Source organism: Amyelois transitella, chromosome 6, assembly GCF_032362555.1.
Source record: "Amyelois transitella isolate CPQ chromosome 6, ilAmyTran1.1, whole genome shotgun sequence".
NCBI lineage: Eukaryota > Metazoa > Arthropoda > Insecta > Lepidoptera > Pyralidae > Amyelois > Amyelois transitella.
In genome coordinates this window covers 7,184,890-7,442,131 of record NC_083509.1, presented here as the reverse complement: position 1 = coordinate 7,442,131, position 257,242 = coordinate 7,184,890, and the positions used below count along the sequence as shown (strand labels likewise).

Genomic DNA, 257,242 nt, shown 5'->3' with positions numbered 1-257,242 from the left:
CAGTAACAAAATGTTGTCTGTATGTTGTCATTAAGGATATTAAAAAAAAAAATATTACGATGAAGAAATAGTAATAGAGCATGAATTTGAACAAAAGACTGTTATACGCTAATCTCCGACACTACTGAACAGATTTGGATGAAACGTCTTTTGTTGTATAGCTTTTATGCCCGGGCAACATAAAGGGTATATTTTTTTTTGAAATCATGAACAGCTGATGTCGAACCATAACAACTAAACTATAGGAAATATCGAAAAGACGTCTTAACAAAAGTTGTTCAGCCTGATGAGCATTTATGTATTTATTTAAACTTTATGCACGTAAAATGTACAACAGGTGGACTTAATGCCACAAGGCTTTCTCTGCCAGTTGAACCTTTGAACCAAACTGAGATGAATGTACCGGTGGTGCGATAACTGAAAAAGCATTTTCTGTTAGCGTATAAAATCTAAGATCTGGAACACCTGATGCAGAACCTTTATAGACCAGCTAAATCATCCGAATTATGGAAAAGACATCTTTAAAAAACGGCCTCTGTGGCGCAGCGGCAGTACGCTTGTCTGTGAGACCGGAGGTCCCGGGTTCGAATCCCGGCCAGGGCATGATGAGAAAAGCACTTTTTCTGATTGGCCTGGGTCTTGGATGTTTATCTATATAAGTATTCATTATAAAATATAGCATCGTTGAGTTAGTATCTCGTAACACAAGTTTCGAACTTACTTCGAGGCTAACTCAATCAGTGTAATTTGTCCCGTATATATTTATTTATTTATATTTAAAAAAGTTGTTCAACCTGATGAGCATTTTCTTTTGGGGAAAAAAATCTGAAGATCTGGATCGTCGTTTCGTCGTCACCGATTCGTTGAAATTCATTTTGGTGAATTGAGTAAATTAAATAACCTTAACCTTCGTTTTTCCAATTACACACAAACCGAGTTGCGAGCAAAAGCTAGTAGGCAATATAATTAAATTAGGTCAAACACTCGGCAAAACCTAGTTGTGGGGGGAAAGTAAATTTAACTAAGTAGATACTTTTCATAATTCATTTATACTTACATCTTTTGTCTTGGTATTTGTTAAAACTTTAACTACAACCAGAAATAAAGGTATATTAGGTAGATATGTGTAATAAATGCTAGCCCATTAAGTTTAACAGCCATTCCATAGAATATGAATAGAAATTTTATTTCATTTGAAGTAAACCACGCGATATTTTTCACAATATCAGATATGAACACATTATATTGCAATGTAAGCACCCCCATCTATTATTTATCTGCTGCGTGCGTTATAAAAGGAAAAGTTGGCGAAGATTAAGAGGCATGTAGCCACCAACATCCCCGCACTCTCACCCGTTCCGGGCGGTGGGCACACATGAACACTCCACTTTCTGCGTCGCTGGTATGTCTCGTGACATCTTGGGAAACTTGGCGGCAATGAACTCAGCAGCAGGAGTGGGATGATTGTTTTGTATATCGGAGATATTTAATTTCTGCTAGACGTTTAGAAGTTAACAAATTGATTTCATGATAGACTCATGATATGATGATAGACGCTGAGACATGGCTGTGACTACTCCTATAAGTAAGATAGCTTTTACGCCATAATTGTAACTATATTACTTTATATCATTGTACAGAATACCTTTCTTAGAGAATTATAACAAATAATTATACGATATACCTTAATTACCAGTAAATACCTAAATCACGACAATTTTAATGATATCAAAGCTTGTGATTGCTCATCTACAGTCATCGAAGATTGAAAACCGCAAGACATTTATTACTAGTAATTACCTATCATACATATCCTGGATAAACTCGTTCAGTGAATAATTAGCAAATCCAGTTTGTATCCTGTGGCTTAAGGAAGCACTGGAGCGGTCACACGAGTCAGCAAGATGTGCATTCAACATGAACCAGAACTCAGACAGTCTTGCAAAGAATAAAATAAAATGTTATTTTTAACTAATGAAATGTGAAGGAATCCTTTAGAATAACTTGGTGGGATCATAATAGTTACAATAAAATGTTATATTTTTAGATAATTTATTCTATTTAATATAAGGGTGATGATAATAAGATCAACAGGATCAGAGGACAACGACATGCAATAAATAGGTAGATAATCTGTATCGGGCGCTGCTTGATTATGGCCTGTTTTCCTCATTCATCCATACGAAAGGCCAGTTCCCCAGCAGTGAATACAAAAATAAAAATCTCGTAGGTATAATCTTTGAATTATTTAGCTCATTGAGATAAACAAGTTAAATGGCCTATGTGAGTTAAACCTTGATAATTAAACGTGTGAACTGCGATGTCCGGCTGCGATTCCATTCATTTTCCTCTGGCTACAGTTTTTCTCGGTTGCGTGATGCAATCGCGGATGTTCCGAACACCTAACTATTATGTTACGGCATTTATTTCTTTGGCGCATAGCGACGGCAGTAGCTGTTATAAACTCCTTGGCATTTAAAGCCGATTGTCTTGAGCTACAAACGTGTAAGATAATAAGTACATAATATATTATTACTTAATTAAATGAATACCTACACTAGAGCGCAACAAGGATTTATTTAACGCACAAATACAAAGTAGTTTCTTACTATATCCGAAACTGTATTGAGGTATCAATATCAGTCTTATTTACTGTAAATTAAAGGCTCATAAAAATTACGTAGATACGATATATATACCTACATATCTACTTATATTTTTGGCATATTATTATTTAAACCGAATCGAAAAATACACCAAAACCAATTATTCTCAGTATTCCCCTGTAGCACTGTAACGCTAGTGATAAACATTTCCGACAGTAGAACGTTCAAAATTATTACAACAATTATCGTAGTTTACAATAGTTCTAGCACATTGAACGGTAGAAAGTCGAGACCTTGGCAATAGCCTTGCGCGTGGAAAACGAGCGAAGATGAGGAAGCGCATTGTTTTAATGTTGATTACATAGCGGCGGGGCGCGGGCTGCGGGGCGGGGCGAACGGATGCACCGACCGAACGACGACCTATGCAATATTACATTACACTGTTATTGTTGAGAATGTAATTAGCTCTTTATTAATGTTATAATATTTCTCCAACAAATGTTTCAAATTGGTTAAAAACGTGTCGTAGAACGCAAACGTGATTACCCAAAATATTGAAGACATTCCATGTCAATGCAATGAACTGCAATGTGAATAGCATAAGAATAATTTTAATATTAATTTAATAATAAGCAAGGGAACAGGAGTGTAGAAGATCACAAGATTTCTTAAAATTCTAATGGAAATTGTTGTTCACTAGAATAAACAAGATAAGAAGTATCTGTTTAGAAGACCTGACCTGATGCGGGTGAATACGAAGAACATGTTTAATAAAAGTCATAGGTTTTGACGACTGGACATTCAGATTTGGTTCTGAACCAAACATACATTCATTCTTGCTGCACTTAACATTTATACGCATGATAAAAATTAAAATACATTTTATAAAAGGATAATATTGTGTGATACTATCCCAAGGGGTGAACAAGTGCAGTCAATCTGAAGGCTCGCTTGTATCATGTTACGCTGACCGCAGCACAACAAAAACAAGCAGAGAGTGTCCTCAATCGTGCGTGTCCTGAGCTCCCAACAAACTCAGGGCTACCACGAAGCTTCTTATGTAAAATCGGTAGGTACTTGTTATATTACTTGCTTTGATTAAAGAATAATTAACCTTTTAAGAACACCCCTGCTTTACAGTTTAATTTGAACTGAAAAAGGCAAAGTAGTTAATACTACCTACTCACGAATCGGTGAAAATGACAACAAAATGGTTTCTCTTTAGATAAACCATTTTGTTTTTATAAAGCTATTCCAAATCTCACGATTGCCTGTACGCATTGTTTTAAAATAAAATATAAAGATTTGACCGAATGGACCAAGCTGACATGTCTTTGGGGTGCGTGATTTATTTTTCATATGAAATGTTTTTTTACAATAACAATAAGAGATCCAATTAATAGGTATTTGAATAAAAGCGGTTATCCACCCGACTAAATTTAGAAGTAAGTCAATCAGTAACAAATCCAGATAAGTGAAAATAGCATTTAACAAACTTCCTGAACACTATGTTTAAACAATACAACTCGCGGTTTTGTTTTAGCGTTTCTTTATCCCAACACCGTTCCGGTTCCGGTTCCACAATCATACCGGTGAAAAAAAGCGTAAAAGTCAATGTTTTGGAGCTTTCCTCCAATTCTGTAGGATGTACATACAAACTTATTCTTCTACAATTTTATTTTTAATTAGGTAAATTGTTTGTACTACACTGTTTGGTATATTTACAACCCTACCACACAGCCCGTTGCGTGGCAGCGCCTGAGAGGGGGCAGGAAGCCGCAGGACATCCGACACGTACAGGAAGCAGAACCAGTTCCAGAGCCTTTGTGCCTTAACCTCCCGCCCGTAACCTCCCCCCGCAGAACCCGCCCGCCCGACCACATTCCTTCGTAGCCTCCGTGCGCCTGCGCACCCTCTAGTCAAACGCAAGGATGACGCGTTGATTGCTGCTGACTTAATCCAACATAATGACACCGCTGTTTATTGCAATAGTGATATTCGTTCAGTCAAGTTACCGCCTACTTAGAATTCTTTTATTTATTACTACAGACATGTATAGAAATTATATATTTTCCTTCATATTCAATTAAGTACTGCTTGCAAGCCTAAAATTTTAAGTAGGAACGTAAACGCGATATACATTGCTGTTTGTTCAATAGATATCAGTGGGCTCTATTGAAATCAAATAAACAAGACAGTCATCTGACCACGACCAGACCACGAATCTGAAGCAATTAGCATAGTTTATCTATACATACATACATACATATGGTCACGTCTATATCCCTTGCGGGGTAGACAGAGCCAACAGTCTTGAAAAGACTGAATGTCCACATTCAGGTATTTGGCTTAATGATAGAATTGAGATTCCAATAGTGACAGGTTGCTAGCCCATCGCCTAAAAAAGAATCCCAAGTTTGTTAGCCTATCCCTTAGTCGCCTTTTACGACATCCACGGGAAAGAGATGGAGTGGTCCTATTATTTTTTGTATTGGTGCCGGGAACCACACGGCACCGTATCTATACTTATTTTAAAATAACAGCCGTATACAATAGGTTGCAAGAATTTGTACCCAATTTGTTAAACCTATGTCCTCATGAAAAATCAGATTGTTTAACATAACTAAAATAAAAAAAAATCCTAATACGAGCGGATGCAGTACTTGAATTAGCGAAATGAAATACTTATAAAAAATTGGATACAATGGGCATTACGTCTTTTTTCAGTGGTTAAGAGATATGAAGCTACCAGACTCAGGAATCCTACGCGCCCATGTGCCAGTGACTCTTGAGTCATGTATCGGTTAAAATGTTGACCGCTACTCTTACAGTGTAGAAATCTGCACGTAACACAAATGAATTACAATGGGTCAAGCTGGGTTAAGTTCCATCCTCCATTGAATTATCCGAATAAGTGTCACTTCTGAATGGTGGTCTAAGGCCTCATCTCTTCTCTAACAACCGGGATAAGCACCAAGATGAGAACCGAGCCTAACTAAATATCAAGAATAACAAATAACTTTTCTTGGACGTCATTGTCTCTTTTGACCAGACGCAAAGGTATTTACGTACGGAAGCAAAGGTAATAGATGCGCATACCATACTGCGGCCGCCACAAACAACTGCCCAGACAAAATTACGTGTTTCTAAATGCGTACCAAAGCAATTTTCTCTATAAATACGACGGGCAGCGTCGTCAAGTATATGATTAACTCCGAGCGTCTCCGTGAAACGGAAAAACGTCGACGCCCAAAATAGTTGCTGAATATTTCCGACTTTTATTCCGCACCCAAAAAAAAAGACTTTGTTTTTAATAAGTAAACGTCGACAATACGATTCTTAGTGAAAACTTATTGTGTAAATAGACAACCAATATTACTTATTAAATTACAATAAAGGGTCCAAGTCGGAAGTCTTGGATTCCAAGATTTCCATCTAATTATATAAATATCTACCTATGTATGTAATTGATATTGAGTATGAAACCTACTCCTACTACCGAATATTGCGACTTGATTATCTATAGGTTTTTTCCTTAATTATTTTACAGGAATGTATATAGATAATTTTACATCATGCATGATGGATGCTGTGGTTACAGCTTATGATATATGCAGTGGAATTCAAAGATGTTGGACGTGTGCGCAACTTCCGGTGTGCCGATAAACATGGCGGCAGCAAGCCAACATGGCGCTGTATCCGGTCGCGCTGAATCACGTATGATGGCTGGCTCTGGCTTGCTCACTGTATTTCTGGACTGTGATTCAGCCTTACGTAATCGTGGGAGTTAAAAACTAATGTGATTTCGTATTCAAAGTTAGGCGAATTAAAAAAAAAGATTAATCCAACATCCTGTTTCATTTTGAAAGCTAAAATTTTTACAATTGTTTTTTCTTAACACTAAATTTATTTATAGACACTATTGATATAATTAAAACAAACAAAGCGAAAGATCCGCATTTGGCGGCTCCTACTTTGGTGGTAGTCACACACAGGCAGTTTCATTTTCAATAACATTTGACAGCTTTATCATTTATATTCATAACTCGTACCCTACATCTATTAAGGCGCGTCGGTGCGTCTGAGAATATCTACAAGTATCTACTTATTTATTTCATATTACACGCTGTTCATCATTAAACAGTATGAAGCAGAATGAATCACTGATAAAATTATATCGTTCCATCCGCCACAACATTGATATACATATATTTATTTTCCAGAGGTAGGTCACTCACTTCAAAATACATTTTTTATTGCAAAATAAATTTTCAAACTTCAGAAAATTTGACAACTGTTTACGAATAGTGTCTAAAATAACATGAGTCCAAGATTTTTGTACTCGCTCTTTAAAAATGTAGATATCACCAAATGAAAACATACATATATGACGTCCTAGAGCCAAGAGACTTTAAAAGACCATTAAAAAAGCCGCGTTCCATTGGGTGGCTTAATGATGGAGATAAATTTAAACGTAAAAAATTCTTAACTTTGGCAGTAATCGATATTATTTCCCTCATATAACATATATATTTATCTTCATAATGTAACGGGATGATGCAGGATCCACGAGTTAACTTATATGGTATTTGAACCGGATTCATAAACATTCCGACAAGCAACGGTGCAGTGCCCCAGCTTCTGTTCCCAACATACCTACTTTTACTTCTGCACATAGAATATATACTTACTCGTAGACGAAGTTTTTTGTACATAACAAGTACATTTAAGTATTTGCTAAGCTCTTAAATAAGAAACGAGAGCTAGCATTATTAACAATGTGATGACAAAATATACATTACCATTACAATATTACGAAAACGATTGCTAATGTTATGGATTTATTACGCACTATTAATTTCGATTAGTTGAGCCACGCAATCATTTAGGTAGTAAGAAATATTCAATAGGAAGTTACAACTATTATGATTTATCATTGCTTTCCATTTTAAATAAAATATATTATGAAATTTTTCAGTAAATTTTTTAAACTTATAATATATTGTAAATAATATACGTAGTATAAAGGCGACGGCAGCGCGCGCATAGCGTTATAATCTTGGGATTCTTCTTTTGGGCGATAGGCTAGCAACTAGTCACTATTTGAATCTAAATTCTATCATAATGCCGAAATGTTGAACGTGGCCTATTTATTTAGTCTTTTCAAGACTGTTGGTTATGTCTACCCCGTTAGGGATATAGATATGATTTTATGTGTGTATTTTAGAATAAATTACACAAAAAGAACAATTTCTCAAATAAATTAAAAGCATAATGTAATTGAACATATAACTTTTAATTTTTTAAATAAAGTATAAATTACATAAGATTGTTCGCGTGTTAAAAACCGCGGCAAATTTTACAGATAAATTTCTATAAACGGAATGACATAATATTAACTAGCCTTGATAATACAATTTGCGAAGAATTCATTAATAAATTGGCAGTATATTTTGGCAATACGAAGGCAGTGGCGGCCAGAAGCCGAGCAAGGTTGTCGCACCGCGCGGCCGTGGCAGTGAACTTGCTTTCTTTGCCTTCACCGCGTTGCGCCGCGCGTCGACCAACCGTGAACCATCTTTCGTAAAATAACATAATGAACGAATCAAAACAGACATATCAAATCAAAGTGACAAAGTTATTTATAAAAGAAATATTATACCATTCCATTTATCATCAGTAACTAACCCACTTACCTACTATGAAATATGAAACTAACTTTTGCCCGCCACTTCGTCTCGAGTCCATCGTGGTAAGTACTTTATCAGGTGTTTACCAATATGAACATTAGACCTAGGCACTTTCTTGTTTCATTAAAATTCGTTCACGAGTAGTTTTGGAAATAAGCGACATTAATACATTAATATGTATTAATGTAATGATTATTTACGTATATATCCATTGCGGGGTAGACAGAGCCAGAAGGCCAAATTCAGCTGTATGGCTCAGTGATGAAATCGAGATACAAATATTGGCATGTTGCTATCAATCATCATCATATCATATCAACGCCTACAAGAAGAATCTCAAACTTTTAAACCTGTATTTTTATTGATGAATGTTTTTTATTACATTTTACCTATTTCTTAAATATATATTAGATAATAGTTATGTTCATACGATATCATACTACATAATATTATTTCGTATATAAATAATGAAAAAATATTACTACAGATTTATTTACTACTTAGCCTCACCTCTGTAGTATTTTACCAAGCTTATATATTGATTATTACAAACAATAAAGAGCCGAAAAGTACCTACATCTTAATTAACTATTTTACATTTGCTTTAGGCAATTATTTAATATTACGTTAAAATTTAAATTTAAAAAAAAAAATATTTTCATTAGTTTTGATAGAATCGGCAACTTTTTATACAAATTAACATACAATTAAGCAGCAACACAGCAACATATCGAATACCAATACAGCAATTTGTTTAAAAATAAGAGAGCAGGCAGTCACCCATGGTGAAATATATAGCGTTAACCGGCTCAAAACTGCGTAGGCTTCAATCGTCTGCGATCCCGCTTCCGCGTAGCTCATCCCGCTGCGCGACCCAGCCCAGGCCTGCCCGTTATCAGCGCACCCGTTACGTGACGTGCATGACCCGGATACAAGGCACAAGACGCGCCCGCACCAATGCAGCTCCTAGAAAAAACTAACTGTTGTATTAGAAACGCCTATTTTACACTGCGAATGAAAATTAAACGTGAAACAAAAGCAAATAGCAAAGCAAGCATTAGAGATACATCTGCGTTGTAATCAGAACATAAATTAAGAAGCATGATTAATCTACCTTATTGATAAACTACCTAATAAAGTTCAAGATCTTCTGTGATTGAAGTACAGCGATCTGTATTACTTATAAATTTAGATGATGTACCTACCAAGACTTTAACTAATTTTTCTTACGTGTTATAAAGTCCTCTGTCGGGGCTATTTGTCTGCTCTCATTTAAATAAAAATAACTACGTTTCGTATTTTTATGCGTTTTAAAAATCATCTTAGTGATTCATTGTTTAGAAACAAAATTCATTAATAAAAGTAAAAACATTGTTGAAAAAAGGCTTTTAGACCGTTATCAGAAACGATACTTATAAGGAAGTACATTCACAGATAATACGACAATCATGGCAGAAATTCTAGTTCACCTAACTGACTCCACGGTGCGTCAGCGTCAACAGTTGCAATTAAAAACATAAGTAGAGTGCAAGCTGGGACCGCTACGGCCCCGGGTGACACTTAGCAAGCGGGCTGGAAGGCACCGCTTACTATGAACTGTTGTGGATTGTTGGGTATAAATAGGAACATCTACCTCACGTTATTATCTTGTTATAGTACCTAGTTTCAATTACATACAAACGTATAAAACATCTTCATCCCTTACCGGGTAGACAGAGCCAAAACTTGGAGGCCGCGATTACTTAGTGGCTTAGTGATGGAATTAAGATGGAGATTCTGATAGTGACACGTTGTAACCCATCACTTAAAAGAAAAATTTAAAATTTAAAGTCCTTCTCTTTGTTTGACTTTCACTGCTGCCACATTTTTTTTCTTTCCCACAGACACAGTAGGTACAGTAGTACGGTATGAAGATAAACTAAGTTTTGATAAGTGAGTACGGATGTCGGATAATATTAATCATAACATGGTTACAGCATTGTATATTGTAATAGTAAGTAGTAGTAATGAGCGCTGTATTCTTTAATCAATTAAATACTAGTCAAGCAAATTTTGACAGGTGCTTAAAATGCAAGTAGGTAGACTTATTATTAAATCTTATGTGGTTAGTTTTGGCAGGAAACAACACTTGCGGTGATCATAGAGTACATACATAGATATAGCAACCCAAAACCTGTAATATTTTTCTGAGAGCGACGAGATGATGTTATATACGACATAAGAACATATTAATATAGTACGAGTATCGTGCTGTCCGGGCGTCGCCGATCGTAAACTGGTCGACAAAAAGTATGCATACATTTGAATATAAATTCGCGAACAGGAAATACCAAGACACCAAAGCGCGGACAAAATGATGAACAAACAGAACAAGACAAAGGATGACTCGTGTATGATCATCGTTATTGGTTAGAAACAGCCTCAACATTTATAATATAGATAGTTTGCCATACAGCCAACGAGTAGTGGGCTTAAAACATGACTAGTCTTGACATACATATTCCGAGCATTATCCTCTTTTTATGATTTTTAAACTAGTGACATTATCTGTTATATTGGATTCGCTATTGACGTCAAACGTTAAACGTGAAGTCGTAAATATAAGTACAAAAAACCATATAACACCTTATCTAAACACTAAAAATACCTATTTACATCAGGCACATATCACTACTGGTTCAATACATTGAAAATGTCTTATGAATGATACAAAAATTATCGCAATCACCGACAAACTTCAGAAAAAGAATAGCTCCTTATGATGGTGAAGTCACAATACGAAAAATGACTTTGGGGACAACGCGAATTCAGTCTATAAAGGTAAAAACATGACAATTGCCGTCAGTTCATCAATCTTGTCGTTTGAATGGTGGTGGGGGCGGGGGATAACGACAATAACTCCGGTCATCCAGGGAAATTATTAATTGGCCCCAAGCTCTCGACAAAGAAGCGGAAATATAAAACTCCTGCGATGGAACCCCGCGGCGTGAGGCGCTTTACCTGACTCTTGCCCTGCTATTGTGTTATGATTCAAAAGAAGGTATTTGCTTTGAAACCTTGTGGGAAATTGCGCAACGACGCGACGATTACATGAAGATCCCGAATAGATCGCCATATCATAGCTAACAATGCTTAATAGGTGAGCGAAAAGTGAAGCAATACTACACAAAACCCTTTCAATCTTAAAACTTACCTGCAGAGGTAATCCTAAATAAAAAGTACAGTTACTCACGGAATACTGGATTTGCTTTTTACAATAACCCCTTTGCGTGGGATCGGTAAAAAAACTTGCAGGCAGAAAAAACTTACTTACTTTTTTATCTACATACATTACAATTTTAATGAAATGTATCAAAGTAAGAATAAAAGGTAAAAGTACTTAATCAGTGGCAAAATCTTAATGGAGCGCCATATCTATAATCTAATGCAAAAGCTGTAAAAGTGTACATTCACACCTTATTGTCCACACTTGGCTTCGGTTAGATACGGATTCGGCGAACTACCTTGTCCACTGGCATGCCCGCTCTATATCTCACAGATGAGTGTCAAATAAATCCAAGCGCGCTTCCTAGAAGGGACACCGCGGCGCTTTAGACCCTTACGTTTTTTGTGCCCTTAAAGATAATAAATGATGCCCTTGAAAAAAAGAATCCGACCTGTTCGTTGAGATAACGATCAGGAATTATTTTATGGAAATACTCTCCGGAATTATAACGTTCAGAAATCCTTTGGGATGTGATGGAGCGCGCAGACAATACGTCGGCAAAAGAGCGTGTGGTGCATCAAAGTAATCACTTTTTACTTTATCTGATCCTGATCTTATTTCTGTTGTATCATTTTGAATCTTATATACTTTATGATTTATTCCCGTAACACTTGAGCCCTTCACATAGGTATATGTTATTTTTTAATAATCAATTGAAAGCGTTTGACCTCAATCTGCTTAGGTAATGTAAATATGGCTTTATTTTTTAACATAAAAAAGGTAATAATAATGACGAAATTTAATTCTAAAAAATGATCAATTGAATCAAAATAGATTTTCAGCTAAAATATATTAATTTTAACTTATTAACTTATGAAACGAATACTTCTTACCTTAATTGAAGTATTCGATTCATAATATAACATACAATTACGCCTTTTTCCCGGAGGGGTAGGCAGACTCTACATCTTCCCACTTGCCACGATCTCTGCATACTTCCTTCGCTGCGTCCACTGCTCTCGTACACTCGTTTCACCTCAATATAATTGTAAAAAAAGTCTTTTATACAGCTCCATATCTTAACCCAATGTGCACGAAAACGCCGGCGTCTATTAGACAATGTAGTGTAAGTTAAGGAGCCCTTTTCGTACGCATCCCATTGTGTCGCAGCCATATAATAAAATCCCCATAAAACTCTTGAAACTTTTATTTACTTGCTTCTTTCCTGGTTTTGTAATGTGTATGGAATGTTCAATATCCTATTAAGGCTTAGTTTACCATTCTTTCTTCGGAATCTTTTAGTATAGCCAATTATTGGTTATCATGAAAGACGTATTCCATTACGAGGAGTTTTGTTCATTTACTTTGTTGACTTTTTGGGTTCTATTTAAGTTTAAATACAATACTACTTTTGCGCGAGTTTAACTCCTGGGGGAATATCCAGAAAAAAATACTCATTAAGGTCTATTCTACCTCTATGCAAAATTTCGTAAAAATCGGTACAGTAGTTTTAGAGTTCCAAACAGAAACACAATTTTTTCTCCTGAAGACTAAGAAACAAATGATCTGTAAGTAGAATAAACACTTAGAGCATCTGTTCCTGCATTCTGAGCTACATTTACCTAAGATTACTAAGAAAAAAGTGAAATAAACGCTAATAACCAGAATTACTTACAAACATATTTATTATAATTATAATTTTATTAAAAGTGGGATATGTACGTAAATACATTTATAAAAGTCTACAAAAGAGTCTACTAGAAACGAGCGACGATGATTTCCAATTCTTTGATCTTTTTATGAGAATTCAAACACATTAACTTCTAGTTTGTGAGGAAAGGGAACTGTTATTTTTTGTTTAAAAGTTAAAATTAAATAAAAAAGAGGGTTTATTAATGATTAAAATATTATTACATAAAAAGATATTACATTCCCTGTGTGGAACGATATGATGATACAGAATCATCTTGATTTTTATTGTAGTTAAACTATTTCGTACATTTATTATTAATTTAATACTTTGTAAATTTAAAGAAATTTCACAACAACTCTTATAATAAAAGGTGGTTAATACACATACAAATATCATGCCAGCCATGCACAGCTTTAACTGCAAACAAAGATTTTGGCCATCTCAAAAACCTCGGATCTCCAAAGGAACCACTGTTTACCACTTCGTTTCCCATTGAATCTATTGTTCGGAAGTGAAGAAGTGCCTCGTACTTGGAAATATAATGTTTCCTATTGTATGAAAGTTAATATTTTAGCCGAATGAAATTCGTTTCTTTTGTTGCTCCACAAATCTTACCTGCAGTTGTATGGAACAACCATTCAGATCGCACACTTATTTAAGAACGGCGTTTTAAATACCAGTGCAAATATCCGAGAATGGTTCAGATAATACCCCTAATGCAAAGTACGTTTTATAAGTGGGCTGGATATTGTAATTGATCAACCCAAAAAAAAATCATTGTTCTTTAAGTACGATATGCAATAAATATGAGTTGGAAGTATATAGTTAGGTAGGTACTTATGTACTTACTCGTATGTATTCAAAGATTATTTGCTTAACATTAAAGTAACGTGTGAAGTAACGCTTCGTTTATTTTTTATTATTATTATTTTTAATTAATTAATTTTTTTTTTAAATTTATTTGTAGTTATAAGATACAAGCTAATTTACCCATAAAAAACTAATAATTCATATATTTAAAAACAAACGTTTCCAACTATTGCGTGTTATATACCAAGATCCACCAAAACGTTACAAATTGAAAAACAATAGAAAATTATGAGGCGACATACCACGTAATGGCATGTGTGGTGGAACACTAGACGTATTCGACCTTCAATGACGTCTTACGTTTTCCTACTTCACTTCCTGCTCGATGCCATCTTGGCTTGTGTCGGCCGGCGCGGCGCTCCAACATACGTTAAGCTTTGTTTATACTACTTCAAAGACTCCGTTGGTGATCGGCTTATAAATGCAGATACCTAAATGGCTCAGAACATACTTGGGGACGTGATCTGCGAACTAATTTTCGAATAAAAACAGACCTGGTCGAATTATTAATGATTATGTAATTTGTATATAATTTAGTGCTCAGGCTCTTGAGGCCATCAAAAATGTATACCCTAAACAAAAAATGAGGAAGTACTTCCGATTTGAGCGAGACTAATGTTTGTACCAACTGGCAGACTTATGAACGACGGAAATCTATACTTAAATTATATGCATGCTTGAAATAAATTATGGGTTATATTTATCATATAGCCCGAACTTAAAATTTTATAGAAATCATTATCGCACATATTACTTTTACTGCTTTTAGCCACGCAACGCAAGCCTCTTTCATTATAATAATAATAACCAACCAAACAGATGTCATCGTGAAGATTTGAACCCGAATGCACTTTCCTCATGTAGCAGCCCCATTTCTTTTGTGGCGGAAAATATAAACTTACCTAAACACGAACAACTACATTGTAGCGAGGTCTTGCTACCATAGACAATGTGACAACGCACGAGCTATAGACAATGTTTTGCTGTTTGCAATGCATGGTGCCCTCGCAATCTTCCTAATGAGTGAACCCTTTCACACTCTGCACAAAGCTGAGGTTTCGCGGGTGGCATGACTGGTATTCACAACATCGTTCCTTGTTAATCTCAGCTGGAATGAGTTTTCATATCTGTACTTACTGAGTTCTTTCAGATTTACATTTGAATTTAAGTAAAACATACACATTTTCTTTATGTTTCTATAAGTTTTTCTTAATTAATGTCATTAACACGTGGCATATTAACAGACATCTTAAGCACACAAACTATTTTACAATTTTTTTCAATTAATACAAGAAATTTATATACCTACAATAAATATGTTGGTTTTTTTAAGTCAAGTTTTCTAGTCTTGTTCCTTAAAACAACATCAATAAAATACCTAATTACTACCAAATTCGTGAAATTAATAATGACTTCCAAGGAAAAACATTTATTTCGGATAATGTTTACCGGAAAAGAGCATTAGTTAATTGAATAAACTATTAATACGCTCTGGCTTCTGAATTATCTAAAGGATAGTTTATTGGAGTCAATGATTCGTATTTAATTGGTTACTCAATTATCACAAGTTCAAAATCAACGAAAAGGTTTCCAATATATATTCAAACGGCCGAATTAAATAAGTTTATCATATTCGAATGAACTAAACATTCCCACTACATATATTGCACCATTATTCTTTACTTCTAAGAAAAAGTTTTGAGGAAAAAATGTTTTTCCTTCCTACCACTTAACCATGATTCGTTACCTAATGTAAATATTGAAAAGATAATACTGATTACGTGTTTTATAAGAAGCTAGTAACGCAATAGTTCGCATGTATGTATTTATATCTATAAACACAAACCCAAGACAAACTTTAGGTAAGAAGGAATCTGTATTACGTGTACCTGTCGCAGGGTCGCAGGGCGCAGAAAGAAATGTTTTTACACCTGTGTGACTATAATGAACCCCTTATTTCATTCAACCCTTTTCTACCTTTTTCAATAAACCTTTAAAAAAATGATTAATCCGTTCATCCCTTCATCGTCAGTTGTATAATACAGACAGAATATTAACCATGATCGCTGCTGAAATATTGTAAATGTTAAATCAAGAAAAAAGTTAAATTATTATGTCTTGTGACTATGACTCTGTCTTCTCTTGTCCCGTAAGGAATCTTGACCTTGATATGTGTAAACAAAACACGTATGTAATAAGTTTTGTTTAATTACCTTCACAAACTTCATTTCAATTACTGGTTTTCCTTAAAAAATATCCATACTTATTAATTATATGACTTTGTTTGTTTGTCACGTTAAAATCACTAAATCGATCTCAATTAAATGTATTAAATTGTGAAGTGTGGAGATGAATAGGGTAGATACTTATCACGTAGGCGGAGACGCGGGCGAAAGCTAGTAAAGTAATAAAATAAAATTTCGATCCCGCTTTTATTTTGCCGAATCAAGAAATTAAGAAAACCTGACAAGACAATTTTATTGTTTATTCTATGTTTTTATGTGTTTAGGGATTATATGTTTGTCATGTCCACGCGATTACCACAATATGAAATAAATTAGGATCATATTCTATGTAAGTTGTGTAATAATAAGTAGCATACAAGGGCAAGAGATCGGAGGCGATCTGCCAACACGTCAGTCAGGGGGTCGGGAAAGCCCCCAAGTGCGTCCCTCACTGCATCCCTTAGCTAAGAACTACGTAACTGGCGTAGGTAATAATTGCATTATTGCATACCGCTATACCTACTGCTACAGTGACGTCTGAAATTCATCCGGAAATTAAAAAAAAAAATTAGATTTTTTTTGCATTATGAATAATGAAATAAGATATAGGTTTTAAAAAGTTTAGTTAGTTTTTCTTATAGACATTATCAAAAATTGTACCCAAGTGCAATAAATAATCTATAAATTTTGTTTTCGAATTAATAAATGCCATGGTTATGAAATTATGAGAAATGACTTCATAGCTTTTTGCGTGTCCTTATCAAGTAGGTTTATTGTGGCTTATACCTAATTTTGATGATCGAAGTAATGAATGACACTAGGTATTTATACCTGAAAAAAATTAAAAAATATCAAAAGAGATATTATTATGTAATCTTCAAGACTTATTTTATCAGTCTCTCTAAAAAATAGACATGTGTGTCTCCTTCATTTTTAACTGTAATGTTCCCTTTGTGATGTGAAAATCAATGATGTTACATCTAATCCAGGCGACAGATGTGCACGACAGGGGTTCAGCAGTGAAAATTCATGGGTCCCTCTTACAGATCTGTGGGATATGAACCCTCCTGGATTGCGCAAACTGTTCGCTCCCAGTATTCGCATCTGTCCACTAGCAGCTCTATTTACACGCTACACGTATTAGGGAAGCAATAGTTTGTATCGATGTCGATACACAAAAACCTTATGCACTAATATAAAGTAACCACAATTTTTCTATGGAAAATAATATCGATTCCCACCCAGTTACAGCAAATCGATGCGGTCACTTCCTGAAAGCGGCCGTTTTGCAAACACAGCGGAACCGGTATTGTTTCATACTAAGAACCGTATGTGTTTGAGTCTCAAGACATTTACAACGGACTTTATGCTTCCTGTTTCCAATGAGAATGTAAACACGAGTTCTTTGTTTACCCGGCTTGGCGCAGGAACCTTACTTTCGTATGTCTGATTGTGATTTTACAGGGTGACATTGTCGATAAAAAATAATTATCAATTTTAGACATCCCTAAAGTAATCGGACGCTGCACTCTGTCCCTCTCTAAGATAAAGCCGCCCTAACATTCAAACAAGTGGCTCACGCACACTCACTTATAATCAGGAAGTACAATAGAGATTAAAGAGACTTGACACGCACACATTTGTCCTTAATGTAATAATATCGTGTACCATCCATTGCTATTGATATAATATTGCATACACACACATATAGTATTTAAATAAACCGCCTCTAGTGTTCTACCAGGAAGTAGCGGCTCACTCACACATGGAATGGGCGATACGAGTTAGTAGGTATATTGTGTTGTGTGGCGCTGGCGCACACTTGTGCGTAGCTCCGCGTGGGAGCGCGCGCACATGGCCCGATTGGGACGCACCAAGTGAGCCCCCAGACGTTAAACTTTTTAATAGTTTTTATAACATGACACTATTACAAAGTATATTTTTCATTGAAAAAAAATTAAACTGCTTTTCGATTTGCGATAGATTGGCCATGATTATTGAAAAAGTTGGAGAATGGATCAGCTGTATTGAAAAGTTATAAATCATTAATGCTAAGACTTTGAGTATGAATCTAGCGATTAGTTAAGTTTAGAATAAGAATAAGATACTGAAACAGAGAATAAGCAAAAAATAAATAAAACCATGCAGCTTCTGGTCAATGGTCTGGTCTATATATAACCTGTTGTTTCCTACGCGAAATAGTTGTCTAATACAAGATGATAACGACACGATGTGCCCTTCCATACGGGTGCATTCCCAATCCGGTTTTTTAGATCCCGCCGATCTTGACAAACCGAGGGGTCGCTTTGTCATGTGACACTTGTGCGTATAAAATCTCGCCCAGGGGGGACTCTCGTTAAAATCATAGATTAATTGTCTGCCTAGTCCATTTTATACCATACGACATCGGTTTCATACTTGGTATAGTATAAAATTAACACGATAAAGAACGTTTTTTCTACTTAATTCATTAATACAAAAGCGAATCGTCATTCAACGTCGAGTTCAGACAAGAAAAATTATATCCTGTTTTAAATGAGTAAATCAGGTTTGAATTTTATCATATGTAGAAATATAGTTTGTATAATTTCGATTGCGTGACCACAAGACAAGCAGCGCGTCGTCGTGCTGCGCTATCGGCTGAGGTCGGCGGAAGTTGACGATTTCTTCAACCGTAATTACTCGTACCGACGATGTTGAGAACGAAAAGGTCGCGTGCAAACATTTACCCATTAAACTAAATCCATAATTTATGATATCGTTTCAAGTTCATAAAATATTATTTAAGAAAACTTGTCTTAATTGATTTATTGTTAGGTAATATCTAAAACTGATACTCGCAATGGCAAATAGTCATTATGGAAAATTATTTACAAGAAGTCTTAAGAACTTACATGAAAATTATAGAATTATAGATAAATAGTTATATGAATATTGTATCAAAGCTATTGCCATCTAGTTTCACTTTTATTTACAGAAATGTAAATAATGAAAATGTATTAAGAAAGTAACCATCGTACCTACCTTAATATTTTTTACTTCCTGTTTTCGCTAGGTAGCTCTATTCAAGTGGGTATGCAACCTTGAAATTAAAATTTACATAACATGGGTCTGTATACTGATTTGAATTACATTATATAACGTTTCTTTTTCATGAATTTTATAGTGAGGCTAGATCATGAATTGCTCTAGTGTCACAATGCGGCATACAAGCTTGCATAATTGCATATTCTTAAGTTAATTACTTACTTATCTAAACGTTTTGCACGTAAAATGTACAGCAGGTGGACTTAAATGCTACAAGATAACTATAAAAGAAATAATAATAGATATATGTAAAATAGGTTACTTAATACACCTACTACTAATTTATACTCCAAATATAATAAACGTACATATGATTTTAATAAAATCTGCTGGTCAAAAAGAAGATTATGGACTTCTCCCTGAATGCGAATCTATTGGGAGCAATCCGGATAAATTCGGAAATCACCACAGTTGCATGGCTTGTCTTTGGAATAAGCTCGACAAGAATCCAAGACAGTGGGAAGAAGGTTATGACAAGAGCGAAGAGATCGTGCGAGCGGTTATGCTATACTTAATAATGATGAGAAATAGATTTTAATTGAGGTCATTAATTTAGTACATAAATAAGTCTCTTTTATTCTTATATTGTACTGCCCGGGGTTTCGGTCACGTCGCGGAAATATACCTGGTTTATGTTTCTCTGGAAGTCTAGTCTATCTATGTACGTGGCAAATTCATTCGTTCAAAGTCAAATTTCATTAAAACCAGTCCCGCTGTTTTCAAACACATACATATATTTCAAGTATTCGTACGGATAATGTGAGCCCACATTAAGAAGTTGTTTGCGACTGTTTCTCAACTACGTATTAGCCTGCTGTCATGCTACAACAGTGCTAAGTGGCGCAATTTTTCGGTATGACATCGTTGCCTAGTTCCAAGCGCCACCTGATTATGTAATTCATGAACAACAACAGTGGAATCGGGGTCGCGGATTGTGAGCGAACGCTCGGAAGTGCGTTCAGACTTGCTTGCGAGAAGTTGCAATTGCAACACTTGGAACTTCATGATTGCGTATAGGGTTACTATTTAAGCGTTAAAAAATAACAATTTCTTACTCCATCGTAGATTCATACCAACCCAATTAAAAAATTTCCATGGTAAACAAACAGCATGTACCCATTAAATGGAAAAGTTAATTACCATACTATAGAATTATGATAAAAGAATCTCTTTAGAATTTATAATGAGTATAACACCTTCGTTTTACCTATTCCAATCATTGATGCACACATACCTACTTGAATGTATGAGAAATGCGTTTGATCCGGTCAGTGCACAGGAAACGCCGCCATTTCCATATGATTGCAATTTAAATGTCTTGATATCCGGTGTAGACTTCAGATAAGTAGCCGTGGTTTCCGCAACACTTATCTAGGTACTTCCTTTAATTTTATTCTAGCCAACCTACCAAGGGTCTCAAGAAAGCACTAGATACGGGCAACTTCGAGAATTAAATAGAAATGTATGAGGGAGACCTATGTGCTGTAGTGGGTTTGATAGAAATAGCTAAGTAAATTGAACGATTATAGTATTTAATTTACTACTGAGAATATCGAAACTTTTAAACGACTTGATTTTAAAAGTCAACAAAATAAGTCAAATCTTATAATTTGACTGCGTCTTAAATTTGGGCTGCGTCAAAAATCTTTCAAAAAAATTTTCAAAAACTTTGGAACCTGTCACTATCAGAATCTCAATTCCATATAATCCATCTAGCTGAACATGACCTTTCAGTCATTTTGAGACTACTTATAAGCTATGTGTAGCCAGTAAGACATAACGATATGATGTATATTTTCAATTTATATTGTACTTATTAAGAAAAATGAACATGGCGGAACATTACTTCCGCTAGGTTCGTTCGTTTCCGCGCCCCGTCGGAAGCTGAGCTGAAATTCGCGTTCCTCCCTAACCCCACGTCCGGCGCCCGCAGGCCGTGCCTGCCTAATTTCCTCTTTCCGCGTGTATTAATTTCCGGCTTAAACTATTCCACGTCTTCCATTTCCTATAAACGTTAATTTCGAAGTTACTTCTCGTCAACGTACAGACACAGAATCTTATTGTTACAGATATAGGTATGGGTTCTTCTGTGAATATTAAGCTTTTCAGTTCATCAATCAATGCCTGAGTTAACAATTAGAAAAAGATTAGAATTTGTTTTCCACATTTTATGCGACAGAAAATAATATGAATAGCCATATGAACAATTAAACATACAAAATTTATCTAAGTATGAATCACGTCTATAGCATAAAAATATGAAAAACACATCTAATAAATTATACCCGTGCACCCAAGTGCAGTCTAGTAAAGATTGAAGAAAACAAAATGTACATAGGTACTTATGTACGAGCATAAAATGCAAGTTTAACTGTAAAATACTGGACATTGATTTAATTATAAAAGGCCACAAATACTAGCACGGGGAACACAAACTAAGCGCTCCACGCAATGAATTTATTTCAGGCACTTCCGCATGTGTTTAGTTCAGATTAGCATCCGACTATTGGTGGCATTCCGTTGTGGAACCCGTCAACCAAATTTTAAATAACTTTTCTTGGTATCATGCAATTTTTTCTTTATATTTCAAGTTTTCAAAACAGTAAAAACAGGAGAACATCAAAACAAAATACCAAATTAATGACGTAATTCAATTAACGTAAATACTTATCGGACGACAAACTTTGAGTAAACCTCTAACAAAACAACATAAAAACAGTAAAGAAAGTAGTGGCAAGTTCTGCGGTCACGGTCACGTATGGACGAACATCATAGTCTTTTATTCTCAAAATTACTGCACATAACTTCACGAAAAGAACGCCTGCGTGCCGCCACCGCACCAACCCACAACGACCCGCGGGAGTGGGAACGAGACGGAATGAGTCAGGGAGTGCGGGGCGGGCGACGGGAGCAACAGGTAAAGATTCCGAGGCCACTTCCGTCTTGGCTGCCGAATATTTCTGTCTCGAACCGGTAGTGGGACGGCGGCCAGGGCACACATAAGATAATCACGACCTACACATATACATACACCAACACATTTGATACTTGGCTTCTCGTCCGCTCCAGTAAGTGTTCAGAAGAAGGAACATGCCAACTGATATTATTAGTCATCCAGAGTAAATCACCGTTACCTACTGATTCACCAGACAGCCAGCATGCGGCAATATTTCTAAAAAGTTCAAGACATGAAAACCCTTAAAATAAATTAAAAAAATGTCGAGAAACGACTAGTGCCTCATGAACATACAAGCAGTCAGAACTAAATGAAGTCTGCTTAAACCGGTTGACGATCATATTGTCTTAACCGTACCAGGAAATGTCGCTGTGCTACTCAGACGTTTCCTGTGCTTTGTCTCTCAACTCCAATATGAATTAGCTCGCCATATATATTTGCGTACTTACGTAACCTGTTACAATACCGGTATCAATTACATATTTAAAGTCAATTGATAAAAAATAGACTAGGGTTTATCTAAATATACATGTCTTAATAAAATAAGACTTGTAGCACTGCTCGATTACTCTGCAAATAAGGAAATATCGCGAGTTATTAAAAACTGGCGCGCTGACGTAATTTTGCGACACAGCCAGTACTTCCGCGTATCCTGAGCAAGAAGACTACTTTAACTCTTTCTTCAACATATCGTTCTCATTTTTACATGATTTATAATCATGTTTGGACATAAAACCCTCCAAGTGATTTGCGGAAAACATTGTTTCATCTACACAACGCGTCACGAATACTTTTAGTTAAAATGGGTCTCTTGCTTGGTCTGGCTCCCGAAGTTTATCTCGGCAGCGATATGTGTGCGGCAGAGGGGAACGAAGAGTGCAAGGGGAGCCGGCGAGCGCGCGTCCGTCCACCCGCGCCGCCACCGCATCATCAGTCCGCGTCGGAAAGTTGCCCGCGACGCTCGTCTGCGAGCTCGATCCCTCAGATACGCTGCTGGTTTACGGCGTTCCGTAACACGACACGTTTGGAGGGACCGCCGCTGCTACGCGTGTGCTTGGTGCTCTGTAAACACTGGATTTTGTGCTACTAGTGTTGTGAAGATGAACAAGTGCTGAATTCTCCGGCCTCCGTCTTCCTAGGATTTGACGACGCAACCAGTTCCGGATCAGCTCAGCCGGTAAGTAGCGGTGCTTATCGCAGAGCGCGCTATCGCGGGCTCACGCATTTCCGACCGCGCCCGATAAGGTGGCTGGCTGACTGGGCGAACCAACTATGATATTAATATCCGGCAATAATCTAAACGCTCTAATGAGAAAATGAATCAACTTAGAATGCTGACGAACTTTCAAATTCAACAGGTTGCCTATTACGCCACCATAGGATCGTTCTTCAGTTATTGTACGAGAAGGATATATATAAGCTCCAAAAAATAAGTAATAAGTTAAAAAAATTAAAAAACAATAAAATTTTCGCTTCGACAAATGAGGTGTGGGCTTAAAAAAATATACATTTTTAATGTTATCAGAACCAAAACAAGTGTTTCTAATTCCCATCTAAAACTGGCACAAAGCGAGTGCACATGCACCCTTTAATTATTTTTATTCTCTATCCTTACGCTCCCCCTCGGATTAAGCACATCGTATAATCGTACGTAGGTAATAATAATAATATTCTCCCTCACATTGTAACAATGTCCTATTCATCCTGCCAAAATTGCGACCAGCAGGTGACGGGTCTAAATTTATATCACATACGGCAAGGGTCTGTGTTGCAATTGTATATATTTTTGTTCTATTATAATATAAGACAACATAATTTTTTTTGAAAAGTTCAAAAAAAGAAGAAGAGATAGGTTAATTAAACAAAGATATTAGGATATAAGGTTAAGCAGATCTTATGCCGAAATATCTTATTTATCAATATTGGTAACAGAATTTTTTGTTTGAAAACATTGTTTGTACCTACTAGAAAAACAAACGTAGGTAGGTAGTTATTCCGAAGACCAAACTCCCAAACTGCAATGATGGATTCATTTAAATGTATAAAATTTTGATTGCGAACTATATTTTAAGTTTGATTCTCAGATTCCTCCTCAGGCTGATAATAGAGCAAAATGTTTGTTTCCTTTATATCTTCCGATACTAATATTTTATCTTATCTCAATTGAATAAGCTACTAATATTTTTCAATTGCCTACTAAAACTTAAACAATGTCCCAATTACACGGCTGATGATTATAATATAATTTTCCTTGCGTTGGATACTATTGCATATACAGAATCACCGTTAGTTATTGCTGCAAATATTTATATCCTTCACGTAAATCTAACATTATATAACGCAAACAATAAAATATAGTTTATATTACACTTGCATAGATTACAAATATATTTTTTTTATTTATACCTAACAGTCTATGTGAATGTCAGAAATATCCTAGACCATTTTGGAATTTAAGAGAAAATATTAAAATACCATAATTATTCTCAATAACACAAAATATTGTTCCGGATACATGTTCCAAAAAATTAATAACAGGTCAGAAATGTTTATTAATTAATTAATGTCAGAATTGCAAATCGTAAAAGCTGCAACCCACCTCACTGATCCATGACCTGACATTCCGTTAAAGAGTATATGTCTGTGAAGAAGAATGTCAGAAACCATATATCGGACACCGACGCACATATGAACGCAATCGGGAACACGATGCAATGAAGCAGAAGCCTTTCAATTCTTCAATTTAACTCAAATCATTAAATTTTTTACAGTTTATATATCAAAGAATATGTCCAAAAAAGCGTTGTAAGCAAAAAATCAGTTATAAGTAAAGGACCGACGAAGAAATAGTAATAAGTAAACGAACATGAATTCAAAACGATGAAGCTAATACAAACCTAATTACGTAATAAAAAGAAGGAAATTGTTAATAATTAAACATAAACAAACAATAAAATGCATAAGATTAAATATTTTATTAATAGGAATTGTTTTATAAAAAAAATATTTAGAAGAAAGATGTCTAGTCTACGTAAAGTTTTGTGGCTATTCCTGTTTGAGCGAAAGCTCATAGCATCATATTATTCATATAGTATCCGTAATGAGAAATCATTACGGATACTATGAATAATATGATGTCCAAGACATTAAAACGCCTTTATCAATTATTTATTGCGTAAAAATTTAATTACTTAATATATTTAAGTTTTTCTCATTTCTTTACAGATTATCGTAATGAAAGTAGTCAGTTTACAATTACCGTCGGGGCCAAGCATGGAGCGGCTGCCGCTACCATTTAGCCCGACAGAATTACTGTGGCGGTATCCATTGCCATGGGCTCCGCCGCCTCCTTCTCCGTTGGGCGACACAAAGGCACAGCTTCCTGCTGGCCTACCTCCAGAACCAAGGTTATGGACCAGAGAAGATGTCGCAGTTTTCCTCAAATGGTGTGAAAGAGAATTCGACCTACCCAATTTTGATATGGATCTATTTCAAATGAATGGTAAGCATCCTTTTTAAATTAAAACTGCTTATCATTTCAGATTTTTTATATAAAAACACGCCAAACTGTCAGATTTTTTGCTACCACTTCTCAATGAAACAACACCAATGGCAATTTGTTAAAAATCTTTATTTCTTTTACAGGTAAAGCATTGTGCCTTTTGACTAAAACCGACTTAGGAGAACGTTGCCCCGGCGCTGGCGACGTATTGCACAATGTACTACAAATGTTAGTGCGTGATGCGGTGCTTCTAGGAAGAGTGCCTTCTTCACCTGTAACACCTACAGCGCGCGCTGCTCCCTACCCACCATCACCGCATTCACATCCACCTACCCCGACTTGGGCAGTCGATGGATTCCATCACTTTCACAGTGCAGCTGCAGCTGCGGCTCAGCCTAACTCCGTAACTTTAAGTCCTGCGCCGTCAGTTGACAGTTCTGGAAGTCCACAACGTGGTGAAGCAGTAAATTATGGCCCAACATATGCACCCTCAGTTACTGCGCCAATCCAAGCAGCCAGTTCCGGAAGTAACCATTCGGATTCAGATGAAGAAGCACAATTTGCGCCGCCTCCGCGCTCTCCTAAAGACGCTCCATTAGTGAGCCCTGCACCACAAAATCATCCAGCGCAACATTCTCACTACCGTACTCAACATAGGGAATTTTTCCCAAACGATATGCCAGAGTCAAATACAAGTAAGTTATCAAATGCAACTCTACTTGTTTTCATCATAAAAATTAACGTAACTTGTCGTATCATAACGTGCCGTAAAACTAATGACTCATTTCTTCCATTTCAGATGGTAGGCTATTATGGGACTTTTTACAACAATTACTGAATGATCCAACACAGCGATACACTAATTACATTGCTTGGAAGAACCGAGAAACTGGAGTGTTCAAAATCGTAGATCCAGCGGGATTGGCAAAACTCTGGGGTATCCAGAAAAATCATCTTTCAATGAATTACGATAAAATGTCACGAGCTCTTAGATACTATTATCGTGTAAACATTCTACGAAAAGTTCAAGGAGAAAGACATTGCTACCAGTAAGTAGACTGAACTGATTCTGCTTTTTTTTTCCTGAATAGCAAAAATAAAAATAACCAACAGTTGTCAACTTGAATTTTTAGATCATTCGTTCAATTCTCTTTATCTTTACAGATTCTTGAGGAACCCTACAGAATTAAAAAATATTAAGAACATTTCTTTATTGAGACAACAAATGAGCCCCACTAGGGTGGCACCCCAACCAATAGTAAAAACAGAGATGAAAGAAGAACGTTGCGAAGAGGAAGCCGCAGATGAAGATATGCCTACCGATCTGAGCATGGCTGCATCGGAGCCGTGGCGGAAACGTGCTCGAGTTGACCAGAACTCGGTGACGCCATCCCACGACAAACACCGCATTAGTGCTCTTATTGGTGACAATATGATGCTTAAACGTGAATCAGATTACAGTAGTGATCATTACGCACTTAACCTTAAAAGTGAAAAATGTGAACAATGATTAGATTTAATTACATATAACGAACGCAGGACACTTTTAGTGCAAAGCGCTTTGGACCTTACTTGAAGCCAGCTCCACCCACTAAAATTCTAGTCAAATTCCTCTCAGGAAGGATTACTGATGTCTTCCTAAATTTATATTTTGATTTTAATCTAAAGAAATGCCGATCGAGCGAGAGCGAGAGATCGAACACTGAGAGTATTTTGACAGATAAATTGGAGTTCAACAGGGTATGGATATAATAGACCTTACCTAAACGATGCCTTTGTGCCAAGTGATTTTATCAATAGTGTCAATTACGTGAATAGTTAGCAAAAAGGAACAGAGTTTATGTGTGTTGAAGTCATAGAGACTATTTTAAAACAGTGCAATGGAACATTTGACTGCTAAGCTGACTGATTCTGCTGTGCAGTCAGGTGTTAATGTTGCCAAAAGAAATATATCAGAATGTGCGTGATTACCTGCGCGATCATTAATGCATTTTGTAATTTAATTAGTTGTATAATGTATATGATATTTGTAATTTGCTAAAAAGAGTTCATATCAGTTGAGATTTTAACTTAATATTTTATTTCAACAGAACACAAAAAAATATCAATATTTAAAAAAAAAACATTGTCTTCCATTGATTCTTTTTGGCAAAACAATTTCAATTGTAGCAAGATTTTTTAAAGGCTTCATCTAGCACGTGGATTGGATATTAATGCCAAGTAAAATCGGGCAGCTATAAAATTATATTTTATTTCAAAAGTTTGTTAAAAAGTTTTAAACCTAATTTAAACATTCTCCTTGACAAGAGACAATAACTTTTAACAAAATTATATACAATTGCCTTGAAAATCAAAAGTATGTCCACTGTGATAAAAATGAAGTGGTAGAAATATAGAGTACGCTAGGGCTTTACTCAAAGATTTCCAGCTACAATTTTCTGTGATCTCTTTTATCAATATAGGTAAATGTCATAGAGAATAAATATAAGTATAGTTTTTTGTAAATAATAGAATTTAAGAATAAATAAGTTAGATTTAATAAAACAGACTGTAAAGAGAGTGTATGTATGATTTGTAAAACAAAGTGGAGCTTTATCAAAGTACCTAGTATATTAGTAAGTACTATTACAACTGAGTTTGTATTTTTACAATTATTTCTATGTTGACATACCTAAACGTGTCATTATTTCCAACTTGTTGTACGCAATATAAAAATGTTTCACATTAACATTGTGTCAGAATTATTATAATTTAAAATAAAAGAAAATAATGTTAATTATTTTGTCTATTTATTTATATCAAATAATCTTACTACCTTGTTGATGTCGACAAAGACTGAAAAACTTGGAGGGAGGGATTGTGCGGGTCATGTCTTTTGGTTGCACCCAGAAATGTGGGCAAAGTCAAAATATATTAAATACTTAATAATTTAGTTGTTTATGTTTCTTTTAATTTATCACTGATAAAGTCGGAATTATTTGTAGAAGTTAATTAATTTTTTACTTTTCTAGTTTACTAGTTTCCGTTTAGAAGTTGGTTGAATTTTTTGTAAAAAAAATCTTTTATTTTTAGTTTTCGTTTTGAAGTTGTTTTTTTTTTGGCAAAATATAATCATTCAAAACCCATTTAGATGAACGGTCTCAGTAATATAAGTTAATCAAGCCCAAACACAAAGTAGGTACTTGCTGTAAACCGTTGAGGAGTTCCCTCGACTGCCTTTCCCTGCAACACCAGACCCTCATGAATTAGGGCTTTAAAATTCTTTATATGTTCCTTAAGGAACACACAAGTCGGAAAGACAATTTCGATTCCTCAGTATTCCACCAACAGATCCTAATTTCCTTACCATGGGGCCACCCTTGGGATACTCCCTTTCCAACAAAAAATAATAATAATCAAAATCGGTTCATAAACGACGAAGTTATCCGCGGACTTTCAATAAAAAAATACGGTCGAATTGAGAAACCTCCTTTTTTTTGTCAGTTAATTACTATTAGGATATGATTATTGATATCATCTTATTGTTAATAAGAATGCTTTTATAATTACTACACCATAAACATAATCGGCACTGTTTGGTCTACTATATTGTTTACTGTTTTGTAGTACTGTCTGTATTTTTGACTATTTGTGCCACAATTAATGAAAAAAAAAAAGTCGAATGAGTCCCTGCAGACTAGCGTCAAAAAGGGGATATCCTTTTACGAGGTGGTCAGACGATCCGGCTAAAAGAGAGTAAAATAAGACTATGACTTTGTCCCGGAATAAAAAGAAATGGTGAAAAGAATGAGAGGCCTTTTCTCTTAGTTCCTAAATGAGAATGGCTTTGTAACGGCTACCACAGTTGATTTATTTCTGTTTAAAATTAAACTATTTGGAAGAAACTATAGGAAGTGGTCGTTACCGAAACAAAATAAAAATATCCAAAAATAACCACAATTTAATAACAATCTACATACTCATTATACTTAAAACTATTCGATAATTAACGAATGTATTTGTAAAAACAACTCATTGTTCAACAGCCTGTCCTTGGAAGAATATAATGTCGTCAGCTACAACTGTTGATGCTGTTCTAACTTGACCATCGTCTAGTTTCACTTCACCATACGATAACTTACCGGTTACATAAACTCTTTGACCTTTTTTCAAATATTTGTATACTGTGTCTCGGAGGCCAGGTTTGAAGATGCTTACTCTATGCCAATCGGTTCTCTGAAGTATGTCTCCGGACTCATACTTGTAACTGAAGTGGGTTGCAAGAGGGAAGTTGACTACGGGATGCTCCTCTGACCCTCTCTTTTGAGGGTCTGCACCAACTCTCCCTAAGAGTGTTACTTGATTTATAGCTGAAAAAGAAAAACATATTCTCTTACTCTTGTAGAAAATAAAAATAATAGAGGCAAAGGTAGTTAACGAAATTATAATAAATAGTTTGGCAGCTGTGGAGTGTGTGTGGCTGTCCGTTGGTGTATCCCAATGGTTCATCAAGGGACAGATCTCCATAGCTGCGCCCATCTCACAAGGTACCAAAGGGCCTCTTCATGTTGGCTTCGGCTCCATGAACGCTTCCCAAATGACCGGGTCCCTATGCTCATGGCCCATGCACATGTTACATACACACGATAGTGGCCGCTTCTAAATGGTAAGAGGCAAATATCTATCCATGTTATGTAAAACGCAGAATATATGCGCAGTGCATACCTATTAACAGGTGTTATTTATACAGGGGCATTTTTTGTATGTCATTATCTGAACATATGAAAAAATTAAAAGAAAATAATTTAAAATCTTTCATTAAACACTCTAAAAAGAAGAAAATAAAATTTTCTTTTAAGTTTCAACTATCAACTTGTCCTCCTATTAATAGACAATTTATGTGACAATAAAAACTTGTCTTGAGGTTTAATCACCTACTAATATTTAATTAAAAGCTCTTATTTGATACCCATACTGCAGTAGTGCATAAATAATAACCAATTTGCCATCTTGTATGGTCCGCCATATTGGATTTAAAATAACGTCACACACCATATATATATCATGTAGGGGAGAGTGGGGGAATTGGAGCTATGTAAAGAAAAGTAAAAAAAAAACAGTTTATGTTATAATCATAGATATTTATAGACACTAATCAGTCTTTAAGTTATTCGTCTTTCAATAATTGCCAAGTAACATTTGAAAAATATATCCTTAGATATGTAAAATCACCTTTTTTATAAATCTTACTTTCGCTCCCATTACCCCACGCATCGGGTAACGAGAGCCAAAAAGCCTTCATATGTGAAATGAGAGCCATGAAATAATTCTTAATAAAATTTAAACCATTTTTTACCCATTTAACAGGAATTAAACAATCCAAAGCTTAAAAGTAATCAACAAACTATAAACTAAAACAAACATATTCAATAAAAAAAATGCAAAAGGTATTTTAAGGATCTAAACAAAAATTGCAAATATAATCCTCAGGGTGATCGTAACCTGAACACTCAGAATGGGCCCATTTGCCACAAGCTCTACAACGATACCATAATTCTTCATTTTTACCAACATCGTTATTACATATCATGCATACATTTTCCTCCTCAGAGTATTCAGAATCATCATCACAAATATTTTTTTCATTCATTGATGATTCATCAGTAGTGCTGTCTTGGAACAAATTTCTAGTTACTCTGTGTATATTTTTTTGAGATAATTTATTCTTAAACTGTATCTTATTCTTAGATTTACTTATTTGTATTTTCTTTGGTTTATTTATTTTCTTCTTTTTTTTTATTCTTTTTCTCCTTCTTCTCCTCAAAAACTTCTTTCATAGGAGTGCTAGTCAAAACTTCTGAATGTTGCTTGTTTCTACTACTTTTTCTTGGTTTTGTCTCCCATGAAGTCGCTGCACCAACACGCTTACGTCCTTTAAGAGCAATTATATTGTCTGGCTCATGGACTGTAGAAAATCCTGTTTCGTCCATATTGAATATGTTTTGCGCCTCAAAATTAAATTTTGTTATTACAGATTCCAAATTGCTAAAAAAACGAGTGACTTCAGTCTTATTAAAGCCCAAAATTCTATTAATACTGGTCGCTTCTGGCTTTCTTATACTAAGTTCTGGATGTCGATTCATGAATCCGTACAACCAATCTTTCCCAGCACTTTTTTTTTCAGTATTAAATCTATTTTCGAGACCGTAGTTCACAGCCATATTGTAGCATATTTTTCGCAGTTGAATGCTTGTTAAACCGTAAAATATGTTAGACATATCGAGTATATGCTTAACAAGTATCTGTTCCTGTTCACTAGTGAACACAGGTTTCCTACCGAGCGTCGGAGAACGACTGTAAGAACTGTCATCAGTAATTGCTAACCTGTACCGTTTCTTCAGTGTGCTGTAAGGTATTTGATATTGTTGTGCCGCTTTATTAACCGATATTCCTTCATTTCTTATAGTGTTTATTGCAGACTCCAACGTAACCGATGTCCAACTAGCCTTTGATGTCGTCCGCTTTCTACTTCTTGGCATCTAAAAAAATAAATAAACAATATTATTACATTTGAATTTTGCCACTTGTAAGGGGTAATAAGAGCCATGGCGGGGTAATGGGAGCTAGCCTAGCTCCCAATACCCGGAGGTTGACCATCTCAAAATAACGTAAATAATTTAAAAAACTTACCTAAATAAATTTAACCTTTAATCTTATCATAAAATTGATTAAATAATGCATAATATAGATGTAAAATACGACAGAATAATTGAAGTTTAGGTACTCACTTCGTTTGAGAGATTTCGCTGTTTTTTGTAACGAGATCACTCCAAACACACTTCCTCTTGCCACCGCTATGCGCGTGCTACTGAGCAGGCCGGCGGCGATCACGTGATATGACCGAACGTTCTCGAAGCCATTCCTGTCAATTTCGCGCGACTTCCACGTTCCTGTCTGTGTAAATTTTAGTGGCTCTCACTACCCGCTAGCTCCCATTCCCCCACTCTCCCCTAGTATTGTCATCTAAACTTAACATACATACTTAGATACATACATTGCAAAGTAAACAAAAGCTTTTAAAAAGCCAAGTGCGAGTCGGACTCACATTCGAATGGAATCATCACCACCATACATACATACATAAAACCACGCCTTCTTCCCGGAGGGGTAGGCAGAGACTACCTCTTTCCAAAAAAATTTTGTTATCTAAGCATCCATATACCTAGGTAATAATACATTCATAGATACATACATAAAATCACACCTTTTTCCTGGAGGGGTAGGCAGAGACTACATTTTTCCACTTGCCACAATCTCTGCATACTTCTTTCGCTTCATCCACATTCATAACTTTCTTCATGCAAGCTCGGCGGTTTCGGGTACTTTTGACCTGACCCTTTACAAGGACGTCCTTAATTTGATCAAGATACGTTCGTCTAGGTCATCTCACTCCGACCTTTCCCTCCACAATCTCTTTGTATATCTGCTTAGTCAACCTGCTTTCATTCATCCTCTCCACATGACCAAACTATCTTAACATACCCTTTTCTATTCCTATCACCAACATTTCAACCTGTTTATTACCATAAAATTACTTTTTTTTTATTTGGGTTATTATTTATTTTGAAAGGTAATTTACCAATAAATATTCTGTGAAAATGTAACCGTTTGCCTGTCACCATTATTAATATTGAATAAAAAAAAAGGAAAAACACGTTTATTGTATGGTAAGTACCTACGGTAAGTACGCCTAATATTTTATTTTTTTATATTTCTAGTAGGTATATTTATTGTTACAAATTTGATTGAAAATTTGTATTATTCAAATATGTATTCAAATATAGTTACGTTAAATAAAATTGCAAGTTTAACAACAATATCTCATAGTTAAATAGCAGCGTGTTTGTACGATCATGGCTGGCGGCGCTTGGCATAACTCTTTCTTTATGTACCACCGTCCTATATGGGCTTGTTTTTAGATATTTGTGTGAACTCAAAATTGGCGTTCGCTACAATGGAACCGATTGACCGGTTTTTTTTTACCTTTAAGGTACAGAACCCTAAAAACAGTGAAAATAATCCCAATCCCAACTAATATTAAACTCATAAATGCGAATGAACATACATTCGCATTCAAACATACATATGTTTGTTTGTTCTTTTCATGGAAATCTTGCGCCAGTATGAAATTTTACGTTTATATAATTAAGAGTCTTGAGAAGGACATAGGGAAGCTTTCAGCTCGATAAAACTATAGTACCCGTGGGATTTGTGAAAAACCTGTATTCTTTTATAGAAGACGCTAATTTCAAAATCCACAGGCGTAGCTGCGGGTAAAAGCTAGAACAAAAAGCTAACTTGTACTTATAAAAATTAAAAACACCTTAATTGAATGCGAAAATAAGTACGAAAGTACCTAATTCCGTTCGAACTTAAGTCAAATCAAAATTATTGAAAAAGGGCCAAAGAATAGATAATATTACACTGATATTTACTTTTTTCTGTTTTCTGAGTATCAAACTTCACTGGTGTTGTGTGAACGTTGTAAGATTGCAGACTTAGATACCGAGTCACCCGGGCTACCTGAAACAATGGTTTCACATTCTTTATGACATACGAAAATTTTGACTAGACCAAAAGAAGAATCCCAAGTTTATAACCTTTCCCTTGATTGACTTTTACAATCTGCAAGGGAAAAGACTTTGCTGGCACAAGTTATGTTTATCTTCACTTAAGCATGGAAGCTAAACACATCCCAGAAAACTGCATTCCAATTGGAGCAATAGGCAATTTTTGCGTGATGCGAATAGAAACATACAGACACACACATTTTGGCTTCTATTGACCATATACAGATCTCTATAACGATTTTTAGTTATAATATTATAGGTATTAAGAATGAATGAGTTTCTCGTCAAATGTCTGCTCTATGCCGACGATCAGGTTACTGGCGTCATCAGCGGAAGAGTTACAAGAGATGGTATACTGTATGCATGAAGCTTTGAAATAGAAAAGAATGAAAGTGAACGAAACGTTAAGGGGTTAGTGTGAAATCTGCCCTGCAGCACCTAAAACGCAGTAAGAGAAAAAACGCGGTTTCGAGAAAACCGCGAAATACTTTTTGATGCTTTATTTTATATTATTATTTTATATAATTTGATGAAATGTTTTTACTACAATGAATAACTGATATCAAAGATTGAACTGACATCAAAAATATATCTAACATTTTGTTTATTTCCAAAATATAAAAGTTTTTTTTTAAACAAGGCCTATTACGTGCTATTACTGCATCCAAAAATGTAAACATATGCAGATTAAAATGCGGCAAAAAAACCTAGCACTGCAAATATTTTGATTTGTTTGCAGCGTTGCAGACTAATTTGCAGCAAAACGTTTTCTTTACTGCATTTTAATTTGTATCTTGAATATGCGTGTAGTAATGAAATACAGAAGTCTACTTCTGTCCTCTTGGACATGGAAGTGTGGCGGATACATCATCAACAAGAGTTTAGCTCTTAAATTAAATTGAAATGAAACAAGGAAACTTCTTCTAAGGGTTTTGGAGTCTCAGGATTCACTGTAGGTATTGATGCAGGTAGAACCTCGGAACATAATAAATTTTGTAATGTAACCAAATCTTTACTTGAATAAGACTCTTCTTCTAAGGGTTTTGGAGTCTCAAGCTTCTCTGTAGGTATTGATGCAGGCAGAACCTCAGAGCATAATAAGTTTTGTAATTCAACCATATCACTATTAGAATAAAAATTTATTTCTTTTAAGGGGTTTGGAGTCTCAGGTTTTTCACTGGTTTTTGGTTGGATAAGCTGTTTGAGTTGGGATGAGAAATTAGATGAATCGTTTTGTTTTATGTATTCATAGGAATTGCTGTATTCAAAGTTAGAGTATTTGATTTTATTAATGTCTTGCAGTGTTATATAATGAGACCAAATTCCTTTATCATCGAGTATTTTTTTTGAATTCAGACGATTTTCTTTGTCTTCACTGGAACCCGTAAGCAAAGGAACCATTTTCAAAATATTTTTGGACCTGGCACTCATTTTCCTAGTTGCATATCTGTAAATAATCCATACTAATTATTACAAATGTGAAATTGTGTATGTTTGTTCGTCTTTCACTTCGAACGAAGCGATGGATTGGTGTGGATTTTTGTGTGGAAATTGGAAGGCTGGCGAGTGACATAGGCAACTTTTTCGACGCGGGTGGAAATGCGGGCAACAGCATAAAGTCTTCATAAAATCGATAACTAAATAGTTTTAGTTCTGTTTTTTAATAGTAGGCAGTGACCATAAACAAGTTATTTACAAAATTTAATTTTTGGCACAAGCTTTTATCATCAGGAAGTGTGTCATCTCATGGGTATACACGGTGATTTTGTCATCGTTGCGGAAATTTTGTATATGTTATCGGCAATCTGTATAATCAGGTACCTATTCTATACATGACTTAGGCAATGTATAGAATACCTAAAACGTCATGTATGAAACATTATTTATTTTATACTCTGCCTAGGCATTCTATACAATACCGAATGCTTTCTACGCTTGAAGTTTCTCTATGTGGTCATAAAAAAAAACTTAAACCGACCTAGCTTTTTGTCCTTCAAGTTTCTCTAGGTACGTAATCATTAAAAAATATCCCAAACCTACCTAGCTTTCTGCTCAGTTTAACATTGACAAATATAGATCACGATCTATTTATTTAACACATTGCCTGTGAAACAATAGGTACTCTATACAATATCTAGGCATTGCATACATTACCTAGGTAAAGAATGTAATGAACAATAATATTCATAATATTTCATACATTGCCTGAACGCCCCAGGTATTCTATACATTGTCTAGGCATTGTATAGAATACCTGTATTATACAGATTGCCGGTAACATATACATGCTCAGTCCATGATACTGAACAACTTTTTCCATGGGGCCAACCTCGAAATCACGAAAAAAAAATCAGGTGTTTCATATAAAACTAAATACCTAACATGACCCAAATGTATGGAACAGCTGATTTTTTTTTCGTGATTTCGAAGTTGGCCCCATAGTAAAAGTTGTTCAGTATCATGGACTGAGCATGTATACAAAATTTCCACAACGATGACAAAATCACCGTGTATCCAAACAAGCTTTTAAAAAGTTTCTAGATAAAGTATTTTATTTTAGGGATAAATTGTTTACCGAGTTAGGGATAAATACGGGGTAGTGATTTATATAAAATACTATAGCTATTAGTACTAGCTGCGACCTGGGAATTTCGGGCTAAACATTAGGTAGGTACCTATCATGTTATTCCAGGTTATATTCTACTCGTGTACCAAATTTCATTACAATCTATCCAGTAGTTTTTGCGTGAAAGAGTAACAAACACACATCCTTACAAACTTTCGTATTTTTATTATAAGTGGGTTATAATATGGCTACCTTGAGAATCCCGAAAAAATGTAATTTTCGTTTTCGCACCGACGCGCTGCGTACGGTAGGCAACTGCTAGAGCGAGAAAAAAGGATACGTATCCCGACAAGAACGCAGTAAATTAGGTATCGTTTTAGAGTAAAACAGTCTTATTTGTATACGTAACTAGTTGAAATGCAGTAATAGATAATATTACTGCGTTTTAATTATTTTATACTATTTTGTAAATTTAGATTAGTATTGATTATACTGCAGTAAATAAAAAATATACTGCGTTTTAAAAAGTAACGATCGCGATCAAAAACGTTTTAAACAAAACCAAATAAGGTATTTTGATTTTGCTGCAAATTAGTTGGTATTTATTTCAGGACCTACTTTATGAATACTAAATAAGAAACCGTATTCAACTCTTTTGCTGCATTTTAATAAGTAATTCATATAATATTTATAAATGCAGTAAAAATCCTTACCATACAAAAATGTATTACTGCATTTTAATATACATGCATTAATATTTATTTAGGTATACATCAAAGATTTTTTGAGGCAGAGACGATATTCACTGCGTTTAAGGTGGTGAAATCATGGAGCCGCGTAAACGTAACTGCTCTTACTGTATGTTAGTTAGTTTTCAGTGTAATCTGAAATGCGATTTTGAGTTACTGCAATCTAAAAAATTGATTTTTTTATCTTAAAAATCCTTGTATTAAAAAATCTGTTAAATCACATTGCTCCTTATGACGTACGCTATAAAGTTCAGTATTAAACACAAAACTCTTAAAATGTCTATTACTGCGTTTTAGGTGCTGCAGGGCAGAAATTGAGTGACCGGATAAGGAACAGCTAATAAGGGAATGTTGTGATGTGAAAGAAGATGTATTTACAGAAATAGAAAAGGGTATGTTAAGATGGTTTGGTCATGTGGAGAGGATGAATGAAAGCAGGTTGACTAAGCAGATATACAAGGAGAGTGTGGAAGGGGAGGTCAGAGTGGGAAAGCCTAGACAAACATATCTTGATCAAATTAAGGATGTCCTGGTAAAGGGTCTAGTCAAGAGTACCCGAAACCACCGAGCTTACATAAAGAGTTATGAATGTGGATGAAGCGAAAGAAGTATGCAGAGATTGTGGCAAGTGGAAAAATGTAGTCTCTGCCTACCCCTCCAGGAAAAAGGTGTGATTTTATGTATGTATCTATGAATGTATTATTACCTAGGTATATGGATGCTTAGATAACAAAATTTTTTTTATTCATATTTTCATTATTCAATTTTCTTAATTAATTGAAATTTCTTCTTAATTACCTAGTCATGATCCCACCGTAGGCTAAACCTTTCTGCTTGTGTATTATAATAGCAGTTTATAAGATATGTATTATCTACTTCTTTTGGTGATTGAATTGAAGAAACATATTCTTGTGGTGTGGATATATTTTTACTTTTTTAATAGCACAGGCAGACACACCAGAGAATCAGGTTTAGGATGAATTGCACCATTGGTTACTTACTATTAGCTTAGGGAAAACTATAACTAAGGCTTTTCTTAAAAGCTTGGTTTGGTTGGTATAAAACGGTTTATTCCACTTCGGTCATATGGGAGATCAAGTTCCACATTTTTGGAAATTTGATGGTTTGTTAAATTTGATTGTTTTTGTGATTGATGCCACTCACACTTATAATTTTAGTAAGTACTTACCTATGTCATGCAATAAAAATAAAATAAATCACTTACCAGTGCTTACATGCATGAAGAAAAACTACCATCCCATAAAAGCCTTCATTTATTTTTTATATACCCATAATGTATTTAAAAAGGACAAAATGCATGCTTGCTTGCATATGTTTGTTAAACAAAAATAACAGGGTTTTAGAAGAACATATGCCACCAAGTTATTGAAAGAATTTGAAATGTTGCATTTCATAAACATTATTTTGAGTGATCACTGAGAGTAGTCTCATTGAAAATTTATAATATCAATTATAATATCAGCAAAAATTTTATTGTGATAAAAATTGTTCATTCAAATATTAACACAACCCAAAAACAATTAAAAATTTATGACAAAAATATGAACTCTTAACCTTCAATAGTCTTAACTTTTTGATCATTTGTATGTCCCGATTATAAATAATTAATTAAATATAATGTATTAAGATTATAAATAATTAATTAAATGTGAAACTGAGTTTATTTGTTTGTTACTTCCTCAAACATTATCTACTGAATAAATCTACTTGAAATATCACATATATACAATTAAGGGTTTGGAGAAGGACATAGGTTATACCTTTCATCCAGTAAAAACTAGTTCCTTTGGTATTTGTGAAAAACCGGTATTCTTTTGTAATTGGCACTAAATTCCTTGCTTTTTATAGGTAAAGTTTAATTTAATGCTTTCTGTAGTAGGTGCTAAATTCGACAACTTTGTAGACGGTGTTTACTTTGTAGCTGTATGAAATATATATAAAATATATAATATATATACTTACTGATGCTCTTTGGATGAGGGAAAATAACTTATAATAATATATGTATATCAATCACAAATACAAATCAGATGGGAGTTACTTCGTGTAAAAACCTGTCTCACCCAATCCAGGGTTCATGGTCAAAGGAAACCACGGGCTCCTCTCCAGAGTGAGGTGAGGATGCAACCTCGACTAAAAGCCAGGAGGAAGAACATGAAGAAACACAGCACAAAACAATAAATCGATCACAAATTGCTTTTTGTTCTAGTTAAATAAATCCAATAATATTAAACATCTCAATAAACGTATTAAGCAAGCAATTAATAAAAACAAGCATGCATAAACGAATCTTATACATAAGTACACATTACATATGTAGAAAATACCGGCGAGTTAAACTTACCTTCGAACTAAACATTACGGCAGCTTTTCTTCAGTTTATAAAAATCACTACAATCAAAACTATAATTAAATCCAAATGGGAAACTAAACAGCAAAATAATTATAAAGCCAATTGTTTCCAATATTGGTACTTATTTATTTAATAAAATTACACACAATTCACTGGAATAAATTGAAGGTCAATAGATTTTTTTAGGTTATGTTATTCACTATTTCTGTTCTCACTCTATGCTCTGATGGATCTCAGTCCTGTCATCATCTGTCATTACATTTAAGATAACTACTCAACTAATGACATGAATAATAGGGCCCGTTCAGCATGTCGCCGACTTCATTCTACGTATAGGTCCGACGACTTGACAGACTTTGATCGACCGAACCACCGCAGCGTGTGGCCGGCCGACTAGCTACCGTATATACTGTTGTTCTTGTACTTGTTGGTTCTAGTTTATACTTTTGTTAAATAATTTTATTCGCATTTTTAGTATGCTTTTTAACAGGTTCTGGAGGAGTTTCACGTGATTATACAAAGTTAACGATAGAATCAACAATCCTAACTATAGGCGGAAGTAAGTTGGTTTGTTTGTTGAAAGTTTTGTTGCCTCTTAACAATTTTACTAGTTGACTAACTTATGAAATTTAGGATACATATAGTGTAGACTACAGAAAAGGACGTATGTGATCACATATTACCATGTCTTTTCAATATATGTTCAATTCAGTCTGTCCGACGATCGGTCGAGGTCGATCCAAGTCGATCGAAGTCGGCGGTACGCTGCACGCGCACTTAGAGCTAGTGTATCGTATTGCTATTTGCAACCTTGAAAATAAAGCTTCCTGTGTGACGGCCTTCAAGCCCTTGCGACTCGGTCCCTCGCTCTACTCACCGCAAAGTTCCCAACGGGCATAGACAAAATCGAAGTTACCATGATTTTAAACTAATATTCTGTTACCAACATAACAAAGTAAAGTTTTTTGGCTTGCGTCTAGGTTTGCGTCGTTCGCTTGATGAATGACAGTTGCCGATGTAAATTCTCAATCTTTTCAACCACCATCATAACCAACCAATCCAGGGAAAGTTGTTGCCTGTGAAAAATGCCTTCAGCTGCGAATGCAAAATCTGAAAAACCAGCCTCTTCGGAGGCTATGGATAATTCTCCTGTACGACAAATCATGACGGTTATTGAACACAAAATCCGCAATTTGGAGAAAAGAAAGGTATGTCTTTCGGCATCAACATGACACTTTTACATCACCATTTCTCTTCATAATGTAAGAAATAATGGTTTTATTTAGATAAAAATTAAAGAATATTTGTATTTTTATAGTTTTTTACATGTAATACATTTTACTTAGTTGGTAAATATTAGTTAAAAGTAAACCGTTGACGCCATTTTCATACATGTGGTCGAGCTATGTTGACGATACAATCCTTGACTTACGCCCATATATTAATTTTTGTGTAATCAAGAAAAGTAATGTAACAAATTGAAATCTCAATACAATCGTTTAACCATGCAAACAGGTACACCATACACTTACAATTTCGACCATTGTTCTGCTTCAAATGAAGTGATGAATGAATAGATACAAACATGCGGTATAAGTACACATACCTATACTTACTTTTTGTTTATTATAAAATTGTTCTGAATTTTTATAATAATGTTTTTTTGTGAAATATGTAAAAAAAATTGGAAATGTTGATTTATTATCCTATTGCCATTATTGTTATACATCAACCACGTACCTTGTGGTTCCCGGCACTTTAGAATAGGACCATTTCATATCTTACTCATGGATGTCGTAATGGGCTTATAAAGTTGCGATTATTCTTGTAGGCGATAGGGTGGCAACCTGTCACAATTTGTATCTCAATTCCAGTATTATGCCATTACAGCTGCCTACCCTTCAAGACCTGACTATATAAATGTTTAATAATACAATATATTTTTTTTAGAGCAAGTTGACATCATATCGTGATTTGCAAAAAGCTGGAAAAGAGCTTAATTCAGATCAAAGAGTAGCAGTTGCAAAATATGATGAGGTTGCTCAAACACTGGAATTTGCAAGAGATTTGTCTAACCAAATCAAGTCGATTGCCACGGCTGCTGAAAGAGAAGCAAAAAAACAAGCTAAAAAGGTAAGTGATTACATGTTTTAATTAAGACTTAATCTTAAATATTCCATTCCTAGTAACAGTTTTATTCCCATCAAACATTGGTCTGACACACTTATGGATGGCTAATCTTTTTTATTTTTGCACAAACTGTTGATTTAGTTCAATATTTGTAAAAGTAAATATTACCACATAATCAGTGTCATTCAATTCAAAAGCTTTTATTGCTGACTTACATATTTACAACTACACATATACAATTGATATAATAAAAACACATCAGTCTCCATCAGCGTGTCCTTCAGACACAAAAGCCTCCTCCAGATCTTTACATTTTTTCTGGTCCCTTGTAAGTCTCACCCACAAGGCAATTGCAGTATGTCGTATACTATCTGCCCATCTCCTCAATGTGCCCCCTTCTGTACTTTGTCACACATCATGTGGCCTGTCCATCTCTGTTTTCTGTATTGTTTTCACCATCATGTTAATATCTTCTACTTTAGTAATCTTTCTCAGGTGCACTGCTTGTTTTCTACATACATACATAGATACAATCACGCCTCTTTCCCACAGGGGTAGGCCTTAAATTATCATCCACATTCATAACTCTCTTCATACAAGCTCCGCGGTTTTGGGTACTCTTGACCGGACCCTTTACCAGGACATCCTTAATTTGATCAAGATACGTTCGTCTAGGTCTTCCCACTCTGACCTTTCCCTCCACACTCTCCTTGTATATCTGCTTAGTCAACCTGCTTTCATTCATCCTCTCCAAATGACCGAACCATCTTAACATACCCTTTTCTATTCCTGTAACTAAATCTTCTTTCACATCACAACATTCCCTTATCATGCTGGTCCTTATCCTGTCACTCAATTTCACACCCATCTTACTCCTTAACGCTCTCATGTCCACTGCATTTATTCTGCTTTCGTGCTTCTTTTGCCATACCCAACTTTCACTCCCATACATTAATAGGCTATTTGACAAAGTTCTAAAAACTATCTTAGGGTATTTATTTGTTTATAAGGAGCCCTACAAAAATACTTTTCTGCCTTTATTACAGCTATTTTATTAAAAAATCGAAAAAGAAAATGAAATATTCAAATATGCCGCCAAAACGCGACTTTTAGCAATATGGCGGCCATGGCATGCAGTGACGTAAATTTCGTGTAAATATCATACAAAGCTTGTTGGTGTTTCGAAAAGTTTTGATTTTCTCTTGTTTTATTTAACTTGTGCCACGTCATATGTGTGAAAATTATTAAAATGAGTTCTAAATCTCTCATCATCTCAATGCACTAATACAACAATAAGATCTCCTACGAAACTGTTTTTTTTTATGCCGATGGATTTGAATATTCGCAAGAAGTGGTTTCAGATCATGATCTAAGATCAGTGGTTACCAAGATATACTTACTATTAATGTTTTCACATTCCTCAGTTCGGCAGCATAGAAATCTGGATTGTCTTTGAAGAAGACAATCCAGATTGCTTCTTCCAACCATTATTGCGTCCACTTTTGGTAGGTTTCGACTGTCAGCTTTCGCGGAATTGGTTTCCATTATTAAATACCTATGTTATCTGAGTAATCCTGAGCGATCAAACACTTATAAAATCTTGAAAAATAATAGCGAACACTAAGGAACGGTACGATCCACAGTCTGTTTATGGATAATTGACGTCATAATAGAAATAGCCAATCACGTTCGTTTTTAGTCACGTGACAGCTGCATATAAAAACCTAATTTTCTGAGACGGATTTTGTTTAAATAATGCAATATTTTTATCTCGCGTTATTACAAATCGCTCCAAAAAAATAATATTAAGACTGATGACATAAAAGAAATGTATATTTTTAATACAGTCAAATAGCCTATTTCGGGACCAACACGCCCTTGTGCACAGCCAGTCGAGCCTTTTTGGCCTAATTATTACTCTGCACAAGAAAGCTGCTCGCGCGAGTGTCGCCCGTTGCCTCCCTATAAATATAAATGTCCATTTTTAGAGATATAACAAGTCAAAATATTTTATTTTCAGGATGCATGGGTTCGTTCTGCATCTGAAACAAATAAGATCCGGGAGGTACTTCTTATACTAGATTGTCTTACCCAAATGGGCAGTAATGAAGCCCGTGAAGATTTTCTCAGTGGCACCAACGGTGCTGCTAAACTGTCTGCAGAGGACTTGAAAATATTGGATGATTTGTAAGTATCTAAATAACATTTAACACACACATGTCTTAATTTATACTAGAGTAGTGACATGTTGATAGCTTATTGCAAAAGAGAATACCAAGTTTATAAGCCTTTTCCTTGATTTATTTTTTATTTATTGACTTGATTGACTTCAGCTTTATTTATTGACTTGATTTTTACAATCTACTAATGTTAATCCTGAGGAAGAAAATGGCTACATTTTATTGTAAAAACCAGATGAAAGATTGTCAGCGAACTTGTACAGCAAACGAAATCGCATGCAACAGCTAGTTGAAAAAAACAAATAAAACTTATCAATGTTGCATTCATCATGATTTTGGTATTTTGACCCAGCCTAGGGTGGGGGAACTCAAGAAATTAAAATGGTGAAACTGCCATCAGTGTCTCCCTCAGTGAATAATCATCAATCAATAAGTTACCTAATGTGTTTGACACTGCTGCACTGAATATACCACCAATGTCTTTTAAAATATATAAACAAGAATCAATATTCTTAATTGCAGATATCCTGAAGTTACTCCTAAACATGAAGTTAATGAAGAGGGTCAACCAGGATTTTTTAGTCATGTTACAAAGGCTGCTGAACATCTATACTCTGTAATTGATGGCAAGCCAAAAGAAGTCTTGGGAACAACCTACACACGAATCAAAGAAATTGTTACTACTATTCATGAATGTGGCTACTTTGACAAGACACTGGAGGTGGTCAACCAAGTGATTGAAGAAAACTGTGTTCCCTTAGCAGAGGAACCTCAAGATGTCGTAGAAAATGATGTAGAAGGAGAACCGGTCACTCCGTACCCGCCCGCGGGCCCGGCGGGGCCGCTGCCCGTGCCGCCCGCGCCCGCCGTCGTGCCCGCGCCCGCCTACCCTCTGCGCCCCCTGCCGCCCATCACACTACAGGAGGTGGAACACGCGTACTTCTCACAACAGTATCCTCAACAGAGACCACTAGCTGAAGTCATAGGTTCTCAGAATTTCTACTTTCTCCAAGAGTCCGAGATCGACAGCCCCGTCGGGACGCCGCAACCCCCGCCGCTCGCCGGCCAACCGTCGCCGCCGGCGCCCATTCCGAGCCAGACCTTCACGAACCAGCATTACGTGCTGCCCGGCCAGCGCGTGCCCGACGTGGCGCCCATGCCGCTGCCGCCGCAGCCGCACTTCCCGCCGCACCCCGAGCTGCCGGCCTTCGCGCCGCCCGGCGTGCCGCTCGCCGCGCCGCTGCCGCACGTGCCGCCGCACGCCGCGCCGCTCGCCGCCCCGCCGGCCGCGCAGCCGCCGCAGTCGCCGCCGCAGCCCGCAGAGCCGCGCCCGGCCTCGCCGCCGCCGGAGACCAACCACGACGACGACTGGAAGGAGACCCGCAGCCCCGAGCGAGACGACGCCGCCGATCGCAAATCGCAAGGCCAAGGGGACGGCCAGAATAGATTCAGACGCTACGGCCGAGGCGGCAGTAGGGGCGCGCCTAATGGACACCGAGGTCGCGGAATGTTCGCGAGCCGGCAGAGCGGCGACGGGTACCGCGGCAGGCATGGAGACTATCAGAACCGGTCCAACAAGGACGGCTATCAGAACAGACAGTATGATGGCTACCAGAATAGACACGGAAAGGATGGATATCACAACCGAGGCGGTGACGATGCTTACTACGGCAACGGTGACGCGCACGACTCTCATCAACAGAACGAGAACGGCACTCGCGACAGATACAATGACAACAACCAAAGCTACCAGGGCGGGTTCAAGAGCCGCGGCCGAGGTGGGCCTCGCGGCGGCGCTCGCGGCGCTTCGCGGCCTCCTCGCCCGCAGCAATACAATCGTAAACCAGAAAACGTTGAATAGTTGACGTGAAAAAGGGTCGACGTTCCGCCGCATCCTGAGCGGTCGCGACATACAAATATTACTCTATGATGGACAAAATCATTCGTGGAAGGCAGATTTCACCGGCAACAACGCGCAGTGGAACAACAAACAGAGATTACGGTATATAAAATAATAATAAAAAAATAATAAAAAAAAAGTAAAATATTGAAACTGAATAAAAAATAAGTTACTTGAATTTAGATTGTATGATATAAAATAATTATTATAAGTTACGTATTTCTAGATTCTTGCATAAGTTATGGTCACGCGAGTGACTAAAGTGACGCGGCGTGAGAGCCGGTCGGCCCCCAGCCGTGTACCTCGTGCGTGCCTCGTCCTAGTGATAATTTAAGTACAGGAGATGTGCACACAACTGACTTTACACTAACGGGACCTTCTCAAACTCATTAATCTTTGTACTTTTTAATACAGTTGATTTGAATAGCAATTATATGTGTTAAGATATGGATACATGTTTGTTTTCCTTCAACTGGTATTTATTTATATTACGGTATTGGTCATATTTATTTATTTTATTATTAATAGAAGGTAGTTAAAAAGATTTTTGTATAGAGTTTGGCGTTGTGCTGTGTCATACATTGCGAATTTTCAAATTTCGATGGTTATAAAAATGTATTTGCGGACATATAAAATGAAATAAATATTTTTATCAGATGACAATCAATCTTATTCCAAATCATCAAAAATTTTGCTTAGATCACTATATTTTCTTTTTTAATAATTGTACTGATTTCATATAAATTAATATATGCTATTGACAATGACAATTCACAACGCCAGATAACAAAAACTTCGAACTGCTTTTTGATGATTTTATTTTTATTGTACCTACCCTTGGTAAAAGGGGAGATTACCTACTTTATAAAAATAATAATAGATAATGCCTTTACCTGTCAATATTCTGATTTTAATATTTTAAAAATCTGTCATAACTCACAATATATATGTTGTTACTATTTGATCAAGCTTCCTCTTTTCATAAAATTGTTCTCAATAGAGGCTGTGTGCAAGCAAATTAAAAGTATTCTATGAAAAGATTGTGATTGTTTAATTCTTATTTTACGAAGAAAATAAATCCCTGGGTGGCGCTAAACATATCCGCGAGATTTTCGCTCCTGTCGAAGACTTGGCAATTTATTCTTAGAAAAAATACCATAAGTGAATCGTATACACATGTAGGTACGTACAGACCCGGGTGAGATAACCGTGGTATGAATCTAAACCTACCTAAGTAATCATAAACAAAATTCCAGTCCAATGCCCTGGCGTCACTGGGGCGCAAACCGGTTTAGATTTCCAGATTGGCCAAACGCGCAATTACCGGAGGATAACAAAGTGGGAATTTCTGCGGCCGTGTGCATTGTGCACTGCTTTGGAAAGTTGAAAAATAAATCTTTACATAGATATAGGTTAGGTGCCCATTGCTGCACAGGCTGTGTAGGACAGATGAGAATCACTTTGTGTAACAACCTGACTTAACCAATCAAAGTGTCAAAGGACGTACCCAGGGGCCCTGAGTGAGCATGCAACCGGGGCGAACGCCAGGATGGATTCTTATTAAGGGAAAACAAAGTCAGGAAACCTGAACGTTCCGTTTCTAGTACATAGTTTTATCGAACTTTGTAGTGAGACTTCCACTATTATGGTGAAACTGACTGGTTCATTCGTATCAAATAGAGAGATTGTGATAGTCCGACGGAGCTAAATCCGGCGAATAAGGAGGGTGTGGCAGCAGTTCGAAACCACAGTTGTGAATTTAAGCCATTGCTTCTGCTCAGGTGTGAACGCGGGCATTGTCCTGGTGAAACAAATTTTTTTACTGATCATTCCCGTCGTTTTTCCTTTATTTTTTCTCTTATTTGTCTCAGCAAGGTTACAGTAATATTTAGAATTGTTTCACCCTTTGGTAAATAATCTACCAATATAACCCCCCTTGTATCCCAAAAAACAGACGCCATAACTCTGTTGGTTGACAACACTGCCTTTGCCTTCTTGGAGTCGGTGAACCGGACCGCTTCTATTGTTTAGACTGCTGCTTCAACTCGGGAGTAGTGATGAACTCAGCTTTCATCCATAGTTACAAATCTTGACAAAAAATCATCAGGATCGGACTCAAACAGTCACGTAAAATGATGAAACGAACCCTTTTCCGGTCAGCTGAAAGCAATCTCGGCACCCATCTCGCCGACACCTTGTGTAAACCTAATTCTTGAGTTATAATATTTTGTACTCGTCCATAACTTATGCCAGATTAATAGTTAATCTTCGATCTCCTAAATATAAGATCACAAATTTTATCCACGTTTTCCTGGGTCGTGGGAGTTGATGGTCGACCACTTCTGGGTTCGTCTTCCAGACTCTCCCGTCTGCGTTTCAATTCAGCTACCCACTTTTTGGTACACGAATATGACGGAGCAGATTCTACTAATGTGTTCACCATATCTTCATGGATTACCTTTGGCTTTAATAACTTCTTATACAGGTTCTTAATCACAGCACGCAGTTCAATTTTTTCCATAGTAAGAAAACTTCACGACTTGCTTTGCACAAAAAAATATTTAACAAAGACAGAGAGATGTATCCAATTGCAAATTTGCACGCTTCCTACTAAATATACAAGCTACAAAATGAGGGTAGTAAAACAATTATAGATATTTATTTACTAGGTGAGGCCACGAACTTTTGGATTCACCTCGTACATTTGTTTAATGCTGGAGTGTGCTCTCAGGCAGGACCCCAAAACATTTGAAATCCCAGCTAAACTACTTGCATACATATTTTGGAAAGTTGCTAATAATATATACACGTAATATACATATTGAATCGTGAATATTATTCATTATCTGTGACTGGGTTCTGCCAGGAAGCATCAAATTCAGAATCAGAAATATAGGAAATATACCCGACCATTACCTTTGCAGAGTGTACGCCTCGCTGTAGTTAAATGTTCTTCTGTAAAATTCCTGAGGGTTAAATATGAATAAAACATACATACATACATAAAATCACGCCTCTTTCCCGGAGGGGTAGGCAGAGACTACCTCTTTCCACTTGCCACGATCTCTGCATACTTCTTTCGCTTCGTCCACATTCATAACTCTCTTCATACAAGCTCGGCGGTTTCGGGTACTTTTGACCTGACCCTTTACCAGGACGTCCTTAATTTGATCAAAATACGTTCGTCTAGGTCTTCCCACTCCGACCTTTCCCTCCACACTCTCCTTGTATATCTGCTTAGTCAACCTGCTTTCATTCATCCTCTCCACATGGCCGAACCATCTTAACATACCCTTTTCTATTCCTGTAACTACATCTTCTTTCACATCACAACATTCCCTTATCACGCTGTTCCTTATCCTGTCACTCAATTTCACACCCATCATACTCCTTAACGCTCTCATTTCCACTGCATTTATTCTGCTTTCATGCTTCTTTTGCCATACCCAACTTTCACTCCCATACATTAATGTCGGGACCAACACGCCCCTGTGCACAGCCAGTCGAGCCTTTTTGGATAGTTTCTGACTGCTCATAAAGGCATGCAAAGCTCCATTCACCATGTTCCCCGCGTTCACTCTCCTTTCAATATCACTATCATACTTGCCATCTGATGTAAACTTTGATCCTAGATATACAAACTCTTTCACTTGCTCCACTTTTTCTCCTCCAATCAAAATATTACATGCTGTCATTTCTTTCTCCATTTCAAAAACCAGTGTTTTAGTTTTACTTACGTTCACTTTCATTCCTTTCTTTTTTAAAGCTTCATGCATACAGTTTACCATCTCCTGTAACTCCTCCGCTGATGACGCCAGTATAACCTGATCGTCGGCATAGAGCAGACATTTGACGAGTAACTCATTCATCCTTAATCCACTTTTAGACTCTTTCAAATCTGTCAAACAGCTATCCATAAATAGGTTGAACAGCCACGGTGACGCAACACATCCTTGCCTAACGCCTTTCTCAATCTTAAACCACTCAGTGTGCGCTCCGATTATCCTGACACAAGCACTCGAATCCTCATATAAGGATTTCAGTGCTCGTATTAAGAGACTGCTCACCCCATGCATAGAAAGTGCTGACCACAATTCATTCCTCTCAACTCTGTCATAGGCCTTTTCCAGATCTACGAATGTGCAATAGACTTTTTGACTCTTGGCCAAAAACTTTTCGGCTATGCACCGCAAGGAAAAGACCTGATCAGTACATCCCATTCCCTTTCGAAATCCCGCTTGAGCATCCCATATTTTGTCATCAGTATAAAAAAAGTCAAATGAATAAAACATATATGTTTGATAAAACTGCCATTTATTATGATGTCTTATAATATGGTGTCAAAACAAATTCGACCTAAATCTGTCCAATCTGAACAAAATAAATAAAGTTCTCTTTAACTTTAATTACCAGATAGAACCTGTTATTCATTTATACAACGCTATGTACTTATTTATCTACTTAGGATTATGATCCACCGAATGTAGTCACGAATATTACAACCTATACAACCTAATGCAATTATACAAAATATTCTGCTGTACTTATTATATCGAGTAAAAATATAATATCGTCGATTTTGTTCCTATGAAACCAACAAAACTGTTGCTCACAAGTCATACGTCATCGATACCACGCAAGAAATATTTTCTCAGCGAGACTTCTTTCTCTAGGAATGTGATGTGACACACTACTAACTGGACTATTTTAAATATTCGACAAGAGAATCAGCATTTTTACGATAGTCACAAAAAGTTTTGTAGCTCATTTAAGTTTGTCAAAATCCTTGGACCCTATTCATTTCGGTCATAGGCTCTTTCCTTGAAACTTATGCATAAATTTGAAAAGAGCGAAAAACAAAATAAACAGTATTTAAATGATAAAACAAATTTATTTTAACCTTTCGCTAATAAATTAACGAAAGGCATATTTCATCGAATCATGCTTAAGTTTCCGCTAAGCATTACGTCCAGGTTTTAAGTACCTATAATAGTATATTATTTGATTATTTTTTTAAAAGCCACGAGTTTTTGTCAATCAATGATATAATGATATAAATCTGAAATAAAAGACCCCTTCAATACTATTTTGCTCCACATAATATACTGTGTACAGTGTACATACGTACGTCAGAACAAGAGTCACTTTAACCAAGTAATTTAAATCAACACTAATTAAACTACTATAAAGATAAGCCTACTGCTTTTAATAAGTTTTATATTCACTGATATTGCATTAGTCTTTCACCATAACTTAATCAAAATACCGTAAATACATTCCACTAGCTTCTCTTAGAAATTCAACCATCAATCTATTACCGTAATAAACATTATGTCAACTGCATAGCGAATACCCAATTCACATAAAGGATACCACCCGTATAGTAAAATGAGTATTTTCAAATATTAAATTCAAAGTATAAAAAATAAACATAAATCAAGGTTTAATACAATGCAGTACTAAAGATGCTTTTTGATCACGGATCGGTGGAAAAACTTAAGAAAATTACAATTGTCAACCATCGGGTTGAACTGTAGGTAATATACAGCGAAACCACAACTAGAGCACAACAAAAAGTTTCGTGTACCTACTTGCGACACCGATACGGCACAAATACAACTGAAATGTCTAGACAAAAATTATAAAACATGACAAATATTAAGTGATGTTTGAAATAATAATGAATAAAAATTTTAAATTTAAATAAGACCATCTTATATTAAAAAAATACATTTTCAACACTAGTTTGAATTGGTTTGTTGTATATGCAACGTACATGCTGCAGCCACTGCGGTGTGGCAGGCTTATGTTACGCGCACGTTACGTTACATCAAGCCACAGCCATTTTGTGAAAATATTCGCGTAATTTATAAGGCATGTATTGTAGCTAATTTTTCGGTCAATCAGAGGCAGAGAGAGAGATAAAATATATATATATACATACCTTATCAACGTCCGTAAATAGCCCAACGGGTCGAAGATGAAATTATATTTTTAAATCTCGCCCATGGACCTTAAGACCCACGAGTATCCGAACCAAACAAATTCATTCTCTCATCTGTGTCCCTTGTCTTGTATATATGAAGACAATAGTCACACCATTTAAAATCAATCTATGCCCTGCGATTCAACTCGTTCTTTTGGATGCTTCTTAACTTTAAATGGTGTCTCTGCATTTCGGAAAAATTATTATGAACTATTATGAACCACCTACAAAAGAAAACAGGCATGCCCGCGCAATTTTAGCGCCACAAACAAAAGAATACAGGTTTTTTTGCAAGTGTGAAATCCTATCAAAATAATCGCTGTGCAGTTTATAAATGCGGGATTGTGATACTAAAAACAATAATTTTGATCAATTGAAATAATACGTAACCGATGTTCCAAACTTTGCACAAATATAAAATATAGAAATTATTTTCAAGATACAAACAATAGAAAAGTTTAATCACCGCTATGTTACATATCATATTCGACATAGATTGATTTGATTATTTTTATTAGAATTTTGGTTTTTCTCAATTATACAATCATCAGATTTTTATTAGAATTAGGCCTTTCGCTACAGTATGTGCTTGTTTAACGTAGGTAAATTGCGATTCATCAGGACGCATCTAATCATCAAAGAATACATGGCACCGGAGCTGTAAAACATGACAGCCATAAGTAACAGCCAATAACAAATTCGATGGAGAATAAAAATAATACAACTAGAAACGCGTCCATATTAATAACTATAAGATCCTGTACCAGATTTGTAAAAGTATCAATTTAAATGCTACCAATTGTATAATAAGATACAAAAACAATTACATACATGTATATCACGTACTTTCACAGGTATCAAAGAGAAACGAAATAGTCCTCGTTTGTAAGCACTAGGTTTGGCGCAGATTATCACTAACGTTAAATCATTTGCCGCGTCATCGCGTGCCGCATCTTGCGGTCCCAGGACTCCGCCTCGGCCCACGAGTGCCGCACGTCTCGGAATAACTGCAAACAATGTATTATAACAATAATTTGTAAAAGCGTGTTTTGAGGTTGAAGACGACGTCTTAATTGGCTTAATATCGTACGAGGAAGCGATGCGTTGATGGCCTTTCGATGGATGTCCTAGTCGGTCAGACCTCGGTCGGACGAAGTCGGCGGCACGCTGCACGGGCCCTTACCCATTCACTCTAACATATACACTCATTCATACATCTATTTTAAAACTCAAATAAGAAACAATTCAAGAAAAAGTCCATTTCGCCAATTTAAAGACGAGTGCAAGATTAAAGGACCAAAGTTTTCATTGTAATAGTTGTCATTCAACTACTTATTATTGTAACATCTGTGTCTATACACGAATTAAGAAACACTGAACATTTGTGACCTTGACAAATAATTCCAATTATTTTTGTTAAGTCTGACAATTTTACTAATGGAAATAAAACGTTTATTTACCTGTAATAACCACGATTCGTCTGCAAGCAGCTCATTTAATATAACCGTGGTATCTTTATTGGGATTTTGCATTCGTTTCTCCGTTACACGCTTACTGCATTCGGCGTACATTAGATACTTTTGATGCGATATCCTTGAGAACAGTTGCACGCGACCGCAGCAAGTTCCACATACAAGGAATTCCTGAAAAACAATTGTGTACCAAGTACTTAATATGATTTGTTAGCAGAAGTCGGGTTCCGAATCATCATACGGAGTAAAAATCACTACCCGCGTCTGTCCCTCTGTATCTATGCAAAGTACTAAGCAGATCTTTAAAACTACAAGACGGATTATGATGCAGTTTTGTTAATAGAAAGAGTGATTCAAGAGAAAACTTCTCTTGAATCAATCTATTAATGCTACCACCCAAGCGCAGCTGGAACGGGTCGCTTGTAACGTATTATCAATATGCCTATTTCTCTGAGGGGAAGACAAAGCCTTCATCTTTCCAATTTCCACATATCTCTTTTCTTCATCTACGAAAAGTTATACTTGTTTATAATATGGGAGTGGGATAGAGGTTTGTGGTCGAATCAATAAGGTGCCAGAGGAAAATAAGTTTTGCGCAAAGAGGCACAGGTTCAAAAGGTAGGCCTTAGCCATATACCAATAATTCTCTTCCTTATGTACGTTACTTTCGAGTGCTAACCGATTTTCTTATAGCGAGGGAAAACATCGTAAGGAAACTCGCACATACACAAACCCCACAACTGGATACATGTGTAAACCGTAAAGTGGAACCGTAGTAAAGTGGAACCGTAAAGTGATAAGGGTTAGTTTATTCTGCAATATTTTTAAGATCCTACAGAGTAGCTTCTTATTCTGAGCAAACTATTGTGATCACAGGCGGACACCGGGTTCTTCTCTATTAATTGGTACCTTTTCATAGGCGAGCCTAGCGTCGGGCTGCACGGGCTCCAGCGTGCCCGGGTTGTAGGGCTGGCCGTAGAGCAGCAGGCGCGCCGCGGCGGGCCGCGAGCAGGCGCGGCAGCCGCCCGCGCCCGCCGCCACGCTGAGCCCCGGGAACGTGCCCACGGCCGCGTCCAGCGCGCGCGCCCCGCCGCCCGCGCCGCCGCCCACGCCGCCCGCCACGCACGACACCCGGGAACGCATGCGTTCTGTCACTTCGTCTACCGTCTTCACGTTCGATAGGAAGTACTCGTCTGGAATTCAAACACGATAGAATAACATCTATCCAACTATTGCCCATGGATGTCGTTAAAAGGCGACTATAGCAATAGGCACATTCACCTAGTGAAGTTTTTACCATGATGCAATATGGGTTAGGTTCTGCAAAGGTTGCGGAAATAGACGGAAGTCGCTTCATATCCAACTTACCCAATCTAGGATCATGGTCAAGAGACACTTTCAGGCTTGTTTTCCCGAATATATTTATTAACGCCAGGGAGAAAATTAATAGGTACGAAGGACGTTAAGTTAATATGTATATTCCGTTTGAGTGCATGCAAAACCCTAAAGAATAAAGGTCTATCCCCATACATCAGGATCGGATTCGAGGCGTGTTTCGCCCAGAGTCTAAAAAAATCAGTTCAGATTTTACTGACTATTATAATGTATACAATGATATTTTGGGCTTTTTGCTCATGAACTACATCCCGTGCACAGCCTTAGTGTGTAAAAAGACCTTAACTCCGAAAACATTGACAGTTGACATTTAACGTTGCCAATAAACTAATAACTGAAAATGTGACAAAATATACTAACCTTGTTCTTGAAATATTTCTGTAAGGAAATTAGGATCTAATGCATGTGATATTAAAGTCTGTATGTACACTTCGAAGTTTTCTTGATACATTTGCGTTTCCAGCATTCTCTTCTCAATGAAATTGCAGTCGTCAAGAGAAGCGTCATTTCTTACTAATTCTACAACAGTCTCCAAGTGGGATTGCGATCGCACTTTTACATTTACTTGTGTGTACAACTTCTTATTCTCAGGATTCCAAGCTGCATACTGAAATATAATGTATATGATCGTTATTGCATGTACTCCTATATACAATTTAGTAAGCCATATCTCCTCCATAAGGTTAAGCCGAAAGATAGTTAGAGACGGAAGTCATATTAACTTCAGTAAATAACCCTGCTGAAGACCCATGATGACAGAAAACGTCGATACGTATGCCTTATTGTAATTCGGAAATAGCTCCACAGGTTTACCAGTTACAAAGATCATTTTAACTTGCACCACATTAACTGACTTTTCCGCATTTTAGATCTTGAATTCTATCTTATACATAAAATTGCATGTACTTTATGTGTTTGTTACTCTTACACGCAAAAACTTATGAACGGATTTGTACGAAACTTTATAGACATTTTGGTGTTTACATTATGGATTAGAATATCACGCAGGATACAATATAACCCCCGATTGCATTATGATACACTTCCACTTAAAATAAACAAAGAAATGTTCACATGTCATTGTTTTTACAAGCATATAACTTATACATACTGTGGATATATTTCTGTAAAGAACCTTTCCGTTTTCTTCAAATGGCTCGTATTTTTGTAGTAACGTTTTGCCGTCAACTCTCCAAATTGCGGGCCACATTTCGTTTAGTTCACTTTTTATCGCCACAAATTCTCCTGGCTGAAAAAATATAATACATTAAAATTTTCTTAATCTATAAGGTAAAAACGATAAAAACATTACATCAGCATGCATAAGTACACCTACCTTATTTTTGATAATGATCAAGATCAAATCACAGGAGACAAGACAGTCTGCTTTCAGTTTTTTTTTAATTGCCTTGAGATGGGTTTTCTCTAATAATGCATCAAGTTGAAAAGTGTTCCTTTTTTTCTTGACCTATGCTCAAATTAATTATTTCACAACCGCGCGCCTATTACAAAATACATACATAAAATCACGTCTTCCTTCCGTTGTAAACAGAGCCAACAGTCTTAAAAAGACAAAGCTCAGCTATAGGACTTAATTTATTAGGCCATTTACTTGATTGATTTTACAATGCAAAATAAATATTTTTGAACAATATCCCCGGGCCTGTTCTATTCACTAGCGCCACAGCGGTACTTGGAGCAATTATTGGACTTAAAACAATTTTTTTTATTTACCTGATAAGGCATATCTTCAACTGGTCTTGTATTTTCTAACTGGCCGGTGCTAGAGATTTGCTGGTGCGATTTAATGTGATGTAATTTCCTATCGCCACTATTGTCATTTTCTGTAGCACCATAACCGATGCCGTATCCCAAACTAGCGCCATGCGTAGCTAAAATAAACCATGTATAAATATGGAAGTCGAAAAATTTATCATTTAAGGGTTAGCACGTATCAGACGGAGTGGCGGTGCCGTGATGATCATCAGATAAAATATAAGCTTAACAAATTCCGAGATGGTTTTTATATTCTGAAAGCATTTTAATTGGCAAAAAATATTAAATCCAATTTTGAAGTCAAGGCAAATAAGCTTGAATTTCGGTTTTTAAAATCCTCTACTCCGTCCGTTGACACAACCCTTGGTATTTACAAATGAAAATAATATTACCTGTATAAACGTGAGCTTTCCACAAATCTTAACAAACTCAAGGTAGGATAGGTAAGGAAGGGATTGCCAAATGACGACTATGAGTCATCAGTATGATAACATGTACATCAGACCCACCATAGTAGTAATTTCTTACAATACATTAATAATTTATAATAAACATTCACATAATCTAGTCTTAATTGTACATGTTATCCCTATTTGGCGAAGTGAGGGGTGCTACCAGGAATAATTACAAATTAAAAATATTTAACACATTATCAGTAATATACTCGTGTTTATTTTAGTCTCCTCCTATTATACAAAAGTATTTACATAAAATATTGAGAATTGTGCATAAACAAATAACAATTAAATAGAAATACAAAAACTTATGTTCAGGGCATGGCCGTCTAATACATATCTTGCACTTACTTATAGCTGCAATTTATTATGCAATTCATTTCATTCTTATAATATAAAATCACTTTCGGCTAAAGAATATGCATACACTATATAGTAAGTACCACCTAAACTCAACTCAAATACTGTAAAATACAATACATTAATTTATATATACAACACACCCACTGGTATTTTACTCCATATAAAAATATACCACAATTTTGGAATTATTAATGGTAGCACCCCTTCAACAGCGAGTATGACAAGAGTCACAATTTCTACAATTTACAGTTAAATGGCACTAAGAATGTGTCATTAATGAATAACAATAAAGTGAAATCTTGTTACAGAGTAACCCTAAAAATATCAACCTCTACTAAGATATAGATACATCACATTTCCTTTATAGAAATTATTTACAATTTATTAATCATAGATTTTTCTTATTAAAATTTACATTATTAATTTATCACAGTTAAAATGTAACAAGTTTTCACGGTAAGCTGCCTCGCAGCAGTTAGCTTGCTCCTGTCATACAAGCTTCAGGGCTAGCTCTTCACCATCGCGCTCTACTTCGCAAATGGAAATCTAATAAATTGAACGCACCTTCGTCAGGCTGTTGCTGGTAATAGTATTGCTGATGCGGCGCCTGCAGCGACGCCACGGGCGCCGGGGCCGGGGGGCGCGGCTTCTTGGGCGCGGCCGGCTGAGGCGCCACGACCGCCGACGGGGTCGGCTTGTGCATGGTACTGCGACCTTTTTTGCCCTTGTCATTCAGCGGGGTACTAGGCACGTTAAGCACGGGTTTGTTCAACCGTCTCGCTTCCTCGTCTGCGTCATAAGCAGACTCCTCGCTTCCATCATATTTTCGTTTTCTATCTTTATTCAAATTGTAATAACGCGGGTCATCCAACTCGACGCCTTTCTGGGCGTTGAGCAAGTTGGCCGCCCCGTGTATTTGGTTAGCACCCAATATGCCTGCCGTGCTCATGCTCGCCGCTGAACTCATGGCCGGATTACTAAGTGTCATCCCCGCATTTATGACGTTAGATGACGCCATCGCGCCATTAGCACTTTGTTGTGGGGTAGTCGAATCACATTTGTTGTGTTCGTTAGGCGTGTAAGGTTTATTATTTATATTATTGCTATTTGTATTCGATCGCGACCACGTGGATGACTTTCTGGCACCTCGACCGGCCGGTGGGGGTGAGGTATCTCTTTCCCCTTGCAAAAATTTTAAATAAGAAGCCATGAAACCTGATCCCGGCCCCGTAACAGGAACATTGAATTTTTTTTCCATAATTTTTGTAGTAGCGTCTTGTGAAGTGCTGTTAAGGTTCTGCTGCTGAGAAGTGGGTGCTACCGTCGATGCAGTATTAGCCCGTTGTTCTGCAAGGAAACCAAGTTCTTCTTCTATATTAGGAACTACCACCTTAGGCTGTTCCTCTTCACGTGTTTCAGGCGTTGAAAACGATGACGAGGAAGCCGAAGGTGGAGTCTCGCTAAAAGACGACAATGGTGTTAACTCCACAGAGGATTGGAAGTCAGGATGTGGACCTAGGTGAAAGGGAGGGAAATATGTTAGTGCATGGCTATGAGGCATGGCAAGGGCCTGGTGTTGATTAGCAAAGTTTGTGGCGTGTAATGGGGCTTGTGAACCAAATGCCGAGGAACCGGGGAACATCTTCGGTGGTGGAGGTGGAAGATTCCACCTTTCGAAATCGAAATAACTTCCGTTTTGCTGTTGGTTACTAGTTGAACTATGGGCTGGAGGAGGAATTCTGTTTGCCAAATAATCTGCCATTACTGCATTGGACAACTCATTCATATTTGTATGAGGCACTGGTTTTTCAGTGCTCTTCCTTCGTACTAAAGGTTTACTAGATGTTGAGGGAGTTGAAGCAACAGGGGTTTTATTTGTTTTTGAGTCTTGTACTTGACAACTCTGTTGTAAACTCTGTAAATTTTTTACTATCGTCATGGGATCCCCACGGCAGCTAGATAGATCTTGTAAGGCTACATTGTTACTATCAAAATAATTTTGTTGTTTTTCAGTTAAACTTAATGACCGCTGACTTGCAGCTGAGGCCGCCTCTTCATTATGAGTGTTACTTTCAGATATAGAACTACTGTTGAAATTACCACTATTACTACTAGAGAACTTCCTATTAGATTGACGATCATTCTCCCAACAATTTTGACTGGAAGACTGAGTTTGATTTCTTTCATACCTATTCTCAGAGAATGTTTTGGTTTGTTCAATTCCTAAAGCCCTAGTTATAACAGAAGGGTAAGCTACTTGACTATTTTGAGAAGGAGGTCTAGCAACTGAAGCATCTAATGGGGATCTTGGTGCTTGATTACTAATTTTGAAATGTTCCCCATGCTGTTGAGGTGAGTTCATGGAATTCATAGGACTGTGATACAAGGGATAAGCTGGACTAGAACCATGGCCTAATGGGGAAGTTTGTGGTGGTGCTTGGGATGGGCTTAGTCTTCTGGCCACAACCACTCCACAGTCAGGGCCATTCTGAGAACTACTGCTAGAATAACCAGTATCTGTACTAGAACTGCTCTTTGCTCGCACATGATAATCAGCCTCAACATTATTTCCACTTTGATAATGTCTAAAGCTAGACCCCTGAGATGTTGAATAAGGTGAATTTCCAATTCTATTTGATTTGGAAGCACTGCTACTACTATAACTAAGTCTCCCTGGAGCATCCATTATGGAGTAACTGATTGGTGAAGATTGTGGTTGCACCTTATCATTTGATTCAGTTTTTCTTTGTTCATTAGAATGTTCAGGATAGATTTTACTTTGTGCTTTCGTTTGAACTTGTGGTGGTTTTGAAGTAGGCGAAACAAAGCTACTTGTATTACTACCACTACTGCTAGAAGACTGACGAGGTTTTTCGCTACTACTAGTGTTTTTTGGAGACTGGGAATTATAGATGGATGAAGACGGCCGTGAACTTGTACTGGAGGAAGAACGGTAATCTTTACTGGGAGGGGTGGGGGAAGAGGTTACAGGTGGAGTAGATACAATACATGACTGCTGAGAGTGAGCAGTTGAACTTGCCGAACTTGAGTAGGACTTACTTCCAGTGTAATCTTGCTGAGATGAAAGCTGACCACTTTTTGCACTGCTTGTACTATACGAATTATCAGTCTGATTCCCAAATGTTGAAGGGGATTGAAAAAATGTTGATGATGATGTTGAAGATGCTGGTTTTGATGAAGATGCTGGAGAAGCTGCCCTATTAGCTTGTTTAGTTGCACTGGAAAGTTGAGAGTTCAAGTGGTTGTTTATAGTCTGTGCTGCTGCAAAATGCGCATTAAAATTTTCATATGTTGCTGATGCCTTGGTAGTTGCTGGGCTTGGTGATGAGGGCACTACACTTTCATGGGGTAATATTCCAAAGGGACTTGGCAATTGGTTATTGCCCTGCCAACTTAGGCCCGCTGTACTTCCTGGAGTTGATGACTGGTCAAAAAAGGAAGTTCCCTGTGCAGCTAGTGTTTGGTGAGAGTAATTCTCTCTTAATGATGACAGTTCAGTTTCCACTGAAGATTGTTTAGAAGCAACAGCCGCTTGTGCCTGCGCAATTACTTGTCTGTGCTGCGCTTGAAGTGAAGAACTGTAATGTGCTGGTTTTGGATTTGCATGATGAAAAAGCGGCGAGAACATAGCATCATAGCCAGGTGGGGATAGAAAGCCACCAGGATTGAAGGGAGATGCCGTTGATGAGCCAAGTTGTCCAGCTAATGATGCTGTAGTATGTGCTGCTTGAAGTAATAATTGGCTGGTTGTTGATGGCACAGACTGGCTGCCTAATCCAGAACCACCACTGGTTAAGTGGTGATGAAAGTCTCCGCTTGCAGCACCAGCCTGGACCCCTGCTAATCGATTGTAAGAAGCATATGCTGACCATGGTCCTACTGGATCCATTACCACCTCCGTGTTGTCTGTTTAACACCAATGTAATATGTCAATAGAAGTCCACACTTTCATCCATAGTTTGTATCACACACTTTATTTTTCTACCACTAAACCCAAGTACTACAGATCATCTTCTATTTATAAATAAATCTTCAGTTGTAGAAAATACTCCTGAAAAAGAAAAAATAGACTAGTCAATTCACAGCAAAATTATTACAGATCTTAATAGACCACCTAAGATTTAAGTTTACAAATACATGAATATAGTTAAATGGAACCTTTGATACTAATTTATATACCTGAAAACAATGATACTAGTTTAGTGTTAGACAAAATACACTACCGCTTAGGAATGTAATGGAAGCGTCAAGAATACGGGGAACAATAGGTAAATAGAAATGTATCGAACTCCAAAGTCAAACACATACTAGTAATCTTTATGAAAAGAGACATACCATCGCCTTAATTTTCGACGAATATTTATCAATGCGGTTTTCGGGGGACGCTCACACGACAGATAACATCATAAATATGGCCTCGACTCCTTGAGTGCTGGTTGCAACGGGTTTTGTCTATTGTGAAATGAATAACCACTTTGTTCGTTCTTTAAACACAACATTCACTATGAATTTTCACTTCCGACTTATTATTCTTCACAAGTATAGCATTTATAATCGTTAAATATAAGGCTTGTAATATTTACAAGTGGAAATAAGACAACGTTTCGCCTTTCACATTAATCGCCGCCATCTTACTTGCCGATTATTTTGTCGGTCGGTCGAACAAAACGAGCCCACAAACAACAAAGTTTAGCGCCATCTACAATGCCAGTTATTAACCTTCTTTTTTAAAATTACGTTTAATTCATAGATTTTCGCCTAAATATAAATAAAAAAATAAGTATTAAATCATTTTAAAATAAAAAATTAGGTATATATAATAAAATATAAATCTAAAAATATGTAATGTTTATTATTTTGTCTAATTTATTTTAATGTATTAACGATATGACGTTTAGTTTCTCCTTAGTTTAAGTGTCGAAGATTCCTCTCACAGAAAATAATATTGTCCATGCCTCCACTTCAGTGGTCCCCCAAGTTGCAGAAAAGGATACTACTCACATTGCAAATGATACCTGGCATTACTTGCCTCCTTACTAGGCAATGGAAGGAAGGAGAAGGGAGTTCACATTGTCAATAAGGGTATAGAACAAAGGCTTTTCATCTCTATAGACTTGTGGTGTCAAAAATGAAATTTTAAAATTATTGTACATTAATCAAATCTATACTGAACAAATTTATCCCATGTGGCATCAAAATCGGGCGGGCAACAAGTCGCAGGGATAAATTGTAAAGTGAGTAGAGCCCTTTAAACCGAGGTACTTCTTAATTCTATCTGGGCTCTTGTCACTTTACGATTTGTGCACGCGCTACTTTAAAAAATATTTTAAAATGTTCCAAATATTCTTTTTTCCCCGTGTGGTAATAAAAGTTATATAAGGGAAATATTAATAAACTTTTTTTAGGCAATGGACGAGAATCTCATTTACATCATTAAGCCAAAAAGCAAGGGATATAGATGTGATGATATGTATTACCGATGTCACACCTATAACGGTATCAGTCATTCATAACTTTTTGGAATATCGTTAATTTCTGTTACTTTTTTAGTGTTAATTTGGTAACGTTAACAAGACCTGACATGCGGTGTAGGATGGAGAAAGTTTTAGTGTGAGTGGCCAGCTTTGTCGGTTTTTGTTACTTTGTCATAATGTTTATGGTAGAGCTAATCGCGGGTAACTTGAACCATTACGTTTTAATCCACCGTCAGGCAGGAAGTCCAGACTGAGGATTTTACCGACTTCGACGCATCTATTAATATACCGATTTTTATGCAAAGAAATAGATTGGTAGGTCCTGCGGGACAATTAAGGAAATTTGTTGTGACATATGCCCCATCAAAATTCTAGCACCAATAAAAATTATAGTTCTTTGTACTTTACATAGGGGGTGACAGTATAAAAATTTCTCTCAGGACTAAACTGGTGGATCGATTTTGATGAAATTTGAGTCCAAACGCAAAAATGACGTTACTTTATTAAGCTGTGGAATAATATTAAGTAATGTCTCATGTAGTTACAGGAATAGAAAAGGGTATGTTAAGATGGTTTGGTCATGTGGAGAGTATGAGTGAAAGCAGGTTGACTAAGTACATATATAAGAAGAGTGTGGAGGCAAAGGTCGGAGTGGGAAGACCTAGACGAACGTATCTTGATCAAATTAAGGACGTCCTGGTAAAGGGTCAGGTAAAGAGTACCCGAAACCGCCGAGCTTGCATGAAGAGAGTTATGAATGTGGATGAAGCGAAGGAAGTATGCAGAGATCATGGCAAGTGGAAAGATATAGTCTCTGCCTAACCCTCCGGGAAAGAGGTGTGATTTTATGTTGTTATGTAATGTCTGATGTTAATGTTCTACTATGTGTTAATATTCTAAATGCGAAAATCTGTCTGTGTTACTCTTTTAATCGTACACCACGGTTAAAAAAGTAAGTTGTTCATAAATGTACCTATTGTAGTATGGATATCATGCCAAACAGCTGAAGGTGGCCTATCAGTCTTTTCAAGACTGTTGGCTCTGTCTACCCCGTAAGGGATAAAGACGTAGTCATATGTATGTATGTATGTATATCATAGGCATCCGAATAACAAGGAAAATTCAAATTTATAAGTAGGTACCATCACAGATTTAAGTAGAAATAATTGCTTGACATAAAAGGATGATATAACAAAATGAAACAAATATTTACATTTTGTTACTTTAATTGGACATTACAAATGTAAAATAAAGATCTTTGGTATAAAAAATTAAAATGTTTGTAATCTTATTGATTTAGGAAGACATTAAAATGGTGACAATGACACAAAACACAACAATATTATTTAAAAAATCAAAGACCAAGTATTATTACTTTAAATCTGTGCTTAATAATCCGTTTCAACTTTTGTGGAAATATGTATAATAAACAAAGCATAATGTAATATAAGTTATACAAACATTGTCATATAAAAGCAGACCAATAGTCACGTTTGTAGCACTGTTCCAAAACATAATAGATACATAAAGGAGATGAAAAAATTGTACTCTAAAGAATTTCTTTCTGTGACTTTATTTATTTACCTAGTTACTGTGTTAAAATTTTTAATGAGCTATACTGCCTCCCAACTAAGCTGTGACAGGATTAAAAATCTGTTTATATTTATTTTATATTGTTATTTTCATTGTTTTGGATATTAGATTAATTATACTAGATTTACAGAAGAGAGAAACAAAGGCATTTTCTATAGATAGATCAACGAACTATCTATAGAAAATCCCTTTGATAAAAATAAATTGCAAAAAGAGAAGTATTATTTTAAATGTAGTGAAAAAAAATTTTAGACATAATAACTTTGTCTTTTTTTCTCTGTCTCATATATAATTTGGCACAATATTCGGTGCAATGTTTTTGTGTGTTTAATTCATTTTATAATAAGGGATTTGTTTTAATTTATTTATTATTTAAATCTATAATAAAGAAGTAAAGTTTGATTTTATTCAAAATTTTGTTGTTTAGAACCTTTGACTTTGGTATTCTAGTTCTAGCATACCATAGTACAATATTTTTTTTTAAAATATTGATACTGACAACAATTTCGCAGGACGGCAGGATCGAGAAACAACCTTTATTACTATCCAAACATACACAGGAATGATTTATTCGAGACATTTTAATAAAGAAATAATGTAAATAAGCTAAAGGCCAACAAAACAGTTGGTCTCCGCATCCAATCCGCATAGTGTTGTCGGATTTTTTGTTGACTAATATTGCAAAACCTTAAAAATTACATCTGCCTGCATACTATTGATAATTCTGTGCTGTTACATTTAATTCTGTAATTCTACTTAAGTAGGTAGTAGTTTCTCTAAATAAGCTTAAGTTTTGTTGCTATGCAAAACACTTCAAGTGATGTGAAAAAAATATTAATTTGACAACATTGCTGAAGACTTTCTCTCTTGTAATCACAACTAGCCATGTAACACGTCTTATATCACTTTTGACAAATTAATATTGAAACTACTTATCTATAACGTCTAAGTACCTACCTTATATAAAATAATCTTTGGGTATAACTGGCAAGAACACGTAAAGGTAAAAATAAAAAAAAGTAACAATAATCAGACCCTGATAAATAATATCAAATTCATAAGTATTAGGGAATTTTAGAGGTACCGATGAGTATTTTTTGAGTTATTTATTTAACATTATGCCTATTTTAGGTAAGATGAAATGTAAGTTTTTATTTAATACTTACATCTTGAACATGATTAATTTTTGCAATTATCTACAGCATATGAACAAAAAAAAAGACTAAATTGAAAAATTATCTACTCTTCCTAATGAGTATAGATAATTAAACTTAATTCGAGTCTTCTATTTGAAAACTTGCTAACGAGTAAAGCTAAAATAATTGCTGTTGCTGCAATGGTGATATAATAAAATAAGTAACATAATATACTCCAAGTATTGTAACATAAAAATACTGTGCTCTTTTATACGATCTTCTAACTACGCCTAAATTACACTAAAGCGCAAGTTAAGAGATCAAAATTATTTAAGACTTATCAGATCTTTGGAGAGCACAAAAATATTAATTATATATAAGTTTTAGATGCCTTGGGTGAGCGAATTTTCAAGGACGATATCAAACTCGTCCAAAGGTTCGAGTATTTGCCTCAGGAATGTCAGGAGCCCACGTTTGCGTAGGAAACTTTGTTCTTCATACATTTCCACTGTCACACGCGTCATCGACATCGGGACTAGCATTCGATGAAGCCAATGTTCTCTGCAACAAACGATGCTTCTTTAGTTAACTTTTGAGTCAAACATTTTACCAGCAGCTTTTAAAAAACAGCTTTCGCCACACACACAAACAAACGCATAAAAAATTTACTCAGTAGAATAATACCTATTCTGTTCTGTTCAAATCCCAACTAATATTATAAATGCGTAAGTAAGTTTATTTGTTAACTCTTCACCTAGATAACCTTATCTACTGAATTAATCTTTTCGACGTTTAATTTGATGCTTTTTGTAGACGGCGCTCAATACACGCGGGCGAAGCTGCGGGTTCAAGCTTGTTTTAAATCAAACAGTACTCACCTCAAACTCAGACATATGAAAAGTTGAAATTTCCCATCTTTGCCCAGCGTCCGACCCGCAGTGCTGATTTCATCCATGAGATGGCAGTAACATCGCCAGATGGACCTGTGTTCCTGGTCCTGCCGACAGTTGTAAACAACTCCACAGGCTTTACTATTTTGTGTGTTCGGTTCATCGCACAAACTCATTTTGAATTCATCTTTTACTCGTGCTGCAATGGAAATAATGTAAAAAGTGGGTGCATATTTATATGGCAATCGAACCTTAATTAATTCTATGTTAAAGCAGTAAATTGTTTTGAGAAATAGAATATTAAATTTATTACTCAGATGCTAAAGATTGTGAAAGATTTAAAGAAGTGAGCTAACCAAAGTAATCCCAAATAAACAGATTCTTTCCAAAAAGACGTGCTGATTTAAATCCACACAGAAATGCTTGCTCTAGGCATTTTACTAAGCCATTTTCACCGCACAACAGCACACTGAGAGAGTTGGCATCTTTCTCCCTCTTAGACTGGTAGTGCCATTTTACTATCGCGTTTACGCAATCACCTGAAAAATCATAGCATTATAAACATTTATAACAATGAAGTTACATTCAATTAAAATTAAAAAACCGGCCAAGTATGAATCGAACTCGCGCACGAAGAGTTCCGTACCATCATCACGTTTGTTACTTAGATATTTATTTTTTATATTCATGTTTCTACCTGTTTATTGAAATCAAAAAAATTGCTTAAAATATGAAGAAATGCCATGTAATTTCTTGGGTTTTGTAGGTTTATTAAGTAGTCAATAAATGTGGCGTGGGTTTGTCTCCACGTTTATTTCAGAACACTTTTACATCGGATCGGAATCGGAAATGCATAGTATTTAGAAACAAAACGTCAATATATACCATGTTGCATGTTCACTCCTAATAAGTTCAGAAAAATTTATTAGATGGCGTTGTCAATAGACAAAATTCGTTTTCAGTTGTTTTATTATTGATTTATTTTAAACTTCTATTTATATAACATTCTGTGAAAATTTCTGTGAGAGATCTATATGAAGAGTTATAAATTTGTAGTAAAAAATACGAAAAAGAACACGTTTATTATATGGGGATATCTAATATTTTTTTCCCCCTTTTAGGTACGGAATCATTATAGAAAAACTGTTATTTACTTCATACTTACATACTTTATAACTACGGGTTATTTATAGAAAAAAAAAAAGATTTTGGTATCCCGTTTATCCGTGTTTACGTTTATTTCATGCACATTCATATAGCGCAGTTTTTTTCCATGATCTAATATGGGTTAGGCTCTCCTGCAAAGGTTGCAGAGGTGAGACGCTTCGTGTAAAAATCTAACTTAATCCGATCCAGGATCCAGGTCATGAAGCAGCCCAGGGTTCTCTGCAGAAAAGTGTGGAGAAGACTAACTATATCACGGCGACATGATTCGTAATGTTCGAATTTTCACAAGTCTTCAAACCTTCGACTGAACTGACCTCCATAAAGACATATACATACATGAAGGGACGTCATTATTCGACGTGTATCATACCGATCATATGCTGTATAGTAGAGGTGGAGAGATGCGTGGCGGTGGGGGTGGGGGGGTGCGAGGCGGCGGGGGCAGGGGTGCGCGGCGTGCGGCCGCTGCGGAGGCGCGCCGCCAGCAACAGTCGCTCCGTGGAGCCGTCGTCCACGCCCGTGCCTAGCCAGCGGTTGCACGGGAATCTGTAAAATGATTTCATTAAGTCTGCTGCCATTTAGAAATTAATTATGTTTAAAAATAAACTGGTTGACTAGTTGATAATGCTTCTAGCATTAAGTCCGCGAATTGTGCCATACATTTGTATTTTGTACAATAAAGTTTAAATAAATAAAAGAAACCGAAGAGTATAAATGTTGACGAAGCGAAAGATATACTTAGTTTCCGCCTTCCATTCCGGTAGGAAGGATTTTATGTATGTATGCAATAAGTTTCAAAATTAAAATATATTTCTTTCACCCAAAGGTTGACTGAAAGAGATTGTTTCTCTGTCTCTTTTGTGTGTGTTTTGTTATTATATTTTTTACTCTTATTGTGGAAACAATGTGTTTTATCTATCTATCTTTATTTGAAACATAAACATGTGACTGAAATCAGAAATCTGACCTCGTAGATTAGTACCGGGTCGGTAAAAGGGTCGAATTAAAATGGTGCTTTCCGTATCTCCAGCCACGAGAAACTAAAATTTAGAAACCTTTATAACAAAAAAAGAATTAGTAGAGGTCATTACTCCGACCAAAGACGTATATTATTATCACTACATAGTATAAAACAAAGTCGCTATTTTAGTCTGTTTGTCTGTATGCTTAAATCTTTAAAATTACGCAACGGATTTTGATGCGGTTTTTTGTAACAGGTAGAGTGATTCAAGAGGAAGGTTTTTATGTATAATTTTTTCCGAATTTTGCACCCGTGCGAAGCCGGGGCGGGTCGCTAGTTAATAAATAAAAAATATTGTTAAATTGACGAGTTTTTAACGATAAAAATATGGAATTGACATTAAATACAAGTTAAGAAGTAATAATAAGTTTAATGAAATTATAATTGAAATAAATTGACAAAACCGCTTGCTGTATCACTTAAAGTTTTCCTATAATATAACCCTACGTAGTTCATATTGTTACACATCTATATGCCAGTAACTATTGTAGTAGTTAAAACTGACTTGAATGAATGAAACTATGATATGCAATAAATAAATTGAAATTGAGAGATACTTTTTGTACTCACGTATATGTATGCCCTGTGACTTCGTTTCTAACGAAAACTTGATCGAGTAACCATCGTGGTGACAATCCCGAATTGTCATGTCCAATTCGCAGTGTAGATAATATTCCTAAGTTTTTATGCTGAAATTAAAGAAATATTTTAACTTCTGAATGTTGCAGATTGAGAAACTATGCCACGACCATAATATATTTAGCTTTTACAATACATGTAATGTTTTTTCAATGATAGGGAGAAAAATAAACAACTTACGTGAAATACGAATTCGTTAGTGTTGCGTGGTATTGGGATTTTCGGCGTGGATTCTCTGTTGGTGCCCGATATTGAGATCCAGCAATTTGCTGTGGTTTGGCTCGCTTTCCGGGATGGCACTATCAGAACACGATATGGTAGTTCTGAAAACAATGTATTCAACTCTCATTACTTCCTCTTTCGGGTCGTAATTATTTCACAAAATTCGTGTTGCTTAAAACGAAGTTACGGAAATCGTGAAGTCTTTGCTTTCGTTAGATCCTCTTATGAGCAAGATGTAAGATAATAAGGACAAGGTGCAAAGTAAGACATCGTCTGGAAAGCTTGGCAGTCTCTATTTTGCCATTAGAAAAACCCTACGTTCTCCTGGTATATGCCAACGTTCTATTCCAAGATTTCCATATTGTCCTTGTCTATTAAGGTTTCTGCCCGGAAGAAGTTGCTCACTGAGCGACAGGTGATTTGATGTTGATATTTAATTAAATTTAAATACTTTATAAGATTAAATTACTTAACAGAAGTGAGGCAAAATAAAATATACGCTTAAAAACCTAGTACCACCCAATACAAAAAAGAAATATTAGAGACAAACCAATACAATAGGCTATTTGACTGTATTAAAAATATACATTTCTTTTATGTCATCAGTCTTAATACTATTTTTTTGGAGCGATTTGTAATAACGCGAGATAAAAATATTGCATTATTTAAACAAAATCCGTCTCAGAAAATTAGGTTTTTATATGCAGCTGTCACGTGACTAAAAACGAACGTGATTGGCTATTTCTATTATGACGTCAATTATCCATAAACAGACTGTCGATCGTACCGTTCCTTAGTGTTCGCTATTATTTTTCAAGATTTTATAAGTGTTTGATCGCTCAGGATTACTCAGATAACATAGGTATTTAATAATGGAAACCAATTCCGCGAAAGCTGACAGTCGAAACCTACCAAAAGTGGACGCAATAATGGTTGGAAGAAGAAATCTGGATTGTCTTCTTCAAAGACAATCCAGATTTCTATGCTGCCGAACTGAAGAATGTGAAAACATTAATGTAAGTATATCTTGGTAACCACTGATCTTAGATCATGATCTGAAACCACTTCTTGCGAATATTCAAATCCATCGGCATAGAAAAAAACAGTTTCGTAGGAGATTTTATTGTTGTATTAGTGCATTGAGGCACTGCATAACATTTATAGGAACTCATTTTAATAATTTTCACACATATGACGTGGCACAAGTTAAATAAAACAAGAGAAAATCAAAACTTTTCGAAACACCAACAAGCTTTGTATGATATTTACACGAAATTTACGTCACTGCATGCCATGGCCGCCATATTGCTAAAAGTCGCGTTTTGGCGGCATATTTGAATATTTCATTTTCTTTTTCGATTTTTTAATAAAATAGCTGTAATAAAGGCAGAAAAGTTTTTTTGTAGGGCTCCTTATAGACAAATAAATACCCTAAGATAGTTTTTAGAACTTTGTCAAATAGCCTATATGCGCATGTCACTGTTGTCAATAAAGCCTTTTAGTCTCGTTCAACTGTAACCAAATAATTAGAAAGAACTTACTTGTAGTAGGGTAAGTATTCGTAAAGCAGTAATAATCGACAGCATTCAAAGTCAGTAAATGGTAAAGAAACTGCTCCCTTTCTTCCTCGCAGCGTAAGAAAGCAGTCCTTTTGTATTGAGAGCGTAACAGCGTGGTGTCGGCGAGTAGTTCGCGTAAGTGTTTAGAGAGCAACTTCTTTTCTAGAGATAAACGCACCCACGCTCGAGCGTAACCAATTTCAGTCTTTATATCTGTCATGGCTTGGACATTCCTGTAAAGTACATTAAATTTTAATGTTTGCAGATATCAAATGTAAAATCGGCGAAAGATTTTTAGATTGGTATGTACCTCTAAATTTCCTAATGTAATGTAACAATTACTGAATCTGTGCTTTATCTGAAATAAAACGGCCTCCTTTCTGCTTTTCATTTATTAGAAAAGAAACTGCGGTCTGCGGAATCACTTTTATCGCATTTCCATTTCATATAAGCAAATGTTTGTTTGTTCGAAAAGTGTCTTTGTACTCTACTAAAGCCAGATGAAATGTAAAGTTTTGTAATCATTGTTCATCTTGTTAAAATAAACATACCTCATATCAAAAGTGAGACTTTCGGGCAACGGGCGCAATGGGTTTGGCTGCTGCGAAGATTTCCTCTCCAAAGTGCCCGAATTACTGAGACGGTCTCTAGAACTGTCTCGGGAGCCCCCGCGTGAACTGTCGCGGGATCGAGTCCCGCTGCTGGAACTCTGCTGGGCTTCTACTTCAGCCCCCACTGACGATAAGTCTAAAGAAAAGATTGTCTTTATAAATAAAATAAACAATTGGATTTAGCTCAGAGGATATGTTGTATTTTTACTCTTTGAAACGTTTTATCGAAATAGCTTCAGCAGTTTTGTATTATTTAATTTTTTTTTGGTAAATGGGTATAAATATAAGTTAATATTCTTTTTTTTCTCTTTGATAGGTAGTTTATATCCATTGCCCAGTTTTCTTTCAGGACCATGAGAAAAACCTGAGCACCTACGAGTGAATTGACAAAGAAGGTGGTGATGAGTAAGAATCTGACCGTCAAAGCCTTGGCCTTACCAAATCATTTCGTAGTGCAAAGAGTTTCAGTTTACAAGGCTTTGAAGTAAATAGATGATAAAGTACAAAAGTAATTTTCAATTTAGTATCAATATATATATATATATAATGAATTGTGATGCAATCAGAATTGTATGGGTACAACCGTGGTGGTTTCCAAGGTGCTTTTTTATTTACAAGGAGTGTCTATGCTACCTTCGTAAGTTGCTATATATATTATATAGCCACGTTGTTTCCCAGTAACAGCAATTATGATGAGTTGTACTTTTGGAGCGTGCGTTTAGCATATTATAAGTTGTGTATACTTCGAGTTGTTTCTCTACATTATTAAACCTGGGTATGAGTAACGAAGCCACAAAAATCCTCTATCAGTTGTGATTCGCATTATCTTTAATTTTATGTGCGACATTTATTACTGAGTAGGTTAACTTGTATACATCATTTTCTGTTGCATTGTATCCAGTATCAATAATTATTTTTCTCGAAGTCAAATAGCGAAGCCGGAAGCAAGAAATAGCGCCCCTTTTAAGTACGTTTCAGTCAGTAGTGCAGAAAAATGTGTATGTATATGATTTGACATCAATTATATCATTTAACTTGGATAGCGCCATCACCTATTTGAAAAAAAAAACAGGATACAAAAGTACTTACAGTCCAGACGTTTGCGTAATACACACCAGGCCAAAGCTGCATGTTTCGAAATCAGTGAAAGGTAATAATCTATATTAAAATACATAACAATCAATAAAACTACAATACATGAGTACAGGACAAAGACGATATTTATGAAATTATGTAAGATGTAAGACAAACATATACGAGATGTGTGTATAGATGTCAGACGAAAACTTGTTATTTGTTTATGACTAAAAGGAAAAGTACACATATGGATATGTTACACAGAAAGCAAGATTTTCCCAAGGTCCCTGCCCCGTGGGTATGGATATTTATCGCGCGAAAAACTTTTGCTGATTCTCTTTTTATTATGACATGAAATGGGACAGTGATAGATAGATATTCGCGCGATAAAAAAGGCGTCGCGCGTGAATGTAAATACACAAACACCTGACGACCAACTTTCATTTACATAACGTGGAAAAAATATAAAAAAAAATTTGCACAGTTAGTATATGTATTAAAAAAACCAATAAATATTCATACCTGGGGTAAGATAGTTTGGATCAATAGGCTTTGTAGAGTTGCTACACTGTTCCAATTCCTGGTAATTTGTGAGGTGCATCCATAACGCTGACTTGCCCATCTTGTGTTGGACGCCGTGCGACCATAGTCTCTCGAGCAAGTCGCAAAGTGAAGCGATCATCGTACTTTCTTCTATACCAGTTATCGATACTTCTGATCCCAAACCTAGATCAGTCTCCTCGGTACCCATCTTTTCTAGTAACATTCGTTTTGTTTTGCTTTTGCATTCCTGTGGATATGGAAAATTAATTCACTGATAAATCTTACGGCTTATGGTTACACGAATGGTATTTTGGTTTCTCACCTGTTTCTCACATAAGTCCCATAAATCTTACCTTAAGTAGCTTTTCGACAAACGTCTTATGGTTTTGTGCTATAGCATTAGGCGTGACTTCGGTGGAAAGTCTCCTACTTATGTCACCTATTAACAGTTCCGGCGGACAATCTTTGACTTGCCACTTAGCGTTCTTGATACGCTTCAAGCTGTTTGTTCTGGAATATTGGAATAGCATGAGGATGCAGTTTGGAATACATTGTTCAACAAAAAGATTTTATAAAAATGTTCATGAGTTATAACGAAGATTATAGAACTCAGGTACAAAGCAAGCACATAAAGCAGTAAGCAGGTAAACACTAATATGCTTCCAAACTATGCTTCAGTGCAATATATTATTACTCTTTTAATAATTTGGGAAAAGGTACAATTTAAAATACAACACTGTACATTAAGTAAAATTTATTGCTTAGAGAAGGAAAAGTTATACTTATTTAGAATTTATAAACTTTATATGATATTTCGTAACAATATTACACATAGGCCACGAGAAACAAAAAGAGAGGTTTTAAAAAACTATTTAAGTATTGATTTTTGTATTAAAATAAAATATAAATATCTAACCTAGATATTATTATTTTAAACCAAGAACGATCAATAAAAACCTTTGTTTGAATTGTAACCCATGCAAGGCCAAACATGCATAACAACAATAACAAAAATGTCGATCATCATTTGAGTATAAACATTAACACATATTTAAAATATGTACTGTTTCATATAATAAAGTTCTAAAATAGGCATCTTTCTACTGCGATACTACTATAGGCATCTTTTATTGCACGAAATAGCATTGTTACCAAAAATCAATAATCATGGTTCTCATACATTTTCAAACATATAATTTTTTTAATTTTACAAAAGGCTTTTTACCTACTACATAATATAAAATGTTACCGTCGGTACGTGATGAGTTTTATTCTTAATAACACGCAAATTTGCTGATAATGTTACGAGACTATAGATTACAAGATATTGTTATTCCATGCTAATCCAGCATTACTAATATACAAAATAAATTCGATGAAAAATGAGCAATTTTCTAGCATTGACTTTTATGCATAATGAAAATTTATGTCGTTAAAATCCCCCATAATTTTTAAGATCAAAATCACAAATATTAGTCAGCACCTGTAGCATTGCTATCCCGTTTCACGACATAATAAAAAGCGAAACAGAAATAGTTTAAAACTAATATATATATACGCGCGATAAAAACAGCGTCGCTACGGGGGCATGTTTCCGCAAATATAATGCCTAAATTATTATTAGTTATGAAAGAACCTTACTTACATATGAAAAAAATATACTTTTAATAACAAGAACACTGATCACAAATTCTGAGTATCACAAAGACTGCGCCGATAAGTTTTCATTTTTATTTTACTTTTAAAATAAAAATAACCTTAATATACGTTATTAACAGGTAAATATCGAGATTCTGAAATATATACCACAATTTCAATAAAACTTAAAAAAATACAGTAATGGAAGCTACGATACCAATAATAGATAAAAACCATTCATATTATTTGTAAATTAATAATATTCTTAACAATGGTTTTTCTGTTAAAAATTATACAATCACAGGTTCACTGTACAAAGAAAATATAATACAAACATGCACTATACAGTAGTGCTACCTAAATTAGACATTCACTAACCAACAATCAAGCTGACATAACGCATGCGTCACAACAAGCAGGTTTGATCGTAATCTAATTCATTCGTTTTAAATATATTTTCATATTGTCGCTCATTTGACCCTTCCGCAAAACAAAATAAAGAAACAAGAAAATATCTCTAAAATACAGCACACATATTTTAGCACAACCTTTAAAAGCTTGACTTGAATTTAAATTATGTAATAGTGAAGTTACTTCTATTGAAGTAACATATTGTAATAAATATTATACAAGCATCTTTAGAATATAAGATGAACGAATGAATTAAGAATATGCTCACCGAGCTAACAATAACTTTGTAAATCCTACATATCTATTCACTTGTAACGTGTCAATATTTGACATAATATTATGACAAGTGATTAGTGTTAGTTTAATATAACATTATCGTTTTAGCTACAATACAAAATTATAAGAATAAATCTAGCTTGTTATCTCGGTGTTCAAGGTATCAGCAACGAGACATGCGAAAATGAATCGATATCTATAGTTGCCAGAAAGCTACAATGCGCGAAAATCACATCAAATTTACTAAAATATAAACGCCACAAGAACTTATCTCACTTGAGGGTTTTGATCTTGTTTTTAACACTAGACTTTTAGTGACCAAATGAAAGTGTAACAATTTTATTGAGAAATATCGCATCACTTATCAGCGCTGTTGAAAAATAAATACATACAATACGTATGTATGATCTAATTGACGTAAACGAGAAACACATTTCATTGACTACATAGCTGCGTCAAATCAAACATTGCTTATATAAGACGAAAGGTATATATTTTTAGTTCCGCGTTATTCCTGCGCGTGGTGGGGGCTGACACACCTGCGGTCGGCGGCGGGCGGCGGCGCGAGCGCGGCCGCGTCCAGGCGCGCGGGGAAGGCGCGGTAGTAGGCGGCGCGGTGCGGCAGGCGCTCGGCCGGCGCGCCCGCCTCCAGCTCGGCCGCGCGGCCCGCCCCGCTCGCCGAGCCCGTCCACACGCTATACACCCGCAGCGCCAGCCCGCCCTCGTTTAGCCGCCGCCTGTAAACGGACCGAGCTTAGAAACGGTCCGGGCGACGTACGCTACCATGGTTTAAATTATGTTTTTCATTGATGTCACAAATTTGTTTAAATCTTCTCTTAATTTGAGTATTACATTCGCAATAATTTTTTTTTAACCGTGCTTTTTGACCATAAATTTGACGCGAGAAACTTATTCTAAAGCATGAGAAACCAGCTGGTGAAATGCAGTTTCATCGATTTGGGATCATTCACTTCGGTAATCTATACTAATATTATTAAACTGAAGAGTTTGTTTGTTTGAACGCGCTTATCTCAGGAACTACTGGTTCGAATTAAAAAAATATTTTTGTGTTGAATAGACCATTTATCGAGGAAGGCTTTTGGCTATATTACATCACGCTGCAACTATTAGGAGCGAAGAAATAATAGAAAATGTGAAAACAACGGGGAAAATTATTTACCCTTGAATGATGCCCAAAATAACTATTCCACGCGGACGAAGTCGCGGGCACAGCTAGTTAGTTATAATCAAACAAGAAAAATGTAAAAACAATGTAAATTAAATAAAAATAAGGAAAATTTTCCGTTTCCCAAAATTTAATAAACAACGTATCTATATTCACCGTGATTGTAGTCAAGCTCGCTTGAGCGTCCAAGCTCTAATTCCCATTATAATACCATGTGTTGTTATGAGCAGTGCGGTTATTATGTAACGTGCGCATAACGATGTTATTACACCATTAAAAACGTTATATAAGATGACTTTCACACAAAATAAGAGTGCACACAACATTATTACTGAAAGACTTACCTAACAGCTTTTATTCTATGCTCGAAGACTTGAAGATTGACATCATATTCGCCCCAGTTGGCCATTATTTTGTTGTCTATGAATGTCGCAAACATCTGAGTTTCGAGAAAACGCGACAAAAATGGCCTATGGCGCTGCGGTTGATCGGAAAGAAACGACGCTTTGTCGAAGTTTACCATTGATTCACGAGCCGATAACCAAGAGTCACGATCCTGTAAAAGAAAAAGAGTAAGGAATGGGATGAAAAAGGCTCAATATTCTAGGAGACTGAGGGAATATTCTAGACTAAGGTAAAATGTATAAAAAATACTTATAAATAAACCTAGAATAGATTTTACGGTAACAAAATGTTTTAGGACCTGGTCTGGCATGATGACAAAGTTCTCGTACATAAGGAAAATATGAACGAATCGATTTAGGAATGTCTCTCTAATGGCCATATTGAATTTCATATCTTCGTTGTACTGCTCCTCGTCGTTCAAATTCTTCTTCTTTAAAGCTGGCATCACTGTTTCCGCATCTACCTCATCTAAACTAACACCTGCAACAAAAATTGTGTCATTTATATTCAGTTAATAAAGAATAATAATACATTTTTTTAGAACTGCTCGGAATTTGAATCTGAGTAGGCAAATTATTCGACATTTCATGTAAGTTACTAAATAAATATTTTTTCATTTTTTTTTTTCATGAACTTGGGACATTCTTGACGATGTTTCAATATCATTTATTGAGATTGCATTAGAATCGTCTTAACGTTTACGAAGTAATTGTAAACTAGCTACACAAACAGTATTCATTTTAGTTCACCCTCAAAATGAAACAATTCATCATGAAATTTGGTTACCCTACACCCGGCAACACGACTACGTAAACATGGCAACATAACTTACCAGTCCGTTTAGCGATATCCACGATGCGTTGCAAAGCATCGAGGCGGAGCGGGGCGCGGCGGGTGGGGGACGCGGGAGGGGAGGCCGTCAGTGGACGACTCTCCTCCCATTCCAGTACGTCGTGTAACGAGTGCTTTCGCCGCAAACCGCCTGAGAAGAAAAAAAATTAAGTTACATTAACAGTAACAACACCTGATGTACTAATACTACCTATAAGCATTTTTATTTTATTTCAACTTTGGTGACATGAACTTTGTCTGAAAATAATAAAGCCTTTTTCACAACTAGTTACGAAACTGAGTTGCCATGGCGGCCGAAAGGATGAATGAATGAAATTCACATAATTAGAATGTACCATACTTACCTAGGTAAAGTTTGCGTTATATGAATAATTAAAAAAAAAGCGAAGGTAAATTTGTATAAAAGGAAGCAGAAGATTTTATCATACATGTTTATGGCGATGGGCTAGCAACCTGTCAATATCTGTATCTCAATTCCTCCCATTAATAATTAGCTATCCAGATGAATTGAGGACTTTCAGATTCTTTAACATTTTTGGTTCTGTATACCCCGTTAGGGATAAAGACGTGATATTATGCCATGCCATTAGAGCTGTTATAAATTTGGAAGTACATTATAGAAGATAGGCACTTATAAAAATTGATTAAATACATAGGTACACGTTTCTGTATAGTGTGGCTAGATGGCGTTGTATCAAAACAATGTAATGTGCATCGCGGTACAGAAATTTTTATTGGATTGTGTATAAGGTTTCATAGAGTCGAGGTAAATTAACCATGATCCAAGGGAGTAAAACCTGACTTTCCTACTCCTATTTTTTCAGGCTTTTCACCACCATAAAAGTCTATGGTTGGTTGAGGCTATATAATAATAATATTTATTAACTATCCAAGTCCAGCCAAATGAGAGTGGACCTCGCGTCGCGCATGAAGGGAACGGCAGGCGACAGATGAGCATATTTCACTAGTAGAGAAGCGAATAATTAAAAAAAAAATAGCAGCATAAAAGAAAACAGCTTCAGCAACCTTCATATTATTGTTATTACATACTTTAAGGATGAAAAAGTTTTTGATCAAAATGAACGAATCCGAAATCATTGAACACGAACGAACGAAGAAACGAAGTTTTTCATCCTTTACATAAATATTCCGTCCCTTGCTTAATTTTCAAGAATAATACGACATTTCCTCAATACAACCTTATGGTATACAGTCTCAAATAAAATAGTTTTGACTTATGGATACATACATAAACAAAAAAGTCTATCATAAAACAAAATCCACATCATAATTAACAACAGAACTTACCAGAAGGTAATGTGCAGCTACTGCTCATACTGTCATTCATGTGCTTATATGACGTTCCATTGAGAGGCACTCCGAGTTTAGTAGGTTCCGTTTCTGGCCTTTGAATCTATAAAAAAAAAACATTTATACGGAAATTATAGTGTGACGATATGAGTATTTACGAACATAAACACAGGGTCATAGACACCACTAACATAAAAGGTTTTTTTATAAAATTAGTTAACACCAAAAATGTGGAATTTGATCGCCCAGGTGACCAAAGTCGAATAAATACAATGTGTAATAAATAAGTTTCTTGAGACAATACCGAATATAAGCATAGGCTGCCGTAACCACATATCAAGCTGCTTACCTAGTTGCGTATATTGTATTAACGATTTTAAATTCCACTCCGTTTTTTAAAACAATAAACCAAACCCTAAATGTTCCTTGTGTCGTCGACAATTATTTAGTTTCAAATATTTATATTTATTTTACCTATTCATATGTATGTCGCGGATCGAGGGTGCAATGTAGGAGAGAAGATCTATCACATTTTAGTTTGTTCTACCTGAACTTTGTCAAAAACATGGTAGGTTCCCTTTAAATGCATCCATTGTTGAAATATCGGTAGTTTCTCAAGCAGATATCGGGTTTGTCTATATCCACTAAACACAGCTGCCTCTGAACCGCCCTGAATACTACAAAAGGCCAATTATATCATATAAGTACTAGCTGTGCCCGCGACTTCGTCCGCATGGTATAGTTATTTTAGGCATCATTGAAGCCCTCAAGGATGAATAATTCTCCACATTTTTTTTTTCATATTTTATATTATTTCTTCGTTTCTAAAAGTTGCAGCGTGATGTTATATAGCCTAAAGCCTTCCTCGATAAATGGTCTATTCAACGCAAAAATATTTTGGATGGATTTTTCAATTCGAACCACAGTTCCTGAGATTAGCACGATCAAACAAACAAACTCTTCAGCTTTATAATATTAGTATCTATTTCACCTATTTATATCTATATAATTACCTGATGCTTGTCCAAAACGTGGTTGATTTCCTCTATGAAATGCGTTCGGTGGGGGAATATGGGCAGTTCCTCTGGCAGCTGTATGTCTGGTTTGTCTATATCCACTAAACACAGGGCCGCCTCCGAACCCAGGGCTATGCTGCGGAGGCCATTGCTGCCTATACTGACGGCTGCACTGTCAGCGTGTAGACCTGAAATAATTGTTATTTTGTTAATACAACACAAGACTAGCGTTTTCTTGGTTCTATGCTCCACTGGGAATTCGTGAATGATGCTGCTTTAAATACCCAGTGTCAATATGCATCAAAATCGGTGCAGTTTTTATTGGACGTTTGTATACCACAAATTGATTGATTGAGTTTATTTATCAAAAATAAAATAATACCCGCGGCTGTGAAGCACTTAAGGCTGTGATGTGGAGTTTTTAAAATGGACGGGTCAAACCTACACAATAGCCGTGACTAAAAGGCCGCGTCTTGAGTGTCGAAAAACATCTAGAATGAAAAACTGCTAAGTTGCTTTCGAATGTTTAGTCTCTGTGCCAAATAACATTAAATTTTTGAGTGTACAAATGCAAATTCAAATCTTTTCTCTTATAACATTAATAGTAATATTTTATTATTAAGAAAGTATTTACTGCTTTAAAAATTTACCACTTTGAATATATCATTAACTTTTACACAAGATTTAATTTTGATAGAAATATATTAATGTATTAATAGATAGACGTCCTAAGACGGTAATGAAGACATAAATGGAAGTCAAGCATGATACTTTACCCATAACAAAAGGGACCGGTGCATCCAGAAAATGGTAGAGCGGCGCTGGAAGTATGGGCACGTAGACGTGGGCCCACGTGAACGGCAATAGGAGTGATACTATACACTCTGCTACAAGCATCAACTTGTTGTAATCTGTGGATACAAATTTATTTAATTAGCATACTAATAAGTTCTTAAAATTCTTCTATAACTTTATAATACTAGCGATTGGGCCCAGCTTCACATGGATAGCATTATTCATTTTCATACAAACTTTACCATTTTAGTATCTTAGGGGTTGATTTTTGAAAACAAAGTATCCTATGTTAGAACGCGGGGTTTTTAACTCAAGACGAATCGGTCCAGCGAAATATAAGAAAATTCAACTCGTATTTATTTCAATCTATCATTTATACTTTTTCAAACCAAAGCCATCAGCATCACTATATTTTATTCTTGATTGGCTGATAATAATCAGGTGAGAACACGGCAACAACTTTGCAGCAGTGGGAATAGAAATTTATTTAATAATATACACTTACCACTGGATCTAAGTAGGACTTGATGTTCTAAAAGCACACATGTGAACAATTGGACAACACAGTCGACTCCAAGAGTGGCAAACATAACCCTTAATGGATAATCCAATAGTGGTAACTCTTCTGGGGGATTTGGCATTCTTATCACCTGAAGATACAATCACAGACAAAAATAAGAATCCAGGTTCAAGAACAGTACTTTGACAAGATATAAAGCAAACACTTAATGTGACTGATTGTGCTACATAAATTCTTATACTTGTGGTTTTTTCATCTTAATAATTAAGTTTATTATCATTTTCTCTTCCTTTGGTGTAAATCCCGGTTACATGCTCACTTTTTGGAGAGGAACCCAGACCTCCATACCCTTGGCAACCAAACCCGAATTGGACATTGTAAAAGCTGTAGGTTGGGAAATATGAATATGTCTATTCCTTTAGTAGCCTTTTTCGACTTATTTTTGATTTAAAATACTCATATTTAAATAATGACTCACATTAAATTTTTTAATAATTGTCAACAAATATAATTTTACTTACAACAGGAATTGGGTCAAGATGAGGTTCAGGCGGGGGTACGTAAAGACGCAAAGCTTGACCCAAAATGGGCACTGGAACTTCATAAAGTAAGTTGTAGACATAAGACTCGGGGCTTAGTCCCGGCCCGGGTTGCCTAGGCAAAGATCTGCAAGAAATAACAGGTTTTATGTCATAATTAACTCAGTTTGTCTAAGTTATGATAAAACATTCCTTCCTTATTACAGTATCAGTACAAATATGTGGAAATCAAATTAGCCAATATGTGTGTGCCTAGTAACAAGTCTACAATAAATCAGGCATTTGAAGAATGTTACTGAAGAATAATGAAATAAGAATGTATGATAAAAACATTAAAAAAATAACAAAATAGTGTCACAATCACAATGTTCATCAGACTTAGTCCTACATATCTTTCGGTGGATTTCATAGGATAGGTTAAAAATTCTAGTAGCTAACTGTAAAAACTTTCCCAAATTATCATATTTGAACCCAACTATTGAACACAACAGCTAAGAATATTAGTAATGATTGCCTTTTATAAAGTAAACTATATCATGGTCCTTACAAAATGAGTGTAAAGGTAAATAGGTACATCTAAAAGGTAACTTACCGAAACAAATTCTCTAAAAATAACTGAGCCACTCTTACATAAGGATACTGACATATCAGTGCTATACTTTTGGCTACATAAAGTTTATCTTTGGCAATGTCGTAGTAGGTGAGTGCTGCACCCGTGTGTGGTGTGAGTTTAAAAGATCGGGGGAGTGATCGTGAACTTTCCTTTCCAGAGCCTTTCCTATGTCCTGGAGGTGTCTGTCCACTGGACAATTCTGTGATATACATTGCCTTAAAAAAATGATAACCATAAGTTATATGAAAATTTCACAAATTATACATTATTAACTTACATATGTATATTTATTCACATAGTTTAGTTAACCTACAACAAAATATTTAGCAGATGTGCTACAAATAACAAATATGTAGGTGAATAAAAGCACTTAAGAAGTGATAACCAGCACAAAGTAAAATACTATTTTTTGGACATCTTAGGAATATATATATCAAATAGTCAGGCAGGGAACATATGATAAGACTGCTTGTGTGTATTCATTCAAATCCAACTGTTTATACAGCATGAAAAACATTTTTATGTTATATGCCTATTTTTTATGAACTCTTCATTTATTTAGTTAAGTCTATAACTCTATATCCCTTGCGGAGTAGACAAAGCCAAAATTCTTGAAGAGACTGGTAGGCCACATTCAGCTGCTTAGCTTTATGATATCATTGAGATTCAAATAGTGACAGATTGCTAACCCAATGTCTAAAACAAGAATGCCAAGTTTATAAGCCCTTAGTCGCAGAGGCGACATAAAGGCGTTGTAAGAGTACAACATCCACGAAAAATAAGATGGAGTGGTCCTATTCTTTTTTATGTTGGTGCCGGGAACCACATTGCACAATAATAAAAAGTATCTTAAATTTGTCATGAAGTTAATAAGTATTCAAAGTTACAATAATCAATGCAGAAAATTGCTATTATGACAAGACATTCTAATAAATAAGTTACCTGTAGGGTATGCATTGCAGTACATATCTTTGTGTTTCTAACTTCTTCATAGAAGATGAGGCTGAATCCATAGTATCTAGATGCATTTTCTCTTGTTACAACAAAGCTGTGAAATTTTGGCTCTAGGGAATGTTTCTGTGTTCTAAACTGCAGTCCCGATGGCAAGCATAGCTGGAGAAACATAATATTTTATTATATGTTGATTTGCACTTTAACTCACAGGTAATAAGGTAAATTAAATTCTTTACTATAGCATAAACTATTCAGATAAATTGCCATTCGTTTTTAAATTCATAAACAAGAATTTTTACATTACCATACAAACAGCATGTTCATCAAATGGATTGCTTGTTATGTTTTCAGGGTAGTGCGCTAAAATCTTCCCTTTATATGAGCGATCTAGCGGTGAAACATGTAAATTGTCACCTGAAAATGGAACACAATTATTGATTTTGTAGACTACACAAGAGAAATCGTCAACTAATTCTGCACATACCACAAAGGCGATCTGGTTCTAAGCCTGAATCAAAGTCGAGGCCACAAATGGCAAAATAATCAGCAAATCTACATCCAACAGACAAATCAGGGACAGACATATTTCTATCGACCCGTTATTCAATAATGAAACACTTTCTCTTCGAATGACAAGATCTGAATGTTTACTTCAGCATTTTCACAATTCGTCTGACTTTTATGGTAAACTAGTCATCATTATTGATTCACATAATTTCCCTTATTGGATATTATAAAGCTTGAAAATTAATTATCAGATACAATTCGTCAACAATGCAAAACACACGAACAACAGCTGCCTGGTGCCTGCTGCCTGCATAGCATAATACTTTGTCACTTTGACTAAACATGACAGCTGCTGTCAAACACTTTTTTCTTTTCTTTGTTGTGGCAGTAAAACTTCTCCATGAGCTTATTTTTGCCAGTGTCGAGCAGTTCTCGTTATAAAAATAATAGCTGTGGATGCTTAACTTGTCCACGAACATTTCATCAATAAACACACACACTAGCTATTGCCCGCGAGTTAATTTCTCGTATAAGTTCACTGAAAATATTAAAATATATATTGTTTAAACAAAAAAAAAAAACCGATTGCGTTAAAACAAATAAACATAAAAAACAAGCCCAGTAGTTTGATAAGTAATAAGAGTAGGTACCTTTGTATTATGTTTGTGCATACGACTGAATAATTGCACCATTGAAATAGTGTACCTAATAGTTTTTAATCTATCTATACCTAATAGTATTATATCTATAACACACAAAAAAAGACAAATTCAAAAGCAGAATATAAGTACTTATCACAAATTGTGATAATTTGGATGGGTCCCGATTGTGATTCACAATCGGGACCCATCCAAATTATACGGGGCACCGGATTGGTAAAAAAGGAATGAATCCCTTCAAACACAAATTTTGGGAAAATGTAGTGCACAGAATCAGTGAGAAGTTGGAAGATTTTTTACTTTTCTACGTTTCAGAAATGAAACTTCTTCATGATAAGCTCATGAAGAAGTTTGATTTTGGCCAGTGTCAGTCAGTCCTTGTCGTTGTCGTCGTTGTTGTTTGTTGTTATACTAGGTATATTGGTTGAGTAAAATCTGTGGGTGCTTTACTGTACTGCGCACTTTCTCGGGACTTTTTGGGTCTACATCAAAAGTCATTAACTAAATCCTGCATTGAACTTAAATGAAACATGCTAAGCCACGCACATTTAATTATCAATAATCCAAACTTCTTTTAACAAGAAATCAAGCCGAGCGATATAGAAAAGGGCTAGACCCCATAGTTAGGCACGCGTCACGCCGTTTTTATCGCGCTAAAAGCTATCGCTGTTTCGGTTTTTATTATGACATGAAAGGGGACTTTGATAATTTTTCGCTCGTGAAATACGGCGTCGCGTGTGATCTACCTACTACGGGGGCATGTGTTCCATTCTTAACTTATGATCCATGATTGTCTCGCGATAAAAAAATAATGTCATTATCATTATTATCCTGGTCGGACCGGTTTTTCCTTAACATTAGATAATGCATACCTAAATAAAATATGTTTCAACATCTCAGTTAGAGCTGTTTTAAGGCAATGTAGCACCAGCTATCTTAATGATTAGTATGTCGTAGATTTATATTATATTTAATATTAATTACGCCTACATGTCTATTTAGTGCAGCTTCTTTCTCATTTAGAATATTAATTACTTTCAAAAATGCATCCACTCTTGGTCAAGTGAAGCATACTTATTTACAAACTATTCGTCCCCGTAATTTCCAGAAAAAAGTAACCTTTGTTATTCCAGTTTCAAGTCATAATAAAACAATAAAAAGCGAAACAGCGATATTTTTCGCGCGATAAATACGGCGTCGCCCGTGCCATGCTGACTTCGTTGTTTTCATTTGTCTACTCCAATAATTATATGCCATTTTTTATCCAAAACTTAAACATATTGTACCTATTTTCTTATAAATTCATTCATTTATATTGTTTGTTCGGAAACAGAAACAGTAAAGCTAATTTTCGTTCAAACTTATATTGTAATCGAAAATTAGTTATCTACTGTATTTTCTTCCCCCTTCTGGTAGGCATGAAAAATAGTTATCTGTAAACCATTTAATTGATTACATTCTGGAAGTATTATTAAGAATATGAACACTTTCAACTAAAACATTTTTTATTTCAATGTACATATGTATCAACGTAACTTTAAATAACACAAAATAGACAATTGAATCATAACATAAACCGAATATAATTATAATACTAGTAGGAAAGTATGTCATATCTTACCCCACCTCACCTTTAGACTTGATTTCAGAACAGAATGATGATCGGGTGATCATCATTCTCATTCTATGAAGAATCCCTATGTCAGTGTCAAAGAATTGCCAATCAACAAAATAGAAGGCGCCTGTTGTCGGCTGACGGAGCGAGAGCGAAATGTGAAGTGAAGTGAAAGAAGTTGCGTGCGGTGGTTTGTTTGATAGGACTAGGGCGTGTGTTTTACATAGATTCTTTTTCCATTTAAAGGTATTTTTATTAAAAGAAATTAATCCTGTTGTAGAATATTTACATTCAGATGTTATTTTTAACATAAACTTAAGCTTTCTGCGTTTTTTTTTCGATTTAACTCTTATGCACTGTATATCATTGAACTCTTCGAAGAAGAAATCAGGCTTTTAAATCGATATAATCCTAGACTTAAGGTATGTTTTTATTGCATTTTTAAATTAAATTGCCTACGATTATTACATTCATTTTTATGTCGGTTCCGTTTGAATTGCTTAAATTCATATGAACCACATAAATTCATAGCACAATCCTATGTATACAATCGTGGTAGAAAAATAAAGCAGTTACCGATCGAATAGATTAATGTGCCTGAAAACTTTTTCAGCACGACCGATGGATAGTAATTACCTATTCAATAACTTAGAAGCGTAAAGTACTTCATAGTCTGCTTGTAATTTTTTCATGTAAGTGCCTTACATGACCTGTCCTAGTTGTAATAACCAAAATGTGCTATTGAAAAGGATTTCAACTGGCAAGAATATGACACATTTAAACTATTCAATTTGTAGGCACATTGGGCAATGAGCATCCCATTTGTATTGCTATTTTAGTACACAGAATGATCTTACAACCTTGAATTGTTTTTGTGATGTCTATTGTTTGGTTCCTCATTCTAATATTTTTTGTTCCAGGATGTTCAAAGGAAGAGTAAAACATTTACTGCATTGCCTTTCATTTTTATCATTTATATTCATATCACTTGTGCTTACTGGAGCTATTAATTTAAATGCAACAGAGAAAGTAACTGTTGATCCATGGGAAACCTATGGTATTTATGGGACAGTGCTGCTGTATGTGTTAAGGCTACTGACATTGTTGACAATACCACAGGTCCTCTGTAACTTTTTTGGACTGATATTCTTCAATGCATTCCCTGGCAAAGTGAAACTGAGAGGGTCCCCATTACTAGCTCCTTTTATTTGTATAAGAGTGGTCACTAGGGGTGATTTTCCAAAACTTGTAAGAGAAAATGTAACAAAAAATATGAACTTATGTGTGGATGCTGGAATGGAGCACTTTATGATTGAAGTTGTCACTGACAAAGTCATAAATTTGCCAAAACACAATAGAGTAAGAGAGGTGGTTGTTCCATCAGAGTATAAAACTAAAACTGGAGCCCTCTTTAAGTCTAGAGCACTACAGTACTGTCTAGAAGATAATGTTAATGCATTGGAAGATACAGATTATATTGTACATCTTGATGAAGAAACTCTTTTAACTGATAACTGTATCAGAGGAATATTGAATTTCGTATTAGACGGTCAGTATCAGTTTGGACAAGGTCTTATCACTTATGCCAATGAGAATATTGTAAACTGGATAACCACTCTTGCAGACAGCTTTCGTGTGGCAGATGATATGGGAAAACTGAGATTTCAGTTTTATATGTTCCATAGACCACTTTTTAGTTGGAAAGGATCATATGTTGTAACACAGGTACTAACTAACTAACTATAAAAAAATATTATTTTACCTCCTTTTTTTTTGATTGGCTATTATGATTCATCACAAAAATCATTGGTTCTAGGTTGGTGCTGAAAAAAAGGTGTCATTTGATAATGGATTGGATGGATCCGTGGCTGAAGACTGTTATTTTGCTATGAAAGCTTATTCACAAGGTTATACATTTAACTTTGTTGAGGGTGAAATGTGGGAAAAGTCACCTTTTACACTGTGGGACTTTATCCAACAGAGGAAAAGATGGATTCAGGGTATACTGTTAGTGGTTCACTCTAAGGAGATACCTGTAATGCACAAGATATTCCTTGCAATATCATGCTACTCCTGGGTGACTCTACCACTTTCAACCAGTAATATTTTTCTGGCTGCTGTATGTCCAATTCCTTGCCCATACATTCTTGATATTGTTTGTGGTTTTATAGGTGCTGTGAATATTTATATGTATATTTTTGGGGTCATTAAGTCTTTTCCTGTCTACAGGTTTGGACCATTTAAATTCTGTTTGTTTGTTTGTGGAGCATTAGCCACCATTCCATTTAATATTATAATTGAAAATATTGCTGTTATTTGGGGAGTGTTAGGAAAAAAACATAAATTTTATGTTGTGAATAAGGAAATAAAGATTCCGGTGACTGTTTGATCTCTTTCAATATGTAAAATAAAACATTTTACTAAAATCTTTCATTGGATTGTATTTTAAGATAAGTGCACAAATACTTAATCCTAATCACTGCGCAAAATGATGAATAGTGTGGAGTGATTCACTCGTTGTGATGTGATGAGATTTCTTTAATTAAAAGTTTTGTTAGAGTAAAACTTTCGTTACCAAAGGATATTTAGTAAAATGAAAACTGTTTCATAATTCTTAACTTAAAACTTACTGAAGAGATTATCATAATGCTGTACTTTGTAAAGCACAAGTTTGTAAAATGTGTGAGTAGTGGATATTAAGTTATTTTTGGAAGATTTTGTCTTTTTTATTTTGAGATAATGTTATGTTTTGTTACAAATTAAGTTATTTTTAATATAGGTTTATGTATGTAAAAGTACCAAATGAAACATTTGATCAAATATTTAAAGTGAAAAGTAATTATTTTTTGTTCCCTCCACTTATTTATTAAATGTACTATTATATTGTTTTATAGCATGATCAAAATATTTCATTTGATACTATACCATATATATAATTTTTATGGTTATTTTGTACTTAATTGTCTTTAGTTTTTGATTTTAATGAAAAATTACCATATTTAATTTCATTGATGACTGTTAATGATTTCAAGAACGAATTTCTTTTGGTATCTTCTTAAATGCTAGTAAGTACAATAATAAGTATTTTGCAAAATATTGACAGTGCCATTTTTTATTAGTAAATGCACTCATTTTGGAACTCAACACTCATATTAAAAGAGGTGAATTTCTAGTTCTATTTTTATTAGAACATACTTGTTTCCAATCTGAGTCCATTTGTTTCAAAACTGTGTAATAACTAGTAGTATCATACAAGACTAGTCACATAATTTTATTTTGTAAATGATGCAATTAATTAACGTCTGCCTTGTTAGTTAATAAATATAGCTAGTATTATTTGAGTCACGGGTTACGAAGTTGCCCTTTGTCTCCAATTTATCTAATAAGTAGCCTTGGCTCGGGAACATTAGTCAGTTTTAAGTTTTGATGATTATTGAATTGTAGATTATGAGAAAATATGCTGAAAATTCTTTAGTTTTTTCAATTTGTTTATTGAAGAAACAAGAAATCTCAACGTGTAACTTCAGTGAACACACTACTACACAAATTTTAGAGTAAATTGATTTAGTGTTCATAATGTCACAAAATTAATTAGATCACGGTTTTAAAATAATGTGAATATTCTTAAAATACCAAATATGAATCTCGCCACGTAGATTGTTATTTTCATAGATTCAAATTGTATGAGGTCTTTGATTGTGTGTTATGTGTGCTTGTATAAATTAAAATCACATTTAGTAAAGTTGTGGTTAGTGTTATGGTAAAATAAAGTCGAGAAGAATATGTTTTAAATCTGTTTACTTTTTCACTTATTTCTTGTTCCCTCAGCGGCATAATAGCTTCTTTTTAGATAGTGTGTGTAAACAGTTAAAAAAACACGCACCGGTTCAATAATGTTATCGTATGTCAATATTAGTAATACAAATCTGTTAGAGGCAATTGAGATATGATAACGATTTGATTGATACACATGTAGTGCCTATGTCACAGTTTGATGTTAAAGAAATGTAATAAGTATCACGAAACATACGCGTGTTATGGTTTATAAAGAAATAATTGAATATGTCATTTATCGTCTCATGTGATTTTATTTGTTGCTATTTTATAAAAAGGTTTATAGCAGAAAAAACCCGTGAATGTTTTTCTGACCATTAAGGTCAAATTCTGCGTCACGTCTTCAGTCAACCAAAAAAGTAAATCTTTGTGGGGGAATCTAACCTTATATTGTATCATGGTTTTTTAGTAGTACCTAGGTAATCACATCCAAATCCAAAATCGAAGAAAGTCCTAGAAAATAACATTTTAAACTTTTATCATCATGATGAGAAGAACTTGAGAGCTCATAATATGTCTAAATTCATCAAGTCAAAAACATTCCAACATATGCAGTTCTTCACATAGATTCTACAATCTAACACGTAGTCGTAGGTATATTTGTAGATAAGGGATAGGTAACTACACAAAAGCCAGACGTTTTATGTTGTTACTAAATCAACATTTGTTTTACTTCACATACCTAATTAGATAAACTTGTCAAGAGGCTTGTTAAATGGCAATAATACTTTTCAAATAAGATTAGCGGGTATTATCTTATCATGAAAAAGAGCTGGTACATAATATCGAAGTATCTGTTTAATAGGTAGACACCTCTTCTTTATTTGATATTGTTCCTTACAGTTAATAATTATGAACCTACTAGCCTGTGCCCGCGACTTTGTCCGTGTGAAATAGTTATTTTCGGCATCATTGAAGCCCTTAAAGGATGAATAATTTTCCCCTTTTTTTTTCATATTTTCCGTTATTTCTTCGCTCCTGATAGTTGCAGCGTGATATTATATAGCCTTTTTGCCCTTGAGTGTAGGAAGTGTGTTGTGTGAAGAATAATACCATGATAACTCAAAAGGCCCAGTCATTAAATGAAAGATAAGTGCGAGGTAGTTACTCACTAATTGAACGTTGTCACATGGTTGGAGACAAATTTAACCCGCAGCTTCACTCCAGAGGAAATTTAATTTATATAATCAGACCAACTGTGCCAAGTCCAAAACCGTGCGACCATTGACGCTTTCATGCATATCGTACGAAACCATATATGAGGGTACCTATGAATGTGTAAATGCTAAAAGGTAAGCACTTAGTAGATTTGTTACATTTTCAAGGTCAGATTAAGATGATGATTAAATTTAAACATTATGTTACTTTTTTATCTGCAAATTCTCAAGGATCGAAACATGGGAAAAAAATTATCAATGATGTCGAGTTATATTTATTTATTTATTTCAAACTTTATTGCACAAATAATGTACAGAAGGCAGAAATAAAACCGTTTGGCATTCTCTACTAGTCCACTAGCAGATTAAACGGAAAAACTTTTAAGTTGGTGGTACGATAAACTTACAAACAAAATACCTACACTAATACATAAAATACATTATAAATACATAAACATACATAAAATAGCAAATTAGGATGACCCATTATTGATCTGCCGAAGGAAGAACCCATTCACTGCTTGTTTGAACGCCGAGGAGCTCTCCTAATCATTTCAGAAAGAGCATTCCAGAGAATTACACCCTGAATCTGGAAACATTTGTCCAGAAAAGTAGACCGGAACAGAGGAGTACGCAGTGTCAGGGTGTCTGAAGAGCGAAGAGAACGCGAATGGGCGGAATTGAGAGTTATTCTCAGGTCTAAAAACAGTAGAGTCAATCTTACACTAATACATCCTGGCTCAGTACCAAGAGATAAAAGTCGTAGGTACCTTTGAATTCCGACAGGATTAATGTGAGTTATTTTCTGGGTAGATCCACTTCTGTCCAAGTTATGTGACTATTTGAGATGTTAGCAAAAAGTTTTGCACTGATCATACCTGGTTTAATTCGAATCTCTGCCTTATGATAAAGCAAACCAAACGATAAAACCTTATGATAAGGCCCATATCGTACAGTTCTACTGATCTGATTCAAGATCAGTTCAAAAGTTCTACAGCGTGTATTTTTAGTACCTAACGCTAAGTACAAAAATGCGATAAACAGAATTTTATGGTACATGTCTAGGAGGGTGGGATTTAATATCCGAACCAAATACAGGTAAGGCCACCCGTGCCAACACGATGCCAATGACATTCGCCGAGCCAATTCAATAAGCGGCCCATGAGGTGGAGAAATAAAAAAGTAGTAAAAGTGAATATTGTTCCTCATATTGTTTAGGGACGTACATATACCTGCGGCATTAGTCGTCGAAGTTATTGTTTTTGTTCTATAGTGGAAGGTAGATAATTTGTCGCAGTGAAATTATTGCGACGTACCGATTTACATAAAACTGAGAACTCTTCTGAACTGAATAGCACTTACGCGAATGGCACAAAGCTTGGATGAAACGATGAAGGAGTACGTGGTCTGATACGCACTTGGTCAGTTCAATAAAATAAAATATGTATATATTTTAAAAACTTTTGTCATCAATAGTTTGATTGTTTTTCAGATAGGTACTCTTAGAGAGAGGAAAAATATAGTAAGAAAACTATTAAATTTAAATCCCTGTAATAGTTGCGGAGGTCACACGGGAGTCGTTTCTTTTTCTATTGATTGAAAATAGAACGATCTGCCTGATGGTAAGCAAGATGTGGGACAAAAGTGGTGCAAGCAATCTCAAATAGAAGATTTTGATTGATTAAGTTGTACTTAGCTATCGGGGAACAGACGCGGAATAGAATTCTAGATTATGGTCGTTCGCATAATGGAATAGATTTGGCATAATAGATATATCGTAACGTGCGAGAGAGTATGGACACAGCGCACCTATGTGGTAAACCCCTGGCCACGTTGTAATTTGGTGGTTGAGAAGTGCGAGAGAAAATAGAGGAAATAATTCCGCCAGGCTAGGTGTTATGCCTGGGAAACCGCGGTTCCAATGATGTTGAGTCGAAGGTTGTATTTATGCTCCAATCCTTGAAATCCGATTGGATTCTTCGCTGCTATTGGCTGAGCGTGTCAATTTCTTCGCGATGATTGACAACTCGTGTGTGACGTTAGTGATGTCAGCACATAAGTAAAGTTAGTGTACACTTTTACACGTACATACCGGTGCACAAACAAAAACCAAAACAAACAAACCATTGCCTCTCTAAGATTGTCTATTTCACATTTTGTTTTCCTTTATTGCCCATACCCATACCCTTATTAAATAAATTGGCTTACCTATACTAAATTTAGGGACCATTACCGGGTAAAATAATTCCCGTGGTACCTTCCCGGGTCAATCACGACAGGGACCATGTGCAATAAAAATTGTATTTTATGTACGTGAAACCTGACGCACCTCTTTCAATATCATGGTCAGAGGCAGACCGCGGGCTCCATTCTAAGAGGGGTGAGTAAGCTACCAAGGTTCGATTAAGTTAAGGCCGTCTTGTTCCTCCTTGCAATAGCCCCGGTTCCATCCTAGCTATATAGAAATATGATGAGAAACGAATGATTCGTGACTGTAATGGCTAAAACTGAGGATGTTAAATAAAACACAAATTAATTCATACTTTATTATTGTTCTTTCAGTGTATTCATTAATAACTTTATTTAAAATAGTGACTTTATTGAGTGCAAAAATAAGTATGTACTTACAATGAAAAGAGTGCTCTCAAAACACTATTAAAATTATTATTTTAATATACATTTATAAAAGGTATTATACGTTGGTAAGCGCAATTAGGGGAGCCAAAATGTAAGTATAAAGGAATTAGGTTTAATACCTAACTAAGGTTCTTAAATAATATATCGATCAAGTTCCTTATAAGGAATACTTTAATCAGGTCGTGGCGATGAAGCCTTTCACAACTTGGTATTATCTACTGTTTAGATCATGTCTAGATACAATTCAGGACGAGTTTAATTATGATAACTAAGGGTATATAGGTAGGTAAGTAAAATTTTCTGTTTATCGACATATTGGCATATATTAGATCATATTTTTATTTAATTATAATGATATTCTTTTCTGTTATTCAGTAATAAGTAAGAGATTAAAATTTCGACTGTAAATTACAACAAGTAGTCACTTATTTGTTTTCTTTGGGTATTTCGTGCTGGGGAAGTGCCCTCGGGCGTCATCTTAGTTCACCATGCGCAATCTGCCTAAAACTTAATTTGGATTATTAAGGGATGCTTTAATATTTTCATTTAAAAAGTTATAAAGGAAAACACATATACATGGTTTATTAGGAGACTTATTTTATCGTTTTTTATTCAACAAAGATGGGCAAAAAGTAGTACCTATTACATCCCTTATGATAAATACTTACGTGTTATTAACTGGCTACAATATTAAAAAAACAATCCTTCTTGCAACCTGGTAAAACCCGAGTTAATTTCAGAGAAAACTGGACAGAGTATATGTAAGTAGTATACTTACATATTGTGTTTAACGCTACGGTTGATTGTTAAAATTGCCCATCAAGATCGTCAGTTGTCTTGATCTTTTCGATTAAAGGGAATCAAGATCTTTTTGGTTAAAGGGGAATATTTTTTCCTTGTACTTACAAATGAGCTTAAGAGTTTAATAAGGAAAAACCTAAACAAAATAATAATAAACCTTTTTTATATAATTATGTAAATTTGAATACGTTGAATCTTACATAAGGTTTTACGGAAAAATACCAAAGATTGTTTATTTGGCATTGAGATACGAATAAAATATTTTTTTAATTCAGGTGCTTAAATTCCCTACAGGACCAAGTTGAATCATAGTTAGACTTATAACCTATTGAACAAAGTTTAAGGTAATATGTAACTTTTTAAAACAGTAAGGTAATCAAAAGCTTTTTTAATTCAGTGCTTGAATTTTAGCCTAGTGATATTCATTTTCCCACTAAGATAGAATTTGGTCGTGAAATATTCTAATTTATAAGAGATATATAAAACACACTACACGAATGAAGGCCTCCATCATAAGTATATACAAAGAAAGACAATAATATCTCATAGGAAAGTATCACTAATAGAGTTTATTTAACATTAATTGGCGCAAATATTTCGTGTGGCATAGTAGAGTTAAACTATTTAGGTACATAATTATATTTAATTTTTAAATATCTGTTGAATGAATTAAACAACAACATTGTAAATGTTTTTCAATTTATCTATGAGTTGGTTTACTTATTTTTATCATCTTTTTTAATAATGGAATCTGAAGCTTTATTCAGGGTAAGAGGAGCCAGAATATTGTAATTATTATGAGTCAGCACTGGACAGCTAGGGCTGAAAACGTGATAAACATAATTTAATTGGATTTGTATAAATTATAAATGCAACAAGTTGCCTTCTAGATCCTACTACTTAATCAACTTATTATTATTGATGTTTTTCTAAGACAAACTAAACTGAACAGTATCCAATTTAACATTACCCTGTCTACAGTTTGCTGCCCAGTGCGGACTCATCTTTATGCCCTATTGACAGTACTCGTACACTAGTAATTTGCCTTTACCTAGGACGTATATAAGCAATATTGCCACAGAAAAAATATCTTATGAACCTCGATAGATAGCGCTCTGTTTAAAAACAATTAACTACTTACAGAATTATACAAATCTTACATGTTCTACCTACGATCACAAACAGGGAACTCACTTTAAAGGTGTACATAGTTGTCGCTTACAATTAAAAATGAACTTACTTTTTACATTATGACCGAAATTCTCACAGCTTTGTCTTTCATTGTTCGCTTGTCAGCGAGTAGTAAGAGTAAATTCGTTAAATATTAAACTATTAGGTAAATCTATACGTAGAGGTATCTCATCTAAAGTCTAAGGACGCCAACAATTCACTCAAACTATTCGCAATCATAAAGACACATCAAAGAAAATCAGTAACATTGTTGTGATCGTGTTATTATAAAAAGCCCGCCGACCTTTTTTCAGTAACTTAAGTACTTATTTGCAAATGCAATAGAGAGGTGTTGTTTTATTAAAAGTAAAACAAAATCACTCAGATGAATCTCAATTTAAAATGAAGAAGGGATAGGATTTTTTAGTATTTATTAGATTATAAGCAGACAACAAAATTTATCATTAGCTGTAATACATAACAAACATACTCAAATTTCATTCAAAGTCAATATATTTATATTGACTATTATAGATTTTGTCTGAAGCTATTGCCGTTAAAGCTATCACATCTATAAGAACTTTTTTGCTTTACGGCAGAACTTTTATAAATAAATATGTATGACATTAGTATAAATTAGGTATTTATGCAAGATTGAGATCAGAGTAATACTGATTATATCAGCATTATAAAATATACTTTTATAGTCATATGATAGTCTTAGAATTTACCTATTATTGCCGATGAAAGTTAAGTACTAAGTACATAGTAGTAGACAAAGATCTCACAAATGTAGAAAACTCATAAATATTAAAGTCTATATTAAAGATAATTTACAAAATAGTAAAAGTATTTTAAAAACAATGACGAAATATAAGTAAATACCATTTATAAAAAGATTTTCTATTTCATAAGATTTTCAAATTCGTTTAGCTTTCGAAGTCTTTTCAATGCCTATCATGAATCTGAATATGCTTTCACGTATTTTCAGGAGTAGGAGTAGGAGTAGAGTAGGTAGTTATAAGAAATTTAGACAAACTTTGGAAATTTGGATTTCCTCGAATCAATGGTCAGCTTTTGTTGGAGTTTAAGCTCAAACGTAATTAAATGTGGTAAAAATAGGGTGTAGATTTGATAAAAGACTTATAAAAAGAGAGAAGTCTCGGTTTTATTGGAAAAAGTATGTAAGTAGGTAACTAATATAATTAAGTAAAGTTGATTTTAAAATATAACTTTAAATTAAAAAAAATAATGGAAAATGTTAAATTAAAAGAATTAAACAAGAGCAAATTTCGGAACTTTTCAAAAACTTTATATCTTCACGTTTGAGAAAAATGTTTTCATAGGTAGACTAGGGTTTATGCACGAGACAAAACCTACGTAGGCAAAAGCGATATTAACTAACTATCCGGACTTAGTTGTAAACTTTTGTTTAGGTATTCTATTACATCTCCTCGTATCTACATGGAATATTATAAGATTCGTATTTATTTAATTTTTCTTTGAAAATAGTTAAGCTAAAACGGTAAACGATGTTTAACAAACTAATAAATGTTGGACAATGGTGGAATAGATTTACAAGTTGAGATAGTTCAGTTTACGTACGACGTAATATCCTTACATAATAATAGCCGCGGATGAAATAAGAAGTCTGATGCACAAACCCCCTTAGCGGTAACACATGAGGTTTCATGTCAAAAATTTACCTACAAATTTCGCCTAATAAATATTAACAGGAAAAACATAAGAGAATAAATAATTACTATGTTGTGATTTTATGTATTCCTGATTTTATTGAATATTTTAAATATTTAATTCATCAATCACTTTCATTCATTCAACCTTCCATTCAACAAGATTAGCTTAGAATACATTTACCACTATGACTGTACCGAATTTAGGTTCATTTTTGAGTAAGTAATTATAAGTAAAATTTATTTTACTAAGTATTTAGGTATTTGCTTAGTCATACTATATACTTACAAATTAAAATTAATTTTTTTACAGAGTGTCATAGTAACAAAATGTATTCTAGAAAGATGACAACAATCAAAAGTGAAATCCAAATGATAGCGAAATGCCGCAATAGCGAAACTACTCGTAGCAGTTAATTCCACTTTGTTCACCTGGGTGATCAAATTTCACATAGTTATGTCCTGAAATCACCTAAGGGCAAATCACATGGGTGATCAAAATCAAGTATCTTTGAATAAAGATCATATGTACCTTTCATCAGTTATTCGCGGTGTTGCGCTACCTATGGCATCCGGCAAAGTTTTTAAATTGAAGTTTGAAATTTTCGATCCTTTAAATGCAATAACTTGCAGAGATATGTACAAGTACACACACATACACGTATGCTATTTAAATCTACTAAATATAACATTCGTATTTTTACAATACAAATTTAGGATTTAAATACATATTATGAAACTCCTTTAATGGAATAGGTAGTTAATTTAAATATTAAAAAGATAAATTACATCTAATAATAGTCACAAGATCTGAATATCACTTTGGTGTTTGAGTATAGTAACTATAACATTCAAAATGTCATTATATAATGCATTGATTCTAATTTATGTACATTATCACTTGTACTCCATGGCGCAGTCTCATTATCCCGATTGTACCTTGGGAAATGTCCCTTCACACGGCAGTTTCTAAGTCTTCTGAGACTAATTGGAAATGTTCTTGACCTGAAAAAAAATCTTTATTTTATATTTAGTTCAATATCGTAAAAGGTAGTTAATATTATAAATTAAAACTTAATGGGAGTAAAGTGACGGTGTTCCTAGTCATAATACGCAAACTTAATAACCACCGAACAGCATTACTAAACATAAATGGAGGTAACTGAAGGATACAATATTATTTGATCCGACCATAACCAATCACCATTTTCTTTCTTGTGATCTTACAAATTGTTGACCTGAATTGAGCTGGAACCCGAGGCTTTGTAATTCAGATGAAAGCACATTACCATTGCACCATAGAGGTCGAAAAGTAAATGCTTTACAGGTTTCGATTTTAATTATATGTAAACACTTACTCTCTAAGTACGCAGCTAAATCGTGATCCTCTGCTCTCAGAGCGAGGTGCCTTGGTGTAAGGCCGGCATGATCCTGCCGCGTTAAAGAGGCCCCTCCGGCGACCAGCATGCAACAGATCGCTCGTCTTTTATGAGCGGCCGCTTTATGCAGCGCGGTTTGGCCGCGCTCGTTATCGCGCATGTTTAAGATGGCGGTTGGTGCGCACGCGATCAGATACTTGACGATCTCCTTGTTCCCGTACCGGGCGGCAATGTGAAGGGCGGTTTGTCCTGTCGCGTCAATCGACAGGAGAGAGTAGCCCGCCGAGTGCAACTCCTTCATCTTGAAATAATATACAGAAAGTTGTATTCAGTTACTAACTAACTGAACCCGATTAAAGTTTCATGAAATGTAATAAAATAATATTAAATTAAATACATTTTATGAAACTTGTTTAATCGGGTTGAATAATGCCTCTTTCAGAGAGTGGATTTGGAAACAAAGTATACAGGATTAGATAAAAAATATCTAAGTGAGATTAGCTGATTTGAAAGTCACTTAAAAAGAAGAAAAACGTTGAAAAAATACCTCTCTTTAGGTAGGTATGTAGAAAGTCTATGGGCAATTGTAATGTTTAATTTAAACGTGAACACTCCGTCAATTTTACTTGCGGGTTTGTTAAAAAGTTCTAAGTATTTAAGTATCTTCATTTACATAAGTATCTTACCATTTTCAAATCACCGACTTTAGCGGCTTTTAGTAGAGCGTCAGATGTTTTCTCCAATAAGTTTCTGTAACAACATTGAACATTTATTTCGGTTACTCATAAATATTTTATTATTTAAGTAGTTTATTAAAATGTTAGTATATTATATATGTAATTAACGAATTAATTAAATAGGTAGGAATTGTTAGTAGGAAGTGATTAAATATCACATCAGCTACGTAGGTAGAAAGGCGCAAAAACTACAAACTAAAACTAAATATAATTAGTGAATCTCACCTATAGCCAAACACATCTTGATCAAGTCCAAACAGTTTTTCGTGTATGCTGCATGCAATAGAAGAGAGAAGAAATAGAGTGCAGATTTCAGTCTCGAGATATTTGTGCGGCGTGCTAAAGAGGTCAAACGTGTGCGGTAAACCTAACGACATAATCAATCACACTGTTAGTCATATTAGTTATAAGTCATATTAGAGCTATTTATTATGCGTGCGAGTTCTAAGTATATTCTAGTATCGAAAACTTATCTATAAATGCGTTTCGGGTCACGCGAATATAGTCTTCAGTAGTTGCGCAATAAATTAACTCGTAACTTATGGTATTTTACTTTCCCACTTTATTAAAATAACTTGGACAATTTTTTCTCGTTATCTTGTAAACCTCAGTCGTCACAATCTTCTTTACAATCTGCTGTTGTCCAATGTCCACTTCTACTTAAAGAGTACATAAAAATTTTCAAAAGTTGATAAAACTACATACCTATGAACCTATTAAAAATGTCTAGCCAACTACAACATGATATATGCGAGAACGATAAAAAAAATTACCACTTTTCTGGGGACGAACAAACATACATATAGAAGGACTGAAGTTACGAAAGTTATTTGTAGACTACGTATGTCAATAAATAGAAAACAACTTTTTAGTCCGTTTACTATCTACAACCTCAATTAAGGTCCGACATATGTATATTTAAATAGATACTTATCAGTTCCGTAAGTATTACAACAACCATAGCGCAATGTTTAGTGTTGTTTTTATATTGTCGTATAAAGTTCAATAGCGGAGCTTCTTTTGCCTAGTTCTCATATTATATCAGCGTGCTCAAGATTTACAGTCTAGAAAACGCACTCAAACACGTGCCTATTTCTAACGATTACTTACGTTTTGAATCGGGCTATGGAATCGTGAGTAGGTTGATGTTCCTTCGCCGGAGGGCTGGTGCAGAGTGGTGGTGAATTGGAGTCTGGAACTGAGGCAATCTTGGGCGATGGAGGTAAAGGTGGTACCGCTTTAGGTGTCCCTGGGACTACTGATTTGGGAGTTGAAGGCACAGGAGCTGGGGGAGGGGTCTGAGGGGTCAACAGTTCATCAGACGTCCTCGCTGGACTGCCCAATCCAGATTCACTGTGAACAAAACCGGAATTAAGGAATTGATACGCCTCTTAAAATTATAAATCTGTTTATTTTTCTTTTAGGTCTCGAAGTAGATACTTTGGTTTTATGTAAAAATATATAAACTCTTTAAGTTTAGTTATTTTTACATAAAATTAAAGTTAAAACTGCCACATTAGCAGTTTGTGGTTCCTACGCTTAGCAGTCAACGTGTAAAGTGCAAATGGGCTCTCAGGTCGTATTCTCACAAAGTCAAAATAGGTCGGCAGCGGTCGTAAGCAGCAGTATACACAACAACTTTCTAACTCCAGCTACGTACAGGCAAAACGAGCGGGAGAATGGTGAAGCATACCACTAAATAGAAGTACTTCTGCACATAACGTGCGAAAATCCAGGACAACTCAATTAACTAGTGCCAGTTGTGGCAATTTGCAACTCAATTTTTGTGTACTGAAAATGTAGAGTTTCGTTGTCGTGTGCATTTTGAAATATGGATTTGCTGGCATTTTTTACGTATGAATGACCTATTTTTGTTAATAATACCTAACCAGTCCTTACCTATTTTTACTTATTATTTGTAGTACTTCTAGAGACATGGAATATTTGTATTACGTTAAATTTATGTTGGCAAAGACCTACTAATATTAATATTAATGAAATATCGTATCGCATTCTTTTTATAATTTGTGATTTATTTTGTTCAAAAGCAAGCCCAATAATAGCAGAAAATCGTTTCAGTAACGAACACAATTCGCACATTAGTGTTACAGGTAAGGTAAAACACGAACGTTAATTAATGTTCGTTATTTATGTTTGTTTGTTTGTTAATTTAGTTTAAATGTTGCTTTGCTAAGATACAGATCGTGTAATCCATTCTATGGAAGTGTTTCCATCTTAGTCAGGAGTTTGAGCAGCTTCACTTTGTTTTCTAATAAATCTCACGGGCATTGTAACTTCACAATATTAGATATTATAGATATATATTTATAATAGATAAGACAGATACCTAGGTTTTCAATTCATGCATAATTTACACACTAACTTTCCTTTACTTTTATGAAGTAGGTATATTAAGGATGTTTTGGTATTCGCCTTGGATAAATAAAGTAAAGTATTAGTTTAGCACAGCCATACTTTTAAATAATTTGATTCATATTAGTTAATTAAATAACTCTCCATCTTAATAAAGGTTCGTCATAATTTATTTTGTCCTTTTGTATCTACCTTGTGTTGTGGTAAGACAGTCCACTAACTAATCGCTTGAGCAGTTAAAGCCGAAGGCGTAAACTTCTACATCGTGGGTGACTGACACCCAGAATATTCAACATTCAAAATTCTGTACCACGATATGACTTTCAACAGTTTGTGTAAGCTAAAACATAGATTAGGTTACTTAAAAACATATAATATACCTTACTGTTGATAGTGTCTGAAAATAAATAAATTACTACTTTGTCTCAAATTTCAAATCAATTTTAAATAATAAATTACATAAATACATTTTATTTCGTAAAAACTTTTTGTAATTTTGTTTGATACCTGCTCGTTACAATGTCATGTGAATGCATTGTACTTAATCTAAAATTATCCTACTACTATTATAAAGGCGAAAGTTTGTATGGATGTTTGTTACTCTTTCACGCAAAAACTACTGAACCGATTACCATGAAATTTGGTATGTAGGTAGCTGAAGACCCAGAATAACACATAGGCTACTTTTTATCCCAGAGTTCCCGCGGGATTGATAGGGTTTCCATGCGGACGAAGTCGCGGGCGGCCTCTAGTAGCATCATAATAAGACACTAATAATATTATTGTAAACCTCGCGAGAAATACATTTACTGAATAAAAAATATAGCAATTTAACGCTACGTTGTGGTTATCACGCACGTTCGTACATCATCTTACTGAGATATTGTGCAGTGAATTTGATTAAGTAGTGTAATATACCGCCTCAGAATCAGCTACATTATTTCATTATATTAGGTATGATCTTTTGGCCAGAAGCCATTTTTGTGAGTCATAGCTCTCATTTGTATTAAATGTAGCGAAAACTTTTGCAATAAATCGTTAGGCAAGCCCATGATAAGTATACACGTTTTTACTGCTTTATCTTTTAGCTTTTTCTAGCATTTATTTATAAAAACAACTATTTAAATATATGTGACTCAAAAGAATCTAAAGAAAAGACGCTCTCGTGCTAGGTGTAAGTGTAACAAGGATCTGTCAGATGTCCGGCGATACTGGTGACTAGTCGTGTAGGTCTATCGAATGATTAATGCCTTGCATGTGACTCAGGAATATGTAACAACACATCTTGCACTGGGTGTATAGATCCCGAATCCCGTAATCCCGTAGTACTCGTATAGAGCGTGACCGGACACCATGTGCGGTCTAGCTTGGCGGTTGACTATGGCGTATTAATACTAGTCTTACCTTGCATGTGATTCAGGAACATCCAACGACACTCCTGCACTAGGCGTATCGACACTTTGTGAGATGTCCAGTGATACTGATAGTCCCGTAGTAGTATCAAGTGAGACCGACGGCCCCGTGCGGTCAAGCGAGGCGGTGGCGGTCGTGTCGGGGTGGGCCGTGGACTCGGTGTCGGGCGTCAGAGGCGCCGCGTCCAGTATGTAGATGTTCTCGTGTCCGATGTCGGTGGGGTAGTGGAGATTCTCCTGCGCCTTGTCGATCCGGAAGAACCGCTCTGCTGTAACAGCTGAGGAAATAACAACTTTTTGGTACGGTAAAATACACACACTTGTGTAGGACCTACTGAGACATCTTTTGATTATGAATATCGATGATATGTCATTGAAAAACTAAAAATATTATCAGATAAAAGTTCATCTTCTTAAAAGACATTGTCTGATAAAATTTGCACGTCTATATAAAGACCTATAAAAGATTAAAAATAATGTAACAACTATCTTTTAATTAAAATGAAGAAACATTTCTAAGGTCCATTATCCAGGTTTTCCATTATACCGTATTAAATTACCTTAGCAAGTGTCCTTTATGTTTGTAACAGCTTTCAAAGTTGTACACAGGAGGTGCAAAAGTAAAACAATGGAGCGATAGGTAAGTAGTTTAAGTACTTACAGTCGACGAACCACCAATCGACGAGGTTCGAGTATGCTTGAGATTCTTTGATCAGGTTCTGAATGAGGTTGCGCATTTGTTCCAAATCCGCCGTCGGATTTACTTCCAGAGTTCCCACACGCTCCGCTGAAAGTTAAAATCTCTATAGGTAGGCAAGCGACATATTTAAGTACTTCGGGGTGTGTACTCCGAAAATGAATGACGCGATAAATCAAATGAGTCCCTACTCAATTGAATTTTACGGAAATAGAATTTTAACACTCGTTTTTGTGCGTCGCAAGCGTAACTATGAAAATGACGACCCCTGTTACCTACTTCTTATAGTCTCAACTATTGGCATCATGCAGCGCTTTATTATCAGTAATTGCGTGCACAAACATCGAAATTCTATTTCTATTCTCTTAAATTTGTTGTTGATTTAGTTTATGTTACTTATATGTATAATGTCTGCCAGTAGTAGGTATCTTTATAGAGTCCATTAGCTGCGCTGGGTCACGCACAGCACCATATTAGATCCTTACTGATTCGGTAGGTTTTAATTTTTAATGAAGCATTCACTACAGGGAGGTTGAAATGTTGCGGGCTCAACCTCGCACTAAATAAAGAATTCAGTTTCGTTCACAAGTGCCAACACAGATTAACCCAAATGTGGTTGACATGTAAAAGCCTCCCAACTGACTGACGACATTAATGTCTTTGACCGAAGTTACCAGCTTTATTCGCATTCGTTTTTAAATAGGATTTAATTAAATACTTATATACCGGAAAAACACACAAAAGTTAGCTTCAAAGTAAGTTCGACACTTGTTTTATGATATACTAAAACAACTATACTATATTTTAGGCAATAATAAAATTATAAAAATAACATCCACGACCTAGGTCAATCAAAATTCAAATTTAAATTCGAAAATTTTATTTGTTATTATGGGACATTTCAACATCACTAAATTATTGTCATATCTTTTATGTCAAAAAAGTTAGTTTTCCATGTCCAACTCACTGGGGATCGAACCCGAGATCTGAGTTTAAACGCAACCACTACTCCAAACTGCTTCAATTACAGCCACGGCTCCAAACAGATCGTCAAATTTATTTTTAGCGTGTTGTATCGAAAAGGTTGGTAGTCGACAATACATTTGATTTTCTGTGTAAAGTGCTAATGATGTTTACTACAATCAGCTAGCTTTATTAGATACCAGCAATCGATTGGAGCTTACGTTTTTTGCGGGAAACCAGTAGAATTACCGCTCAGCGGGCGGCGGGGAGTAACAATCACACGGCGGGCGCGGCGGGGAGCTACGTTTAAATTAACCTTGTTTTCCTACAATAACTCATAAGCACGAGTTTGTTTCAGAAACGAGCCTATAAATATAAACAACAAAGTTCATTACCTATTTTCGCGAGCAGCTCCTTATCGTAATGATGCCTCTCGTAATCAGCCATCGTTATGAGATTCACGGTGAGTGTCAGCTTATCCACGGTCGTTTGTCTGTGACACAAGGTACCATTATACTTAGTAAAAAGATAATAAAATGACACATTCGTAACTGAGGCTCATTGATGTTGTAACTCAAACGAACATAAATGCGTTTTAACGCAACAAACTAATGTAATGAGAAATATTAAGCGTGTCGTGTAGCGCCTTTAAAGACGCAGTTACAATAAAGTGGAATTGTCTAAGACAATTTTAGAATAAGTGTACGTGTGTAGTGTGTATAATCCACGTATTCGTGCAAGTGATACCTTACGAATTCCTCAAATTACGTTGGTTGTTTGCTTTGCAAACACTCCGATCGTTCGTGATTAGATCGTTCGTTTTCTATGATATGACCATCTACACAGATTAGATTAGTAGAATAGGACCACTGTTTTACTGTTTTTGAAAACACAGCACAATAAAGAAAAAAATAATACTAACGGTGCTATAGTCCTGCCAGGTTTTCTCTTCGCAAGCATTGTGGCCTGATTGAGTCGCGACAGCGTGATGATAGAGGGCGCCAGGCGACAGGCCTCGCCGTCCACTTGCATGGGAATCACTTTCGTGGTCACGATTTTAGCAGTCTTGCATTGGGTGATGCAAGTGCCGTGACCACCCGCTTGTAGTAAGGGCTGTAGGGAAATAAACATATTATTAATGAGTGTAAAAAACAAATAAAGTTAAAGACGATGTCTGATTGCTGAGATGGCAACTTGGCACTTGAGGCTCTTGACAAAACTACACATTAAGGGCGACGAATGCGAATCTAGTGTCTATACATCATACTTCGTGTCACGTAGACCGCTATACCGTGGATGCCAGTAGGATGAAGATGAAGTGTTTAACTTCTAACATATTGTTTTGGTACCTATTAGGTAGCTTTGAAAGTATAGATATAAGCTACTAATAATAATTATTATTTTTTATTTATTTATTTTTTTAAGTAATTTCTTACATCATCATTTTATACATTTTTAATTTCTTATTCTAAAGGACATCGTGAATGTTGTGAAACATTGCAGTCAGAATATTTGTCATCATTGACACAACAAATATAATTTGGTAATAGCCATTTCTGTGTGTACATAGGTCTGGCTAACAGTTTGGAGATATTCGGTTACTATCGATTTGACCAGCTATAGAGCAACCAAGTCGTAAAAGCAGACATATTTTAAACTTAGAGAATCTTGGACTAAACCCTTTAATCAACTTTCATTAGGTTTAGTCAGTAATCTCATTAGGTGTAATTAGTCCGGTCTGCACTCATCAGCCGATATTCAGACATTATTTTACAAAAAAATGTATTATTAGTATGTTATTATTTGGTTAATATTTGCTGGTTTGATATCTAATATGTTTATAACTTCGTTATGAAAATTATGAAAGTATAAGTTACAAGTTGATCTAAAGCATCTTGTAAACTAACAATACAATGAAAGTTAATCAATTCGTCTCTGTGGTAAACGCAGACGAAATTGTTAGATCTATACATGGAGACTAAAAATATGGCAGTGTCGCGAAAACGAGTGCACATTGTAGACGAAGACGTCTGGAAATAGAAGTTTATATCGATTTTCTTACCAGCTGATATGTTGTCAATCCAACAACTTCTATTAATCCATCTTCAGTGGAAGGCTCGAACGATCCTCCAGATTTGTTCCAAGGGTGGGTTCCACCCCCGTAGCTGTAAATAATAAGTTTCACTATGGAACACAATATCGACATTCACTGAACTAATAAACATTCGATACAAACGACGTAACTTATGGTGCTTTACAATCTGTGGCAGACATCAAATTGCAAATTCATGTAATAAATGTCGAAACTTGAGAGGTTCATCCTATTAAGCAATTCTGGGGCTTCCTATATAAAATAATTAAATCTGTTAATACTACGGAATTAGGGATTTTCAGCCTATTATCTGAAGACATAAAATCATTGTATAGTATTACAAATGGATTAAAGTTATTGATATTAGACATTTCATAAATCCTGACAAATATAATGTTTCCAATTTATTGAGATTTTATGTAATGAATAATTCTAACAAAGGATTTGTATCAATAAGAACTAATAGAAAAGCACTGTGGTCCATAAACACTTACCTTTTGCCAAGATATTTATTTAGAGCGTACCTTGGAATGTTTAAGAAGACAATAGCATGGACCTTGTGCTCGCGCAGCACGGGCGTGAGGTCCTTGCCATCACACTCCATGGTGACGAAGTCTGCCAACCCCTTCCACTTGCGCTGCATCAGGTCTTTACCACCGGCCGTGCCGTAGAATAACTTGTTCCGGATGCGAGAGTTAAACTTCTCTGGATGTGCCTCTGTTTGCCAAAAATATATTTGCATTAAAACCATTTTTTAAGAACAATCAAGTGCAGATAAACTTGACCAACCTATAGTTTTGGTTTTTATGAACATAGGGTCATATTTCTCCGTTACTGAATGTACTTTATTTTCCATACTTTCTATGGTTCATCGTAGCAAGTGGAAATATGTAGTGTCTGCGTGAAAGAGATGAATTTTATGTATACACAATATTGGTGGACGCTGCGAAACATCGATCATAAACCTAATTTATATGGTGTCATTTCAATATTAGATTTTATAAGTTTACGTTACAGAATGACTATGTCAAGTATATGTATATGTATAAAAGTAAGTATATGTGACAGGTATAACGCTCTATGAAATCTATTGCATCTTTCCTGTTGGCGGTGTTAGTACATTTTTTTTTCATCAGGTAGGTACCAACTTTAATCTCCTAATTGTTGAATTATTAGTTTTGAATTTATTAAATATATACCAAATATACTAAAATTAAGTTCTACTCACGAAAGAATCCTACGTTCTTCAAATAAGTTAACTCTTGCTACCCCTTTTCACCGTACAGGTTTTGCCTCCAATTCTTTTTTTGCCGTTATGGCTGTTAGGCTCTGGAATTCACTTCCCATCAGGACATTCCCAAGCCGTTCTAGTTACAAATCACGGGTATACGGGTTTCTCTTGAGTCGCGAGGGAATTTAATACCCATAAGCCTTTTCACTCATTTCGGTAATCGCTGCACTTATTTATTTATGTATTATATTTTGTTTATTTATTGTAGTTTTTATGTTTGTATATTATAATTATTTTATTTTATATTGTGTGTAGGTATAAATATATTTATTTAGTTTAATCCCACATAAAGTTCTCTGTCAGACCCAATAGTTGACTGGTAGATAATGCTTCTAGCATTAAGTCAGCCAATTTTGCTAACCATATGTAATTTGTGTAATGAAGTTTAAATAAATAAATAAATATAAAACTATTTTTCATATACTTAGTATGAAGAAAGGCCTTAATACATAAATTGATTTTCATATTAATGAGTACCTAATTGTACACGACACAAATGATTTATGAAGTTATGATTCACTAATATAAAATGTTTGGAATAAATTTCCACAAGTCTGATATTGAATTTCAAACAGATTCCGAAGAAATTCTAAACGCGTTTACGTTAATTTGAAAGCAATTTCGCATTTCGCCGAATAGAGGGCTTTTTGTTTATGTTGTAAGTTTATACCTAATTTGAAGTTTGACAGAAATAAGCAATGTAGTACATAGGTACTTAACAATTCATTGAAATTCTAATCATAGACTGTTTAGAAATAAATCAAAGTAAATATCGGAATAAAGTTAGTTTCCTTTTCTATTGATCAGCCAAGTTCAATTTAACCTGTGCCTCTGTCTATAAATTATCTGCTTCTATATCTGAAAATGTTTTATCGATACTCAGAGAAACATATTTATGGATCGCTTGTCCCTAGCATAAAACCCACTACTAAGCATTCTTTTTTTTTTTTAAACATATGCTTTTTCAAAACGTCATCATTTTAAAAACGGGAATGTGTGTAGGCTAAAGGTAGTGATGGCACTATAAAGATATTAAATGAAAAATTGACGGCACTAGTGTCAGAAATTCAATTATGAAAGCTCTCATCGGTCTCTATTTCGGGTATACCCGAAATACATACCGCAGAGGGTTTTTTTGAAATTCCTCACTTTTTTAAAGTGCGGTAGGTTTTTTAGTTTTATACAATAATGACTCTCTTATCTCTTTTCTGTGGATAACGAGGCAAACAAAGACAATAAAAATATAACCTAGCGAAAAACTAACTCTTGATCGAAATTTAATTTTGTGACTGTCACGTAGGAGCTAAAATTCTTGTAATAACTAGACTTAACCTTTTTCGTTCTCCGACTGTCGAATGGACAGTGTGACGATACATAGTATGTTGTCCACAAGCGTTAAGCCGACAGGACTTTTCAACTTGGGATAATTTGTCGACAGAATACGAAATACTTTCACACAGTCATAGACAGGCTAAATTCAGGACATACATACATACATACATACATAAAATCACGCCTCTTTCCCGGAGGGGTAGGCAGAGACTACCTCTTTCCACTTGCCACGATCTCTGCATACTTCTTTCGCTTCGTCCACATTCATAACTCTCTTCATACAAGCTCGGCGGTTTCGGGTACTTTTGACCTGACCCTTTACCAGGACGTCCTTAATTTGATCAAGATACGTTCGTCTAGGTCTTCCCACTCCGACCTTTCCCTCCACACTCAAATTCAGGACATAAGGAAAATTATTATTAGTTAGTACCTCTAGCCTCATGAAATTCCAACGCTATGTGTGCGTCGACGCCGAAGGAGAAGTAATTGTTGACCACGTTGAGAGGCAACTCTGGTTTGGCGTGGGTCGTGTCTTCTCCCGCAGCCGAGGTATTGGGTTCCACGGTCAGTTGCCAACGGTCCAGCAACACAGTGTCGCTCTCACCGATATTTGCCAAGATCTTTGATATTGGCTCGTCTTCATAACCCTAAAATTAAATTGTAAACTTAAAGAATAATCGTAGCAAGTGGAAATAAAAATAAAGAAACAAAGGAAATACTTGGTATTCTTCTTTTAGGCAATGGGCTAGCAACTTGCAATTATCCTTGAATCTCTATTCTGTCATTGGCCTTCCGTGATATAAGCTCGGCTAAATGTTGCCTTCGGCGTTGCTCAATTGTTTAGTTTTTATTGATTACCTCTTCGCGCCTTACCTAAATCAATTTCAAAAGGCGTACTGATAAGTTATTTATTCCGAAAGAATCATAGTTCCAACGAATCCGTTATAGGTGCTTTACTTTGTTTATTTTTACTATTGTGTTTAAAGGCGTGATATGAAATTATTTAATGATCTTTCGGTAAACATATGTTCTTATATTTTAAAGGCGCAAGTGCTACCTGTCAAGTTTTATCGACCGTGGTAAAATAAAGCTTTTTTTAGTCAAGCTTCCTCAAGCTCCAAGCTTTGATTCAGGAGAGACGTCAAGCTGATCACCACAATTGTTTGTACTATGTGAAATTATTAAGCAAAGCATTCTCTTTCATTATTTATCAAATGCATCAATAAAGCTTTAATAATCATCGACGAGTATTAATGAAAATACATACAGAGATAAAAGTAGCAACAGTTTATATGCTGAAATATGATTTCATTACATCGCATGAAATGGATTAAATTTAAACATTTTGCATGAAATACATTCAATTTCAGCCAGGAAAAATAAAATTATTTAAGAATTTCAGTCGAATGAAATGTTTTCCAAGCAAAAAAAAATCAAGACCTCTCATCCGAAGTGAGCTAGGTAGTGGAACAAACGGTTTGCGCTATAAATATTCTTGATAGATGATATTTCTTGGCGACTATAAGCCATTTGTATCGCTTTATACCCGATCGCCCCACGGTAAAGGCCGGGTTATATGTCTACGTACCCATTAAAGTGGAAAAGAAGGCTGAATTCAGATAAAGTACTAAGTATCGTTATTCAAGTGCGACAAATAATATCTAACATAGAGAAGTAGAAATAACTTTACAGGTAGCCTCGATATAAGACTTCCATACAAACACTTTTTTCGTAATAAAAAGTAGTCTTTGTTCTTCCTCAGGGTCAACTATATCTCTGTCCCAAATTTCATCAAAATCTGTTCAGCGGTTTAGGCGTGAAAGCGTAACAGACAGACAAACAGAGTTACTGTTGCATTTTAAATACTGTAGGGACTAGAAGGGTTGTAGCTATGATTGTGGTTTTGACCCCGTATTTGCACGCTAACAGACCATGGATCCAATAATTTATTTATGAAAAATGTGTTAAATTTAAATTCCAAAATATTTCACGCGTATTTCTACAAAATACAATTTGTGGTACCTATAAAAGGCGGAATTAATGCTAAAAACATATTTAATAGTCCATTTAGTTAAGCGGAGAATTTTTGTGTATTTATCAATATTTTCATAATTCGTGTGAGCATCTTTATTAGTAAAAATTTAAACGCTATAGATTTTAAATGTTGTTAAATAAATTTTCATAGTATTGTAAAAGTATTAAAAATGACACTAGAGTAACTTTTATTAAGTCATGACGTCACATTTTAGTAAATTTTATTTACATGCAACGGGAATGAGAGGAGGGGTTAATTAAACACTATGTTGTCGTACGAGTACCTGTCCACATGGGATAATTAACCCATTTATATGATGAAATATCACTGTATACAATAGACGATAGTGTTAGAAAAAATCAGCAAACCTTTAATTAATCATTTCTCTTTTTGTTGTTTTTGGGAATTTTTACTAGCTATTCCATCAGAAAACTCGAGTTTTGAATTAAGAAAATAGTCGGAAATACACTATGAGAAGAGAGAGATGATAAAAGATACGGAGCACTCCAGACATTAAATGGTCGCTTTATGACGGTGCCATGGAAATGAAAATCTTATGAAGACTTATATAATGCAGTAATTTAGCGCAGTCCATAACACGCAATTACCGCTAAAGTCAAATGTCCGTCCTGAGTATAGTGGCTATACCGTTCTAATAAATTTAGCGTGGTTTTCCATGTAAGTGCCCTTTGGAACGTAAAGGTCTGTAGAGTCTACGTTACGGAATTGCTTTGATTAAGTTTATTAAATTTGCCTCATATATGCGTCCTCCATTTTCGTTCCGCGTTTCCGTTTGTCCAAGCTGTTAAACTAATTGCCGTTTGTGAAAATCCTACTTTGAAATAAATTTAGGGAAATTATTGCAATAAAATAAACGGTTCCGGAGCATTAGGTGTGTTAGAATAAAAGGACATTACAGTCCGTTTGTGAAGGGTAATAAAATTTTGATGAGCAAAGTAGGCGATAAAGTGCTGTTTACGATTTCGCTGAAACACATTGTCGCCGTCAAACAGGTTATCACAGCTCTTGCATATTCATAGTGTCCTGGTCTTGTGATGCCTTTACCTTCGCCTGCAGTGGAATGAATACTTTAGTGCGAGTTTAATTGAGATGGCTAATGAATAATGACGGCCACGGCGGCCGCTAATTTATTCATAAGGTGTTTGTGATGAACTACGTACGAGAAATGTTGAATTTAACACGCCTATTGACACTTCGTATATGAATTCCCGTTGTGGTTGTTTAATTTTCATATTTTTTTTATACTAGAATAGAATGGAATGGAATGGAATTCCAAGGTAAGGTATCACTGATTGACGTCACATCACTTAAATCTACTTCTTACTAGTATTATAAAAGCGGAAGTTTATGAGTAAGTATATTTGTTACTTTTTCGCACAAAACTAAAAATGTACACCCACACAATGCTGACGAACCTTTTTAATTATTGGTGAAAATTGCAAACATATAAATGAAGTGTACCATTTCGTTTTATTTAAGTGGCATAAAGTAGCACAAAGAACACGAAAAGTAAAATTAAGCTTAGTACCTACTTCATTAAGAGTATTAAGTCCCTTGTAAGTAAGTGGCTTGATGAAGCCGGGTTCAACCAAAAGGGTCAGTTTCGATAGCGGGGATGTAATTCGAGTTAAGCTTTCTTGTTTGACGCTAAACCAATACGCACATACTTTCGTTCTCTTTGCATAACCTAATGCCCATTTTCTGAGAGTAGGATTGCCACGTTTATTATACGCTACAATTGTACCTTCACAGCGTCGAAATACCTAATATTAACACGATTATTTTACAAACTTGAAATATGACTACAATTTCAGATAAGTACAAACTTTAACTTGGCCGGAATTAACATTACCGACATCTTGAATCTACATAGAGATTGTAAGATAAAGTCGTAGCTGCTACGAACTTCGGGCTACGATTTCACATGGAAATGGAGACCATTCGAATATTGCGCTACGATGCTTCGAACATAACTACGAGAGTTAGCGGCGGGAATTTTGTTCAAAGTTTCATTTATGAATTATATAACTTTTTACTTTACTATTTAACTGTATTAAAAGTTCTTTTTCATTTAATCTTGACAGATTAAATAAACTTCTACGAAATTCTTCTTCTCGATATTAATCGAAATAAATTAGGTTAAAAAAAATTCAACCCACCGCATCTAGTGCTTGGGCGAGATCGTTGCTGTCCAGCACGCTTAGTACCCAGTCCACCGTGACATTTTCTCATAGGCCAACTCATGAAGATTGGATTAACTAAAGTCTAGGTGAGAGACTCACCCCACCCCATCCTAGCGCTCGGGCGAGGTCGTTGCCAGTGCCGAGCGGCAGCACGCCGACGGCAGGTCGCGAGCCGATGCGGTCCAGCACGCTCAGCACCCAGCCCACCGTGCCATCGCCGCCGCAAGCCAACACCCGGAGATTCGGAACCTTTCGGAATAGCTCCAGTCTAAACGGTAAAAAATGTTTTTGGTGAGAAATTTTACATACAAAAATGTGACCATCTTTGCATTTGTCACGATCCAAACATTCTTCTTTGCGTTCATTAATTTGAAATATTATCCCTACCCTAGCTTTGAATGATAAATGTTACAAATTAGCTATTTATTCAAAGCCAGACCTTTACTGATTCCACATTATTTCCAGTTTCCTCTAAAGGAAAAAAAATTGATGGTTCAAATCAAGTCACAATCGACGTTAAGAGAAGGGATGGAAAAGGGTCCCTTACGGTGACATTTTGAAGATGCCTCCGACGATTTTCCTAAATCCTTTGCTCACGATACATGTCACATCACTTCAGAAAGGCGTTTATTGTTGCAATGCCAATCGGGTAATGTTTTATTTAAAGCTCTATCTTACATGTATGGTAAATAATTTTTTGAATTAAAATCACTGAAATAACATTGAAAATGTAGACTTCAGACATAAGTGTTAAAACGCCAAATGTCAAATTGTAAAGTATTAATAATTCTTTGCAAATTTAAAAAACCCGCATTTCTTTAAACCTACTTTTGTCATAAGGCAAACGCATACCTATGCTACTCTAGGCACTTTTTGTATTTATGGTATGGTAATGTTATTTTTTGGCTCTCACCAGTTTACTGATGAGATAGACTGCCAGACGATCAAAGAAACCTGAACGACAAAGGCTCTATAAAAGGGAATTCATTGATCCTTTATGCACCGTGTCGCGTGATAATCGTTTTTTTTCATCTATCTAAATACCCGGTATAGCAGAGTCCGGAAATGAACGCTAGACATAAAACGAGGGTTGTTAATGACTGGATTTCATCTGATAAGCGGAAATTAGGGGTCGCCATTTAAATTCAGAGTGCATTCCTCGAGTTTTAGGTTAATAAATACTTAACAAACGTTCAGATTAAAGATGACTTATCCAAATATCTATAGTTGCAGTTTAATATGGATATTTATGCATAAAATAATCATCAAACGATTCGTGTAATCATGCTTACTGCTTTAATTTTAAGATAAGTAAAATCTGTGCGATTTGTTTTAATATGCATATATTTATATTTCTCATTGAAATATTGTTAAAGAACTTTATTTCTCAAAGAACTTTACATTTGACTTACAGAGAAAACATTTAAAATAAATATGTACATTTGTTGATGTGAGCATTCAAATACATATTTTTAATAAAAATAAGTCGGTAGCCGCTCGCTGCTAACTTACTAAACACAAACGCAAGAACATTAGGATGCTCGCGCACTTAGGTACATTTACATGTATCACAAGTAACAATAGTAGAAAAAATTGAAAAGTATCAATAAACTATACTTTAGATTATTTTAATTAGTTATTTCAATCTTTTGAAATATCCATGGGCTGTTTGGAATATAATTAATTGTAATAAATATGTATTTGAAAGAAATGGTTTTTAATAATTACCCTGGGCCAGGTCCACCTTGCGTGAGATCGAAGACCTGTCGAGGGTTCAGCAGCCATTGAAACTTCTGCAGTAGTTTCGCTCCCTGGTTTCCTCCACTTTTAGGATTGATGAACACTAGGACTGGCCTCACATTTGCTGTGGGTATGGGTTTTATCACAAATGTCTTTTGTTCGTTCTTCGAGTCTTTTCCTTTCTTTTTAGAGGCACTTTTCTTTTTTGGTGATTTTCTTAATGACGATTTGAAACTTCCTCTTCTTGGCAACTTCACTATCCAAGAAGGTGGTACAATGATATTTGATTGGGACCCTAAAATAGAATACTGTGTTAAGGAATATCAAATTTTAATATTTTATAAGTAATTAAAAGCATGAAATAAATGAATAAATAAAATGCGGCACCAAAAGCAATAGTTTTTATTTAAATAAAAATAACGCGATTTCATAACAGGTGCATTATTTATTATGTAAAGTTTCGTGCTGCTGGGTGTATTTTTTCGAGACAAAAACATTTTGTTTACCTAATGCACATTCTTCTCCTATTCTCTGAAGATTGAAGCAGCTTTCTTTATTGTGATAAGCATCTTTACACCACGAACAACTCAGAGCTACGATGTCCTTCGAACTAAACGATAGTTTTGCTTGGAGTGACTGTTGACAAAAAGATACACATTTATTACATTAATTGATGTCCTGCCTTAATAAGCATTGAAATTATTAACAACTTTTCAGTTAAAAATTGTACTACTTTGCAGATCCGGACTAACAACGTGTGTTTGAACAGAAATAATGTTATTTTTTAAGGGACTTTTTACACGTATAAAAATAGTAATTTCAATGCTTATTATAAGTTCACTTAAAATGTATTTAGCGACAAAGCTATTTACACGTTAGCCCCTGCCTAACTAGATGACTGAAATACGCACTCGATCATTGTCTACTGCCAAAGGTTTTTCACCTGACCCTCGTGCTGGAATGCACCATATACAGCAACTGCGCCGGAGTGACTGTGCCAAAAGAATAACCATGCAACAAACATGCCAAATTAAAAGAAAACCAAATAAAAAAAAATAACTATAATTTTAAATTAAAAACGAATTAATCACAAATTATTAAGTACATAAAGGTGCTTGGAAATGAATAATTTACAGAAACCATGCATGATATGATGAAAGAAATGAAAACGTAACTTTAAGTACATTTTAATTAATTCGGTTTAAAAAGCTATATAGGTAATATAAATATACGTACACATTATGCGTACACTGACATGACGTGTCTACGAGTATTTTAATATTCTTTTATTTTACGACGATAATTTGAAATAGATGCGAACCCACAAAAAATTACATTGTTGAATAAAATAACGAGTAATATTTTTATTTTTTCGACGTTTGGCTGTTAACTTTGAAATATATGACAAATACATTTATGTTTAATACTAAACAAGTACTATACAATTTAAAAAAAAATGAGGATATTCTCAGTTCGACCGTGTTTTTGTGTCGCGAACAGAAATGCAGAACGTTACCCAGACGCCGCCTGTTTAAATTTCAAAATCGCGCTAGCCATGCAAGCTTCAGGGGTGATATGCTAACACGTCATTAAAAATGAAGTTTTAATTTCGCTGTGGGCTTGTAAAGTAGGTGTCGTGTGACATGCGAGCTGTATGCGGCGTAAATGCAAATGATTTCGGCTTGACAAGAGTGTTGGGCGGCGAGGTAGGCCGCGGGAGGCGCGGGCGTCGCCGCGAGGCGCCTCGTTATGCATAAAGTATGGAGAGGATAGATGTAATCTTTACAAGTATGTAAGAGAACACAATCTTATGTAGCTTAGTAGACGGCTAAAAGAAACAAGAGTTTATCAATTTACAGGTCTATGAACAGACAGCCGATAGAAAAAAGCATTTATTTTGTGATTTGCATTAGAAATACACAATAATTCGATAAAGATGAAACGTTTGTGTAACTAACAATACCCTAACGGAGACTGAATAAAGCACGAATTCAAAACTTGCTGTACGAGAGATCAATGTCTTTTCATGTAACGTCTTACGTCAAAATAGAAGTTTGTGATATATTCCGAAAAAATTATGTACCACCCAGAATGGTGCAACTGAGAACCATTAATTTTTAAAATATACAAAAGTTTTACGGATAATACTGGCGCATGGTAACGGTTCCTTTTTATACTCCCTTATATTTAACAAACATCCGTCGCCGTCCGTCAGTGCCGCCCGAACCACGCTCATATCATTCATTCATAATAATATTCGAGTGACAGATTGAAATCAAGGCTACTTGGTTATTTACATTCTAATGAAACCACGCCTTTTTGCTGCTGGAAGTTTTCGACTTTATAATGAAGGACGTTTACAAATTTTATGAATATGAAATGCAGAATTAGTGACAAGTAATATGATTAGGAAATACCAATTTGGAAAAACGGGAAATGTGCAGAATCTACCCGAATATACAAAAGAAGGCATTGACAATTTGGGTCGTGGAATGCAATTAGTATATGAATACTTAGTATATCAATACTAATGCATTCCACGACCCAAATTATGGAGATTAGAGATTTCTTTTACGAAATTCCCGCGATATTAGAAATTAGAGGGATTTGCATCTGACCACTAACATGTTGTATGCAAATAACCGCAGAATATAATAACAACCCTGGATCTGCAGTTTTAAATATAAATAACTTCTGGTGTTTGCGCTGTTGCATGAGAACTATAGCTGCAACGAGGCGGAACAGCATTTTAATTATGACCTACTGCGTAATATTCTGCATCACAGCAGCCTACATTCACGAGCCGAAGCAATTTTGCCGACATGCAACCTCCGAATAACAATGAACAATGCGCGGCCCACGACTTCACTTTAATGCAAATTTACTAAGTTCACTTTTGCAAACTAATGTGCTTTTTTAAAGTTATTCAAACGAACAATAAAATTCATTCGTGAAAATAATTTATTTTTCCAACGAGACATCATGATTCTTTCAGGTCTTTGCGTTTTTATAACATTGCATTATTATCGTTATTTATTACATTATAGTTATTTATTTTCGTGGCTTATTGCGTTATTATCGTTGTATCGGGTTATAATGACAAATATCGTGATCTCGTGGAATGAAATAATGTAACCAAAAAGTAAGCGTTATGCAGTCCTAGATCTGCGTTGCCCTTGGCAACTTGGCAATTGGTTGCCTTTCTACCTAGATCCATATGTATACGACCACTGAAAATGGCATTAATATTGTATCACAGTTTAGTTCTACCATCAATATCTAAAAAAAAAAAACAAAGTTATTTCCGATACATACCTACCACTAAATTATTCCCAGGGCATACTACATTATGATTAGATTACGACATAAGGAGATTGTAAAGTAAGAAGAATCTGAGAGAGAGAGAAAAATAAGAGAGTTTCCAATATAAAAAACTCCTCTGTACAATACATAACGTCTAAAATTAGCAATTCTAAGTAATAGTAGGTATTACAAAGTTAGTTAGTGGGTCAATAAGACCCAGTACCTAACGATTTGTTTAATTACCAACATTGTGGAGGATAAGGATGTTAGTCGTGGCGTGCGGTTAAAGTTTAATGCGCGTAGGTGGCTTTTACAAACTTTTCTTATTAAGCGTTAGTTGGTTCGGAGTTAAGAGCGCCTGCGAATACACATTAGCAATTGATTTCTTAAGTTCAATTTAAAAAATACCTCTTTGGTACTGCCACATAAATCTTTTTAGTTCTTGTAGCAAGACTTTATAGGTACAGTATGACCAATGAATAACTTTAACTTGACACAAGTATGAAAAATAATTGAATTATCTACGTTCGTATTGCAATTTATACTATTTGCACTGGTTTTTTCATTTCGACAGATTAACAAAAAAAAAGTTTCAAAAGATAAACTTTTTTATGGTTGGTGGTTTATATTTTATTTTTGGTTGACTGGCATACGCCAAAATAAGCGCGCCGTAATATATTCTTTAAAACCATACTTTTTTAATGGTCAGTTTCTTTTACTACTGAAATCATATCACTACTCTATTATTCCCTTTTTATACAAAGGCACATAAATACAAACCATCACGCCTGTTTCCCATTGGGGTAGGCAGAGACCATGGATTTCCACTTGCTACTATCCTTACAGACCTCTCCGGCTTCCTCCAAACTCATAACTATTTTCATGCATATATTTTATGGATAACTCATTCATTCTTAATTTGCTTTCAACTTCTTTCAAATCATTCAAACAGTTGTCTATATATAGATTGAATAGCCGCGGTGACGCTCCACATCCTTGTCTAACACCTTTCTGGATATCAAACCAGTCTGCGTAGCTGCCATTCACTTGGACATAAGCGCTGTAAAGAGATTTCAGCGCCTGAATCAGATGATTACTCAAACCATACTTGGACAAAACAGACCATAATACGCTTTTTACTATCTTATCATAAGCCTTTTCCAGATCCACGAAAACGCAATACACTTTTGACTCTTAGCCAAAAAATTTTCTATAATGTGTCATCATCAGGAAAAGGTACAATGGTATAAGTAAAGTCTACTTACTAGGTAATTTTGCAAGTAGGTGTTGCCTGTTATTTGGTAAATATACTTATATAAATATAAATTCTTATTTAGCGTGAGTTACATATGAACAAAAAACTAGTATTTGCAAGTTAATAAGACTATAAATCAATATTCTCTTTACTCAAGTAACTTGGCACATCACAAAGTGATGTTGGTTGGAATTACATAGAGCCTTGAGACCCTAATATTTTTTTTCAAATAGCAAGTTATGTTATCGCGTTGATTGCTTGATCATTAATGACATTTAATAAAAAAAATAAAGATATCGTACATTGAATAGTAACAAAATTTTGGAAGCAGAACCCTTATAGATTCCCATTTATGACAAAACTTTTTTATCATTTACTTTAAACTGTTCATTACATTAGATACAAATCTGTTTATATATTTGAAGCTGACATACTATTTCAGTGATAGATATGGATTATTTCAGTGCCGAATTTACGTAAGACTTCTTTTTGAAAATTTTAAGGCGATAAAGGTTATTACAAGAGCATACAATACATATTCCATCATTAAGCCATGCAGCTGAACGAGGATTATCAGTCTTTTCAAGACTGTTCTGTCAACCTCGCAAAGGATAAAGAAGTGACTAAAGAGGCCATGTATGTATGTACAGTACATATACAAATTGTCCTTTAAATAAAATATTTTTTAATTTGGGGGTTTAAAGGTTTTAATAATTCCTTTTCCAAAACTCGTGATAAATTACAATATTGGACGAAGCTTCGTTTAAATTAAACATAATACCTACTATTCGCCTCAAAAGAGTCATTATTCTTACTGGTAATAAACATTTATCACCGGCTTCGGTTTCTCTCTGAAGGCGTTGAAAATTGGATAGTGGACATGGACATCCAACATCTTGACAAAGTACCGCAAATAAAATACTTACCAACCACAAGTAGTCCTATGAAGTCGGGGTAAATTAATTACATTATTATTGCATCCATATTTTAAATTAAAAAACAAATTTACAAATAATAATAATCTTTTAAAACTTCTATTTAAGAATGTTAATTAAAAAAATAAGTATATGATGTCAATCCGTTATTGATGGTAAGCCGCACATAGGTAACTAGTGTGAATAAAATTTAATAATAATTATCATACCAGTTATAACCTCATTGCTATACAGCTGAACGTGGTCTTTCAGTTTTTTCATGACTTTTGGATTTGTTTACTCGGAAAGGGATATAGACGTGATTATGTGAATCGCTAAATTACGGATGTCATTCGTTGTAGGGCTCAAAATTTGCTCATGCTATATTCGCATTCCATAGGTTTCAGAATTTTTGGAACCTTTCGATTGTCACTGATTTATCAAATTTTTTATTCTACGTGTCTGTATTATGTTAATCTACTGTGTAAAATTTTGGATAATTTAGCTAAGTTTTGTGGGGAGACAGATCGAGCAAAATTAAAAATTATGCTTTTACATAACGCATGCAATATTATCTAGCTTCACATAACAATTGGTTATGAAAAAAAAATTAGGTTAACTTTTTACTTAACTACTACAATATACTCTAGCTGGATAAACAAACTTAATCGTATGGAAATTTACCTTCCCACAAGCCTTGCACTTGCCCTTCTCCGACCTCCTGTGGACCCAGTGGTGGTGCGTCACGGTCTGCTCGCGGTACTGGCGGATGCCGACGTCACGAAAGGTCGGCTTGCACGTGAACTGCACGCGGTCCATCAGGATGTCGATGCACGCCGTGTGCGCGACGATCTTGCACGCCGAACATTTCATGCGGGATCCGTGTTTCTGTGTTACATGTAAAGGATATTGAGTTCCTTTGAAGTTTGTATAAATAGTCTTAAACTATATTTATTGCAAGGGTTGTACCTATATACGGAAAAGTTAGCGGTTGAACGTTTGACGAACGACATATAAAACTAATATCGAGTTAATTATTATTATTTCATTATAAATACCTTATATCAGGTGAAAAAGTTGATATGGCCTACTCATATTAATAACCAAGTAATTTTTTAAATGTTCGATTTCAGTCGTAACAATATCTAACAATAAACATACTATGTGTATCTTCAAATAATTATGTTGGCAGGTACCTATTTTCCGGGAAGTAAATATTCTAAAGCTATAATTAAAACTCGGGCAAAGAAGGTGTAGTAACGTCAAAAAGAAAATTTATTCACGTTTCATGTAAAGTTGGGCCTCCAAATTCTAGCCAACAAAAACGTGTTGCTCTTACGAATATTTAGAATGTTAAAACGTGGCCCATTTATGTCGACGCAAAGCAATATGCGGAAATAATTTATTACATGCATATATTCATTGGGTTATAAATCTAGAACCTAACTATTAATTCAGTAAAGACGTGTTAAAAGGCAGGGGCATTATTTATTATTCTCACGACGGGTTGCAGGCAAATAAACGTTAAGTCCTAAGGCCCACGTTAACGGGGTTTTAAAACGTTAGGAGAAATTATGCGCAGCGCCGGTTTAAAGTCGGTTACATTAAAGTTACTTGTTGCTTATCGAATTACCGACGCAAAAGGTTCTGTTACAAGCTTTGTATCTACTTAAGACGAGAATGTAAAATCTTGTTTTTCAAAACCCGTACTCCTACATACACAATGATGACAAAATATGGGATGCTCAAGCGGGATTTCGAAAGGGAATGGGATGTACTGATCAGGTCTTTTCTTTGCGGTGCATAGCCGAAAAGTTTTTGGCCAAGAGTCAAAAAGTCTATTGCACATTCGTGGATTTGGAAAAGGCCTATGACAGAGTTGAGAGGAATGAATTGTGGTCAGCACTTTCTATGCATGGGGTGAGCAGTCTCTTAATACGACCACTGAAATCCTTATATGAGGATTCGAGTGCTTGTGTAAGGATAAACGGAGCGCACACTGAGTGGTTTAAGATTGAGAAAGGCGTTAGGCAAGGATGTGTTGCGTCACCGTGGCTGTTCAACCTATTTATGGATAGTTGTTTGACAGATTTGAAAGAGTCTGAAAGTGGATTAAGGATGAATGAGTTACTCGTCAAATGTCTGCTCTATGCCGACGATCAGGTTATACTGGCGTCATCTTTCCGACTTTGTCCCTCTTAACAATTTCACGACGGATTTTGATACAAGTTGTTTTAAATAGATAGAGTAATTCAAGAGAAAGGTTTATATGTATAAATGCTCCCTTGCGAAGCCGAAACGGATCGGAACGGAACGCAAGTTACTAATGTAATGAAATCACCATCAACTAAGAAAGCACTTCCTGAAATACTGAAGTTTCTGATTAGCTAACTTTAAGGGAATAAGAAAACAATACTAGTCTTCTCAAAATACGACAAACAAGCGTTAATAGGTGTCTGTTTACAGCTCGACAAATCCGTCTCCAATGTAAGCTAAATAGCGCATTCAAAGTAAATTCCATCAGTTTATTAATATATGGATATGAATAGAATAACATGGGTTTGTTTATTTGTTCTCCTCGTAAAACATACATGATAGCAAACTTGCGTACAACTATAACAAATGTTAATTAGCATAGTGTACACAGGAATCAGACAGCTGTTTATTTAGATTGTTACTCGTACTGAGAAGTTAATTTGACTAACGGATCTTCTTGAAATATTTCTTACTCCCTTAATAACAATCTGTATTGAAGTTACCAGTAAAATTATCAAGAAATTTATAATCTCGTACCTTAGCGGGCGGGAAGCAACCTTAGTGATCTAACGGAAACCTTTTCTTTATTTACATATTTATTTTTTATTCTGTAACCCTGCAGCAATATTCAAATTTGGAACTTGTGGCTGACTTAATTTATTTTTAATATTTAATTAAATCACTGGGTTTGCCTAATCCGACCAATATCTGACATCAAAATACTTGATACACAGTTACGCATTAGCGCTTTGAAATGCGAAGTCAGAATGAAAAGGGTCAGGAGTCTGGTTTAAATTTGCTCGGAACGGATTAACCCTTGTTTATGGCAAAACAATTTTAATGTATTACGAGCCTTGTTTAAACTTGTTCGTTAGCAACAGCCATGGGTATAAGTTTAAGATTTTGTCTGAATAGAAATAGTTATTATATACCAAAGACTTTGTCCCACTATGATTCGTTAGTACTTCAGATAAACAGCTATATAGATATAGATAGGCAATTTTTAACAAAATGTTCCTAAGGAAACTGTGGACTTTTTCATTCAACTGTACACTTAATAGTTACAGCAGGAAAGTGAAAAATAAATAGTTTCTCTTTTTACGACCGATCCGTAATTACCCATTTTGCTACACCAGTGTAACTATGGTTACTTTTTAACAGCATTCAAAAAGAGTGGTTCTCAGTTTGACCTGTATGTATGTATATTTTACAGTTACAACTAGTTTTTAGATAGAACGCGTTTTCCCTAGGTAGAACTAGTTTTGACTAAATGCCTTTGTTAAAATTAGAATTAACTAATGCTCAAAATTAAATATCAGTTAAAACTAGTTCTTACTAGACAATACGCGTTTTTCCGAAGAGAGCCAGTTAAAACTGTTCCGACCAAGGTCAAAAAGGTGTCTCTACAAGAAAAATGGTTGCCTTTGTAACTCAAAGTGCCACGATAGTTTGTCTTGTAATAACAAGTAGATCCATGCTGTTGTCGGAAAAGTGTTTGTAACACTTAGGAGAAGTTTTTAGAAATTTCAACGACTTCAAAAAAGAGGATATCGATTGGTTCCCTTTTTACAAAAGTTATATTTATCCGTAATCACACCAGTGTGACAACAGATATTTTACCTGATCTGTATACACACCCATGGCACAAATTCTAATCGACAATATTATATATTTTAATTTATTATGTACTAGCTGTGCCCGCGACTTCGACCGTGTGGAATAGTTATTTTGGGCATTATTGAAGCCCTCAAGGATGCCGCTTTTCTCATATTCCATTATTTCTTTGCTCCTTATAGTTGCAGCGTAATGTTATACAGCCCAAAAACCTTCCTTGATAAATGGTCTATTCAACGCAAAAGGAATTTTTAAATTTGAACCAGTAGTTTCTGAGATGAGCGCGTTCAAACAAACAAACAAACAAACTCTTCAGCTTTATTATATTAGTATAGATATATATAAGAAAATGGACTTTGCACTTTGTTTGGGCCACATTTTAGCGCAGTCATCTGAGAAACGTTTGTTAACATTTTGTCCATTTTCGTCTCAATTTCTTCGGGGGCAATTGGGAATCTAAGCTTTGGCGGGTTCGTCGTAAATTTTAATTTTGCAAGACGCTATTCATTAAATAACTATAGCAATTCTGAATGGTACCGTTGATTGATTCTAGTTAAAATACAAGCGCTTTAGCCCGAAATTGTATTATCGGCATTACCTAATAATGCACATAACACTGAAGACTCGCCAACGATGTGATATTTTATGCTCTGTGTTGTAATAATATTAAAATCAATTTTATCAGACTTACTGAGACATGTGAATGAACTAGTACGGAAGAAAAAACGAGCCTTTATGGTGTCGTTTTAACAGGTCATCATTACGTATGCGTCGTTATCATAATGCTTTGGACGAAATACAAGGAGACAGAAAGATAGAAATCCGTTCCTTATAATTCATTTGCTTGCTTTTTCTGTAACAAATTATTGGTTATAAGATTACTGTAGTATTTAAAACGTACTGTCGTTTCAAAAAAATTATAATTTTACAAAACAAATTAGGAAAGCCTTAAAGTATCTTCAAGGAATAATAATTTGAAGGTGTAATTTGAATGTTTTCTGTAGGCAATAAAGTGTAGCTTTGATCTCCGACCTCAGGTTACCAAGATTATAATTTTGTGTATCTAAAGACTAAGACCCTGACATGCACGTGGCTAAATTGGTTGTAAGGTCAATCCTGTTCTCTTACTATTTTGTGGTCAAAGCGCTCATTAATCTTACATTCAACTAACAGGCACTGCTGCCATCTACGCACAATGGCCAGGAAACTTGCTAATGGCTGTTGAGGAAATTACAATTTCTTGGTCTGTCGATCAGATACCACCCGCCGAATACACATCGGTGTTTGTATGAAATTCAATAGCATTATTCCTATGAGCTCGTCTTCAAAGCGATTCAAAGAGTTTCTTTGTGAAAAGAGCAAATAAGGGCGGGAAAAGTGTAAGGTATTTGTAAATTCCTCGTTATCAAATGATATGATAAAGGAAAATATCCATATTTTCACGGATTGTATTCGTCTTGTTTACTTGAATATTGGACAAGATGTTGTGAGAACCTTTGTATTCGAAACTTTAGAAAAAAATCTTTGTTACTTTTTGTGATAGTAAATGGTTACAAGTTTTCATCTAAATAATAAAAAGTTAAGTTTATCCTTATCCTTTTTCAGTTTAATGATTATTAGTTATCAATATTGGCGAAGGGTGAAATTGGGAATGAGATGAGAGAGAACATTATTGGTTTAATTTGTTCAAGTAAATAACCTTCCCTTAATCTCTCTACACACAACATTCGGCAAATTTTCTTTTATACTTATGAAATGCAAGTTTGTAGAAGGTTATCTGTAGAAGAAATCTACTGTTACGAACGTTTAACTCCTACGGGAGCCCATCCTCGGGCAGCAGTTGTTGACGTTAAGTTTCCACGAGGGTAACACAAGTTATTTTGTGTTGTGAAAATTTTATTGCACTATAATGTAGGTACAGTCAACAACGTGATTAAATAAACGGCTACGGTGCAAATGTTTTATAAATAAATAAAATGCTTATGTATATAAAGATTTTATTAATTTCTTGAATTTTATTGTTGTGTTGTATAATTATTTTCTGATTATATTTTTATATATATTTTTGACTGTAATGTACGGACGTACATTGCACACTGTATGTGCCGATATAAAGTTATAGCAATTTCATATCGTTCCGCGCTTTTACGAGGTTTGAAATTTTCCTTCAGACCTTTACTTAACCCATTAAGTTCGCAACGTATGTTGCATAAATTGGACAAAATAACGGGATTATATTGACTTTACCGTGCCATAACCCAAATTTAAGAATATAACGATATTTTATGAAATAAAAATTCAAATTAATTTGTAAGTTATCTTTTTCTGTTTCGTTGCCCATACCATTCGGATAATTACGATATTAGTTTTAAGTTTGCTCAAATTCAACATAAGTTCTGTTTTACTTTCTTGAGCTAGTCAAGAGCTCTTAGGTAAGTTTAAAAATACAAAAAATACCTTAGCGCATTTTCTTTGATTCAAAATAAAAGAAGTTCGTCCGTATCATAAAATTATTTCTCATTATAAAAAGAGTAAAAGATATTTTACCGAACATTTTTCACGTAGGTAACGTGTACAAAGAGGGTCATAATATCCTAAAACCCCAAGCTAATTTGTCTAACAATAAATATAACAGTTACAAATGTTTTTGCTGCGAAAAAATTGTTTTAAATTTATCATAGCGTTTTTTCTTTTTTTGTATTTTGAAATTCTATTTTCTCTAGAGCTTTTAAACAATGAAATATCTTTTGTAATGAAAAGAGACCTAAGTTTAATAGGAGCGACTTGTCCATTTCTAAAATATGTGAGTGCTAGAATATAAACTATTTTAAAGGATAAATAAAATTTAGGAGCTTTTAAAACATGTCTACTCTTCCCCCCTCTTACTGTCGTACTAGTTTTGGCTTAATTGGTGGCATATACCGGTAAGTTAAATTAATTCCATAACACAGTAATAGTACCTTAGCATAGTCACGTGAGAGAAATAGGAAAACGAATTCTTTAAAATACTTAAATTGTAACGTAAAAAATCTGGACGGGCTGTTAATTTCAGGCAAAGGATATAATTCATAACATTTTATGTGTGTCCATACATAAATACATGTCCTTCTATAATCCATTGATTTTCGTTCTATAATCCATTCTTTCCTTCTACAATCCATTGATCATAGAAGGACATGTTGAGAAGATAATATTATTGAAGAAGACGCTTTTCGTCTTGTGTCAAAACCAAACATTCCCCGTGAATGGATCGTTAGCGTAACTGCTAAAATTTAAATTTTCTTTTTCGTTGGGCGCTGACTCGGAATTAGCTACTTTTTTACTTACATTTTCCTCTCCAAGTATCTTGTTTCCTAAGTTTTTATGACATTCTAAAAACAATGGAACATTTTTAGCTGTACATTTTTTGCAAATATTATGTTATTTGATATCTTTGAAAAAGTGACTAATTGTAGAAAGATTGAATTTCTATAATTCTTTCTTTCTCTCTCTTTATCGCCAAAGCGATGCTTTTTATTTCTTGTCTTTTGCGATAAAGTCATTAGGAAAATAAGATGCTTGGGGTACACTGACCCCTTGGGAGATATGAGGGATTAGTAATAGCGCTTTAAGAGTTTTTGGAGTTGTCCTTGTGTTATCTGCCATATTGTTTTGCTATACTCTGAATATATTGGAATTAATGGTCTCAAAAAGTAATCGTTACAATGTTAAAAAAATGTTTTTCACCCTTTTTTCATATACGAGCCCTATCTACAAATAAATTTCAGACTTGAAGAAGAGGCCGGCAAACATATATTTTGTGTGCCACTTATCAGAAAATATGTCTTTCGCGTTTTCTTTTCATAAATCAACGGGTATACGACTTACGCACGTTTATATTTTGTTCCGTTGCGCCCTATTTCAACTCGGTTTCAAATATATCTGTTTGAACTTGAATCGTTTGTAAATGAATTTCTCTGGTTTCAAAATTGAAGTGTTTTGTGTGTGAATTGTAAAATGAAATGATAATAATAAATATATACGGGACAAATTACACAGATTGAGTTAGCCTCGGAGTAAGTTTCGAAACTTGTGTTACGAGATACTAACTCAACGACACTATATATTTTAGAATAAATACTTACATAGATAAACATCCAAGACCCAGGCCAATCAGAGACAGTTCGTTTCTCATCATGCCCTGGCCGGGATTCGAACCCGGGACCTCCGACAAGCGCCCTACCGCTGCGCCACAGAGGCCGTCAAAACAATTTATAGCAACACAATTTACATAAAACAATCTATATACTCTAGCTCCGTTACTAGCTATAAATAAACTTTATATCTCTCTTCTATGCAACTACGGAACTATAAAACGAGACTTGCACTAACGAAGACACGAGAAAACGATAGCGTCTAATTGGAAAAGAGAATTTACAAACTAAAAGAGTGCATCATTTTTTGGTGCCGGTTAATAAGAATGATCATATAAATACGAGAGTTGCCCAGCAAACGGATCGCTGCGGCTGTTTGCTCTCGTCACAGGCAATAAAATGTTAATATTCGCGGTTCGTGTTTCCATTAATTTTGTACATGTTTGTGTTTCTACGTGCTCGCGTACTTATTGAACGCTCGCTACTCAATGTTTTTGTTGCGGTTCGATTTTCGCTTTGTTATGTAGGTACAATTGAAAATGTTTCCAACTTGCTCCCTATTAACCCTGTTCAAAAGAAATTCTCACAACACACGTTAATATTAAATATAACATGTTTCATGGTTATACCACATGATACTCGTACAATGTTCGACTGTTTACATTGAGGGTTGTTTAAGCTTTGAGGTAATTTCTCTACGTCGTCTTAATATGCCTACCCTACGCAGTTTGTTTGTTGGTGATTAAAGAACAAAGCACTAAAATATTATGCTTCCTAAATTCTAGGATGTACGATATCCAGGATGGTTAACGGCATACCTCGGGCTCTTCTGCAGAGTCGTGAGGAACCAAAGCAAAGAGGAGGAAGATATAATACTTTATAAGTACCTGGCATTCCGCATCGCCGACATAGCAACAGTCCCCTGAGACAGACGTGGGCGACCAGAGGTGCTCCCCGCTGATCGCAGCGTCCCCCCAGTCTGGCGTAGACCGAAGCACTCTAGCGCCACTATCGCCAGGCCGCCTGTTAAAAAAATAATGAATAAATTTGTATGTAAGTTTTTATGTTATTTAAAAAAGTAATTTATGTGATTTAAAAAATACAAATTAAATACACCAAGTCGGGAAAACCACGGTGCACTGCGCTATGAATTAATTATTTTATCGGTTGTTCAATTCTTAAAATGTTTGATATGACAATAAGTATTTTTACCTGTTGCCATTATTCCCGGCAGTTTAAAATAAGATTTCTCTAATTTAAAAGAGAACATACATACATATTGTCACGTCTATATCCCCCGCGGGGTAGACAGAGTCAGCAGTCTTGAAAAAACTGATAGGCCACGTTTAGCTTTTTGGCTTGATGATAGAATTGAGATTCAAATAGTGACAGGTTGCTAGCCTATCGCCTACAAGAAGAATCCCAAGTTTATAAGCCTATCCCTTAGTCGCCTTTTACGACATCCATGGGAAAGAGAAGGAGTGGTCCTATTCTTGTTTATTGGTGCCGGGAACCATACGCCAAGAAAAGAACAATAAGATAATAATCACTTATTTTCTTCAAAAATGAACAGTAACTGATGTGATAGGAGACTGAATATAAAGAAGGCAAAATCTGTGCAATCGAATAAATAATTTAAATACAATTACAAAAATTAAGAATTTATTTTACCTGCCACAAGATTTCATACAATATTTGAAATTTTTCAAATATTTGAGCTCATTACTACAAAACCTAGGTATTTTTTCTGCTGCGTCGGCCGTTGGGACAATATTATATATGAACGTAACTTTAAGTATGAGTCAGGGCGGGGCGCCTTCTTGAATTACAATTATTGTTTTTATTTTTAATTTAGCAGTTCTGAGAACAGACTAATACTTAAACATAGATAACTTAAATTACTTTTTTGTGTGATGTGATTCAATGCTATTTCTAGAGCCAGGGGCTATCAGACTTTTCAAATCAAGCTTTTGGCATAGACATTCATTCGATTTTTCCGTAGAAAACAGAGATAACATGTTTTTCCGGTTCCTTCACACGAACAAACTCGCAAGTATTAATCAGCTGCTTTAACAATCAAACATGAAATAGCTTGCTACTCAAATATTCTGCCAGACAAAAATAGCTTTCAACTAAAACTTTAGTGACTGGTCGGAGCTGGACGAGCTATATTGGAGTCTTGTGAATTACTTATGTCTCTCTTGAGCTTTGTGCTCAATTTCAGCAGAGGCTCAAAATGGAAGTTTTATTTTAATAAGAAAATATTAATTAAAAAAAAAAACAAATACATTTCCAATTAATAGGTACGAACCTACTTGCCCAGGAAAATATAATTAGGCTTGGCCGAAATCAGAAACACAATATTTGAACAAAAAGAATAGAAATTTAAGCGAACAAAAGCGAATCAAGACAATTCCTTTTTCCTTCAGTCGATATTTTCCCTCACGCCAAAAACATCTGTAAAAAAGTACAAAAACCTGAAATTACTTTGAAGAATAAGTGTAAAATAAAAACCTGCTTTAAATATTTTATGAAATCTGATCTTGTAACTACGTAAGAATTCGGTAAGGTTTATTTTAGTGAATAATTTTTATATTACTTTATTGTAGGTATACATAGGGTATGTCTCCTCTGTCTAATTTACAAAGGGGTCTTTGGTGCCACAAATTCTACGGTTTGCTAAATTTCAACTAAGTACCTAGTAAGACGGTTCACTTACCTAATAGACAGAACTGACTCGCGTACTCATAGAAATAGACCCCAATGGTAGTTGTACATAATTATTTGTTTGTTTTCAGAAAATGGAGTGTGCCTGTGCCTTCTGCAACCGAACGACTGAAGGATGCGCGTCTATCAAGTGCAGCCAGTGCGCGTCACAGTTCCATTTAGAGTGCGTGAGCTGTGAACATCTAGTACCCACAAGAAACAGCTGGAGGTGCTGCAAGTGCTTGCAAGCTTCCAACTCGATGGCTCCCAACGTTATCGACTCGATTAGAGCATAAATTGTTTGATGGTGTATCAGAGTTTAAATTTGTTGTGAATTGCGGGATTTCTTGGGTTTAAATAAATTATTAAGTTCAATCTCGGTAAAGTTTTTTGATTTTCTTTATGCAGTTGGTTTATCGTCTCACTACTTTCCCCACTATGGTGATGTGTGCGATCAAATCTGTAGACAGTACCTATGCATTCTCGCTGTTGCTGTTTTGTTTATAGGTTCCGGACTAATGGTCACTGGTACGCCCCTGATATTTAACCTTTTGGACGCCGTAGTCACCTATGTTTGACCAGCACTTGCGAGCTCCGTACGCCAACGTCTATAGTTGACAAAATACCCAGTCAATAAAAATAATAAAGACATTGGAAATTATAACTGGTATTTTAATTCTACATTCCTCAAAAAAAGAAAGTCTCAGCAACATGTGAGGGTAAAAATCAGGAACTTTAGAGCCACAAGTACTGAGAAATATTAAACTAAAACATATGTACTTTCATCTTAGTAAATTCAATGTCCAGCACGCCAAAGTCGTCTGTTTGACCGCTAGTGTTGTAATGTGAAAGACGCAAATTCCTTGCCAGATAATCAGTTCACTGGGCGCCGTGGTCAAAGATCGCATGCTGATGACGTCCTAAGCGAATCATTTAAAAAGTAGTGCAGTGCAAAATGAGCCATGTCTCGGAACTTCTTCGCATTTTGGAAGGCGTTGGTGATGACGAGGAATTTTCGGAAGATGAAAGTGGTCTTTTACTTAAGATTGTGCTTTTTTTTCTCATTTTTAAGACATCCCAGAATCATCTCAAATCCTTGTTGTCTTTGTAACATTGTTCTACTATCTGTGCTTAACTTTGCTTCGATAACATCGATTTTGTAATTGTTACTCAATATGCGATAGGGGTACATCTCTATGAAAGTTAAAAAAGGAAATATTAGCGGCGCCAAAGTCATCCAGTCGTGACAGTGACGTCATCACTATGAACAGTAGTGTTGTGGTTTACTACTATTCTATTGTAATGTTTGGTTATAATTTATGTACTTAATATAAGTACAAAGAGAGGGAGATACCTACTACAATATTTATTAAAATAGCCCAGATAATAAGTATCTACTCATTTATTGGACATAACAACCAACAAAAACAGGTAATTGCGTGTTAGTGTTACCAAGATCTGATATTCATAAATCGACTTTTGGAAAGACTATGGTATTCTTGTTTACTTTTTGCTTTGGCGTTCAGGGCACGGAAATGCGTTTGATGCGTGGCGCTCAAAAGGTTAAAAAGTAAGAAAAGACCAATATATAATGGCATAGCTTATCACAATAGTCTGAAAAGCACTAGAAATAGGACCGGGAAGTTGAAGTCTTAAAATGTTGAATTTTCAGAAAGGTAATATGCCTAAGTACCTTCCTACGTATTGTTAAGATTTATATGGGCATATCGAATATACTTCAACAACACTTCGCAGACCTTGCCCACTCATCACGGGTAGTAAATGACCGGTACAAATAAACTCAAATTACCCTACCATATTATGCTCCATAGTTATTCAATTCGTAATTATGTCGTTTCAAGTAATGACGCTTAAAACAAGATAGCCAATCGCAAACAATTACGTGACGCGTATATGTATATTTTAATTTCAAGGTTCTTCTTTGTATTTTGGTTATTTTCACTAGTGTCCCGATTCATCTTCGTTTTATGATATTAATCATATTATGCTAATGTCGCGAGGGATCGCTTATTATTTTCGAATAAATATAAGGCTTCGTCTTAGCCTTAGCGATATAGCCTAAGTCACCTTATTGGAAAGAATAATAATACATAAACTTTTTACCAAATCCAAAACCACAATATACTAACTCTTTATAGCACACAATAGCTAATACATTACCTTACAAAGGTTCTGAAAAGTGGCATTTCCTTTATTAGATAAAATTGCGAAGACCAATCACCCCAGTGGGACCGCGAGAAAACCGAGAAAATGTGCGACTGGGTACTGAACCCATTTCTGCTTATTTGTTTATTTTTTTAATGTATACCCACCGGAAACAAAACATGAGAGTAGGGATTTGTAACTAAATAAAATGCACATTATAGGGATTTATTTCAGTCTTCACACTGGTATCTAAAGTCAATATAATTAAAGGAAGTACAAAATTATATTATATTAATATAATTAAAGGAAGTATACATGTTCATTTATTTGTTATATTACAATTTTCAGATTTTTGAATTCAATAATTTAAATTTATTTTTATTTATTAAAACAAAAAGCCAGTTGAATTGTAATACAAAATGACTATTTAATAAATTACAATCGCCAGCAGTATTCCAACGGTTTATGTCTATGACCGCAGTCGCAACCGTATAAATCGGAATAAATTCAGATTTCGTATGTAACTGCAACCAAAATTGGCATTATAAATTAAATACCTGTTGCCCAGTGCATATTTTAATTGTAATTTTTTGCAAAACATTAAATTTGTGTTTTATGAAGAATCATTATGATTCCAATTAAGGGACATCTCGTCCACGGAAAATCTGAACTGCGGGCGAAATGTTAACTTTCCAAAATAAGTATAGGTATTATCGCCCGAAAAGATTATCACAGATATAGAATTATTGGTACCACGCTAGCTTCTCCAGTTATTTCAAAAATTCAACTCATCACCCTACCACATTCTCGGCTTACTGAGTCGTTGCTACAACTTTGCCCAGGATTAGCGAATTTTTACTAACACCACGAATTGGCGAACTTCAGACCCACCTTTGCAATTCCTGTTCTTAAATCGTCCAACTTCCATCAGTGTTTTTTTAATTTTTGGGAGAGTAATATTGAATTCAACGGTCATTATTCAGAGATATAGGTACATTTTGGTATTGTCTGTGATATTAAACTTGAAAATTTCAAATTTTATATAATTATGCGCATTTACCTGAACGTTCCTTGACCTACTTTAAGTGTCTTAATTGAAAAATATTGCACGTTTTAACCGGCTTTGTCGGGACTAATTATGAAGAAGAATAAAAAACCTTGGGAAAATTTAATTTCTCGAGAAATTAGTAGTCAAATGGATGAATCCGTCATAGCCTCCCCGGCCCGCAACTTGCGTCTCGCGGCCTAATTCCGAGATTATACCTTGATTATACCCTCATTAAATGCGGCCCACGGCTACGTTGTGTGAATGGGGAGGAGCCCCGGGGAATGGAACGGGAAAATATCTTGTGCACAGCTGACTTACCATACTAACGATTTACTAACAAGCAGGTAACGACAGGTACCTACTTTGTTTGTGTACGTGCGAGGAAGCAAAGCCGATGGTCAACCCTTTATTGAATTATCAGCGTTTATTATTAATTATTGTCTATCAAAGGTTAGTTTCCTAACTAATGGTATGTAATGAAAGGTTACATGTTTTCATATAGCTATTCAAATTAGCAAAGTCGGGGCCATCTGTCAGTTTTTTCTGTAGTGGTTGGTACAAACATAGAATAATGTTTGCATTATTTTTCTTACTGCTACAAAAATGGTTATTTAAATGTTAATTGATACAACATGCCATGCATGAAGTTAAACTTGAGATGAGTAAGCCGAGATAAATAAGATCAGTAGAATAGAAGTTTTTAAATAAGCCAGTAGAATAACTTGGAGTCAAGGCATTATAAAATTCATTTTTATTTTCAAAAAATTATGGCATAAGGACGGTATAAGATCATGATTTTTACAACTTGCGACCTAGGTATTTAATAAGAAATCATACAATACTATGCTTCCGCGTGGCTTCCGCCTTGTCAAGGTAAACTCATTATTTTAAGTATTTAAGTATCCGAGTACGAAATGAATATAGATATGTGGGTCAAAGTCATTGTTCTTACAATATCCGAGTGAAAATTTAGTCCAAAAAGCTTTAAGGGAAGGAACAAGTAAAATGCTATATCATAAGTTTGAGAAGATATACTACCTTAATAAGATTATATATGTGTTGAATGTGTATTTAAAAGCATTAAGTTCATTGGAACATATGCATATACACATGTAGGTATTTGAAGTACGCAGCGGACTTAATAAGTAAATAATAACTTTTGTTTATACATAATGCAAATATATTCTTTCTATAAAACGACGCTTAACTTGTACGAGTTTTGTCCAGTGCATCGAGACGATATTTTGAATAGCTTGAATAATTTTTTTACCTACCTGACTTCTAGCAAGGACAAATATGGCACAGAATTACATTTATTTTACTTTGTTTACCTTTTGTAATTTTGAGGCTCCTTAATGCATCATCTATCACCAAGATACACAAATTTATTAGCTTAGCCAACATGGGAAAGTTAATCTTTCGCGAAGTGTTTCGCATGTTAAGTCAGTATATTTAATTATTTGAGACAGTAATGAACCGATATACATATAATCCACTAAGTGACGAGTTTACTCAGACGTCAGAATAGTTATAAAACAATTTTTTTTGTAAGTTCAAAGTTATTTTCCGCCAGTAAATATCATCTTAAAATCTGCACTGACCTGCACACTTCAAAACTCTTAAACTCTTTTGAGCAGAAGGTAGTAAATATGTGAAACAAATATATACCTATAACTCTGAAAGTATGAATCAGAAAGGAAACCCTGACATCTCTCTCCGCCTCTCACACGAGAAAACCCACATTGAATAGTAGCAGCCTTGACCCATAGTAAAGCTACCGTTCCTCCACGGTGTGAATTACCGTTTTGTTTGAAACGTTATATGAATGAAACGATAATGAATTCGTGATATAATAGCTGCCGGCAGTGGCATTGCCGGGCTGGGATGGCGTGGAACCGGTTTTGCAAGTCACGCTCAACGAATGGCTGTATTCAACTCGCGTCTATATTGCATATTCCTGTACATATGTTGCCTGGATAAAGGTTAGTTTATCATGACCGCCGTGGTGTTAGTTAAAAAACTCTAGTCTCTGTTTCTCTAGGCTCCGGGCAAAACGCGTTATCATTTTATCGATGTCAGGTGATTCAAGCCTGCTGACCAATATTGATCGCTCTTATTATTAAATTAATAATCTAATAACGTAGACATGTCTTATGACATTGCCTTATAGTATATAAAAATAAACATCACAGCTTCAGTACATAAAAAAAAGCTATTCTCATAATTTAAAGACAGTTATCACTAAATTTATTCAATGTTTAACAATTACTAAACAAACGATCAAACAATGGAATGAATAAATATATGTCAAATATACGTCTCAAATGCAAGCAAAATCATGGGAAAACTACGTGATTGATACCTGTACCATGAACTCACTTATTAGGTACTTATCACAAAATATATCGTTGTAGATTATACACGTAAGTGTCGGTAGTTACAATATATTGAACTAGATATGCCTGATTTTGGGTTAATAGTTTGATTGTATCTTCGTTCTACATAGCTAATCTATTCAGTCATTTTGGAAAAAAGAACATAATTAAATAAATATAGGTGTGTTAGGTATAAGTAACTACACACTACACTTTGATCTTAGCCAAAAGGCCGTCTAGAACTATTGTTGGCTAAATAGGTTAAGTAAGTACGTGAGATTAAATGTGTCTAAGCAGAAACCAACCAGACTGACCAATACATTCAAAATCTTAGCACACAAAGCCCTACTGATAGAAGATTGAAAACAGATAGGTGTCAAAGGAGTTCAAAGGTACGAAATTCATCTAACAAATATAAAATGAAGAAATTCTAACACCAACTCACACCAATTTCGAAATTCGTCACCCGAACGAATAACATAGCCCTTGAGTAATCGGGCAAAAAGAATAACAAAAAGAGAAAATAAATTATTCTCTGAAAGGCAGGCCTAATTGTGACAACCCGTTTTCAAGAAAGTTTATCCAGCGTTTTGAAAATATAATTAGGGAAACGAAACCCAGAATAAATCATGAAGATGTCTTTTTTTTATATTATCATTTCCTTGTTCATTTTATTTTATTACTTATGTATAAAATGATATTATTTAACCTCATGCCGTTGAAAATTTAAGAGACAACAAAATGACCTGTGTTTTTATGTTTAGATAAAGAACGGGAGAAGCCGCAACTATCAACACTTGCAGTCGCCTATATTAAAACTTGACTGCTTATGGTTTTACTTTGTAAAAACATCATATTAACCTGCCGGCGACTGTACAGCAACGAGAACTGTACAATAAGTTTACAACGTGGTTTAGATTTGGGTGATAAACATAAATCGGGATGTAATATATTATTTACATGTTTTATTGCGGAAAGAACCTTTGATTGATAATTAAAAAGACAACAAATAAATTAACATTCAACGGGAAATAGTCAGTTCTTATTGCTTCGTAAAAAAAATACACTTCAATGCGGAAGCCCCAAAAATGAGCGTAACCACAGTTTAAATGATAATCTAAGTTTGTTATTGTATCATCAGTCCTATATTTAATGATTATAAAGTTTATATTGAACTGAATAATTTAAATCCACTGATCCGTGGTGCTGTTACGGAGCATGACTTCACCATCACTATAGTCTGCTTTGGCCTTAGGTACTTACTTATTGGATATTTATTCAGATTTCTGTTGATATTATTCACAAAGCACACTTACCTAATTTACATACTTTAAAATCGTGTTTTAAAGTTGTATGTGGTTGAAACTATTACTTACAAGAGTAAATATTGAAGTAAGTAAAGCATTAGGCATCCATTTGCATTAACTGGCATCTAGTGTTGAGGTTAGGAGTTACATATTGAAGCTGAATGTATGATGTATGTTTCGATGAAGTAAATAGTAAACAACAAAACCATTTAATTATAAAATCCTAAAATGAACTTTGGAAATCATAGTTACTTTTCCTTTCTTCAACACTTTTTTTAATTCTTTATTTAGGGTTGTTGTTTTTCAATTTCTTGTTACTTGCCTACAAACTTTGCATTCTTTGATAGAATCTGATTTATTAGAATCGGCTAGATTTTGTGCTGTATGAGAATAACATAGCAATTTAAAGTATTATACACCTGATTTACATACAAACGGATTGTTTTATACAATGGTGAATTGAATGGTTCGATAACGCATATTGCGCATTTCTGAGAGGGTACAATAGTATTCGAGATTCGGTTTAATTTGAATCGGAACAACCGGCACGTAATGTTAAAGTCAAGGCCGATGCGCTTGGTAGATCGATAAATTATAAAATAATCAAAGTATTCTTAGAAATACAAAAATATATTTTATCTTTAATATAATAGATACTTACCTTCTTAATAAGACATGACAACTTTCATTAAAATCTTCTTAGAAATGTTGCTAAGGAAAAAAAAATATTATTAATTATTTTTTTATAATATCTGCCAACAACGTAACTTAGAGTTACATTATAAAATTTTTGGTAAGCGACATCTTTTTATCCCTCTTGGAGTGGGTAACAGGACAGGAACCGGTACGATAAAAACTTGTTTGTATATGTTGTCTCAGACAAGATGTTTATTAATTCAGTTCATATCATATACATCTAAACAACTTAAAATAACATTTGCGGCTACATTTTTTTTCTGATAGTACGTATGATGCCATTATGTGTCATGTCATCAGTTCCTGATAAATCAAAACAGGTTTCATTAGATAGAATAATTATCTACTAACGTCAACTTTTGTATTCGTGCTGACGTTAGATAGGTACTGATGATTTGATTACACAATAATAAAAATTGAGGTTCAAGGTTACCTTTAAAAGTTGTTAAATCAATACTGGCAAAATATTATAAACTTTAATGACACAGCAGTTTGCCTTTATTATTAAAACACGATCGATAATATCTAATTGACGACTATCACAGGAGCATTTTGTTTGCCGCTGGTGAAATCAATACAATATAAACTTTGATTGGCATGTCTTATGTCACGCTATGGTACTTATTTATGTAAATATCCGTTCACAAAAAAAAAATAACCATACTAAATTAATATCTTGAATGGGTTCACTCATTTAATATACTGTCGTTATCACAATGGGACCATAATGGTTTGATAAGCAAATAATGGCCACGGTAACGTAGAAAAACATACAAAAGCAAATGTTTGATTATATACACCAGAATATGAACTCCTCTTCGTGAAACCCGATAAATAATAAATTTCACTGGTTAGTTTTTATCTAATCGGGACATACTGGAATCATTATCGACGATAACATACTTGATAGTCTCGATACAACCAAAATTTGCAAAAACTGAAATTTATCTGGAGGCAATATTTTTACCTGAATCGCTTGCGGTATTTCTTCTTAATGTTGAGGTTAGGGCACTTTTTGAACACAGAAAACGAAACACCGTCAAGGAATCCCATGTCGGTATGTTATCACTTTATCACATATTAATCAATGTCAGGTGTGTGGCGTATTTATCACAGTAGGTAGTTGCGGTGCGCGAGCGTCGCAAAGTAAGTCGTGACTAACCCAGCCAGTGCGGTTAGCGCGCATGGCAGTAACTGGCGGCGGAGCCTGCACGGATGAGCGGTAACCGAGATGTCGTGCGGAGAATGCACGCGCGGTGCACGTTGCGGAACGCGCGCGTGGAGACCTAACACATCGGAGGCGGTCTTGGTACAAATGGTTTACAATCCTATTATGGCTGGGACCGGATGACGTCATCCCCAGTTTCGAACTTAGCAATACTGTTGTTTATTTATCAAAATTAAGGAAATTGTAAAAGATGTTAATCAATATGGTATATGACCTTCCATTTACGGAAGTTCCCGGCGACTTTTGAACCACAATATAATTGTCGATTGCCTAGAAAATGAGCGCTCACGGTGCCAAATAAGAGGCCTGTGAGCTCAACGCGCCCACGTTAACTACTGGATAAATCAGCACACAATTTAAATGGTCATATAATTTATTGTACATGACCTTGATGGTATTGTTCCTTTGGGCTTGTTCTTATGTCACATAATATATGTATGTACGTGCAGTAAAATAACTGGTATCGTGTATGTAAATACATGTAGTATTGAGCTTACTTAACTTTGGGTGCCAATTGCAAATGATATGTGATAAATATACAGGGCAGACAGAGCTAACAGTCTTAAAAGACTTAAAAGCCACGTTCGGCTTCAGTCAGGGTCGATTTTTTGTTAGTTTAGATGACTTACGTTACATAATTATAATCTCATGATTTAATATAACTTGTTAAATACACATTTTAAACTGTTAATCATTAATTATTGCTGTAAATTACCTCGCGGATCATGTTCTCGTTGGCCCCGCACAGCAAGTAAACCTATATTCATCGAATTTCTCATTAATTATCAGAGAAATACATTTTCAGCTATTAAATAATTTATATTGTTGCCTAGTTCATATTAGAGATCACAATGTTAGACAATTAATGAAAAATATGAAGTATTATGAATCTTTGTTCTTTATTAATATTAATACCCAAGCCATAGGAACCTACTGTCTGCAGTTAAACGACTTATTTATATCAATCAATATGGCAATGCTGCCAGTCTTCTGAGGACTCTCCCGCAGGTTGATACTATGCAGAGACTGTACAATTTATAAATGTGTGTTAATTCGTCTTTCTTAATTTTTAGTTGTAGTTTTATTTTGATTTGTTTAGAATTAATAAATCATTGTTATCAATAAAATAATAATAAAAAAATTGGCTTGATTTACTTCATTTTTAAATTTCTTCAAAGTAATTTGTTACATTTTTATGATATCCATGTGTTTAAAGTATGAATAATATGTAAAGATAAAGTATCAATAAAAATAATTATAGTTCTGCGTGGACGTACAGTTTGGACCTAGTGTAGGTAAAAATAAGATTAACATATTAGCTCTATATCTAAAGGTACCATTTTTATGAAGAAAACATCACTAAATAAAAATAAATAAACCTATGCTACAATTTGTAGATTTCACCGAAGTAACCATCTTTTGTGAGCCGCACGCCAGCCACAAGCGCTATCTGGCTAAAGGAACTGTCAGTATCACGCTTGTGAGGGCTATTCACGAACACAAAGCATATATCGCATCAAGGCTTTTCATTCGAAACCAAGTGTTAAAGTGGGAGTGAGTAGATAAGCTTTACCGGAACTCTTAGTTTTGGTTTTCGACACGTGCTTTAATTTATTTACGTTTGTATCTGTTGTACCTTCTATTTTCGATATAGGTACCTATTGTAGGGTCGACCGCAGTAATAAAAGACATAAAAGTATCACCGGATAGCACCCCGGACTGGGCTGGGATCGTTTCAGTGGCCTGGCTGTCGGGGTAGGCTAAAAACTCTTGGATCTTAAAGAGGGCGGAAGCGGGATTTCGTCTAACAAAGAGGCTACTTCGGACAGCAGTGAGGTCGCTGAGGCCAATGCGACTTGAATTATTAAAGCCTGCCGTGATAGGCTTGCCCAGGGTATGGATCGGAGTGGCGAGCGAGATCGGTTTACATTTCGGGTAGGAATGCGGTGAGCGTTGGTTGTGATTTTGGTTCAAACATCATGAAACAATAAACATAGCTGCAGGAATAAAAGCATGTAAACGAATCTTGTTTTTTTTATCCCCAAAACAGCTGTTAACTCTTCTACAAATAATAAGAAACAGAATGAAAACAATTATGCGGTACTTGCGGCCACTGTGGGGAATGATAGTTCACGTGGCTTAATTACCCCACCCACGGAATTCCCCCGCTTGACGTTTGACTGAAATCTTCCTACTGTCTCGTAGATAATTATATGGTTGAATAATAACGTATAAAGGAGTGACCAAGTAAGTTTATTAGATACTTACATATTTAGTGCTAGATTGAGTGGTTGCAAAATCTAGCAGACCTCGGGCACACAAGTATTTCGGTGGTAAAAACGTGGTTGTAAAACCTTCATGGCGTTTTCAACGCGAAATATCTTTAACGCATAACTTTAGATGTGCATAGTGGAATGGGAAAGGTTTCCGGATAAAGCAGGGTGGAAATGGAGATACAAATCATATCGCGGCCATGTACCAATGACTCTTTTCTGTCCACTTCAAGAGACCGCAAACGTGACTATATTGCGCAAAAGTGGTCAGCGGTAGAAATAAACTTTTCTGAATTATCACCAAAAAATCAATGCGAGTGTATGCTCTTAATGCAAGAGAAATATTATGTGCAACCAGCAAATTCAGGTAATTGAATGCGTTACGATAATCCAATATTTTTAAGGTTCCCCTGCCAAGGTTGCGGAGGCCGGTCGGGATTTACTTCGTGTAAAAACTTGACTTAGGTATTCAATCTAGGATTGAAGTAATAGGGTTCACCTTAGTTGCATCCTCACAACCGGGACTGATATTTCACAATAACAATAACTTTGCATTTTTGTGTTCAGTACAAACACGTTTGTAAGAACTAGTACAGGCAATATGTAATTTGATATTACCTTCGTTCACTAAAACCCGTGTTCTTATCTCTTTGTCTTGAATACCCGTATATAGGTCGCCTTTGATGTTTTCATAGGAAAATCTGATTGAAAATCTTATAAGTGAATCCCGAACCTTTATTCGACTATCAAACTTCTTTTTATACCGTTTTACATTGAATAGCTGATGTCGTAAATAAGCAAAAATAGCTTTAACAGTGAACAAACGTAACGGTGTAATGGTGTGATGATGACGTCTTGATAACGTGTACTTTTCATTGATATGACTTGCGTTATCGTCAGTGTAATGATGAAATATTTTTTGGTAACACCTTACATACATATAGTCACGTCTATATCCCTTGCGGGGTAGACAGCCAACAGTTTTGAAAGACCACGTACAGCTGTATGACTTAATGATGGAATTGAGATAATAATAATGACAGGTTGCTAGCCTATCGCCTATAAGAAGAATCTCAATTAAGTTTATCAGTTTTTAATATAAATAAGACAAAAATGTATGAATTTGTTGCTGTGGGTGAGCCTACCTTTTAAATTCACTGCATAAAAGTCCATAGTGTTTCCTTTTTGTATCTTACCTGAAACCAAAAGAAGAATAATAAAATAAGGTACCTATCTAGTATAAATTTATCTCAATTAATCGATATATGTATATTAAGTATATAACTTTATATTATTATAGTGTAAAAAAATAATATCTTCAGAAATTTTTATTGAATATCGGTAATTACCTGGGGAAGTAAATACTGATTTTGTATTTTTAATCTAGTTACAAAGTTGAAGTTCGATCATAATGTCTTTATGCTTGAAAATAAAATGAAATCGTTATTAAGCCATAACCTACATTTTGAGCTAATTAGTAGAATACTTAAGTATCGTATCATAACAAAGCAATATCTTCTACAAAGCAAAAAGGAGACACGCTTTCGTAATATGCTATCAAATTCAGTACGTGGGTTTAGCTTTTTAGTTCCGAAAAGGTCATAGGTGAGTTTCATCCCGATTGATTGAGCAGCGGGGTCGCAGCTAAAAGCCAGATAAGCCGCAGCTGCTATGACAATAAAGTTTATATTTTCATGCTGTTCCCATTAAATGTTCACTTTAAGTATTTAACCAACATTTCTTTCAATACTGGAGGCCCCTCAGGGCTTCGCCTGTTTTACATTATATAACTTATATCACCCGCAAAACATTTACCTTTTTAATGGTAAAAGAATTTTCGTGATCAAACAATATTTCAAAAGATTACAAACAATCAAAATTACAAACCTTACCTCTTCGTAATTAGTTTAGATTATTGCCGTGGCTCCAGCTACGTTAAACGAAATCTCTTTTAAGATGGAATTTGGGGCTATATCAAACGTGCACTAAGAAGACCATAAACGTATGACAAAATTTTGCCTTCTACATATAAATAGTAGTTTTAGTTTCGACTGAACGGTTATGAGTTAGACACTCAGCACCATCGTAATAGTATTTGTTTAATTGATTAATTATGAAGATAAAATAAGGTAATAAATTATATTTTGAAGATTTATATTTTATTATAAAGATATGCTGATGTTTACGAACACACACCTTTAAGCATTATTATGAACATACATACTAATCGTTCGCCGCGAACTAAGACTTCGCGAACACTTTAAATTTCTACGAAATTATGAATATCTCAAATCGATCTCAAAAACTATTAAACCGGTTTGGATGCCCTACGAACTTAAATTTTTTTGACAGGTCCTACACACATTTTAAATTTTATCAAAGTCAGACCATCCGTTTGAAACTATTGCGTTACAAACAAACATGCATACAAACATAAAACATACATTACAGAGTCATACAAAAATGTATTTTCGCCCCTAGTTGATTGGTACACCTCACTCGCTTAGTGAACGGTCAATTTAGCTTTAGCTCAGAACCAGAACTATCGTTGAAATTTTAAAGCTGCTAAATGCTCTATATTATAGTGGTTAAACTTTGCGATTGAATATACATTTTAATTAATTGGTAATTTTAGTAGACTAATATAAAATGAAAGTAAATTGAAACTACTGCTAATACTTCGTAGAAAGTAATGACCTTAATTAACACATTGTATTATCATATTCAGATACATCATCCAGGACACTGTTTAGATAACTTCTTATAATTAAGGATCAACGACAAGACTAATGTCTGCGATCAAGTCGAGTCAATTGTACGTATAAGCAATTAACACCTAATTTATATGGAACTCCGAGGCACGTAACTCCAGTAGGTACGGGCTCTAATTGCGCGGAACGTGATCCGCATCCTATGTTGTTTGCTCTTTAATTTTACTAAATCTAATGTCAAAAGTAAATTAAATTTGAGAAACATCATGCTATTTTAGTTAGCATTCAAAATAACAAGCAAAACATGTTTGCTGCCAAATTTTATGGATATTTGAATAACAAATGTATGGTAATAAGTGACTCTTTTAATCGCGTAGTGGTCATTTTTGTCACGTATACATTAAAAAGTAATGCTATCTTTTAAATTATGTTTCTATTACTACTTCTATAAAATGAGCATATATCAATGATTTCATATTAAAATAATTATTCATAGAAAAGCTTAAACTGTTTCATAAATTGAAAAACTATTTATGGTGAAATGTTGAATTCCACATGGAGTTCTCTACGTGTAGTCATGTACGTCAACAAAAGCAATAAAAAATTCATATCGATGTACAACGTAGATATGAGAGTAGGTACTTGTTAAATATTAATATTTACCGCTGACTTTGGTAGTGTACTTGTCTGTACATACACTTACGAGACAGTTTCTGTTGCGGTTATTCGAGGAATGTAAATGATTAATCTTCAGTCTCTAACCACAGTAATGCCAAGATCTCCCGAGCTCGCAGTCTATAGCTCGTCAAAATTACGCAAGTATTGACTATTCTATTGACGGAAATTGTTTATCTATTTATTAATTTAGACAGTATGATATTTCAAAATAAAAATTGTTGTTTTAATTCAAAACACAAATATTAATTAGAACTACACTGAGGCAGCGATCAAACCGGACGTCCTAGCCGCCGAGCTTGCATAAAGAAATTTATGAAATGAATCAGGATGAAGCGAAAGAAGTATGCAGAGATCGTCGAAAGTGGAAAGATGTGGAAGTAGTAGTGCCTTCCGGGAAAGAGTGTGATTTTATGAGTAGTTAATAAATTTTTTGGATTTTACTTATCAAATATTTACTTTATTTATGTATTACGGAAGAGAAAAAGGGTTTATTAAAAAAAATTTGTTTTCAAACAATATTAATTTTTTATTTTGAAAGGGAGTGAATACCGTAATCTACTGATTTGTTAAGAAAACCTCTGACGTTTTACATTAGATAGATATAGTAAAATTTTAAATAAATATATATATATATAATAAGGTCTTAGTCATAAAGCAACACTCTACCTTCAGGCTTTGATGTGCTAACGTAATTAAATCTCGAAATATTATACAATTTACTTTACTTCATTTTACGAAACAAATTAGAAAGTTGTCTGAAGCTTTTAAGGTTAATTTATAATGGAATTAAGCAATTAACCATCACAGGTGAAATGGAGCACAGTACAAGTAACCTTATACACAAAATCGTTGCTAAGCCTTTAAGAGGATACATTTTAACTTCAAAAATTCCAGAAAAACATTTCTAGACTTTATTTTATACTCGTAGATAGAATGAGTCACTATTAGCAAAAAGTCAATTAATATAAAAGACTTATAATAATTAAAATATCAGGAAAAAATGCAGTTCATATGCGGCGAAATGTGATGTTATTTTGTTGCAGAGTCGAGTTGTAAACGTAGCACTCTGTTGCTAATGGATGTGACAGTGAGCTTTGCAAGACAGAGACCACAACTCCCTGAGAGCTTTTCAGTCCGAAGCCCGGAGTGGTCTAACCGCAATTTGAACAGACAGATCGACATCTGATTTCTACCTATACTATGAAGGTAAAGGTAAAATAATTCGACTAGAGAAATAAAGAACCATTTCTCATTGGTCCGTAGATTTGAAGGATGCGTAAAAGTAATGATCATAAATATTACAGAAAAATAAGAAAAGTAAACAGATATTTGCAGGTATTGTTGGGACTTAAAACAAGAACCCCAGGCGGTGGTCGATAGTGTGATATTAAGGTCATAAACGAAACAATTTAAGGCTCTAAGGCAATGATGGCAACCAATTTTTCAAATCTACCAATATCATTTTCGCAAGATTGATAAGGAAATTTTAATGATATAAGTATAATATACATACATACATATTCTCAAGTCTATATCCCTTGCGGGATAGACAGAGCATACAAACAGTCTTGAAAAGACTGTTAGGCCACCTTCAGCTGTTTGGCTTAATGATAGAATTGAGATTCAAATAGTGACAGGTTGCTAGCCCATCGTTTAAAAAAAAGAATCCCATGTTTATAAGCTTATCCCTTAGTTGCCTTTTACGACATCCAATGGGAAAGAGATGGAGTGTTCCTATTATTTTTTATATTAGTGCTGGGAACCACACGGAATAAGTATAATATACATACATACATACATATGGTCACGTCTATAGCCCTTGCGGAGTAGACAGAGCCAACAGTCTTGAAAAGACTGAATGGCCACGTTCAGCTATTTGGCTTAATGATAGAATAGGGATTCAAATAGTGACAGGTTGCTAGCCCATGGCCTTAAAAAGAATCCCAAGTTTGTAAGCCTAAGTAAAATATATAGGTAGAAATTAATGGTTGGACAAGAGACTACATAAACTTAGCAAACTTTTTATTGTAATTCTGTGAGGCCAAGATTCGTCGTTACCAGCTCATCTTCTATATGATCCGTTATTTGTGTAAGTTTCTGAAATAATTAGCAGTCTTCTATTTTCGAGATTTTTATGTGTAATGTGTAAGATAGATCGATCGACACATAGATAGTTGTTTTCTTTGCTCCATTAAAGCATTCTAAAGTTGTATTAATGAATAAAATTAAATATTATTTTATTCACTTAAAAACAATAACTAAATAACAATACTAATAAAGGGAGTTAGACTGATTGTTATTAACGCGTTGAATATTTAAGATCAAAATGTCATAAATATGTTTTGGAGAAAATAAAAAAGAAATAGCATCTTTAAAACATATATATGTGTATATAAAAAAAAAATATTTATTGTGTGAATTGTAAACGCACAATTTTGATGAAATTTTGTCATATCAGCTGATACAGGAAATGATTTTACAAATATGTCAGTAGTTAGGTAACGATTTAAATCCGTAATGTCTTCCGTCTCCGAACAATACAGTACAAAAAGATTAATGTTCCTATTCGAACGATGATAATACGTCACGCTTAAGCCATTCCTGACGTCGAGCCTGGGTTGTATCAGGAACAATAATTTGTTTATGTATCAAGAAAAATGATTTAATTGTCTTAAGGGAACAACTGCTTAAAATGACATTTTTTATTATTTGATTATAAACTTAATTTGTTTGTGGTTTTTTTCTGAAACGGACCTTACCAACCGCGAAATATAAGTAGATAGATGTACAATTTACAATTACAATGTACATATAAAATAACAAATTAATAAGGGGGTTAGTTGTAACAATACAAAACGGTCATAAGACAACGACTTTATTGCAATAGAGCAATACGCTGATTTTCAGTTAAGACCTAGGTGCTAGTGTAGATCAATCTGCGCACATACTCGTAATAAAAGAAGCAGACTCGTGTCGTGACTCACAATTTTATTGTTTATGTGTATTATACGTAGTGGCTTAACAACCAGTGAGTATCTTAAGTTATTATTTGTAAATATAATAAACCAGCGACCCGCCCCGGCTTCGTACATGTAGCATTTTTACATATAAAATTTTCCTTTGAATCACTCTACTCGCTAAAAGAAATTTTGATGTGCAGTCTCTCCAATCCCGTGGTCCACCTTAAGCTACAATTTTTCAAGACAAAGCTGCGATTAAGAAAGTCTACTAGCGTTCATTTGTGAACAAACATAAATATATAAAGGGAATGGAATATGGGACGACATGATTATCATAAATTTCTCACCGTACTCGCGACCGGGTTAGGATTTCGGGTCAGGTTCGGAATAATCATTTAAATCATGATAGTTTTAGTTATATTAATCGCATGTACCGAATAAAGTATGTAAATACTTTATATAGTTTTTGTACAAGATTATCGTACCGGAGCTTGGTCAAAATGATAAACAACTTGATCAATAAATAAGATAATCAGATATACGTTCACGATAAATAAAAAAATATTTTTCGTATCCATGTTTTTCTTTACTCTGCTCTTATTGAATAAAAATACAAAGTAGAGCCAAGGCGTGACATAAGCCAGTCACATAACTCAATTCTTTGACGTATAAATAATAATTATTATTGTAAATTCGTTAAAGTATTTTGCTTGTGATCATCTTGGAATTTATTTCTGCTAATTGTATCCTCATTGGGGCCTCGGGATTCGCTTCATATATTTAAACTTTTTAAAATTTTAAATCATTAAAATAAAAACGGTACCATATCTTTTTTATACATTAAGAGACACGTGTTTATAGCTTAATGTTAAATATACTTATATGATTATGGAGACACAAGCACTCAAACCATAAAACCTGGCTTCATTAGCTCAAAATACGAGACGTACGAGGGTTTAAAGCATAAACTTATAACATCTAAATTGCAACTAATCTCATTACGTGCCGATTTAATGCATCGCTTATTGACATGACACACGTTAATGACGTGATCAGAAGATATACATCGTATGTACATATGTATGTGTAAATTGTTACATCAAAGTTGACGGGCTCTGTGGCGCAGCGGTAGTGCGCTTGTCTGTGTCACCGGAGGTCCCGGGTTCGAATCCCGGCCAGGGCATGATGAGAAACGAACTTTCTCTGATTGGCCTGGGTCTTGGATGTTTATCTATATACGTACTTATTATAAAATATAGTATCGTTGAGTTAGTATCTCGTAACACAAGTTTCGAACTTACTTCGAGGCTAACTCAATTTGTCCCGTATATATTTATATATTTAAAGTGACATCGTATGTACATATGTATGTGTAAATTGTTACATCAAAGTGGAATTATGCACAAATGTATAAAAAGTAAAAGCGCAATAATCCTAATCTTTTTCCTTTGTTACGAGTATTTTTTCCCCTGATATAGTGTGGCATGCGTCCCCGGCACTTTAGAATTTGTCAGCTCCATCTGTGATGTTAGTTGTAAAAGGCGACTAGGTACATAGACACATGCATCTAGTGAAGTAGTACCATGATCCAATATGGGTTTGATACCCATGAAAAGATTGCGGAGGTCAGACGAAAGTTGCTTCATGTAATAACTTGACTAACTCAATTCATGATCATGGTTAAAGGTACAACGCGGGTTGAATTGTTATGTAACGTTTTCCAGGAAGAAGAAGAGTTATTTTTTCTAATAGTGCCCTCAGATTTTCCCAAACGAAAAACAGGAAAAATTTACCCACGTGTGGGTGAAGGAAGTCGAATGTCAAGGAGACAAAATCGAATTTGCAACACGTGCGATGAGGGGAAGAATTTGCTATATTTTGTTCCTTTCTTACCCGTATAACAGGTTCCATCGGAGACCTAGTTCTTCAAAGGTCATCAATGAAAAGTACGTATTTAGCTATAGTATTGGTTAGAAAGTAACTGTAATGTTAAGGAGTAAAATATAGATCATTTTAATTTTATTGTTATTTATTTTACTTTTTATGTTCGGAAATACTGTCCCGTCTGTCCTCTGTGGTCCTGTTCGCCTCTGATGTCGGTTATAAATTCAGTTTCGGTTTCTAAATGTGTACGTTTTCCCTCGTAGGTAGCTAGGAATAAGTCATTGGCACATGGCCGCAGTCAAATTGTAAACAGGTCTACTTTTTAATAGTCAACTTTTCGAGTCGAATCAAAGGTTTACACATCTATAAAAAAACTTCAATTGTTAGCAATTTAAGGCAAATTACGTTTAACCAATGAAATCAAAAGTATTTAGTTTAGGATCATATAAAAATGGACTATAATATCGAAAATATTTCTTAGTTAAGGTAATATTAAGACGGTATAGTACAACAGATTAGTATTAAATTAGTTTGTGCATTAGTTAGGCATACTCCATATACACCGGAGGTTTGAAGGCAGGTAAAGGTGATATTAAATTATAACTTAAATGTATTGTAACTAATATGGTAGAGAAAAAAAAACTTGCAGCTGCTTCTCTTTCCACACAGATTGTAAAAGTCAATCAAGGAAAAGGGCTTATTAGCTTGGGATTCTTCTTTTTATAGGCGATGGACTAGCAAGCTGCCATTGCCTTTATCTCAATTTCATGCAGCTGACCGTGCCTTTCAAGACAATTAGCTCGTATGGTTATTTGTATATGATATGTAATATGTATGTATGTTTTTGTATTTCATTAGTCTGGTGAGCTGCAGTGGAGTTTAATTAAGTGAAGCGGATCTGGCTCAGTCTCGAGCATGATTGGAAATTTAATTGTCGTATCGGGACCCGATACCGCACTAACTGCGGCCTATATTTTTAGAGATTTCTACATGATATACTTAGGCAGGAAAGTATTCTCACACAATATATGTGAGAATGCCGAATATAGGCGAATGCAACAATAAAAAAATATTAGGTTTTATGACAATGAATATTATATAATCTTCAAATAGGAAAGGCAATAATAAATTTAAGGAATAGTAGCTATCTATAATGCACCTCTACTCGTACCTTTCATATTCAATACGAGTAACAAAATCGCGCCATCATTATTTAGCCAAAGCGAGGTAAAATTGGCGGTTCATTTAATGATCTTCAAAACACATGTAAAATAAATATCACGTTCCTTTTTTTACAAATAATTCAAAAAATAAAAACACATACACATTCCAGATCTAAGATACATACTTCTAAAATATAAAAGGATCATAATTTCCGAACGGTTTCCTAATTTGTCCTATCAATTAAAATGATGATATGTTAGATTGATTTTGTTTGGCGATCCCACGGTCAGCTAATTGGTCCCGTATAAATTGGCCTTTTTGTTCTTTCCAAACAGTCCTTCCCTTCCCTACCGTCCCAAAAGGAATAATAATCGATCAAACCGTCAGGTAAGGCATAATGAAAATGTAGGTTGATCGACCAATTAGTTTATTGGGAGCTTAAATTTAACAACACATTTTCCGAAATAGAATACAGCAGTGGGAAGCGATCTTTGACTTTAATGACTAGTCTAACGATTTCACCTTTTCATTTACTGTTATCTTTTATCGCAAAGATTTTATGTAGATTAGATAATACTTTATGCAATAAGTTAGTAAAGTCGGCATGGATTAAAGGTTTTAATCAAAATCAGGGAGCCTAAATATTAATTATGGGACATGTTTGACAACGCCATGGTGAAACATATTTGTCCCTAGGATATACATGCTTTTTGGATTAACTTCCCTTCAGAGTAAAGCCATCGAAATTCAGTTTAAATCCGGAACCAAGCAATATAATCCTCGTTGTATACCTTCGCAGACACATTAGGTAAACTAATTAATCATAAGGTAAGTGCGGTGATAACACTATCTGCAAGGTCGATGAAACTAAGTTTCGGCTGATTTGACGGACTTTAACTTAAATAGCTTGTCAATATTTGATAGCGGGTAAACAAACCTTTTCAATATATTCTTTAAAGATAGTTGACTCTTTTGGTCAGAGGAATTACTCTTCATTTCGTGTCATGTTTTTCTTTCAGCGAATCATTGAAATTCGGCTTTAACTAATTATTATTTTTTTAGTGTCGTTTATGGACATACATGCAAAGTCTCAAGTGTTTGTCTATGAAACGATTTGGTCGAACTTAAAATCAAGAGGTGTGCAAATTTTTTAAGCTCCTCGTGAGCTTTAGTATAAATATTTATTTATCAATTTGTTAAAAGATAAAATGTGTTGTATTAATGTCCGTTAAAAGTCCGTTTTGAAATTCTTTTCCCTTAAATGGGGACAAAGCCCCTGCAAAAATTAATAAAGCAAGTAGTTGTTTCTATCAAATGAGTGATTAACCAAGGTAGATTATAAGTAAAGACCCTTTTCCACTACTTTAAATAAATACATATGCAATTCCTGTGAATATTATCAAGTGTCATGATCCAGCAGCAGCTCTACCTGTTGCGGACGCAGCGCTGTGGACAGCGGACATGATTAGAATTTTAAGCGGCTCTCGTCTGCCGGATGCCGGCATGCAGCCGAACAGTATTTCTCACAATACAACACGGACAACTTTATCCAATAAAAAATAAAATATAATATTTAAATTTCCAAATGCAGCATAAATTCACTTAATAATAATTAAACTACTGTCCATTATCTTATAACCAAAGCATTCAAAGTTAAAATCTGCCGGCAGCACGACGATATGCGGTCCGTTGTTCATTGATTGACCCAAATCGACTAACAATAACGTTCGGCCGCCTTTGTCGAGCCCCTTGTTGGCATTGCACTCGCACCGGCACCGACTGGCTACAAAAGATTTAAAGTTTTAGTTACGCTCTACGGGTAAGTACACACCTAGAATTCTACCTGACGGTCGAACCGAATCCATTAACTCACTAAATATTCACGAGGATTTCCTATCTCACGTTATTTGTTAGTGTTGTGATTGTGGTGTTAGGTCGAAAGGGTTAAATCGTATAAAGACAGACCTTAGAATTCTAAAAGTGATCTTGGATTTCCGCTTGACCCTTACGGCGTATCGTCTTCGAGCCACGGCGGCTGCGCTCGCGAGCATCGCACCTTCTGCTTCGCGATCGCTGGCCTCCTCGCCGCTGGAGACGGCTTGGGGATGGGAGCCGGCTGGCAGGGGCGCTTGTCTGGAGCCCCCCGCGGGCCCCCGTCCCCACGCCAGCATGGAACTCCGCAGAGACCTGAGAGTCTCCGTTGTATAGGCCCTCTCACTGCACTGCCACCATTCAACAACATAGCGGCGCGCCGATAGGACAACGCTCCGTGCGTCACACTCACACTGCACGATTCCCCTCTCACAATCAAACTCTTTTCATTTCTACATGTTGCAATAGAATTTTTAATGACACCATTTCGTTATGTTTACAGATACAAATAGAGCACGTGGCTGACGTTTATGATAAGAATTCAAAGCGAATGCGAGGTGTGCGCGCGCAGGATCCTCCCGACATTATCGGAGAGCAAACACGGATATCTGTGCACACACGGCTGAATGCCGGTGATACGCGATGATATCACTCGTGTAACACATACACCGTAGATGACCGAGCAGTCTGATGGTAACTGAATCGTTCAGGAATTGAATCATAAACAGGAAAAGCGTTATTTATGTTATATAGATTTATTCTAATGTTTTATTACTGGTATTATTTTTGTAGGTTCATGACATCTTTGTGTTTTATGTCATGGTTTATTAAATACATAATACACATGATACACGAATTAATCATAAAACATAAGCTTGTCTATCTATTGAGCTATCATTAAGACACTGTTTTCTAATGTGTATCCTTATTGAGCAGCTGATATCAAAATCGCATTAAATGATTTTATCAAGACGATTAACATTTCTAGTTATTGTAAACATAACATTCTGTAAGTCAGCAAACACATTAAAGATCAAATGACGACTTGTATCATTCGGGAAGTCGTTAAAATATCCTTCGTTTTGGATTGTGTACGAGGCACTGACATTGAATCAATAACGTCACTTCACAGGTCCTCACTTCACTACGAGCACAGTAGGATTCGGTTGGATTTGTGGACAAACAGTGTGTATTTAAGCGGTTATTGTCCTTTGATATATTTGTTTATTTAGACGTGTTCGGTTCGGGAAACAAACGCGTGAACTAAGAGGCGCGGGCGCCGCGTGCCATGCCTCGGCGTCTGGCGACATTCGCGCCGAAATAGAAATGCTCCAAGTGTCACACGCCTGCACAAAGACCCAAGTTGTCACCTTGAAGACACCCCGCTAGCCGTACACGTGGTCCACGATATCATTGTTGTGTTCACTGATCGTTGACTGACTGTTACAATTTCCAACGTTACCACTTGTACTTTTTTTTTAATTTTAACGTCATTAGAAAAAATATTGTTTTTGCATTTCAAATTCTTTAATTCGATTTGGAAGAGCCCCAAATGTGTTCGCCTGTAATATTATCGAGAATTTTAGATCTAATGTAATTACATATTTGTACAGTATACAGTAGGTACATTTTTTTAGATAACATTAAAGGTATATAATTAAGGATAATTAAGATAGTTACGTATGAAATGAAAGCAAACAAGTATATATGAAAGGGCTGATGAATATTGGATAGAATTTATAAGATGGTAAGTGATAAATACAGATTGATGTTAACGAGCCGAGAAGAATTTAAACGAGGTGAATTTATTTTATTGATAGAATTTTTTATGGCATATAAATGGTAACATAGATCGTTATTTTAAAATAATTTCCTTTGATATTATAGAAACAATACCCTCTTTGAATTTAAGCTACCTTTTCATATTAGTTTGACTTCCATGTAACACTGTGATGTAACACCTGCTCGACTTAATTAAATATCAACCCATGGAGGTGTTCCGTCTTCACAAATTATTATATTAATCTCCAACTTCATAAAGATGCCTCTAAAAAACGTATTCGGAAACTTAATTTTGGTATGCCAACAAATAGTCGATTCAATAAATCCAATCAAATACTTTATAATTTGTTTAAACGAGAACGATATTATTACATTTATTACAAAAATTGTAAAGTAACTGCGCTCTCAAAACAACATTTTATAACCAACGACTAGGCTTATTCCGGAGCTGCTGGAAATCTAATATTCTTTTGTTATGCATGCATTAGGATTAACACTTCTGGATTCTGCTTTATATTTGGAGTAGCTTTTACACGCAGCTTTGCCCGCGCGAATTTAGCGCTACTTACAGAAGAATACAGTTTTTTCGCAAATCCCATGGGAACTATAGTTTTTATCGGGATGAAAAGTACCCTATGTCTTTCTCCAGTCTCTAAGTTAAATACATACATCACTTCAGTATCCCTCGCGGGGTAGACAGAGCCAACAGTCTTGAAAAGACTGATAGGCCATAGGTTAGTCTACCAGTCTTGAAAAGACTGATAGGTTCAGCTGTTTGGCTTGATGATAGAACTAAGATTCAAATAGTGACAGGTTGCTAGCCTGCCACTGTTTGGATCTCCAAACCAAGATTATAAGCTTATCCCTCAGTCCCCTTTTACGAAATGGGAAAGAGATGGAGTGGTCCTATTCTTTTTCCTATTGGTACTGGGAACACGGCATTTATAGTATAAGTAGGTAGTGATTATCCTTTTAAAACAAAATCACAAAATTTTATCTGTTTATATATATGCACTAATCTCTGAAAATTGAGGACGAATTTTGTTCATGTTTAAAATTTTCAAAGAGGGTTTTCTGGGGAAGGTTTATATCTATAATGCTACCTGAGCGAAGCCGGAGCGGATCGTTAGTTGTAATTAGTGTCCGACCGAAGCTTCGGCTTCGGCTTCGGCTTCGGCCACCTTCGGCCAAAAAATCCACCTTCGGCGAAACATTCGGCTTCGGCCCAAAATCCGGCCGAAGCCGAAGGTTTCGCCGAAGGTCCGAGCGACCGTCGAGATTGAACGAACTGTTACGAAAGTCATGAGGCGGCGGGGAGTCACTGTCAAAATATCACATTGCTGATTGCATGCATCAAAACAAGTCCGTACGTGTATTTAAACGAGTGTTTTTGTAAGAAATCAAATCATTATTTTTACCAGTAGGTAAATCACAAACTTTTATCTATACATATAATAAAACAGTAAAAATATTTTGTCTGTACATTTAGTATTTTCGACTAAAATGGATAGAGGGACACTTAGAATGAATAATAGAAAGCAAAAATATTTTTTTTTTAATTTCTTGTCTGTCTGTCTGTATGTATGATCACGATTATCTCCGAAAGTACTAAACCGATTTACTTCAAACTTTCACCAATTGCTTTGTTTTAACTCAGAATAACATTAAAAGTTTGTTTCATCAAAATCGGTTCACAAAAAAAAAAGTTATCGACATTTGAATGAACTCAAGGCATCAGTATGCCGGCAAATAAGTTACGAAATTAAAAATTCAAAGTCATTTATCATTTTATGACGACATTATACCTATAACATATAAATATAAGTGAAAGGCGACTAAGGGATGGGCTTACAAACTTGGGATTCTTTGGCGAGCAACCTATCACTTTTTGAATCTCAATTCTATCATTAAGTCAAATAGCTGAACGTGGCCATTCAGTCTTTTCAAGTCTGTTGGCTCTGTCTACCCCGCAAGGGATAAAGACGTGACCATATGTATGTAGTCTACTTTAATTTCGACACCAACGCAACGGCTTCGATGGTCCAGTTAGCCCGTGGGACTGTGAAGTTGGCGGTCCAAGTTCGAATCCCAACAATTACAAGATATTTTTTATTATTAAAAATATATTTTTTTTGTATTGTTTGAGTATTTTATGTAAAAAACTGAAAATCAAAATACTACATATAATAAAACGGTAAAAATATTTTTTCTGTACATTTAATATTTTGACTGAAACGGATAGAGAATTTTTTTTTTACATTTTTTGTCTGTCTGTATCTGACTGTATGATTAAAATTCAACTCGAAATTTGCGCGGACGAAGTCGCGGGCAACAGCTAGTTTATCTCTAAACCAACCACCTCTTTGATATATCATCAACTTCTATATGAAACAGTCAATATATAAACCTTCAATATTGAGGTTTTGAAATGATTTTAATATTAATTGTAGCTTGTAGACAATATTGAACAAAATTAATTACTGAGTGCTGAGAGAATATAAACCTTCGGCTTCGGCTTCGGCTTCGGCCGAAGGTTGTGGCGATAGCCGATTAATCGGCTTCGGCTTCGGCTTCGGCCAAAAATAGACCTTCGGTCGGACACTAGTTGTAATATACCTTTACTCATTGCCTACCTCAGACTTTCATTGTGAGCATTATTCCCGGGATGTTTAAGTCATAACATAGCAACTAGCGTTTAATACTGATTCCAGGCTAATATAGTTTTTCGATGCATGAAATCAGCGAGGCCTTCTCGGATCAATTAATCTTCGACTAACGATAGTTTTTGTCGCTTTCAATTATTACAAATCGCATTGAGCAGTCCAACATGGCGCAATCTATTCTTGTAGGTTTTATAACAACGTTTCATGGCAAAATTTGTAAAATGAGATGGGGTTCTTAAAACAATATTATGTTTTGCCACCCCAAAGAAATTCAACAAGTCTTACGGAGTTGGCTTGGTTTGTAGATCATATTATAAAAAAAAATACAAAGCCGGGTCTTTTAATAACAGTTTGGTTTATATCGGTGTTTATGGAAACAAATTTTCGGGTAGATAACTTTTGACTTGGCAAATCGATACTCAGTTCTATTTATACGAACAATGAATCAGACACTGCAAAGTTTTTGTTAGCTTTTCCTCAGTAAAAATGTGCTTGCGAAAAACATATGTATAATTCTTCTTTTGTACAACAATGTTATTTTATTGTTGGTTGGATATTGAAATATGATATGAATTCCTGTGAATTCCAATCATTTTAATGATAAAAGTTCATAGCCAACCCTACAACAGGTATATTTAATGAGAAAAAAGTTTTTGATTGCAAAATATGTAAGTCGTTGTAGCTTATATCGTATATAAATATGTAAGCTTAAATTTATCTACCGTATTCATAGATATAATATAGAATTAATAGATCCCTATGACTGCAATAGGAATAATATAATTTTGATCGTCAAACCAAAGTCTCCACCCCAGGAAAATTCAATTGGGTACGTATATATATAATATGTATATTAAAAAGAGTAAGATCAGGCTTGAGAATTGAAGCACCTTGACGAGGACGCACTTTTATAAAAACAGGAAAAATTTGCGGACTTTTGTGACTCCTAGCTTAATAATTTACTGTAACACTATGATATACTGTAAAATATTAAAGGTAGGTATGTGTATATATGTGTTCACCACTAAAGAAAATGTTTTGTATTTATACTACACACACCTAACTGAGAGCAAGAAAATATTAATTAGATAGACATTAAAATTGTTTTCCAAAGTAGAAAGATGGAATTCAGCTTAAGCAGATTCCTTTGATGTAAAGTGGGTAGGTATATGGAAGCGCCAAAAAAGTTTTCTCCGAATTAATAAAGGTAAGATTTCCTGTCAAGCTTTATTTTAAGATAGACCTAGGATTTGTTTTTTTTTTTAATTCAGGCACTATTCTAAATGCCCAGTAATTTAAAGAGACGGAAGTTGGCGTCGATCCCATGTTCGCTGTAACAATAGATCTGGACTACATAATCCACATGTATATCGGTGATCGATACTAACAGGTCTACACGTCAATAGGTGTAGACGAAAATACACCTCGTAGTGACGTGTGCTGCGCGTACGCAATGGGGGGTGGCCAACGGTATGAGACGGCGGCCTCACGCCGTTATTTGCGTAAGAAATGATTTATTGCACGAAATTAAAGCAAGAAGAAATAAGATAAAAGGAACCAGTATTATAAGTATTCATCACTAGAGCAATGTCTTCTTTATTTCTAAACGCATCGTAGCAATTGGAAATACCCCATGGGAAATAGACGTGAAAATATTACTGCAGGAAATCTTAAACCTTGCAGTTCCCTGGAATAGTTTGCTCACAGTTACGATATCAGTGCCGTGTGGTTCCCGGCACCAATAAAAAAAAAAAAAAGAATAGGACCACTCCATCTCTTTCCCATGGATGTCGTAAAAGGCGACTAAGGGATAGGCTTACAAACAAGGGATTCTTTTTTAGGCGACAGGCTAGCAACCTGTCACTATTTGAATCTCAATTCTATCATTAAGCCAAATAGCTGAACGTGGCCTTTCAGTCTTTTCAAGACTGTTGGCTCTGTCTACCCCGTAAGGGATATAGACGTGATGATATGTATGTATGTATGTACGATATCAGATCTATAGTCAGACTGCAATATGGACGATTTGAAGAAAATTATGTTAAAATTTATGTCAAAGGCTGGCTGGAAGAGATTGCTTAGCGAAGAGTCTGCCTTTGCTCAACATTTTCATAATATATGTTTCTATTACATATGTATTTTTTTGGGAAATTAAAATAATTTGTATTGTATGTCCATAACGCTTATGCTTTTATAGCAGTTGACAAGTGATTTGTTCACGTTACCCTTGATACACACCGCAACAGCATTATCATTTTTATTGATCGTGTTTTAGTTTTGCCTGTGGCCACGGGGTCGGGACTAGTTGACCACACGGCGCGCCCGCACATTCGCGAGAGGAGGGCTCGCCAATAAGAGGGATACGCATTCGCTGTAATTCTGCCAAGTGATAAAGGATATAAATAGTCTACAAGCATGCGCGTGACCGACTACTTCGGGACTAACGTCTATTTTAAGACTACACAATAAAGAATTTTATGAAAATAAACGCGGAAGATTATTTTTTCTTAAAATGTACATAGGTACGAAAGCTAATTCTTTTTTATCGAATTTCATGTATATAATCTCGCCTAAATCTCAAATAATATTAGTAATGCAAAAGTAAGTTTATTTGTTGTCTCTTTGAATCTTTTTGAAATTTTGTGTATTTATAATTTAGAGTCTGGAGGACAGTTCCCGTGGAATTTGCGAAAAAGAACTGTATAATGTTTAGGTAGCGCTAAACTCGCTCGGGTGAAACCGTGGGTCTACTTTCATGTAGATAGTAAATGCAAAAATATCTAATAAATATACTTAACGATTATCCTCCTCGCGGTTTGTAATTCTCGTTGGATTAGGACCGGACCTGAAAATATTTATACTGGGATATATATTTTCACGACCGTAGTAATAAACATTTATAACGAGCTTGTTTAAAATAATACTAATATATAATTCTAATTAACAGTAACAAAGCGAACTCTGTTTTTTAACGTTTAAAAGTAAATATAAGTAGGGAAACTTATTTTAAGGAAGACCTAAAATTTGTGCGTAAATAATTCCAGTGCACGTAACATGTGGCTGTAAGAAAATTAAATTTCACCCACCTGTAAAGGAACTAAAACGGAAGTTATGAGTAATTTTAACTACCCCATCGCAATGCCAGAGTAATAAAACATAAGCGCTACAAAAAAAATACATGGAATAAAATAATTGTCGGCGATTGACTTGAGTGCTTATACTCCCTGGATGCAGGGGTATACTTACTACGATTTATTTACCTTAATGGTTCTAGGAGTTAAAAAAATAAAAATATTCAAAAAATTACATACGAGTACAATTTGCACATAATTTTAATCGGTAATTTGACCACACGTGCTCATAATGATATATTTCTAAACGTTAACCTGTTCAAATAAAGAAGCTATTTAATCTTCACTGTGGAACACGGATTTACTTTTCCCGGCAGTTGTTATGAGCCATAAAAGTTGAAATTATGATCGTGTTTGTGTAACGAAAATTAATGTCCTTCTTCAGACTGAACTTGCTAATTTTATCACATTTAAACCTCATTGTCATGGAACATTTCCATGTGCTCACTCATATTATTTACAAAGTTTACGCACATTTACATATTTCAAAGCTATGTCATTTGTTGAGACATGTTTACCAACAGATTAATGATGTTCGGCATTCATTATCTACTTAAAATATTCGATCAATTTTCTTTATATGTTCTTTTAACGAATATTGTCATTATTTTATTGTCTTAGTTTTAACGGCCCTATGCTGTAATTTTTTTAACAAGCATCTTAATACATATTTTTTTTATAATGTTTATTTAAAAAGTTTTTAAATTTTTACGTAGACACCAGATCAATTTGCCGAAAACAGTTGCAATTTGCACTATGAATATACTTATGCGGTATACTTTGTTCTATGCTAAAGCAATAAGGTCGTTAATTTCAAGGTTTTGGTTCTGAAGTTTACACTTTACAAACAAATATAATATTAGCAAGTATAAGGCAAACAAATAACAAGATTGCTATTCCGAACACTCAGCAAAGTACTTGTCTAAACTTATAAGTAAATTGTATCGTAGTGTGTTTTAATTTAAACAAATAAATAACCCATTAACAGATTTACCGCAATATCATCCATAATATTCATTTCAACGAATATTGCGACCGTAGTTCCACCTGCAATAACGCTGAGATACTAATTGGCGGGCGTTCTCATTAATAAGGCATATTTTAATTTGGAAGCGGATTTCGCTAGTCTGCTTCATTGAACATTGTAACAATTTCTATCGTGGATTCCTCATTTACCACCTAGACAATTTAGATAATACACAGAGAAATATCTTGATGTTGCGAGATTTAAGTAATGCCAACTCTTTCTTCCTTGTTGCGATTTCTCATAACATAACATCTCTGGAGAGAAGCCCAGGGTGCGGTTTTTTTACCATTGTCCTAAATTGGGTAAGTTAGTTTTTTATTCGAAGCTACCCTCGTCTGACCTCGGCAACCTTCAGTATTGCTAACATTATATGCGAAAATATTTTTTTAACCCTCTTCACACTTAAACCAGTGAACCGATCTGCATGAAATTTTGCATACAGTTTGGTGTTTGAAGAAGTACAAGGATACTTTACGTAAATGGATACGCGGGCGGAAGCTATTGTAGCATAAATGTTTTATCAAGGCAATGCACTCGATATAAAAATTAAGATTGTATTTTGTTGTGCTAAGACAAACAAGAAGAGAGATAAAAATGCTATTTCTGTTTAGAAATAGCATTTTTATCTCTCTTCTTATTTGTAATAAATAAGACAAAAAAGAAAAAGTACAGACAAATAAGCTAAGCTGCGCTGCTACCAGTGGCTGTAACAGTGGCCCATACAAACGAAATTTTTACACTTTAACGAAAAGTTTAAAAGTATCATTTCTGGGCCTTAAATATTTTGTATAGCCTCAACTTTAATCACGAGCGCATAATACCGCAGGGCTTACTTCTGCCCTTGTTTTCGCCAGGCAATCAGAACGCATTTTATATTAAATTTTCTAAGAATTGGAAAGAAAGGTGGATCGTTAATACCACCTGTTATACCGCGAAAAGGTAAAATAACTTAATTTTTAAGATTTTGATTGCTTTCCAATTCACTATGTGCTTGATTATATTATTGAATAGAACTACGTATATTTTATTTCAGATTCTTCTTTTTGGAAGTGCCTTTAAGAAGAAATAATTATTTTACTTAAAACAAATAAGTATATTCCAGAAAAAAAAAATATTCCAGAATTAACAATCTTGTATTTTGGCAGTAGTTCTTAAGGGCTTATTTCAGAAATACTGGACCAATCATGAAAATGCTTTCACCATGAAAAGTTATATTATCTGCGCATGATATTCTCAGCATTTGTACCACGGGTACGACCGTGACAGGTCCCTAGTAGCTTTTTATTTCAATAGCAACAAAGTACAGTCCATTACAGTAAAAGTTAACAGACTTGGTAAGTCTTTTTATTGAAAAATACATTTCTAAATTACAACATATTTAATAGCAAAAGCCATTCATTATGAAATGTGTGAATTTCTTTGGTTTTTTTTCATCTCATAAAATTTATTTTCAGTGTATTTGTGAACAAAAGAGACATGTCTACCTTTATTTCAGTACCTAAAGAAATGGATTGCACAAAAGCTTTGTTTCGATATGTTTTGCACGGATATTCAGTGAAAGCCAACATAAAGCTAAATTTTTAAAATCTTATAATGAATTAAGACCTTCTTGAGAAGCACCCGTATAAATGTGCCATGTACCACATATTCTTGACAAATTCCCCGATAAAGTTTTCTTAATTAACTCTTTAATAGAAAGTTGAGAATAATCGCTAGAACGATCTTTTATTCAGGTCAACGGCTCATTTGTGCCTGGCACAGGTGAATAAGATAGCGTTATTGACGAAGACTCAGTCATTAATGGTTTTACGGCGCGTAATTCAGTGGTCAGCGGGAGCCAGTGGGAGGCTATAGCCGGGTAGGAGGCTAACGACGGCATTACTGTGCTGTATATAGAGTTGAACCACCGTTTATGGTGATTGGAACTTTTTTATCCCTAGATTTATAGACCACGATTCTAGAACAAACAAATGTCAAGTGAGTAAAATGTTTCAAATACAAAGTAATTTTATTAAAGAAACTAACAAATTAACGTTTTTTGTGCGTATAGTATTTAATTTGAGTTTCTTCAATTTCTCCTCTTAATTTCTTTTAAACGAAATAAACACGTATTATAATGAATATGAGCAATAACCAAAAATAACGATACGGTATAAATATAGCAATAATAAATATACACAAGCCAATCAACAATGTCCCATTTCAGAGATCAACAGAAAATTACATTATTTATGACCCGCAATAAATGGTAATTTTAATATCTTTTCAAAGTTCAAAAGAACGACACAATAAGAATACTGAGTAATTTTACAGAAAATGAGCATTTTGTTTGGAAAGGTTTTATGAGGCAACAAATATTTGTCACATTAAGAATACTTGTAGTAATGGTTTTAATTATGGCCATGTTTCAGAATTAACCGAGAAACGCGTAAAACAAAGCGGAATAATGGATACCTAATTATTGTATCTGACATAGCATTACGTGCAGAGCATTTTCAAATCAAAATCAATAGAACAATATTTACCATCAGTGGCCACATAGTGCAGATGTACACAAAATTATCGCTTCAAAACAAACAAGAGACCTACTAACTTTTAAGCTATGCTTCCTACTGCCATCATCCTGAAAAATCAAACGATAATCATGCAAAATGTTATAAAACAAAGACCTAGAATTTTTTTTTAACTTTTCGAAGGCTCGAACGTCACGTTAAACCATTTGTTTTACTGGATGGCTAAATTATGGTCTGACATTAAAAATAGTGATAGGTTGCTGGCAAAAAAGTAATCTATTAGTTTTTCATTGGTTTATGATGTCTTAACTGAACAAAATTTCGCGTTATCTGTAGGTCACTGAAGTAAGGAGTTTAACGTGCTTACTCTCTTCAACAAAGTTAGGTTTGCGTATCAATATAATAACTACGTAAAACATTAGATGCGAGAAATGTACGCCTTTTCTTGTTTTACTGAAACTAATGAGCTTCAGTGAGACAGGCACAATCCGGTAACTTTACCTGGCTGTTGATTTATTTTTTTTTTTTTTTTTTTATTTTTTTATTTTATTCAGAAAATATACAGTCTTAAATAATGATTTAATAACTATATGAGAGGCTATTGACCATTTACATATTTTCACATGTAAAAATCTAAACAGCCTGTCAGCAAAACCATACTACATACGTAATTACTAGGACAAAAGGAACCAGAAAAAAAAAAAAAAAAAAAAATAGATTCGACAAATAGATTTGAACCATTTGAGAGTCATTAAGCCACCGGACTAAACCAAGCCTTGGACATCCCATTTACAAACTGTCTCGGGCTGGAGTTGAACAGATCCAGCTCGGAGCCTACAGCTAGTTTATTCAGCTCTTTTGCTGATCTTATAAAGTAGCTATTTTGTCTATAGTTACTAGAACTGAAAGGTACGCTAAGAAACGATGGAATTCGCACTGTACGACTGGGTACTTTTAAATTGATTTTACTAAGTAAATTTGGAGTATCTACAGAACTCTGAGCTATTTTTACAAGAAATGATACATCTGCAATTTTTCTTCTTATTTGAAGAGGTAAGATATGATGTCTTTTACATATTGCATCATAGGTTGGATCATAACATTTTGCTTTAAACTGTAAGAACTTCAAGAATTTACACTGGACTGATTCAAGTCTGTCTATATAAACGTTATATAGAGGGTTCCAGATCTGAGAACAATACTCTAACGAGCTACGCACAAACGCACAGTAAAGAATTTTATAAATTTTTATGTTATTAAACTGCGAACAAGATCTTTTAACAAAACCTAGAAATTTAAGAGCCTTTTTAACAATATAATTAATATGTCTCTCGTAAGACATTTCAGAATCATGCATGACTCCTAGGTCTTTAATGTTGATGTACCTCTATGTTTGCTCGGCAACGCAACATATTCGCTATTTCTAGATCCCCTCTCATAGGAAATAGTACTACTACTTACTGGAAAGATACGTATTTTTATGTAAGCACTAGCCTCGAATTCACATGGTAATAGCCAAAGTGTAAATCTTTGAGAATCGATATGAGTGTTCAAATCAAATATCAAATAAGTACTTCTTAAAAAAATTGATAATTGTTACCACAGAATTTATTTGTTCATTCTTTTTTTGTATGATAATGTTCTGTGAAGTGAGATGTTTTAGTTAAATATTGTTTGAACAAGCACAAGTAATTTACCTATATATTGTAAGTACTCCAACTCGTATTTAAGTGGGTTTTCTTCAATGTCTCAATTGTGTAAACGTAGTCGCTAAATGATTAAACGGTCATTTAGCGACTACGATCTCAAGCAGTATCAATGTAGAATAAAGAAATAAAATAAAAATCGCATAGAAAAAATCAGAAAATCTAGAACAGAAATGGATGTTAAAGATGTTAGTTAGTTTGGACCCATTAGATATTATTATTTTTAGCAATTAATCAACTTATTTTTGATTGAAATTAATATTTCACAATTTTCTTTTCAGATTAGTGATAATTCATTGACCAAATCCGGTCCGCTAAAGTCGTATAATTAGTACCTGCAACAGAATCAATCATGCCCACTCGTTCGAAGAAATGTTGTTTTAAAGTACATAGTCTCTTTAATTAAAAGGCGAACGAGAAAAGCTGTAAGCTAGAACAAATAAAAGGAACTTATACTCCTTCTCGTGGCCTTCCCTCATAACTATAATAGTAGATGTTTTCCTATCTGTAACATTACTTGAATTTGAAGTTGTCAGTATTTCAATTTTTTTAGAACAATAGAAAGTTCAAAATTTATTAAAATTTAAATATTGCATACATGACGTAAAATCCGGTTAATTTCTTGTTCCAGTTGAAATTTTGGGAAATCCTAAGCACCTAAGAAAAAAGAGTTTTTACCGGGATGAAAAGTACCATGTATCCTTCTTCAGACTTAATTATATACTTTACGCAAAATTTCAAGAAGACTGGTTTAGTAAACAACGCGTGAAGAGGCAATAAACAAACAAATAAACTAACTTTCGCATATATATTGTTAGTTGGGATTGGGATTATCCTAGTGACACAAACTAAAATGCGTAACAAAGAGCTAGTTTCTTTTCTTATTCTCCCTCCTGGTTTTAGTCCCTGTGGCATCCTCACCACTCTGGAGAGGAGGATCTCTTCAACCTTTGCAGGGGAATCTAACCTGTATTGGATCGATCATGGTTACACATCCAGTTGACTGAACATGCAGATTTTCTCACGACGTTTTCCTCACTGTTAGAGCGGTTAGTATTCAAACTAAAGTACATAACTTCGTTTCTTTTTCATCTTATCCAAAAGTGAATTCATAGGGCTCCATCGGTGTTTTTTAAAAATTGAAAATGAAGTACATAAATAAAAATAAAATAAACATCAAATAATAATTAATTAATCTGTTTAAATAAACAAACAAAAAGTTGTGGTTCTTTTGAATTTTTATTTTATGCATGCTGTAGATTTTAAGTCTTTGACTAACCTGAGATCTTGTTGAGAAGAGTGTGGCGCTGGCACAGCTTCATGTGGTGCTTCGATCTGCGCGGGCGGCGGCGCGACCTGCGTAGAAGTGAGCGCGAGTGCCTTATATCGAGACTGCTCCGCCGTAGGCAATACAATATCCACAGATCTCGACCGTAACCCTGTTCCTGGTACGGTTAAATTATTCCCAGTGCCATTTATCTCTTCCGCCCTGGCACCTCCAGAAACTTTTGAGAAGCAGGAGTCTACTGAAGCTGCGCGGTCTCTTTTCAGTTCTGGTACTGCTAAGTAAATGTCGCAAACGAGGGCATCCCTTGCAATATTCGCCGTGCTTTCTTCTGATGCCCGTACATTTTCTAGAGAGCTCCCAGTGGGCTCCACGAAAAATGCTTCTTGTCTAGATATTGACCTCCGTCGTTGAGGTAATACCGGAGGTTCGTCACTTGGTGGTTGCAGCTCAAACGATGGGGCGCCTGGAGACAGAGGTGGTGACTGGGGTGGAGCTGGTTTGAATATCCGAGGTGGTGGAGGCAGGGCGAGGAGCACCCTCGGAGACTCCACATCGCTTTCATCATCGTCGTCTTCATCCTCCGCCGAAGACGAGGCCAGCGGTCGCTCTGGAGTGACCCTTTCTTCGCTGCGTCGCGCCAGCCACGTCTCCATATGCCGGCAGTGCACGCATGGCGGCGGAGTACCTTTCCCTGATCGCCGCCGAGACCATAGCCGTGGAACCTGTTGCAAAACAAAAAATCTTCGTAGTAAATTTATTCAAATAAATGCTACCAAAGTTCCACAACTTGTTTGAGTTTTTATTCTCCGTGAACACAAACAAGAACAAGTTTTGAATTGTCTCTGTTCATGAAATCCCTTGTCAAGACAATATTCTTGCGAACCTATTAACTTTGCAAACTTACAAAAGTAAAGAGAACTAAACAAAAATTTTACTAAATGACACTGCATAATACCTGCAGTAATCAGCTAATAGATGCAAACAAATGTAAGTACTTATACCTAATCTAATAATACCTAGTGCGTCATATTTTTTATCAGTAACTAACGCAATCAAATGGTCTCAAGTTATTAATTGTTCAAATTGAATAAACTTTTCTTAAAGTATTGTCAAAGTAGAAAAATTACATCAAATAAGTAAGTACTTCGTGTAGGAACCTTAAGGTCTTAGGCTCCAGGCGAGTGAGTAAGACCGTCGCTAGGACAAACCCCAGGAGAATGATTATGAACAACGTATGTTTGTACGAGTATTAAAAGTTAACTGTAATTCTCAAGGAACATACCTCAAGATAAGTGCCGGAGTCGTCGGATCCGGCGGAATCAAAAGAGCGGCTGCGGGCGCCGGGCTGCGGCACGGACAACAGGCTGCCGGGGGCCGCGCCGCGCGCCGCTTCCAGCTGGATCTCATCGAACGACGCCGACCGGACCTGCCACGGGGATTCCACAATAATATTTATTACTTGCTCTTATACTTATTGTAGTTTTTACCTAAAATTTGAATATCACGTCGTTGTCTATTTTAACACTTATTAAAAGTTATAGAAATCGGTGATAAACACAGTATCTGCATAACAATATTCCGATTACTTTGCGAATAAAGTCATTGTCTGTACAATAGAAATTCTATTGAAAGCTAAGAAAGATATAAATAAAACAATTTTCTTTAGCCCCTTCAAGTCACTGTGAAATTGTTGCAAAGAATTGGTATTTGCCTTATAAACTTGCAAATGGTTTTCAATGAAAGACCAAGTCTATGAATGCACCACGCGCATGCATACAAATACATCAGAGCTAAAGAAAACGGGAACTTTTCATCACAAGGGCATTGAATATCTAACGTGGTACAGTCAACACCATATCAACCTAACTAAATTTACTGCGAATTCGCTTCTGTAATAGCGAGACTTACAGTTAAGAGCAGGTAACTTGACATGTGGTTGACTGTACTTCGGCATGGATACAGTGTAAATTAGATAAGAGAACTATGATAAAATAATGGTGTCTGTATTTTTTTTTTATCTAGCTTGGCTATCAGTAATTTATGTGTCTATTTACATTATCTGCAGGCATTGCATTTTTTTAAATGTGGAAATGTAATGTCTAGTCGGTAACATCTATGAATCCAAGACTTGTGACAACTTTCGTTACGTTAAGACATCATTTTGTAAAGCAATAGTGACAGTAGCTATCGAAGAAAAATGCTCCTACTGAGAACAAATTACTCAAACGTGACGGCACGTTAAGTGTCATTAAGGAAGGATCATTCTGGTGTTGAGCTAATAATGAAAAATGATAAATTAACTTTGTCATCTGGCAACTTTTTGAAGGAAGGTATATTTCTTTTTTGAGGGACAAACCTTATATCAAAGTTATAGATAAACTACAATACAACAAGAGAAAAAGAATCAGAATATTAAAAAAGAACAGGCTATGCGACAGATAGAAAGGCTATAACGCATGGCGTTGCGTTTCTTCACGAGTTTTAATTTCAATGTTTACATTTTTTACTCCTGGCGAATAGGCGGCTGTATTAGTATTAAATATAGAAAACTCCTAGGAAGTGGTGAGGCATTTACTTTTGTGCTACTTCTACTATCCTCGAGACTATTCAGGAATATTGATAAGGCATATGTCTAAGAACTTTCTCTCTCTTCTTTACAGTTTACTTCCGTGTGAGAGGGAGAAGATAGACAAAACAGGTGATTGAATAATTCCGCTTTTCTTGCATGTATCTTACCTGCTTCGGTACTTCGAGGCTGCTCTGGGTCTTCATGTCGGCAGGGGTAGGTGTCTTGGAGCGTTTGAAGGTGGTGCGCAGGCGCTGCATGGCGGGCGGGGCGGGCTGCGCGCGCGCACCTCATGACGCGGGCGGGCCCCCGCCCCGTAGCCCGCGCTCCGCGACACCCACACACTCACCACCACTAAACAAGGTTGTATTTTGTGTTCAATTATTCTGTTATTTTATTTATTTTTATTGCCACTGCCTCTATAAAACTTGTTTTTTAAATAAAAAAAAGTAAAAGTCATGAAAAAAACAAAGAGTAATACAAGTGGTATAGATAATTTACAATACCACAGCAGTTTAATCCACATAGTCGAAAATTAAATTCTACGCAAACAATTAAGAAAATCTTGGCATACCTGTTTGCATTTAGAATAAATGTATCTGTCGCAGGAAAATGAAGTAACCAGTGATTTAGCGATATCCCTAGGGATATCACGAAATCACGGCATATGTTGAATATTCTTATTTACGACGCCTTCTTACTAAAATAGTCAGTGAAATATGTTTGTTAGTTACTACGTAGCCGCTAGCACGTGCACTCGCATTTGGATTTGTTACTATCATGTCGTACAAGATGACCAAACATCTTTCCACGTCTCGTATCTATTACTTTTAATATTGATCTTTTTTCGTTAACTTGCTGTAGCACCTCTATGTTCGTCTTCTCTTCTGTCCAACTAATTTTTCCATTCTTCTCCAGTACCACATTTCTAGGACTTCCCAGTCGTTCTCTGTCTTTTTTTAGTCATAGTCCAGGTCTTAGCACGAACCTTTTTCATTATTTATTTCACTAGATTTAGATGAGTGAAATGATATATCACTAGATTGAAATAGTATTTTGTCATATCACTAATATTTTTTTAGTAAAAAGATGTATTAAATAGGAATATTCACCATCTTCCGTAATTTCGTGGTATACCTAGGGATTTCGTCATATCTCTGATATGCTCATTTCTCTGCGACATATCTAGGTATACCTAGAAATTTAAATATTGAGTTTATTGACTATATGAAAAATGTAGTTAATAAACTCTATATTTAAATTCCTTATCCAGTTACATCATACAACAAGTAAATACTTTACATGATATGATAGATGATTATAAATCTACGCTTACGTTAATCCTTAGATATAAAAAATACAATTATTTTCATAACTAAATATTTTTTATTTTAATTTTATCACCAATTCAACAGACATATTTTGGCAAATATTATTTTTTGTCCAATTACTTTCTTTTTTATAGAGTTCGCGATTCGTTATAGATTACCAGAGTGAGGGTTTTGTGATTTATATTCTCTTTTCGGTTTGAAAATTATTTTTCTATGAATTGCACGCGGTCGGACGTTAACAAATTATCTTGAAGGCACTAATGCAAAATAACAATCTTCTGAACAAACAATCTGTGTAAGCTGATTATGCGAAGTAGTAGACCGACGACCCAAAGTCCAAACAGATCATTCCACATTTCCCCTACTCCTAGGCGAAAACATAAAATATTAATTGTCCAGAAGTTGGTTTGACATTCTATTTTTGCCATAACAGATTTTTGAGAACTTCGACCTCCGAATTGAATGTAGGATTTACAGCTTTCGAAACTTGTCTGCTTAGTGGGAAAAGTGACATAAGTAAATATGCTCGTATCAAAATCAAGATTGTAAAATCTTTTTGTAATTTTTGAAATAATATAAGCCAACTAAAAACCTACAATACAGGTATCTAAAACTCAAACACAAAAGTCATATGAACCATATTTATGGTACTTGAAGGATGTTTAAACCATTCATTTATGTAGCAGTCACAGGATTGAAAAGCTTTATTTCTGTATTTGCAATCAGTTGTAGTTAGGGTCACGATATCCCTTACAAATTTGATCCCAATAGTTTTAACGTGGGTTTTTGTTTGAAATAAACTTATATAGTTTATCGTAATCCAACGTCTATTTGGATTTATCACAAACTTTTTGTGACATAACATTGAATGAATGACAAATAAAAACTGTTTTGACAGATGATATTAGTAGGTATAAACTGCGATATTTTCAATAAAGTAATAACTGTTAATAACGTTATATACTATACTATTAATAAAGTGCGACTATTTTGAAATAATGCGTCCTTATAATAGCGTTTATATCTACACCAGTTTTCGAGATGACTTCCCGTAATAACTATATAAAAAAGAAGATATTTTAAACGTGGAGTAATAAATGAACTTCTTTTGCTGATGTAAAGTTAGTTCACTTTTACATACTGATTTCTTGAAAATTTCTAGTAGCAAAAACACGAAAAGTTTATTACTTCGTCTGTTTTATATTTTGTAGATATTCCGAAACGCCTTACAATAATAGGTATTCCGCCATGTTAGACCGCTTTATGCTATGATGCCGGCATTTTTATGGTAGGCGTCAAGATGGACATGTGTACACATGAAATACCGTCGTCAATGTCAATGTTAATGGTTGCTTTATGCAACACACACATACGTTATATACACAAATTTTACGACAGTGAAAACGTGCTATTTTTATTTGTCAATGCCCCATTTTAAAGTAAATATTTTACATGTATAGGTATGAACAGCAAATTCTCTGACGAAATGTCCTTTTGGTTGCCTGGAAGAAATAGCATAATACGATAAGGCCGCCTTGTACTTTATCTTAACATAAGCTTAGGATAGGTAAAACTATTGTTATTTTATGCGCAATAAAGGGTATTCTATCTTATCCATGCAATGTTGATGTGGTTTTTAGCAAAAAGTACTGTCACATTTTTATTTAGTTTTGCAAGTTATACAAGTTCGGTTACAATTGTCATTTCTAAAATAAAAATAGGTAAATGTGTCAAGTTTACAAATTCATGTCAACTTTTATGATGGCGAGTTCCGTAGACAAATAAAGGGACATTATAAGGGTAAGGACGTGAAGTTGAGTTTAAGCCCGTGGAAAGCTCCCTTGATGTTTTTGTATGTAGGCATGGAAAATTTCGTCGTCTGAATACAAATGAATTGACGGAAAATCAGTACAAATTGCTTCTATGTGATTTCAGAATTTATTTAACAAATATGCCTTTTTATCACTTTACTTTTATGCCACATACTTTTGGTTGTAGAAAGTCTATTTAAATCGATAACTAACTAATCAATACATACCTACACAATAGTAAAAATATAAATTTTAGTAATTATTATCTAATTGTTAAGTCATCAAGTATTATATATAGGCACATTATTGTAGGACATAATTTTTACAATCAGAAAGCAAGAACAAAGAATGCTAAAACGCGCAAAAAGTATTATATTTTGCACTCGCGTAAGCTTATAAAAGCATTAAATACTGGTGAACTATAGCGTAGATGTCCTTACTTAATTCAAATACTTATAGATTTTAACTTTTGCATTTTTAATATATTTAAGGCTATGCATAACTTATCTATAAACAAATAAATTTTAATTGATTTTATTGTGTAAGAAAATAGAATAGGATCTATCTTACATATTACACATAGTAATCTGGAAAATAGAAGACTGCTCATTATTTCAAGAAACTTACACAAATAACGGATCATTATATAGCAGATGAGATCATATATAGATGATGTGTTAGAAAATACCACACAAAGAGAAGGGAACCGGATTTTCAAAATTTACAAATACATAATTATTTTCAGATATTATATAAATACTAGCTTTTACCCGCAGCTTCGCCCGCGCGAATTAGCGCCACCTACAAAAGAATACAGGTTTTTCGCAAATCCCACGTGAACTCCACTCCACACTTTTTAATTATATAAACGCAAAATGTCAAGAAGAAAGTTCAGTGGACATGCGTAAGGAGACAACAAACACACAAGTAAAACAAGTAAACCTTCTTTTGAATTTGTAATATTAGTTGAGATCATTTATGTTGCATTTAATACTGATACTAAAAATTTCTGAGCTTAATTATGTCCTGAAGAACTTTTGCAGAAGAATTATAGAATTCCCTTCAAATAATTGAAGGGAATTCTTTACAATAGTATAGTACCATATGCGAAGGCAAGGTCAAGAGTCACATCATTTATTTTGCGTGTCCCATTCCGTTTAAATACTGAATGTATTACGGACGGTCCGACCTCATTTGTTACCGAATTTAGTGTACATGCCGTCACGCCACGTGTGGGATTAGCCATTTAAAATAAGGAAAAGCTATATTCATACATTCTTCTAACTTCTTAAAACAGTTGTATATAATATGTCAGGGCATCAAATCAAGGGTCGTCACACCGAACACGTACCATCAACAGGTTAGAGAATCGATGCTTTCCACCACGCAGTAAATGACCACGTCCTAGATAATAACACCACTCCAAATCTTTCCGCAGAAGTCGCACCATTGAGAAAAGGATAAAAGCCTTTCGAGCTTTAACAGCTGATTTAATTTTAGAAGAAAATCACGATATCCTCAACATGATGCAATTCTGTTTCTACCGAACTCCAAAAATGGCCAAACCCGGGTATCGTAGTTAATAAATAAATAGGTCCGGTACATATTTTTACATAAGCTTACGGATACATCGATAATATAATCAAAGATGAAATGAGAGATAGTTAGAAATTTTCCAAAGTTTTTCGTTAACTGCATGTTTAAAAAAAAAAACATCAACGGCAGAAAAATAATGTATTATTTTAATATGCAAAAATAGAACAGCATTTTTGACGGCGCGTTAATCAAAATTATTTTCCAACACAGGAGAAAACTTTTCTGCACGAAACTTTTAGGCATGAACAAATGAGCGATGTATAAATATTCATAGAGTATTTATTAGCACAACGCGACGAAATCCTAGCATATTACCGCTCTGAAAGCATCCGCTTCTCATTTGTAACTTTATTGTAAAAATAAAAAAGAGACATCTGAATTTTTTTATTTTGCGAAATACATTATCTCTAATAGCTGTTCCCTGGGGCAAGATTCAACTCACATCAACCCAAAAATACTTAAAATCTGCAGAATTTTCTTGTTCTCTTTCGTTTTGGCTATGCATTGATAGAAATGCCAATCACCTGCAAAAATGCCTGAGGCAGACTTAGGCAATCTACATACAACGTAGTTCTGATAGTTCTCCATTGTTTTTGGAAAACATAGTATTATACAATACCCTGGAAGCTTCTAAAGATAGTATCCATTAAGTGGAAGTTATCGTACGTTTGATACGGATTACGCGCGTCAGGTGCTACATCCATCACAATTCACTGCCCGTGACACCGCCAGCTTATTGAACAGTCCACTTCACTTTATACCCTGCGACGTAATAGCCCGGTATTATCAGTTCTTCAGATATATCAACGTCTGAATTTGTTCTGTCTGCGGTACTTATTTATCTGCCAATATAAATTAATCGGATAAATCTACTTATTCGGGAAGCGGGTAAGTAGAAAAGGATATTAATTATATTTGGCAAAGTAAATTTTCAAATCAAGATCAAGATGGTTTTTAACAACCAGAATTTAGAGAAAAATTGAGATAAAATACTAAATGATGCGGTGAAAGCCTAACGTTTGACTATCAATAAAACCTTTACGCATCAAAATTCAACGGAAATTCAACCCAGATATATGTAGTCTCTCTTTTTTCTCTGGGGTTTAAAATAAGTGGTGCCGATCCATTAGTCCCGGTGGGCACGTTTGATATTATACGCGTCGGTAAGTGGTTGGTACGTCGTCGATCATCATTTGCTGCGCGTGACACCATGGCAGTGCATTTAACATTTTTCTTCATTTTTCTAAGGCGTTAACCAAACATGAGAGCTTATATCCCAACTAATATTGTAAATGTGAAAGCAAGTTTGTTTGTTATCTACTGAACCTATCTTCTTGAAATTTGTATGTAATTAAGAGTCTGGAGAAGGACATAGGGTTACTTTTATTCCGTTTAAAACTATATTAGTTAAATACTTTATAATGATACCATTGACGGATTTCGTACATTTACAAAATGAATCGTAATTATTTCATACAATACTCGTATCCTCTACTACCTCATATGTCGAAATCACAAAACTAAGTAATAAGCACATTTCAATGGTAAAAATTGTTTACAACAAAATAATTAAATAACCTGTTTTCAGGTACGTATCGTGAAAATAATTTTTTTCTTTTTAAATTCCATTGCTCCTCTGAAAAGTGAAGTATCACTTATCTCTAATTGACTCCAGATGCAAATAAACCCTGCCCGTTTTACTTGAATTTCTCGTACGTTATAAGTAAATTTGAAAGCCGTTACTGATCTTTGCTTTATGATATAAAAGGAAATTTTATTCGACGTGAAATTGAAGACAAAATCGCCTGCGAGTAATGAATATTGAACGGATGGCAGTAAAACATGTGTGTAGGTATATTCCAAACCCCGGGCACGTATTTGGTCACAGAATCTAAATATTACATCACGCACCCCGCTGACATGTAAATAAATACACTGACCAGTAGAATGCCATTTCGAAAACAACTTTACCTAACTCATTGATTAAATTAAAATGACTGTCAATAAATTAGGCCGTTCAGTTTTGACAACAAAATTAACTGAAACTTCCCCTCGATTCCAAAACTTTATTTTTATTCAAATGAATTATAAAATTTATTAATTATTTAGTCTTTCGAATAAAAATGATACATGTTTTTGTTTTGAAAATACCTTTTTACGTACCTTATTATGATAAAATATTTTTAACTTTATTGCATCTCTCAATATGTACCATCAATCTCCAATGGCACTAAATTCCTATCATTCACTTAGAAATGTTAGCCCTCATCTCCTATGAATCACAATATAACCTTTTCAGAAGAGAACTAGCATTGGAATCTACATGCTACGTGACGTTCAGTCTGAATGGTTTTAGGGCAATGGCGTTCTTTTCAACTGGTAAATGTACGAAATGAAATAGGATAGGGTTCCGTTTGCTTTTCTCAAAATTAACTCTATTGAACTAGATTTTTAAACTTATTTAATACGAGTAACGACGACACTATTGCAAGATATCGTCTTGAAAAAAATATAACTTAACCCTTTCCAGTACGAAGAAAACCGGTTGAGTATTACTGGAAGACAGAAACAAAACTTTTAATAATTTGATCAAAAGAGCGTGACGTGTGGTTTCCGGCACCAATATAAAAAGAATACGACCATTCCATCTCTTTCCCATGGATGTCGTGAAGGCGACTTAGGGATAGGCTTATAAAATTGGGATTCTTCTTTTAGGCGATGGGCTAGCAAGCTGCCACTATTTGAATCTCAATTCTATGATTAAGCCTAACAGCTGAACGTGGCCTGTCAGTCATTCAAGACTGACAGGCTGCGGGATTTGTCTACCCCGCAAGGGATATAGACGTGATTATATGAATTAATGAATGAAAATACCAACACAGGGGCAGCAGACACTTTTAGTACTTATATCCAGTATCGGGATTCTGATGCAAGGCAAAAGATACTGGGACTGTTGGGTTCGAGTCCTACGTAACCTGGGCGCACATACTAATCTTTCCACACATAGCTGCCCGACCCTAGAGTAAAAATGACAATTAATTAGCATTTAAGCTATTAGCATTAAGTCTCCCTATGTTTAGTACATATAATAAATGTAAGAATAATGAGTAAATACTGTATTAGTAAAAGAACAAGATTAGATAGACCATAGCTCTTTTAACCATTTCACTACTCTCATGACGTTGCGATGGTTGTGTGGTGTAGTGTATTGTGTACATGTGACACGCACGTCATGATTTCACTCATGTGTAAGTGGATTTCTGTCAGACGACTACCAAAATAGTGCACGTGCCTGCTATTACCTACAGACACATGCGTATATTTTCAACCCACTCCAAAGGAGAGAATTCGTAATCGATTTACGTAGTTTCTTTTTTGGTGGAACATAAAAAAAATATTTTCTTTCTTTTTATTTCAAAGGATATGCTTCTAGTGTGCTCCTTTGTAATACCTAAAGTAAAAAAAAATATTGGAGAAACTTGGAAACTTAAGAAACTCCTCATGTCGGTTTATGGCATAGGTATTGTTAAAAGTTTTTTTTACGTTCCACCGGTTCTGATGTTTGTCTACAATCAAATTAAGATTGAGATGAATTTTATGTAAATCGGATAGCAATCCAAAAATTTTATAACATAAAGCTGATCTGATGATTGAAACGGAAGTACACATTCAAGTTCACAGTCAAGACAAAAGGAAACTCGGTAACTACCAAATTAAAACTATATAAATCCATGGAGTTATGGCTCGTTTTATTCGACTTCAAATCAAAGGTACCAATTTTGGTACTCCACCTCTGATGATGAAGCTAAAAGATGGCCAGAGAACAGAGGTAAACATAACATACATACATACATAAAATCACGCCTCTTTCCCGGAGGGGTAGGCAGAGACTACCTCTTTCCACTTGCCACGATCTCTGCATATTTCTTTCGCTTCATCCACATTCATAAATCTCTCCATGCAAGCTCGGCGGTTTCGGGTACTTTTGACCTGACCCTTTATCAGGACGTCCTTAATTTGATCAAGATACGTTCGTCTAGGTCTTCCCACTCCGACCTTGAGGTAAACGTGTCTAGTGTATACGAAGTCGCGAGAAAAAGGTGTATAAAGCGTGCCTAGAGGTATCAGAAGTACTGAGAATCGAATCATCCATGATGACAATAGATTTGCTTTTTGTCTTACGATAAGAACTTTGGCAAGTCGTTGTGATGGTAAAAGTTCCTCGGAACTAAGTGAATAACTGAAGTTGTAGGAGTCGATGCGGTAATTGATAAGAGACCTTATGAGTATAAGCAACTCACGTACAAGTATTTTCAAGTTTTTTTTTATCTTATATTGTGATCACTCAGTGGAATTTATTAACAGCAGTAAAAATTTATTAAAGTAAAAGTACCACAGCGTACACGCAAAACTGTGTTGTTGTTTAATAATTACAATAAAAATACGATAAAGTAATAAAATAATTGAAAATAAGTAATTATACCGTTTGATATAATATCGTAATGCCCAAAAATAAGTAATTAAAAATACAAATCTGAAAACAATTCGTTCGTACTCATATAACATAAATACCAATAAAATACATAAATAATTAATATGAGAATTCCCTTTACACGTAATTTCTAGGAATCCTGTGGAACTCGCAGACAAAACAACTATTTCAAAGTATTCAGACGAGAAGGTATATATAGTTAAATAGAGAACAATGATGGCAATGCCCGGTGGTATGCCTTTGATCGGCATTGCTGGATGTCTGTCGATGGGCGACAGTATTCAGATACCGATTGTAATAAAGCAAGCGCAAAAAAATAAACCTATGTTCAAAAAAATATTTTAAGTAATGTTGTTATATATTTATTTTTCTAAATAAAATTAAAATTTAATAATAATAAATGTATTAAAAATGTCATGTATTAACTATAAAATGATGTTGACGTATTCATTCTTGTGAATAAATATGCAAGTTACTTTTATCAAAAAATAAACATAAAGTACATACATACAATTATAAAGATATTTCTGCATATAACACGGAAGAAACATAAATAAGTCCGTTACCTAAATTTTTAAAAGAGCGTCAGTAACTTTTAATTTTGCTTTATATAAGCTCGGGCTAAAATAATTTTCTAGTAAATGAGGATGTAATCCTTACATATAATGGAAAGTATTTTATTTATTAATTCGGTTCAATGCAGCGGAAATTCCTGGAAAATTAATTCGTAATGCTCAGCATAATAACTTCAAAGCTAAATATCAGCCTGGTATGATCATAGTTTTAATCCTGTAGTGTTGATACGTTTTAAGTGAACGATTTGTGAATATCGTTTTCTAAATGAACAGTTTAGATGTACCCTTTGATTGCGTCCTTGGGTAGTGTTGAAAATACGGTTAGGCGTATGACTACTTTAAGTCTGGAATAAATAAGTCATAAGGAATAGATAGTTATTTTATCTTCTATTTTCTTATTTTATCTTCTATTATCTTCTATAATATTCTATTATTTCCTATTATCTCCTATTATGTTCTATAATAAATAAAGGGCGCATCAATAAATAAAGGGCTTGACTGACCTATAAGTATATCAACACAACTGCAAACCCCTCACTAAAAAAATGAACTTCCAAACAGAAGCCCTGAGAAAAAAACTGATGGTAAGTTAAAATTAAATGTGAATTTACAAAATTCATTAAATATGTACGTTTTATTAAGCTTGGTCTTTTCAGGGGAATGAAGGGTTTCTAGGTCAAAATGTTGATATAGGTCATGTTTAACGAATTCACAATGCTAGTAAACAAACTGTAGCAAAATATTAGGTATATTTTGCTACTCGCATACCTATTTTTCTGTTTTGTCAGATCACGCCTAGAAAACAAAGCCCAAAAAGGTTGAGGTAATCTGTGATATAAATTCTTTTTCATATGGAGGTAAAAGATATTAATTTTAATAGGTTTTTGAGTTTTTTGATAGGTTTATGATTTTGTTTCTATGCCTCCTTTAAAACATATTAGTTCTTATCATCTCAGTAATGAGAAACAACAAGAGAAGTGCGGTAGAACTTTTAATTACTCCCTAAGTCGAAATTGAATTTTCGACATTGTGTTGTACAACTTTTGTCATTATTTTTGGGCACATGTTTAAAATTCTCATTAAGGATATTTTCAGAACCCCGGAAACCAAAACAGCTGGTACCCTATTATCTTGTTATTCCTCAACAAACAGAGTTTGGTACCAATAAAGTTTTAGAGTTTTGTAAGTTATAAATTTTAACGAAACAAAATTTTTGAATGTCTTCAAAATGTATTTTCAGACTTTCCCATTTATAAAAGCTACTAAGTAAAACATAGATCCTTATAATAATTTTACAACAAAGGCATTTCAGTTAATATTTCATACGCATGCATACTCTATACAAAACTAATATAGGGCAAGCACTGGCAAACACTTTTATTAAAAAATTAAAATAACTTTAATAGACATAGAAAAAAAAACATCAGATATATTTAATTTGAAAGTGTACGAGAATGTTCAATAAAGTAATTGTAACTGCAGCGAAGGGTACTTGGGAATTAAAATAATTAAACCGGGTTCACCTGGCTATGCGCAGTCCAATTTGTCGTGACTGTATACATTGCCGATAAGCATACTATTGATTTTCCGATCCCCTACTCCCCTTAACCAAACATCGACATACATACATTACCACGAAATTTGTCATTTTATTTTGTGTTATTATTTTATTTTTATATTATTAAAAATGTTTTTTATTTACACCATACTGATTTGTGTTCTTTTACCCTTAATTGGCTAAACTCCTATTTAACTACCATATTGTAGAACAGTATAAAAGATAAATATTATGGCGGACCTTTACGTGATATTACAACAGAATATTGTTGCGTACGTTTTACATTGTAAGTCATATATTGAATATGAATTTTTAAGCAGCAATAACTATAATTTTTATAGTACCATCTTCCTGCCACAATGTCCACTAAACCATTCTCGCCAATATTTCAATAACGACATATTTCTCTGCTCGAGTTTGCGCTTGCAAATTAAACTCCAGGATCGATATATTCCCATTGAACACGTACAGCTTTTGATTTACATCTTTCTAAAACTAGTTTTTGCCGAGGAGTTTCATTTATTTTAGAACTTCAACTAATAGTAAACATCGATCTGGTAATTCGGATACAAATATAACAAGCAGACAATCAATGGATATAATGTTTAGGAGCTATTATATTTGGATTTTCTAAATTTGCGTGGACAAATAATAAATGTGGCATTAGATAAGTTGATTTCAGCAATATATCAAAGATACATTTAAGATTTATTTCAACAAATATATTGATGATAGCTATTAATGTTAAAATGTTGTACGTGTTGAGTTTACGGCAGATTTAATATCACGGCGTGAAATATTTCAAATATTTACGAACATAATCCTGAAGGCATATTGAATTCAGGGTGAGATTAGAATACGTAATTCGGTTGCAGTGCTAAATTGGGCCAAATAACCTGCGAGTACCTTGGGAAATAAATGTCCAATATGCGGGACATTTCGTTGGGAAGCAGTAGAAATGCCCTGTTTATCTGCTTCGTACCCAGTAAGATGGTATTTTGGTAACAGGAAAACCTCCTCGTTACTTTTTGATTGTCCTCTTTTAACCATTTGCACAATAAAAGTGTGTAAAGTTTTTGACATGATGAACTGTTTGACGCGATCTAATCATATCTTGTCTACTCTATGAATATATTGTTCTTAGTTAGATAAAATTATATATTGTTGTTACTAACCATATCAAGTTAACCAAATTGATTCATATCCGGCTCGAAGGACCACTAGCTTGTTAAAATAAAACTAGCTAATATTGTGATGGCCGACAAAATTGCAGTGGTGTCACAAATATTAGGAATGAGTTTATAAAAAGTACTTTTGCATTACATAGAAAACAACAGCCCAGCACAGTAAGTACTACTAAGGTACAAGTACCAGGAGAATATAAATAAACCTGTAAAACTTCCACATATTTTTGCATGATAGGAACTTGGTGTTTACACTGCAACTGAAAGCCCGGGACAAACGTGAAACATGACGGGCCGAAACAACGTGGAAAATACACAAAAATAGCATTTTTTTTCTATGAAATTGAGAGAATCGGTAATATTTTATGGAAAATCTATGTTAAAAATCTGATGAAAAATTGAATGAATAGAAATTCTTTAAGACATGGACTTTCATACTATCCATTTAATAACTACTTACTTTTTAGGGCTTTTAAATGATATATGTAAAATAATTTCTACGTTTCTTTAGAATTGTATGCACAACAGTACGGCTTCGGGAAGTAAAGGTTGAGTGCAAACATATTTGGACTGGTTTACATGGACCCTGTTTGCCCACTCGTTAGGAGCGATTCAGACACGTTTCACTCTACTGCGAACAAATGTCCTCCTCCTATATTTTGTTATGTAGGTGCTTAACAAAATATAGGAAACACAGAAAATTACTATGGTCTCAAAAAAATTCATATATTGATGTAAGCAATATTATACAAATTTTAAAATTAAATTTTATTTTCGGTCTCCAATTCTGTGGTTTATAGTATCGAGCATATATAAAATGTATCGAAGAATGTGGCTAAAGAAAAAGCTCAGAACAGACAGATGCTAAAGACAGAGTTTGTTTTATACTATGTAGTATTAAACAAAGCAAACTGTTCACTTTGTAAGTAAGATTTTAGCATCTTTTCCATAGGAAGGGTTCGCACTTAAATTGAATTAAAAGATCGAAATTTATGAAACTTTTTCACACGAAGCAAAACCTTTAGAAGCCAAACCTAGACAGTTCTGCGGTTAACATAACGCCAGGCTTTGAGTCTATTATCATTAAAAGTAAATTATATCTACTCCCTTTATCCATTTTGTGTTTCAGATAACTTGGACTCATAATTTTTTTTTGTCATTTCTGTACAGACCTTACTTTGCGTGTCCACGTAAACTGCGTCATGTGATTTATGACACGGCATTTACTCCGCGGGGATACACACTGTAACTAATTATTATTACTAATTACCCTTATTTAAGTTACCAGATAACATATTACATGTGAGCGGTAATGTTACGAATGTATATGTTAACGAAAATGTATGTAATCCGTCATTGTATACAATTCCTAGGAAATGTATGTAATTCCTAAAATAGCCCGGAAATGTGTGAAATAAATTATATTAGACACATTTCCTAGGAAATCTATACATTTCCTAAATAGCAATCGGAAATGTAAAACCCGTGGTGGTACGTGGGGATAGCGGGGCAAGGGGCATCATTAAGAATGTTAACAAACGCTAAGAACACCGCTTATCGAAGATGAACGTTATAAATAGAAGAAGTTTCCACGGCAAGAACAACAGCTAGAAATAGGGCAGCATAAAAAAGGGCATCGTTGTAAAGCCTATTATATCGTCAGAGTTTAACACTAAGCAATTATTATCTCTTAAAAAAAACTAACCTAACCTAACCTAAAAATATTATTTCTTATTTTAACAAGGTGTTTTATTACAGAAAGCCTTCTTTTTATACATTTCCTAATACGATATAGGAATTATATACAATTTCTAGGAAATGTATACATCTCCCAGGATATGTATGTATTAAATAATTTTTTAAACAATATTTTATACATTTCCTAATTAGCTTCGGAATTGTATACCTACATTTCCTAGGAGTTGTATGCAATTGCTAGATTTTATACATTTCCGTTAACATATATGTGAATTAAACAATTTCAGTACCTATAGCTATATTTGTACGATATTTTTTGTATTTATTGTGCATACAATCGATAGATGAAAGACCTTAGATTTGAAACACTTTAAGTATACAAAAGGCAAATTAATAAAAAAAGACCTCATAAAAAGTTTCTCCTTGTTAACCTTATATTATTGTTTGTTTATTTCATGATAACTTAATCTATTAATTTTGATATTAGTTATGGAAACACATTCTCAGCGTTAACTTTTATGATAATCTCATACAAATCATTTCTCATCCACGATGTTGCTATAAATTTAATGGGCGACTGTGTTTATGATTAATAACCATCATAACCATCATTATTTATAGACTCCATAAAACGTTTACTTACTCTATCAATATCGTTTTTAACCCTCTACGAACAGAGGGTGTTATGTGAATAATATATATTTGCATCTTTAACACTACGAGCTATTGTTATTTAAATTATTTTTCTATTCAGTAATATTATTTCACAAAACCAATGTATGAAATGTCAAGCCTATACCTTTGGACTTTCAGAAAGTTATGACGTAAAAATATGGCATAGACATAAAAAACACCACAACTGTTTTCATGTGTCCTATTCGCAGTGATCAATAGTTAAAAGTACCTACCTGTAAATGTGCCATGGCTTGGGCCGTATCTTTCTGCTTATTGGTCTAGAATAATTAAGAAAAGTCCACCCTATTTTAATATGAAAAGGTGTGTTGTAAATAATAAAAGTTAAATCAACGAAATGAAACTGGCCCTCAACACTTGACACTTGCGTTCCGAGGCGTACAAATGGTCAAGAAAAAAATACATATATGTAATGAATGGTCTTTCGCGCCAACACTGAAATGTTATAAGTTACCATAGAAAACGGAATAATATGGTGGATCGCAACTGATGGTGGTGACACCATAAAGTTTTTATATTGCATCTTAATTATAAGATTTATTTGACAGCTTTACAGCTGCGTGCGGTGCAAAAACACAACAACACATCATTGTATATAGTTTCAAGTATACTTTGACATTGACTTCTCATATTCCGAGAAGCTTAGCATCTTTTTAAATACCAAAGAAATATTTTATAAGACAAATGAAATATTTAACACAAAACAGATATCTCAGTTTCAGAATAGGGTGAAATGGGTCGCGGCCCGCAACTTGACGTGAGGGCGCTCGCACAGCCCGCCTGGGTGACTGACAGTCGCGAATCAATTATTAATGATAATGTTGCCTCCAAAGACCGTGAACTGAGTAAATATGACGATCAAATGTTTCCCCGGCGTCTGTATATACGCAGAAATTTCCTCACTTGAAGCAGTAAAAATCTTATGGTATTTTCATTGTGCAAGGGAATACGAAATTAGGTTGCTGTTGGCATTTTAACTACTTATGAGTACTATAAATAAGTCAGAAGTAGGTAGTGCAATTAACTCATACAATGTTATACAAGTAACACGATATATTAAATACTTTGCTGCAAGTTCACATAAAAAATTGCGAGAATTTAAGTCGAAATAATTGTATAGCCAAATATGTATTTGAACGTCGTCAATGGTCGAATAGGAAAGTTTCTCGGTTAAAAGGTGTGATGCGCAGAAAGGCACAGGTTCGAATCCCACCTCGGCCATGTACCAATGACTTTTTTCCAAGTTATGTACATATATACTAACCAATGCTCTTGTGGTTAATATTACTTAATTAGACTATGGCTGTCGCGGTTTTGCTAAAATGTACAAAATCATGAGGTTAATGGAGTCAAGTAAAATATAAAATTTAATAAGGCAACGGAATTATGTTCTCTGCGGAGTCGGAGTTATCGGTTTTTAATGTATACTTAGATACTTAAAATTTTAAATGTGCTAAAATCCTGGCTCACTGCAGCTTTATCTAATCACACATGTCAAGACCTCTACAGAGAAAGAAAATATATCAGGATAAAACTAAGATCCAGGCGATGGTAGTTCATGTCACATTAATCTATTTATTTATTTTATCTTCTTCATAATCTTCAGCATCCAAGTAAAGAACCGGAATATTATTCATAGCATAACTTCATCATCGCAGATATTTACTAGTAAACTTTTATCTTTCAAAGGGAGTAAAATGTCTAAAGAAACTGTACCTTCCGTATTGACTTGTTCTTGCACGCGTTCCATTTCACTTGTTCAGAGTGTCGCTTTGCAAAGCCATCCGCGCTTCTCCAAGCCAGACGTGACGAGGACCCTCCAACTTCCTTGAACTCCTTTCTAAAACCTAACTTTGTGGTGCTACAAGCTGCCGGCGAAACGGAATGTACTGGAGACTTTTATAGTTTTATTAGCCGTTGCTCGCCATACTATGCCTGCTTTATATTGCGACACCCTATTAAAAATAAATGTTTATTTTTATATTCTATGTGCCTTAAATTGTTTGTCAAAATTTAAAAATTCATGAATTATTAACTACTGCACTGTGTATGATATCAAACTTTTAGTAACATCTGTTGATCTAATTGTACGACATAATTATGTATATACATTATGACATTATGTTTGTTTATCAATATGAAGATGATTTACACAATAAACACATCAGTGTTTGCTGTATTGGTTTGCATTAAACCAATCAGACCTACATGGTTATCAGTCAAATATTGTATCATATTAAATTAAACCAAAATCGCAGTACTTACTGAACACAAAAGAGAAAGCACGGACAAAAAATACAAGCGATTTTGTGTAACAGAAAATTTATTAATTTGAATAGCTTTGGATGATGAAATTTTGAATGTAATACCGCATTCAAATTATACTGGTACAACCGCCATTGTAATGTAGAGCAGCTAGCTATTGGAAAATTCAACAATAGACTGGTATGAAGTTCAATCACATTTAGATTCTGGAAATTTGATAAGATCTTTAGATAACTACTGGTTATGGTTGTTATAATCGTAAGTTATGAAAGGCTATCAAAAGTTGTAGACACCATTACAGTTAAATTTTATACTAATTTCCATGCTAGTCTTTTAGCAAACAATAAACATATAGTGTACGTTCTTCTCATCGGTCACTATTCCCGATTCTCAAATTCAATATAAAGTGAAGCGGTTGAAGGCTTACTTTATAGAAAATGAAGCGAAGTCAGGAAGAGTATACGCAAAAATTTATTAGCTAAGTATGGAAGAAATAAATAAGTATTCCGGCGTAGAGGAACGAACACAAAACTCTTTTCTCTGGTCAAATAGACATTTCAAAATTACTCATCCGCCGAATCTTTAGCGGGACGAAAGGGTTTCGTGCATGCATTTATATACATAAAAACGGGCCGGTTGTCCGTTTGTTCCTAAAATTTTATTTTATATATTTATACATTTATATTGTTCATTACAATCAAAATGTGATCCTTAATCCCTACAAACTATTCCAGCTTTGAGATTACTCGCTGTGTCTACCCCGGGGATAAAGACGACATATCTAGGTCTGTGTGTTTCACCTGGTAATGATGTAGCTTATTACTATGTAACGATTATGAGTGATTACGAATGAAGTTTTCTCTCGAGATATCAGTATCGACGGCGCCTGTTACTCGGAGTAAAACTGTTATGATATATTTAGAACGGGCTGCACTCAGCTGGACAAGAAGACAAAATAATGAGGCTATAGAATTGATAATATTAAAATTTGATTCGTTTATTATTTTAATGAAATATCCACATATTATATCTATTATGCGAAAAAAGGTATTGAAAAAAATACTAGTTTCGTTATCTATACATAAATTTCATCAATATCAGAAACTAGGGAATCCCCCCGGCTTCGCACGGGTAGCATTTATAGATATAAACCTTCTTCAGAAAACTCTCTTTCCAATTTCAAACAGGTTCAAAACCTTTTTAAGATTAGCGCATAAGTATATACAGTCGGAGAAAATAGAGGGACTTTAATTAACGAGTATAATATGGAGTGATTTACGTGGTAAATTATGTATGTATCTACTACATATGTATTTTTATGGGCAATAAAGATAATTTGTATTGTATTGTAAATGCAATAATCACATATAGGCAAAAAATCTATCTTATGATTTTAGAGTAGGTATTATACATACTACGTTTTGAAACTTTAGTATGTTTTCTACATACAAAGTTATAAATACGCTTGCAGGTTATATCTCTGTAGCATCTATACTCTCTATGTTTGTGATGAGAGCTCAGTTAACGTCAGATTGAATCATAAAGCAATACTGACGTCAGTGCGTTACACCACCGTTTCAACATTTGGACAGGACGTTTACGAAAGTGCTCCAAACATGTATACAATATACCTGACTTACTTAAAATAGGTATTTAAAGTTTGAAACGAATCCCATTCCCCGATACGTTTGACTTTAACGCTTTTCTAATAGAAATAGAGTAAAATTAATCAGTTAGTTTTGTTTTCTTTTTTCCTTTCTGATCGCACATATATTTTGTATATTCTTTATTGTAACATTTACAATTTGTAAATAACAATAGGCGGACTTAATGCTAATGGCGTTGTCTAACAGTCTTATACAGGGTGACTTTTAATTCAACTGCATAAATTTAACTGTTAAGCGTACTCATCTTAAGGATATTTAAAAACGTTAAAGGAAATATATCGGTTCATATTTCAGAAAGTACGAAAAAAAATAAACGTATCAAAATCCACGATCCTAAATATGTCATATCACCCCGGCCGGCGGAAAAGCGACGCGTAAGATTCAGAGGTCAACAACACAATTCATTCAGCTGAGCGATCTCGACAACTCTGTACTTTACTTGATCTGGATACTAGAAAAATGATTTATTTTTCAGACATTTATTTACATGTTTAGTTTTAATTTCTTTTTGTAGTATTGGTCTATAATAAAGCGTGTGACGTAGTTTTTAAGGGTTTAAATGTGAAAATAATGACGTTTAATTTATATAAAAATAGGCTCAAACGGCTTAGAAGCATGGGTATAGTCTATGTTTAAAAGGATGCAGTTGTTTTAAATGTCACCCTGTATAGGTGATAATAAATTTTGTATCATAAACATACTTACATACTTTGCAGTATAACAAATACCATAAACCTTATACTATACTAAATATACTATATATAACATACACAAATTTTTTTAATCTCTCATGACTGACATGACACATATAAGTCAAGCCTATTAATTTTTCTATGGGTAAGCACCTCTTTTTGGTGACGTAAAACTTTCCTGGCTTTAAAAGTTCTTATTCAATCTTATAAAAGCAAGTGGCACACTTGTATTTTCGTATGTAGTTTCGTCGAACTTCGAAAATATATTTTGACGTAGGTATAAATTAATCATATTTATTATACACTACATTCACAAAACATAATACATACATTACATTGTATTGTATAATCACGTCAATATTCCTAGCGGGGAAGAAAGAGCCAACAGCCTTTAAAATACTGGAAGGCCACATTCAGCCGTATACAGCTTAATAATGGAATTGATTGATTCTAGTAGTAATAGGTTGCTAGCCAATCGCCTGCAATAAGAATCTCAAGTTTATAAGCCTTTCCCTTAGTCGCCTGTTACGACGTCCATGGGAAAGATATGAAGCGATTCTCTTCTAAAGTACTGAGAACCACACAGCAAATTCAATACATAGATAGCACTCTTTCAATCCATCTTTGCAATAGCCCGATTCAGAAAACATGTCAAACTTTCCGTCCACATCACACAAATTTTGTCAGGACTCGGATACCATAAGACATACCTGCACAAAAACAAAATCACTGAGGACGATTGATGTCCTTGAGACGACAAGACTCCTCTGGACGTCCACCACTTACTCAAACATTGCCCTATCTTTCACAAAACACGGGAACTTATTTAATGATTTGCCTTAACCTTACAATTTTAACTTGCTGCATAAATGCGAAGTCGCCACAAATACTTAATATCACACATAGATAATATCATCACACATATCAAACAGATCAATGGCACTTAAACCAGCAATATGGGATATGTAGCAAAGTATCAAATAGCAGGTACCCATCGACGCAACTCTCTCTACGTTTTTGCCAACAAAACACATTACAGTGTAAAAAAAATACATAGATAGTATACATATTGTTAATATAAAACAAGGTTGGCTAATTAAACCTGTGAGACCAATGCTGTTTTGTCTCGACATGATATTGAGTATTAGAAAGGGCTTTGGCCCAAAACTAGGGCAATTAAGGGTACGTTGGTTAAAACAAAAATAACTCTAAATATCATGCTAACCTTATATCTTCTTGATTATCTTGTTAATTAAAAAAGTTAATTCTCCAATCACATCTTAATCTCTACATAGTATAAAGCAAAGTCGCTTCTCGCGTCTGTCCCTATGCCTGTATTATGATGTCTGTATGTATGTATTTGTACATAAACATATATATGAACTAAAGGATGATTATTTCCGTAAGAATTCTTGGCATAAGTGTAAGAATAGGTTACTCGTATGTTTGGATTATTTTCACACGGTCTTAAGTAGAATAACTGATGAAGTTCAATAAAAAGAGTCGTGCGGTTCCCGGCACTTTAAAATAGTACCACTGTTTATCTTTCTCATGGATGTCGTAAAAGGCGACTAAGAGTAAGGCTTATTTGGGATTATTTTTTGGGCAATACGCTAGCAACCTGTCCCTATTTGAATCTCGATCCCATCATTAAGCCTTAAAGCTTAACTATTGCAGATTGTTGGCTCTGTCTACCCCCCAAGGAATTTAGACATAATTATATTTATTATAATTATAATTTGGACGTCCTCTGTGGCTCAGCGGTAGTACGCTTGTCTGTGACACCGGAGGTCCCGGGTTCGAATACGGCCAGGGCATGATGAGAAAAGAACTTTTTCTGATTGGCCTGGGTCTTGGATATTTATCTATATAAGTATTTATTATTATTATAAAATATAGTATCGTTGAGTTAGTATCTCGTAACACAAGTTTCGAACTTACTTCGAGGCTAACTCAATCAGTGTAATTTGTCCCGTATATATTTATATATATTTTATATGTATGCATATAGGTATGTTTAATGAAAAGAAAATAAATAATGTATTGAAATAAAAATCTACAGAATGTTTCTTTGAACAATCCTCTTCTTTTTTTTGTTTAAAAATAACATTTTATTTTCTCATTAATTTGTATCTAGTTAATTAAAACATTTTAATATTCAGGTAATGTTAAGAGAAGACGGACAACGTAGATTTTGTACCCTAAAAGAAATTTAATAATTTCACTTACTGCTGACAACTTTTCCTTTTGTGTTTTAGAGTGGAAGTCAAATTATTATTAAAAAAAAAACAATTTACTTTGACCTTCGAGTAAATTGGGAGATGAACGATCGGAGGGTACAAACAAAGTCTTACCGATTGAACTAGGTCCAATATGTATTGAAAAAATAATAACCCATACGTCAAGTTAGGTGATTTGGCTAAATTACGTAGATAAGTTAAAATATTATTGCTCATTGTTGTTGTCAAACTGGATCCGCTGTTGACAGTGTCAGAAAGGAGAGACTTAATTACTATTATTCATTAAAAATACAAGAACTGATAGAAATACTTTCATACAAATAGTTATTACTTAGGACTTTATTGTTTTAAAAATTGAAACTTAACAATCCTTCATGAGAAATAAGCTTTTTATTAACGTAAAACTCATTGATATACTGCCCCACCGCAAGCGAAAATTATACAAATGGTATTATCTAATGACAATAAACATGTAACCTGCGAAAAGCGTTTCCATGTTGGATTGGAGTGCTTAAACAAGATAAACGCTTTCAAAATCAAACGGAATCGCAACATGGAATGCTTAACTTTTTCCTCAGTGTTTCTAACCATGTGTTAAAGTTAAGGTTTTTTCAGTTAGCTTTTCAAATAGACTTATGTGGGAATTCTATTGAAAGTAGCCATAATTAGACCCTTTTGAATGTTTTGGCTAATTTTCTTAAAAAGCCTTTATAGCCCAAGAGCCCGTGAACGCCAGACATACCTTATTTTGTAAAAGCTGAAAGTTTCTGTAAATATGCCTCTAGTACAGGTAGGAACGATCCCCACCTATGGTACTCAGGCAGTGGTTGCTTTGGCAGGTAGCAGGTAATAAAGGTATACTTTTTTCAACCTGAAATTCGTTAATTTGTAAAGCTCAATTTTTTGATATTTTATCCGTAATAATACACAAACTCGCGTTACTCATTGCCAGACACGTACTATGGTTGCAACCCCTTGCCAGACGCCCCTAAACTATAATATTTTGTAACTCTACTTACGTCATTTTGTAAAATCTGAATTTAATACATATTTTTTGGGGAATTATTCAAACAAAGTTTCTGAAGTAGCCAGACAGTTTTGAAGGTTCTATTATGCTGCCAGACGCATTGGAGTGAGCAAAAGATGCAAGAGTGCGGAGTATATGTAGTAACTGGAGCGAGTGGGACAGAGTGTTCGGTTTCTTGCGACGTTTCATTGCGCATCAGCTGTCGTTTATTTTAGGGATGTGACCTGATGAATCAATCCTCAAAAATTCGATATTTTTCCAAAATGTTTTTTTCACTGTAAGTATAAATCAAATTCATAAAAAACAAGACAAATGTTAGAATTAACGATCTTTTTATCAAATTCTTTTAACAATTATTTTTATTACTATTATCATCAATGTATCAGATCAGGTAGAAAACAAAACATTTATTTTCAAATCTTTTTTAATCAAAAACAATAAGATAATTTGACTTAAAGTTCCCAATGATTAATACCTTACCTTTTTAAAAACAACAATCTGTCAAGTCTACCGGGATCCAAGCGGTTCCGCTCATCATTTGCTATGTTTCCAGCAACTGAAAACAGGCGCTCACAAGGAACGGATGATGCCACAATAGTCATATACGTCATGGCTATTGATGTTTTTTTAGCTCTTGCCAGTAATGTATAGGATCATATTTCAGGTCCACGACTGCCTGCGATAAATAATGTTTAAGTTCGTCATTTAAACCCTAAGTTTCCTGTGCAAGTGCATTATACATAGAAAGTTGCTTTTTGACAAGCAACTTGTGGAAATCCCATATTCCTTTATTCAAAGTAATAGATTAATTTCTGTTGTCTGTGGTTGCTAAGTATGTTTGGGATGTAAATTAAACAATTTTAAACCATAACGATATGTATGTTAAGCTTAAAATCGAGTTTTAAGTTGTCACAGCAGATTACGGTGGTGGCGCATATAGGTTAAAGAATATGATTATAATTTATAAACGTAACAAGTTCATTGATGAGAAGTGAGGCGAAGGAGACTACACATACAGCCATCTTGCGAGGTTTTGAGTAATCAACCGGCAGCACTCTTGTAATACGGGCCTTCAATTAATTGTATGGTTTAAACCAAAACAGAAAAAATCGTATCTCGATTTTAGAATGTCTGAGATCGATTCACGAGATCGATTCAATGTATACGATCGATTAAAAAGATCGATTTTTTCGCTCCAAATCGATTTTTCGATTAATCGATCTTAGATCGCCATCCCTAGTTTATTTTGTATTATTCAACGGACGGTTATATACGCATAGTAAACTGTCCCACTCGCTCCAGTTACTACATATACTCCGCACTCTTGCATCTTTTGCTCACTCCAATGCGTCTGGCAGGATAATAGAACCTTCAAAAATGTCTGGCTACTTCAGAAACTTTGTTTGAATAATTCCCCAAAAAATATGTATTAAATTCAGATTTTACAAAATGACGTAAGTAGAGTTACAAAATATTATAGTTTAGGGGCGTCTGGCAAGGGGTTGCAACCATAGTACGTGTCTGGCAATGAGTAACGCGAGTTTGTGTATTATTACGGATAAAATATCAAAAAATTGAGCTTTACAAATTAACGAATTTCAGGTTGAAAAAAGTATACCTTTATTACCTGCTACCTGCCAAAGCAACCACTGCCTGAGTAAGTACCATAGGTGGGGATCGTTCCTACCTGTACTAGAGGCATATTTACAGAAACTTTGAGCTTTTACAAAATAAGGTATGTCTGGCGTTCACGGGCTCTTGCTCTATTATAAGTGATTTAAATCTTAGTTTCTTTTCGATCGACGATCAAACGATCCTACGTTTACCTACATTGTATTAATGTAATATAATTTATTAGTTCATATATATGTAAATGCATAGATATCGATATAATTTTGTACTTTAGAACAACTGGTGAATATGACAGCGCTAGTGATGACTGCGACGCCATAAAATATTAATATTGCATTTCAATTTTTAGGTTTTTTAACAGATATACAACTGACGACGAGAACGATACGTCATTCATTCAATTGGCATATGTATTGTCTTACATTATTCGATTTCTATGGATCGTCTTTTTAGAAACCACAGTGTTGTAAGATCCTAAGCGAGGCCAGGGCAAAGAACTCTAATCTTCAATATTGTCGTTATTATATATTCAAGAGAGACCTAAACAAAACAATATAAAAAGATATAGAAAATCGAGAGATCAGAGATTGAAGCGTCATGACGCCGTTGCGGCGACGTTGAGGATGCTCTAATGAGAGGCTCATACATAGGTGGCGATGGCGAGGCTTCCAGCTAACGAAGTATAAAATAATGAGAGTCCAGAGTAACGTATATTCTGTATTTAAAAGTTTATAAATAAGTACATTCCTTTTTACATACAATTTGTATTGTAATTTAGAGGAACAATGTGGTCCAAGTTTTACCAGGTATAAACCACTTCCACTACCACTTTGTTAAAAGTAAGCCAACCCCATAGTAGTATTTAGGTTATTTTAAGTTGTATGTAAAATAACCTAAATACTTCGTATTTTCTCAGAACTCGGCAGCAAAATAGAGAACAGCTTATCACCACTCGACCGGGCGCCATTGTCACGGTATATTATTATCAGACTCGTCCTGCCAAAATGGGGAGATTGTTTTGATTTTATAAGTGGTTTTTTGCACATATGATAACCAGGAACGCTCTGGTGAAATAAGAAGTAATCATGCCAAGTAGAAAGATAAAGTCTCGGACTACCCCTCCGGTAAAGAGACGTACTGTAAGTGATATACATAATGAAAAAAATCACGAACGACAATTTATGCATAGTACGATTACGTAGTTTTATAAATTTTATTTTATTTCTCTCATCAAATGTTCGTTAGAAAGTTTGGTCCTTGGATTTCAGTACAAGTATAAAATTTATAAAGCTATACTTGGAAGTAGATCTTCCAAAATACAATACATATTAAAAAATATTAAATAACATCGTTGCCAACTCATTATTAATACATACCCATTTCTATTCTGGAGACAAGCGGTAGTAATATGAACTGCCTGTCTGTCTCTATATTTGAAATGGGATGGGTTGATGCTGAATTTCACAATAGACTGACTAAATACTATACTGAGATATGTGTTTTCTTTGTCCATTATAAGTTATTTTTTATAGTACTAGAATCTCAATTTTCATTATCTGTGCGTTCATTTATTCACTTATGACTATTACTTAGGTATGTCTTACTGATGACATACTTAGGTATGTCCTGTGTAAAGTAAATAGATGTTAAGTGAGACGACTGTAGTATAGTAAAGTAGTTCCATAACTTTATCGTAAGAATGAATACTGATTGATTAGACCATCCTTGGTATATTTGAAAAAATGTAAATCGTACTTGACATGTTTAATCCACAAAGAACAATAGAAAATAACTAAAGGTACATCGTTACGAGTATTTTATTAACCCGATAAAATAATATCTAGCTAGAACTATGAAGTTCCAGTAAAATGTATTATTCTGTTCTATCATTAGTTTTTAGGAATACAGTAGAATTATTTATCTGCCTGGCTTATCATTACCATGTTCATATTTTTGAAATAAATTGTAACTGTACATTCTTTCCGTAGTAGTTGTCGACTGTTCAGATAAAAGCACCTTATATTTTGTTCACATCGGGTTTTTACGTGAAAACTCATTGAGCTGTACAATGCTTTAGTCATTAGCATTATTCGCACTGTAATTACGAATGAATGGGCGCCTAAAACAGCTTTCATGTAATTACTGTGTACAGCCTCTTTTACAGAATGACGAATCCTTAAAAGGTTTTCATTGATTTATTTTAATGAGGGCCGTTCAATATGCATCCATCCTATTAATACATACATACATATTGTCACGTCTATATCCCTTGCAGGGTAGATAGAGCTAACAGTCTTGAAAAGACTGAATGGCCCTGAAATGAATGAATATTGAGATTCAAATAGTGACAGGTTGCTAGCCCATCGCCTAAAAAAAAAGAATCCCAATTGTGTAAGCCTATCCCTTAGTCGCCTTTTACGACATCCATGGGAAATGGATAGAGTGGTCCTATTCTTTTTTCATTGGTGCTGGGAACCACACGGCACATTCCTATTAATACTTATATAAATAATAAATGCGCAAGGTAGTATGTGTATCTGTTATAATTTAACACTTTTATGTAAATTATGTAAACTGCTAGATGTCAATTAAAAGCTTATTTTTTTGTGAAAATCCCCACGGATACATGAAAATTTTACTTTAATACGAGCTATTTTCACTAAAAAAGAGGATTTTTTCCTAATTAAAACTTAGCATATTACCTATAAAACTAAGTTTTTCATTAAATCTATTCATGTAACTAGATAGGAACAGTACAGACTTAAAACCAGGGTTGTTATGGTTTGCTTTTATTAAATTCATTAAGTGGTTTAAAATTGCAAATACGGGTAACCACAAGAACGCAAAACAGTATCTAAATTCTGAATTTCGTAGCCAAAGTAATATCCTCTACGGTGGCGTAGCACTTGGTCGTAGCGTTGCTACGAAACTCGTTTCTGCTGAGATCACAACGCAAAAGATTTATGTTGACGACGAATTGAACTTTATAGGAAGAAATACTACGATCACAGGTGCTAGAAGTTGGAACACAATCACGACTCTTTCCCGAAAGGTAGGCAGAGACTACATCTTTACAACAATGCTAGGAAACAAAGGCTATGTTTTTTGCTACTTTATTTATAACTTCACATATCTACGAGTAAGAGTTTCCAATGCCGTATGAAATTATTTTACAATGTAAGGTGGTTGTGTTTTAAAAAAACAAATAGGTTAAAATTACAATAATTTCAGAAGAACATTTTTTATAAAGACAAGTGAAAAACTAAATTAAACATAATAAAAACGAGAGAAATCCTACAAATCAGATGAACAAGATTCCAGTTGAAAATATACGGATCAAAACCTAATTGTTGGGGATTTATATGAGACGCCGGAAGCACATTATCTCAGCCGATAGAACTGAGTGTTCCCTGAATTTCAACTGGGTTTAACATTCTTTTATCGGTTTATTAACTTTCAAAAACGACAAATGGAGCGATTTTTATCGCCGAAACGAATATTCATTATCTATGAATGTCAAAATTTTAATAAGTTCTATACATTAAAAACATTAGATAAATTAATGGCACGTGGTGCTACTACAGATCGATTACAAATCTTACAACTTGGGATTTTTCTTTAGGCGATGGGCTAATAACCTTTCACTATTACAATCTCGATTCTCTCATTGAGCTTAATAGCTGAACGTCTCGGCTTGTCAGTCTTAGGGATATAGAAGTGATTATATGAATTAATCAAATCTTAAATGTAATTAAAAATTTTTTGTCTGTCTATTGTCGGTTTATTCAAGATTGGCGCAAAAACTACCAGGTGTATTATGAAGAAACTTAGTACTATTATATTTTAGCATCCTGGACACCACGACTGGGTACTTATTATCCCGGAAAAATACTGTTCTCGCGCGATTTTTATAAGTAACTTTGAGGTAAAGAAAATAAGAAACAGAAATGTTTGAGGTAAACTTATTTACCAGCTTTAAGACTTCATGATATTAAATTGACTTACAACTTTCCCGTCTAAACAAAACACTGTACAACATTTTCCCAGAGATTTTGACTTAATCCATGACAACTTGATAGTTTTATTGTTAAAAATATGCTTATAAAGAAGAAGAAAAATAAAAATTTCTAACATATAAATACTTCTAATATAATGTATGTACTTATTTACTTACATTCGCTTTGGGAATCGTTTCGAGAATAATCATTTCGGTATCTTCCTTACGTGACACGGACATTTAATTCTAATACATACACATTTTTATTCCTACAGACATGAATTAGTTTCAGACTATATTCACGCTAGAAACAGACTTAACTGTATAATCGTATAAAAAAGATTTTATGAATTGAACAGTCTACGCTACAGTAAAGCATAACCTAAGTTGTCTTTGATTTCTCTGAAAGCCGTCACGGCTTATCTGGTCTCATCCAATGTACAATAGCCAGGCTTTGAGACAGCGGCTTACTGCGAGAAATATATGGAAAGCTTTAGTATATCCTTAAAAGGGATCAATGATTAAAGCCTGTTACATCTTTACGCGTGTTAAAAATACAAAACAAGGCGCATTAAAAAATGAAATGCCGTTCGGTTTCATGTTATAAGATGAAGCATGTCATGCAAAGAAGGCGTTATGTTGACTTTACATTTTATCCACCAATGATAAAAAAATTGTAAGTGTAAGATTAAGAGTTAAGGGCTATGTACAATGCCATCTAACATTTCTGCTATAAATATTATTTTCAACATTGATGGCGAAATATAAAATACACTGAACTAATCCACAACAACAAAGCTCTAGGCCCTAAGGCCATACGAGCGAGAAAACTGTAGCGGAAAACTAGATTGTTTGATATTGTTCATGAACGCGAAACCACCACAAAGAGATTTGAATATAACGTAGTCAAACGCTGCTTTTTCATTATTTGAAAATATGAACGTGAATTTTCATTTTATCACTCAATTGGACAGAACTTCCCTCTATATCTGTATACTCCTAACAGGACAATCTGATGTGAAATCTGATTATAAACTTTTGTAAAAGGAAGCAATGCGGAAATGAATTGATTGTTCTTCCATTTCTAGCGTATACATATACGCTGCAGCATACGGGCAGCAGCTAGTATAGTATACATATACTATACTAGCTGCTGCCCGCAATTTCGTCCGCCTTAAATCTCTATATGTTTAGGTTATTACGTCATTCCAATGTCTAAGCGATATTACTGGGGGAACTTAGAAACTTTCGTATTTTTAATATAAGTATGAAAAGTACGTATGTTTTGTACTACCAACAGTACTATTACTTGTCTACGAAGTGAATATTCCTCATAAATACTTAAGTTAAACACCCGAACGCACGCTGACATTAACTTGGCATTGTTAATGAAGTGGTTGAATATTGCTTTTCCGTTTCACATACTAGCCGGCAATCAGCTAAAGTGCAGGTTTCAACGCGCGATGTTTTCTTTAGTAGACCTATCGCTTACAATAAAATGTTAATCATTGTAAATTCTAACTTCATCGATACATATCGATTGATTTGTTGAATAATACTAGCAATGAGGTCACATAAGCCGCAATAGCGACAAAGTAATAGGAACAATTGGTGCTGGAATTGAAATATATAAATATATAATATAATACTATTTTGTACTAAGTAAATGTTAAAATGTAGACTTATAAACACTTTCTAAAGCTTTGTCAACTCTTAAGTAAATCTTAATGTTGTAAAAATCAAAAGAGAGTAGCAGAGTATAGATAGAAAAATGCGTAGGAATATCTTAATAAAAGTAAAAAATGCATTTCTTAGTCATTAGATATTAATCTCGTGTTAATAGCGTGGAAGATTAGATACTCGTTCCACTTTACAGTAATTGCTAGTATTGTTCTTTGAGAATCTTTGCCCTAACTTCGAAACTAATCAGGTTTGAGCGAAGGAATTATTTTTTTCCTTTTAAACCCATTTGAATAAATGCAGACGAAATATATATTATATAAAATATAAAACATTTTTTTACTATTTATACAAAACCACACTTAATTCCATCCTCATAATTACATTGATCTTTTAGGCATTTTTAAGTAAACTCGTGGGTTCTAAAGACACATTTGTCAATAGTTCAAGTAAACAATTGATTTTCTTGGTCTAACCTCAAATCAAATACTTCTTCTTTGTTTTCCGCACAAGAAATACGAGGAATTCCGCCATCTATTGAGTAAAAAAACCATAATAGACACGAATAGCGAATGCATCCGATAGCAAACTTATCTATAAGAAGTACGACAAAGGTCATCTAATGATAAGTAGAAAAACTACTATTGACACGGACGGTGAGTTGCTATCAAATATGAACACGTTCGTCAATCAAAAGCTTCAGAAAATAACCTAGGAAAATCCCAAAGAAATAATAGCATCGCTGAAAGACAAAATAGCAGTATTTATGAACGGATTAATTTCTAGCATCAGAAAGCTCCATGTAGTATCGAGTAGAAAGAGTTTTTTACTTTTATACCTAGTGTGGCCCTCATCGGCCATGGCGTTATAGATGGCGTTGATATAGTTTCTTAAAACACGGATTTTAAATTGTTTATATATCTTGGGAACCGAGCTGTTCTCGAACCTAGGACCTTGATAAATCGATTCCTTGAGTCGAAAAGCCCCTAATCTGTAACTTTCATACAAATCGTTGGAGCCGTTTCCGAGATCCTGATTATATATATACAAGAATTGCTCGTTTAAATATATTAGATAGATAGATATAGATAGATTCCAGAAATAGCATAAATTATGAACGGCTAACTTTTCCCTAATATCAATAAAAAAATTATTCTTATTCTATGTAATAAAGTCCAATAATGCAAGGTTCAACTGAACATATTTTTATTTTCATGTTGTATTTTAGTTGAAAATTCTTTCTGTAACACAAAAGTCAAGAACCAATTTCTTTAAATCGCTCTCCGAGGAACTCTAAACCGTAGCACAAATATTATAAATAACAATATAAAACGCTACATCGGAGAAATTGTTTCCGTAATTTCCTTTCTAACGTTCACTTGTGTGTGTAAAACGAATTCTTATAGGTGTAATATTAAAAATGCAGTAGATATTATCATTAAGCCAAATAGCTGAACGTGGCCATTCAGTCTTTTGAAGACTGTCAGCTCTGTCTACCCCGCAAGGGATACAGACGTGACCATATGTATACAGTATTAACTTAGTAAACATTTGTTAAAACCAGTTAATGTTACTTTTATTATGGAGAGGTAATCGAGGACTTTTGAAAGATCATTTTATGTTGACCGGGAATCGAACTCTCTAATTTCAATAAAAAAAATTCATAAAAAAGAGGTATGATATTAGTCTATAAATCAATTTTTTTGTATGTATGTAATGCGATAATTTTCAAACTATTGATCTGATTTTGATGAAATTTAAAATGTATTGAAGATCTGTCAATGTTATTTTCAGTTCTTGGGGCATCAGAAACGGTTTATTATACAATCAATTATGTTCTGTGGGATAGATCAGGCACATCAATGATACTGACTAATGGGACTAATGAGATATCCACAATTTTGTAAAAATATAAAATGATCGCGAGGTTTAATTTGGCGGCGAAAAACTAGTAATATTTCCTATAAAAGATGTATGCCAGCTCGTAGAACAAGCAATAGGACCAAGAACTCACTATATTATTACAATTCCGAAGTATAAAATATGAATGTGTTGAAAGCGTGCGTGTTAGATGCAATAACATTACGTTTTTAGTTTAACGTGGGTAAATATTTAGTTGAAACGGTGCTCGTATTCTTTCCGGTGAAATTCGGAGTTATATTCAGTTTTATAGTCCAGTTTGTGAAGCATATCTTCAGCCTACCTCGATCCTAAAATATACTAGGAATAGCCATGATGGTATCTCGACCTATTGTTAGCTAAGCCGTTCTCTAAACAATACATTCATTAAATGTGTATTAACTTTACTATTGACCGGATAATTGTTTACCATTATTATTATACTTTTTAAAATAGAGTTTCCATATAATTTGAAAGGAACTTTATGTTGAATAAAGATATAACAAGTACTATCCATACATTGGATACTACAAGGTTACGAAGGTTAGATAGAAGTCGCTGCGTGACGCTCCTAAGCGACCTGACTCACCCAATCCAGGATATATGGTCAAAGGTACCCCGGGCTCTTCTCCAGAGTTGAGAGGATGAAACATGGTACTATAGCCAGGAGGAAGAAGTACTATCCACACTTGTTCATTCAGCGTATATTAATGTATGTTATGGATTCCTTCGATTATGACTTACCTACCATACAAAACAATTTGTATAATTAAGCCCGTAAAATGTTAAGTATAAAACTTCTCTTATTCTTCATTTCAAATGGATAATAAGAGCATGCCAACATATTGTTAATTCCTAAAAGGATTAGTCATAGCATCAAGAAGAAAACAAACGTACTTACATAATATTATTTTTTTTAAATATGTATTAGGATTATCAAGTATGAAAATACACAAATAGGCCATCCAATTGTACTCAATTACTGCAACTTATGGATCACTGAAGAAATCTTTTCACGCCCACCTAATACAAACACTGCTTATACCTATGTCGTAGTTACATATGATAAATTTAATTAACAAACTAGATTTTGCTCACGTAGGTTTATTTTGAATAATAGACGTGTCATTATTCATTAAATCACTGTTTGGAATTCAATTTAACGCTGATTAAGCAAGCATAAAACAGGAGCAAGTGACATGAATTTGACTGAAATAAATTAAAGGTTCATGCTACATTATAATAATGGTTCCACTACTCACGAGCAACAGATGGCAACTGTACCTTACTTAATATTTGTATTCAACAGTTGTACACTCCACTTCTTTAGGTTCTTCAATAAAGGTAAACAATCTTGAAATATCTTTTTATCAAGCACCAAATACAATTAAATAAAAAAAAACTAATCTTATTAGCAAACTTATATTATATAGGTATATAATTATATTATTATATAACATATATTATTATATAATTTTAACACCTGTAATTTCATTTTGTTGTCTTCGAAATGGCCATTGATTGATGTACAAAAAAAAGTATCGATGTTGTTTATTCTTATTTCAGTATAATAATAATTGGACTGTACCTATAAGTGGCTTTTTGATTCCCAGTGTGTATTGTTACAAGGTTCTCTATTTTTATTTTTAGCTCACTTTATGGTGTACACGTCACTCGTAAGGTGATTACACCAACGAAATTGGCGCATCACCGGATATATGTATATGTATGTGTAAGAGAAAAAAACTTGTCGAAAAGCATGTTGTTACAAAAAATATTTGATATCACGCTTAAAACTAATAATTTTTTTGTTAAATACAAGCTTCGATCATATATTTCGAATACTGGCCAGTCGGCATCCAAGTGGTCTACTTGCATGCCAGGCTGGTATAGGGGTCTTAAGTTTAATTTCCAGCACAAGCAAGTATTTATAGTTATTTCCCCTATTATTTATCCTTTAATAAACGTAGATCTTTTTTTTATATTGGAAAATTAGCACATGTTACTATAGAAACTATTGCGAGCGACACTAACAAGTGGTAGATTTACTCCGTACACGTGCTCTAACTTATGAACAAGTGACAAATTGTACCCCGAAACCCTCGGGTCAACCAGTAGCAAATATCATTGACATCTCAATTTAACCCTCCTTGTTAAGAGGTAAATTCGCTGAGTTTATGAACCAATTAACGAAGACCCTTACAAGACAATGGGTAATTGAAAATCATAAATTCACTAAGGGATTACTGCTGTAATATTAAAGGAAATTATTAATAGGTCTATTTTTATAGAGGCAGTGTTTTATAAAGAAAAGATAAGTTAAAAATTGTGAGATACTTACAAGTACACGTGGTGGTGAAGTATGCGCGTGTGGGAGATCACCCGGCGGCGGCGTCTTCGTGGACGCTCATGGTGACTGCACTGTTGTTAACACAATTCTTTAATTCAATGAATACGAAACTTGTGAATCTGTTACCGCGAAGTAGCGATGTTAGTCAGAGTTGGGACGCGGAGCAGTAAAGGGCTAGCTCGCTCGCGGGCGGCAAGCCGTGGCCGACTGAGCGCTGGGCGGGCGCCCCCTGCCGCGCACGCCCCGCGCCCAATGCCTTAAATTCTTCGCATACCGGCCCGCACACTCTTAAGAGCCTATTAGATATATTTAAATAGTGTCATTTTTTATACTACTTTATCGCAAGTTTAAAAAGAAACATAAAACTTTTTGTGCCTGAGTGACACTTAAAAAAAGTGAGAAGATACAAATTACTCGTATCTGTATTCCTTCATTAGATTACATGACACACGTATACCAGGTTATTAGCAAACGTACTTATTAACTTTGGAGTGCGGTTCTACAAACTCAAATCATATTTCGTAGAGTAATTTGCTGTTAACATGAAAAGAGTAAGGTTGATGGTTTGTTTAAAAACGTAAAGTATGACAGGCCCTTTAGCGCCGTTAAGTATTTATCGGAGAAAACGCGTTGAAAGACGTAGACGTACATTGGCGGCTTCTTGGATTAGCGGCTGCGATGTATAGATGTATCCTCATATCTAATTGCTGCCTTTGTTTCTTTTGCGTCAACATATACGTAAGATAAACAAGTAAAAAAAATAACAGCCTAGGGAAATCCCTAAGGGACAAACATTATTTTTGAACTCAGTAATATTATCTTTCATTTGTATTGTAACAAAATACAACAAATATAGATAACTTTCACTTTTATCAACAAAATTTTGGAATTGTATCTACTAAGTGGAATTTTACAAACCCACTAGCTGTTTACCCGCGACTCTACTCTCATTGAAGAGTTTATATAGGTAAACTTTTATTTCCTTTTTAGGGCGTGGGTACCGATATACCGATTATTCCTCGTAGAAGGTTAAAAATGTCAATCAAAATCCGTTCACTGTTCAGGAGTGAAAGCTCATCAGGGAAATAGTGAATCAGGCCATTAGGTTTAGGAATTTATTTTGAAAAACCAAACTAACAAAAAGAAAACAACTTTTCTGTTAATACTGTCAGAATTGGAAGTTCAAAGTATCCATTAGCTGTCTTACGAGGCCGTGGGTGATGTTTTTTACAAGCAACACCTTCAACCTACTATACTAATACTGCCGATTCCCTTAGTTATGACTGAGAATCGTATGTTTACGCGTATGCTCACCGTATGTTAGGTGAGGATAATCTATATTCTTTACATTTTATTTCTATTAACCATACATTCTACTCAGTTAATGATGAAGAAAGTAAACCATTTGTAAAGTAAACTTTTAAGAGTGGGTGTAGATCGTCCTAAAACTGTTTAATTGCTGGTGTTGAAGTTTGTAATCTAAACCGCCTTAAACGTGATTTACATCATCTCCAGCAGACGTCTAAGGCTTAAGGTGGCTTCTGAAGCAAGAAATCATCATTCTTATCGGGCGGTCAGATGATTTAAGACTTGTCTATGAGCCAATCAAACAAGAAACAATAATGAATACCTCCGGGCATTATAAAGCGAATGCCGCCAACCTCTAAACTACCGGATTAATTCAATTCAGTTATACAGGTTTTAGGCTGCAACAGCTTGTGGTGATACAACTCGTACCTTGGATTATGGGAATAAATTCGTACCTTGGATTATGGGAATAAATTCGTACCTTGGATTATGGGAATCCCGAATTCAAACAATTAACTAGGTATATTATTTTTTATTAATAAGATCCTTCCGAAAAACGAACAAGAGAAAGAGCTACCAATGCAATGTATTTAAATGCTTAATGTATTCTACTCGAGGTCGTTTATAAACGTTCTTATTTCCATCTTCATTTTGTAACTCCTGTGAACGAACTTTATTTAACACGCGATAAAACTTAATCTTTATGGTCTCATTCACGGCTTTATCTAGTATTCAACGATCCTAGTTCGCCAGTTACAATGACGGTGATGCCAACTTTGAAGGCAACTTGATGAAGTACCTACATACACTACCTGCAAATCACATTTAATATTTAATGGGAAGCGCTCTGCAAACTTCATCAACTTCTAACAAGTGTAGGTTCCATGTTAAGTCCTTATTGTTTGAAACTTCTTTAAAATTCACGTGTTCATTCCGAACTTATAACGGTGAAAGGTAAAGAATTTGTTTTATAAATTTAGATTATATTTAGAAGAGTGAATGCGGGGTAGAAGGTGAATGGAGCGTTGCATGCCTTTATGAACAGTCAGAAGTTGTCCAAAAAGGCTCGCCTGGCGGTGCATGTGGGCGTGTTGGTCCCAACTCTTATGTATAGAAGTGAAAGTTGGGTGTAGCAGTTGAAGCACGAAAGTAGAAAAAACGCGGTGGAAATGAGAGCGCTTAGGAGTATAGTCTGCGTGTGTGTGTAAAATTAAGTGACTAGATAAAAAACAGCGTCATAGGGAATGTTGCGATGTGAAAGAGATATAGGAAAATGCTAAGATGGTTCCTCATATCGAGAGCATGAATGAAAGCAGGTTGACTAAGCAAATATACATAGAGTGTGTGAACGGCTGTTTAAGCGGGAAGCCTAGGCGAATATACCTTGATCAAATCGGAGTGGTAAAAGATCAGGTCAAGAGTACTAGAAACTAGCCAAACTAGAAAGACTATGCAGGGATCATGGCAAGTGATTAGATGTAGTCTCTGTATTCCACCGGGAGAGAGCCGTGATTTATGTATGTATGTAAGATGATTTTCATCTGTATGTCTGTTTAAACCGTTTTGATAATAATTTTGGAAAAAAATTGTTTACGAAAATTTATTGTGTTTCTGAAGTATCGAATTTCTGGAAAAGAATAATAAATGAAGGTAGTACGATCTCTAATATTATTAATCACTTAGGTTGAAACTCTGCGCGTTGTCGGAGGGTCCGATAGCAATTTTAATTTTACGCATAATTTTACTGCTCATTAGCAAGTTAAATCATTTTAAGAGAAGGGTTTTGTTGAAATAGAAATAAAAAAAGCGATTCCATATAAAAATGCAATATGAAATGTTTCCGAGTTTTCTTTCTCGATATTGAATGATCAGCAGAAAATGGTCACGGTTGTATAGAGTCCGTAATTTCATAAGATTTACGTTTTCGTAAATTTAAAATACGTATATAAAATAATATCAGAACTAATCAGTATAGTTTATTAACATTTATATTTGAATCCGTGTCTTTATTGGATTCATTAATACGCTTTTATACCTAAGGTTTAATAAAGTACGGGTAAAAAAGGTTGTATCGCCCGGCAAACTGATTTTACGCGAGACGATTAAAGGGTTACTATACACTGATACTAAGCACCCAGAACTGCAAAAATACTCTTAACTTTGGAATAAAATTAATTGCAAATAATAAGATTACAGTGAAGCGTAAGATCTTTTACAATTTGTTTGTAGTAAATTTATCTAAACACCGTATTTACTAATAGACTTGTTTTCTCTTTTCAGTAAGATTTCAAGGGGCTCAGTATAAGCTCGCCTTTATTACGTAGCTAATGCAATATACACAGAGGTGTACCTGCGGATATAAATGAGGGTAACTTACGAAACAGATAAATATTTCCGTAGCGGGGACCTTAGGGAACCTCGACCTAATATAGGTCGTATTACAGTGTTAAGAATATCCGGCACAAAAGCTTTATATTATTGTAACTAGTCTTATCACTTCAGTTTAAGCTTCTAAATCCTAGAGATCCCAGGCACGAACCATTGTCTATTTGCCATATATATTAGACATAAATAGTCACGTTTTTATCCTTAGTAGTGTATAGAGAACCTCAGGTAACTCAACAAAGTCTGCGTCAAACTTTTTATTAAATAATGATTGAACATCAGCAGGCCATATAGGCCGTGGACTAGCAACCTGTCACAATTTGAATTTAAAAAATCCATCATTAAGCCATAGAGCTGACCTTTCAGTATTTGCGCTCAAATATAACAACAGTAATATAATTGAAACCTTAATATTACTCGTATTTCAAATAATAAATACTTAGCTGAATTTGCGGCAATAACGTCTTCTTTGTATTTCAAATTTGTTTTTCGATAACCAAATGTTTACAAACACTTACCTGAAAAGAAAATTGTTGATTAGTTACAAAGTAATTCTTCGGCGTTTGCAAAATAAAAGACCTTAACTCTGAAAGGTAGTCTAATTTTTTTGCGGAGATCAGATAGGAGTGTAAAAACGCTCCGTGTATAGACCTTACTTACGCAATCGAGGAGCAGAACCCAGACTGCTGTCCAAAAAGGTGAGGATGTAACCGGGATTGACGCCAGGAGAATGAAGAGTACCAGTATATAAAAAGAAAATAAAACTGAGACTACACTTGTATCACTGCATTCACCAAATTCAAAAAACGAAATCCCTGACTTCGCTGCAATTTGACATATATACAAAACAACTGGTAACCGAAAAGAAGCGAGAAGCCATTTTTATTAGCCAAACATAAATGTAACCTTAAAATAGTTTTACCTTAACTAGAATAATAAATGCGAAAGTTTTCCTATTGTTTAAGGCAAAGGTCTTAAAAAATTTTTTTGAGTAACAGCTAGTATTTTATATTTCAGAGAAATCGTCAAGAAAGAAGCGATATGGGATATAAAATTCAATATGACATCATTGGAGCAGTGCTGAAAGAAACGTGATGCCGGATTTAAGCATGCATTATACATCACACTCTTCGTGTGAGGATAAGGATGGCAACACGATGGAAAGCAGTCTCCATCTATTTTGAATATCGAGCTTATCGTGCACTCTCTGAATACATTACGTCACTATCGACTTAAACGCTTATTGCTACTGACTTAAAAAAGAGAAGATCAATATGATGCTAGAAGATTATATAATGGATAAAGTGACAGTTTTCTCGAATAACATAAAACAAAAATCAATTCAGAAATTTGTAAAATCATCATTTTAAAAGTCAATTATCTTTAAAAAGTGTTAACATGGGATCATTTTTCTTTATGTTTTATTATAATTCTCAGACCTGTACAAGTATGTTATATTTTTTGGCGTACTGTTACACAGGCTTGAGTCTTTAACAGACGCCAGTCTCCACCAATATTTTGTACATTTTTTGTAATTTTTCTGTGCCTACGGAGACGAAATAAAAAATAAATACTTTTTTTACTTACTGTACAGTCCGACTGGGGTCGAAAAATACTCAGTCGATATAAATTTAGCCAGGTTACAATCTCAAGTAAATGCGGCAAGTGGAAATCCATAGTCTGCCTACGCCAATAAGAGACAGGCGTGATGGTATGTGTACATACATACATACATAAAATCACGCCTCTTTCCCGGAGGGGTAGGCAGAGACTACCTCTTTATGGTATGTGCGTATGTACATGTTCAAGATATTCTATATAGCTTAATTATATAGGTATCATTATAGGTTCATTTTATTTTTATACGGACTGTGGTCCTTTCAATTTGTTCCTTTCAGATTCCGATCTGTTACTTCTACATAACAATACCATTATCGTATTCTACTCTTTTGCTCGAGATTTTTCTCCCTTAGGCATTTTAGTAATGATGACTGATGTCTGTCTGACCCAATCTTACCAGCAAAATAATGATTTTACTGGGTTAGTTATTTGTGAAATTTCCTAATTTATCTCTTTCTTATCTTAGTTTATATTATGAAAGACAAAGAATTTGCGTAGCTTCATACTTTTTAATATTAGCTTCAAATTAAATCATATTGTCCTCCAAATCTAATAATGATGCGCTTCAAGCTAACTGCGGGAAATGAGTAAATAAGGCATGCAATTGTATTCCATTTTGTAATGGAATGACTCAAGAAATTAATCAGTGCAGACTTATTTGCAGAGCAAGCAAAGTAAGCTTTGCAAAGTGTTTAATAAGTAATTGAAGAGAATTTTTAACCGTAGCGGAGATAATAGAAATTTGCAATTAAAACTTAATCATTTCTAACTTTAAGATCTTGACTTTGAAAATATTTCGAAGAAGTTGTTTGCGATGTTTCTCTTTATATGTACTTTACGTAATAATAAATTAATTGTTGGGAAAGTGCTCTTCAACCATTATATTTATAGCTCTATTGATATACCGTGGAATAACAGTGTAAGTGTGCAGTGTGCGTCATAGCAAGGCAAGGAGAGTGCATTTGATGACGTCACAGGCTCCGCGTCTAATGCAAAGCGGACAACTCACTTTTCTCGTGCGACGTCACTCGGGAAACGAACGCGATATCCCAGTTTGGGGTCAATGGCCAATCTATAAAATAGAAAGATTTAAGGTCAAATGATGATGCACTTCAATTAAAGTGCATCTCCATGCAGACCCAACTGATTTATTTTCATTTAATTTCTCATTTTGTGTGCATGCTTTGACGTTCAATCAATAGTCATTACTTATCTACTTCTGCCAAAAAATAGCTGAAAGTTATTCGGGGGTGAATGATGAAATGTTTTCGAGTAGCCTAGGTCCATACATTATTAGTAATAACAATTCTAAAGACATACCCATCGTCTCCAATCTGCTGGGGCGCAACGGCATCCTCTGCTGGTTCAGACTCATGGTCCACACCATTGCACTCTTCCACCACTACTTGAGGGACCTCCGTCATCCCTTCGACCCACTAAACCTCGATAACGAATTGGTCGACCAGCCCTAATAGCGAAGGCACCGTAGACTGACATATTTCGCCCTTGGTAAAAGATTACAAGCACTATTATTAAATTAAGCGAGTAACCTGTACACAACATAAAGCATAAGCATGCGCCGTCGACAGCAAACAGGTCACGAACGCATGCTTAGGGCTTCGCTGAATAATCCCTTTAAAAGTATAAGTTGCCTCACTGTAGAATGAAGTAAATAGTGTCATACTAACCTATTATAATGTACATACATACATACATAAAATCACGCCTCTTTCCCGGAGGGGTAGGCAGAGACTACCTCTTTCCACTTGCCACGATCTCTGCATACTTCCTACGCTTCATCCACATTCATAACACTCTTCATACAAGCTCGGCGGTTTCGAGTACTTTTGACCTGACCCTTTACCAGGACGTCCTTAATTTGATCAAGATACGTTCGTCTAGGTCTTCCCACTCCGACCTTTCCCTCCACACTCTCCTTGTATATCTGCTTAGTCAACCTGCTTTCATTCATCCTCTCCACATGACCGAACCATCTTAACATACCCTTTTCTATTCCTGTAACTACATCTTTCACCTCACAACATTCCCTTATCACGCTGTTCCTTATCCTGTCACTCAATTTCACACCCATCATACTCCTTAACGCTCTCATATATAATGTAACTAATAATTTTCCCACTATTTCTTAATATTGTATTACATTTTAAAGTTTCAGAGACATGATCAGTAAATTATTCTAATCTTTCTCTTATCAACATCCTCTTGATGTTTATCTTGGTTTCGCAACTGTCCGCCTTCTTCAGAATTTGGGATGTACTTCTTGATATTGCTTTTTTTTCTACTTGCCTCTTACGACCTACTTATATGAATTTTAGCCTACAGTCTTGAAAAGACTGTAAGCCCAGGTTCAGCTGTTCGGCTTAAGGTAGGTAATTGAGTTACAAATAGTGACAATAAAATTAATGGTTAAATAACACAGTGAAGTCATATGTACAAAACCTTACTATAGCTACTTTCTACCTACTCAACTCATTGAAAGAGATTGTATGATATGCCATTGCCTCAGATACACGGCTGAAAGCACTCCAGCGAGTCTCGCATGTGATTGATAATTATCTTGATAAGTCTCATCTGCCAGCGGCGGAAAGAACCAAAATAAAGAGACTTCAGAAATGGCACCGAAAAATCTATTAATTGTGCCATAAAAGCGCAAAAGGCATGATGAGGCAATTCATGGCATAGAAGGAATAATATGGAAAACCGTGTCGATTAGGCGCAAATTAAGTATTGTGTACCTGCATTATTCCATTTAAAATATCGTCATAATACTAAAATCTTTGAATGATAATCAATTCTCGTCGCTCAATGATGTGATACTCGGATCTGAAGTATCGAAGTAAATTTGTTTCGGTTCACAGAAGTGTAAACATTGAACAGCAGAACAAATCCGTAGATTGCGTATTCGGATGTAAAGTGATTGTGTAATAAACAAACATTGTGCAGCACAACCATGGGTATGTTTTTGGTACACAATGTTCAAAACTTTATTTTTTTTACGAATGAGATTTTGAATATTGCTTATTTTGATTGTTTTTTCAATGTATTAAACTACTTTTCTGTATCGTACGAGTTTTATATTATTCTGTTTCAAAAAGAAGACAATCTTATTTTGGCCAGTAAAAGACAAAGGCAACATAGTTTCGGCACTTGTAAATCGTATATCATAACTCTGATCTGATCTGCTAAATAAAAATAGTTAGTCGGTGTTTTCGCTTTACTGCATTCTCCCCTTTTACAACGTTTTTTTATTTTGTGGTCGACAAGTAATTTTAGGCCATTTAATTATTTATAATTAATTAGATTATCTTATATTAAATATGACACCATCGCAAACACCTCAAGCTTTGTTTTGAGCTTCAGTAAACACGTCTTCCGGTATTTATTCTATCATTGCAAACCTCTATTCCGAATTCCAAAAACAATAACCACTGACAACTACCTTCCATGGTTTCATTTACATTTTCATTTGGATACGCAAACAATAAAATAAGCTATCCCAACAATTTAAATTAGAAACTTAAAGGCTTAAAGGCAATTTCCGAAAAGAAGATCGTACTTTGTAGTACCAATAGAGCAAACAACGATCACTAATGGCCCTTTAACTCGTGTTAAGGTGCAAATTCATTGCTACGCTCGGGACCTGCATGTACTACCACAATCGTAATTTTACACAAAGCGACACAAGTCTGACCTCCGCAACCCTTCCACTTTAACCATATATTTTTTAAATTATTTTATTTCTTTTTACAAACGGTATATTTTGTCACTAACGTAACGTAACGTGTGTTTAAAATTTGCTTTAGCCTTCTGATTTGTTTGCTATTTGATGCAACTCAAACCAGTTGGCTACCTTACCCGTATTAGATCATGATTCCATATCTAGTTGCCTTAATATGCAAGGTAACTTCAGAATGTTTTTCTCTTACCGTAAATAAAACAAATGTAAATGTACGTAACTAAAAAAGAGTTAATTGTCACATGAGTGCGTTAAGATTTGAACCTGTGCATCACGCTTTCTATTCACCATTTTTCCACCGATGGCCTAAAACCTAATATAATATATGCATATTTTTCTTTACTTGGTAAACAAAACAATATTAATTCTAAGTACGTCTATAATAATGGAATTGCAATCTTTTTATTCGAGACGTAACAGAGGGAATGTCCGCCGGCGGCGCAGTCCTGTTCCATCCCATCACTCCCCAGGGGGACGTACAGTAAATAAAATAAGCTGTTTAATCAATCTGATCGGACGGTTGTCCGCAAACTTCTAATAGATTGCGATCGACCGGCTGCACTTACCGTAATGACATCATAAATGTTACCTGCAGTATCCATCAAACTACACGACCGTTTACTTTAAAATAAGTATTGAAATCATCAATATACTCGTATATGCACACCGACAATTCTATGCTAGTGTTAGCGGCTTCTTTTCCAGTGCAGATGAAAAAGTCAATCAAGGGAAAGGCTAATAAACTAGGTAAGGATTCTTTTTAGGTGATGGACTAGCAACTTGTGCCACTAACCACTGTTGACTCTGTCTACCCCATATGGGTAAAAATGTGATATATTTACGCTTGTATTACACTTTCAACGCTATAGCTACTAAAACTGTACTATTAAGAACATTACAATTGTAAGTGGAGTCTTAATTTGCGACCGTTTTGAAATTTTAGTTGTCAATAAGGTTCAAAAGGTTAATATTATTCGCATATACCCTTAAATCACTCATAGGAGGCGTCCTTGGAGATTGCTTTAAGCTTGCATGAGTTATGTACATACCTTTTGAAGGCTTCCCGATTGGGGATTTCGTGATGGATTTATGTTCCAGTATCGATAATACATGTGCTGAGATTTTGTTACTTTTGTTATTGAGATGTACATCAGGAAATAAATCTCATAGGCATTCACAGATTATACAGAAATAGAACGCAACATTCATTTTGAGTTTTCTTTTTAATTTTCACCAATGTCGCACCATCATATTTTCTCCTTGACAAACTATTTGTAGGTTTATAAAGCAAGTAAGTATATATTTTCTGACGAGCATAGAAGCTGGTAGGTTAATGATATTGATAAATATAGTATTCACTACACACTACAACTGTTCATTTGTAAACACAACTATATTAAAAATATTGTCTAGAAAGTCAGACCTCTTTGACCAGTAAACTTATAACTTAAAATAGGATGATGTAGAGGAAGTTCCTTACTTAGTTTACTCTAAATGTCTTGTAACAAAAGAAAGTACAATCTGTGCATGTTGCATGTCTATAACAATAGCAGTGAGCATTTATCAAAATTCAATCTAGCTAAATTACCTGATAAAACGGGTAGGTAGTGCACATCTGTACAAACCACAGGTACAAACCGTTCAGAGCAACAATCACCAATGCAATTCCAGGATCTCGCACAAAGCCGTCTAACGTAATGTATACCTTAGAGGAACGTCCCAGCCTTGTGCATTAAGCCTCTAGGAATACCAGTATATAGGAGAGAATTTATAACGCTACTTTGCTTCTAAGAAATATCAATGATATGAATTTCCTGGAAAAAAAATTACTGTTTTCAAGGATTTATACTTTGATTTTCTTTTTTCTAAGGAAATAGACACATCCATTTATTTAAGCTGTAAAAGCATTGATCTTATATGCCTTAGGTTCCCCTGCAAAGGTTGCAGAGGTTAGATGTGAGTCTCTTCGAGTAACCTATAACTTACCTTATTCAGGATTATAGCCAAAAGATGCCAAGAGTTTACTATATGATATACCAAACATTACTATATGCTATAACTTAAATCTTACGTAAAAACTTATACCAACGTGTCCACGTTAGATATCAGTACTAAGTTCTGATATCAGCTTATGGGCTCATCAAGGGATAAGAGTGTGTTCCACCCTGAAATCTTTCACATTACAAAACGAGTCGAACTTAAATACCTTAATCAATATAAGGGAAAGATAAAACAAAGCCCAAAGACAATTTTCGAATTGATATCATCCATCTTTGCGCCTTTATGGGAAGAGTTCGGGGTCTTGAATAAGTCAAGAATTAACCCCCGAAATGACTTCAACCAGACTGATCATTCCCAGCGTGAACAAGGTGAAAATGCTTCATCCCTAAATCGCCTTCTACAAAATCCACGGGACAATGATTCTTTATTAAAATACCCACACAGCTAACAAATAAGTATAAAATACCAACTACAACTAAACATAATTGGCTTAATTTGAAATTCTAGGTGAGCAACATTTGGAATACACAACTAAGTAGTTTGTAAATTGGCGCCCAAATGTGCGTTGGCTCGATACTCGACTCCGGTGCGGTTCTCTAAATACTCACGCAATTAAATATTAAGCTGACCCCAACTCCTCGAATTAATGAGAGCGTAACTCTAGAGTTTCGAGAACTTTGCGGTCGGTCCAATACGTAAACAAGTATGTTACATGCTGAAAATAACCTTTTAGTATATAATGAATACTATAGGTACAGAATAATTGTATTTAAGTTAATTATTCGAAACATTGTTTTTTACTCGTATGATGATGATGAAAGGAGATAATCAATAACTTGATATTAAATATAGAAAGGAATTATTTGAGAATTTGTCCCGAAGTTATCATTAAATAAAACGATTGATTGATACTTAACTGTAAGTTTGCAATACAAACCCAAACATGAACTGATAAGACATAAAAAAACGAGTAATACGCGTTATGTCAAGTGATTCTGTACCTAATTACATTCCTAATAAATTAAGGTCGCATTCCTGCCTTATGCCAACCTTCTTAAGGTTAATATAGACAGATATCCATGTTTTTATTTGATTGATAGTAATGGAAATTTTAATGTATTTTCTAGTTAATTTAATTATTTACGGTTCTTTTTTTAAATTCAAGTGCATTTGACCTCGATCTCTGATGGTAATAAGACATAATTAAATAAATGCTTTTTTTAAACAGTGACGATTAAAAGTAAGTAATATTTGATTTTTTAATATACGTTTACGACCTCCCTTAGCGACCTCTATATGAATAGCCTTCCATGATTTTATTCACTATTTTTACAAAGAATACATTAATTACAACAGAACACAAAAGGTTATTCTACTAAAAAATCTAATTTACACCCAAGTGTATGAACAAAGCTTAATAATATCATTCTAACTGCGACCTTAGCTACTCTATTGTTAAAAATTTAAACAATAACTTTATTCGGTCACGAATAGATCTTATTAGTAAGAGGTGCAATTTCCATACATTTTGCTTAGTTTATTCAGAGCTTTAAAAAGGGGTTGGGTAACTTTCAATCTGATAACACACATATTTTTTCTTATAAGTTATTAATCAGCAATAAAGTATTTAAACGTTTTGGCGTGTTTTTTTATACAATTTATTTGTCAGAAAAAGTTCGTTTCATATCATGCCCTGGCCGGGATTCGAACCCGAGACCTACTGTGTCACTGATAACTGGCCACAGAGGCCGATCACTATAGACCACTATAATGCTACCCCGGTAGTACAATATTTTTCTGTCAGTTTCATAACGCCTATCTAACAAACTTTGATTTTCAAAGATAACAAACAAATAACATCATTATTCTTGTGTCTGAACTTTGGAATGAAATGTGCAAGTTTTAAATTTAATTTATATCAAGTAAACACCTACATTCATGTTTATAAATAAAACTTTTCTAAATCTATCTCCTTTGAAGTACAAAATACAGCCTGTGTTCTTCAAATGTCTACACAATTTATTAAGAGACAACAATCTCAACTCGTTCAATTACTCGAGGCGACCAATTAGGCTTATCGTTCATTCAAATTTTCTGAGTTGACGAAGTTCAAAATAGCAGTAATTTTGACGGCCGCTCAAAGTGGAAACCCGGCAACAAAAGAATAAGAGAATGGAAATAGTGCTACTTCACTTTCGTAAGACAGCGGTCTATGAAATCAAAATAAACCGAAGATGAGTTTCAGAAGTTTAGATAAAATACAGTTAAATTCATACTATACGCCGTCCTGGTGTTAGTCTTGGTAGCTTCTTCGCTTCTCTAGGAAGAAGCCCCGGGTGCGCCTTTTAGACCATGATCCCAGTTTGGATAAGTCAGGTTTACACATAAAGCGACTCTCATCGGGCCTTTGCAAAAAAATATTGGATTATCATATAATCCAATAATGGTTTTTTTGCAGTATTTTAGCCATTTTTTGTAGTAATTTAGCCTAGAAAAAACTTCATAATCTTCGAGTAAACAAAATCTGGTGATTTTATTCGATATTGATTACACATTCGCAGTTTCATTATTTTAGATCTCAGTAAACTAACGTTGATGACGGCGCACTGGCCGAATTGCCTTATTGTCCAAGTTTGTGGTTTTAGGCCAAACCTCGTATTATGCTAGTTTACATTAATTGCCACCCTATACATATATGTATGTATGTACTCCTTCTCTTCTGTAGATACTTCGATGGAAACATTACTGATCTGAAACATCTCAAGTTTCTCAACAACGCTAAATCATTATACATACATGTAGATTAGATATTTTTGCCATGCCAAATAGTTGTTTTAGCATATACCACTACCAGTGACTGAACGGGGAATCTAATTTACGGGCGGCCTCCCGGGTCTTTACTGGGGAGAGTGAGGGACTCCTAGCATCTAGTATGTCAGCCTACCAGCCTACCCACTAAAGCCCTTCTTGCCATTTGAGGGCATCAAAGGAACGTATGGCATTCCATTACGATGCCTTCTGGACCTAAGGAAGCGCTACCTCAGGTAAAAACTAGTAACGTGGTAAATAAATAACAGACAAAAATTTACAGATCCAACTTGGTTACATAATTTAAGTACCTTTCTAATGCCAGGGACTCTAACCTTTAGATTTAATTTTCTCACCAGTTGATTCAATTTTGCTGCCGGCATTGTTTCCGTTTAGGGATAAGTTTGTTTGCGGGCGAAGCTACCAATAAATCTACTAAGTATACATTTTATTTTAATATTTATGGAATACCGGCAACCCTTCGGCTTCGCACAAGGATTAAAATTCGTATACAACTTTCCGAGATTATCGCATAAGTTCATACAAACTGTGTTTACCTACTTTATTATATGTAGTGATTCAATGTGGCTACCATGCTGATCTGATAACAAAAAAAAATAAAGTGCTTTACTTCACTCGTGTAATGTTATTAAGGTTTATTAACTTATAAACTTGGGGTTCTTCTTTTGGAACTCTAGCAACTTATTTTAATTTCTCAATGATATTGTTAAGCGATCAAGTCAAACATGATCTTAGGGACTTATAGTTATTGGCTCTGTCAACCGCTTATGGATAGTGAAGTTTTACCTGTACGGTACTACCTGCAACTTTAAATGAAATGAAAGGTCTCGGGTTCGAATCCCTGTGGCCAGTTAATGACTCTTTGATCATGAAGGTCAGACGGCAGTCACTCTACAGATTACCGTATCTTTTCCAGTCCTGAATTGTAGGCTTAGTCAACCCCGTTCCTTCCTTTGGCGGGCGCAACTAATTTATATTTGTTTTATTTTTTCAAAAACTACATCAATAGGTATCACCAACAAAACGAACACAAATTTTCAAATGTTTTCAATTCGATTGATCCATATACATATATATTTTCCGCAAAATTAATGTAATTTCAAGTTACGCTAGATTTTCGACTAGAGCTTACGGCTGACATCAAGACACCTCGCAACCGCTTTCAATTCAACATACCTAAGAAGTTAAAAATACTTAGCTCGTCAAGACTACATCTTATTTTTCTTAAAAAAGACTTGAACCTTAATTAAAGTTGACTTTATTTTTAAGACCGACACAATATGTACTTATTTATTATTTAGGTCTATTTTATCGAGTTTTCATTCTACAATGTTTACAACACTATTTGCTAATAAGTAGTCATGCACTTAATCATAAATGATTTATTTTTAATGGCCTAAAAGAAATCGTAGCTAGATGCGTCAGTTAACCGAGTAAAAAGCTTTAAACCGTCATAAAAGAACCGAGCTTTGCTAACAAATGAAGTAACTGAAAATAGAAAGCAATTTACGGAATACAAAGTAAAATACCTTAATAGAAAACCGTAAAAGGCTAAATTTATAAATCTTCTTGAGAATCATTCTAGTAAAAAGTAAGGGGGGTTTACCTGCAAGGGGGCGGGTGGCGCATCGCGAGCGGTGTGCACTGACCGAGCAAGATCTAGTTAGCGCAGGGTTAGCAAAAGAAAAACGCTAAGTATATTATGAGCAGAGACTTTAAGATAGAAAGAAGATTAGCATAAAAATGAATTGCTTTTTAACTTTCAAGTTATAAAATAAAATTCAACTATTCTTATACTAAGAAATGCTTTAAAAATGTATGCTTTTTAATAAGTGCGTAGGCAAAGTTTATTTAGGTACTTCTATTGAACTTAATGAGCCAATGTGTTTTCTGATATGTCTTCATCTACTAACTATGTAATATTCCGCTATTTAAACAGCCTGCCTGTCATCAGGTCATCCCGGGTTATGATATTAGGACATAGGGGACAGGAAAATAGGTGTTCCATTATTTGTCAATGTGTCGCCACACTCCAAGAGGTATCCACAAATTATGTTATCTATATACCTGGGAAGAAATATCCAATTCAATTCTTACAACCCTTCGCAACAAAATTAATTTGTTTCATTAAATAAAAAAAAAATATGTGGCCCACTTTGTTTAATTCATTATGAAAAGGGGCTTCAGCTGCTGAAGTACCGTAAAAATAAACGTTATAAATATTGTATAATAGTACCTATTCAGAGCATCGTATCAATATTGAAAATTACCTATCATGTTAGGAGTACCTTTTAGTCCGTTTATTGAATCATTTTTTCGCTTCAGCTGACTTTAATTTGACTTTTGTTCTGAAAAACAAATTGAAGTGAAAAACTTCTACCCAGTTTTTTTATTAAGTAGTATTGAACAGTAGCTGTAGCAACCACGAATACAATAAGTAAGAATAAAATCCGGCATTAATAGGTAATTCCGATCTCTATGACAGCAACCCTGTTTATCAAACTACATTCTCTAATAATGATTATGGCCTGAAACTAACTAATTTAATGCACATCCATAGACATACATAGGTATGTGACTGCATGATCTGAGCTATCAACTTTAAGTAGGTAAGTAGTTTTTAAAAATCGTTTGTAACTTGCATGCTTGCTTTTGGACATAGCGTGCCTTATAATGAAATTACGTTGATATCAACTTAATTTTAACAGAAATGCTTTAAAATTAAACTTATTGCTTATACTTAGATACCGTAATTTTTGTATCTTAACTTATTATTTTTCTTAGAACATTCTTTTGATTAACTTTTTCTTTATTCATTGTTATTTACCAATATGAACCTTCAGTAACTTTAGTAACATGAAAATTCAGAACGATATTCAATATACCTATTACTTACAGAAAACTCACAGTTGAAATTCCAGGCGTAATTGTTCTACAGGAAGTGTAAAGGAACAATTTGACATGATCTCCCAAATATCCTACAGAAATCGTTTACAAATATGAGATATCGTTATACACGTATGGAACTGCGGGCATGATTATTGATAAACAGTATTCCCAATGTCATTACGAAATACATCATAAATAAAAATATTTTTAATTATATGTATAAAAAAACACGAAATGAGCCAAAAAATATATAATCCTGTAATATGTAGCGTTAAGTTCAAAATACTGTACTAGGACCGTTTTGAATTTATGAGCCACAAATGGATATAAAATGTTTCTGCCATCCAAATAAAATATTACTTAAAGTGAGAATGATTTATTACGAAATGGCATACAGAAAATATGTTACACAGGTAATATTCAAAAATAACCTCCATTTTTTTTAACATAACGTACTCTTGCAAAATAAGGACGGCGAGACCAATATAATCTTAACTTTATGTACTACTTTAAGTTTAAACTTGATACCTACTTGACTTTTCATTTACTAGAGATTCAGACCTATAGGTAGGTAACTGGTGAAACTAGGAAGTGTGAGAAAAATATTTATATAATTTGCAGGCTAAATTATTCATTCATGACCACAATCACATTAAATCATCCTGACATTTTTTACAGTTGCGCCCTGCTGATCATAAAGCTGGAGAGCGAGAAGCGACTGCCATCTGACCTGTAAAACCCCTAACCGGAGGAAACAGAACAGATCGGCGTGAAGATACACATCAGTGGTATAAATTTGGGGGTATCTCGTCTCTCCTCGATGTTTCCATAAAAGTTGATCAGAAAAGGGTACAGTGGTGGGATTCGCACCCGATCTCGCTTGCTCAATCAAAACCTCTTGTATTCGAATTTTCGATTGTTATACTGTTTTCATGTGTACACATAAGTAAGTCAAATAAAATTGTCATACACAAGAGTGAATTCCAAGTGCTGGCTGCGTGCCATGCGGGCAGTGGCCACCTGACCGCTATCTCCAACAATCATTAAGTAGGTGAATGCTAATATCACTCAATCATCACACCTACATAAATATCTATTTTCAGGCTTCTGATTACTGTACATATTAGGTTGCCATAATCTCAAATCAAATGATAGAATCAGTACACAAAACAATATTTTTTTATTTTTGTCTATTTTCCCCGGGATATTTTCTTTGACCAACACTAATTAATTTTAGCGACAATTACTACTTTCAACTTTTGCAAGACAATTAGTTAATTAGAAGGATATCGATTAAGATTAATTTTATTTAAGCGATTTAGTTTTTAGCCATTACCTTCGTGTACGTAATGCTTACTTATTGACAAATACCAAAGGGCCCGTCCCTTAATATATTGTTATCGCTAGATATTTTTTGACACTAATCAGCAACTCTAATATTTTTGTCTGATTGTGGGAATGTGTTATCTAGGCTATCACTGCGAATTGGTTGATGCAGATAATACCACATCAACTTTACCAAAAGTGCGTTAGTGCGTATCTCGTGAATAATTCTGCAATATATACCCAACCATTGCGAATTGCTTTTTTTTCACACACGCTTTAATATTGTACATCAATTATAGATTCGTGTGATTCTAAACGCATATGAGTTTATACTTTCCAATAACCTTCACATGATGTTCGAAGTCTATGTTCAAATTATTTAGATTCCTTCATTTATAAGGTTTGTCCTTATTTCAATATCGGATATACGAAAATGATTTGTTATGAAATTAAAATATATCTTATCTTCAGCATAATTCAATAAGTAAGTAATCTTTTAGTCACCAATATAATAACAGAGTGACTATCAATAATTTTGGCTTACGATTATAGCCACAGATTGCAAGCAAATTTTTCATTAAAGAAATTAGATAATCTCGTCATATAAATAGTATGATCGATAATTTTATAATGGCACAGTCCGCTGCGACGGTTTACTGGAATTTTGAAATTCTTTGCCGTTGTAAAAATGGTCCGTTTAGTGTTGGTGCTTGCCGCTGTGGTGGCAGCAGTGACACCTTTTCCTTCAGAGATCCCGGAGCCTGGAGAACTAGCTCTGGTATTCAATGAAGATGATTTCGAAGACTATCTCGACGCCTGGCTGGAACTAGAAGAGCCTAAATGGGCAAATGTTTCCAAGGCTGAACCTAGAAGTGGTAAGTAGAAAATAAGGAAGATCGAAGTTTAATTTTCATCTGCAATACAGTCATGAATCAGGGGTAAGCTAGACATGTAAAATAATTGTTTAAAAAAAAATTTGTTTAATTGTGATTTCAAAACGTTATCTGAACAGATAAATGTTTTCCTGTGAGGCATCCATTTAAGTACTTAAATAATGCTTTGAAGATGGCTTCACAGATTTGAAAAAGAAGTTACTTCAGTTCTCTGCCAATTCCTTTTTACTAAATTTATTTATTTATAGACATATTTACCAAAATTTTGCGTTAATAAGTTGTTTACGTAAAATGTATTACCTATCTACTTAAATACAATCGCTTCTAGTACCTATAATCGGATTTCGAGCAAAATCCAAATTGATCGATTCGTAGATAACTGCATCGTATAAAATAAATCACTGATATAAATTACTATACAGGATGTACGATCAGGGTGAACGGCGACCTGGGTCAGCCTCAGCCCGTGTACTTGCACAACAACGACTACATAGTGCCGACCGGCAACAGCGGCCTTATCCACCTGCAGACCGGGGAACAAGTGCGGGTTGTCTGCACAGGATCAGGACGCACCATCCAGCATCCTAACATCGCCTCTACTGTATCTGCTGGGGTAGGTATAAAGATCGTTTACATCGAGTAGACAGAGCCATCAATCTCGAAAAGATTGCAAGACCACGTCCAGCTGTACCAAAATTGGCCATGTAACAAGGAGACAAACATGCGGAATAGACATTGGTACATTCTGTTAATACTTCCACGTCATATTGTTTACGTCAAATTTACGTAGCTCATCGCAAAAGTCTACGTATTAACTGACTTTGAAGTGGTCGTTAGGTTTTAATGGTATGAGATTGCATATCAATACTTATAGTTAGGTCTGCTTAGACTTTTTTTAAACACTTTTCAGACAGCAACTTGCGTAAGAGACAATTTGGTATCGGGCGCAGGATGGCTGAATGGCAATGGCGCTTTTGGTGGACTGATATGCTCAGGTCATTCCTTCCATGATGCAGAAGGCACCAGCTCAAGATGTTATAATAATAACTTGGTCATAAGGTAAAGTATTTCAGCTAACTGAGTAGTAATTTCGTATGTTAGTAAACTGGTAGAGAAAGACTGATTATTACAAGCATAGATATTAGGTATAGTGTATTGTATCGTTCATAGTATTTTGGTCAAAATCGTAAAAAAATTATTAAATTGTAGTGCTCTACCACAAACCCTTCCATAATAACCTATTGTGGAAATTATACTTATAATGACTTTGAAATTACTTAGATGTAACAAGAAAATGATCATTTAAAATTTATAGTATTAAAGAACAGTCAAATTGAACTAATTGTTACATTCCTTTCTAGAGTAGGATTCATCGCCGAAAATGTCTTCTACCCTCTGTACTGGTCATGCTTTGATCAAAGCCGACTGGAAGTACTATATGTGTGGTATGAGCAAAACCCACAGAATGCCGTTCATCAAACTGGAGTGGATAGACCAAGTTGGATAGGTATGTACTTAAATTAAATTCCTAAAAAATATAGCAAAAGTTTCTCATGCATTAATTATCTGACCTTATTTAGTTTTTTGGAAACATTTGGCTGTTATTTGCCATTTATTTGATAGAAGAAGTAGTTTCTCGTTTCATAAGGTGTTTTGGACGGTAAACGAGCTGATATGTTCATTTATTTTAATGTATTAATTATATTGATCTGCCATTTTTCCAGCCGGTTCCTTTTACCCGGGTGTGGCCGTCAACACTTTGTACACACAAGTTCAACAGAAAGCGACCATCGCCAGCCTTGTCGGCCAAGAATTAGCCGACAAATACATAACTAGCACCCAGTTCCTTTCCCGCGGTCATCTCGCTGCTAAAACCGACTATATCTTCGCTACTGGTCAACGCGCTACCTTTTATTTCATCAATGCTGCTCCGCAATTCCAGCCTTTTAATGCTGGTAACTGGAACTGGCTCGAACAAGTAAGTGATTAGTTACTCTACTAAGTTTAGTCCATCCATTAAAATATTTGGTGCTCTTTATTGTGAAACCACGACAAGCTCTGTTCTACTATGACTGTCGTAGCGCGTACCCTACGAGTTAAAATTGGTATTACAGATATAACTCGATGATCTACTTGCAAAATGTAATGTGCGGAACAAAACTAGAATAATTGACCAAGCAAGCGAACTGAGTGTGGTGTACCAATTTACTTGAGGCGAAAATGCTTTTTTTGTATGTAGGTAACTATGTTTGTAACGCATACATTTTCGACTGGTCTGATTTTGTTGTAACTATAAGGTATGTTGGTTAGTTCTGTCAATAAAATTTTGAAGTTCACAGGGGAAAAAAATCGAATACAAGTAAGTGCTCGTGATGTCTTAGTTCGGGGCGAACAACTAGAAATAGATCTAAATGCATATAATCCGTAAACACTACAGCCTACTACAAAATCTCTCAAAACTCAAAACGAAAATAATGAAAAATAAAATAAATTAAAAATTGCAGGCAGAAAAAAGTTAACAATATTTTTTTACCAGAATCTTCGTGCACGTATTGGAGCAGCCGGCTATCACACCACTATCTACACGGGGACCTTCGGCGTGAGCCAGCTACGCGACCAGAACAACCGACTGGTGGAAATCTACCTTCATCGGGATGCTAATAACAACCCACAACTTCCGGTTCCATTGTACTACTATAAGGTAAGATAATTTGTTTTATCAAATCTACAATTATACCTAGTATTAGTGTTCAACTTAATGATCTTGGTCCTACACGCGAAGAATTGGAATTTAAATGAATTTCGGCGCTCATAAAATGAGAAGAACTTCGAAAGAAACTCGAATCGAACACTAACAATAACTGCAAGTTAATACAAAATTTTACTTCCTACTATATTTTGTACATACAATACCTAAATTCAGATGCCGTGTAGTGTTAATAGAATAGGAACACTTTTCTTTTATAAAGATGTCGTAAAAGGTGACTTAGGAAATAGGCCCATTCATCCAGTGCAGCTTTTACCATGATCCAATATGAGTTAGATGCTCCTGTAAAGGTTGCGGAGGTCAAACGGGAGTAGCTTTGCGTAAAATCCTGACTGTGAGGACGTAACAAGGATCAACGACAGGAGGAAGAAGACTAATGTAACACCAGTACAAGCCCTATTTTTTATTAGGTAATACCTAACAGTTAAATTAACTTTTGTAGGTTGTGTACGACGCGTCTCGCCGTCTCGGTACGGCTTTCGTCAGCATCAACAACCCTTACTACACTGAAGCCGAGGTCCGTGCCCTCACTTTCTGCACGGATCGTTGTCGCAACAACAATGCGTTCAACTGGTTAAACTGGCAACCGGACCGCATTGACCTCGGCTACTCTTTCTGCTGCAGTGTGGCGGAATTCAGGAATGTAGTGCCGCATCTGCCAGCCTTCGACGTTATTGGTCTTTTGACATAATAATTGTCGCCTATTTGGGGACGATTGTGGGAGTAAATATATTCAAGGCAGGCTAATAAATCATGAAAACTGATGTTCATTTATTTATCCTTCACTTCAAACTTAACAAGCCACATACTATTCCTTTACCACTATCATCGTATATACTACTATTATATCTGAACTTATTTATGTCCAAACAAGCAAGCAAGCTACATATTTTACGAGTACAAATAAGCTGGTACCAATTTAATTGAGTACATATATATGTACGGCATGGAACCAAGAAGGGAATATCCTTTCATTCTAAAAAAAAATAGGTCTGTTTGTATGAAAAAAAGAGGTATCAAAGGCGTTTTATTATAGTTAAGTACAATGTCAAGTATTTGTTGCGACATCTCTACGCCATAAATCACAACAGCCAATCACGCGACGTTATCAACGAAGAGTCTAAATCGCGCAAGCTAAGATTTCACGGATTGGGGCACAACTACCTACTACTTCCGACAAAAGATCGTTGAAGCCGCGGTTCACCAGGCATAACACCAAGCCTGGCGGAAGATCTTCCCTTTGGTGGCGGTCGAGCCCGAATCATGTCTGCATATTAAGAACAGGTGGTATAACGTTATTATTTGGGCTCCGCGTTGTTTATAGTTGATCGAAGGGCTCCGCGCAAAAAAAAAAAAGGACAGGATTAATTCCGTCTCTAAAGGTATATAATCTCGGCATCATCTCCGAGGAGTAAAACTGTAAAAGCTCGAGGTTACCTGCTATCTAGTAGTTTAGTTTGACAATTGACATATGACAATAGTGTTGCCGATCGATAATGTATCGATAGTTGAGTAAATACTTCAGTATCGATGATATCGACTGTAATGCAATACTCAGCAGCAATCGTATCGAAATCAATAATATCGAAAGTACTTTCGATATTGAGCTTCAATACTGTCGATAGTATCAATAGTATTATTGAGTGTCAATAGTATCGATTATCGTTACTATCGTCGATAGTATCGGTACTTTTGATAGTATTGTAGTTTATCAATACTTTTATTCCAAAGTGAGCTATCGCTAGGGTAGATGATTTTCAAGGTCAACTATCAATAGTAAAAGTATCGATAGTTTGGCAACACTACATGACAGCCAAATGAGATGTCATTACTAAGTCATCTGCCACTTTTGAAACAAAATGTCAGACATCGTGTCAAATTAGTAAATAGTGTCCTGAAAAATCAAAAAACAATATTTGTTAGCTAAAACATAAACACAATATTTGTTTGCCGTGTGGTTCCCGGCTCCAGTAGAAAAAAGAATAGGAACACTCCATCTCTTTCCCATGGATGTCGTAAAAGGCGACTAAGGGGTAGGCTTATAAATTTGGGATTCTTCTTTTAGGCGATGGGCTAGCAACCTGTCACTATTTGAATCTCAATTCCATCTTAAAGCCAAACAGCTAAACGTGGCCTGTTAGTCTTTACAAGACTGTTGGCTCTGTCTACCCCGCAAGGGATATAGACGTGATTATATGTATGTATGTATGTATGTTGTTAGCTAAAGAGTACCTACCTATGTCAGGCATTATTCACGAATATTGACAAGACATGTCTTATAAACCCTCTCTCTATATTTGACGTTAACCACTGAGTAAAATAAAAAGAAAAGATAAGACATAGTACAAAGTGAATCCGTAAATACTTTCTAAGATAACGAGAAATGTCATCGAAAACAAAGGATTTTTTTATGATAAATTATTTATTGAAATTAGATCAGATGATCAAACATTCAAAATATCGACATTCAGTACTTTCTCTTTATATGTCTGAATAAATTTTGGTTATCGATATTGTCATTCTCGTTAAGTCTACGCCCTACCTATTTGATAATGATATTTGTTTGTATTGTATCAAACAAAATTTGTCACAGTCGTACGTTGACTGAAGTGTTTTATTTATAAATTTAATTTTATGTAGTTTTACGATATATTCAGTTTTTGAATAGGTATCTAATCAATTTTATTATTGTAATCGTTGAACGTGGAATGGAAATAATGGCGGAAGAACCAAAGTTAGTGAATGAAGATCATTTGAAACAGCTAAAGGAAAGGATGAGTTTGATAGTGAGTGCAGATCCAGAACAGTTCCATAACGAGTTTTCACTACGAAGATATCTCAGGGCATTCAAAACTGTTGACCAAGCATTTCAGGTAGGCAACATAAAAACGACCATATGTTACTTGGTCAGTAACTATTGATTTTCCTTGATGACAGTGTTGATAATGATTACGATAATATATATATAACTCAGTGTTCCTTGCTTGGATCGATGGCATTTATTCATTATCTCGTGATGTAAGTTGGCTGAGATTAAATTCTTGTATCATGATAAGAAATCCGCCAGAATATAGTTATTTTGTATTGACAATATGTACAAGATCAACAAATATAAAATTAATAGTTAAGGCTGTGAGCAGGTATGTACTCTAAACTGATATAATAATTAATTCCGTTCCTAAAAAATGTGTTCCAATTTTTGTAGGCTATTTTGAAAACAAACAAGTGGCGTGTTGAATATGGAGTGTCCGAGCTACACAATGACAAAGAGCTAATAGAGAAGTATGCAGATAAAGCAAGAGTATTAAGACACAGAGACATAATTGGCCGGCCCATCATCTACATTCCTGCTAAAAATCACAGCTCTAGTGATAGAAATATTGATGAACTTACAAAATTTATTGTTTATTGTTTGGTAAGTATCAGACATAATTAGGTAAATATTTGTAAAATGTAACTAGGAATTTACTTGCTTGTACCAAGCATTGGTTTATTTAGCAGAATGCAAATACATAGGCTTGGAAAATGCTGTCTTCTGTGCTCCATTAAAATGTGAATCACACCTACCATAAGCTTCCCTCTTGCCCAAAGACATTCTCAACTTAATAGCAAAACTATCTATATCAGCAATTTTGGTATAGTTGAAAAAGAAAACTAATATGGTGAACTTTATTTCCAGGAAGATGCCAGCAAGAGATGTTTTGAGGAAGTAGTTGACAATTTGTGCATTGTGTTTGATTTAAATAAATTCACTCTTTCTTGCATGGACTACCAAGTCCTGAAAAATCTTATTTGGCTCCTCAGCAGGCATTATCCAGAAAGGCTTGGTGTTTGTCTTATCATCAATGCTCCAACTTTTTTCTCTGGATGCTGGGCTGTGATAAAAGGATGGTATGTGTGATGTCATTATATGTTAGATATTTCCAGAAATCCCTTTTGTGCTTTGTTAAACTTCTTAGTCCTAACAATATGTCACTAATGATTAGGCACATTAAGTTCCTAATTGTCTTTAAATTATTTAGCTGAAGATTATTGTGGACACAACAAATAAACTTTGTTGTGTTAACCTTTTTTGGTATTTGTACAGTGTATCAATTAATACTCCACAATAATCACCTATTCATCACTCAATTATTAGGCAATTAACAAAACCATATCAAATTGTTATTACCATCTATCATCCAATATGCTTCTTTAGTTTCGAGTTATGATTGCGTATGAAGCAAATAAAATATGTGAGGATTGTATAAAGATGTAGTTTCTGCATATCCGTCTGAGAAAGTGGTACGTTTTGTGTATATTTGCATCTTAACCAGATTAAAATCATTACATTTCAGGTTAGATGAAAATACAGCTGGTAAAGTTACCTTCGTTAATTCTGAAATGGATCTATGCCAGTACTTGATACCGGACATCCTGCCAACGGACATGTAAATAATTTAAAAAAATAATGTATTTATTTATTATTAAGGACTAAACTTTTAATGTAAATGTAACTACGTATGAAACATTATTTAGGGAACAGTTTTATTGCTGTGGTTAGTCAGAATAAACTATGCTTTACATAACATTTACTCAAGAGTTACACAGCTGAACAAAATCTGCTATTATATTATTGGAACTTCAAAAACTTTATAAACAGGTTGATAATTTATTTGTAAATATCCATCAACCCTTAACAAGGAATTTTTTTAAATATTTGGAATTTTATTAATTCTCCTACTTGATAACTTTCTATAAGTAGCCCTTTAAAGAACTGTCATATGAAAGTGCTTAATTTTTGTAAATGACATTTATTTTAAAAATGTATAATACTGTTGGCTCTTTCTACCCCACAAGGTATATAGACGTTATTATATGTAAGTATAAGACTATGTTAGCACAGTTATATATTATAACTTAAATAACTTCTACTCGACTATAACTCGAACTCGTCTATACTAACTTTTTTGCCATAAATGCAACATTTAATTTTGAGATTATTATTTTAGTCAAAATAGGTATTTTTTATGTAGGAAAAAAAATTATGAGTTTAATAAAAATATACGTAGGTAAGCATGTTTAAAATTGGTCATTCCAGCAGCCAACATTCCACTGATTTTATTAAGATGACTAAAGCAGATTATAAAATGGTTCAACCAAACTAGTTGACAGTTTTTCATCTGTTACCGAAAATATTTTGTTTATTTTTAGATTAATGACTATTTAAACTGCTTTAAGCCATGGATTCTACCAAAATGTATACCTTTGTACCTGTTGAATATTTAATGATTAAACCTTATTACACAGGGTATATCTTAATGTTTAGGTAAGTAAATTTTGTTCTACAGTTTATTATTAAATTTAAGTTTACGCATCTTAATATAGATTGCATTGCATTGCATTTTCATTCCTTACTTAGTACCTAGTCTGTTTTATTAACAATGTGTTCATCTGCAAAAGTTGTTCTGATTTAACTCTTAACAGAGTAAATACATATTGCATAGATAATATATTATTTAATTAAAATGTAAACATATGTAGTATATAAGAAAATATATAACAATAGATGTTATGCAGCAATTTTTATCTTTTTTATTTGCAACCCATTTTAGGATATCAGCTGTAAAAAATTCAATTAGAACTACCTGAAATATCCAAGATAATATTTTGGTCCAAAAGTGTAAATAAAACAATGTCTATATTATAATTGTTTTTACTTGGCTTAATAATTTTACAAAACAGTTATACAAAGTAATAGTTGCTGTACAATATTTGAAGCAAATTACATTACTTATTTGAACATGATATTCATATAATTGGCAAAGCACACCTTTTCAATAGATGTATATTGTACTGTTTAGGGTGTTGTATGTAAAGGATTATAACTTACCATGTCACAGTATCAAACTATAGTCTCTTACTATTATTACTAATAAATACTTAGTAACTACATATTACTAAGCACTCAATATGTATCACAACGAAAGACATTTACAACATAATCGACATAAACAAATTGGAAACTATATAAATATTCCTTAATACTTTTTTAAAACGAATTTTCAATGCGAATTAACAAAAGCGGTAACAAATTAGTTCAATTTAATATTCAGTCAATGCCTAAAATTATACAATGTCTTCAGAAATTTATTGGCACATTTTAACATTGTCACTGCTTTTTCAAACAGAATGTTAGATTAATTATGTTCCCATCAGTCAAATCTTTAATTCCAATATACAAAAAAATGTTTTAATGATGTCAAGAGATAAAATATTATTTTATAAAATTTGACTAGGTTCTTTTACTGTTTAGGGCCGTATTATACGTTTGATTCAAAGGAATTAAACCATGAGATTATCCTGCGTTTTGGTGGACTTCCTATGAGGGTTAAATGACAAGAGCTTATTTGTGTGCCCAAATATTTATATGAGATATCGAATAGCCCCCAATTTTATAGCCATTTTATTTCTACATCTTATAGAAATAAAATGGCTATCATATTGGGGCTATTCGTGCAGCAAGATAAATATAAGGATGGAATTTGTTATTTTCTTTCTTGTTAAAATCTATAAATTCAAAAGCAGTGACAAGACAGCGGATAAAAATTAATTTGGATATTCTTGTAAAATTCGGTATGCATAAGATTTCTTAACTTTGTTATTTTTGTATCAATAATACAATTTATTTACATACTTATACTACATGATATGAAGATGAAAAAAATGATATCTTATGATGTATTTATTGCGCTAATAATATCATGTCTTATCTTCCTGTATAAAGTTTCTCTTGATTAAAGAAACTAGAATTGCGGAGAGACTAGATATGTAGGTGAATGTAGCAGAGACCTGCTCATTTGTTAATTTATATTTAAAATATCCAAACAAAGTATGTCATTTCACAGCTCTGAGATCAAACAATGTAGTTATTTTTTATTGCGGCATTTAAATTCGCCCATGAATCGGAATGTTATTATTGTCAATGTTTCGATGTACTGCAAACCAAATTTTTGGAATGTTTTGTCATATTCTAAAGTTTTGACCACATGAATGACATGTTGGTACATTTTGTGCTTTTTCTTTTGCAGTCCAGAATCATTTTCGATATGTATTTAGTTCAATTAATATGAGTCAAATTTAATTATATTGAGGCGCCCAGGACAACAGATTCCACTTTCGTTACCTACAGAGAACTGATAGATAATATTTACAACATTCTAATCAATTCCAAGCTTTATTCCACTCTTGCTGCGTTTCGCCGACCACAGTCACGGTGTAGTAATATACACGCTTACAAATGCTTTAAAGACCCTGTGTTAAAGCTTAACTTACTCGAAAGCATATTGTGGTTCTCAAATTTAGCACTGTTATTAGGCACAAGAGTCCAGCAGGGCTAATCACTAATGTTTACAAAGCATTTCATGCCTTCCCTCTCCCCATATCTAAGCCTAACCCAAAACAGAAAAGGAAGGGAGATAAGGCTTTCTGGTCAACAATCGTGAATTATAAGTTATTTTAGTCTGTAGTAATATAATCGGTTACTAAACCCATCAAATTTACAGCTCCCTCAGAGATTTACGATTCGCAAATTGAGACAGAAAATTAACAATGAAACTTTAGTGATTACATACAACACTGTTTTGTTACACGTTTTTCAATCGTAGTAATTTATGAGAAAATATTGTTGGTTGAAGGGTTTTAACAGTGGAGAGACTAATGATACAAGTGGTCCAGCAAGACAAAAACAAGTGATTTTTGAACTAACAGGAATTCTTTTGACGAAGTATCATTTCAAAAAACCATCTATCCCCATTTCTTTATTATCAAATTATACAGAATCTTTACATTAAATAAAAACGTAAATAAAAAATTACTATTAATCGAATCGCAAATATCTATGGAAGGTTAAGTTAATAACTAAATCACTTTGGATAGATTTTGAGAAAGCACATTGCGAAACGATGTTATGGAATCACGCTATTGCTCGTTTTTCACTATACATAAATAAATCCACAATTTATAGTCCATACATTTCATAAGCAATCGATATCTAATACGATGACAATAAATCTGGAAAAAAAATATCTATAGTGAAAATGTCAAACCCTTGTTCATACTGGCGAAGCGTGAACCCGGCGTACTCTCGGCAGCGTAGCGGCGGGGTCGGGGCGTTCAGATTTATCGGCGGACTTTTCCACGGATTTGTTTGTGACAGTTTTGTCGGCAGACTTGTCGTTGCGGTCGGGCTGGTGCAGCAGCTGCAGCAGTAGACGCAGTCAATCGGCCAGCACGTTTTGCGCGACGCCAGCCAACTCTTCTTTGAGCATACGGAACGAAGGTCTGTCTTCGGGCGCGTGCCTCCAACACGCTCTCATTACCTAGAAAAAGAAAATAAATTTAAGACCATACCCTTTATTATAATAAAACATACAACAACGGGTCAGCGAAAGTTTTACGCGCGATTAAATGGGCGTCACGCGTGCCATACTCCGGGGACAGCTGTGCATTTACAACTATTTTTTTATTTTCAATTATTTATACATATATATACATCACGTCTATATCCATTGCGGGGTAGACAGAGCCAATAGTCTTGAAAAGACTGAATGGCTACGTTCAGCTATTTGGCTTAATGATAGAATTGAGATTTAAATAGTGACAGGTTGCTAGCCCATCGCCTTAAAAAAGAATCCCAAGTTTGTAAGCCTATCCCTTAGTCGCCTTTTACGACATCCATGGGAAAGAGATGGAGTGGTCGTATTCTTTATTGTATTGGTGCCGGTAACCACAGGGTAAATATTAAAATCAATTATTTATATTTACAATAAATTAAAATGAACACTTTGACAGACGTCTAAACGAAAGAACGCATACGTAACATAAGTTTTGGTATTTTTTGCATCTATTGACATACAAGCAGAAAAGATCGATACCGAAAAATAGCATACCCGTGATGAATGCAAGCCAAACTTATTACACAATTCGTCTTAATAAGTTTGGCTTCTAACAGGTGTTAATTCTTTTGTTAATAATTTATTTATAAATATGTGGTACAATGAAAAATCCATTGTACTTTTCATTTTGATTGACTGGAAGGAATCTCATTTGAGTTAAGTCTACCATTGTGTATATTCTTTAAAAACCAATGATTGTTTTTAATTTGTTATTTTATGTGAAATAAAGAGTTTACAAACAAACAAACAACTTACATTATATATTTCGTCTGCTGTTCTCTTTGGCTTATCCAGCACTTGACCTCTTTGAACCATTTCTACAACTTCTGAATTCTTCATTCGCCCGTATGGCACGCAGCCACCCGTAAATACTTCCCACATTAACACACCTGTAAACACAAGAGTAGAACTAAACATCTTATTATCAATCGGAGCCTAAAATTGATCTACGACAATCATTTGGCTTACAAACCATTAGATGGCATAATTTTTCACCCTTAGGCGTCCAGCCAATAGAACTTTTCATCTTTTGGCCTACGAACGGTTTGACAGCATAATTTTTCAACATCAGCTAACAACCTTTGACACAATAAAAGAAACATTCCATCATCATTATCTATGCCTACCCTTCTATATGCAGTCTCAAATTTTTAATTCGTGGCGGTTTTTTTTTTCCTCTCATCCAACGAGAAGAAATAGTACAATACAAAACTATACATACCAAACGCCCAAACGTCTGACTTGGAGGAAAATCTAGTATAATTGAGGACCTCGGGCGGCGCCCACTTGATGGGGAACTTGGTGCCGCCCGTGATCGTGTACTGGTCGTCCAACACGTACCGCGCCAGCCCGAAGTCTGCTACCTGAAAACACAGGATTCATTTGTGAAATCTAGTCGAGTTGTATAATTAATAGGTTCCTACCTACATACAGCTTAGGAGATACCTAGACTATCTACCATATGTATTACCAAGACAGGGTGGTATAGCTATCTCCTGAGCCCCCGTACTATATACCCAAGTTAACCTGCTCTATCTGCCTTCCACATGATCTCGGAAGCAGTAAAAAGTTAACTTACTTCAAAAGCAATGAATAACAAATTCCGCTCTGAGTGGTAGTCACAGCCCAGCCCCCGCTAACTATCGCTGTCGGACGTCTAAGCGAGAGAACACGTAACACAAGTTATGGTTTTTTTTTGCATCTATTGACATACAAGCGGAAAAGTTCGAAATAAAAAAAATAGTCTGCCCGTGATGAATGCAAGCCAAACTTAATACTTTACAAGTTTCTTTTTAATTTATAATGAAAAGCGAAACTGCGATAGTTTCTTAAAAGTTAAATCTTTAATCTCTACAAGACGACATTCATAGATGGAGTGACACTTACAAAATTCCGGGAGCACATGGTGCAAAAAATCCTAGTATTCTTTGTTATAAAACTGACATTAAAAATCAAATGAAGTATAATAAAAAAAACTTACTTTTACTACATTTTCATCTCCAACCAAACAATTTCTTGCTGCTAAATCTCGATGGATGTAATTATGTCTTTCTAAGTACGCCATTCCTTTGCAAACCTGAAAATTATTTTTATACAAATAATTTAAACAAAAGATAAAATATGTATCAGAGGTTTAATAAAAACTAGCTAACACTAAAAAGCAGACTGAGCTAAATGCGATAGGCGCGTGTCCGACCACAAATATATTGTTAATATAAAGTAGCAAGAGACCTGTATATACGATTCCCCTATTGTAGTCGTTTTATTTGTTACAATATGTCATCTGACATTTTGTGGCTATCTCAAACAAAATCAGCTTTTCTTTCGTCGGACCTTAAAACACCCGGTCGGGGCTCAAAAAAAAAGTAAAAATAAAGACCTGTATACACATGTCGAGCAGCACGGCGGGCCCGAGCTGGTCGGCGGGCGCCTGCCGCTGCCGCAGGTAGTTGCACAGCGAGCCGTGCCGCATGTACTCCGTCACTATGTAGATGGGCCGGTGCTTGGAGCACACGCCGTACAGCTGCACCAGGTTCTGGTGTTGCAGTTTACTGGGGGACAAGAAACATACGATAAACTGTTATCAAACTCTTGGGTAAAAACGGGACTGAAGGACTTTTACATAACATAGGCGTTCGTTAAGAGATATACGCAGCGAAGGTATCATTTTGTAAATTTCCGCGATAATAGATTGAATGTCGTTTTACCATACCTTATTGAATTACCAGTTCTTTGCAGAGTTAGAATATACCTAAATTTTGTATACTCACGTCATAACCTTCGCTTCGTCGATAAAGTCGTCTTCAGACATGGTGCCTTCCTTCATCATCTTGACGGCCGTGTCGATCCTGCCGCGCCATTTCCCGCGCCGCACCACTCCGAACTGACCGGCGCCTAGTTCTTCTAGTAGAACCAGTTCTGATGGATCTATCTCCCATTTGTCTAAAAAAAATGTAAAGTTTATTAAGGCACAGGTTCTGCCAACTAATTTCTCTGATGTGCAATATAGGTACCCCTCGCCCATGTGTTCCGCGTTAGTTGAGGTCGGGGTATACTGGGGCGGCAGTGCTTATCAGAGGACAGCGGAGAAGCTCAACCTGCTTGCTTTCCTAAGCACTGAGGAATGTTAGTTAATGGATGGAAGAATTATAAGCCACTTTGCGTTGGGTGGGGACTGCACTTGGGTTTACTTAACATGCCTAAACGCTTCCAATGCTCACGCCAATTGGGCTAGCGGGCTCCTGCTAATGTAACCTGAAAAAGTTTGTCTAGTGAAATACTAGTATCTAGTAAAATCTAGTCACGTACCGTGTGACAGTCCAGCAGTGGGCGGCGCGGGGCGGTCGCAGGGCGTGGTTTTGAGCCGGGAACACAGGCCTCCGCTGTTGTGCTTGTGGTAGTTGATCAGGTCGGGTATACTCGGGCAGCAGTGCTTGTCCGACAGGTAGAAGTCGCCGCGGGAATTCTGCTTTATGTGGTAATGCTTTGTTTGTGGGTGGTTACTGAAAAAGACGAAGAATTATAAGGATTATAAGATTTATAAGGATGATCAGAAAATATAATTGAATATACCTATGAAATTATATAAACTATAAAGCTGTTCATTATATAAAGTCGCATCTATTTTTCTGTTCGTCATGTGTGTATATGTAATAACTTACACTTTGGTATATAAGGAGAGTGTGTACATTCCTTTGGTGGAGGAGTTGCGAACAACGAAGCAGCCCTCTTTGTCTTCCTGCTTTAGAAGCGACTCCGCCCGCTGGCGAGACATCTCGCCCACGAACCATCTGTGACAATAAAGTTTCTTTCAAAAGAGCTTTTGCAACAGATCTAGTCAAAAACGTTATCAAGTATACAGGGTTTAATATTATTTTTTACCATTAATAATAAATAAATAATAAATATATACGGGACAAATTACACAGATTGAGTTAGCCTCGAAGTAAGTTCGAGACTTGTGTTACGAGATACTAACTCAACGATACTATATTTTATAATATAATAATAATAAATACGTATATAGATAAACATCCAAGACCCAGGCCAATCAGAGAAAGTTCGTTTCTCATCATGCCCTGGCCGGGATTCGAACCCGGGACCTCCGGTGACACAGACAAGCGCACTACCGCTGCGCCACAGAGGCCGTTTCAAAACATATTGTTTTGAAACGGCCAGAGGCCATTTCAAAACATATTGTTTTAATATGCAAATGTTTTATAGTTCTATAATTTTCATAGATACCATAGTTATATACGGTATAATTATTCTATATATAAATAAAACGAGCGCACCTTTGCTACGGTATAATTTACCTACTCGTATACCGTGCGCTCGCAGCTCCGTCCGCTTGACAAAAAATGCCGCTATTTTCGGTTCCGCTGGGATTTCAGAAAACTCAAACTTACATGCCAAAATACAATTTTTTTAACCCTGGACTGTGCATTGATATGTCGGTCGATCAGTCTGGTGTCCCCTTTTAAAAAAATTACATAAATCACGCCTGTTTCCCGAAGGGGTGGGCAAAGGCCACATCATTCCACTAGCCACGATCTCTGCATACTTCTTTCGCTTCATCAACATTCAAAACTCTCTTCATGCAAGCTCGTCGGTTTAGGGTACTCTTGACCAGACATTTTGCTAAAACGTCTCCGATGTAATCAAGGTACGTTCGTCTAGCTAGGCCTTCCCAATCTCCAATAGTCCACACTTATATTATACAAATATATAATTTACATAGATTATTTACCGATTTGTTTTGCTTTGCTTACTTAATGTTGGAGACTGCACATTTTTCTATTATATATGTTTGAGCTTATACTGAAAATTCAAAACATCTAATCTCTGCACGGGACATTATAAAATGTTCAACAGTCAATCCAATCAGAAGAATGAAAAAATACTCAAATAAATTTCTTTAATAATCGTTATGCATTATTGTCAGGGATAAATATATAATTTACAAATCTAATAACACATCTCACGAGAAAAAACAATCTGTAAAAATAACAACGAAAACATCAGCAACATTTTATAAAAGTTGCCAATATTCACGGCATGTAACTAGTAAAACTACATTAAGGAAAGTGATGACTTACTCGTATTTTTGCAGCCCGATTGTTTCCTTCTCCTTGACGTAATTACTAGGTATGTAACCAATCAACCTGAAACCACAATATGTTTATTTTATACCATAACAATATGTCAATTATGGATACATTTCCAAATATTTTTGCGTATTTTGAATCCAGTAACAAACCGCAATGTCTTTTAATGGTGTAACAGTTTTTTTATCCTACAGTTGAAACTGCTAGTCAGGGTCGAGGTTCGTCTGGGATAGATTATTAAAATACAGGGCTTCAAGACGATGCGTATATTCGGGCAGCCGTACAGAGAAGAGAGAGCAATTGACATGGCATAATGTTACTATCGCAAAAAAACTATCATAGATAAAATATTCTTTAATTTTGTGTTGCTAGTTGCAACACCTACCCTATACTATTAAACGAGTGTATATTCTGGTATTCGGGTTTTCGAAAACGTCTCTAACGATTTCGCTGGAATTTGAAATATAGGTGCACACGGTCTGTCCATGCCGTAATGTCACTCAAAATCATTTTCCCATCTAAGATGATTGCTAGGCTACGATAATTGTGGTTTTTCTGGTGTAATTTGAAACCGTTAACAACAAAACACCAGTCACCCACGTACCTAGTACATAAATACTCGCATAATGACAATTGTAAAAAAGTTATAAAAAAAAATAACATACCCGGTCTCATCCTTGACTTTCCACCAATGCTCCTGAGAATCGTCGAACACTTCGTATTCGGCGCCCTGTTAAAAACGAAATATTTATTGAGGCAAACTCAATTTGCGTGGAACGTACGTGAGCGTGAAAAGAAATCCCTTTATCCCCATTGATCACTCGCGAAGGTAACAAGATCGAACATTTTTCATCGTAACATACAAATATCGGAGTATTTTTCTGTTTGATCGAGTTTAGCTAAAATCTTTGAGCATTGAAAATATGGTAAAATGCATATTTTTTACAAAATATTTTACATTATTGTATCAACCTTTTTTAAAAGATTTCATCTCATCATTAAAAAAACGTCACTAGCAAAAATTGGCAAAACAAAAATTAACAGGTAAATACTGAACGGAACGCAATATGTTATATTTACCTTTTCTAATGAGAGATCACCGGCTTCAATAGCCTTGAATGGGTAGAGAGCGACTACTATTTTATTTCTTGGTTTTTCCTGAAAAAAATTGATTCAATAAAAAAATTATCCACGTTGTCGCCAAACATTGTTGCCCAAAAAAAATTTCGGGAGTGGTAATCATGCAGTTTGCGCCTGATGATAATAAATTCTCAGAACTATAAAAAAGATGATTTAAAAAAACAGATTAACTGTATGATTTCAGACGTGACTTTAAGTGGGTAGGTACCGTCAAAATTATACGTCTAACTATTGATTATGTTCTTTTGAGTCGATGCAAAATTTAGACCATTAGCAAGATCAGAGGTCTATGCCCATCAGATACATCAGTTAAAATTAAAAAAATATATGAAACTAACAATAAAATAAAAATACCTTTGGCTTCGCCGACGGAGTACCGGGAGGGGCTCCCCCTCCTCCGGGCATGGTGACGGCCGCTGTGACAGCTGAACAACAAACAAACCGAATTTATATTTACATATTTGCAAACCTTATGCATTGTGCGACCTACTTGCAACGAACGATACCGAAACAAGAGTAGGTATTTATTTATTGAGGTTTAATGTGTGAAAGGAATCAAAATTTTCACCAGAAAAATTTACTAAATAGAGAAGCCACGTGGTTTGCGGCACTTTCGAACAGAACCATTCTATATCTTTCCCATCAGTGTCGATAAAGGCGACTAAGGGATACGCTTATAAACTTTGGATTCCTCTTGTTGGTAATGGGCTAGCAACCTGTGACTATTTGAATCTCAATTCCATCAGAAAGCAATACCTACAGCTGAACGTGGCCTTTCAGTCTTTTCAAGACTGTTGGCTCTGGCTACCCGCGAGGGACGTGACTCTGTATATGTGTATTGTGTATGTATGTGACCAATAAAGGGCTTTAAAATATTTCTGTAGTTCTTGACAATTAAATATTTAAAAATAAAAACTTGACAATGTAATAAATACTGTAATTTGTCCCAAAAAAAGATAAAAAATAAAATAAAATTGGTAACTTGATTAAACTAAATTGTTAACAAAGTTAGCTGTCGTAAGTTTTTATTCTTCTCTATTCTAGTCATTCTTTGATAGGAAAAAAAATAATTAACTATTAGATAATAAACATGAAAATTCTTTAAATTAGTATTCGTTGGGTCGTAATTGTCGCTAGTAGTTTCAGTTCCGTGTTAAATTTAGTGTGCCATAAAGCTTCATTAAATTCATAATGTGTAGAGCCCAGTAGAGCTCGACCTGTAACATTTAAGGGTCACGGCCCAGCCCACCTGCCTATAGACTGAGCTCATCCTAGATATAAGAAATGACAAAATATATGTTTATTTCCGAATAGGTAAAATTTCCCAATTTGAACAAATAAAAAAAATAATTTAAAAGCACCCATTTTGTTTAATATAGTTACTATTAGATGATGCAAGCAACAGATAAGATAATTGAAGGCCATCGAAACGGGAAAATTCAATACTAATGTAATTATTGCAGAACTAAACAATATTTGATATACAATTATTTGGTCATAAACACGGATACACTTACGGACCCGAACTATAATTGTCTATGCACAAGTGACGTAAAACACGCCACGAACAATACAACAACACGAACAGACGATAAACATTTGTGGCGTCCAAATCACAGTATTATCACTTTTGCTGACATTACACAAACGCATTAAATGACACCTGACCAAGCCAAGAAAGTGAGTGCAGCGAGACGAGTGAACGCAACCGGTAGCTGCGAGGCCACGGATAGAGGTCAATGGAGAAGTACCGTACCCTCTAGCGCTGGCAGGAACGATGACAGTGATAGACATGGTATCTTGGACTTCTTCTTGGTGACCATTGGCTCGTCTTCCGACTTGCTCTGCAACATGGGGACGGGAATATGGCCGGACGTCCGCGCGCGACACCGCTCCGACAGCCAACTAACGTGTCAATGTACCGTCATGTCGATAAAGCCTGCTGCATACTTGAGCACGAAACCGACGGAAGGCTTTTACAATGTGGGCGCAATATGTTGACTGAATCTCATGTTGGGATTAGGTTATTAAGATGACCCACTAACCTAATAACTTGGATAGGTAGACATTAATCAATTCATTATAGCCATAAGATTTTGAATAGAGACAGGGAGCTACCTGTATTTGTATTACATATAATTATGGCTCTCTTTAGTGCACTTTTGGAGATGAGACACTGTGAAAAACTTAATTTGACAAAGAATAATTTAAAGTCAGAAAACGAAATTGATACAGAGTAATCCGTAAAAAACCAAGCGGTTAATACGTTCTAATACAATGATGTTAATTCATTAGTGAAAACCAGTTTTACAATATTTTTTTCCTATTAGTCCTCATACCTACTTAATTACCTTAAGTATTGCAAAGGTTTTATAATTTAAAACTTTATTATAACACACAGTTTTTTATAATTTTTCAATATTATAATTTGACATGTATTTACAGTTAGTAACAGAACATCAATGTTACTATAATTTTCAAAGGAATAAATGTATTTAAAAATGTATCATTCAAACTTAGATACCACATAGAACGAGCCTTTATATTTGCCGAGACGAGGTGGCGAGGGTTTCAAAGATGGTCGCACGCGGCCTACATTCACCATTCGATGCGCGCGCGCAGGCGTAAACCCAACTCCCTTTCACTTATATAGCACGTCTGTAGTTAGAGTGAGATGGTTGCGTGACGTCATAAACGACAAATCTACTTGTATAGTATAAGCCCGTAGTTACCTTCCTCAGAAGCCTGCCGTTGCACTGACCTTTTTATTTCTTCGTCTGCTTATCATTAGAGTATTACTGAGATCAAAGCAAGGTTTTTTTTTAAATGAAATAACGCATAGTATTCAAGTTACACAATTGCAAACAGTTTTGATTACTTTATATTATAATATATACCTACAAAAAATACCCCTCTCAATAAAATATTAATGAAAAGGTTACTCATTTTCATAAAATCGTTCTATTAATTTATACCTAAATGAAAAACATTTTTCTTTTAGGTATAAATTTGACTTCTTATAATTGACAACGACTTTATTTACTATACAAACATAAATATAATCACGTCTATATCCCTTGCGGAGTAGGCAGAGCCAATAGTCTTGAAAATACTGATAGGCCATGTTCAGCTGTTTGGCTTAATGATAGAATTGACATTTAAGTGACAGGTTGCCAGTCCGTCGCCTCCTTTTACGACATCCATGGGAAAGAGATGGGAGTGGTCCTATTCTTTTTTCTATTGGTGCCGGGAAAAAATAAATGCCGGGTAAATTTGGCCAGTACAATGCTCACATAACATAAGCAGTATTCTTTTGTTGGTGGCGGTAACTTCGTGCGCACGAAACTGCGGGTAAAGCTTTTATATAAGGAAAAGACTAATAAAACACCAAATCGGGAAGAGTAGATATTTTTAAAAAATTTTGCATAGAATGTTTATGTTCATGTAGAATAAATTTAGAATTGTAGAGTACCTTATTACATTCGTGAATATAATTCGTCCACCAGAATGGAGAGTTCTTAAGTAAGTAGGTATGTACAAGTTGTTTGTTCAGTTTGCACGGGCAGAGAGGAAGTACTTACAACCCAGTAAGCGCTTTTGTGCTTCGTGTAACTTTAATCCCTACTTGCGAACTTGCGGTTACAAAATGTACCACCAGGCAGATCGAGGTCAAACGCTCTCAAATAAATTATATAAAAAAGTAGATAGGTATCTTTATATGAATAATATAGAAAAAAAGCACAGAGATAGAAATAATATCTCCATCATAGTGTAAAAGTGTGAACAATTGTAGTTTAGATATAAGGAGTTCTTATTTTACATTAGCCAAGATGGTTTTAATTAAATTACCTGCCTGATTGTTGACGCAATTTTAAATGATATCTAAGATTTTTCTTTGATAGATGACACATTGCTAACTTTGATCGAAACGTGTGGAGGAAAAAATAGAGGAACTACAAGCTCAAATAAATATAAAAATTATCTACATACGTACAAATAGTCATATTCCTTACGGGGTAGGCAGAGCCAATAGTCTTGCAAAGACTGAAATATCTTGATGGTATTGAAATTTAAAGATTGTTAGCCCATAGCCTAAAAGAAGTATCAAAAGTTTCTATCCTCTAGTCGCCTTCTACGAGATCGACTGAAAAATATGGAGTTATTTTCCACATTATATGGGATCCACAGTGCACCAAATTCTCTAACAAAATGGTTATGGTGATTTTTTGATTTACGCACACGGAGCCGTGGGCATCCAAGTTAACTAATTTAATCGCTTAATTTGGAAAACTGAATCCTCTAAATCTAACACAATGCAAGGTAACCTGCAAATTCAGGCAACTAGATCCTCTCGGCAGTAACCATGATTCAATATAGGTAAGGTTCCCTTGCAACGATTTTGGAGGTCAGACGGGAATCGCTTCGCTTAAGAACCAGACGTACCCAATCCAGGATCGGGTCGAAGGTACACCACGAGTTCTTCGCCAGAAAAGGTGTCAGACCTAACCGCGTCTTACGTGCTTTCGGCAGAAAGAGGCAGGGAGGCTTTTGCCAGCTGTGAGACAAGATAAAAGGCTAAACAAAATTATACGTACATAAGGAATCGTCGTTGGTGGTGTCCTCAGTGTGGGTCACTACCAGCTGCACCTCGGGCTCCGGCAGCGGCCAGACGGCAGCGAGGGCGCAGCCCGACGCCGAGCGGCGCTCCCCGTCGCAGCACGTCCACCGCCGTGCTGACCACGCCGCGGGGTGGTATAGCGGTCGTCGGACGTTACACACGCACACTATACATAAATTGTAGTCTAGTACCACGGACAGCGATAGCTACATTCATACACATCTAACTAAATCGAAACTATTTATAAGTCACGTAAAGGGGGTTAATAATAAAGACCGATATAAGGGACACCAGGTGAATACCAGGCGCCTAAGTGTTTCCTAAGCAAGTTTCTTACTTACTTATTCTTTAAATGTGTTATTTCCTTTACATATTTAAACGTTTAAAAGATACTCACGGAAGCAGGAAAGCTATGTGGGACTTAAACCCACCAAATCCACACAGAGCAAACGTCTTGTGGCCGATGCTACCCTCACTCACTTTGAAAACGGATGAAAATCATTGCTATCGTACAAAAATACAAAATACGAAAAAAAACTACAAGGCCAAGAACCATGAACTGAACTCTACCAATTTTATTTGATTCTACACCAACAAACAGCCCCTCAAAGCTTAATTTAACATATTTACATATAATCACGTCCATATCCCTTGCGAGGAAGACAGAGCTAACATTCTTGAAATTTAATTGAATTTATAATATGTACAAACCTAATCGAATGGTGTGAATCCACTTGAGCCGCTCAGCGTGGTCACCGGCGACCAGGTACAGAGTGTAGTCGTGGTTCTGCTCACTGTACCCGACCTGCACACAATCTGCCATATGAACACACACACAAACTAATATCACCATCTGCCCGGTTGCGTCCCCCCTATCCTTAAGGAATAGGAAACCCTGATTAAAAGTGGAACTAATCCAAATAAGATTGTTGTTGCGGGCGAAAGTGCTTATTCGCCTTACAACATCCAAAGAAAAGAGATGGAGTAATTCTAAAGTGCACTACCACTATAAAATCAATCCAAACTCGTTTAAATGCAACAATCTTCATCAGCTCGATATATATAGAAGTGTAGATATATTCCCTCGCAGTTTCTGGACAGATTTTATAATATTTATGAAGGGATTGAGAAACGATTAAGTATACGATTCGAAGGTATCCGCGGTACCTGTACGTACAGATTATGTAAAAGACATCATCACGTGAGTTTTACAGATTATTTTTACCAACCACAGATGTTAGTTAGATTTAGTTGAAATCAAAGTGAAACACATCTGTAGTTCACACGACAACAAAATGAGGGATTACCTGGAACGGGTACCTGTAGGTGTGGCCCTTTTCACCGTCGCTGTCGGGTAGTTGCTTGGTCAGCTCTCCCAACTGGGCTTGTTCCACTGTATGTATGCTCTCAGTCGGGATACGACCGCGTTCTCTTCGCTTCTGTAATACGAAGATTAGTTACCTTCTGCTCCCTTGTTCACGAACGTTGACAATGCATGTATCACTTCTACTCCTTTTTTTAACACTTCAGATTACTAGATCGAAAGAGAATCAAAAAAGAGATGACATACAACATATGTAAATGTTGATCAGCCCCATGATCATCCTACCGGTGTTTCAATTGCATTACACGTTTGAAACTTTAGCTTCAGAACAATCTTGGCTAAAAACACTAAAATGAATTACATAATTATCCATGCCACTAAAAGGATTGATTGGTTCTTTCAAGTGAGTTAAGATTTCGCTTCTTATCTCATACTTTAAGAATATTCCGGTTTTGGCTATGACACTGTGACCGGGATTATTTAAAGACTAAAATAATATTGCCAAAACATTTTGACGATTGCCTGCTTAATAGCAATTCACCGTGGATTTTTCATGCATGAGCAAATACACACACTGTGGCTTTTTTAAGTAAACTTATATGATGTTCACAGAAAAAAATAGAACAAGGTATTCTAGCTGAAACCTGGCTTTTAAGTTCGGTATTTTTATGCAGGTGTAGATCTTATACTCTTAGCAGTGTCTAAAATCAAAGTTGTATACATTATTTCTTTTCGCAAAAAAACTTATAAATCTCCATCGAAAATCGCAAATTCCAACAGTTAAATCAATGAAAGCCACCTGGTTCACGCTACAATAGCCATTAATTGAATGGGAGCATAAAACTAAAGCCAGTTCCCGAAAATTGAAAAATTCTGTTCGCAGTCAGTCATGCGAGGAAATGAGACTTTGTCTGTGCCGGATGGAAAGGAAGGAAAATAGGTAAGCATAGTTTTTTTTTAATCCACGGTGAACAATGCACATTTCAGCTGCGCCATGGGCATTTTTGAACTTATTGAAAAGCTTTTTGTCATAAACTCAGGAAATAGGTATACATATCTAGTAAACCCCTACGAATATGATTGAAGCTACGATTAGTAGCATGTTTTGAAAAATGCGAAATTCCCATCCCGCGTACCAAAAGCGCCAAATGAGTCACATCCAAAAACGAGCCGAAGTCGTAGTCAATATAGGCCTGTAAAAGTTACATATTGGATGAACAATAAGATCGGAATCCCAGTTACCGATTTGCCGAAAGTAGGACGATGGAGCAAAAGGGAATGACCTACAAAAAAGTATTCATTCTAACGGAAAATTCAAAACACGAATGAAGCGAAGAAATTAAGTAATTGCAGTAGAATAAGTATAATGCTAAACGAGCGTATAACAAGTTTATGGTCCACAATGTAGCAGGGAAACTACGATAAGGGCAACGGACATTTTGGCGGAATGCCAACCCGCTAACTCTCGCTCGTCCGCCGCGTCACATACGACACCAATTACCGCTTAAGTGTCAGCTTGCTTCCACAAAGTTACTCTACTGCCCGGTACTGAGTATTCATGTCAAACAAATATGAATATAATGAAAACTTTATTATTTAGGTGTTTAAAAACGAAACGGGACCTCATTCGATGATACCTTTATTTTCTTAACATAATAACAGATATGGGCATAGGGTTTCCAAGAGTATTGTAAAGACCCACTCCATTCCTTCCTATTTTGTCATATGAGGCAACCTAAGGACAAACTTACTAACGTCAAATAAATTGATATCCCCAAATGAGTTGGTCCCAGGCAACCATTTAAACTCTAAAACTATTTCAGCAGATCCCATGTTTTGAAACCAATAGATGAAAAATCAATCAGTAATATGTAATAACAGGGACTGAAAAAAGGCAATAGTAATATTAGAAAACATTCTCAGTTACTAAGTGGTCATCATCGCGCGTAATATGCTCAAAATGAACCAATCGGAATGTTAATTTTCAGCGCGAATAAATTAACCAATTAACAGTTTCTTTCATCATGGTAAAACGTAACTTAATAATGTCAAAGCCGAGCTCTCACAAATTAAGTTAATTTTCAAACTCAATAATAGAGCGCTAATAAAGAGATTCATTATCACAAGGATAATAAATAATTGCCCAAAGTCATTATTGTATAAACTTGAAAATTAGAAAACACCCTCCCATCCTTCTCTTTCTTTTGTAAGTAGTTAATCAATAAAGAATAAAAATCATCCGAACGAAAAAAAGAAATTGAATCCATAACAAATTTTAGACAAATAGGCCGACGCCAATGAATCGATAGACAAAATACTTGTATATCTCGATTTCATCTGGATTATAAAACTGAACAATATACTTCAAGAAGGCAAGAATAAACACAGAAGATATATCTGCAAAGAGAACCCTTCCATAGCGTTCTTTGAAATGAAAAATGTTGGATACAGTATAGACACAATATGTAAGCGAGTAGCGCGGTGGAGTGGCCTTTTTCAAACAATTAGCACACGTCGTCACAGAAAGGGCTCTCCATTAAAATTGCTCACATAACGAGGGACCGCAGAGCCGGCATGACTGCACATACATTAGTGTGAGGGAAGCCCGGGTTCACGGCTCACCCTCGCCTCGCTCGTGTGATTGCTATTGCGAGCGAGAGGGTTCGCCGCACTCACTACACCCACTGGCCAAGTGCCATTGTCTAGTGACTTTTTAATCATTTCTAACACAGGTTGGAAATTTAAAATTATACACAAATATAACTTGTATTGTTGCACCTTACATTGATGTATGTTAATTAAAATATTTTATGTCATTACTGTCGGATTTTAATTACTTCATTGGCAAGAGTTTGTGAAAAAAAAACATAAAATTGAAAAATTCAATCTTCTGAAACGGTTGCATATGAAATCTAAGATGAAATCAATTTAAAAGTGGACGTTATGTACTTAGTTACAAAAAAATAAGTGTTATTTTAGACGATACACGCACATATGATTGTAGTAGTCGATGTCCTGATAATTATTGCAAGGACGGCAAAACATATCCTTATTTACAAAATTATGTATATGTGAAGCAAATCAATTAAAAAGATAACCTTTCTAAGATGGATCTACGAAGTCGTTTTGCGTAGGTGGATACCGAATACGGAATGCGCACTAAATTGAAAATTCGATTTTAAATTTTTTATTGATTAACAGGATAACATGAGTGGGTCGTATGTCTGGTAATGGTGGCAATTTTGTGTGAGGATTGTTAAAAGGATATGTCTGAATGGTAATTACCGTGAACGGTGCGACGGCGAAGAGTGGACGTCGGGCGATGGTTTGGAACTGCCGCCCGGCGCGACGCCTGGCAGACACACCCAACCCGCGCATGCGTGACAGACACCCACCCTCCTGAGTTGAAGTTTTAGAGCCCCGTTGTCAAATAACAAAAAAATATTTTGCTTGTGCCCATCACAGGAACTGCCAATGGGCATCTCACATCTGAAGTCTGCCCAAGTGGACCACGGCTCAAAAACCACATGTTACTTTATGATCGTGGGTCGAATAAACGCAGGTGAAGGTATTTCAGTATGTGGTATCGCTATTTTTTTTTAATTAACTGAGAACAGATGATTTTATGAGTTGGCCTCGGTAGCCAGTAACTTCGGTTAGGGTTGATACGTGAAAATGTTTAAATAAACCAAGTCATATCCGTAAAAATTGAAGACAGTGGATCAGTGTCGTTTTTTACCCTACATCACACTTAGTAATAAAGTGGAAGTCGCTAAAATGAAACATATAAAGGACCTGGTTATAATGATGGTTATTAAATCTCCAAAATGATTAATACGTTAATTTATCAGCCCACTTATTTATCAATAAACATCTAAAAATTAAGAAATTTTTTAGGAAATTATGTAATATGGGATTGGATATTATCATTACTACGGAACCGTTCTAGGGTTTTCCACAGACACTTGCTCCGGATTCCGAACGAAATTTTCCTAGTACAAACGTTCTTTGTTAACAAATAAGCGACAATGCGTTAGTTTGTGGCCAATATGCTGCAATTAGGATGTATGGTAATGTGCAGTAATATACAAATCCAATCCAATCCAAAGCAATTTGCAAATTGTATTGACGCCGTTAACTCTATCATCGATAATATCACATACTATACATACATATAATCACGTCTATATCCCATGCGGGGTAGACAGAGCAAACAGTCTTGAAAAGACTGATAGGCCACGTTCAGCTGTTTGGCTTAATGGTTGAATTGGAATTCATATAGAGACAGATAGCTAGCCCATCGCCTAAAAGAATCCCATAATGTTTATAAGCCTACCCCTTTGTCGCCTTTAACGACATTCATGGGAACGATATGTAGTGGTCCTATTCTTTTTTTATTGGTGCCGGGAACCATACGGCACTGTACATACATACTATACACGATTGAATTATCAGTAGAAAGATATACTTATTCCGATTCTTATTCTTCCTAAGAAATGTTTTTCTCTGGGTGTTATGTTACATGTATGGTATAGGGCTTCTTACTTGCTGACGCAGTTTCCAAAAATATTTGCCACAAAGTCAATTGTAAACACCTATTTCAAGAATTAACATTCAACTCTGTACAAAACCATCATAAAATCCTAATTTCGAAATATCCAGTCTCATATGATGAATCATATCCTTCATTCCAGACTAGAGTTGCTAAGCTCGGGTGAGCACGGACCGTTCATTATCATATTTTTTGTTACATAAAAGGACACCGTGAGAATTTTAGGGAGTGCCTTCATACAATTCATGCGGTTCACGCCAGCCAAACATCTTAAACACTCATGGGGGTCAATTCACATCGAGACCGAGAGTAGCGTCTCGTCTCATGTGGGAACTAACCCTCAATCTCGGTATTCGACTTGCATGATTCGAAAATCTTGGTAATCTTTCATAAAAATATTTAATTGATTGATAATTCGAATAGAACATAACTGAAGAGATTCCGATCCACGATCACCGCGTCCCGTTTGGGATTATGCAATTTCCATCTGGTGGTAAATATATAAGAACTAAATCAAACACCGTAAATCACCGTCAACTTGTATTTTTACTCTAAACCCATAGGTCTAAAATTTAATTCCATGCAACTCAATCTTAAGCAGAAAGTCGGCGCCGAAAATACCTTTGTAATCAAGAATATACCAAAAAACTGTACGATTTGTGCACTCGACATAATGCTTATTGGACAACTGGTTTTTTTCAAATTTGTTAAAGGACTTGATAGATCTGATTTTGGGACATATCCTGAAAAGAATATGTTGAAAGTCTTTTCCTTGAAGTTTATCAATGGAGCATTGTCAACAAATAAGTTTGTTCAGGTTAATGTCCTTAATCACTACATAGTATAAAACAAAGTCGCCCATTTTGTCTGTAGTCCCTTCGTATGCATAAAACTTTAAAACTACGCAACGGATTTTGATGCGGTTTTCACTAATAGAAAGAGTATTTTCTCCGACAGGTTTTTATATATAATTGAAATACATTGAAACTATATTAGCTGAGTTATAGCGATTTATGTCCAAGAAGTCAGAAAAAAAATCTAATTGAAGATTGCATTTGTGCGTGCGCCGCTTATACCGTTGGATACAAGTAAGAACAATGTATAGCAAAAACATTGGTCTTTATTAGTTCTACAAAAAAGTCCGCGATGACATATATCCAGCTTTTTTATTTAAGTCACAAAAACTACTTTTCTGTATTAAAAAAACATTTAATTCGTTGGGTGATGTTTAACTGGTGATATAACCAATAATACATATATCCTTATCAAAATAAGTAAGTTCATCATCACGAGCATTTAATTTAGATTATTTTTGCAGTTTACAGTGTGTTATTTAGACATATCCCTAACATCCCTAACATTTTAATATTTTAAACGCGGTTAAGGGAAAGAGAAGTTATTGTGAATTGAAAATTAGTATCCAATATGTGTTGGTGCGTTGACTGTATTTGTCGAAGTAGCGGGATACACGCAAACGAAGTTGCGCGGGTCAGCTAGTAGGCAATAAATTGTGAAAACATACCTTTACATAATATCCTTAGAAGCATGAAACAAATGAAAATTATAAAAATAATTGCATTCTTCAGTTACTGGTTGAAAATGTCATTTGTGATAAATTTTTTATCATACTGAAACAACGCCCGCTCGTCACCCGCGTAAAAAAGACCCGGTAATTTCTGTTCCCGCTGGAACTCCTCTTTCTTATAAAGATTTCCTTCCAAATGTATAAATTACTAGAGATCGCCCGTGGCTCCCGCGTTAAACAGAAAAATCTATCTGCCAGCAGGAATTTCCAAAGCCTTTCTCAGTGTACATCTTTTAGTTATTTGTTAACAGAGTGAATGTTTTTCGTTTTTGTATATTATACTAGCTTTAGCGCGAGGCTTCGCTCCCATGCGAATTTCCAGAGAGAACGATGTTATTCCTAAAGGTCTACTCTGTATGTGTACCAAATTTCATCGAAATCGGTTTAGTAGTTTCTGGCTTTATTGATTACAATCACAAAAATACAAACATTTTCTCTTTATTAGTGTGGATAGATAGTATGCATAGTCTCTGAATAAAATGGTTGTGACATACAGAAGGACTGACAGCTCTCTGCTTTATCTTTTTCCACCAAAGCCAATTGGAGAGATGTGAGACCTTCTGGCAAAAATGTCAAATGGCAGCTGGTTGGCAAAAAATGTGTAAAATTAAAATTATTTTGAAAAGGTTCACAAAAATAAAGATAGAGGAAGATTTTATTGACTTGTGGCATGTAAACATGATTATGGTAATGTATATATAAAGTTTTTTTATTTATCGTGGAATTATGAGTGTACTCTAGTAATTAAATAAATATAGACTGGACAAACACAAACTGAGCTGGGCCTAAAGTAAGTTGATACTTGTGTTATGAAAACTTACTCAACTACATTTCACCAGTTTCATGACTTAGGAATGTGACATGGAGATGATTTTTTATTTTGTCCTTTAACAAAATCCACAGGAACACACAGAGTGCTACTCTGCTAGGAACACATGGCTAAATTAAACTAGGTATACTACATTATATGTATACCTTTATTTTATAAAAAAGAAACTCAATGTTATATTATAAATGTGAAAGGAAGTTTTAATCAATTCAGAAAACCATTTCCATGTGATTTTGTATACATATAGTGTAAATCAGAATACATTGACTTTCTATGATAACCCAGCTATAAATTGAAGGCAGATAGAAAAAATTTAAGGAGAATAATGAACAACTTTTGTGACAGTATTTCTAACAAAACTGGCACATGCATTAATTTTTCCTACATAGTAAAAATCTAGTCTTTTGATGAATGCATCTAAAATGTCTGAATGTTAAAAAATATACTGAACTTACAATCTATACATACAGCAGTCTTCGTCTTCCTGGGTTAAGTTCCGGTTACATCCTTACCACTCTGGAGAGAAGCCCAGAGTAAGCCTTTGACCATGGATCCTGGATTGGGTGAGTCAGGTTTTTACTCCTGTTTGACCTCTGCAACCTTTGCAGTGGAACCTAACCCATATTGAATTGATCATGGTAACACATCTAGTTGCCTAAATGTGCAGGTTTCCTCATTATGTTATCCCTTGTCATAAGAGCATTGGTACATAAATTCAAACAATCTATACAGCAGTATAGATATACAAGATCTTATATGGCAATTAGACATGACTGATTACAATATTCTGTACTTACTTCTGTGTCAGAATCATAGTACACAAGAGCTCGACGAGTAAGAACAATCCATCGCTCCTTAAAGTTAACAGGCGTGAACAATTTTTTGTTTTGAGATCTCTTTATCATGAAAGTTTGAAGTAAAACTTCCTCTTCATCCTTGCTAGCCATTATAATCTGAAATTAAACATAGTATCATAAATTAATGATATTAGCACGTTACAAAGCAAACCGGCATATTACAGGTTCCGATAGTGGTGTTAGGATTTAGTAGGTACCTAGGCATTAAGCAAAACTATCATCGTCTCAAACCTACCTTTTTACTGATTTTCCATCACACAAATGCAAAATGTACTACGTGCCCAATTAGATCTAGTTGCAACTTAAGAATTAGTCATCAACTACAAAACAAAAACAGAATTCTTCACGTTTCTTTTTTCTCTTGTGGTTTGGGCTTTGCTCACTGCAATGTTCATTTGTTGCCGACCGGCTAGCTCGCTCGCATTCGCATCTCAGTCTCACCTCGCCTTTTGTTTGTGCGAGCGAGCGAGCGAACTTCACTTTCTTTCAAATCTCACTTCACACGATTCAAACAAGCAGTCCCTCTTGTCATTGTCAAAAATGGCAATGACGTGGGTGTACCCAAACGTGCAAAAGGGTGTCACACATCAAGCTTTTTATATAATATTTTAGGGGTGGCCGTTCAATAACGGCAATCGTTTTCACAACTATGCCAAGGCACTTCAGATTTTACGAGTGTAAAACTCTTATGACGACGACTAGCTTCGCCGGCTTGTGTTTAATTTATTCTAATCTAAGTTTTGCAATAAAAATTCTCTATCTCTGTAGCATATTTTAACAATTTTGTAGGGATTAATTTTGACAAGGAAATAGTTTTGGAATGCAG

The 257,242-nt window shown here is 35.0% G+C and overlaps 10 protein-coding genes across 14 annotated transcripts; 5 read left to right on the top strand and 5 right to left on the bottom strand.

Annotated features, from left to right (window-relative positions):
- Positions 1-23,257: 23,257 nt before the first annotated feature.
- On the top strand, positions 23,258-28,613 carry LOC106131387 (ets DNA-binding protein pokkuri). The gene is made up of 5 exons (XM_013330491.2): positions 23,258-23,509; positions 25,558-25,834; positions 25,978-26,529; positions 26,634-26,883; positions 26,999-28,613. Exons 2-5 carry the CDS (start codon positions 25,567-25,569, stop codon positions 27,342-27,344), a joined length of 1,416 nt encoding a protein of 471 aa, XP_013185945.2. The 5' UTR covers positions 23,258-23,509; positions 25,558-25,566; the 3' UTR covers positions 27,345-28,613.
- Positions 28,614-29,756: 1,143 nt separating this feature from the next.
- Positions 29,757-40,389, bottom strand: LOC106131172 (single-stranded DNA-binding protein, mitochondrial). The gene is made up of 3 exons (XM_013330173.2): positions 40,124-40,389; positions 34,309-34,396; positions 29,757-30,183 (listed from the first exon to the last, which is right to left on the bottom strand). The coding sequence occupies exons 1-3, from the start codon at positions 40,136-40,138 to the stop codon at positions 29,846-29,848; spliced, it is 441 nt and encodes a 146-aa protein (XP_013185627.1). The 5' UTR covers positions 40,139-40,389; the 3' UTR covers positions 29,757-29,845.
- Positions 40,390-41,097: 708 nt separating this feature from the next.
- LOC106131392 (caprin homolog) lies at positions 41,098-47,383 on the top strand. Its single transcript, XM_013330503.2, has 4 exons — positions 41,098-41,340; positions 42,083-42,265; positions 44,283-44,449; positions 44,965-47,383. Exons 1-4 carry the CDS (start codon positions 41,218-41,220, stop codon positions 46,301-46,303), a joined length of 1,812 nt encoding a protein of 603 aa, XP_013185957.2. The 5' UTR covers positions 41,098-41,217; the 3' UTR covers positions 46,304-47,383.
- A 5,117-nt stretch (positions 47,384-52,500) lies between these two features.
- On the bottom strand, positions 52,501-62,490 carry LOC106131210 (mucin-2). Of its 2 annotated transcripts, XM_013330221.2 has the most exons (9): positions 62,146-62,487; positions 60,850-61,861; positions 58,354-59,136; positions 56,930-57,087; positions 56,307-56,444; positions 55,556-55,802; positions 54,710-54,993; positions 53,789-53,971; positions 52,501-53,335 (listed from the first exon to the last, which is right to left on the bottom strand). In XM_013330221.2, exons 2-9 carry the CDS (start codon positions 61,697-61,699, stop codon positions 53,249-53,251), a joined length of 2,730 nt encoding a protein of 909 aa, XP_013185675.1. In that variant the 5' UTR covers positions 61,700-61,861; positions 62,146-62,487; the 3' UTR covers positions 52,501-53,248. The 2 variants fall into 2 exon arrangements, with proteins under 2 accessions (XP_013185675.1, XP_013185673.2); XM_013330219.2 differs by having other exon boundaries at positions 58,354-61,861; positions 62,146-62,490.
- Positions 62,491-65,245: 2,755 nt separating this feature from the next.
- Positions 65,246-85,070, bottom strand: LOC106131209 (DENN domain-containing protein 5B). 2 transcript variants are annotated; one of them, XM_060944657.1, is made up of 23 exons: positions 84,743-85,070; positions 84,563-84,672; positions 84,247-84,417; positions 83,284-83,519; positions 82,674-82,818; positions 82,138-82,282; positions 81,614-81,748; positions 80,835-81,025; positions 79,819-79,924; positions 78,491-78,640; positions 77,957-78,138; positions 77,598-77,809; positions 76,607-76,804; positions 74,096-74,252; positions 73,722-73,989; positions 72,063-72,258; positions 71,494-71,744; positions 69,911-70,053; positions 69,662-69,780; positions 68,441-68,616; positions 67,260-67,442; positions 66,892-67,102; positions 65,246-66,574 (listed from the first exon to the last, which is right to left on the bottom strand). In XM_060944657.1, the coding sequence occupies exons 1-23, from the start codon at positions 84,840-84,842 to the stop codon at positions 66,397-66,399; spliced, it is 3,963 nt and encodes a 1,320-aa protein (XP_060800640.1). In that variant the 5' UTR covers positions 84,843-85,070; the 3' UTR covers positions 65,246-66,396. The 2 variants fall into 2 exon arrangements, with proteins under 2 accessions (XP_060800640.1, XP_013185672.2); XM_013330218.2 differs by lacking the exon at positions 76,607-76,804.
- A 2,012-nt stretch (positions 85,071-87,082) lies between these two features.
- On the top strand, positions 87,083-91,054 carry LOC106131133 (beta-1,4-mannosyltransferase egh). Of its 2 annotated transcripts, none has more exons than XM_013330129.2 (3): positions 87,083-87,285; positions 87,960-88,764; positions 88,856-91,054. In XM_013330129.2, exons 2-3 carry the CDS (start codon positions 87,961-87,963, stop codon positions 89,426-89,428), a joined length of 1,377 nt encoding a protein of 458 aa, XP_013185583.1. In that variant the 5' UTR covers positions 87,083-87,285; position 87,960; the 3' UTR covers positions 89,429-91,054. The 2 variants fall into 2 exon arrangements, with proteins under 2 accessions (XP_013185583.1, XP_013185582.1); XM_013330128.2 differs by having other exon boundaries at positions 87,084-87,461.
- Positions 91,055-97,653: 6,599 nt separating this feature from the next.
- On the bottom strand, positions 97,654-206,389 carry LOC106131218 (eye-specific diacylglycerol kinase). Its single transcript, XM_013330230.2, has 22 exons — positions 206,185-206,389; positions 171,977-172,160; positions 170,523-170,666; positions 169,232-169,962; positions 155,224-155,475; positions 130,950-131,085; positions 122,744-122,947; positions 117,499-117,579; positions 117,094-117,223; positions 116,576-116,882; positions 114,947-115,115; positions 111,039-111,255; positions 108,510-108,702; positions 107,956-108,058; positions 106,816-107,006; positions 106,289-106,386; positions 104,895-105,020; positions 104,226-104,511; positions 101,559-101,801; positions 100,398-100,461; positions 99,691-100,012; positions 97,654-99,337 (listed from the first exon to the last, which is right to left on the bottom strand). The coding sequence occupies exons 2-22, from the start codon at positions 172,064-172,066 to the stop codon at positions 99,288-99,290; spliced, it is 4,137 nt and encodes a 1,378-aa protein (XP_013185684.2). The 5' UTR covers positions 172,067-172,160; positions 206,185-206,389; the 3' UTR covers positions 97,654-99,287.
- An 18,533-nt stretch (positions 206,390-224,922) lies between these two features.
- LOC106131381 (uncharacterized) lies at positions 224,923-228,732 on the top strand. Its single transcript, XM_013330480.2, has 7 exons — positions 224,923-225,183; positions 225,624-225,814; positions 226,112-226,260; positions 226,563-226,708; positions 226,926-227,179; positions 227,738-227,902; positions 228,411-228,732. The coding sequence occupies exons 1-7, from the start codon at positions 224,997-224,999 to the stop codon at positions 228,657-228,659; spliced, it is 1,341 nt and encodes a 446-aa protein (XP_013185934.2). The 5' UTR covers positions 224,923-224,996; the 3' UTR covers positions 228,660-228,732.
- A 1,772-nt stretch (positions 228,733-230,504) lies between these two features.
- Positions 230,505-233,530, top strand: LOC106131393 (uncharacterized). The gene is made up of 4 exons (XM_013330504.2): positions 230,505-230,841; positions 231,174-231,383; positions 231,648-231,859; positions 232,306-233,530. Exons 1-4 carry the CDS (start codon positions 230,677-230,679, stop codon positions 232,400-232,402), a joined length of 684 nt encoding a protein of 227 aa, XP_013185958.1. The 5' UTR covers positions 230,505-230,676; the 3' UTR covers positions 232,403-233,530.
- Positions 233,531-233,654: 124 nt separating this feature from the next.
- LOC106131337 (tyrosine-protein kinase Btk) lies at positions 233,655-256,876 on the bottom strand. 2 transcript variants are annotated; one of them, XM_013330416.2, is made up of 17 exons: positions 256,652-256,876; positions 256,357-256,512; positions 248,577-248,708; positions 247,981-248,074; positions 247,247-247,435; positions 243,006-243,076; positions 242,592-242,669; positions 242,177-242,241; positions 241,503-241,568; positions 240,066-240,194; positions 239,713-239,906; positions 239,175-239,346; positions 238,784-238,955; positions 238,385-238,480; positions 237,626-237,767; positions 237,160-237,293; positions 233,655-236,328 (listed from the first exon to the last, which is right to left on the bottom strand). In XM_013330416.2, exons 2-17 carry the CDS (start codon positions 256,504-256,506, stop codon positions 236,227-236,229), a joined length of 1,986 nt encoding a protein of 661 aa, XP_013185870.2. In that variant the 5' UTR covers positions 256,507-256,512; positions 256,652-256,876; the 3' UTR covers positions 233,655-236,226. The 2 variants fall into 2 exon arrangements, with proteins under 2 accessions (XP_013185870.2, XP_013185871.1); XM_013330417.2 differs by lacking the exons at positions 247,247-247,435; positions 247,981-248,074; positions 248,577-248,708; positions 256,357-256,512; positions 256,652-256,876 and adding an exon at positions 244,408-245,557.
- Positions 256,877-257,242: the final 366 nt, after the last annotated feature.

What these genes read in the sequence shown, in the direction of transcription:
- LOC106131387 (XM_013330491.2), top strand. Translation starts at nt 25,567, where the DNA reads ATGAAAGTAGTCAGTTTACAATTACCGTCGGGGCCAAGCATGGAGCGG. An exon ending in GGATCTATTTCAAATGAATG is followed by an intron (nt 25,835 to 25,977) that starts GTAAGCATCCTT and finishes TTTCTTTTACAG; the next exon opens with GTAAAGCATTGTGCCTTTTG. An exon ending in GGAGAAAGACATTGCTACCA is followed by an intron (nt 26,884 to 26,998) that starts GTAAGTAGACTG and finishes TTATCTTTACAG; the next exon opens with ATTCTTGAGGAACCCTACAG.
- LOC106131172 (XM_013330173.2), bottom strand. An exon ending in TACTCAGAAAACAGAAAAAA is followed by an intron (nt 30,184 to 34,308) that starts GTAAATATCAGT and finishes TTTCTTTTTCAG; the next exon opens with CTATAAATCAAGTAACACTC.
- LOC106131392 (XM_013330503.2), top strand. Translation starts at nt 41,218, where the DNA reads ATGCCTTCAGCTGCGAATGCAAAATCTGAAAAACCAGCCTCTTCGGAG. An exon ending in GCAATTTGGAGAAAAGAAAG is followed by an intron (nt 41,341 to 42,082) that starts GTATGTCTTTCG and finishes TATTTTTTTTAG; the next exon opens with AGCAAGTTGACATCATATCG. An exon ending in TTGAAAATATTGGATGATTT is followed by an intron (nt 44,450 to 44,964) that starts GTAAGTATCTAA and finishes TCTTAATTGCAG; the next exon opens with ATATCCTGAAGTTACTCCTA.
- LOC106131210 (XM_013330219.2), bottom strand. Translation starts at nt 61,699, where the DNA reads ATGGATCCAGTAGGACCATGGTCAGCATATGCTTCTTACAATCGATTA. An exon ending in TTGAAGATATGCCTTATCAG is followed by an intron (nt 56,445 to 56,929) that starts GTAAATAAAAAA and finishes ATATTTTTTCAG; the next exon opens with CCAGGAGAATTTGTGGCGAT. An exon ending in ACGAATCGTGGTTATTACAG is followed by an intron (nt 53,336 to 53,788) that starts GTAAATAAACGT and finishes CATTGTTTGCAG; the next exon opens with TTATTCCGAGACGTGCGGCA.
- LOC106131209 (XM_060944657.1), bottom strand. Translation starts at nt 84,842, where the DNA reads ATGTCTGTCCCTGATTTGTCTGTTGGATGTAGATTTGCTGATTATTTT. An exon ending in AGTCCTACTTAGATCCAGTG is followed by an intron (nt 81,749 to 82,137) that starts GTAAGTGTATAT and finishes TTGTATCCACAG; the next exon opens with ATTACAACAAGTTGATGCTT. An exon ending in TTGTCGAAAAGCTACTTAAG is followed by an intron (nt 73,990 to 74,095) that starts GTAAGATTTATG and finishes CCATATCCACAG; the next exon opens with GAATGCAAAAGCAAAACAAA.
- LOC106131133 (XM_013330129.2), top strand. Translation starts at nt 87,961, where the DNA reads ATGTTCAAAGGAAGAGTAAAACATTTACTGCATTGCCTTTCATTTTTA. An exon ending in GATCATATGTTGTAACACAG is followed by an intron (nt 88,765 to 88,855) that starts GTACTAACTAAC and finishes CATTGGTTCTAG; the next exon opens with GTTGGTGCTGAAAAAAAGGT.
- LOC106131218 (XM_013330230.2), bottom strand. Translation starts at nt 172,066, where the DNA reads ATGCAGCGCCTGCGCACCACCTTCAAACGCTCCAAGACACCTACCCCT. An exon ending in CGATTGGTGGTTCGTCGACT is followed by an intron (nt 104,512 to 104,894) that starts GTAAGTACTTAA and finishes TTATTTCCTCAG; the next exon opens with CTGTTACAGCAGAGCGGTTC. An exon ending in TCCATAGCCCGATTCAAAAC is followed by an intron (nt 100,462 to 101,558) that starts GTAAGTAATCGT and finishes ATGTTGTTACAG; the next exon opens with AAACTTATTGGAGAAAACAT.
- LOC106131381 (XM_013330480.2), top strand. Translation starts at nt 224,997, where the DNA reads ATGGTCCGTTTAGTGTTGGTGCTTGCCGCTGTGGTGGCAGCAGTGACA. An exon ending in CAAGGCTGAACCTAGAAGTG is followed by an intron (nt 225,184 to 225,623) that starts GTAAGTAGAAAA and finishes ATTACTATACAG; the next exon opens with GATGTACGATCAGGGTGAAC. An exon ending in GGATAGACCAAGTTGGATAG is followed by an intron (nt 226,709 to 226,925) that starts GTATGTACTTAA and finishes CCATTTTTCCAG; the next exon opens with CCGGTTCCTTTTACCCGGGT.
- LOC106131393 (XM_013330504.2), top strand. Translation starts at nt 230,677, where the DNA reads ATGGAAATAATGGCGGAAGAACCAAAGTTAGTGAATGAAGATCATTTG. An exon ending in CTGTTGACCAAGCATTTCAG is followed by an intron (nt 230,842 to 231,173) that starts GTAGGCAACATA and finishes CAATTTTTGTAG; the next exon opens with GCTATTTTGAAAACAAACAA. An exon ending in TGGGCTGTGATAAAAGGATG is followed by an intron (nt 231,860 to 232,305) that starts GTATGTGTGATG and finishes ATTACATTTCAG; the next exon opens with GTTAGATGAAAATACAGCTG.
- LOC106131337 (XM_013330416.2), bottom strand. Translation starts at nt 256,506, where the DNA reads ATGGCTAGCAAGGATGAAGAGGAAGTTTTACTTCAAACTTTCATGATA. An exon ending in CCTACAGGTACCCGTTCCAG is followed by an intron (nt 248,075 to 248,576) that starts GTAATCCCTCAT and finishes GATTGTGTGCAG; the next exon opens with GTCGGGTACAGTGAGCAGAA. An exon ending in GATTCACACCATTCGATTAG is followed by an intron (nt 247,436 to 247,980) that starts GTTTGTACATAT and finishes ATTTATGTATAG; the next exon opens with TGTGCGTGTGTAACGTCCGA.